Source organism: Dromiciops gliroides, chromosome 1, assembly GCF_019393635.1.
Source record: "Dromiciops gliroides isolate mDroGli1 chromosome 1, mDroGli1.pri, whole genome shotgun sequence".
NCBI classification, from domain to species: Eukaryota; Metazoa; Chordata; class Mammalia; order Microbiotheria; family Microbiotheriidae; genus Dromiciops; species Dromiciops gliroides.
Window position 1 is genome coordinate 75,128,844 of NC_057861.1, and position 288,358 is coordinate 75,417,201.

Genomic DNA, 288,358 nt, shown 5'->3' on the forward strand with positions numbered 1-288,358 from the left:
CTTCCAATCATTATAATTTTGCCAGGCCCATGTAGGCATTGGTGAGTGCTGATGACATGAGGTGCCAGCACCATGGCAACGGCTACAACCAGTGGGTTGAGCACCATGCAGTTTGCCGAGCCCCAGTGCATGCTGAGGCATAAAAACCTCAAATAACAATTAATTCTTTACATAAGTCTTTCCAGGTTTTTCTGAAATCTGCCTGCTCATCATTTCTTATAGCACAATAGTATCCCAGTATATTCATATACCAAAACTTGTTTAGCCATTCCCCAATTTCCAATTTTTTTGCCACCAGAAAAGAGCTTCTACAAACATTTTTATTCACATAGGTCCTTTTCCCTTTTTGTTTTTTATCTCTTTGGGATATGGTCCTAGCAGTGAATTGCTGGGCCAAATGGTATGCATAGTTTATAATCCTTTGGGCATAGTTCCAAATTGATCTCCAGAATTGCTGAATCAGTTCACAATTTCACTAACAGTGCATTAGTATCCCTACTTTCCCATATCCCCTCTGGCATTTGTTATTTTTTTTCCAACAATCTAATAGGTGTAGGTGTCATTTTTGCCTGCAATGCCTTTTCTTCTAGACTCTGCCTTTTAAAATCTACAGTTTCCTTCAAGTATCACCTGAACTCCATATGTTGTCTTTCCAGATCATGTCTTCCAAATGCTAATACTATCTCTCCAGAATTATATTGTATTTCTTGTGCTTGGATTTAAGAGGCATGTGTTGTCTCTCCTGATAGAATGCAAACTCCTTGAAGGCAAGGACTATTTCCCTTTTCTCTTTTTATACATGGTGTACTTAATAAATGTATCTTGTTTATTGATTGATTTATGTATACTATGTTCCTGCCACACTATACTAATCTTTTCCTTTTCTCCTCGTCCTGCCTTCTGCCTTCCCTTGCTTTGCTCCCAAGGTGAGAACAGTCTCTATGTCACTCTTTTCTCTAAGTCCATTCTTCCTTCAAGGCCCATCTCAGGGGCCTCCTTCTTTTTGAAGTATTTCTTTAACCCTTCCCACAAACAGATGAAAGTAATTTTCCCTCTTCAGATTTCTCACAATATATTGGATGGACCTCCCTTTGTACGTATCTCAAATTTGTATCTAGGATTCACTCCCACCTTAGATTGTCAGCTTTGTGAAGGCAAGTACAGTCTCTTACTTAAATGTAGCTTCTTTCTTCAGCCCAGACCACAAAGCAAAATACACAACAGACTATTAAAATGCTAACTGATTTAAAGTTCTTTTCAATTATTTTAAGGAGTCAAAGATGATCCTTATTTAGACTCCCACTTCTCAAACCCTACCCAGGGCAAGGATTGAGACTGAAGGAGAGGGAAGAAATAGTTGTGTGTATTTCCAAATGGTTTTGGAAGAGAGCAGCTAGGAGGTGCAGTAGATAGAGTACTGAGCCTAAAGTTAGGAAGAGCAGAGTTCAGATCTGGCCTCAGATACTCAAAAGCTGTCTGTCCCCGGGTAAGTCACTTAACCCTGTTCACCTCAGTTTTCCCATATCTAAAATTAGCTAAAGAAGGAAATGAAAGCCACTCCAGTATCTTTGCTAAGAAAACCCTGAATGGGGGCAGCTAGGTGGCGCAGTGGATAGATCACCAGCCCTGGAGTCAGGAATACCTGAGTTCAAATCCGGCCTCAGACACTTAACACTTACTAGCTGTGTGACCCTGGGCAAGTCACTTAATCCCAATTGCCTCACTAAAACAAAACAAAACAAAACAAAACAAAACAACAAAGAAAACCCTGAATGGAGTCATAAAGGCCTGGAACATGATTTGCACACATTAAGTTCTTCAACAACATAGGATGAATGAATAGAAAAGAAGACCCTGAATAGAGGTCATGTGGTCATTTGACTTCAAGGGTAGTTGGGAGGAGTGGGGTACTAAAAGTGGCCATTTGGAGATGAATGACTTTGAAGGTCATGGTCTAGGGGGAAAAGAATACCGTAGATAAAGTGACCAAAAACTGGGCAAAAGTCAGGCTCCCAAGATACAAAGTTCCTAAGGCCTTGTCCTCTGTCTGACCAGACATGCTTCATGATCCAAATAGAAATCCCTTGTCTCAGTTTCCCCTCATAATTACCTTGAAATAGAAGATTCACAACTAAAGACAATAAGGAGTATAAATAATTTTGGCAGCTGAGTCAATGACTCAGGTTCTCTACCTAAAACAGAATTGCACATAAATATCAGAAACAGGACTATCATGAGAATCCCTACAGCATTTTCTCCCCACCTCTAATTCCCATACCTCTACTGAGCAGAGGGCAAAGTCAAAGCTATGGCCAAATTCTCAGTCCCTCAAGTCCTGGCTGCTCCCTGCCCCAACATTTGAACCCTATAGTGAGACATCTCTCCCTTCCACCATGTCCATTTCCCTTTTCTCCATCCCCAGCTCAGGCCACATCACCTGGTACTAGCCCCACCCCCCATTTATGAGATACAACATTAGATTGCATTGATAAGGATACCATGAAATACAAGTGTGATAGGGGGCTAATTTTGTGTAATTTTTGGATAGGTGTTATACTCACAGGATCTCAGAGATCAACACACATTTGAATCAGAATCTCCTCTAAGATTCTCCCTACAATTGGTCAGCCACCCTTTGCTTAATGACTCACAGGAAAGGGTAGCTCACTACCTCCCACAGGAGACCCTTTCACTTTGGTATTGTTCTAATTGTTCAGAAGTTTTTCTATACATCAAGCCTAAATTAGCTCTTCTGCAACCAATGTTCCAGAAGGAGGAAGAACTGCTGTGGGTCTCTAGGTGGAATAGAGATCTTGGACTGTTTTTCACTCAGAGCTAGCTTGAAATTGAGAAGACATAGCCATACTATTACTTCTGTCTCTATAGTTAATTTTCTTCCCTTCTTTTAGGTGAAGGAGTCTTGGAGATGGCTACAATCTTGTGAACTTCAAAACACACCAATAGCGTGTCTGGAGACTAGAGTCCTTGCAAAGATTTGCCAGAAGTCATACAGTAAAAAGTCAAATCCCAAAGAGAATAAATGACCCAGCCCAGTTGTACTATGGCTGCAGACTCATCCATTCCTAGGCAGTGACACATTTGGAAGTCAATTTGGTGGAAATGATGCTATGCAGAAATTGTTTTACGTTTGATCTCACTCTTCCCAGGGACTGAGGTGGGATAGGGAACATCATACATCAGGTGTTGGGAAGAAATATTTGTAACTGTTCTTTCAATATTTAGTAAATATCCCTCTATAAAAATTCAATTGATTTTAATTGCTTAAATGGAACTGGAGCACTAATCACTAGCAATGAACAGTGATGAGAACATAATGAGATGTGAACTCAAGATGAAAACCTTAGAAAAAGATGCCTTCACTGTTCCTCAATGGTACTCTAAAATCCTGAGAAGAGATGAAAACAGTCTTACTCTGGAACACTAAAGTAAGAGAGTAATTACATATAAAAAAATAAGATCATAAATTTAGACTTGGAAGTGAATTTAGGCTATCAAAGCTATCATGTCCAACCTTCTAATTTTATGGATGAGGAAACTGAGGCACAGAGAGTTAAAAACACTTGCCCAGGAATATACAGCTAGCAAGTGCTTGATGTAGGGCTTGAAATGTTTTTCAGATTCTTGATACAGTTCCCTCGCCACTATACATAAACATTGTCCTTTATTAAAAATGTCAAAGAAGGGATCTTAGAAACCAACTAGTCCAACTTCCTCATTTTACATATGAGGGACGGAGGCCTGCAGAAGTGAAATGACCAGTCTAAGATCACTCACATAGTAAACAGGTAAGTCAGGACTTTGACAAATCCTTTGACACCAAATTCAGTATCATGTTGCCTCCTAAAATTAAAGTCAACGTAATGTGATTTGGATTCAATCCAAGGGTGATTCAGTCACAATACAAAATGCAGTATCAAAATAGGCTTGATATTTTCCATTATGCTCCTACTCCCTGCTCCTAACCAACCTTACTTTAGGGATAACCCATCACTCCAGGTCCCTAGGACCAGAATTTATGGATTTATTGAGAGGGGCGGCTAGGTGGCACAGTGGATAAAGCACCAGCCCTGGAGTCAGAAGTACCTGAGTTCAAATCCGGCCTCAGACACTTGATACTTACTAGCTGTGTGACCCTGGGCAAGTCACTTAACCCCAATTGCCTCACTAAAAAAAAAAAAAAAAAGTAAAACAATGTTAACATTTTTTTAAAATTTTGAGTTTCAAATTCTCTCCCTCCCTCCCCCTTCACTGAGAAGGCAAACAATTTGATATAGGTTATACAAATGCAATCATGCAAAACATGTATGTATGGCTTTCTTATTTTTTTTAAGTGCATAGAACTGTCTCCAGCAGTGTTGTTGTTGTTGTTGTTGTTGTTTGGGGGGGTTTTGGTGTGTTTTTTTGGTGAGACAATGAGGGTTAAGTGACTTGCCCAGGGTCACACAGCTAGTAAGTGTCAAGTGTCTGAGGCCAGATTTCAACTCAGGTCTTCCTGAATCCAGGGACAGTGCTTTATCCATTGTGCCACCTAGCTGCCCCCTCCAGCAGTTTTTCTTCAATTATAACAAAAAGTGCACAATCTCTTGGAAGGGTGAAGAAATGTAAACTGGTAAGATATAAAGCTTTGGAAAATATACAAACAATCAAGGTAACTCATGGCATATTAAAAGGAAACTCTTAATAGCAGAGATGGCTTCATTTAGCTTTGTTTTACATTTTTAGTTCCCCTTAGTAAATTTCCTTGGTATTTGATCTTAAGAGGGGGCAGGCATCTACACTCTTGTTTCTCAAAGGGATTTTGACTTGACATAAATGTCTATTTGAAGAGCTAATTTTGAATTTATTTTGACTGTGTGATGCTGAGTAGGAAGATGAAGTTTGCAGATTTTTCCCTGAAGTAATCTCTTGCAATATCCTTTGCAAAGCTTGATGATGATGCTCTTTTGAGTATCTTTCATCACCTTCTGTTTCCTATGAAAATAAACAAAACTATTATTGCCCCCACCAAAAAAAATCTAGATCTTGGATTGGCAGGGCAGAGAATCAAATATAAAATTTTCTCACATTGAAATCCCTTCATAACTTTGCCCTCACCCTCACCTTTCCAGAATTCTTACAATATACACCTCCCCTTCCTTTCCCTACTCTCACACTCTGGGATCTAGTGACCCAAGCCTCCTTGCTGCTCCTCAGACAAGTAATTTTCACTAGTTGTCCCCATGTCTGGAATGCTCTTACTCCTCTTCCCTGCCTTCCAGCTTCCCTGGCTTCCTTCAAGTCCCAGGTAAATGGTACCTTCTATAAGAAGCCCTTCTGAATCCCCCTTAATCCTAGTTCATTTCTTCTATTGTTTACCTCTAATATATCCTGAATATATGTGGTTTGCACATAATCATTTGCATGTTTTTTTCCCCCACAAGATTGTGAGCTCAAGGGTAGGGACTGTCTTTTGCCATTCTTTGTACCCCCAGCACTTAGCATAGTGTCTAGTAAGGAATAGGCACTTAATAAATGTTTTTCTTACTGATTGACCACCATGGGAAATGAAACTCACCCCATAGGGAGGTGTGATACATATACTGAGTGATTAGGAATATTTGAGCTGAGTGCCAAGATATTTAAGTACACCAAAGGCTGGGGAAGTTGGAATTCAGCTGCTAACCTGGAAATAGAGAGCAAAGGGGGAGTTCATGCTCTTCACATCTCACCCCCAAATCCCACTGCAACTCATTGACCTATACATGGCATTTGCCTCCTTAATCTCACTCAGGAAAAGGGGAGGAAAGAGGCTTGTGTCCTAGATCAGAGTTACTCACCCTAGTGATTGGACACCTGTTTGAGAAGAGGATGGATAGAGAAAAGAGAGAGGGATGAGGAAAGAAAGGAGGAAAGAGGATTATGTAGAAGGAGAATAGAAAGGAGAGAGACAGGAAAGCAGAGCTTGTGAGAAAAGGGAAAAGGGACAAAGTTTCTAAGGAAAAGTGGGGAGAAGGAGAGTGGGAAGAAAAGGAGAAGAGTGATTTCTCTTTGACTTCCCTATACTGTCCTCCTCCTATCCTAGTATGAGGCAGGCAAACTGCCTTGTTCAACCTGTATCATTCCCCAAAGCCTCTCAATGACCTCATTATTGTAAATCTCTCCCATTCATCCTCTTCTGCTCCTATACCATGCCCACCTCTCAACTGAGCACAAATGTCCCCCAATCTTGGCCTGGTCCCTCACCAGCTAGCTGCGAGGATCGTCTCTTCTGTCGTTGTCAAATGCAGGCCCCATCTGAAATTACCTTAAGTTCTGGAGATTGCTTGGATCCTGTGGTGGTAGTTGTGTTAAGGCAGCATTGTTCTTTGCAGGAACATGGCACATGACTTTATAAGGAACAGAAGAAAGAAAACTCCCCAAACTGCAGCATTTTCCAATGCTGATTCCTTATAAAGAAACCCTGCAAACCAGATAGTACCAATGAGCTGATCTTGAGAGGAAATAGGATGCCACTTCCCAGCTTTCCTGGATGAGAACATCTGTTTCTGGCCATTTGTCAGCCCTGGACCCTCTTAACCTTCTCTCAACCCCTCCCTAGGCTCTGGATATGTCTTATACACCATACTCTATTTGAGTTAACCCATACTCAAAGGGCTCCCAGTTATCTATACTTTAGACAAAAACATAGAAGAGGGCATGGGGACTGTGGTAAAAAGTTTTAACAGTCGGTTAGCGATAATGGAGAGACGCCAGTTTTTCTTTAAGGACCACCCTTTCAGGGAGGAGACCAACAGCATGAGCTACGCACACCAGTCAGCCTGCTAGCACTCCACTTCCGGGGTGCGAGCTTAAAAGGCAAGGAGAGAACGGAAGTGGGATCTTTTTCCTGCTCTGCTGGTCTCCTGACTGCGCTGCACAGACAGATGCTGACTGGAGTTCGACTTGGCCCGGCTCGTGGTTAGCAACAGCATGCGCTTGACATGGTCTCTCTCTCTCTCCCCAAAGGCAGCCTTGGGTTTTGGTGAGTTTTATACAGAATATAGACTAAGCTTAGTTTTGAGAAAAATCCAAACACTGGAATTTCACAGTTAAGGACTGTATTTAATATATATCAACCCACTTGGGCTGATGTTACTTGCCTTATGGAAACTTTACTGTCCCAAACTGAGATTACAGATATTATCTCAGCAGGAAATGCCCTTGTTGTGAAGGGTAAGGCTGATGTGGAATGGCCTCTAAAGGATCCAGAATGGAATTATAATAACGACAGGGATTTCCAAAGATTAAAAGACACTAGAGAAACACTTCCGAAGGGAATGGAATCTTGCTCTAGAAAACCGGAAAACTGGCAGAAATTTTTAAGCCTACCTCAGGAGGCTAATGAAAGACCAAACAGATTTTATGATAGACTTTGTGAGGCCACTAGACAGTACACCAGATTGGATCCAGTAGATTTAAGAGATTCCTATATCATTCTCAACACATTTGTTTATAATTCACTGCCAGAAAGGTGGCCTTGGGTTTTGGTGAGTTTTATACGGAATATAGACTAAGCTTAGACTTAAGACTATTTGTTTTGTATTTCTACTTTCCTATCCCTCTAATCAACATCACCTGGTAACTACCATACAATAAAAACTCTAACTAGAAAACCAGAAGCTTCTTCCATTTACTAGTCTGGGAGATAAATTAAGGGAAAAGTTAAAGAGGGGAGATTTATGATCTAATATCCAATTTTAAATCTCACAGAACACAGAGTTCAAAGTTATACAAGAACTAGTCACACTTGGGGGTCAAGTCTATGAGGAGACCAGGAGACTTAGGTCAGTTTCCCAAAGAGAGTGGGGTAGAATTCAGGCTCTAGACTGCAAAGGAAGTGTGGCACACTCAGGATCAGGGCACACTGAGAAGGAGGGTTACACATGGATTAGGAGACACAAAGGGATAAGAGCAGCGCTATATTGGGACCCAATCAGGGATTAATACAATACATGGGCTGAGGGTTACATGGGTGAGAAATGCTTGAGGCTGTTTATAGAAGGGCCAACATAAACCAGGGCAAAGAGGGGTAAGGATTGTACAAAGACTGGGGGATACTCAGGTTCTAGGCTGCTTAGGGACTGCACAATTAGAGCTCTATTATCATACCATGATTCAATCACATTACTGCCCACCCTTCCCCTCTTACCTACACATCTCTGATGTATCCAGATGGCACAAATGATCATTTCAAATTCCAATGTATATATCAGAATCAGGCTCCTATTAATGTATTTCATCCAGGGAACTGACCTGAAATGGGATACTAAAAGAAGCCCCCAGTCCTGAGAAGATGATTGTGATCTGGGCTGTCCCCTTCCCATAGCAAGGTTCAAGTACAACTTGTTTGTTTACATGGTTATGGCATCCTAAACCACACTGAGGGCAATGTATGAAGCATGGTTTCTGTGGCCCCAAAATGAACTTCATATATAAGGGTGGTCCACTCCAGCTCTTCTCAGCTTTCCATTGTGCCCACTTTCCATTGCACAATTCTTGTTCCTTAATTAAGAAACCTTCCTCCATGTTAGACCTCTTCCTTGATTCCTGCTCCTTAATTAATTCATAAAATCATTTCCTTTTTCTTTCTTATTCCTTTTAACTTCTGGCACTCAGTAAGTCCTGACTTCCCCTAGGTACACTGCATCCCATGGATATCCTTTCCAACATTGGTTTCACCTTCTCTCATATCCTCCAACATGCTGGTCCTTGAGAGGGAATCGGGTTACTATTCATTCCCAGTGTTACTTCCAGATTCTTCCTCTGCTGTTATCACTCAATAGTTCTCTCCTCCTTTGAGACTCACTCTTCAAATATACAAGCTAATGACAGTTGACAGTTCCCTCCTGCACCCCAGATCATTCTTCCTTTCTCAAAAGTTCAGTACTTGGTTCACAGTATTTGTTTCAATTCCAACTCCTGTCATAAAAGGACATATCTACATGTATGTTGATACTCCTTCAAACACACTGGCTTCCCAGTTTCTCAATCTCCTCAGCAACCGTGACCTAATCTCCCATGCGAATTCAGCCACACAAAGGTCACATGGTCACAGCCTTAACTTTCCCATCACCCACAAATTTCCACTCACACCATCTTTCCATGTACCTCACTCCTCCTAAATCTATTCTTTATCTTCATCATGATCTCCAATCATTCCACTCCTTGTTACCTTCCCAGACCATCACCTCTGTCATGGCTTCACTTTCCTCCCTTTCTAAGTTTAAATCTTTTGCTAATCAGTTAAATATTATACCATCCTCTGATCTGGAATCCCTTACTCTTGTCTTATTGCTGCTCATGCTTTGGTAAACCCCATCTTTGTATTGCTGTCACCATCTACCTCGTGAACAGAGATGAAAAAAGTCATAGAAATTTGCTGAATGCACCTGCTATAAATTTATGTCATCTGCAATGATCACCATGATCTCAGTGAATCCCCAACAAAACATGCTACCTACCTCCTGATCAATGCGTGATGTACTCAGGATGCAAACTGAGATGGAGAAATTTTTGGACATGACCAGTGAAAGGATTTTTTTGATTGACTACTTATTTGTTTAAAAAAAATTTCTGCTCTTTTTCAAAGAGAGGGTGGGAGGTGGGAGGAAAAGAAGGTGGATATTGTTCATTGAAAAAAATTTTTTTCTAAAAACCAAATTTATATTATCTAAACTCTACTATGGGGGGGGGCAGCTAGGTGGTGCAGTGGATAGAGCACCAGCCCTGGAGTCAGGAGGACCTGAGTTCAAATCAGGCCTCAGACACTTGACACTTACTGTGTGACCCTGGGCAAGTCACTTAACCCCCATTGTTCTGCAAAAAATAAAATAAATAAAAATAAATAAACTACTGTGCCCTCATCACAGCAAGATAATATTTTTATTAATTTCTAATTGATTCTCCATCACACTCCCCACAATGACTATTCCAGACCTCTTCTCTCAAACCTCCCATACCACCTCCTGCCTATGCACATATGTAAGGAACTTGCCTTAAACTTTACTGAAAAAACGTAGTCCATTCCACATGAGTTTCCTCTTCTCTCTCCCCTTCTGTACAACATCTCAAAACCTCTTGACATCATCCTTCATTCTCTCCTTTATTCTAGCCTCTATTTATGCTTGATCCCATCCCTTTCATCTTCTCATCACTCTGATCTTCAATTTCTCCCTACTTATTGATTTCTTTCCTATTGCCTACAAATATGCCCAGATATTCACCATTTAAAAAAAATGTTCAATTCACTCTACCACCCCATGAAGCTATCATCCTGTTTCTCTCCTTTCTTCCATCAACTTCCAGAAAAGCTGTTTCCTTGCCTTCACTATCATTCATGAAATCACCTCTAAATCCTCAGAAATACAGGTTCAGACCTCATTATTCCACTCAAATTGGTCTCCCCCAAATCACAAATGATCTCTTAATTTACAAATCCATTGGTATTTTCTCAAACTCCAACCTTTTAAACTTTCTGAAGTATTTGACACTGCTGACCTCCTTGTCCCCTCTGGGTTTTCATGGAACCTCATTTATTCTCCTCCTGTCTGTCTGATAACTTTCTAGTGTCCTTTGCTACATCATCATCTGTAACTTGCCTCCACCTGTGGGTTAGGAGTTTATCTCCAGCCCCCTTCTCAGCTCTTCTTATATCTCTCTTAATGACCTCATCAGCTCCCATGACTTCAGTTATTTTCTTTTTGCTTTTTCTTTTGTTCAGGGCAATAAGGGTTAAGTGACTTGCCCAGGGTCAGACAACTAGTAAGTGTCCAGTGTCTAAGGTCAGATTTGAACTCAGATCCTCCTGAATCCAGGGCTGGTACTTTATCCACTGCGCCACCAATCTGTCCCTGACTTCAGTTATTTACTCTACACAGGTGACTCTTAGTTCTCTGTATCCTAACTTTGTCAGCCTGTCTCTCTTGCACACACACACACACACACACACACACACACACACACACTTTGTGTATCTGTCTGTCTCTCTGTCTCTGTCTCTGTCAGTCTCTCTTTCTCTCTGTCTGTCTCTGTCTCTTGTGTGTCTTTCACCAGAATCACGTCACTAACAACTTTTTCTATATTTCAAATTGGATTTCTCAAAAGCACCTAAAATTCAACATGTCCAAAGCAGAACTCATTATCTTTTACACAAAATCCAACCCTCTTCTAAACTTCTTCACTTCTCTCAAGAATATTACCATCTTTCCAAACACACAGATGACAGACTGTATAGAGTAATCCTTGGACCCCTACTCTTCCTCACAACATATATCTAATAAGTTGCTGAATCTTATAATTCTACCTCTAATACATTTCTTCCATTACTTTCCTTCTCTGCTCATATGACCACCCCCTAATACAGTTCTCTGATACCTCTTGCTTAGATTATTCCAATACCCTCCCAAGTGATCTCCTTGTTTCAAGTCTCCTCTCTCTAATCCATCCTCCTCTCAGCTGCCAAAGTGATTTTACTAAAGCACAGTTTTAACCACATCTCTCTTCTACACAATAAACTCCTGTGGCTCCCTGTTTTGTCCAGAATCAAATATAAACTCCTCTGTTTGGCATTTAAACCTGTTTAGAATCTAAATATCCCACCTTTAGTGCCTTGGTTACACATCAGTCCCCTTCCAGTACGTAGTCTTTACTGACCACATCTACCAGATGCTAGTACTATGTGCCCGCAATTACCTTGCATTTATTTGTTTAGGTTTATAAATACACACAATTTGTCTCCTCTGATACAATATAAGTTCCTTGAGAGCAAGAAATATTTTTCTTTTCTCTTTTTATTCCCAGGACCTATAAAATACCTGACTTAAAATAGGATGTAATTAATGCTTCTTATTGATTAATTGATTAATTCAAGTATAGATGGGCCAACCAAACTATACTAATCTTTGTCTTTCATTCTCAACCCTCTTCCCTTTCCTTGCTTCACTCCCAAGGTGAAAATGGTTTCTACCTCATCCTCATCTCTCCCTAAACCATTCTTCCTTCAAGGCCTATCTCAGGGGCCAGCTTCTCTCTGAAGCCTTTCTTGATCCCTTCCCAAGTAAAAGTGATTTCTCCCTCCTTGGATTTCTCACAGTATATTGCCTGATTCTCCTTTTGTATTGATCTCAATTTTGCATCCACAACTCACTCCTACTTAGAGTGTAAGCTCCATGAGGTCAAGTACAGTGTCTTACTGAAATGAAACTTCTTTCTTAAGCCCCGATCATAAAGCAAAGTAACTAGGAAATTTTTAAAAAATGCTGACTGATTGAACTTTTTTTCATCTATTTTAAGGAGTCAAAGATGATCTTTATTCAGACTCCAAACTTCTCCTATCCTACCCAAGGGCAGTGATTGGGACTGAGAGAAGAGGAAGGAAATAGTTGTTTGTACTTCCATATGGCCCAGCACATGCTTTCCACACAGTAAATTCTTGACCAACATTTGATGAATGGAGATCAGGGAAAGAAGGCCATGGGCAGACAAGAAGGGCCCCTTGCAGAGGCCCACAGTCAAACACAGGAGAATGGGTATGGGCATGCATTTTTTCATGATCATGACCATGTGATTAAAGTAGAGTTCTAAGGGGGGACATTTGAAGATGAGTGACTTTGAGGAACAGAGCCCATATGGGGTCCTGTGAGGTAAAGGGTACTATGGAACAAGTGATCAGGAACTGGGTAAAAGTCAGGCTCCCAAGACCAGCTTCTAAAATCCTTGTCCTTTTTCTGCCCTGATATAGCTGACAAGCCAGATAAGAAGTCCTTGCTCCAGTTTCTTCTCATTATTACCTTGCATTAGAATAAACACTAATAGCATAAGTAAAGACACCAGAAACAGGATCCATAAATATGTTGTCGAAATCTTTGGCTCAGATTCTTCACCTGAAATGCAATGGCACATAAGTGTCAGCATCAGAATAGTAATTGGGATCCTTGCAGCATCTTCCCTCCCTATCACCCATTCCCATAGCCCAACTGGGCAAAGTGAAAATCCATACCTGTGCCCACATTATGAGGCCCTCTGGCCCTTGATGCTCCCTACCCAAGCTTTGCACCCTACAGCAGACACTCCTTCCCCTTCTATCAATAACATTAACATGCCTATATCCCCTTTCTCCACCCTTAGTGTAGGCCCCATCATCTAGTGTTAGTCCAGTCTGTTTGTGAGATGCAACAACAGGTTACATTGGTGAAGATGCCAGGAAGCACAGGTGAAACAAGGGCCAATTTTGTGTACTTTTGGTGGGGATGTATATTCAAAGGATCTTAGAGTTATAAGGGAACTCAGAGGGCCCATCTTGTTTAACACATTCCTGTATCAGAATCTCTTCTGAGACTCTCACTACACATGGATAGACAGCAGTTGCTTAAAGATTCACAGGGAGGGGTAGCTTACTCCCTCCAATGGGAGCCCCTTTCACTTTGGTAGTGCTCGAATTGTTAGAAAGTGTTTCCATACATCAAGGATAAATCTCGTACGGGTGTCTTCCTGATTCCAAATACAGTTCCATAGCCACTATACCGTGAATATTAGTCTGTTATATTAGGTCCCTGAAAGGGACCTTTGAGAACAACTAGTCCAACCCCTCGTTTGACAAGGGACTAAGACACAGACTATTGAATTAACTAGTCTAATATCACTTGTGTAGTGAATAGGAGAGCATTGAACCCAAGTCCTTAGACTCCAAATCCAGTATGATGTGGCCTCCTAAACTTAAAGTCATCCTGATGGGACTTGGATTCAAGCCAAGGTAGATACAGCCAAAAGACAAAGTGTAGGATCAAAATAAGATTCATTTTCCCTATTGTGCTCCCACTCCCTGGCCCTACCCCACTTTCCCTTAGGGATATTCCATGGCCCCAGCAAGCTAAGACCAGAATTTATAGTGTGTCTAGAATCTATCATCTGTCTATATTTTTCAAGCCCCAAAGTGCTCCTTTGACCAATTAGTTTGGGAAGTGCTATTCTCTGTCACCTCCCATATTTACCCATATAGTAATTTTGTTCCAGATTTTCTGTGTACTTGCCTGCCATGGACTGGGGAAGTAGGAGTTGGGGAGAAGAATTATTAAATAGTAGGAGAGTATGTGATAGAAAAGGCATAAAAATGCTCTTCTGCCTTCTGTAACCCTTCCTTCTCTTCCTTCATTTCCCTTCCCTTCTCCCCCCTTTCAGCAAACCCTTCTCTAGAAGTTGTTTAGAATTTCTCTCCCAGAGCCTTGAAAATGCTTATCCCGCTGTTCCCTCTATCCACTGCTCCAAGCCTAGCTTGTCTCAGTGCTTTGGCATGAAAGAACTGGAGATTCCCAGAGAACAGCTGGAGAATAATCTGAGAGAATCCAGAGGAGGATTACCAGGATAGGAAAGATCCTGGAGACCATATTCTAGGACAGAATTAGATCATTTTAGCACCATCATTCTGCCAGTTTAGTTATTGTTGTAGGCTGGAGAAGAGAAGACATAGCCAGGACCATGCTTTGGAAATGGATTAGACTTGTTAAGGTTGTCCCTCTGGGATGGAACTAGTAGCAAAGGGTGCAAACTGCAAAGAGGATGATTTAGGCTTGATGTCAAGAAACACTTCTTTTGTATGTGTGTATGTGTGTGTTTGTGTTTTGTAGGGCAATAAGGGTTAAGTGACTTGCCCAAGGTCACACAACTAGTAAGTGTCAAGTGCCTGAAGCCAGATTTGAACTCAGATCCTCCTGAATCTAGGGCCCGTGCTTTATCTACTGCAATACCTAGCTGCCTCAAGAAACACTTCTTAATGACTACATCTACCCAGCAGTGGAAAGGACCACCTCCCTCAGAGAAGCAGCAGAATTTCTCATTCAACAACAACAAGAAAAGTCTTTAAGCAAAGGCTGGAAATTCAATTCACATTAATAAGCATTCATTAAGCATCTTCCTTCTGCATGGCACCAGGCTAGGAGACAAGGATATAAGTTAAATGAAAATAGGTGCCTTCTGGGCATGTAAAGAGAGGCTTCCTGTTCAGAGAGGCATTGGAATAGATGGCCTGTAAGGTCCCTTTCAACTGGAGTATCCTCTGATTCTGTGAATTACAGAGGTGGAAAGGAAGTTTCTCACCCCCCACACAAATATGGCCAGTCCAGGTCCCAGCCACTCACTTAAGACCTTTAGCTCCATGTCAGCTTCCTCTTGGTGAAAATCATCTTCAATGAGACACTTGTACCATCCTGCATCCAAGTACTTCACATCCCGTATCTTTAGGGTGACATTCCCATTTGTGATAGCATCTCACCAGCTCTGTCCTCCCTCGGTAATCAGGGGCCTGGTCTTCAAACTTGTCTTGCCCATCTCGATAGAGATGTACCATGCGAGTGGATTGGAACCAGATCACCTCCATGTGCTGAGCACTCTGGGGTGGGGACAGGTAACATGTTAACTCTGCTTCTCCCCCAAGTGAGGCCTGGATGGGTCCTGCAGGTCCAATTACTGAGAACTGCCCTGTTCAATCAGGTAGGAAGAAGAGACAGAGAGGGTCAGAGAAAAACACAGCACAAGATGGAAGAGCCTACAAGAAAGATACAAGACAGATGTGAAACACAGAAGCCTGAAATGGGCTGGGGTGAGGGAAAATAAGATAATTGGAGAGTAAGAGATGATAGATGAAAATTTAAGGAAGAAATTAAAGGAGGGGACAGTATATCAGGACAATAAGAAGACCATGACAGGAAGAGAAGGGGGAAGTTGAAAAAAACCCTCCCAAAGAGACTAGGAGAGTATCAGGTCATGGTATGGGAGAACAAGAGAACCAGGGTGGGACAAAATCTATACATTCAGCCTTCAGAAACCAGTCCTAGCCCCTGAGAGCCAGAGAGTCAAATTCTCTTACCTGAGGTCAATGTTGGCATTCTGAAGAGGAGGATGAAGGTAAGGAAGTAACTGGAGAGAAAATAAACTAAGGGACTTAAAATCTCCATCATACCTGGGAAAGAACACAGGAAGAGAGACTGATAAGAATATGGATGTGGGATGGTAAATGACTGTGACAGAGATAGTTTGTGTAATGTCTGTGATGGGCAAACAAGAAGCCAGTGACTGTGACATGTGGATCAGTGTCTCTGACAGGGACACAGCAAAAGTACGACTAATAAGAACACAGGAGATCTCATTGGCTATGACAAGAACACAGGGCTTCAGCAGCTATGACAGAGGCATAAGGAATCATCAGTGCAGTGATTGTCAGTGCCCTCTGTCAGTGCCATTCCAGGCTGCTTTCCAGTGACCCTTCACTCTAAGGACTCCTCAGAAAACCTTATGTCAGCCAAGAACCCACACCCAACTTGTGGCCTCTTTCTTTTCCCCATAACCTTCTCCAGTGCTCCAGAGGACTTTCTCAGGTCACATTAACCTCATATTTCCAACTCTGGACTCCTGTCCAGACTCCCCTGTGTCATACTTTCTCTTGTTCCTTTCCTGCTGTGTGGTGATTATCCTGAGTTTCACAGGACTAAACCTCTGTGTCTACTGTAAAGTTGAACCTCAAGTAAAAGTTTTAAATGGAATTATCTGCCTGCTTCAGCAGACGTCTCTTCAGTCACTGATACCCAGCTTTGACTCACTCTTCATTGTTCAGCATAGTCACATCCTCTCGTTCTCTCCCTATTGCAGTGATTCTGAAATGCTAGTTGTCAATATACAAACTCCATTCACCACTCACTGCCAACTCCCTTACTCCTTTTACCTTAAACCCAAATCCCTAAATGTTCTTCTCTTGATCTACCACCTCTTTCCACTGTGCTCTCTGGAATTCCTGCTCCATAGTTAACATACTTGTTTTCATTTTAAACATCTTCCATCCCAGGGGAAGCTAGCACTGGCCCTGAATTCAGGAGGACCTGAGTTCAAATCCAGCCTTAGACCCTTGATACCCACTACTTGTGTGACCCTGGGCAAGTCACTTAACCCTCATTGCCCTGCAAAAACCCAAACAAAACCAAAACAAAAAACAAACAATAAACTTGTTCCATCCCCAATTCCTTCATCTTCTGGCTTTCACTGAGACCTGACTCGCTCCTGATGATAACATTTCCCTAGCCCCCCTTTCTATTACTATTTTCTTTCTTTCATTCTTTCTTTCTTTCTTTTTTGCTGGAGTATGTTTTTATTCATATGTTCTCCTTTTATTATCTTATTTATTTTTTAAATTTTGACATCAATTTTTTTTTTAATTTGTGTGCCAAATTTTCCTCCCTCCTTTCCTCCCTCCCCTTCCCCACCCACAAGAACTCAAGCAATTCAACATAAGCAATATATGAGTAGTCATGCAAAACATTTCCACATTAGCTGGGTTGTAAAAGAAAATAGACAAAAACAAAACTTCAGATAAAGGAACTAACAAAAATATGTTTCAATCTCTATTCAAATACCATCAGTTCTATCTCTGTAGATGGACTGTATTTTTCATAAGTCCTTCAGAGTTGTCTTGGATCATTGAACTGCTGAAAATAGCTGAGTCATTCACAGAAGGTCATCTCACAATATTACTGTTATTTTGTATAAAGTACATTTTATTTTGTATCAGTTCATGCAGGTTCTTTCAGGTCTTTCTGATAGCATCCTGCCCATAATTATTTTATAGTAAACTAAATTTATATAGTACTTTAAAGAGAGATTTCCTTACAATAAACCCATCAGGTTGATTATTGCAACAACAGTAATAGATAACATTTATATAGTACCTTTTACTTAACAAAGAATTTTCTTCACAATAGCCCAGCAATGTAAGTACCATACTTTTTGCCATCATTATCATGAATCAATCATCAATTAATCATCATGCATAAATCCTCATCATCATCCTCAATCTTCCTCATCAATCAATCCTCATCTTCATTGAGTCCTCCTCCTCATCAATCAATCCATCATCATCAGTCTTCATCTTACATTACTCATCTTTGCTTCAAAATTTTTTTTCACAATTACTATTTTTAACTGTTTCCCTCCATCCTATTCCCTTCTCATGATATTTACTCTATTTTATATCTTCTTTTACCCTATTCCTCCTCAAAAGTGTTTTGCTTCTGATTTCCCCCTCCCCCAATCTGCTTTCCCTTCTTTCACCCCTCCCTCCTTATCTTCTTCCCCTCCTACTTCCCTGCAGGGTCAGATAGATTACTCCATCTTTGAGCTAAATCTGATGAGTGTAAGGCTCATTCACTGCCCCACTCCTCCCCCATTGATCTCCCACTCCATAAATCCTTTCTTACTTCTTTCATGTGAGATTTCACCCCATTTTACCTCTCCCCTTCCTCCTCCCCCAGTGCGATCCTCACCCTTCAATTTTACCCTGAAGGGGGCAGCTAGATGGTGCAGTGGATAAGCACCTGCCCTGGATTCAGGAGTACCTGAGTTCAAATCCGGCCTCAGACACTTACTAGCTGTGTGACCCTGGGCAAGTCACTTAACCCCAATTTCCTCACCAAAAAAATAAATAAATAAAATTTAAAAAAAAATTTTACCCTGAAGATGTCATCATGGGGCAGCTAGGTGACAAAATGGACAAATCACCCACCCTGGACTCAGGAGGATCTGAGCCCAAATCTGGCCTGAGACACAAGATACTCACCAACCCTGTGCCCCCAGGCATGCCACTCAACTCCAACTGCCCCACCAAAATAAAATAAATGCTTTACACATATCATCCCTTCATACTCAATTCACACCTGTGCCCTCTGTCTAAATTTATTACTACCAACTGCCCTAATACTTAGAAAGTTCTTATGAGTTAGATGTATCATCTTCCCATGTAGGAATGTAAACAGTTTAACCTTTTAACATCCCTCTTGATTTCTTTTTCCTGTTTGCCTTTTTATACTTCTCTCAAATCATGCATTTGAAAGTCAAATTTTCTATTCAGTTCCAGTCTTTTCATCACAAATACCTGAAAGTCCTCTTTTTCATTGAAGTCCCATTTTCACCCCTGAAATATTAAAGGCAGTTTTGCTGGGTATGTGATTTTTGGTTGTAATCCCAGTTCCTTTGACCTCTGGAATATCATATTCCATGCCCTCCAGTCCTTTAATGTAGAAGCTTCTAGATCCTGTGCTATCCTGACCATGGCTCCACAGTATTTGAATTGTTTCTTTCTGGCTGCTTGCAATATTTTCCCCTCACCTGAGAGCTTTGGAATATGACTATAATATTACTGGAAATTTTCATTTTGGGATCTCTTTCAGGAGGTGATTGGTGGATTCTTTCAATTTCTATTTTACCTTCTGCTTCTAGAATATCAGGGCAATTTTCCCTGACAATTTTTTGGAAAATAATGTCTAACAGAAGAAGCTGTGGTGTATGATTGTGGTGGAATGGTATTGTGCTATGGGAAATGACAAACAGGATGATCCCAGAAAAACCTGGAAAGACTCATGAACTGATGGATAGTGAAGTGAGCAGAGCTGGGAGGACATTGTGCACAGTGACAGCAGTATCATTCAATGAGCAATTGTGAATGTCTTAACTACTCTCAGCAATGCAATGATCTAAGACAATCCCAAGGGACTAATGATGAAGCTTACTCTCCATCCCCATAGAAAGAACTGATAAAAATAGCACTTGTTGAATGTACATATATAACCTGGTTGCTCTCTTGTGTATTGGGGAGGAAAGGAAGGGAGGGAGGGAGGAAAATTTGGAACTCTAAATCTTGTGAAAATGAATGTTGAAAACTACCCTTACATGTAACTGGAAAAAATAAAATAAATCTTTGTTGCAAGAAAAAGAAAATAATGTCTAAGCTCTTATTTTGATCATGGTTTTTAGGTAGTCCAATAATTTTCAAATTATCTCTCCTGGATCTATTTTCCAGGTCAGCTGTTTTTACAAGAAGGTCTTTCACATTGCCCTCTATTTTTTCATTATTTTGGATTTGCTTTATTGTGTCTTGGTTTCTCATAAAGTCACTAGCTTCCATTTGTTCAATCCTAATTCTTAAGCAATTATTTTTGTCAGAGAGCTTTTCCATTTGGCTTTTCAAGCTGTTGACTTTTTTCTCATGACTTTCTTGCATCAGTCTCATTTCTCTTTCCATTTTTCCCTCTACATCTGTTACTTTTTCTTCAAAGTCCTTTTTGAGTGTCTCTATGGCTTGAGATCAATTCATATTTTTCTTGGAAGCTTTGGATGTAGGAGCCCTCGTGTTGTTATCCTCTTCTGAGGGTGCACCTTGATCTTCCTTGTCACTAAAGAAACTTTCTATGGTCCAAATCTTTCTCTGTCTATTCATTTTGCTAGCCTATTTCTTGTCTTTTAACTCCTTCTTAAAGTGGGGCACTGCTTCCAGGCTGCACAGTCCTAAGTTTCAGGGGGTTTAAGGTGGTATGATTTAAGGAGGGACAGGTTCTTCACTCACCTGGCCTATGCTCTGGTCTGTAAATAACCCCAGGCCAACTTGTTAATTAAGCAGGCAACAAAATTTTGTTTGCTGTGGTTGTTAGCTCTGATGACATAGGACCCAGAGAGAGAGGTTGGTTGGTAGTGGAAGCGGGCGTGGTAGGAGAAGAAGCACGGGACAGCTAAAGAGAAAGGAGACGCTAGGGGGATGCTACAGAGACAGATGGAGGAAGAGTGAAGGGGGGAGCAGTGAAAGGAAAGGATTAAGAAAAAGGACTAAGAGGAGGGTACAAGAATGGTATGGAGAGAGTGGGGAATGCTACAGAGACAGTGAGAGGAAGAGTGAGAGTGAGGCATGGCTGCAGCAGCAAACCCACCAGACACAGTCAAGAGATGCACAGGCAGAAGGGAGAAAGTTAAAATGCAGTCAGGTCATATTTTATTTTGTCTTTTTCCCTAAATTTATTCACCTAAATAAACGCTGGTATTTGCTTTAATTGAGAGGTCTTCTTAATCTTTTTTTTTTTGTCAGTCTGGGAGAGGCAGTGTGGGGAGGGAGAGCCTCCCAATTGGCTATTATATTAGCCCATATTAAATTAAAAGCAGTCAGATAGCCACCTAGGAGTTCACAGATTAGCACCAGGTAATAAAATATTTTCACATGAATGATAACCATGGCAGGACTTATGGGCCAGTTATAATTTTTCAGATAGGTTACAGTTATAAGTTTATAGATTAGCAGTTATAGTTAATATTTTTTTACACTAACTAGTGGAAAGATCTGACACAAACACAGATAATATAAAGTGAAGCAGGAAGGACAGAGAAGACATGTGGAGGATAGAGAATAAAAAGGTGAAAAGGCACTGAGGTGGGAGAGCAGAGGATACATGGTACAGAGACAGAAAAGAGGCCAGTTTGGCAAGACTGTAAAATGTTTGGAGAATAAGAGGATGTCAGGATAAAAAGGTGTCTGACTGTGGAGGACAAGTCAATGCCAGATAAAGGAGCTAACTCTTTGGTCCCCAATTGACAGTTTACCCAGAGTTGACCTTCTAGCCCACTGGAGGTGGACCTAGGAAACAGACTGAGCAACAGAAAAATCACCTCCATGCCATTCCTAAAAAGGAACCATCCATCATTTGCTTGAATATTTGAATATTGAGAGAATCTCCTAGCTTCAGAGGCAGTGGGATAGCTCTAATTGTGAGGAAATGGTTTCCCTTCATTGATTGAACTGAAATAAATCTGCCTCTGTCACTTTTCTCATTGCTCCTAATTCTGACCAAACATATTTTCTCATTTCTTTTCTACATGAGAGTCCTTCAAATATTTGAGGATACTTAACATTCCCACCCATGTTTCCTTTTCTCCAGGCAAAATTGAATTGAATTCAATAATTTTTTTGGGGGGGGTGAGGCAATTGGGGTTAAGTGACTTGCCCAGGGTCACACAGCTAGTAAGTGTTAAATGTCTGAGGCCAGATTTGAACTCAGGTCCTCCTGAATCCAGGGCTGGTGCTCCATCCACTGCGCCACCTAGCTGCCCCCTCAATAAATATTTTTTAACATTTATTCACATTTAATAAGCATTTAGTGCATATTATTTGTCAGGCACTGTGCTAAGCACTTAGATTACAAATACAAACAGAAAGAAAAACAGTTCTTGCCCTCAAGGAGCTTCCATTCTATTTGTTTCCTCCTATTGTGTATAAGGTCTTATATGTGAGAAGTATTTGCAAGGTGCTGTTCTGGCCTAGGGATAGGAAGACTGAACCTTCCCAGCTCCTGAATCACTCTCTGAATTCATGCTCTGCTTTTCAGATTACCAATGGCTTACCATTCCTGAAATATAGCACCCTGAACTATAGATAATTCTCTCAGACATAATCTGATCCAGGCATCTTACAATGACCCAATCCCTTTCTATCCTCTGGATACAATGCTTCTCAGTGCAGCTGGATTCCATTCCTATCACTCTATCCTGTTCCCTCTATCTCATGCAGCTCTTTCTGGCAACTCTTTTCCCTCAGTTTTGTAATGTTCAGAGCACTTCCTCTAATCCACTCCATCTGCTCTACCCTACCTCAGTCATCCTACTTCACTCAGCCCACCTTGTCTGTGCCAGCCTGAAGTTATCTCCTCTACCTCTGCCCCATACCTGTCATCTAGCACATGAGAATCAGGGTAGCTAGAACAGTTCTCAGGCTTAGAGACTATGCAGACCATGATTTCTGTCTGATTCCTGGCATTATGCTGGAAGGGACTCTCATTCTCCAGGGTCTAGGGACCCAGAAAGAGAAAGAGCTAGTGTGAGCTGAGGGTGGTTGGGGATTGGGGCACTGGGAGGAAGAGTGAGGCTAAGGGAAGAGGGCAAACTTACCTACTAACCTGAGCTGAGCTGAGAAACTATGTTGTGTGCCTGTGGTTGCTGACCTGTGTGAAGGGTCTCTTTGCTGAGTATCTTCACTCTACAGAAAGATTTCTCCTGGATGGCTTCTGGTCCTGGAGTCTGTTAAGATATGGGAATCAAATCTCTTTTCTCTGCATTTCACTAGTCTCCTCTACCACTCCCCCTGACCTCCTCCTTTCCCCCAGGCAAGGCATGAACAGACGATTTAGTCTCAAAAAAGGAGATCCCCTAGAACAGAACTCACATTTTTCCAGTTCCCACTCTGCCTTAAGAAATCTGCTCCATACCTACCTTGAGTGTCAGCATGATGTAACCCACACCACCTCTCCCACCTTCCCCAACACAAAACTCACCAATCCCATTCTACCAGGGCTTATATCCTATGATTGCTTCTTTCCATTGTCATATCTGTATGTTCAGATCTCCCATTAGATCTGAGTTCTTTGAGAGCAGGAAAGGTTTGGGCTTTTTTGCTGTTGTTTTCCTTTCTTTAGATCTCCAGCCCTATGCAGGGTGCCTGGCACATATTAGATGCAAAATAAATTCTGTATGACTTGTCTTAACTAGACCCCAGCTCCAAATATAACCCTCTTACCATTATAACATGGTGTCTTCCAAACTTAGAGTAGATTTCACAAAAGAATAAGACTCTTCATGTATCAAGTGAGGAATCTTTCCTTTATTTTGGTCAAGAACTATGATTTCATCTGTTTAAGTGGTATGGAAACTCCCTCTGTTAATGTAATTACCTTAGAGAGTGGTTAGAACTATGAGAGGTTAATTGACTTGACCAAGGTCACATAGCTGGTGTCAGAGGGAGGACTTTTTGACCCTCCTAGCAACTATATAACACTGATTTTTATATCTTTTGTCATTGCATATTAATGTCTTACTCTTAGAGGCAGGACTCTAAAACCAGCCTACTAACCCTCTTAGTTTCAGGTTCAATGTTGGGTCAAAATGAGGCACTTACAAGTCACTGAATATTTAACACTACATATTTAAAAATATTTGCCCTAACACAGAAAGAATATGCAATAAGGACACAGTGGCACTTGGCTCCTCTGGATGCAATCCCCTTTGTTTCCTCTGGAAAGGTATCTGGTCAGTCAGTTTCCAGGAAATGGTGACTCACATGGTCTCAGGCACCCACCAAGTCTGAGAGGTGTTGACTACACATGGCTGGGGCCTTTTGTGTCCCCCAGACCAGGAAGTTGTATCAGGGAATCTGAGGCCAGTAAGAATTTGTGGAGGGGAGGAAACTAGGTTGGGAAGTTTAGGAAGATGCATCAGGAAACTGCTGATCCTACAACACTTACAAAGGAAAGACTGAGACCTAAAATGAAACATGAATGGGCAGGAACATGGGCAAGCATGGGTCAACAGGTGCAGCAAGAGATGGATCCAAGCAGAGCTGTCACTGTGACCTTAGGGTCAGCATAGGAAGAAGGGAGGTGGGAGAGGAAGCCATCATTGAGTCTTAAGAGAGGCAAATCCAGCTCCACTGAGTTCTGCACCTCATTCTAAGTTGAGGGTCACAGGCATATTCACAGGAGGGTAGCCCCCTGAGCAGCCAAAGGTCATGAGGTATATGAAAATATTCTCCCACAGGTGACTGTAGTTGGTTTCTTTTCTCTGATATCACAGGTAGAGAGATACTAGGTGTAGTGGCACCCTAGTTTGCCTGGATCCAGTTAGGGATATTCTGACCATGAAGAGGACACTCTGACCATGAGAAATAATATGCTTGATCAGCTTGCCAGGGTCATTTAGAGGTACTCTTTCCTTGGAAAAGCAGAGTGGTTAATTGGGAAAGGAAAGCAGTTAATTAACCAGATAGTGGTTAGTCAAACAGATAATGAAGTGGAAGTGTCATGGATACCTAGAAAGTTGGGTGCCTTGAAATTTATAGCAGGAGTCTAACTGGAATCCAGGTGTTCTTGCTATGTGACTAGGACCAGGTAGTGACAATAACTTCATGGCCCCCTATTGTTTTGAGCACTCCCACTCCCCAACAGGTGTAACTTTTAAGTTTCAAGTCTCCCCTAGTCCCCCTATAAAAAGGTGGTAGGAGTGATCTAAAGCTGAGGTTTTGCAAGGCAAGTTAAGCAGTAAGGTTAAGAGGCAAGGGACTCAAGGGAAGAGGAAAGTGTAGAGTTGAACTGATTTACCAAGGGGTCAGGATAGGGAAGAGAAGAGTGTAGCGAGTGTAGGGGTGATGGCAGGGGAAAGAACTGAAGGGTTGATGGATGGAGGTGATGGTGAGTATGAAGAACAGAGTTTCAGGTTGCAAGGAAGAAGATCTAATAAAAAATCCTCTGTTTGGCACTCAAAGCCCTTCATAACCCATAACCCCTTTCTAGTCTTCTTACAATTGATACCTCTCACCCCACATACTCCATGATCCAGTAATACTGACCTTGTTGTTGCTTGAAAGAGATGCTCTATATCCCAACTCCCACTGATCTCACACAGCCAGAAAATAGACCTGAGAAGATATACTGAAAGAAGCCCCCAGTTCCTAGAGGATAACTGTAACCTCGACTTCTCTGCATTTTCACCCCTTTACCAGGCATAGAATAATGGAACACTCCTGGTTGAAGTAGGAAGTAACTGAAATAAAGAGAATTTGGGCTCCCTATGACTTGTAGGTCAACTTCACATATGCTTCTAGCCCCCAGAAACTCACTAACAGCTTCTGTGTCTCACCTACAGAAACTGTACAAGAAGAGAAGGTAGGAGGCCATGATAGGGAGGCCAGGAGAAAAATAGAAAGGGAGAAGAAAAGGACAAAGATCTATACAGGGCTTAGAGTTCAAGAGAGAGACAAAGACCTCAGAAAGATATAGCCAGAATATGAGACTCTAATTTAATTCTATGCAAACCATTTGTTGAACACCTATATGCCAAGCATTAGAGATAGAGAGACAAAAATAAAACTATCCTTATCCTCAATCTATTCACATACTTCAGAAGGAGGCTTGTAATTTTGTCACTTTTCATCTGTCAATGTCATTCCTAAATTCTGGTATCAGAGAAAAATCATACTTCAAATGAGATCTAACCAATGTAGTGAACTGTGAGCCTCCAACCTAAGGGAAGGGGAGAAGATGAAGTGGAAGTAGGGGCAACAGAAGCAGAGAAACTGAGCCTAGGCTGAAACAATTGAAAGCAGTGCCATGAGATTACCAGCAGCATTGTCCAAGTTGGGGGCTATATGAGTACATCATCCTTAAGGAAAATAGGGATGGAGAGTGACATGAGCATGGAATAAATATGAAGAAGCTTCTCCCGTGAAAAGCAAAACCAAAGATGACCAGATAACAGGACAGACATATTGAGGAATCAAGGGACTATTAAAGTTTAGATTGACCATCTAGATATCAGGACAGACATACCTAAGAAGTAAGGGGAGATAAAATTCTATAGAAGGAAAGTCAATTAGGCATGGCTACAACCTTACTGGAGTTAGGAGACAGATAACCCCAAAGGTCAGGACCATTATTTCAAAAAATCCCCTTTGGGGGCAGCTAGGTGGCACAGTGGATAAAGCACCGGCCCTGGATTCAGAAGTACCTAAGTTCAAACCCAGCCTCAGACACTTGACACTAGCTGTGTGACCCTGGGCAAGTCACTTAACCCTCATTGCCCCCCCCCAAAAAAAATCCTCTTCGAATCTCAGGAATATGACAAGCATCCAAAATTTCCCCACCCCAAAATGGAACTTTCCAGTTTTCAAGTGGACATCCCATCTATCCTCTATAAAAGCTTTTGCCTTCCTTCTGCTTATGGAGGAGGAGAATGTTTCTAAGCCCTCCTCCCTGAGGGGTGAAGTCTTTGACTTCACACTCAGTCACTTTCCTAGCACCAAATATAAGACCACTTTAGTTCTAACTGCACTGCATATGAGAGTATAATTCTTTATTGAAGAATACCTGAGGACCACCACAAACTCAAGCATCCATACTTTTTTGTTGATTCCCACCCCTAGTTCTCTAGGTGGTGCTTTTTAAATTTCCAGTCTCTGTTTTGAGTCCCTGACTCCTCTTTTTGGGGGAGGGGAGGGAATGAGGGTTAAGTGACTTGCCCAGGGTCACACAGCTAGTAAGTGTCAAGTGTCTGAAGCCAGATTTGAACTCAGGTCCTCCTGAATCCAGAGCCAGTGCTTTTATCCACTGTGCCACCTAGCTGCCCCCCCCAACTCCTCTTAATGGCATTTTCCTCTCTCCCTTCTTTAGAAGTATATTTACCTTTCTGATTCCTTCTCTCCCCAACTACTCATTGTAACAAATAATTGCTTTCATCATCTATATGAGTCATTACCTATATGTAGCTGAGAAGGGGCAAATAGGGAGAAAAAGGGGAGAGAGATTTAAGTCTATAATATATGCATGTACACATATATACATATATGCATATATGCTTACATACATACATACAACCTCAGAGTTCAGACATGGAAAGAACAGTGGATTCATTTTTTTTTTTTTTACAACTTCACAAACAGTCAAAGAAAGCTTATACTTGAATACCTCTAAGTAATCAGTGAATAAGTTAGCAGTGACTGGTAGGGGGGATGCTTTTTGACTAGCTGAGCTCTTATGGAAGCAGGACTTTTGCCAGTTTCTTTGTTTCCCTGTGACCTAGTTTGAAAGGAAAACCACCCCTACAGAGTGGGGAGGGGCCAAAAGAGAGGCTGAGAGAGAAACTCCTGTCCAAAGGGAGGAGTAGCTACAGTTCCATAAGGAGGATGATTGTGTAAAAGAGAGTGACATCACAGGACAGCTCTACACCATTATACCTGCCTCTCAATACAGAACCAATCCACCTTCTTTTCCAATCAGCCATTTATCTGATGACCTATTTCCATGCCATATCTCCTGCATAATTCCTCATTTGAAATGTGCTACAAACTGGAACCCCCCCCCCAGATCTCTCTGTTGTCCTTTGGATGAGCCTCAACTTCAATTTCTCAGAGAAAGTTCTTTCTTACCTCCAGATTGAAGATGTCCAAGCTAGAAGTGATCTTCCCAGGTTTGGGCACCAAGACTTTATTGTAGGAGAAAATAGGTATGCATAGGTTCCTCATCCAAAGAAATGGAAGCTCAGACTCTGTTCATCTGAAGGCATGAACAAATTTATTCAAGGAGGATACAAAGCATGTGGCCAGGGCAATAGAATGGCAATAGGAGGGATCAAGGTGGCTAAATTTATTGAAGGTCTGGAGGATTTCCTACTTCTATCCTAGGGATTTCTCTTTCACAGATTTTAGAATGTTCGGCAAACTCTAATCAGCTTTGGTGAAAGGCACAGGGAAAGCACAGAGTGGTAATGTTGTTGTTTTTCCTTCATTCCTGAAGAGGACCATAGAGGGTGATTTCATGTCTTGCACTGAACTGGATTTAAGTAAAAGAGTCATCAAAAGTGCAAGGTCATCAAACTCACTCTCTACTCTAGAACCATCTGGGTCCAGTGGTAAGATATACATCAAGGGGGACAGCTAAGATTCAGGAGGACTGAGTTCAAGTCCAGCCTCAGACACTTGCCACTTACTAGCTGTGTGACCCTGGGCAAGTCACTTAACTCCCATTGCCCTGCAAAAAAAAAAAAAAAAAGATATACATCAAGATGACTAGAGATGGACCCAGATGTTTTTAAGGCAATTAGGGTTAAGTGACTTGCCCAGGGTCACAAATTAGTAAATATCTGAGGTGAGATTTGAACTCAGGTCCTCTGAAGGCAGTTTCAAAAGAAGAGACCTCCATCCCACATTCCTAGATATAAAGAGAGGGGAGTTAAGGGGGTGGGCAGTGATGGGGATGGGACCCTTTGTTTTGAGATGAGACTCTATGCTTTTTCACCAGTTAGTAAGTATTGCAAAAAAGAATGAAAAAAAGTATGTATCAATCCTGTGCTTTCCACCTAGTTGATACACCATGCCAGCTGGTTAGTGCAGTGGATAGAGTGTTGGCCCTGGAATTAAACAGAACCCAGAAAATATACAAGTGGGTGTCGGGAAACCCCCAGAGTTATTTGGGTATTATATGTTATTTGTCTCTCCAAATGTCTGGGAAATTTGTAGCTAGAAAATAAGTCCTTACCTATTGATTTCTGTGATAAAAATTATTTGTGGTAAAGATATATATGGGAAGTTTGAGCTGAATCATTTGAGAGATTGTGCATGCTACCGAAGAGGCTTTTGAAGGACCTCCTTTTAGGGGAGGAGAACTCGAGGAACTTCCGGGACACCGACTTAAAAGTCTCTCTCTCTCTCTCTCTCTCTCTCTCTCTCTCTCTCTCTCTCTCTCTCTCTCTCTCTCTCTCTCTCTCTCTCTCTGGAGGTGAATTTAGCAGCGATAGAGCGGGATTGAAAGGAGTGCACGTGGTTTGGTGTTCAGTCTTTTCAGGGATTTGCGGTCTGGCGGGCAGTTTGGGATTCAGTGAGTTTTATAAAGGAATAGACTAAGCTTAGATCTAAGATTATTAATTTGTATTGCTCCTTCCTTATTTCCCTAATTGGTTTCAGCTCTTGTTGTCTAATTAATTCCCAAGCAATAAATAAAAAACTGATTCCTCACAGATGAAAGCTCAGTGGCTCCTTTTTTCTTATTGGTCTGTGAGATATATATATATATATATATATATATATATATATATATATATATATATATATATATATATGTGTGTGTGTGTGTGTGTGTGTGTGTGTGTGTGTATATATGTATATATATATATATATGTGTATATATATATATATATATATGGGAAAGTTAAAGGGGGAGATTAATGCTCCGTATATCCAATCTGGCTCTCACACTTCCTTCCCCAGGATAATTGGTAGATTTTATGGCTCTCTAATGAACACCTTTGTCTGCTGGACCCATCCTTGTAAAAACATCTGGGCATCCTTGTCCTTGACAACCCCTTTTGAATCATATAATCTTATCATAGTGTTTGCTTTTAAGTTGAACTATCAAACTGATTTACATTTCATACATTCTTGTTATAAGGTTTGCTTTCAAGTTGAAGTGTCAGAGTGATTTGTTTCATGCTAAAGAAACTGATAATGCCTTGCCACTGAAAGTTAATCAATCTGGATCTAAACTAAACTAAGGTCTGTAACCAATGAGCAGAGAAAGTTTATAAACCTTCAGGAAAGAAAAAGGAATCTTTGAGCTCCTTCTTTGGAAGGATTCTCTACATGGACATGGACATGTTTGTTTTGGAGACAAATAAACTAGTACCATATTTTTCCTGTCTATTCACTGATCTGTTTCATTGAGATACTCACTTCCTGTAGGAGAGGTTATGAACATGAACTTCTCTGATCTGTTTTCTGTGAGTTTTACTACTTCATTTTTTTTGTAGGACAGGTATGAAAACAATTTATTTACAGTAGTGAACCTGGGATAGATCAATTCCTGCTGTCCCAGTAGTTATTCCTGGAAAGATACCTGCTCCTACCAAGAGTGGATCTTGGTAATTCTATGGGTTGGATGGTTTGAGAAGGAAGAGGAAGGGGATATGTAGCATTTAGGAGGAAAAACAAATACTTGGGAACAAGCTCTCAACCAGAAAAGAGGAAGCCAGCAATATAGGTTCAGTTCACAAAGGAAAAGAAGGCCTGAATTAGTGGGTGTTCCTGCATAGAATTCCATAAAAGCCCAAGGCGGGTTAGACAAGGAGGAATTTGGTCTACTAACAGATTAACTAGGATATGAGAGTGAATGTGAAGAAAGGCTATAAGGGATTAGGTCAAGAGTTTATCTTGTAAATTTGATTCTCAGAGATATAGTTCCACAGGTAACCACTCATCATGTCCCAAATGGCTTCTCTAGGTAACCCAAAGGTGTTAAGTCTCTGGCACTTCCCCAATTTGTAGTGGATACTCACAAGATGATATCACAAGATGATATCAGTCCTAGTGAGAGCCTACTGGATGACCTTGATATTATGGATTAGGCTTTCCCCACCCTTCCTGATGAACAGACAAGTTGGTAAATGTCTGACCTCCCTTTTTGATTAACCTTACTTTTGCCAGGGTAAAAACATTTGAGACCTTATTTTATACACAAAAATATGTAACTAGTAACAGACAGATGACAAAACCAGGCACACATCCACTTTAGTTGTTTAGAATATAGAAAGAATTGGATTAAATAGCTTAAATTTTATACCTGAATCTCACTATGTCACACTGGTCACATGACATGATTATAAACTTTTGTAATAAAAGAAGAGGGACAGAAACTCTCAGGGAATAATGCTTCCCTTAACTCCATGTAAAAACCAGGCAGAAGTTATATAGATAGCCAACTGCATTGGGCCAGGCCTAAAATCTGCCATGTGGGATAGTTTCCATTCCATAGGTCATATTGGGGAAATCAAGTCAGGAGCATCCTACTTTAGCCCCTGCCAAAAATCATTCTCTCAGTCTTTCCTAGGAGAACTCTACCTGCAGTTTAAAGCCCCAGAGTCTTGCTGCCACCATGGATTATTGGCTCATCAACATTTTCTGATGATTATACCTTAAGTCCCCAGACACTTTTAATTATCCCGAGGGGGCCCACCCTTTTCCTCACAGATATGAACTCTTCTTTAATTCTTTCTGTTACTGTTGAAAAGGGAATGAATAGGTTAGGGAGCTATTAGTCTCCTGATCATGATGTATTGTGGAGTCCTGTAATTAAGAATTTATACTGTTAACTAAGTTATTTGGAGTTGTTGTTTTAATCAAGTATTTACACGTATGTATATATTTGTTAAAGGGGTTATTTATTTATTTATTTATTGTTTGTTTGTTTGTTTGTTTGTTTCTCTCTTTAACAAGTTCACTGAACCACCCCCAAGCCTCAGCTCTCCACTCCCAGCTCAGGTGAAGTCTTGTCATAAGCGGCTGGACCCAGGAGGTCCGGCAAGGGGTTCCTTTCAAATAAGAATAATTTCATAAAATCTCACCAAGTTCCCAGCCAATGCACCAAACTGTGAAAAACAGCTTTTTAAATATTTTCTGAGACCCAGCCCTGGGAGATGTTAAAAAGAAAACTTTATTTTACATTTTTCGCGAAAATGGGCTCGGCCCCTAGTGGGCGGAGCAACGTGCGGGTTCACAGGCCTGTTTTTATAATGACGATCTGGCAGTTTGAGTCGTTGGGGGACCATGCAAGCCTCCTACGTACAAGGGCCACGGAAAGGAAGACGGCTGTGAACCGTTTCCGGGGCTGGTTTTGGCAGCTTGAGAAATTGAGGCAACTCTCTGCTGTCTATGACTCCATCAAACAGTTCAAGTCTGGAGATGGATAGGGGGGCGGGTTATAGAGAACTCCCGAACCTCGAGTTGGAAAAAGTAGCAAGGAAGGTGCTTTGGAATCGGGTGTGGCCTCCCGAAGGACCCAGTGGGAGACTGCCCCTCCCCAGTGGGTGGTAAGGGAAAAGAGTTGAACGAGGTAAAGTGTTTTGGGGTGAAGGAGTTGGTTGGAATGGGGGCGGGGGAAACGCTGGGTTTTCTGCCCGCCCCCCTCTTTCGCATGGCAGTTTCTGAGAAAGGAGATCTGAGAATGCCTGTTTGTGTGTGTCTTGTGTTAAATTGTGTTATGTGTTCAAGTGTTTGTAAAATTTGTAAGCCTGTGCTTAGAAGCCCAAACTGGGGCCGGATTAAGGAAGTGGGGAGAAAGGACAGGAGGCGTTTTTGCGAACTAATTAGAAACTTGTGGATAGCATTCCTTATTAAGATTTAACTGACAAAAAGAAGGGATATCATTCAAAGGGGTTAGCGAATTTGATTTTGGCTATCTAGTTAAGAAAAGGGGGGGGATTCATAGAAACTAAAGTGAAAGGGGAGTGTATTTGAGGGGACCACTGTTTTGAGTGTTCACCTGAAGTTACGGGGTCTCTGAATTCTGGAGGTCGAGTTTGATTACCGCTAAAGTTTTAAAGAAAGCTGTGCTGTGTGGTGGAATGGCTTAGGAACAGACAGAGAAATGTGGAATGTCTGGAGTGGATGGTCTTGAATGGATCGGTACTAGAATTGAGGATGTAAAGGGGTAGTGGAAATTTAAGGGGTGCCCAGCAATTTTCATTGTGTAGGATGTATTGTCGAGGTGTGGATGAATTCGATTGTGAGAGGGTTTTGTATGAAGGGGGAGAGAGAGCGGTTTGGCATAGGGCCAGGACAGGGGCTGCAGCAGCCGAACCCCATTTCTTCCTTAGTGACCTGGCGGAGCCCCGGGATCAGCATATAGTCTGCATACCTGCCTCGGGGCCCTCCTCTCTCTTTTCGCAATTTGTTTTTGGAGCTGAAGGGTGGGGACTAGGGGGAGGGGAGGCTGAGTCTGCTGCTACTGCGGCCCAGAGTGTAGAAAACCAGCAGCCTACAGAAAAGCAGAAATGAACGTGGAGAGAGGCATGGCGATTTAGAGTTAGTCGGAGGTAAGAGCTGGGGGCCGAGTACCAGGAAAAGAGACAAGGCATGGAGTCAGAGACATCCTGTCACAGTGGGAGGTGTGTGAATGAGGCTGAAGTGAGTTCAGAGGGAGTCTTCACTGTTTAGGTGAAGTTGAATGGAGGGAGCGCCGAAGAGAGGGAGAGATGACCCATGGGAGAAGCCTAATTATAGAGAAATGGCTAAATAGAGAACAAGTGCTTAGTGGGAGAAATGTGGAGAGGTAGAATGATGCTGTGAGGAAGAGGTGAATTGCTAGAGTCATAACCCTTGAGAGAGAAATTTAGGGATGAGCGAATGGAGCAATGAGAATCCAGAAAGAGTCATTGGAGAGGGGCAGCTAGGTGGCGCAGTGGATAGAGCACAGGCCCTGGAGTCAGGAGAACCTGAGTTCAAATCCGACCTCAGAAACTTAACACTTACTAGCTGTGTGACCCGAAGCAAGTCACTTAACCCTAATTGCCTAACTTTAAAAAAAAAAAAAAAGAGTCATTGGAGAAAAGGACAGAGAGAGAGGCAGTGTGAAAGGCCTGCCTGTGAGAAGATTAACAGGTGATAGTGCTGGAGAGGAAGGCAAGAGAAGAAAAGGGAGGAAGGTCGTGAGTGAGAAATGGCTAGCTGACTAGAAAAATGCAGTAGCCTAGGAAAGAGGATCTAAAGTAAAGGGAAAAAGAGAATAAGGTGCAGAATGGATGCTCAGAGAACCTGCGAGAGCCAGTTAGAAATGGCTGGCTGCAGGTCTGTGGAAAAGCAGATGAAACTAGACAGGGAGAAGAAAAGAGATCAAGAAAGATCTAATATGTTTACTGCATTCATTTTTGTGTGTGTGGATATCTTAAATCTCCTATTTTGGGGGTTGAAATATTGTTAGGTGAATTGGAAATTGTTATTAAAATTTTAAAACTGGTATTTATTGCGTGCTGGAAAATCCAGTAATGGTTAAAAAGGTTGATAAGTTGCATTGTTCATTTATGTATTACTACCAAGGGAGGGAGGCTACCATCTGCACCTTGATTATTTTTCTATCTAGGAAAGAGGCCAAAGTCTGATCATGAAGTCCATCTATTGTTTTCTTCAGAATTTTAGAATGTTTATGTAATTGTTCTTCATTTTGGTATGCCTAACCCAGTCACTATTGTGACTGCTAACATATCTTCTATTTGAGGCCTTGTAAATTGGTTTTATAATTTTGCTAAAGGTTAAATACTGTTTGATTTTATTAATTAACTGAAAGCTTTCACTGCAGCTTTTGTGTAAGAAATTGTCCCTACATGGCCCTCCGGCTCAAATTGGTTCAGATAAAAGTTTTTATTTTACAGTACTTTCTAGAAGTCTATGTAAATTTAGGAATTGTACAAAAATTTTATACTACTTATTCACCTCTATCCTCTGGACAGGTGGAGTATTTGAGTGGAGAGATTCAAATTTTGATTGGAAATTATGAGACTCGTTTGAAATGGACTGATATACTTCTAACTCTGTCTCATTTGAGGTGTAAGCCTAGGGGGAGATTGTTAAGAATAAGAATAATACTTTCCTGCTAGAAGTTCTTATTTTACTGACTTTTTAGAGTGTAAGTAAATTTGGGAAATTAGATGATTTTTGATTTGGTGATTTGGTATACATGAGAAATTTTTAAGTTCTAGTGCAATGGAAAATTTATGGATTCAATCTGTTTTATTGATGTACCTTTTTCAGTTTTTCTAAATTTCTTTCTGCTTCTGGTAATAGGATTTGAACTTCTCCTGTTTCTCTTATGGTATTTATTTTCACTTATTTTCAAGAGAGTACAGAGTTTGCTGTTGTCACACTGCCCTGCAAGGAGGGAAAATGGGAGATAACAGAAGGGATAATTTAACTGGTAAGAAGTTGAAATTTTAAATTGGTATGAAAGTTCTGAAATTTGGAGGAGAATTGTGTAAGAAAAATGGTTTGGTTTGCAACTGTTGTGAGAAGTCATTTTAAAAATGTTGTAGAATTATCTTTCTTGTTTGTACATAGTTTGTCTGTTATCTCTCCCATTAAACTGTGAGTTCCTGAAGGGCTGGGAATGTTTTTGCTTTTCTTTGTTATGTTATGGGGTTAGGATTCAAGTTTAAATAAGGCATATAATCCATGACCCCACTGACATTTTACTGATAATCTGCTGGATTGTTTCTGCCCTCTCTAAAGTGAAATCCTCCTTACTACTACTCCTTTCAAGTAGGGATTGTTTCATTGATTCCAATTTAAATCTTGAAAATTTATACAGTATATTTTGGTTTCTAGAGACAGCAGGTTAATATTTTAGTTATGGCTTTTCCTATTAGTCTTAGTTCATGTGATAATTCTATGATTGATTGTTAAGAAATTGTCCCAATTCCAGATGATAATTAGGAATTTCTAATATGGTATTCACTGAGTTTGTAGAACCCATCACTTATGTAATAGCAGAAAGAAAACTTTGGGAACATCAAATTATTGAATAGAAATCAGAAACCTTTTGTAATTCCAGGACAACTCAGTTGATGATTCTGAAAATGTATTTAAAAGGTTTATATGATTGTTCTGATGAGAACATATTTAATAGAATTACTTTCAAATATTTCTGTGTTCAAGAGATATTTTGTAAAATATGATCTGTTCACTGTGACCCTATGTTTTAATAGGTAAATTGTTGATGGATAGAAATTACACATTAATTAATATGTTAGTAATTATTATTATGTAACTGGTTAATTATAATTATTTTTATGGTAATATTTAGAAATTGTTGCATGTTATTCATAGAGATTTTCATTCTTTTAAGATTGTGTTTTAAGCCAGGTTGATTTTCATTGTCTTTTATTCTCCCGTGTATATTTTGTTCTATTTTACCAGTGCAAGAAGTCTGGATCAAATTATATAAAGTATTTCCTTGGTAAATTGATTGCCATGATTATTTGACTTATTAATTTATTCATGGAAGTTATAATTACATTATAGTCTGAGTGTGCAAACTTAATTCACATTTTTTTTGCTGTCATCATTATCCTCAATGTTAAATCCATATGAGACTTGGATTAGGGGAATTTACCATTTTAAGACATTAATTGCCTTTATTCTGAGTTATCAGATCCGAGCAACCAAGGTGCCAACTATCCATGGGAAGACAAGAGCAGGTACCGAACTGTTACAGGAAAGGAGGGATACATGAAGTTCAGGTATTGTACTGCTGTGGGAAAGGCCGAGAGAACGGTCATTGGCAAAAGCCAAGGCTGGATTCTTTTGGTTTCAATCCCCCCCACTCATAGCACTGGATGACTGGCTATGCCATCTCCTACCCTGGTTTAGATTCTCCCCCTCCTATATGCCTGATGCCATGGATATCTCAATCCCATGCATCTGATTAAGCCTGACTCAGCTTCCCCTCCACATATTGCACTGGCTTCCATGAGGCTTGGCAACTTTTGGTCTTTTATGGTAACCCCCATAATCATCTTAGATGTCATGATGGATACAATATTGAATTTGGCCTTGGCATCTGTTACCAGCTATATCATATTCTTTAATTTCTCATAATGGCCCGAGGATAATTAGGCAGATGATGCAAAAAGCGATGAAACAAAGATGAAAATTCTATTCTTAATTGCCTTGTATTAAAGAAGGAATATGGGTATAATTTAGGAGCTCTTTTGCGGGTAGCTTAGGAAATTTTTCATGCATTTTGAAACACATCTCAAGTTTGTTTCAAGAAAAAGTAGAGGAGAGTAACTTATAGAATGTTTTGTTAAGTTTTATTATGTGGCATGGAGATAACACCTCTCTGTAGAGTTACTTTGCTCCTGTTGAAGAGGCAGATTTATAAAATAGAGCCTTTCATTCATAGTGATTCTGCACTTAGGAGGGTAGTTATGAAATGACTCATGCTTATGCCCCTAGAGAGCCAAACTCTTTAACAATGTGAGGGGCAATAGGGGACAAGCAGTGAGCTCTCAACCTTGAGCTGAAAATGTCCCTCTCTCCTATGTAGCTCCCATTGTGCCCTTAAGCCACAAAGTAAGGGACACCCAGCATCATCAGGACAGAGTCTGCCATATGTGATTAAGGGAAATTATATGAAATCCAACAAATGTATTCTTTTTTTTTTTTTTAGTGAGGCAATTGGGGTTAAGTGACTTGCCCAGGGTCACACAGCTAGTAAGTGTCTGAGGCTGGATTTGAACTCAGGTACTCCTGACTCCAGGGCCAGTGCTCTATCCACTGCGCCACCTAGTTGCCCCAATAAATGTATTCTTTGATAGAATAAATTTTAGAAAACACAAATGGAAGAAAGGCTGGGACAGGAGAAGACTCGCACTTGCTAATGGATGAATAAATACCATAAAACAAGCACAATCAAGCTCACCTGCCAGCTTATCCATTTAAATAGAGACAATGTCTCATGTTTTCACAGAAAAGAATTGCACACTACTGCCACCCCCTTCAATACTCCTGCCTTGGGACCATTTCCACCTTCACCTTCTTTTCTCCTTCTCTTTAAGAATCCCCCAAACTCCCACCAAAGTGACTGATGAAAAAACTCTGCCCCCTTCTTGTCCTCTCATCCCAAACTAGGAAAAAAACTACAAAGCCCAGAGGAATTGTGTTCAGACAATCCTTTTCCAGGGCTTATGACATATAAAATGGGGTTCTAGAAAAAAAAAAAGAGGACATTACCTTCATAGGACTTGTACCCCATGTCTTCTGATTCCAGATACAGTTCTGTAGCCACAATACTCTGAATGTTGTTCCTAAATTGTCATTCCTAAAAGGGACCTTTTAGTCTAACTAGTCCAATGATCTCATTTTACAGCTGAGGGACTGAGCTCTATAGAGGTGAATTGAGAAGTCTAAGGTCACTCACATTTGTGAGAAAATAATGGGATTTGGCAGATACTCAAAGGCCCCCTTGGAGATTAATCTAAACTGGTTGAATTAAGTGAGAGTGATTGACTTTGCTGATTAGCCTACTTCAAGTTAATTAGATTGTAACCACACCTGGCTGGCCCTTAAGGAGGTCTTGTTCTCAAAAGCTAAGGACTTTGAACTCAACTCAAGACCACTTTCAAGTCCAGTGAACCAATGGATTTGGATGATACCTACTATTCAGCTTGAAGCAGTGTGTAAGGACCACCTCTGCTCCAGAACTATAAAAAGCTTCCACACTCAGTTTGAAAGGAATTCTTGGTTGAAGCAGGCTCATGATGGAGGACTTGAAGAAGAACCAGACCAGGCTTGAACTCTAGGCTAGATAGACCTTTTCTTAACTTTCTGAACTCCACATGTTTTCCTTTTTACTAATACCTAGTATGCTTTAATAAATGCTTAATGCCCAAAGACCGGTGCTAAAGCTTCTAATTTAAGGTGACCACACATTTAGATTTTAAACATCACACATTGTAAACAGGAGAACCAGGATTTGAACCCAAATCTTTGGCTCCAAATCCAGTACCATTTTGCCTCCTAAAATTAAAGTCATCTTAATGTGACTTGAACTTAAGCCACGGTCAAATCAGCCAAACCACAAAGTGTAGTATCAAAACATGTTTAATCCCCATTTTTCACCAACTTCTCCCCACCTCACTTTATCTTAGGGTTATTTCATGTCCCAAGGTACCTAAGAACAGAATTGATAGACTGTCTATATTTCTCAAGCCCCGAAGTGTTGCTTTGACAGATTAGTTTGGGAAGTACTTTTCTCCATTGTCCCCTTTATCTACCCATCTTGGAGTTTTGTTTCAGGCTTTCCGTGTCCTTGCTTGCCATGGCATGAGGAATCAGGGTTTAGGGAACAGGGTCAGGATAAAGTAGGGGACTGGGGGAGAGGAAAGACGTAAAAATGGTGTTCCTCCTTCTATAGCCCTCCCTTCCCTTGTTTTCTCTTCCCTGTTATTTCCCTTCTCCTCTCCCTTATTCTCAGCAAACCCTCCTATGGAGATTCTTTGGTTTTTCTCTGTATTGCCAAAGCCTTAGCAATGTTTTTCATGTTCTTCCTATCCCATACACCAAGTCTCTTGTATCTGGACAGTTTGGCATGAAAAGAACCTGCAGTTTCCTAGAGAACAGTTGGAGAATAATCTGAGAGAATCCAGAGAAGGATAACCAGGATGTTGAAGAGCTTCGAGATTAATCCATAAAATAAAACTGATGAAATTTGTCCCCTTATTCTGAGCATTTAGTGAGTGTTGTAGCCTGAAGACTTAGTCAAGGCATGAAGGCTGTTTGCAACTTTGAAGAACAAGGCTTTGGAAAATGGATTTGAATTGTTCTCATTATCCCTCTGGTACATAATTAATAATAATGAGTAAAAGCTGCAGAGAGGATGATTTAAGCTTGATGTCATTTAAACCTGACTAAATCTATCCAGAAGGGGAAAGGGCCAATTTCCCCGAGCGAGGCAATAGGACTTCTCATTAGAACTCTTGGAGGCTGGAAGCTCTATTAAGTTCAACAAGCATTCATTAAGCATCTTCCATGTACAAGGCACTGGGCTAGGGGCCAAGAATACAGGCCAAATGAAAATAGGTACCTGGTGGGCATGTTTCTTGTTCAGAGATGTGTTGGAGTAGATGGCCTGTGAGTTCCCTTCAAATAGGACATCCTTTTATTCTGCTCATCACAGAGCTGGGAAGACAGTCTCTCCCAACCCTGCCTGCACACATGTACACAAACATGCCCAGTGCAGGCCCAACTCCTTACCTAAGACTTTTAGCTTCATGTCAGGTTCCTCTTGTTGAAAACCACCTCCAAAAAGACACATGTACCTTCCTGCATCCAAGAGTCTCATGTCCCATACCTTCAGAGTAACATTCCTACTTGCGATAGCATCTTTCACCAGCTCTGTCCTCCCTTGATTACCAGGGGCCTGGTCTTCAATCTGATCTTGCCCATCTTGATAGAGATACGCTACCCGAGTGGAATGGAACCAGATCACCTCTGTGTGCTGAGCACTCTGGGGTGGGGAAAGGTAACATGGTAACTCTGCTTCTCCCCCACGTGAGGCCTGGATGGATCCTACAGGTCCAATTACTGAGAACTGTCCTGTTCAATCAAGCAGTTAAATGGAGATAAAGGGTCAAAGAGGAGTGCAGCAGAATGGTTAGACTTCAGAATATAATGAGGGACAAAAGGAAGGAAACTTGTAGTAGGAAGGGGAGTGAGGGAGAGTGGTGGAAGAGTTCAAGGAGAAAGAAGTAAAGAAGGAGGGGATAGATTATGAGGATAATGAGAAGGCCTGATGAGGGAAATATTAGGGAAGTTGAGAAAATTATAAAAAAGGACTAGAACAGTTTCAGGCCTATTACTTGGGAGAACATGGGGAGTAGGGCAGGACAGAATCTCTAAAGGCTCAATAATCAGCCTTCAGAGTTCCTGTTTCAGGCCAGAATAAACCAAATAAATTGAAGCAAACACTTATCTGAGGTTGTTTTGGGCACCATGAGGTGGAAGAAGAAGACAAGATAAAGAGAGAGAAAGGATTCTAAAGGACTGAGAATCACCATCACACCTAGAAGAGAACATAAGGGAAGAGTAAAAGCAAATAGTGACTAGGGTAGGGACCTAAGGATGGGAAGAAAAAGGATTAAAGAGAGCATTACAAAATATAAAACATGTAATTTTGATTATATGAAATTAAAAAGCTTTTGTACCAACAAAACCAATGTAACCCTAAGGAAAGCAGAAAACTGGGAAAGATACATGAACGAGTTTTCAGACAAAGAAAACAAAGCTATCTATAGTCATATAAAAAAATGCTCTAAATCACTATTGATCAGAGAAATGCAAATTAACACAACTCAGAGTGGCAAATATAACAAAAAAATGAAAACAAATGTTGGAGGGGATGTGGGAAAACTGGGATGTGAATACACTCTTGCTGGACTTGTGGATTTGATTCAATTCTCTATACATTTGAGTATAAGGAGAAACTTATAAGAGAAACTGTCTATGAATTTCTTCCCTCATTTTCTGCTTTCCTTCTAATCTTGGCTACATTGGTTTTATTTGTTCAAAAACTTTTAAGTTAAAGTAATCTAAATTATAAACCATATTCCTTGTAATCGAAATATCCGATTATAATACTTAGACATAAATTGATGTAAAACAACTCATTTCTATCAAAAAAACCTTAATAGGTATAAATGGATTTCTCCTTAATTTGATTTTAAAAATTACCTAAAACCATCAACAAACATTATTTATAATGGGGTTAAACCAGAACCCTTCCCAATAAGATCAGGTGTTAAGCAAGGATGTCCACTGTCATGAGTGTCATTCAATATTGTATTAGAAAGCCATATGAAAAACAAATAGAAGAAAATGGAATAGGGAAAAGTTAACAAAACTATCTCATTTTGCAGATAATGTTATGACATACTTGGAAAATTCCAAAGACTCAAATAAAAAGCTAGTTGAAACAATTTATATTTTAGCAAAGTAGCAGGAGATAAAGTAAATCCACATAAATCATCAGCATTCCTATATATCACAAATAAAACCCTGCAGGAAAATATAATAGGAGATACCCCATTTAAAAATAACTCTAGACAGCATAAAATACCTGGGAGTACACCCACCAAAACAAACCTGTGAGTTTTATGAACAAAATTCATTTTTAAAATTCATTCAAATCAGATTTAAATAATAGGAGAAATGCTAATTGTTCACGGGTAGGCAGAGCCAAAATAATAAAAAATTACAATTTTACCTACACTGATTTACATATTCAATGCCATCACAACTAAATTATTTTTTAAAGTATTTACTGAATTAGAAAAGTAATATAACAACTCCTTTGGAAGAACAAAAAGTCAAGATCATCAAAGTAAAAATTAACAAAAAATGTAAAGGAAGAAGCTTTAGTAGTACAAGATCTTAAACTATACAATAAGGCTGTAATTTTATTTTTTGTTCTTTATTTATTTAGAATTTTTCCCTACCTTACATGTAAAAACAAATTGTAACATCATTTGGGGGGGGGGGCAATGAGGGTTAAGTGACTTGCCCAGGGTCACACAGCTAGGAAGTGTCAAGTGTCTGAGGCTGGATTTGAACTCAGGTCCTCCTGAATCCAGGGCTGGTGCTCTGTCCACTGTGCCGCCTAGCTGCCCCCAACATCAATTTTTAAAACTTTGTGTTCCAAATTCTCATCCTTCCTCCCTATCCCCCCCTTAAGACCTCAAACAATTCAGTATAAGTTATACATGTGCAGTTGTGAAAAACATAGCAGACCAAAAACAAAAACAAAAACAAATTTAGAAAAGGGAGCTAATGACAACAACAACAACAAAATATATGTCCATCTGTATTAAGGTACCATCAGTTCTTTCTCTGTAGATGGATCGTATTTTTCCTAAGTCCTTTAGCATTGTCTTAGATCATTGCATTACTGAAAATAGCTAAGTCATTCACAGCAGATCTTACAGTATTGCTGTTATTTGGTATACAGTACATTTCACTTTGCATCAGCTCATGTAAGTCTTTCCAGGTTTTTCTGAAAGCATCCTACTCATCTTTTTTTATATAGTAAACTACATTTATATACTACTTTAAAGGGAGATTTCCTTACAAAACACCCATGAGTTTGATTATTGCAACAACAATAATAGCTAACATTTATATAGTACCTTATACCTGACAAAGAATTTTTTTCACAGTAGCCCAGCAAAGTAAGTACCACTACCACCACCACCACCACCATCTTATATTGCTCTTGCCTCTACTTCAAATTTTCCCCCCAGTTACTATTGCTGTGTTTCCCTCCATCCTATTCACTCCCCATAATATTTATTCTACTTTCTATCTTCTTTTACCCTATCCCTTCTCAAAAGTGTTTTGCTTCTGACTGCCCCTCCCCCAATCTGCCCTCCCTTCCTTCATCCCTCTGCCCTTTTCCCCATCCCCTCCCACTTCCCCACAGGGCAAAATATATTACTATACCCCCTTGAGTGTGTATGTTATTCTGATAAGGCTGAAATTTTCAAAACTCTCTGGTACTGGCTGAGAAATAGAAAGGTAGATCAGTGGAACAGAATAGACATATAATTTGCAGCAGCAAATAACTATAATAACCTTGTAAGTGTAAAGACTTAAGTTTTGGAGATAAGAATTCATTATTTGGCAAAAACTGGAAATCAGTCTGGCAGAAATTGGGTGTAGACTAATATCTTACACCTTTTATCAAGATAAGATCAAAATGTATGCATGACCTAGATATAATGAGGGATATTGCAAAAAAAAAAAAAAATGAAGACCATGGAATTTATTACCTACCAGACTTATGGATAGGCAAACAATTTGTAAATAAAGAAGAGATGGAAAGCAGTGTAAGGTGTAAAATAAAGAATTTCAATTATATTAAATTAAAAATAATTTGTACAAATAAAACAAATGTAGCCAAGATCAGAAGGGGAAAAAACAGGTAGAGGGGAGGAGAATTTTATAGACAGATTCAAATGCATAAACAACTTTGTCAAATCTATAAGAATATGAGTCATTCACCAATTGACATGAAAAGGATATGAACAAGCAGTTTTCCAATGAAGAAATCAAAACAATTTATAGTCATTTGAAAAAATGCTTTAAATCATTGAATAGATAAATGCAAATTTTAAAACCTTGAGATATTATTTTATACCTCAGATTGGCTAAAATTATTAAAATGGAAAGTAACAAATGTTGGAGGGGATGTGGAAAAATTGGGACACTAATTCATTGTTGCTGGAATTGTGAACTGATCCAACCATTTTGGAGAGCAATCTGGAATTATGCCCAAAGAGTTATTAAACTGCATATATCCTTTGACCCAAGAATACTACTACTAGATCTCTTCCCCTAAATAATTAGGGAGAAAAGAAAAGAACCTATATATTCTAAAATATTTATAGTAGCTCTCTTTGTGATGACAAAGAACTGAAAATTGAAAGGATGCTGATAAATTATGGAATGGCTGGACAAGTTGCAGTGAAATGATTGTGATGAAATGCCATTGTGCTGTAAGAAATGATGAGCTTTGTGATCTTAAAAAAATATGGACAGATTTGCATGAAATAATGACTAGTGAAATGAGCAGAAACAAGAGAACATTTATATAATAACAACAATATTGTTTTAAGAACAACATTGATTAAATAAGTAATTTTGATTATTATAAATACCCAAATTAACTACAAAGGACATATGAAGAAAGATACTCTCTGTCTCCAGAGAACTGAAAAATAGAGGTATATAGAGAATAATTTTACATGCATATATGTGTATATGCATATACATACCTGTGACTATTAGTAGCCATATCTAGGGTGGGGAGAAGAAAAAAGGGGACAAAACTGTATGATAATTTTATTATATATTTAAAAAGAATAATGAGTTGTACATAATAGATCTGCAATTTCAGGCACAATCATCTTTTTTTCTATTTTACTATCTTATGGAAATGCTTGTTTTATTTCATAAGTTCAGAATAAAATAAAATTAAAACAAAAATAATAAATACTTTGGATCATTGGCAATTTAGTGATGATTCTGAAGTTGGTTGGTTGGTTGGTTGGTTATTGTCCTTCATTTTTTGAAGAGGACCAAAATGATATCATTATGTTGGTGTCAAGGTGCAGCGTGTCTGACTATGGTTGATCAGACCAACAGGAGTTTAGAAGGCTGGGCACAAATAGTCCCTATGAACATTTGGGATGGAGATGTCTCTAAATTTGTGCATCTCACATTTCTTTTGAGCTACTGCAATTTTGCTTTGCTCTTAAAGCACAATGCCTTCTTTGATGCCGGCACATCATGCTGGGTAGTCCTTAGCTAGTGTCTCCCATGTCATGCCATCTATTCCAGAATTCTTCAGAGAGATCTTGAGAGTGTCCTTGTATTCTTCTGACCACTATGTGAACATCTTCTTTGACTGAGTTCTCCATAAAATAGTGTTGTGGGCAAGCACGCATTTGGCATTTAAACAATGTGGCCAGCCCATCAGAGTTGCACTCTCTGCAGTAAAGTTTGAATGCATGGCAGTTTAGCTCAAGAAGGGACCTCAGTGTCTGGTACCTTATCTTTCCAGGTGATCTTCAGATTTTCTTAAGACAGTTCAAATGAAAGCAGTTCAGTTTCTCAGCATGGTACTGCCATACTGTCCAGGTTTCACAGTCATGCAAAAATGAAGTCAGCACACTAGATCTGTAGACCTTCGGTTTGATAGGCAATCTAATACTTGATCTAATAATACAATATTTGTCTAATATCTAATATCAATCTAATAATGGATACAAAAATTTTCAGTAAAATTCTAGGGAGGAGATTACAGCACTATATCACAAAGTTGATACACCATGACCAGGTGGGATTTATACCAGGAATACCAGGTTGGTTCAATATTACGAAAACTTTCAGCATAATTGACTATGTCAAAAGCAAAAACAATAAAAATCATATGATTACATCAATATATGCAGAAAAAGATTTTGACAAGATAGAATATCCAATCCTATTACAGACACAAGAAAACATAGGAATAAATAGAACTTTTCTTAAAATGATAAGTACTATCTATCTAAAAAAAAGAGTAGGCACTATCTGTAATGAGGATAAATTTCACAATAAGATCAGGGGTTAAGCAAAGATGCCCATTATTAGAAGTGATAGCTACATATGAAGATTGCAATCCATCTACAGAGAAAGAACTGATGGTATCTGAAAACAGATTGAAGCATAATTTTTTTGATAGTTTCTTAATCTGAAGTTTTGTTTTTGTCAGTTTTCTTTCACAATCTGGCAAACAAGGAGATGTTTTGCATGATTACTCATGTATGACATATTGAATTGCTTGAGTTCTTGGGGAAGGAGGGTTGGGGAGGAAGAGAGGAAGAGAAATTGGAACACAGTTTTTAAAAATTGATGTCAAAATTTGTTTTTACATGTAATTTGGAAAAATAAAATTCTAAATTAAAAAAGGAGTGATGCAGTGATAAAACAAGAAAAAGAATTTGAAAGCATAAGCATAGACAATGAAGAAACAAAATTTTTGCTTTTTGCAGATAATACAAGCGTATACTTAGGGAACCCTAAAGAATCGACTAAAAAATTTGAGATAATTAACAATTTTAGCACAGTTGAAGGATAAAAAGTAACCCCCCACAAATCATTACTATTTCTGTATATTACTAATAAAGCCCAGAATGAAGACTTTGCCTGGTTGGACTTACTATATTTCCATAAAACAAGAAATATGAAAATAATATTAAGAATAAATAGTACATGTCTGAAATATTCCTTGGGAACCAATTCCAGGAACCAGGGTCCCAAGTTATATTTGTGCCCAAAAGAGTATCAAAATTAGGAAAAATAAAGAAAAAAAATTTAGAGACAATTGTTTTCAATAGATGGAATTAGCAAAAAAAATCCATTATTACAAACAGGAAATAAAAGACAAAGTAAAAGCTTCAGAACACCACTTTCAAACCTAGAAGGAAATATTTTCTTTTGAAGAAAGCGAATGCCAATCAAACCTAAAATCATGGGGGCAGCTAGGTGGCGCAGTGGATAGAGCACCGGCCCTGGAGGCAGGAGTACCTGAGTTCAAATCTGGCCTCAGACACTTGACACTTACTAGCTGTGTGACCCTGGGCAAGTCACTTAACCCCAATTGCCTCACTAAAAAAAAAAAAAAAAAAAAAACTAAAATCAGCACTATAGCATAGTGATTAATAAACCTAGAAATGCCACTTAACAGGAGAAAGACATACTTTTTAACAAAACTTTCTGTGAAAATTGGGTAACAGTTTGGCAAAATTTTTATTTAGACTAAAAGCTCACACAATATTATCAAGGTAAGTTCCAAATGGATTCATGATCTAGATATAACAGTCACATCATTTTTAAAAGCTAGAAGACTAAGGAACAAATTACCTTTTGGCTTTCTAGATCAAGAAGAGTTCATAACTAAACAAGTGATAGAATCTCACAATATAAAATAGACAATTTTTAAAATCAAAAATTCTTACTTGAACACATCTAATATAATTTAAATTTAAAAGAAAAGGGGGAATGTAGGTGGCGTAATGGATAAAGCACCAGCCCTGGATTCAGGAGGACCTGAGTTCAAATTTGAACACAGACACTTGACACTTGCTAGCTGTGTGACCCTGGGCAAGTCACTTAACCCTCATTGCCCTCCAAAAAAAAAAATGAAAGAAAAGAATAGAAAATCATGATTAAAAACAAGAATTTTAATACAATATGACAAGAAATTATCCAGGAAAATTGCCCTGAAGTTCTAGAGCAAGAAGGCAACGCAGAAATAGAAAAAACACACCAATCACCACCTGAAAGAGATCCCAGGAAGAAAACTTAAAGGGACATCACATTGTAAGGGGCTAAAATTCTAGCTATGATGTCTAAAATCTAATGAGTGGTTGCCTCAAATTAGAAAACATATAGCACCAATCTTTGGGCATTAAGTATTTATTAAAGTATATTAGGGGTTAGTAAAGAGAAACGTGGATCAAGTATGAAATTTGCTTGCTCTCCCTATCCTGCCTTTCTCTACCACCAAGCTGAAGTCTCACACCAAAAAGCCCCTCCTCAGGGGCTTCTCCCAGAATCCTTTTGTGAAACAGGAAACAAGGCGATCTACACACACAGTTCCAAGCTAATTGGCTGGTAGCTCTGTTTGACGGGTCCCATGGGTGGTTCTATAGGTATAACTTCCAGATGCCGGGTAACTTCCAGATCCTAAAGTCACATGGTATCCAAGTCATATGCTTTCTCCTCATGGCGGAGGTTCCCTGCAATATCTTTCTCAACAGGTTGGTAGCGCTCAAAATCTCACAACATCCAAGCCTCAAAGCTCCCAGGTAAAGTAGAAAATATTGGAAGCAACAAGAAAAAAACAATTTAAATATCATGGAACTACAATAAGGATTTCACAAAACCTAGCAGCTACTACCTTGAAGGACTATAGGTCTTAGAATACTATATTCCATAGAGCAAAAGAGCTGGGGTTACAACCAAGGGTAATTTACCCAGCAAAGTTAAGTGTAACCCTGAGTGGGGAAAAAAATGGACATTTAATGAGCTGAAAGTCTTTCAAGTATTTGTAACAACAACCCCAGAAATTAAGGTCAATTTCTACATATAAGATACAGAAGAAATATAAGGTAAACATTAAAGACCAATTATAAGGGACTCGATAATGTCAAATTGTTTACTTCTTATAAGCGAATATATTAGCAGTGCTCTTATGACTGTTGTCATTTGGGTAGTTTGAAAGAAAGGCTTGGGCTGAGCTAAGTATGATGGGGTGATTCTAAAAAAAACTGTGTAGGGAGAAATAAAAAGGAGTTATTATCTCATACAAATGAGACACATAAGGAATAATTGATACAGAATAAATTAGTAGGGGGGAGGATAGGTAGTGTTAGAACCTTACTCGTGTTGGGAATCAGTAAAAGAGGAAAAAATATGTATGTATACATGTATCTATGTATGTACATACATAGATATCTAGAAGAGTATAAAAGTCTTCTAAATTCAGAAAGAAATAAGAGGCAAAGGGCAACTAGGTGGTGCAGTGGATAGCGCACTGGCCCTGGAGTCAGGAGGACGTGAGTTCAAATCCGACCTCAGACACTTGACGCTTACTAGCTGTGTGACCCTGAGCAAGTCACTTAACCCCAATTGCCTCACTAAAAAAAAAAAAAAGAAAGAAAGAACTAAGAGGCAAGGGGATAGGGGTTGGGGAGAGGATAAAGGAGGGACTCTTAGAGGAATGGGAAGGTTAAGGAATAGGAAGGGAAGGTATCAGGTAGAAATAAAGCAGAGGAGTGAGGAGGGATAAGGTAAATAGGGTAAAAAGGATAGTGAGGAAAAATAGGAAGGAGGAAAATGCACTAGTTTAGAATGTGAATGAGATGTAAAATGGAAATGGAGAGCAAATTTAAAAGTTTGAATTCAACAATATGTTGCTTTCAGGAAACACTATAAAAACGAGAAGTACACACAAAGATAAAATAAAGGACAGGGGTAGAATTTATTAGGTAAAACAGGAGTAATAATCATGATCTCAGACAAAGTTAAAGTTAAAATAGATTTAATCAAAAGAAAAAACAAACTATACTATATGTCAGCAATATTATTCAATATTGTTTTAGACCATTTAAAATAGCATGACAGTATAAAATACCTGAGCATACAACAGCCAAAACAGACACAAGAACTATATGAACATAAATATAAAGTTCTTTACACAAATAAAGTCAGACCTAAATAACTGAAGTAATATTTATTTTTCACGAGTAGGTAAAGCCAAAATAACTTTCTTTCTTTCTTTCTTTCTTTCTTTCTTTCTTTCTTTCTTTCTTTCTTTCTTTCTTTCTTTCTTTCTTTCAGTAGTTAGTTAGATTTTTCCCACCTTACATGTAAAAACAAATTACATCAATTTTTAAAACTTTGTGTTCCAAATTCTCATCCTTCCTCCTTATTCCCCGCCTTAAGAATTCAAGCAATTCAATGTTATACATGTGCAGTTGTGCAAAACAGCAGACAAAAAAATTTTAGACAAAGGAACTAACAACAATGTAATTTTTTAAATGACAATTTTACCTGATGAAACTATTAATTCAATGTCATCCCAATTAAATTACTAAAAAAAAAAATGTTACTGAGTTAGAAAAAATAGCAAAGTTCATTTGAAATAACAAAAGATCAGGAACTTCAAAGAAACCTGGGGGGGAAAAAAGATGTAAAGGAAGTCAATTCAGCAGTATCAGACCTTAAACTATATTATAATGTGAGACCCTAATTGAAGTGTAAAATGGATCATTTTGATTATTTTAAATTAAGATATTCTTGTATAAACAAAACCTATATTGTCAATAATAGAAGTAATGCAGAAATTTGGGGAAAAAACTCATAATCTCTCAGATAGGATGTGATTGACTGGGTTAGAATACTGTTTTGGTGTAGAAATGATGAGCCAGTTGACTTAGAAAAACATGGAAAGACTTGGATTTATAAAGGAAGATGCTAACCACCTTCAGATTAACAGATTACAAGTGGAAATAAGCATAGTGTGGTCTTAAATATATGTGTATATGGGTATATATCTGTGTGTTCATAGATATCTATGTATATGTGTATGTATATATGTATGTGTACATGTATATATATGTGCATATACATATATACACAAAAACACACATTTATATAGATATAGCTATGTCACCACAAAACCGAGTCTGAAAATATTCCTCTTTCAAACAATTACGTGCACACAGGGTCCAATTAAAATTTAAGTAAGTTTTTATTATTCAGCACCCAGAGGTATGGCTGGGAGAAAAAGTCTAAACTTCAACTCCTCGAACAAAGGAGAAAATGATAGTTTTATAGAGGACAGAAGGGGGTGGGAGGAGAAACTTAGGACTGAAAAGTTACAGCAGTTTGGAAAATGATGATGCTAGCTATTTGAGAAGTGGGATACATGAATAATAAAAATTCCACATTTCTAACTTGAGATTATTGTCACTACCTGGTCCTAATCACATAGTTAACACAACTGGCTCCCAAAGAAGTTCATGCTATAAATTTCAAGGTGCCCAGTATTCTGGGTGTCTGCAACATGTCTGCTTTGGTATCTGTTTTACTAACCACTATCTGGTTAATTAACTACTTTGCTTTTCTAAGGAAAGAGTAATCTCTAACTGACCACAGCAAGCTGATCAACCATATTTCTCCATGGTAAGACCATCCTCCTCAGGGCCAGACCATTCTCAACTGGACTCAGGCCCACCAGATGCCACTACATTTCCCCACTTTTTCTGTTAATAGTTAAGGGAAGGGGCAGCTAGGTGGCGCAGTGGATAGAGCACCGGCCCTGGAGTCAGGAGTACCTGAGTTCAAATCCGGCCTCAGACATTTAACACTTACTAGCTGTGTGACCCTGGGCAAGTCAGTTGCCTCACTAAAATAAAAAAGGAAAGAAAAAAATAGTTAAGGGAAAAGAGGGTGAAGATCTTTCTTCTATAATGGCTTCAGGCTAGTAGGGTTGTAGACCTGCCCCTATGTCTCAGTGGGAGTAGTAGAAAACCTTGCAGGCTTGGTCAAGAGGGTGAAGAGGTGGATAGGCTGGAATTGTTGCTGTCATAAGGTTGAAAACCTTGAGCCCCTATGAAACAAACTACCAAGAGGTTAAAGATACATGGGCAAAAAATTAAAAGGACAAGAACCAATATTACTATAGGAAGAAAAGGGGGCAGTTTTTCCAAGGAGATATTTCACATTGCCCTCTATTTTTTTATTCATTTATATTTGCTTTATTGTGTCTTGGCTTCTCATAAAGTCACTAGATTGCATTTGTTCAATCCTAATTCTTAGGCAATTATTTTCATCAGAGAGCTTTTCCATTTGGCTTTTCAAGCTGTTGAATTTTTCTCATGTCTTTCCTGCATCACCCTCATTCCCTTTCCATTTTTTCCTCTACCTCTCTGACTTTGTCTTCAAAGTCCTTTTTGAGTACCTTTATGGACTCAAACCAATTCATACTTTTCTTGGAAGCTTTGGATGTAGGAGCCCTGATATTGCTATCTTCTTCTGAGGGTGCACCTCAATCTTCCTTGTCAGTAAAGAAACTTTCTATGGTCCTCACCTTTCTCTGTCTGCTCATCTTGCCTGTATTTTACTTGACTTTTAGCTCCTTAAAGTGGGGCACTGTTTCTAGGCTACACTGTCCCAAACTTCAGGGGATCCCAGGTGGTATGATTTAAGGAGGGGCAGGCTTTTCACTCACCTGGCCTATTCCCTGGTCTTCAGATAACCCCAGGCCAACTTGCTAATTAACCAGAAAGCAAAACTTTGTGTTCTGTGGTTGTTAGCTCCAATGAGCCTGTGCCCTTCCCCCACCTGGGCAAATGCTACTCAAGTCTACTTCCTGGTTCTCAGCAGGGGTGAAAAACACATGTTCTGCCTCAGCACCAGCAGAGACCCCTGTAATCTCCCCCCTGCCAAGTGCTCAGCCCTCTCACCAGACCATGAGTTTAGTTCCAGACGACACTGACACTGCAGCTGATTCAGAGGCTCTAGGGGTCTCCTTCCCAGGCTTGGCCTGCCTGAGACTGTATCTGTGTCAGCATGACTGTGGGGTTGGGCTCCACTTCTGCCTTGGCAGAGCAGCCCCCTCCTTCAGATCTTCTAAGCCATCTTTGGTTGGAAAATGGTCTCAGCACATTCTTATGGGTTTTGCTGCTCCAGGAATTGTCCTGTGATATTACTTGGAGGGTTTTTGGACTGGTCATGTTGTGACTTCAAGAGCTCCAAGAAAGGGGACAAACCAAGAGAGAGAATCCAGGAACTCCAGGATCCTGCATCAGGAGTAAAAAGCTGTTCACAAATGTCTTTCATCCAGTGAGAGGTGCCACAAAAGCCCCATGCTGTTCACAGCTTTATCTAACACCGTATCTAACACTGACACAAACATTGTTAATATCATGCTAGAAGGATACACATAAGACATACAAGATAAATATTTCATCATACTGTAGAAAGCAGAACTCTTAAATCTTTCCCAATTACATGTATATCCATCCACTTGACCTTAATTTTTCTCCAAAAATTTCTTTACTCAATTGTTTAAGATCTACTCTCCAACTGGGTTTTGGCTGGGGTCCCCCTGGGTCCAGGGTAGATGCTTTGTCCACTGTGTCACCTACCTGCCCCATGATGACATCTTTAGGGTAAAATTGAGGGGTGGGAGGAATGCACTCAGGGAGGGGGAAGGGCAGAGGTAGCATGGGGTGAAATTCTACATGAAAGAAACAGGAAAGGGCTTATGGAGTAAGGGAAGACATGGGGGAGGAGCAGGGCAGTAAATGAACTTTACACTCATCAGAATAGGCTCAAAGACCTTAATCTCATCAGAGTTGGGTCAAGGAGGGATTAACACACACCAATGGGATGGAGTAATCTATTTAACCTGGGCTATAAATGAGCCTAACACTCATTAGAATTGGCTCAAAGACCTTAATTTCATCAGAATTAGTTCAAGGAGGGAATAACATACACACTCAATTGGGTGGAGTAATCTCTTTAATCCTGCAGGAAAATAGAAGGGGAAGGGGATAAAGAGAGAGGGGCAAAAGAAGGGAGGTCAGATTGGGGGAGGGGACAGGCAGAAGCAAATCCCTTTTGGAGAGGGGGTACGGTAAAAGAAGATAGAAAACAGAGATAATGGGGAAGGGAATAGGATGGAGGGAAACAGTTAACAATAGTAATTGTGTAAAAGAGAAAAGGGGGAAAATTTTACAAAAATAATTTTAACAACTCTTTGTGGTGGCTAAGAATTGGGAATCAAGGGAATGTCCATCAATGGAGGAATGACTGAAGAAGCTGTGGTGGTATATGATTGTAGTGGAATGGTATTGTGCTATAGGAAATTACAAACAGGATGATCCCAGAAAAACCTGAAAAGACTCATATGAACTGATGTATAGTGAAGTGGAGGACATTGTACATAGTGACAGCAGCATTGTTTGATGAGCAATTGTGAAGGACTTAACTACTCTCAGCAATACAATGATCCAAGATAATCCCAAGGGCCTAATGATGAAGCATACTATCCACTCTCATAGAAAGAACTGATAAAAAGAGCACTTGTGGATTGTACATATATAACCTATATCAGATTGGTTGTTGTGTTGTGGAGGGGGGAGGAAAGGGAGGAAGAAAGAAAAATATGGAACTCTAAATCTTATGAAAATTAATGCTGAAAACATTGCATGTAACTGGGAAAAATTAAATGAATGTTTCTTGCAAAAAAAATTAAAAAAAAAAGATCTAATCCTCAAATAAACTTAAGTTACAAAAAAAATTTTTGTAAGAAGATGACCATATAGCTGCTCTTTTTGTGGTGGCAAGGAATTGGAAATTGAGGGGTTGCCCATCAATTGGCGAATGGCTGAACAAGTTGTGGTATATGAATGTAGTGGAATTCTATTGTGCTGTAAGAAACAATGAGCAGGAGGAGTTAAGAGAAACCTGGAAGGACTTGCATGAACCGATGATGAGTGAGATGAGCAGAACCAGAAGAACATTGTACACAGTATCATCAACATTGTGTGTTGATCTACTGTGATGGACTAGATTTTTCTCACCAATGCAATGGTACAGAAGAGTTCCAGGGGACCCATGATAGAAGGGGAATCACCAAATTCAGAAAAAAAAAAAGAACTGTGGAGTAGAGATGCTGACTGAACCATACTATTTCTTTTGCTTTTGGTGCTGTTGTTTTTCTATTTTGAGGTTTTTCCTCATTTCTCTGATTCTTCTCTTATAACATGCCTAATGCAGAAATATGTTTAATGTTATTATGTGTGTATATATATATATATATATATATATAACATATCAGATTACTTGCTGTCTAGGAGAGGGGGGAGGGAGGGAGGGAGAAAAATCTGAAGTTGGAAAGCTTGCATAAACAAATGTTGAGAACTATTTTTACATGTAACTGGAAAAAAATAAAATACTTTTATCAGAAAAAATATATATACTCTAAAAAAAAAAAGATGACCACAAATGAACTTAGATAAAAGTTGCCAAGTTAACTTCAATTGTAGTAAAGGACTTAAGATGACAATTAATTTCAAAACAGTGCATGTCAAATAAGTTGTCCATAATGAGTGGTTGAGGGAATTTGCCCACCGATTCAATACTTGGGACTCAAGAAGAAAGGAGGCCAAAGCATAGAACTCATTTATTCTTTTGAAAGAAGGTGCACATCTGCTGGCATAGCCAGGACATGTGACACACAAAGGCAATAAGTCAAGCAGTTTTTATATTTTTTTTGCAAACAATTACAATGGTTAGCACAAGATGTGGCATCTAGATTGAGACCAGATAGTTGGCAACACACTTCTTCAGGGCAGGATCCCTGAAGGTCCCAATAATAGGTCATTCCTTTATTCTTTAACTGATCAAACCTTTGATTTCCCAACATAGCCAGAGGTAAATTTTAAGCATGTCATCCTTCTAAAATTAACACGAGTACAAAACAATGCTGAAATACCTGAGTGACTCTTCTGGTTATTCGAGCTGAACATCTTTAGAGATTGGGACTGGGGGAGAGGGGGTCAGTGGAAATTATGAGATCTGAACATCAGATTATCAATCATTCCTCTCAATAATGAACTATGTTTGTATTACAGGACATGCTCTATAAACAAGTGCTATTTTCACATTACATAATAAACTCAAATAGAATTGACTTTTCCTTAGGTATAACAAAATATTCTATAAGATATATAATAATATATTTCCATGCTTAATTGTAGGCTTCTTTTTGGGGGTGGAGGGAAGGGAAGGGGAAAAAATTAAGTTAAAACGGCACAGTGGAGAACAAAAGAAAACCTACAAAGAAATGCTGGGCAGCTTTGAAAAAATATGGAGTATGTGTTATATAGGTTTTCTTGAAATGGAAATGTATTGTGGTATATTGATTCCTCTCTTATGTTTGGCTGTGTACATGGCAATGTTGTTTTTTTCTTTTCTTATTTTGTATTTAAGTTTAAAATAAATGTTAATATTTAATCAAAAAAGGAAAAAAAGAAAGGAAACAGGTAAAGGGGGGACGACTTCACAACAAGTTTCTCTGATACTGGTATCATGTTGACACTATATAAGGAACTCGTTTAAATTTATTAGACTAAATAACCATTCTCCTAATAGATAAATGGTAATAGGATAGGAAAATGCAGTTGTTATCCTTCTCAAGATTCTACTCCTGACTCTCCACATTTTCTCTACTATGCCACAGCAGGCTTTCCCCCAAAAAAGTTCCCTCTGCCTCTGTGGCCTCTTCACCCTGGAGGTTCACTCCACCCCTCTGGCCCCTTCCTCTTATTTATTGGTTTTTCCTAAGAAGTCCATTTTAAGGAAGCATGTAGGTCAGCCATGTCTTTATTCTTCTCCAGGCTGTACCTTCAATAGGACTTTCAAATTCTAATCAAATAGAATGATAAATCATTATTCCAAAATAATGACAATTAAGTGATCTTTAGGTGGATTAAGAACTGTTTAAATGACACAAAAAATAGTTGTTAGTGGCTTAAAGTCAACTTTCAAGGTCTTGAGTGGGCTGCCTCAGGGATCTGTGTTTCAACCCCATAGCATTTTTGTTTGTTTGTTTGTTTTCCGGGCAATGGGGGTTAGGTGACTTGCCCAGGGTCACACAACTAGTAAGTGTCAAGCGTCTGAGGCTGGATTTGAACTCAGGTACGCCTGAATCCAGGGCCTGTGCTTTATCCACTGTGCCACCTAGCTGCCCCCAACCCCATAGCATTTTAAACTGATGAATTGAGTAAGTGCCTGGAGGGCAACAAAGTAGATGCCCACCAATCAGTACACAAATATAATGAAATATTACATTATTGTGAGAAATGAGGAAGAGAAGAATATGGTGAATCTTAGAGGTAGAAAGAGGCCAAAGACAGATCAGCATCAAAGGAGGGAGTGTATGCTGTGAGAAACTGGTTGTCAGTGAGATTTAAGATCCAGGATTTTCTTTACAAAGGAGATTCAATTCAATTCCACAAACATTCACATTGCTCTTAGAGGAGATAAAAAATTTAGATTTGTCTGAGCCTCTGGCCTCTTGCAGACAACTCTCTAGTAGAAGATTATGACATGCACAAATAATATGGGAGAAAACATAAGAGGGACAGGAAAGGCATCTGAAAGATAGGAAATAGCAAAGGCAAAGACACTGAGCTGGGAAAGCAGAGGGCATACATGGGCCAGAGGCAGAGAGGGCCAGTTTGGTTAGAGTACAGAGTCTGTGGAGAGGAGTAATAAGGTGTTAGACTTTAAAGGTGGTTGATTATGGAGGACAATTCAATGCCAGGCAAGGGAGTTGAAATTTGAGTCCCAAAGTAATAGTGGCCTTCTTAGGCCTCCAGTTTGGTGGATCTCCAGTTTGGTGGGTCTGGGAAATAGTCCATAGGCAACTCAGGGCAGAATCATGGTGAAATGCTACCATAGTGGGTTATCCTACAAGTCAATGTCAAATTCCCAGACTTCTTGAGAAATTATACTTACCTCCTTACCTCTGCCTAGCTGAGTCTCTTTACTGAGGATCTTTACTCTATGATATGATTCCTCCTGGATGTCACCTGGGTTGGGAGCCAGTTATGGTATGGGAGTCAAATCCCATGTCCTCAGTTGCACTCCTGTCTCCTCTGCCTACTCCCCACAATTTCCTCCTTTCCCTAAAGTAGGACATGGGAAGATACTTTTATTCTCAGCAACTGAAAAAGGGAGGTCCCCTGGAACTGAGCCTAGATTTTTCCAATTCTCTTTAATACGTTCCAAAACCTGCTCCAAACCTGTATTTGGCATCTGCAGGATGTGACCCAAAATCTCCCTGATGCCTTCTTTCCTGGGTCTAGATCCTGGAACTGCTTTTTTCAAGTCTTTACAGGTGCCTGTTCTAGACCATTCCACATTCGCTTCCCCTTTTCAAACCTCCCCCTCATTCCACTGTCCTTCAAACTTCTGTCTCCCTCTACATTTGCATATAGGTTTTATCTCTCCACTTCCAGCTGCCTGGGTTCTCTTCTCATTCATTAGGGTAAGATTGAATCTCTCTTTCCATTAAAAGGACATGGCACTTCTCCCAGGGGACCTGGATATAAAGGTAAGCTTAGGTTTAGGTGTGAGACTGTCTTCCCTGTTCCCAGCTGTATAGTTTCCCCTTCCCAGTGGTCTAGGTATACTTCTCAAGTATTTCTGTCCCTAGGTTGCCCCTGGCTTTCTTGCACCTAAGCCTGGGGTATAAGGCAGACCCTCCCTTACAGTATACCTTTGTTAGAGTTGTTGTTTGTTCTTCATACTCGAAGAGGACCATGACATCGGGGTGATGCCATGACTTGCACTGAATCAGATTTAAGTGAGGGAGGGTTGTGCAAGGTCACCAACCTCTCTCCTCCAGAGCCATCTGGGTCCATTGGCCCCAAATTATCAGCTGAGAATCATTGAGTCAGCCTTAAGTCACTTGTAGAAAGTAGTATTTTTTTTTACTAAAGTGGCACATTAAAAAGAGTTGAAATAAAATATCTTTCCCAACCCACCCCCTAAGTCTGTGGCACATTTTCCCATAATTGCAAATATTATCGAAGGGAAAGTGGGCTCATATTTAGAAAGCACATTTAACAAAGGGGTGATGCAAATTCTGGTTGTTGGAAGTCCTTTTTCTCTCATTGTTGTAATGCTCAAGATGTGCCCCTTGAGCATGATTAATGTGAATCTTGTCTGTCATTGAATCCAGATGTAGACACTGTCTCTACATGACCCAGGAATCCCACTAGGAAACTCATGGACGATGAGAAGTCCAATATCCTACAAAGTCTTTGAAGCTTGCAAGGTCCTTCTCTGGTAAAAGGAGGTAGGAGAAAGGAGATCAAGTCAAGGCCTTTAATCCCCACATTCCCCAAACCGTTCTTCCTAACGGGTATGCTGGAAAGATATATTTGCTCCAATGTCTGGAATAACCTCCTATTCCAACTAACTAAGTACTATCCAGAATGTATAATGAAATCTCCAAGCCACTTGTCCAAAATAATGGCACTTTATCAAACGGCATTCAATGATTTTTCTTGTTTGTTGTAGTCTTTTCCTTGATTACTCAATATAAACATGTTTTCACCAAATTAAGGTATTAGGCTTAAATGGGGTGACATATTTTGATCTTTATCTTACTCTCTCCTATAAAGGTAGATTATAGCTAGGGTGTGAAGAAATTTAAGTCTCAAACAGAGAAATGTATATTTGATCCTAAATGTAACAGGAGTTTATTGAGTAGGGAAATAACAAGAGTAGATCTATGCTGTAGGAAAATCACTTTGGCAGCTATATAGAGGATAGATTGGTGAGAGTAGAGACCTGAGGCAGGAAAACCAATGGGGAGGCTATTGTAATAGTTAAGGCAAGTGGTGATAAAGGCTTGAATTAAGGGATGGCCAGGTGAGTAGAGAAGACTGATGTAAAGGAAGTTGTGCATGAAGAAGGGTTGGCCTTGGCAAGGAAAAGACCACTTTATTATATGAGATAGGGGTTAAATAACAAAAGATATGTGAATGAGTTGATAAGGAGGGGAAGATAATGGGAAAAGAGAGAGAGTGGTCTCTGTATGACTTCCTTATACTGTCCTCCTTCCAGCCCAGTCTGAGACAGGTTCACTGCCTTCCTCTCCCTGTCTCATATTCCCAAGCCTCCCACTGAGCTCATTATCATGAGTGTCCCCTTTTCTTTCATCCTCTTCCATTCCTGTACCACCCTCAACTTAGAATTCTTTGGTTTATCCCACACCAATTGCCTGCAAAAATAACCATGTCTGTCAATGAGTGAAATATAGATCCCACCTAAAATTACCTTATTGTCAGCTCTAGGGACTGGTTGGCTGATATAATGGTACATTTGTTGCCAGAAGTATTTTATTTGAAGTATAATGGGAATGGGGGCAGCTAGGTGGTACAGTGAATAAAGCACCGGCCCTGGATTCAGGAGGACCTTTGTTTAAATCTGACTTCAGACACTTGACACTTACTAGCTGTGTGACCCTCGGCAAGTCACTTAACCCTCATTGCCCTGTGCAGATAAAAACAACAACAAAAGAAGTATAATGGGAATGATCTTTGTAATTATCAGCAAAATGGTTGCTACCCCAAATTTCCATTCTTTCCATAAAAAAATGAAGTTGTCAGCACCATAGCTCTCTAGACCTTCAGTTTGGTAGTCAGTCTAATATCTCTTTCCTCCCACTCTTTCCTTCAGATCCTCCCAATCACTGAGCTAGCACTGGCAATGCATGTGTCAAATTCATTATCTATTTGTTTGTTTGTTTGTTTGTTTAAATTTAATTTAATTTAATTTTATTTTATTTTATTTTATTTTTTTAGTGAGGCAGTTGGGGTTAAGTGACCTGCCTAGGGTCACACAGCTAGTAAGTGTTAAGTGTCTGAGGCTGAATTTGAACTCAGGTCCTCCTGACTCCAGGGCCAGTGCTCTATCCACTGTACCACCTAGCTGCCCTCAAATTCATTATCAATGTGTACATCCTTGGAATGTATATTGCCAAGGTAAGTGAACTTATCCATAGCATTCAACACTTCTCTACTTGCTGTAACTAATGGTTCCACAAATGGATGATGTGTGCTGGCTAGTGGAGCACCTTTGTTTTGTTTTGGTTTTTGGTTTTTGGTTAGGACAAAATTAGCACAAACAGCAAAGAATCAATCCATACTTTGTTGTATTGAAGCTTCAGAGGCTGCACTGAGTGCAGTCACCTGCAAATAAAAAAATCATACACCAACTCTCTCCACTATAGTCTTGGCTTGTAGGCTTTCTGAGTTGAATAATTACCATCAGTGCAGTAGCTGATGTTGATACTGTGTTGTTTAAAAATATAAATGTGGGTTCTAATCTGTTCCCCCAGTTTTGGGGGAAACTGTCTAAAATCACTGATAAATTCACCAAGAGTTTAGGCTTTTAAGGATTTATTAAAGCTTGGATCTATTCAGTATAGCCAGAGAGACAGAAACCTTTCCTTTCCTAACAGCCCATGTAAAATTCTGTCACCATGACGATGTCTTAAACCAAAAGAGGAAGATCCCCTCTGCCAGCCTTCACTTCCTACTTCATGTCTTCCTCCCAGAAATGGGAGGTTCTTCAAGTTGATTGGCTGAGAGCAGTCTCCTTTTGATATAGCAGACCATAGTCTCTGAGAACACTCCTTCTCCGGGTTGGCTAAATTTAAATTCAAGATCTAATCACCTTTAAGTGGGTACTTAGTAGTTCCTCATTCACACCCAATTCAAACACTACTAAGCCAATCAAGTCAGACCCCTGGGCATGTACCAAATTCCATTATCTTAACACATTCCCCCCTTTGTTTCCTTGATGAAACAGTAAAAAAAAATAACAGAATATAATACCCTATGCTAACAAACAATATGTAAATAACAATATAGGAAAAGGAGAAAGGGGAAATTTTGTCTAGAGGGGCAGTCCCTCATGAACCGGTGCTTTGACACTGTCTGCAGAGGGAAGGTCTCTGCAGAGAATACATATTACAAATGGTGTATATAATAAGAGAAGGGAAAAAAAACAACAAAACAAAACTGTTGGGGGCAGCTAGGTGGCACAGTGGATAAAACACTGGCCCTGGATTCAGGAGTACCTGAGTTCAAATCCAGCCTCAGACACTTAACACTTACTAGCTGTGTGACCCTGGGCAAGTCACTTAACCCTCATTGCCCTAAAAACTAAACAAGACAAAACAAAAACTGTTCATTTAAAGTCTTTGAGATTTTGTCTTCTTGGAGTGGTGAGATGTCATCAGGAAAACTGGACTTTGGTCTGGACTCTGGTTGTCTCTGGACTCTTTTACTTCTTTAGCTGTTGAACTGCTAGATTTTCACTAATCCTTAGTATAGCATTGTCAATGATCAAATTAAACAGTGAGAGTTCTTCAAAATATAACTCATATTTAAACTTGATATATACAGCATATTACATCCCCCCCCCCTTTAGGAGGATGTATACCCATATAATACAGAGTTGAGGCAGTTATGCAATCTATAACACTTTTTATCACCATGTGTCTGGATCATGGCCAAATTTAGTAATGTGTCCATGGTGACACCTGAAAACATTATGGAAAGGTTACCATACCACATCTCATGGTTCCAAGACATCCAGTAATTGTGCTAAGCCCTAGGTGGATGGATTCTGACCATGCCACCAGCCTGAGTGGAAAAAAAAAACAAGTTAAATTAAACCAGGTGCATGTGTTGGAGCTTCCATGACATCAGGCCATTTTAGGAGGGAGAGAGGAAGAAACTGGACTATGTCCAGCAATTGTGGTCCTCATAATCACCATCCAAGCTTTAATAAATCCTTAAAAGCCTAAACTCTTGGTGAATTTATCAGTGATTTTATCCATTTCCCCAAAAAACTAGGGGAACAGATTAGAAACCACATTTAGATTTTTAAACAACACAATACCATGTTTATCCTCATTTCTAAAATATATCAGGAACTAAATCAAATTTATAAGAATGCAAATCATTCCCCAATTGAGAAATGGTCAAAGGATCTGAACAGGCAATTTTCTGAGAAAGAAATCAAAACTATCTATTGCCATATGAAAAAATGCTCTAAATCACTATTGATTAGAGAAATGCACATTAAAACAACTCTGAGGTACCACCTGATACCTATCAGATTGGCTAATATGACAAAAAAGGAAAATAATAAATGTTGGAGAAGCTGTGGAAACAAATTGGAACACTAATGCATTGTTGGTGGAGCTGTGAACTGATCCAACCATTCTGGAGAGCAATTTGGAATTATGTCCAAAGTGCTATGGGACTGTGCATACCCTTTGACCCAGTAATACCAAAGAGATCACAGAAGAGGGTAAAGGACTCACATGTACAAAATATTTATAGCAGTTCTCATTGTGGTTGCAAAGAATTGGAAATAGAGGAAGGCCCATCAATTGGAGAATGGCTGAATAAGTTGTGGTATAGAATGTAATGGAATACTATAGTGCTGTAAGAAATGATGCTTGGGCAGATTTAAGAAAAACCTGCAAAGCCTTAAGTGGACTGATGCTAAGTGAGATGAGCAGAACCAGGAAAACATTGTACACAGTATCAACAACATTATGTGTTGATCAACTGTGATAGACTTGATTCTTCTCAGCAATACAATGATCCAAGATAGTTCCAAAGGACTCATGATGGAAAATGTTCTCCAAATCCAGAAAAAAAGAATGGTGGAATCTAGATGCAGATCAAACCATACTATTTCTATTTTTTTGTTTGTTTGTTTTTCTTTTTTGAGGTTTTTCCTTTTTGCTCTGATTCTTCTTTCACAGAATGACTAATGAAGAAATATGTTAAATGTGGTTGTACATATATAACCTAAATCAGATTACTTGCTGTCTTGGGGAGGGGGCAGAGAGGGAGAAACATTTGAAACTAGAAATCTTATAAAAACAAATGTTGAAAACTATCTCTACATGTAACTGGAAAATAATAAAATATTTATATGAAAAAGCAAGTTGTTGACCTCCCTGATTCTCTCTTCCCTTCTTGCTTTGAAGCATGAGGGCTCTTTAATGTTGCAATAAGAGAATCAGTGAGGTGAAGAGTGATTGCCCTGTTTCCCACCCGGCTGCCATGTATCTGTGATCACATGGCTACTTCTGCCTCTTTTATGTTTGTTCTGTCCTGACTTTGACAAATAAGTTCCCCATGTTGGATTTGTCAAGGACAGACTAGGACCCTGTGATTTAATAAGTCTGAAATTCCTGAGTTCTAGTGAGCAACTGAATGCCAAAGGGGCCGTTTCTGAATCAGAGAGGATGCCACCAGGAAAAAAGATGTTATACCAAAGCTTGGCATTTCATCACACAATGTCAGAGGTAACATATAAAGTGCCTGATAAGGTATTAGAAGCTGTCTTATAGGATATCTAGTCCTAAGTACAAATCTTGCCTTTGATATTTATTGTTTGAACCTGGGCAAGTCACTGTGTGCTTTAGTTCCTCCTCTGTAGAATAAGCTGAAGAAGGAAATACTCCAGTATCTCTGCCAAGAAAACACCAAATGTTCAGAAAGGGTCAGACGTGAATGAAATGACTGAACAACAAAAACAGAAACTGCCTTGTGCTTTGACAAGGTTTAAATATTAGCTCCCAGCCTATTGTGCATATAAGGATAAGTTACTGAAATTTATTCCAATCAAATTGTTAAAGCATATCATGATTTGTCAAATATTTAGTATTTCTTTTTTGTGAGTAGGAACAAACTACTTGTCCCATTCCTGATTCATATTATACTTAAAAAACTTTTTATTTAGTATTTTATTTTTCCCTAATTACATGTAAAAACAATTTTCAACATCCATTTTTAAAGTTTCGAGTTCCAAATTCTCTCTTTCCCTCCCTCTCCCTTCCCACCACTTTGAGAAAACAAGCAACTTGATATAGGTTATATATGTGTAGTCATGTAAAACACTTCCATGATAGTCATGTTGTGAAAGAAAACAGACCAAAAAAAATGAAGAAAAATAAAGAAAATTTAAAAAATATGTTTCAATCTGTATTCAGACACCATCAGTTCTTTGTCTGGGGATGGATAGCATTTTCCATCATTTTAAAACCTTTTTATTTTATTTGTGATATATAATTATATTTTATACATGTATCAAACAGATATATAAAGACATATATATTGTATATATAATGTAAATTTTCTACATAATTACATTTAGATATACCTAAATATGTTATTTCTTAAATAACTGTTTTATAAATAACAAATACATATCAATTTATATAAATAATTTATATGACAAATTTGCAGATGGTTTTGATTTGCATTTCTCCAATTAATTGTGACTTAGAGAATTTTTTTTATATGGCTATAGATAGCTTTGATTACTTCATCTGAAAACTGTTCATATCTTTTGATCATTTATCAATTGGGGAATACCTCCTGTTTTTATAAATTTAACTCAGTTCTTTATATTTTTGAAAAATGAGACCTTTATCAGAAAAACTTGCTTCAAATTTTTTTTCACAGTCACTATTGCTAACTGTATTTTCCTCCATTTTATTCTCTCCCTCCCATTTATTCTCTCTCTTTTCACCCTGTCCCTCCTCAAAAGTGTTTTGTTTCTGCCTCCTTCTCCAATCTGTCCTCCCTTCTATCACCCCACACCTCCTCTTATGCCCTTCCCCTCTTACTTTCCTGCATAGTAATATAGATTTTTATACGCAATTGGGTGTGTACATTATTCCCTTTTGGAGCCAATTCTGATGAGACTAAGGTTCAATTCCCACATCTTCCCCTCTACTGTATAAGCTTTTTCTTGCTTCTTTTATGTGATATAATTTACCCCATTCCACCTCTCCCTTTCTCTTTTTCTCAATGAATTTCTCAATCACTCCCTAATTTTATTTTTTTTAAAGTATCATAGCTTCATATTCAACTCACATTTGTGCCCTCTGTCTACATATACTCCTTCCAGTTACCCTAATAATGGAAAAGTTCTTGCGAGTTAGAAGTATAATTTTCCCATGTAGGAATGTAAATAGTTTAACCTTTTAAAATCCCTTGTGATTTCTCTTTCCATTTGCCTTTTTATGCTTTTCTTGAGTCTTGTGTGTGAAAGTCAAATTTTATATTCAGCTCTGGTCTTTTCATCAGTAATGCCTGAAAATCCTCTTTTTCATTGAATGCTCATTTTTCTCCCTGAAGGAATATATTCCATTTTGCTGGTTGGGTGATTCTTGGTTGTAATCCCAGTTCCTTTGCCCTCCGGAATATCATATTCCAAGCCTTTAATGGAGAAGCTACTAAATCTTGTGTTACCCTGACTGTGGCTCTACAATACATGAATTGTTTCTTTCTGGCTACTTGTAATATTTTCTCCTTGACCTGGAAGCTCTGGAATTTAGCTAAAATGTTCCTGGGAGTTTTCATTTTGGGATCTCTTTCAGGAGGTAAATAGTGGATTCTTTCAAGTTCTACTTTATCCTCTGGTTCTAGAATATCAGGGTAGTTTTCCTGGATAATTTCTTGAAAGGTGATGTCTAGGTTCTTTTTTTGATCATGACTCTCAGGTAATCCAATAATTTTCAAATTATCTCTCCCGGATCTATTTTCCAAATCAGTTGTTTTTCCAGTAATTTCCAGTGATTTCAAATTATCTTCTATTTTTTCATTGTTTTGGTTTTGTTGTTTCTTGGTGTCTCATAAAGTCATTAGCTTCCACTTGCTCAATTCTAATTGTTAATGAATTATTTTCTTCAGTGAGCTTTTGCAGCTCTTTTTCCATTTGGCCAATTCAACATTTTAAGGAGCTTTATTCTTCAGTAAATTTTCATGCCTCTTTTTCATTTGGACATTCTGCTTTTCAATGTAATCCTCTCATAGAATTTTTTACCTCTTTTACAATTTGGCCTAGTGTGGGTTTTTTTGGTTTTGGGTTTTTTTTTTTTTTTGAAGTATTATTTTCTCATGTATGAATGTAAACAGTTTAACCTTTTAATGTTCCTCATGATTTTTTTTTCCTGTTTACCTTTTTATGATTCTCAAGGGTATGCCTCCCCTAAGAATCATTGCTGACCCCCTTTCTCCTATTCCTTCCTTATATGTTGACCCTAAAACCAGAAGACATTATCTTACAGTCACAGCTCTGGTCATGTCCTTCTTTTGTTATGCCTTCTTGCTCATGCTCCAGCCCTTTCATGTTTGATTTTAGGTCCCAGTCTTTGGTAGGACTAGCAGTTTCCTGATGCAGCTTCCCCAACTTCCAGATCTAGCTTCCTCCCCTCCACAAATTCTGATTAGCTCCAGCTTCCCTGATAGAGCATCCTAGTCTTTGGGCACAAAGGCCCCAGTCATGTGTAATCATCACCTCTCAGGCTTAGTGGGTGCCTGAGACTACATGAGTCACCACTGACTGATCAGATACATTTCTTGAAGAGACAAGGGACTGCATCCAGAGGAACCAAGAGCCACTGTGTCCTTATTGCATATCCTTACTACATTAGGGCAAATAATTTTAAATGTGTAGTGTTAAATATTCAATGACTTGCAAGTGCTTCATTTTGTCTCAATATTAAACCTGAAACTAAGAGAGTTAATAGACTGGTGTAAGAGTCTTGCCTCTAAGAGTAACACATGAATATGCAATAATAAAAGATCTAAGAGGCAGCATGATGTAGTGGCCAGGAGGCCAGCCTTGAGCTCAGAAAGTCTTGCCTCTGACACACACCAGCTACGTGACCATGGGCAAGTCATTTAACCTCTCACTGCCCCAAGTCACTTTCTAAGGTACTTGAATTAGCAGATGAATTTTCCACACTAGTCATTCCCTAAATGGATGAAATCATAATTCCAGCCCAAAATAAAGGAAAGAGTCCTCTCTTGATACAAGAATAGTCTATATTATTCTTTTGTGAAATCCACTCTAAGTTTGGAAGACACCATGTTATAGTGTAGAGAAGATTATATTTGGAACTGAAGTCTAGTTAAGTCCAGAATTTATTAAGCATCTAATATTTCTTAATCCATTTAATTTATTAAATTTATTTAATAAATTTATTAAGCATCTAATATGTGCCAGGCACACTGCTAAGGGCTAGGGATATAAAGAAAAGAAATCATAACTAATGGCACATCTCCTAAACAGAGATATGACAGTGGAGAGTGGCAGTGACAGGATATAAGGCCTGGAAGGAGTTTGTGTGTTGAGGTGGGGGTAGGAGTGATCTGGGTTACATCATGCTGACACCACATGAGGTGTGGAACAGGTTTCACAAGGTGGAGTGGGAGCTGGATAGAACCCAGTTCTAGGGGAATCTCCCTTTTTGGGAATAAACATGTTCATGCCTTGCCTAGGGGAAAGGAGGAGATAATGGAGAGTGAGTAAAGGAGACAGAAGTGAAACAGTGGAGATCTGCTTTCCATACCATGACTAATTCCCATCCAAGACAGCATCCAGGAGAAATGCTCCTGCAGAGTGAAGACACTCAGCAAAAGAATCTGCACACAGATCAGCAGCCACAAGTATTCAGCTCAGGTAAGGTAGGAGGTAAATTTGGCTTCTATCCTTAGCCTGATTTTTTCTCTACCCCCATTCCCCAACCACCTTCAGCTCACACTGGTTCCTTCTCTTTCTGGACAGCTGGACCCTGGGGAAGGGGCAATGTCTGGCATAATGCCAGGGATCAGACAGAATTCATAGTTTTCCTAGTTTCTGAGCCTGAGAAGCTCTTTTATCCATCCTAGCAGAGGTGGAGCAGATCATCAAAGGCTGAAACAATCAGGGTAGGTTGAATGAGGAGGAATGGATGCAATAGGGGAGAGCAGGTGAGGGATATGAATAGGGTAAACTAGAGGAAGTGTCCTGAACATTACAAAATTGGGGGATAAAGTAGCTAGAAGGGATTGCATGGAATAGAGGGCATAGGATAGTGATTGGAATAGAATCTGGCTGCCTTGGCATTGTGCTCAGAGGATAGGAAGGGATATTGGGTCATTGGAATCTGTCTAGATCAGACAATGTCTACAGTAACATCTTTGGTTCTAGGTACTCAATTTCAGTAAGGCCATTGGTGAGCTGAAAATCATTCAGTCTGGCTTAGTGAAGAGCACAGAAACTCAGGACTAGGAGTGTTCAGTCTTCCTAACCCCAGGCCAGCATAGCACCTCACAAATATTTCCCTGTGAGACCTTAATTAGAATAAGCAGTAACAAACAGAATGGGAGCTCCCTGAAGGCAAGAATTACTTTTCTTTCTCTTTGTATTTTTTATCCCACTGTGCTTACACAGTGCCAGTCAAATAATAAACACCAAATAAATACTTGTTAAATTTGAATGAATGTGAAAATATTTTATTGAGTTTAGTTCAATTTTGCCTAGTGAAAAGGAAACTTGGGTTGGGGTGAGAGTGGGGGTATTTGTCATCTTCAAATATTTGAAGAAGTTTCATGTAGGAAATAAATGAGAAGATATTCTTGGCCCCAAGGGTCAGAACTAGGAGCAATGAGAAAAGTGGCAGAGGCAGATTTCAGATCAGCCAAGGAAAGGAAACCATTTCCTCACAATAAGAGATATCCAAAAGTGAAATGGGCTGCTCCTGGGGGTGGGAGATTCTCTCTTCCTCAGAAATTTCCAAGCAATGCTGGATGCTTCCTTTTTCAGTGATGGTGTAGAGGTGATTTTTCTACTGCTTCTAGTTTATTTCCTAGGTCCACCAAACTAGTGACATCCAGTGAGCTAGAAGGTCACCTCTGGGTGTTCTATTGAATTGTCCTGCATGATCAGAAATCTTTCTAGCCTGATGGCCTCTTATTCTCTACACATTTTACAGTCTAGCCAAACTGGCCCCTTCTCTGTCCCTGTACCATGTATCCTCTGCTCTCCTACCTTTGTGCCTTTTCCCTTTTTATGTTCCAACCCTCACATGTCCTCTCTGCCCTTCCTGGTTCACTTTGTATAATCTGTGTAACTTTCCACTAGTCAGTTACCCACAAGAGACTCCAGGGGGTCTCCAACCACTATTCTTTCTTCTAATCTTGACTCACACCATTTTCTACTCCTTTCTCTGTCTTTCCACCAATCAACAGTTACAGAAATGTGTTACAGAAATGTGGGAAGGGTCAAGGCGAGTCACTGGTGCCTTAAAACCAGTCGCTTCGGGCAGGTGGGGCTCGTTAGCCTGGGCAGGCAACCTGCCTAGGGGAAGGAAACCCTGATTTTAAACCTCTGCTGCCTTGCGGCTATACCCATATATGGGAAAGGCTTTGGGAGTTAACCCCTAGGAAAAATCAGGAATCCAAGTCCCTTAGGCAGTTGGATGTTGCACATCATATCCCTCTGGCAACTCCTGTGGTGTCACTGGTGCCAAACTGTATTGGTTCTGCCTCTCCTTTGGATCTACCAGTGTCACAGAGAGGGAAAACCTGCTGCATGGGCAACAGCTTGTTTTCCATATTGATCCGCCCAGGCCAGCGCCCTGTAGTGGACACTCCAGCTACTCCTCATGGGGTAGATACAACACGGGATGCGGCAGCTACCAGTTATAAGTCACTCGGGAGCTACGGCTCCCGTATCGGACTGCACAGCCACACTGTTGCCTGTGGCTCTTCAAGGTGCTGATCCATGGTCGTCTGAAACTGGTGGAGGCCTACTACTACTACTACTAGTATCATTGAATACCCACAAGAAAATCGATATTAATTAACTGTACATACAATAGAATGTCACTAAGTAAAGTATCCAGGGATAACATAGATAAGTTATAAGCAGAACATAATTTAGGTACAGCTTAACAGAATGTGGATATGTTTCACAATACACATCAGATTATTGCAAACAATGAAGCAAAGAATAGCTAAAAAAATTAAACTTTGATTCCTGTAACAATAAAGATATCAATATAACTACATTTTTAAAAAATTAAAGATTGGATGGTATAGTAGAGAGAACACTGGATTTGGAATCAAGAGGACCTGAGTTTGAATCCTACCTCAGATACTTCCTAGCCATGTTACTCTGGGCAAGTCACAAAACCTCTTTCATTCTTAATTTCTTTAGCTATAAAATGGCCACAATAATAAGACTGTTTCACCACATTTTTACAAGAGTTAAATGATACAAACCATGTAAAATTCTTTCCAAAACTTAAAGTGCTTTGTGAAGGCTAGTTATTGTTATTGCTACTAAAAATAATGATGACTAGCATATAAATCAACAATGATATATAACATATATATTGTGTATTTTAAAATTCTAAATGTAGGTTCTAATCTGTTCCCCCAGTTTTGGGGGTAAACTGGCTAAAATCACTGATAAATTCACCAAGAATTTAGGCTTTTAAGGGTTTATTAAAAGATATAAGATAGTAAAGAGAGAGAAAGATTGAGATCAGATTCCTTATAGCATGGAAATCCTAGCCTTCCTAATCACCCCACATGAAGTCCTGCCACCACACCGATGTCTTGAACCAAAAAAGGAAGAAGTCCTCTGTCAGCATCAACTTCCTCCTTCATGTTCTCCTCCCAGAAATGGGAGGTTTTTCAAGCTGACTGGCTGGCGTCATTCAAATTCATTGGTTCACTGGACCCAAAGGTGGTCTCCAGTTAAGTTCAAAGTTTTTAGCTTCTGAGAACAATACCCTCTTAAGGGCTAGCCAGATGTGCTTACAATCTAGTTAACTGGAAGTAGGCTAATCAGCAGTCAATCCCTCTCACTTAATTCAATCAGTCTAGATTAATTTCCAGGTGGGCCTTTGAGTATCTGCTAAATCCCTTTATCTACCACATTCCATTATCTTGACACACAGGGCGCTGTGTGTATATGTGTGCGTGTGTGTATGTGTATATATATATGTATGTGTGTATATATATGTGTATATGTATGTATGTGTGTATATATATGTGTATATATGTATGTATGTACACACACACACATATATATATATAACACATATAAGTCAGTAATGGGCATTGCTCTAATAGAAACATAACCCAGAAGTCACATGAACAGAACAGTCAAACAACAAACAAGCATACTCAGACATGCAATAATCAACATGTGAAGCAATGAACATACACAGTTACATACAAGGCACATTTCCCATGAGCAATCTCTAATATTCTCACCTGAATAAAAGTATAACCATTTCTTTAGGTTCACCTTTAAGTTAGTCCCCTAACTTGTCTGGTGGGTCTAGTTCTCTTCTGAGTGGCTGATCTCTTTGCCTCTATACCTGAACTAGCAGATGATGGGCTGACCATTAAGATCATTATAGACTCATTAGTCTACACTTGGGCTAATAACAGGCTAATAACAGCTGTCAGTGTGTTTGTCTATGCATATATTTGTACCCTAGGAGACGCTATAGTAGCAGTTCTTGCATAGAAGGGAATTGCCTTTGGGCTTCAATCCTCTTGCCTTATAAAAGTACACATAGTGTGTTTTTTTTCTCCATTAGACTAAACACTTTCATTTCCCATATCTGGACCAGACAGTCTTTGTACTACTGGTGGATGACCTCTTTTGCTCAACATTCACTGAAGTGAATTGTTTCCGTCTTCTCATTGAAAAATTCAATTAAGTCTCCCAGGGTAACAGGTAGTTGTGATGAATAACCTTGATAGGTTCTCATATCTTTTGGGGCTATTCTGTTTAAAGACAAGTTGCCCAATCTCTCAACAACTTAGTATGGGTTAGCCTTGCCTCAGTCAACTAACTTGTGTGAGTCCCTAGAATGTCAAGGTTTCTAAACAGAACTCTATCTTCTTGTTGAAAGTCTTCTCAGTGTACTCTCACATCACATTACCTTTTCTTTCAGTCATGTCTAATTTTGCAAGGTGTATTTTAGTTTTTCTCTCAAATGAAAGATGTGCTGATTGTGAGTAGCTATAACACCTCTTTCATTAGACGTTCTAAAACATAAGTCAATAGGTAGGCAATAGCTATCACCCAAATAGGCGCAAGGATGCTGTAAAGTCTATATCATTCCCAGTGGAATTGTATACATATACTAGAAATGATACATGTTGGTTTCCCTGACTTTTCTTCTTACCTAAGTGTCCAATATGTTCATCAATGTATGGGGTTGGGGGAGGCACAGTGTGAGTGACCTTACAATCAGTAATAGAAATAGTGGCTAAAGAAATACTATCTTTAGAGGGGATTCAGGTTTTAGTGAGAACAAATAGATGTAGGGAAGGAAAGGAAAAAGTTTAAATGACAGCAAGTTTGTTAACTAGGGAGCTGGAATTTCAGAGAGCACAGTAAAAAGAACTGGTATATAGGGGCAGCTAGATGGCACAGTGGATAGAGCACTGGCCCTGGATTCAGGAGTACCTGAGTTCAAATCTGGCCTCAGACACTTAACACTTACTAGCTGTGTGACCCTGGGCAAGTCACTTAACCCCAATTGCCTCACTAAAAACAAAACAAAACAAAACAAACAAACAAAAAAAGAACTGGTATATATGGGAGTGGGACATTTAGGGTTTTTCAGTGAAGACAATAGGAATAAGGGGCTCATCAGTCAGGGATGGAGAATAGAGTTTAGGTACTGACACACGTGGTTTCAGAATCACTAGACTGGAGAGTGAGAGGGTAGGACTATGTTAACCACTGAAGCATGAGTCCAGACAGAGTATCAGTGACTGGAGAGAAGCCTGCTGAGGCAGGCAGATGATTCTACTTAAGGCCTTTCCTTTAAATTGAAGCTTATACTAGGCAGAGTAGTTCAGTCTTGAAGCAGGCAAGAACAGGAGGAGTTAAGACCTGGGGGAGTCTGGACAAGAGACAAGAGTTGGAAATGTGAGATTGATGTCATCTGAGAAAGTCCTCTGGAGCACTAGAGAAGGCTCTGGGGAGAAGAAGGAGGCCATAGGTTTGGTTCTGGGTGCAAGAATGACATAGGATTTTGTGGGCAGTTTTTGAAGTAAAGAGGCACAGAGAGACAGCTTGGAATAGGATTGATGGAGGGAACTGACAATTATCACACTGATGACTCCCTGTGTCCTTTCATTTTTAATAAACATTTAATTGAAATGTAATAAACATTTTAATTGAAATTTTTGAGTTCCAAATTCTATACCTCCTTCCCTCTCTCCTCTCTCCCCTCCTTAAGGTGGTAAGCATTCAGATTCTATATATATTTTAAAAGCTACTGATGCCCTGTCTCCTAGTCATAGCTAATGATATCCCATGTTCTTATCAGTCACAGTCTTTCTGTATCCCAGTCAGAGATACTGATCTCAATTAGCCATTAGCTTCCTGTTTTCTTCTCACAGACACACTGCCCCCAATCTCTCTGTCATAATTATTTATCATCCCATGCTCAAATACACATCAATCACTAATACCTTCCCATGTCTTCTCCCAGGTGTGACTGAGATTCTCAGTCCCTCAGCTTCCTTTCTCTCCAATTTTGTGATTACCTTTATCATCATCCTCAAGATGCCAACACTGTCCTCAAGTAAGTGTACTTGCTTCTTTCTGGTTCTCAGGAGCTATGACTAGGGTTCTAAAACACTGAAGGTTGAGAATATGGAAATTCCATCCCAACCTAACATTCTTGTTCTCTCAATCCATTCCCTAACACTCTCCTAGTCTCTTCTGGAGATTTTCTCAACTTCCCCTTTTCTCTCTGCTGTGGTATTCTCATTGTCATGGTATATTGTCCACTATTTAGTTGCTTCCTTAAAATTTTCCCATCCTTCCTTACTCCCCACTTTCATTATTGTCCCATTTCCTATCTCATATTAGGGTTCTGTCCTTCACCTTCCTCTCACATAAACCTTGTATATCCTTCCATCTTCTTCTCTTCTTTGCCTGATTGAACAGGACAGTTCTCAGTGATTGGACCTGCAGAATCCATCCAGGCCCCACTTGGGGGAGAGGCAGAATTACCATGTTACCTGTCCCCATCCCAGAGTGCTCAGCACATGGAGGTGATCTGGTTCCAATCCACTCACATGGTACACATCTATCGAGATGGGGAGGATCAGTTTGGAGACCAGGCCCCTAATTACCAAGAGAGGACAGAGCTGTTGAGAGATGCTATCACAAGTGGGAATGTCACCCTGAAGATACGGGATGTGAGATACTTGGATGCAGGAAGGTACACGTGTCTTTTTGGGGATGGTTTTCACCAAGAGGAAGCTGACATGGAGCTGAAGGTCTTAGGTGAGGAGCTGGGACCTGGGCTGGGTATGATGTGCGCATATATGGGGAAGGTGGAAGGAGAGACTGTCTTCCCAGCTCTGTTATCAACATAATCACAGGATATCCTAGTTGGAAGGGAACTCAAAGCTTATCTATTCCATCATCTTTCTGAATAAGAAATCTCTCTTTACATGCCCACCAGGTACCTATTTTCATTTGGCTTCTATCTTTGCCCCTAGCCTTATGCCTTGCACAGGGAAATTGCTTAATGAATGTTGGATGAATTTAATAGAGCTTCCAGCCTTTGCTCAAAGACTTCTAGTGACAAGTCCTGCTGCCTCCCTGGGAGAGGCAGCCATTACCACTTCTGGATAGTTTTGGTCATTAAGAAGTTTCTACTGACATCAAGCTTATATTATCTTCTCTGCAGCTTTTAGCCATTATCACTAATTCTGTCTCAGAGGGACAATCAGAACAAGACTAATCCCTTTTTTCAAGCATGGTTCAAATTTGTAGATAACTATCATGCCCTGGGTAAGTCTTGTCTTCTCCAAGCCATGCTAACCACTAACCTAGCAGAATAAGGATGCTAAACTTCACCAGTTTTGTCTTATTACATGATTTCAAGGACCTTCCTGGTCATCCTTCTCTGGATTCTCTCAGATTATTGTCCAGCTGTTCTCTGGGAATCTCCAGGGTGTTTCCACACCAAAGTGCTGAGACATAATAGTCTTGGGGCATGACAAGCTAAGGATCTGGGAATACAGAGTGAAATTCCAAACAAACTCCGTAGGAGGGATTGATAAGGAGAAGGGAAGTGAGATGTAAGAAAAAGAAGGAATGAGAAGGGAGGGCTGTAGGAGGAGGAACACCATTTTATGCCTTTTCTCTCTCCCATGCCCTTTTCTTTCTTAACTCTTCTCCCAAGGCTGTAACTCCCAGAAGTCATGGCAGGCACACAGAAAGCAGGGAACAAGACTACCAGATGAGTAGATATTGAGATTGATGGAGAATAGCACTTCCCAACTAATTTGGCAAAGGAACATATTGGGACTTGGAGAATATAGTCAGTCTATAAATTCTTGCTTTCTGTGTCTGAGGACATGGAATAATCATAAGGTAAAGTGGGATGGGAGCATGGTGTTGGGAACAAAATGGGGAAAATTAAACCTATTTTAATACCATACTTTTTGGTTTGGGTGCATCAAAGCTTGGATTGAGTCCAAGTTGCAATAGAATGTTAATTTTAGGAGGCAAAATGGTACTGATTTCAGAGTCAAAAACTCCCAAATGGGTTCAAATCCTGGCTCTCCAATTTACAACGTGAATGATCTTAGACTAGTCGATTTACCTCTATAGGGTTCAATCCCTCATCTGTAAAATGAGGGGATTGTACTAGTTGATCTCAAAGGTCCCTTTCCATGACCTAATTTAGGACTAACATTTAGGGTGCAATGGCTACAGAACTGTATATGGAATCAGAAAGACATGGGTTCAAGTTCCACCTAAAATAATGTATATGTAGACCTGGAGAAGTCATTTTGCTTCTCTGTGACTCAGTTTCCTTATCTGTAAGAGAAGAAGTTTAGACTTGACATCCTTTTTTTGTCTCTTCTGGGTCTAAATCTATGATCTTATGATAAAGGTATAGCAGTTTTCTTACCTTAGTCTTCGAGAGTAAGGCGAATGACATCTTCTCTCAGTGCCTTTGAGGAACAGTTGGGGGGTATCCTTCTCTATTGCTTTCAACTAGAGCCAATACCCTGTTGTGTTTCCTCCACTATTAAGTGCCACTGATCAGCACCCCAGTTCTATTTAACCAAGTAATATCACTTAGCTTTTAGAAAGGAATATTTACTAAACTATTATAAGAATAGAATTATAAATATTTCTTCCCAATACCTGGGAGCACATTCTAGTTTATGGCATCTCAGTCTCAGGGAACTGTAGGAAAAGTAAGCTCAAACTTATGGGAATTTCTTTTCCTTTTTTTTCAGGACAATGAGGGTTAAGTGACTTGCCCAGGGTCACACAACTAGTAAGTGTCAAGTGTATGAGGCTAGATTTGAAATCAGGTCCTCCTGAATCCAGGGCCAGTGCTTTATCCACTGTGCCACCTAGTTGCCTCAACTTATGAGAATTTCTAAAAAGCACTGGTCCTACCAAAGTGATTTCCAAATGTGACTTAGCCTATAGATGGATGAGTTTGCATCTATATTCCTACTGGGCTGAATTCTTTAGGTTCCTTGGGAATTTGCTTTTTGCCATTTGGCTTCTAGCAAATCATTGCAAGGATTCCAGCTCCCTGATGGCATCTTTTGAAACTCACAAGGTCATAGCCATCTCAAATACTTTACCTAAAAGAAGAAAATAATGTATATACTAGATACAGATGTAATGGCATGTCCATGTATTCTCAGTTTCAAGCTGACTCTGGGTCTAACACAGTTCAAGGTCCTTCTCCCTACTCAGAGGGTTTCACAGCAGCTTGTCCTCTTTGGGTACCAGGTTCAAAAGAAGTTTAAGCTAGATGTATGGAAAAACTTGCTAAAGATTAGAGCAATATCAAAGTGAAAGGGATGCCCCATGGGAGGTGGTTGGCTCCTCCTCCCTGTAAGTCTTTAGTTGGGACTCTTTTGGGGGGAGAAAATTGGGGTTAAGTAACTTGCCCATGATTACACAGGAATTAAGTGACTGTGGCTGTATTTGAACTCAGGTCTTTCTGGTTCCAGGGCTGGTGTTCTATCTACTATCCCACCCAGATGCCCCTTTCACTGTGAGTCTTTTAGAAAAGGCTAGATTATCATTTATAGGGAGAGTTTATGGGGAAATTCTGGTTCCAGTATGTGTTAAACGAGATGGGTCTCTGAGATACCCTTCTAACTCTGAGATCTTGTGAGTATTTAACATCCATCCAAAAGTACACGAAACTGGCCTCCAACCCCACTTAGGCTCTGTGCTATGATGCAACCTAATGTTGTATCTCACAAATAGCCCATTATCTGGGCTAAAACCAGATGATATGGCCTAAAATGGGGATAGAGAAAGGGGATATGGGCATGATACTGTTATTGGTGGAAGGGGGAGGAATGTCTGTTATGGGATGGAAAGCTGGGGCAGAGAGTACCAGGGACCAAAGGGTCCTAGAATTCAGCCAGAGCTATGGCCCTGCCTTTAGCTCAGTGGGAGTCTGAGGGTGAGAGGTAGAGAGGGAAGATGCTGAAAGGATCTTCATTAATAATTTGGTCCTGAGACTTATGTACACTTATGTCCTAGGTAAAGAAGCTGAATCACAGAGTTTCCCATCTTTCTACGTGTTGGTTCTTGTGTTTTGTAGCCTGGTATTTTTATTTTATTTATCATGTATCCTGCAATACCGAGGTAATTATGAGGAGAAACTGGGGCAATGGCTTGCTATCTGTTTCATCAGGCATGTCTGGTCAGGGAGGGGATGAGTATTTTGGAATCCAGAATCTTGGAAGCCTGATTTTTTCCCAGTCCCTGGTCAGTTGGGCTGGAGAATCTCTTGCCCCTCTGCAAACCCCAAACTATATTCCATTCTCTTCAGTGCCCATCTTTTGAACCCTGTTCTTCCCAACTACCTTTGTAGTGATGTGACTACAGGAATTTCCCCCTCATGCCATCCCCCACTCTATATTTCTTTGAGGGCCTCTGAGATGGGCCAGTCCTGTCCATCCATGGCCTTTCTTCCCCAACCATTCGTTCATCATATATTGGTCAATTTTTTGTGTGCAAAGCATGAACTATGATTTATGGGATTACAGAAAACTATTTTCCCTTTCTCCCTCAGTGGCAATCCCTGCTCCTGTGTAGGATAGGAAAAGTAAGAGATTGAGTAAGAATTATCTTTGAATTCCTAAAACTATTGAAAAAGGTATAAATTAACCAGCATTTTAAAGAGTTGGTCATATCCTTTGGTTTGTGGTTTGGGCTGAAGAAAGAAATTGAAATGTTGATAACTTGGTACTTGACATTGGTAAATGGATAACTTGTACTTGCCACCATGATATTCTGTGTGAGAGTGAGTCATAGATAAAAAGGGAGATCCAGGCAATAAAGGAGAAATCACTTTTACTTGTGATAGGGAAAGGTCAAGAAAGGTATCAGTGAGGAGATGGTCCCCGAGATGGGTCTTGAAGAAAAAATGGAATGAGATAGGTGTGGAGGTGGGTAAAGACAATTTTTGCAATAGGAGTGAAGCAAGGAAAGGGGACAAGACAAGATGAGGAGGAAAGATAGAGACTGGTATAGTGTGGTTGGAATTTAGCATACTTGAAGCAATCAATCAAAAAATGAGAGTTGTTGTTTAGTCATTTCTATTGTGTCTAACTCTTCATGATGCCATTTGAGTGGTTTTTGGCAAAGATACTGAAGTGGTTTGCCATTTCCTTCTTCAACTCATTTTACAGATGAGAAAACTAAGGCAAACATGTTTAAGTCACTTGCCCAGGGTCTGGGAATTATTGAGTGTGAGATGCCTGATATGAACTCAGGTTTTCCTGACTATGGGCCTACTGCTCCTTCTTCTGCACTACCTAGCATTTATTAAATATCCCCTGTATGTCAGGAAATGAACTAAGTACTGGGAATACAAAGAGAAAAGGGAAAAAATCCTTTCCCTCAAGGAGCTTACATTCTATCATTGACAGAAAATTAATCTATAAACCTAGACAAATAAGTACAAGATAATTAAAGAGAGATGATACTAGCATCTATTTATATGATTTGGAATGATGATATGTAGAAGGTGGTAGTTGGGATACTGTCTGAAAAGAAACTAGGGTTTCTAAGAGGTAAAATTTAGGAAAGAGGGTACTTGGCAACTGATTACAAATATGGGGTAAGGGAGAGTAAGGGGCCCAAAATTACATTACAGTCTTGAATCTGTGTGACTGGAAGAATGGTAATATTCTTGAGAGGAGTAAAGGAGATTAGATGATCTACAGGGCAATAGGAAACTGTCAATGGATTGGGTTGTGTTTTTAGATAGAGTAAGCCTCAAAGGAAGAAAGGATTATTGAGTGATGGCAACGGAGGGGCAGTCTGGAAGTGGCAATGGGAGTAAATAATATTCTGACTCCCTCTCAAGGACCAGTGTGTTGGAGAATAGGAAAGAAAGTACAATCAGTATTGAAAAGGACATCCAAGGGATGAAGTAAGTATCTCTGAGAGGGAGCTAGATTTCACTGAGTGCCAAAAGATGGAAGGGATAGGAAAGAACAGGATCCAAGAAAGTTTTAAATGAAGGAAGGTTTTTATTTATTAAGGAATAGGAATTTCAAAGGGGTTTTATATATGTATATGTGTGTACATATATATATACATATATATATATATATATATATATATATATATATATGATGTTCAATTTCAGGTGCCACAGGGACCATGTTTTATCTATTCTCCTACATGGGGCGCAGCTGCTCAGAATGCTATATCCATGTGAGGGACTAAGTTGTACTTGAAGCTTGCTATGGGGAGGGGGCAGCAGAGATGTCAATATCACAGTCATCCTCTCAAGGTTCGGGGCTTCTTTCAGTACGTTTTTGCAGGTCATTTCCTTGGATGAGAGGGATTGGTGGGATCCTGGCCCTGAATTATACATTTGAAATGCAAATATCTATTTTTTACATGTGGATGCGGCACAGATGCAGAGGTAAGAAGGGAGAGGTGGGCAGCAATTTGATGGAATCAGGGCATGATAATAGAACTCCAATTGTGCAGTTCCTAAGCAGCCTTAGTCTTTGTTCAGTTCTTATTCCTCCTTGGGCAGTATAGCCCTGATCTGTGTTTGTTGTTCTACCCCCAACCTCGAGCATTTCTCACCTTTGTACCATTCATTCTATGTACTGCCCTGACCCCTTCCTTAGTGGGCCTCGATGTCTGCGCTGCCCTGCCCTGACCCTTTTCTATTGCCCAATCCATGTGCAGCTATCCTTCTGGGTGTACCATAAACCATGAGTATACTTCATTTTCTTTGCAGCACAGACCCTGAATTTTCTCTCACTCTTTTAAAAAAAATGACCCAAGTCCCTTAAGTCTCCACCAAGACTTGAGCTCCAAGTATAGCTAGTACCTATGTAACTTTGAGCTTTGTCCTGTCCTCTTCTACGTCCTTATCTAAAGTATAGAGGCCTGGGACCCTTTTGAGTATGGATTAACTAAAACAGGGTGTGGTTCATAAAGGCAGACTTTGTAAAGAATTAATTGTTATTTGAGGTTTTTATGACCCCATCTTTTGGCTAGAATTAAAAAAAAAAACAACCTCGCATGCACACTGGTCTCTGGGGCTCCGCAAATGGCACGGTGCTCCACCCACTGGTTGTAGCCATCGCCATGGCGCTGGCACCTCGCATCATCACCACTCATAGACACCTACATGAGTCTGGCAAAATTATAATGATTGGAAGCCTAGTGATGGCAGTCATGTGACTGTCAGAGCGGCCATCCAATTGGCTGGGGGCTGCCTGGGGTTTTCTGGGAAGAGGGAGGAGAATTCGCCATTCTAGCTGGAAGCTGGAAGGTGACAGGAGTGCTGCTGTGTATTCTCAGCTCATTCCTGGGCGGTGGTGTTTTTCAGATTGTAAATTTCCCTTTCCCTATTTTATTTCCTTTCCCTTGATCCTACTGATCCTGTTTGTGTTTTTTTAAGTTCGTTCTTGTGAAATAAATCCTGCTCTGTTTTGAGGGAGTCTGCCAGTCTCCTTCCTGGCCCCAATATTGTGGCAAGCCACTTAGCTAACACTCTCCAATTAAAAATTGGTCCCCACAACTTGGAGCCCAGGAAGGTGTATGAAAAGGGCTCAGATGGCCCAGGGCTTCCAAGGTACCTGAAATAGATAGTCTCAGCCCTTTTTCTCCAGAAAAGCTGGCAAGGGATATCCTGTTTCCCATCAACATCAGCTCTCAGGTCCTTTGTCATATGCAGGGTTTAGTCAAGATGAAACATCACCTTGGAGAGAATGGAAATTTGAGACAACATGCATTTTGCTGATAGTTATAAAGATCATTTCCATGGTACTGCCCATGATATACATCAGGGGAAAAAAAGGTAACATCACAGCACCGAACCAGAGATGACAATAAGGTAATTTCAGGCAGAGTCTGCATTGGACTCCTTGATAGGGAGGATTATGCTTGCAGCCAGCTGGTGGCTGGTGAGGGATAAGCCAAGGGACACTAATGCTGAGTTGAGGGTTGGGGATGATGCAACAGTGGAAGAAGATGATAGGAAAGGGGAGACTCATAACAATGGGTTCAGTGGGAGCTTTGGTAGTATGAGATGAACTGAAGAAGTCAGTGGAACTGCCTCAGACTGGACTGAGAAGAGGACAGTATAGGGAAGTCAAAGAGAAAACACTTTCCCTCTTCTTCCCATTCTCCTTGCCTCTACTTTTCATTAGGCCCCTTTTCTTCCTCTCCTCTCTGACTTCTGCTTCCTTCCAGTTTACAAACACTCTCCTGCCTCCATTATCCTCAAAAAACCCTCATTGATCTATCTTTATTAGTAATTGTTCCATGTATTTCCTTCCTTTTTTGACTTAAATCCTTGAGAAAGTCATTTACTAGAGGTTCCTCCACATCTTTTCTATTCATTCTTTTCTTAACTCTATAGTCTGGCTTCTGACTTTATGATTTAACTGAAACTACTTTCTCTAAAGTTACCAATGATCCTTCATTTGAGAAATCTAAAGACATTTTCCCAATCCTCATCTCTTTTTTTGCAGACAGGCAAAATATATTAAATATATAAAACGTGTTAGTCATGTTGTGAAAGAAAATATGTAGCAAAACAAAAAAACAAGAAAAATTATGTTTTTAAGAGTATGTATTGATTTTGTGAAAATTCTCCTGAGACTAACCTGCCTGTTTTCTATGAAGTACCTTACCAGGAAGATGCCTTGGACACAGAGAAAGCCTGTTTGCTGAAAGGAGCTAATCTGGAGCCTACACTGAGCCAAAAGTCTTGCTCACTCCCAGACACCTTTGCTGGTGTTTGCTGGCTTACTTTTGCTGTGAACCTCATACTGGCTTAAGTCAACCTTGTGGTCAACCATTCCTGCAATACATCCTGCTTCTGTAGAAAAGACTGTTCACCTCTTCCTGGAAAAGACTGTTCACTCTCAATCCTAACTGCAACCCCAACCTCCTCTTTGTGGATTTCAAACATCAATTGACACTGCCTCTCCTAAGCTGGGGGCTTCCTTATACTTTGCCTTGGCACTAGTGTCTAATTTTCTTTCTAATAAAACCCTTCTGCATTTAACTTAACTTGGACTCCTCTGAATGTGAGTGGTAGGCTTTGCCTGGTTGACAGTTTGCATTCAGACTCTATCAGTTCTCTTTGGGGGTGGATAGCATTTTTCATTATAAACCCTTCAGAACTGTCTTCAGTTATTTTATTTCTGAGAATAGCTAAGTCATTCACAGCTGATCATCATACAATATTGCTGCTACTATGTATACTGTTTTCCTGGTTCTGCTCATTTCATTTTATATCAGTTCATGTAAGTCTTTCTAGGTTTTTCTGAAATCTGCCTGCTCATCATTTCTTATAGCACAATAGTATTCCATTATATTTATATACCACAACTTGTTCAGCCATTCCCCAATTGATGGACATCCCCTTAATTTCTAATTCTTTGCCACCAGAAAAGAGCTGCTACAAATATATTTGTACTGTCACGAAAATTTCAATGTCCGACAAAGAAAAAGAAACAGTAAAGTCTCCAAGCTGTAGAAAATAGGTTTATTGAGAGAGGGATCCTGTCTCACAATAAATCTGGTCTCAGGTCTAGGACCCAAAGACCCTGAGCAGAGCCAGAAATGGGTATTTATACCCCATACAAGACTTAAGAGTATTTATACCAAACTATTTATAGGCAAACTCCTCCCACCATGGAATACACCCTAAGTGGTACATGTACATAAATTTACCATCAGAATTTGCTAACCCCTCGTATTTCCCCTTTTCCACTTACACAAATGCCTGCTTAGTTGCTAAAATCTGCCCACTTGGATTGCTGACCATTTAGTTGCTGACCACTGAGGTGGAACCAGATGATTGCTAGAGGAATAGATGAATGCCAGTGAGATGGTTTCTAGACTTGATGATCATATGGAATTTGAATTGGCTCTACTAGTATCTGTCTTACTTATTCCATTATTATTTGATTAAACTACTGAAGAATACCTTCTCATATCTGAAATCAGAATCCTTTAGTCTATATACTGATTATTTCTATGGTTAAATCACTTATATCTAAGGACTGGGGGAAATTTCATTCACAGTACATAGAGGTCCTTTTCCCTTTTTGTTTTTTATCTCTTTGGGATATGGACCTAGCAGTGATATTGCTGGGTCAAATGGTATGCATGGTTTATAACTCTTTGGGCGTAGTTCCAAATTGCTTTCCAGAATGGTTGAATCAGTTCACAATTCCACTAACAGTGCATTAGTGTCTCTATTTTCCCACATCCCCTCTAGCATTTGTTATTTTTTTTCTGTCAATCTAATAGGTTTAGGGTGATAACTCTAAGTTGTTTTATTTTGCCTTTTCCTAATTAATAATGACAAAGTATTTTTTTTCATACGACCATAGATAGCTTTGATTACTACATCTGAAAACTTCCTGTCATTTAACTTTTTTCCATTTATCAGTTGGGGGATGGCTCATATTTTTATAAATTTGACTCCGTTCTCTAATATATTTGAGAAATGAGGCCTTTAGCAGAGAAACTTACAGTGAAATTTTTTCACAGTTATGATTACTGTATATTTCCTTCCATTTCCCCCTGTTTATCCTACTCTGTCTTTCCTTTCACCCTGTCATTCCTAAAAGGTATTTTGCTTCTAACTTTTACCTCCCCCAATATACCTTAAAGAATCATCCCTCTCCCTCTTCTCTTATCCCCTTCCTCTCTTATTTTCCTGTAGGGTATGATAGATTTCTGTACCCAACTGAATGTTTATGTAATTCCCTATTTGAGCCAATTCCAATGATAGTAAGGTTCAAGTTCTCCCTCCTAAATGCCCCATTTCCCCCTTCACTGTAAAAGCTTTTTCATACCCATTTCATGTGAAATAATTTATCCCATTCCACCCCTACCTTACCCCCTCTCACAGTACATTCCTTTCTATCACCCTCTAATTTTATTTTTGACATCAACCCATCATATTCAACTCATGCCCATGTCCTCTCTCCATGTATACTTCTTTTTTTGTTTGTTTTTCGATTTGTTTATTTATTTAAAGTTTTGAGTTCCAAATTCTATCCCTCTTTCATTCCCTCCCTCCCTACCCTACCCCTTTCCTGAGGTGGTGTAGGGGCCAAATTTTAATTGGGGAGTGTTAGGCAACTTGCTGCAATATTGGGGCAAAGAAGGAGATTAACAGCCTCTTTCAAACACAGAACAGGGTTTATTAACAAGAACAAACTTAAAAACACAAGTAAAATTAGTAGAATTAAGGAAAAGGAAAAAAAGGAATGGGGGAAGGAAAACAACACAACCTGAATCACACCACCACCCAGGGCTCAGCAGAACATATGGCTGCGTCCTGTCTCTTTCTGGCTCCAATGTCAGAATGGCAAAACTCTCTTCTCCTTCCCAGCAACCCCCCTGGGCTCACAGGAAACCAGGTGGACAGACACACAGCCCCAAGCTAATTGGCCAGCAGCTCTAATTGACAGAATTAACAAGCTTCTCTGCCAGACCCCCTTCAGCTTCTGGCAGCCAGAAGTCACCTGACTGCCCTCACCCAGCTTCCAGTCATGGTGGGGCTGCCTTTATTATAATTTGGCCAGGCCCATGCAGGCACACAGGTGCATGCCAGAGCAAGATCAGGGCACATGGGGTTTCTAATTTTAGGCAAAGATGGGGTCATAGAAACCTCAAATCACAATTAATTCTTTACAGTGGTAAGCAATCAGATATAGGTTATACATGTGCAGTTATGTAAAACATTACCATATTAGTCATTTTATGTAAAAAGACAAGTAAAAAAAAAGAAGAAAATGCAAAGTAGCATGTTTCAGTCTATGTTCATTCAATATCAGTTCTTTCTCTGGAGGTGGATAGTATGCTTTATCATTAATCCTTTGGTATTGTCTTGCATCATTGCTGAGAGTAAAGTCATTCACAATTGCTCATAGAACACTAATGCTGTCACTGTGCACAATGTTCTCCTGGTTCTGCTCACTTCACTATAGCTCAGTTCATATAAGTCTTTCCAGGTTTTTCCAAAATTGTCCTGCTCATCATTTCTCATAGCACAATAATATTTCACCACAATCACACACCACAGCTTTTTCAGTCATTCCCCAACTGATGGAAATTCCCACAATCTGCAATTCTTAGCCACCAAAAAGAGTTGCCATAAATACCTTTTGTACAATTTTTTTCCTTTTCTCTTTTTCACAGTTACTATTGTTTACTGTTTCCCTTCATCCTATTCCCTTCCCCGTGATATTTACTCTAATATCTATCTTCTTTCACCCTATCCCTCCTCAAAAGTGATTTGCTTCTGACTGCCCCCTCCCCCAATGCAATCCTCTCACCCCTCAATTTTACAGATATCATCCTTTCATAATCAATTCCCACCTGTGTCCTCTGTCTAAATTTATTTCTATCATCTGCCCTAAAACTGAGAAATTTCTTATGAGTTAGACATATCTTCCCATATAAGAATGTAAGCAGTTTAACCTTTTAATCTGGCCTCAGATACTTGACACTTACTAGCTGTGTGGCCCTGGGCAACTCACTTTAACCCTCATTGCCCCAGAAAAAAAAAAGAATGTTAAAAATTATCTTTATGTGTAATTAGAAAAAATAAAATACTATTAAAAATGACTTTGCCAGCCTGGCACATGGGGTCCAGGCTGAACAGAGCACCCCAAGGTCATAGACACTGTCACTAATTATTGTAGCATTTATGTAATTTGAATTGCTTAACAAATATAAAACTATCCTATCGTTTTATTAGGTTCCTCTCTGAAGAAATTTTTGAGCATTGTGGCCTTAACAGCCCCATTTTCCCCTTGAGCCTTGTGGTTTTTATTACATGATTTTGCATTACTGAAGACCTTTTGGGGAACTCATATGTTGAATTATAGTAGGACTGACTGTAACAGAAGATCAAAGAGGCCATGGAATGTAATGGCTAGAGAGTCTGCCTTGAGTCAGAAAGACCTGGATTCCAGTCCTGAGTCTGACACACATTAGCTATGTGACCACAGGGGAGTCCTTTAACCTCTCAATAACCCAGGTCACTCTCTAGGTTAATTGAATTAGCAGAGGGAGTTTCTCTACCAGGTATTCCCTAAGCTGATAAAATCATAGTTCCTGACAAAAAAGGGAAAGAGTTGTCACTTTATATATTACTTGTCTCTGGGATTTTTTATTGTTTTGGGTTTTTTTCTTCTTTTTTTTTTTTGGTGAAATCTACTCTAAACTTTGAAGGCATAATGTTATAGTAGAAAAAGAGCTACATGTGGAGCAAGTCAAGCCATCAAGTATTTATTAAGCATTTACTATGTGCTAGTCTGTCTTCTATATTATAGAGATGCAAGGAAACATAAAAGATGGTTCCTACTCTCAAAAAACCCACAATATAATGGGGGAAAACATAAACCACTCTGTACTAACCAGCCATGTATGAGATAAATTGGAGACAATCAAGAAAGGAAAGGCATTAAGATGTATCAGGAAAAGCTTCATGTGGAAGATGTGATTTTATCTGTGACTTGGAAGAAGGCAAGGAAAGCAGGATATGAACATGAGAGGTTCTATGTTTAAATCCTGTCTCTGACACTTCATCTGGGTAAGCTTTGAACTTGACTATTCTCAATAATTCAATGATCCAAGACAATCCCAAAGAACTATTGATGAAACATACTATCCACCTCCAAAGAAAGAATTAATATTGATGGAATTGACTGAAGCGAGGTATTTTTCACTTTCATTTTTTTCTTTTAATCAAGTTTTCTTGTACAAAATGGCAAATATGGTAATATTTTACATAATTATTCATGTATTACTCATATCTGCTGCCTCAGGGAGGGGGCAGGAGAGAGAGGGAAAGAGAGATAAAAATTGGAACCCAAAACTATAAATAAAAATGTTTATTATTTTAAAGAATTTCTCAGGGTCCCAGTTTCCTCAATGACAAAATAAGGGAGTTGGGATAAGTCAATGGTGTGCAACACAAAAAGAAAAAAACACATGCAATAAAAATGAAGTTGAGAAGAAACAACCTCTCAGATAAAATGTTGAGGAGAGATGCAGACTGTTCTGAGGACCAAAGAGTAAACCTTCTGATGAATATACTGATAAGTTGTTTGAATTCAGAACATTGACTGAGGCAATATAGCAGCAGGATATTGTGATTCACAGAACTTCATTTGTATGTGCTGATTTTTGAGTATTGAAGATTGGCACTTAGAAAATTATAGATAAGTAACTCTTTGGGGACTATTGGGAAGACTATCTAAGGACCACTGGGGTCATTTCTGAGATAGATTTATGTGAGTTTCACATACTATGTTAGATATAAATCACTACTTAAGAGAGGTGATGATAGGGAGATTGAACAAAGAAGCAGGAGAATAAGCTGAGTGTAAGAGGAAACACAAGAAGCCAGGGACAGAAGACATAGAAGGCACAGAGAGGTACTTCCTCCAACCCCTTCCAGCTGATCAGAAGATTCCAGAATTGCATTGCTAGGAACTTGTTGATTGCATTGCTTTGTTAATTAGCTGAAGAAATCTCATTTGCTAAGAGGGCTCTTCAGATGCTGTGGTAATTGGAAGAGAGCTAAAACCTCTTGTTGTGCATAGAGTTATCTGAGCTCATTGGTCTTTAGTGTCATCTATAGCCTGAGAGTGGAAATGGCAGGGGTGCCTACTTGCTGTCTACTACCCCTTTTGGGCTGAGAAACAAAGGAGGAAACAGGCTTTGCATCTCTTCTTTGTATGAACTGTGATTATTGGGAAAGAGGTCTTGCCTTGCTAGGAGGTGATTGGATAAAGCATAATGCTGCCAAGTGAAGAGCTGGCTGGCTTTAAAATCATTCTACAGGAATATTTGCTGAGAAATAGGAAAGAGGAAAGTGAAATAAAACTAGACTTAACACTAGGCTGTGGGGGGCAGGAATCCTGCCCTAAAATCAGGCCAGACTCCCAAGGAGCCCTTCCCTAGCCCCATCTCACTTACAGTTTCTGGGTACCAGGCAGCTCTCCCACTGTGTCTTGTAGATTATATTAAAAGAGAGGGCCTTCATGGCATTGGCTCTTTCCTTCCTCTTACAAGGGGATCCCCTGACAGGAACACCTGACTCAAGATAGCAGTGGCAGCTCTAAACAAAGCAAGCAGCTCAACCAGATCACTTCAACATCAGACAGAGGCTTCCATCATCCATTGGCTCTTATCTACCCAGTAAGTATTCTTGCACTACTGGACCTCTCTCTACTTTTGGAGGTCATTCCTAACTTGGTGTTAACAGTCATCCCTTCTAGAGCAGAGGCTACTTATAGAGCTACCATAAGGTAATTTAAATACTCACTCCAGATTCACATGGGCCAGTTCCTCTAATCCTTCCATTCAAACATATCCCAATCCCTTGTCACCATCATTGGCTTTGCAACCTAATAATAGTCACTGACCCCTGTGTTCCTATCTAACATTCACATAAACTTCTCTCCCCCAGTCATGTGCCTTCCCATGACCATAACCTCAACAGTCATTAATCCTGCCTCCCTCTCCCTGGTATCATCTTTGAGGTGTTATTGTGATTCAGTACCTCTATGACCTTTTATTTTTTTAATTGACATTTTAAAAATTAATCTCGGGGCCGGCTAGGTGGCGCAGTGGATAAAGCACCGGCCCTGGATTCAGGAGTACCTGAGTTCAAATCCGGCCTCAGACACTTGACACTTACTAGCTGTGTGACCCTGGGCAAGTCACTTAACCCCCATTGTCCTGCAAAAAAAAGCAAAAAAAAAAAAATTAATCTCAGGGCAGCTAGGTGGCACAGTGGATAGAGCACCCGCCTTGGAGTCAGGAGTACCTGAGTTCAAATCCGGCCTCAGACACTTAATACTTACTAGCTGTGTGACCTTGGGCAAGTCACTTAACCCCAATTGCCTCACTAAATAATAATAATAATAATAATCTCTTGGGGCAGCTAGGTGGCGCAGTGGATAGAGCACTGGCCCTGGATTCAGGAGGACCTGAGTTCAAATGTGGCCTCAGATACTTGACACTTACTAGCTGTGTGATCCTGGGCAAGTCACTTAACCCCAATTTCCTCACCAAAAAACAAAACAAAAAAAAATTTAATCTCTCTTTCCTACTCGTACCTCTGATTATTTTTTTTGGTTTTTTCCCAATAACATTTTATTATGTTTTTAGTCATTTATGCCATGATTTTGCATTTGGATTTACTTTATTGTGTCTTGGTTTTTCATAAAGTCACTAGCTTCCATTCGTTCAATCCTAATTCTTAGGCAATTATTTTCATGAGAGAGCTTTTCCATTTGGCTTTTCAAGCTGTTGATTTTTTGTCATGTCTTTCTTGCTTCACCCTGGCCTGAGACCAACTCATATTTTTCTTGGAAGCTTTAGTTATAGGGGCCCTGACATTGACATCTTCCTCTGAGAGTGCACCTCAATCTTCCTTGCCACTAAAGAAACTTTCTTTGGTCTTCACCTTTCTCTGTTTGCTCATCTTGCCTTTCTTTTACTTGACTTTTAGATCCTTAAAGTGTAGCAGTGTTTCCAGGCTGCACTATCCCAAGCCTCAGGAAGTCCCAGGTGGTATGATTTAAGGAAGAGCAGGTTCTTCACTCACCTGTCCTGTTCCCTGGTCCATAGATGACCCCAGACCAACTTGCTAATCAACCAGTTTTGTGTGTTGTGGTTGTCAGCTCTGACGAGCCTGTGCCCCTCCCACACCTGGGCCACTGCTACTCAAGCCTACCTCCTGGCTCCCAGCAGGGGTGAAAAACCCAAGTTCTGCCTCAGCACCAGTAGAGACCCCTGTAATCTCCCCCCTGCAGAGGGCTCATCCCTCTCACCAGACTGTGAGCTTAGTTCCAGACAACACTGGCACTGTAGCTGATTCAGAGGCTCTGGGAGTCTCTTTCTCTGGGGAGGCCTTCCTAGGACTAGATCTGTATCAGCATGACTGTGGGGTTGGACTCCACTCATGTCTCAGCACAGCAGCTCCTTCCTTCCAACCTTTCAAGCCATCCTTGGTTTGAAAATGATCTTAGCACATTCTTCTGTGGATTTTGCTGCTCCAGGAATTGTCCTATGGCATTATTGGGATGTTTTTTGGAGCAATTGTGCCATGAATTCAAGAGCTCACTGTCTTTCCTCCACCATCTTTGAAGGCTGGACTTTAAAGCTGCCTCTTCTACTTCCCACACTGAAGAATTCATTTTTAACTAGCCTCAGTTTCTGCCTCAGGTGACTTCTGGGAGGATAGAACTGGTCTCAACTGGATTCTAATCTCCTTTCCTTCAGGCCTAATATAGATGTTTCCCCTGATGCTTCCAGGTGATGCAGTGGCAGTAGCACTAGCCCTGAAATTGAGAGGACCTGAGTTAAAATCTGACCTCAGATATTAGCTGTGTGACTCCAGGCCAGTCACTTAACTTCGGTTGCCTTAAAGCATTCAGGGACATCACCAATCATCCTGATCTATATCTTGTCACTGTACCCAGATGGCTCTGGAGGAGAGAGTGAGGTTGGTGACTTGGCACAGCCCTCCCTCCCTTAAATCCAATTCACTGCAAGGCATTACATCACCTGATGTCATGGTCCTCTTCAAGAGTAAAGAACAAGAGGGGCAGCTAGGTGGCACAGTGGAAAAAGCACCGGCCCTGGATTCAGGAGGACCTGAGTTCAAATATGGCCTCAAACACTTGACACATACTAGCTTTGTGACCCTGGGCAAGTCACTTAACCCTCATTGCCCTGCAAAACAACAACAACAACAAAGAGTTAAGGACACACAACACATGCCTCCCCCACATCCCAAACCTTTCCCAGTTCTCTCTGTCCTTTAGTTCCAGGGCTGACCTGACCCAGAAAAGCAAACTGTTGGTTTCCTTTACCTCTACCTCTTCTGTAGTCATGTAATCACCAGTTCCCCACAATGCTTTTTCACTACAGAATGAAGTCTCAGTGCTACCTAGGGAGGGGGGTGAGCAGGATATGAGTAGGCTAGGACCAAGGAAGTAGGGTCAGCAAATGAATTCCTTGAGACTTGGAGCCCCTGCCTTCATGAAAATGTCTGCATGTGTGCCAGTATGCCTATGTGCCTGTGGGGAAGAGAGAGGGAATCCTCTAATACCAGTCTGCATACCTGGTGACCCCTCTTTCCCTTTCCTTTCCCCATTTTGGAGGAACTGCTACTATCAAGAGTCAGCCATTGATGCCTCACTGAGGCTAGAGTGGAGCAAGACAATGATAGACACCTCAAGCCTCCCTCTTGCTCTCCTTTTACAAAGCACCTACCTGAGGCATAGCTACCTTTCCTGAAACTCCGCAAACATTACAATGCAATAATCTTAAAATTGATTTGATATTGTTTAAAAACTTAGAGGTGGGTAAGTGGAACCGATTAGGTATACAACATACAGATGCATATGAATACAATAGAACTGTAACCTGGGAAAAGTGAAAAACAGTCTGGAAGAAATTAGATATAGCCCTATATCTCATACCATATACCAAGACAAATTCCAAGTGTGGATATATGAATTGGATATAAAAGGTGACATAAATTAAAAGAGCAAGGCAAAAATTACTTTCCCAGTTCATATTTAGATGAAGAGTAAATTAATAAACAAGTAATTTTTAAAATCACAGAAGGGGGGCAGCTAGATGGTGCAGTGGATAAAGCACCAGCCCTGGATTGAGGAAGACCTGAGTTCAAATCCAGCCTCAGACACTTGACACTTACTAGCTGTGTGGCCCTGGGCAAGTCACTTAACCCTCATTGCCCTGCAAAAAAAGAAAAGAAAAGAAAAGAAAAAACAAAAAGAAAAGAAAAGAAAAAGAGATCCTTTAAAAATCACAGAAGATAAAATTGACAATTTTGATTACATAAAATCCAAAAGGTTTTGTACAGACAAAATCAAAGCAGCTAAAATGAGAAGGGAAAGAGGTAGTAAATGGTCAAACCATATGAATAGGTAGTTTTCAGAGGAAGAAATCCAAACCATCAATATCTATGTGAAAAAAATATCAAAATTATTAATAATTAGAGAAATGTAAATTAAAGCAATTCTGATTTTCCACCTCACACCTACCAAATTAGCAAATTTCCTTCCCACTGTTTTCCAGGACTGCTCAGAAACAACAACAACAACAACAACAACAACAACAATGAAAACCCACTCCTACTGACTTGAGAGAGTCTGAGATAGTAAGCAGATAAGAATAAGAGTACAGTCTACCAGTAAGAGTAGTTCCACCCATACAATATTGGAGAGGATGAGTGAAATGGAGTCACAACCCTGTCCCAAATCAGCAGAGCCTGCACTGGGACCATACCACCACACCACTGCTATACTTTACTTTCAATACAAGATCAGTCTGCTTCTTTTCAATCACAAAAGTTTCTTTTGCATGACATCTTTAACATCACTTTTAATAATCCCTCATTTTTTTGTTTTAATTTGCAGATATGATAATCTTTCTTAAAAATAAAAGTATTTTATTATTTTCCAGTTACATGTAGTTATATAAGATTTCCCATTTCCAATTTTTTCTCCCTCCCTCTCTTCCCTCCCCCCTCCCCTAGACAGCAGGTAATCTGATGTAGGGTATATATATATATATATATATATAGTGTAATTTAAGATTCTAAATGTGGATTCTAATGTGTTCCCCCAGTTTGGGGGAAACTGACTAAAAATCACTGATAAAACGAGTTTAGGTTTTTAAGGGTTTATTGGAAAATAGAAAGAAAAAGATTGAGAACAGAATTCTAACAGCCTGGCATTCCTATCTTTCCTCAAATTTCCTGTGAAGTCCTCTGCCGCCACCACCATCAAGTCCGGAAACCAAAAAGGCCTGCGCTCTCTGTGCAGGCTCCCTTTCCTCCTTCCTGTCTCCTCCCAGACCATAGGAGGCTCCTCCAGTTGATTGGCTGGTAGACTTGATAGACAGCACCCATGAGCAAACGTCATTTCCTGATGCCAAGGAAAAGCCACAATGCCTCTGAGGCATTTTCCTCATGGTGGAGCTCTCCACAGCAAGTCTCCAGTAGGTGGCATCATTCCAATCATTACAATATATATATATATATATGTGTGTGTGTGTGTGTGTGTGTGTAAAAAGAAAAACACAAAATCACAAAAAGGCAAAACAAATGAGCAAAAAAAAAGAAAGAGCTTGACTATAAAAAGTTACTAATGTGAGAGGGAGGATCAAGGCATAAACTTAGAAGAATAGTGTCAAAATGGCTACATGTGAAGCCTTGAAGAAAAATGTGGCACGGTGGATAAAGCACTGACCCTGGATTCAGGAGTACCTGAGTTCAAATCCAGCCTCAGACACTTAATACTTACTAGCTGTGTGACCCTGGGCAAGTCACTTAAACCCCATTACCCCACAAAAACAAACAAACAGGGGGCAGCTAGGTGGCTCAGTGGATAAAGCACCGGCCCTGGATTCAGTAGGACCTAAGTTCAAATCCAGCCTCAGACACTTGACACTTACTAGCTGTGTGTGACTCTGGGCAAGTCACTTAACCCTCATTGCCCTGCAAAAACACACACACACACACACACACACACACCAAAAAAACCCCAAACAAACAAATAAAAAATTGGGGAATGGCTGAACAAGTTGTATGTGATTGTGATGAAATACTAGTGTGCTATAAGAAATGACAAGCAGGGTGCTTTCAGAAAAAACCTGGAAGACTTAGATGAGCTGATGTAAAGTGAAGTGATAAGAACTAGCAGAATACTATACCATAGTAACAGCAATATTGTATGATTGTAAGTGGCTTAACTATTCTTAGCAATACAGTGATCCAAGACAATGCCAAAGGACTTATGATTTTCAAAATGCTGTCCACCTCCAAAGAAAGAACTGATGGAGTCTGAATACAAGTTAAAGCATACTTTTTAAACTTAATTCTTCTGGGGGCAGGGTGTTTGATGTTTTTTTGTTTTTCCTTTTTTTGTTTGTTTGTTTTTGTTTTTGTTTTTGCAGGGCAATGAGGGTTAAGTGACTTACCCAGGGTCACATAGCTAATTAAGTGTCAAGGGTCTGAGGCTGGATTTGAACTCAGGTCCTCCTGAATCCAAGGCCAGTGCTTTATCCACTGTACCACCTAGCTGCCCCCCGATGTTTTTTTAACATGACTAATATGGAAAATATGTTTCATATGATTTCACATGGATAATCAAATTGCTATCTTTCTCAATAAACATTTATTTTATTTTTTTCCAGTTACATGTAAGGGTAGTTTTCAACATTCATTTTCACAAGATTTAGAGTTACAAAGTTTTCTCCCTCCCTCCCTCCCTTTTCCTCCCCCATCCACAAGACAGCAACTAGGTTATATACATACAATCCACAAGTGCTTTTTTTTATCAGTTCTTTCTATGGGGGTGGATACTAAGCTTCATCATTAGTCCCTTGGGGTTGTTTTGGATCATTTCAATGCTGAGAGTAGTTAAGTCATTCACAATTGCTCATTGAACAATACTGCTGTCACTATGCACAATGTCCTCCCCAGTTCTGCTCACTTCACTACACATCAGTTAAGGAGTCTTTCCAGGTTTTTCTGGGATCATCCTGTTTGTCATTTCGCATAGCATAATACCATTCCACTACAATCATATAACACAGCTTTTTCCATCATTCCTCAATTGATGGGCATTCCCTTGATTCTCAATTCTTAGCCACCACAAAGAGTTGCTATAAATATTTTTAGTACAAATTTCCCCCCTTTTCTCTTTTTCATGATTACTATTGTTAACTGTTTCCCTTCCATCCTCTTCCCTTCCCCATTATATTTATTCTATTATCCATCTTCTTTCATCCTATCTCTTTTCAAAAGGGATTTGCTTCTGTCTGCCCCCTCCCCCAATCTGCCCTTCCTTCTTTTGCCCCTCTCTCTTTATCCTCTTCCCCTCCTATTTTCCTGCAGAGTTAGAGAGATTACTCCAACCATTTGAGTGTGTACATAATTCCCTCCTTGAGCCAATTCTGATGAGATTGAGGTCTTTGAGCCAATTATGGTGAGTGTTAAACTCATTTACTGCCCAGATTAAATAGATCACTCCACCCAGTTGGGTGTCTGTGTTAATCCCTCCTTGACCCAACTCTGATGAGTTTAAGGTCTCTGAGCCTTTTCTAATGAGTGTAAAATTTATTTACTGCCCTGCTCCTCCTTCATCTCTTATCCCGCTCCATAAGCCCTTTCCTGTTTCTTTTCTGTAGGATTTCACCTCTGCCCTTCCCCCTCCCCCAGTGCATTCCCCATACCCCTCAATTTAAGCCTAAAGATGTCATCATGGGGAAGCTAGGTGACACAGTGGACAAAGCATCCACAATTGCTTTCTCAATGAAGAGGAAAAGAAAGAAGGGAGGGAATTTGGAGCTCAAAATTTTTTTAATCAACATTAATTTTTAACTGTAATTGAGAAATATTTAATGAAATAAATAAAAATATATGGAGGTGATGAATGAAAAACCCAAGAGACAGAATTTCTGGATAATTAATAGTCAATTTATTAATTAGGCTAACTAATAATCAATAAATTGATGGTCAGTGGTTTCTCTCTATAACTAAAGACCTTGAATACTTTAAATGTCTTTGGAAAAGAAAGTGCTCTGGACAGGTGAAAATCAATCCTGATTGGTGAGCAATGAAGAGATGGGCTAAAAGTCTTCAGCAACTCCTTCTGAGAACTTGGCTTCATCATGAAACTCAGTCACCTCCAACAATCTGGACAGAGGAATCCATCTGCACTCAGACCACTCTGGTGAGTTTTCTTTCAGGAGCTGTTGTGAAAATGTCTAAATCTCAGTGTTAGATAAAGAAAAAAACAAAGACTCAAAGCCAAAAGAAAATAGGTTTATTGAGAGAGGGATCCTGTCTCATAATAAAACTCCTCTCAGGTCTAGGACCCAAAGACACCAAACTTCAGGATCCATGGATATTTATACACAGTGACTCCTCCCACAATTTAATATAATCCAAGAGGTACAAATACAATAGAAAGAAACCATGAGTCAGATGCCAGCATAGTCACTTGCCATTCTATATACCCTACTTGAAAGAACCCTGTTACTAAGAAACAGGCTTGTGTCATTTGAAATATTAGGGAGACTAGACTGTTTTGGGGGAACTTGGCGGGGGGTTTTCTAATATATTGCTATTTATAAATTAAAGGCTATTGCACCAGTTTGAGCAATAAGCATTTATTATTAATTAAGATCACATATTACTAAAGTATTGATCTGAATGGCTTCCCCATTAGTTTCAGGTCTAAGTAGTTACATACCCAGTATGGAGTCTCAGGTGCAAGAGAGTAAGAGAAGCACATAAGAGCATAAGAGCATAAGGATAAGGCAGGCAATTTTCAGACAAAGTAATCAAAGCTATCTATAGTCACATAAAGAAATGTTCTAAATAAATTTTGATTAAAGAAATGCACATTAAAACAACTCTGAGGCGACACCATAAACCTATTAGATTAGCTAATATGTCAAAAAATGACAAATGTTGGAGGGGATGTAGGACAATTACAACACTAATGCACTGTTAGTGAAGTTGTATACTGATTCAACCATTCTGGAGAGCCCAAAGGGCTATAAAATCATGCATACCCTTTGACCAAGCAATACCAATACTGTCTGTATCTTAAAGAAATTAAAAAAGGAAAAGGACCTATGTGTACATAAATATTTATAGCAGCTATTTTAGTGACAAAGAATGGGGATGTACATCAATTGGGGAATGGCTGAACAAGTTGTATTTTATTGTAATGGAATACTATTGTGCTTTAAGAAGTTAAGAACAGGATTCTCTCAGAAAAAAAATATGGAAAGACTTATATGAACTGATGTAAAGTGAAGTGAGCAGAACCAGGAGAACATTGTACAGAGTAACAGTAATATAGTATGATGATCTATTGTGAATAACTTAGCTATTCTCAGCAATACAATGATTCAAGATAAGTTTGAAAGACTTAAGATGAAGGTGCTATCCATCTCTAGAAAAAGAACTGAGGGAGTCTGAATGCAAATTGAAGATATTCTTTCTTTACTTTATTTTACATGTTTTTTCTTGTGTTTTCTTTCACAGCATGACTTACGTGGAAATGTGTTTTGCATGACTACACATGTAAAACCTATGTCAAATTGTTTGCCTTCCAAATAATGTCAGGAAGTGGGGTCGAGGAGAGAATTTGCAAATTTGAAAAAGGAATGTTAAAATTGTTTTTACATGTAAGTGGGAAAAATAAAATATTATAAAGTAAAATAACTCTAGACAGTATAAAATACCTAAGAGTACATCTGTCAAAACAAACCTAGGAGCTATATAAACAATTATTTTTTTTTAAATTTTATACAAATGAAATCAGAATTAAATAACTGGAGAAATGCTAATTGTCCATGGGAAGTATAAAAAAAAAATTGGGAAGCCTTTCTAGCTAAAGAAACTAGTCTTTAATGAGAGAAACAAAGGTGGGGGTCTACAGTGTACCCAGTACAGTCTGAGACCCTGTGATACAGAATTCATAGATGTTTATAGGTACCTTCATTCATGTATGATGCAATGATGTCTTCCAGAAGCTGATTTATATAAGATTGCATTTTACAGGTCACTATGTCCTAACTTTGAACTTTCCATGATGTGTCAATAAGCCCTTTATAGGACTTTCTTATGTTATCATTTTAATAAAAAGATTAATACATGGATATGATTATTTTGGTTACATAATTCAAATATGCATATTATAATGATTTAGCTACACTTCTTCTTTTTTTTTTTTTTTTAGTGAGGCAATTGGGGTTAAGTGACTTGCCCAGGGTCACACAGCTAGTAAGTGTTAAGTGTCTGAGGCCGGATTTGAACCCAGGTCCTCCTGACTCCAGGGCCGGTGCTCTATCCACTGCGCCACCTAGCTGCCCCTTTAGCTACACTTCTAAGGTTAACTAACAGGAATTTCCTGGGACTATATCATAGTTTCGTTACACATAGGTTGTTGTTGTCTTTTTTGTTTAACCTGAGACTAAGCTCTTACTATAAATCACACCATTATTTCTTATCCCAATAATTATAGCTGATAAAAGATTAGCATGGCAATACAGAGGAAAGCACTCAAGTCCTCAATTATTGATCTTTTTCCTTTCAGTAGGTAGGACCAATATAATAAAAATTACAATTTTACTCAAACCAATTTATATATTCAATTTCATCCCAATTAAAGTACCAAAAAAAATTTTTACTGAATTTAATAAAAGATTATAAAATTCATTTTGAAGAACAAATAGTCAAGAATATCAAAGGAAATAATGAGAAAAATTAAAATTAAGGAGGAAATTATGTAAAACATTACTACATTAGTCATTTTGTATAAGAAAATTTGACTAATAAAAAACGAAAGTGAAAGAAAGTGAAAATAGCATGCTTCAGTCTGTGTTCAATAAATCCACATGGTGGATAGGGAGAAGGGATGGAAGTAGGGATAAAATTTGAAACTCAAAACTTTAAATAAAAATGTTTATTATTTTTTAAAATTAAAAAATAAAATAAAACTGTCCAAAAAATGAAAGAGGCTTAGCAATACCAGATCCTAAACTAAACCGTCATTATCAAAACTGTCTGGTACTGGCTAAGAAATAGAAAAGTATGGATAGAGCACTGGCCGTGGATTCAGGAGGTCCTGAGTTCAAATCCAGCCTCAGACACTTGACACTTACTAGCTGTGTGACCCTGGGCAAGTCACTTAACCCCAATTGCCCCACCACCCCCCCAAAAAAAAGAAAAAAAAAGAAATAGAAAAGTAGATCAAAGGAATAGAGTAGACATACAATTCACAGTAGCAAATAAACATAATAATCTCATATTTGACGTGTAAAGACTTAAAATTTGGGGATAAGAATTCATTATTTGGTAAAAATCATTGGTAAAACTCAAAAGCAATATGGCAGAAGCTGGGCATAGACCAATATGTTATACTATTTGCCAAGATAAGATTAAAATACATATATGACCTACATATAAAGAAATATTAGAAGAAAATTAGAAAAACATGGAACATATTATTTATCAGACTTATGGATAGGAAAACAATTTATGGATAAACAAGAGATAGAGAGCAAAGTTAGGTACAAAATAGATAATTTTGATTACATTAATTAAAAAAAAACTTTTACAAATAAGACAAATATAGCCAAGATCAAAAGGAAAGGAGAAAATTAGGGGAAGGATTTTATAGGTAGTTTGTCAGATAAAGGTCTCATATCTAAAATATTTAAAGAACTTTGTTAAATCTATAAGAATACAAGTCATTGCCCAATTGATAAGGAGTCAAAGGATATGACCAAGCAGTTTTCCAATGAAGAAGTCAAAACAATTTATAATCATATGGAAAAATATTCTAATTCATTATTGATTAGAGAAATACAAATTAAAGCAACCTTGTGATGTAATTTTACACCTTCCAGATTGGCTAAAATGATTAAAGGGTAAAGTGACAAATGTTGGGGAGATGTGGAAAAATTGGGACACTAATTCACTGTTGATAGGATTGTGAACTGATCCAAGCATTTTGGAGAACAAGCTAGAATTTTGCCCAAAGAGTTATTAAACTACCTATACCCTTTGAACTAGCAATACTACTATGAGGTCTATATCCAAAGATGACTAGGAAAAAAGGAAATGAACCTATATGTTCTATGATATTTTATAACAGCTGTCTTTCTGGTGGAAAAAAAACCCTGGCAAATGCAGGGATGCCCATCAATTGGGGAATGGCTGAACATGTTGTAGCATATGATTGTGATGGAATCCTAATATGTCATAAGAAATGATGAGCTCAATGATCTTAGAAATGTGGAAATACTGCATGAAATAGTTGAGTGAAATAAACAGAACCAAAAGAACATAGTAACAGTAACAGTCATATTGTTTTAAGAATAATTCTGAGTGATAGATGTAGAGAAAGCATTTGAGAAAATACAACACTCATTCCTATTAAAAGCACTAGAGAGCACAGGAATAGGTGGAGCTTTCCTTAAAATAATCTCTCTAACCCTGCAGGAAAATAGGAGGGGAAGGGGATAAAAAGAGAGGAGCAAAAGAAGGAAGGGTAGAGTTGGGGAGGGGACAGACAGAAGCAAATCCCTTTTGAAGAGGGCTAGGATGAAAGAAGATGGATAATAAAATAAATATCTTGGGAAAGGGAATAGGATGGAAGGGAAACAATTAACAATAATAATCATGAAAAAGAGAAAAGGGGGAAAATTGTACAAAAAATATTTATAGCAACTCTTTGTGGTGGCTAAGAATTGAGAATAAAGGGAATGTCCATCAATTGAGGAATGACAGAAGAAGCTGTGGTATATGATTGCAGTGGATTGGTATTATGCTATGAGAAATAACAAACAGGATGATCCCAGAAAAACCTGGAAAGACTCCTGAACTGATGTATAGTGAAGTGAGCAGAACTGGGGAGGACATTGTGCATAGTGACAGCAGTATTGTTCAATGAGCAATTGTGAATGACTTAATTACTCTCAGCAATGCAATGATCCAAGACAATCCCAAGGGACTAATGACGGAGCTCACTATCCACCCCCATAGAAAGAACTGATAAAAAGAGCACTTGTGGATTGTACATATATAACCTGGTTGCTGTCTTGTGGAGGGGGGAGGATAGGGAGGGAGAAAAATTTAGAAATCTAAATCTTATGAAAATGAATGTTGAAAACTACCCTTACTTGTAGCTGGAAAAAATAAAATAATGTTTGTTACTTACTATTAAAATTTTAAAAAGAAAAAAAAAACAATTGTTGGAAAGTATCTTTACATGTAACTGGAAAATAATAAAATACTTTTATTTTTTTAAAAAAAGATGGCTCTGAGTAAATAAGTTTTGTGTTTTTTATGTGAATAAGTTATTTTTATTATTATAAATACCAAAATTAATTATAATAGATATATGAAGAAAGACGCTGTCTGCATCCAGAGAAAGAACTGATAGAGGCACATATAGAACAATTTTACAGACATACACCAATTTGTATCTAATGGTGGTCATCTCTAGGGCAGGGGGAGGGAAAGGAAGAAAAAAAAGCAATTTACATAATAAGTTATATATTTTTCTTTCTTTCTTTTTTCTTTCTTTCTTCTTTTTTTTTTTTGGTGAAGCAATTGGGGTTAAGTGACTTGCCCAGGGTCACACAGCTAGTAAGTGTCAAGTGTCTGAAGACGGATTTGAACTCAGGTCCTCCTGAATCCAGGGCTGATGCTTTATCCACTGGGTCACCTAGCTGCCCTGATAAGTTGTATGTTTCAAAGGAAAGACAAGTTGTACATAGTAGATTTGCAGCTTCATGTGCAATCATCTTTTTTATTATACTATGTTATGGAAAGTTATCTTATTCCACAAATTTAAAATAAAATAAACATTTTTTAAAAGAATATAAGCTCCTTGAGGTCAGGAGCTGGGGTTGGGTTGGGGTTTGTTTGTTTTGGGGGGTTTCTGGTTTGGCGGTTTTTTTTACTTCTATTTGACTTCTCTGCCTGAAGCATAGAAAAAGTTTGGAAGGATGCCTTATCTTCCTATTTTTGCAAATGGTAGTAATCATGTGGGAAGGAGAAAAGTGTGCAAAAATCATATAAAGCACACTTGCCCTCTTGCTTCTTCTCCCTCCTTCTTTCTTCTTTTCCTTATCTGCCTCATGGAAGAAAACTTACAAAAAGAGGGAGAAAAAAGGCAACACTTCCATTTGAACGTCTGCAGATTGACTTTATTGAATTGCCAACATCTATGAGCTATGGATGTTTTTTATACAGAGACCAGTTTAGGCATTGGGTAGAGGCCTTTCCAGCAACACATCTTATAGCAAACATCATAGCAAGGTCATAACATCAAGGATCAAAGACATAATACTAAAATTTGACCTGCCATGTACTATAGACAGCAACAAAGGACTATAGTTTATCACAGAAATAACTAAGCAACTGTTTTTATTATATCTCTAAAAGATTCTGACACAACCTCAGGTAGATATCTAGTCTCCAGCCCAACCAGAATGGACCTTTCAAGGTCCTGCTAACCAGTCAAATTTCCATCAAGGCTAAACAGATGAACTAGATACAAAACTGCCATCTGAAGCCTACCATGATTGACCTTAGTTCAGCAGAGGAAACTACCCCTGGTTGGTCCCTGGACTCAGTTAAGTCCAAAAAGGACACCAATACCAGTCACTGGTGTTGGGCCACTTGTTTGTTTGAGGATTTAATTCCTCATCTACTATTTACCATGCATTAGTGTTTGGTGCTTTATGCCCAACTTACCACCCCTTGCAGGGGAGGAACAGGAGAGCCCAACACTTATGTGTGTCTGATCCAATATACCAGCTGTGCCTTTAGCTTGATCAACTGCTGGATGTGTGAACATATTTCCCTTTTACCTTAGAGGAACAAATACCACTGGCGGGTGTGGGGTCAGATATCTAGGACTTGAGTGATTCATTTATTACAATCAATAAGGAAAACAGTAACATTGAATGATATTGTCATTACCTGAAAAAAAAGAGTTCTCTCACTCATTTACTTTTATTTAGGATAAGATCATTAACACTTCCCAATTCTTACCCCATCCCCACCCCCATCCTTGAGCTTGAGCCATATTATCAGGCCACTGGTACTATGTTAGGAGCAAAACAGGACACAAGGTCAAGATGTGGAATGGCAAATCGAATGTAAATACACCATCACTGAAATGAAATGTGACTATTTGGGAAGAGAATAGCCTTCTGAGAATTAATCTCAAGACATGGTGTTATGCACACAGGCATGGATTTTTTTAGGATAGCCCTACAAGGATTTTATTCCCCAAGCAACAAAAAAAAGCATATAACTAGTTCACCTCAAATTGAATAGACAGGTATGGGTTGGGGACAGCGCTTGTTAGCCTCTGGCCCACACCTATCCTGCCGCCTAGCATATTCTTCCTTTAGTGAGACTGAATATATTTTTTCCATCTTATTACCCATGTATGGTAACAATTGCAGTCTGCCTCTCTTGAATAAAATGTACAAATCTTACAAGTATTTGTTAAGGAAACCACAGGCACAGTGTAGCACCTTACTACTGAGTTCCATGCACTTATGGTGGTCACCTTACAAATTAAACTGGCTCTAGATTTCCTCCTGGAAGAAAGAGAAAGTGTATGTGGTCTTATAGGTCAGGAGTGCTGCACCTGGGTTCCTGACAACCTTGACACATTCATACTGTGAGAAAATAATGGGGTTTGGGGAGTTCCAGTGGCCCCTACTTGAGGGCCTAACCCAAAGAGCCTGGCTGACCTTTCTTAAGGTCAGCCCAGAGTCAGGAGAATTTCAAACTGAACTTCCTGATTACCTAAAGGAAGTTAGCTCATGGACCACCCTCCTCAAGTCCAGTAAACCAATAGATTTGAATGATGCTAGCCAATGAGCTTGGAGCAGTGTGGAAGGGCAGCCTCTCCTCCAGACATGCAAGAGGCTTCTGCTCTGACATGGGCTCTTGGATTTTTACACTCAAGGAGGCAGGACACAGATTTTCTCTCTCTCTCTCCTCTATCCTAGATAAGCCTTCTGATCTTTCTGAGCAAGGTGATCTCTCTCTTTACTAATATTTAATATGCTTTAATAAATGCTTAATGCCCCAGAACTCATATAGTAGCCTCTAATTTCTAAGTTGCAATATATTAAAATTTCAGCTAATTTTCCGTAAACTTGGGACAATTATAAGGCAACCCCATGTAATTTTAATCACCACAATACCTATATGGACTTAGTTCAGAAAGCCTGGAACAAGTTATAGGTGGGTGGGAAGAAGCTCTGGTCCCCATGGGAATAATTAATTTCTTGGTTCCCCAATCTCTCATGACTGGAATATCTGTTTGTAGGTTTTCTTTTGTGTTTTCTCATAGGGATTGTATGTTGCTTGTGTTTAGTGTATCCCCTAGTACAAAGAACTGATTACCAAGACAACTCCCAAAATACCAGCAGCAGATATTTTTATGATGCAGTTGAGGATAGAGGAACAATAGAGGTCCAATTGTGATGCTGCACCATGAGTATGGTTAGCACCAAAGAGGGGATATCATGCAAAATCAACCACTGATGCAGCATCAGTCCAAGTGACCCTATATTTAAACCTTTTAGGCTTTGATTAATGCATAACCGGTCTCCAAGAGATGGCAGGTCCAGATATAACCTCATGGTGTGTGCACTAATCCCATTTCTCTATGATATTGTGATGGAGGAGGAGCTGAGGTAGCACCAAACCCATCTCCTCATTGAATCCTATACCAATCAGGATTATCTTACCATTATATGGAAGTTGTTTACTCCTGTCTGAAAATAACTCACAGTTTGAATTGGGGCAGTGGTACCCTACCTTGGTGTGCTGCTAATAAACTCCTTTTGTCTTATTTTTTTAATTTGCCTTATTGACCAGGGTGAGGCCTGAACTGAGATTTCTTTTAACACAATATAACACTGAAGGAAATACATCAAAACCAGTTTCCTGATGCTTATATACTTTCCTTCCCTTCTCATATAAGAGTATATGACGAGGGGCAGCTAGGTGGTGCAGTGGATAGAGCACCGGCCCTGGAGTCAGGAATACCTGAGTTCAAATCCGGCCTCAGACACTTAACACTTACTAGCTGTGTGACCCTGGGCAAGTCACTTAACCCCAATTGCCTCACTAAAAAATAAATAAATAAATAAATAAATAAATAAATAAATAAATAAATAAATAAATAAATAAATAAATAAATAAATAAATAAATAAGAGTATATGACCTAATCAAGCCACTGGCATTGTACTGCTTTCTTTACATAAACATACATATATACATAAATACATATGTACATACATATATATATACATACATATTTTTCCAATTAAAAGTAAAACAATTTTAATATTTTTTTTAATTTTGAGTTTCAAATTATCTCCCTTCTTTCCCCCTCATTGAGAAGGCAATTTGATATAGGTTATACAAATGCAATCATGCAAAACATATATGTATGGCTTTCTTATTTTTTAAAAATGCATAGAACTGTCTCCAGCAGTTTGGGTTTGGGGGTGTTTTTTGGTTTTGGGGGTTTTTTTGGTGAGACAATGAGGGTTAAGTGACTTTCCCAGGGTCACACAGCTAGTAAGTGTCAAGTGTCTAAGGCCAGATTTGAACTGGGGTCTTCCTGAATCCAGGGACGGTGCTTTATCCACTGTGCCACCTAGCTGCCCCCTCCGGCAGTTTTTCTCCCATTAGAACAAAAAGGGCAAAATCTTTTGGAAGGGCGGGGAAATGGAAACTGTTAAGAAATAAAGCTTTGGAAAATATACAATCAAAGTAACTCATGGCATATTAAAAGGAAACCCAATAGCAGAGATAGCTTCATTTTGCTTTGTTTTGCATTTTTACTTTCCTTTTATAAATTTTCTTGGTATTTGATCTTAAGAGGAGGCAGGCATCCATACTCTTGTTTCTCAATGAGATTTTGACTTGATATAAATATTTATTTGAAGAGCTAATTTTGAATTTATTTTGACTCTGTGATGCTGAGTAGGAAGATGAAGTTTGCAGATTTTTCCCTGAAGTAATCTCATGCAATATCCTTCTCACCACTTGATGATGATGCTTTTTTGAGCTTCTATTCAATGCTTTCATTACCTTCGGTTTCCTATGAAAATAAACAAAACTATTAGTCCCCCTACCAAAAAAAATCTAGATCTTGGAGTTGTAGGGCAGAGAATCAAATATAAAATTTTCTCACATTGAAATCCCTTCATAACTTTCCCCTCACCCTTACCTTTCGAGCATTCTTACAATATACACCTCCCCTTCCTTTCCCTACTCTCATACTCTGGGATCTGGTGACCCAAGCCTCCTTGCTGCTCCTCAGACAAGTCATTTTCACTAGTTGTCCCCATGTCTGGAATGCTCTTACTCTTCTTCCCTGCCTTGCAGGTTCCCTGGCTTCCTTCAAGTCCCAGCCAATATGATACCTTCTATAGGAAGCTCTTCTGAATCCCCTTTAATCTTGGTTCATTTCTCCTATTGTTAACCTCTAACATATCCTGAATATATGTGGTTTGCACATAGTCATTTGCATGTTATTTCCCCCACAAGATTGTGAGCTCAAGGGTAGGAACTGTCTTTTGCCATTCTTTGTACCCACAGCACTTAGCATAGTGCCTAGTATAGAATAGGCACTTTATAAATGTTTTTCTTACTGATTGACAACCATGGGACATGAAACTCACCCCATAGGGAGGTGTGATGCATATACTGAGTGATTAAGAGTATTTCAGCTGAGTGCCAAAATATTTAAGCACATCAAAGGCTGGGGAATTTGGGATTCAGCTGCTAACCTGGAAATAGAGAGCAAAAGGGGAGTTCATGCCCTTCACAACCCCCCCCCCAACTCCCACTGCAACTCAATGACCTGTACGTGGCATTTGCCTCCTTATTCTCACTCAGGAGCAAGGGAAGCAAAGAGACTTGTATTCTAGATCAGAGTTACTCACCCTAGTGATTGGACACCTGTTTGAGAAGAGGATGGATAGAGAAAGGAGAGAGGGATGAGGAAAGAAAGGAGGAAAGAGGAGTATGTAGAAGGAGAATAGAAAGGAGAGAGACAGGAAAGCAGAGCAGTTTCTAAGGACAAGTGGGGAGAAGGAGAGTGGGAAGAAAAGAAGAGTGATTTCTCTTTGACCTCCCTATACTGTCCTCCTCCTATCCAAGTATGAGGCAGGCAAACTGCCTTGCTCAACCTGTCTCATTCCCCAAAGCCTCTCAATGACCTCATTATTGTAAATCTCTCCCATTCATCCTCTTCTGCTCCTATACCATGCCCACCTCTCAACTGAGCACAAATGTCCCCCAATCTTGGCCTGGTCCCTCACCAGCTAGCTGCGAGGATTGTCTCTTCTGTCGTTGTCAAATGCAGGCCCCATCTGAAATTACCTTAAGTTCTGGAGATTGCTTGGATCCTGTGGTGGTAGCTGTGTTGAGGCAGCATTTTTCTTTGCAGGAACGTGGCACATAAGTTTATAAGCAACAGAAGAAAGTAAACTCCCCAAACTACAGGATTTTCCAATGCTGATTCCTTATAAAGAAACCCTGCAAACCAGATAGTACCAATGAGCTGATCTTGAGAGGAAATAGGATGCCACTTCCCAGGTTTCCTGGATGAGAACATCTGTTTCTGGCCATTTGTCAGCCCTGGACCCTCTTAAACTTCTCTCAACCCCTCCCTAGGCTCTGGATATGTCTTATACACCATACTCTATTTGAGTTAGCCCATACTCAAAGGGCTCCCAGTTATCTATACTTTAGACAAAACCATAGAAGAGGGCATGTTGACACAGAGTTCAAAGTTATACAAGAACTAGTCACACTTGGGGGTCAAGTCTATGAGGATACCAGGAGACTTAGGTCAGTTTCCCAAAGAGAGTGGGGTAGAATTCAGGCTCTAGACTGCAAAGGAAGTGTGGCACACTCAGGATCAGGGCACACTGAGAAGGAGGGTTACACATGGATTAGGAGACACAAAGGGATAAGAGCAGCGCTATATTAGGACCCAATCAGGGATTAATACAATACATGGACTGAGGGTTACATGGGTGAGAAATGCTTGAGGCTGTTTATAGAAGGGCCAACACAAACCAGGGCAAAGAGGGGTAAGGATTGTACAAAGACTGGGGGATACTCAGGTTCTAGGCTGCTTAGGGACTGCACAATTAGAGCTCTATTATCATACCATGATTCAATCACATTACTGCCCACCCTTCCCCTCTTACCTACACATCTCTGCTGTATCCAGATGACACAAATGATCATTTCAAATTCCAATGTATATATCAGAATCAGGCTCCTATTAATGTATTTCATCCAGGGAACTGACCTGGAAAAACATACTAAAAGAAGCCGCCAGTCCTGAGAAGATGATTGTGATCTGGGCTGTCCCCTTCCCATAGCAAGGTTCAAGTACAACTTGTTTGTTTACATGGTTATGGCATCCTAAACCACACTGAGGGCAATGGATGAAGCATGGTTTCTGTGGCCCCAAAATGAACCTCATATATAAGGGTGGCCCACTCCAGCTCTGCTCAGCTTTCCATTGTGCCCACTTTCCATTGCACAACTCTTGTTCCTTAATTAAGAAACCTTCCTCCATGTTAGACCACTTCCTTGATTCCTGCTCCTTAATTAATTCATAAAATCATTTCCTTTTTCTTTCTTATTCCTTTTAATTTCTGGCACTCAGTAAGTCCTGACTTCCCCTAGGTACACTGCATGCTATGGATATCCTTTCCAACATTGGTTTCACCTTCTCCCATATCCTCCTACATGCTGGTCCTTGAGAGGGAGTCGGGTTACTATTCATTCCCAGTGTTACTTCCAGATTCTTCCTCTGCTGTTATCACTCAATAGTTCTCTCCTCCTTTGAGACTCACTCTTCAAAATATACAAGCTAATGACAGTTGACAGTTCCCTCCTGCACCCCAGATCATTCTTCCTTTCTCAAAAGTTCAGTACTTGGCTCACAGTATTTGTTTCAATTCAATATGTCCTGTCATACAAGGACATATCTACATGTATGTTGATACTCCTTCAAACACACTAGCTTCCCAGTTTCTCAATCTCCTCAGCAACCGTGACCTAATCTCCCATGCGAATTCAGCCACACAAAGGTCACATGGTCACAGCCTTAACTTTCCCATCACCCACAAATTTCCACTCACACCATCTTTCCATGTACCTCACTCCTCCTAAATCTATTCTTTATCTTCATCATGTTCTCCAATCATTCCACTCCTTGTTACCTTCCCAGACCATCACCTCTGTCGTGGCTTCACTTTCCTCCCTTTCTAAGTTTAAATCTTTTGCTAATCAGTTAAATATTACACCATCCTCTGATCTGGAATCCCTTACCCTTGTCTTATTGGTGCTCATGCTTTGCTAAACCCCATCTTTGTATTGCTGTCACCATCTACCTCATGAACAGAGATGAAAAAAGTCATAGAGATTTGCTGAATGCACCTGCTATAAATTTATGTCATCTGCAATGATCACCATGATCTCAGTGAATCCCCAACGAAACATGCTACCTACCTCCTTACCAATACATGATGTACTCAGGATGCAAACTGAGATGGAGAAATTTTTGGACATGACCAGTGAAAGGATTTTTTTGATTGACTACTTATTTGTTTTAAAAAAAAAATTCTGTTCTTTTTCAAAGAGAGGGTGGGAGGTGGGAGGAAAAAAAGGTGGATATTGTTAATTGAAAAAATTTTTTTCTAAAAACCAAATTTATATTATCTAAACTCTACTGTGGGGGGGCAGCTAGGGGGTGCAGTGGATAGAGCACCAGCCCTGGAGTCAGGAGGACCTGAGTTCAAATCCAGCCTCAGACACTTGACACTTACTAGCTGTGTGACCCTGGGCAAGTCACTTAACCCCCATTGCTCTGCAAAAAATAAAAATAAAAAATAAATAAACTTGACTGTGCCCTCATAATAGCAAGATAATCCTTTTTATTAATTTCTAATTGATTCTCCATCACACTCCCCACAATGACTATTCCAGACCTCTTCTCTCAAACCTCCCATACCACCTCCTGCCTATGCACATATGTAATGAACTTGCCTTAAACTTTACTGAAAAAACATAGTCCATTTGACAGAAGTTTCCTCTTCTCCCCTTCTATACATCTCAAAACCTCTTGACATCATCCCTCATTCTTTCCTTTATTCTAGCCTCTGGTTATGCTTGATCCCATCCCTTTCATCTTCTCATCACTCTGATCTTCAATTTCTCCTTACTGATTTCTTTCCTATTGCCTACAAATATGCCCAGATATTCACCATTTAAAAAATGTTCAATTCACTCTGCCACCCCATGAAGCTATCATCCTGTTTCTCTCCTTTCTTCCATCAACTTCCAGAAAAGCTATATTTCCTTGCCTTCACTATCATTCATGAAATCACCTCTAAATCCTCAGAAATACAGGTTCAGACCTCATTATTCCACTCAAATTGGTCTCCCCCAAATCACAAATGATCTCTTAATTTACAAATCCATTGGTATTTTCTCAATCTCCAACTTTTTTAAACTTTCTGAAGTATTTGACACTGCTGACCTCCTTGTCCCCTCTGGATTTTCATGAAACCTCAATTTATTCTCCTCCTGTCTGTCTGATGACTGTCTAGTGTCCTTTGCTACATCATCATCTGTAACTTGCCTCCAACTGTGGGTTAGGAGTTTATCTCCAGCCCCCTTCTCAGCTCTTCTTATATCTCTCTTAATGACCTCATCAGCTCCCATGACTTCAGTTATTTTCTTTTTTCTTTTTCTTTTTTTCAGGGCAATGAGGGTTAAGTGACTTGCCCAGGGTCAGAAAACTAGTAAGTGTCTAGTGTCTAAGGTCAGATTTGAACTCAGATCCTCCTGAATCCAGGGCCGGTACTTTATCCACTGTGCCACCTATCTGTCCCCTGACTTTAGTTATTTTCTCTACACAGGTGACTCTTAGTTCTCTGTATCCTAACTTTGTCTGCCTGTCTCTCTTGCTCCCCCGCGCGTGCACACACACACACACACACACACACTGTGTATCTGTCTGTCTCTGTCTCTCTGAATCACTTTCTTTCTCTGTCTCTCTGTCTCTGTCTCTGTCAGTCTCTCTCTCTGTCTGTCTCTGTCTGTCTCTGTCTCTTGTGTGTCTTTCACCAGAATCATGTCACTAACAACTTTTTCTATATTTCAAATTGGATTTCTCAAAAGCACCTAAAATTCAACATGTCCAAAGCAGAACTCATTATCTTTTACACAAAATCCAACTCTCTTCTAAACTTCTTCACTTCTCTCAAGAATATTACCATCTTTCCAAACACACAGATGACAGACTGTATAGAGTAATCCTTGGACCCCTACTCTTCCTCACAACATATATCTAATAAGTTGCTGAATCTTATAATTCTACCTCTAATACATTTCTTCCATTACTTTCCTTCTCTGCTCATATGACCACCCCCTAATACAGTTCTCTGATACCTCTTGCTTAGATTATTCCAATACCCTCCCAAGTGATCTCCTTGTTTCAAGTCTCCTCTCTCTAATCCATCCTCCTCTCAGCTGCCAAAGTGATTTTACTAAAGCACAGTTTTAACCACATCTCTCTTCTACACAATAAACTCCTGTGGCTCCCTGTTTTGTACAGAATCAAATATAAACTCCTCTGTTTGGCATTTAAACCTGTTTAGAATCTAAATATCCCACCTTTAGTGCCTTGGTTACACATCAGTCCCCTTCCAGTACGTAGTCTTTACTGACCACATCTACCAGATGCTAGCACTATGTGCCCACAATTACCTTGCATTTATTTGTTTAGGTTTATAAATACACACAATTTGTCTCCTCTGATACAATATAAGTTCCTTGAGAGCAAGAAATATTTTTCTTTTCTCTTTTTATTCCCAGGACCTATAAAATACCTGACTTAAAATAGGATGTAATTAATGCTTCTTATTGATTGATTGATTAATTCAAGTATAGATGGTCCAACCAAACTATACTAATCTTTGTCTTTCATTCTCAACCCTCTTCCCTTTCCTTGCTTCACTCCCAAGGTGAAAATGGTTTCTACCCCATCCTCATCTCTCCCTAAACCATTCTTCCTTCAAGGCCTATCTCAGGGGCCAGCTTCTCTCTGAAGCCTTTCTTGATCCCTTCCCAAGTAAAAGTGATTTCTCCCTCCTTGGATTTCTCACAGTATATTGCCTGATTCTCCTTTTGTATTGATCTCAATTTTGCATCCACAACTCACTCCTACTTAGAGTGTAAGCTCCATGAGGTCAAGTACAGTGTCTTACTGAAATGAAACTTCTTTCTTAAGCCCCGATCATAAAGCAAAGTAAGTAGCAAATTTTTTAAAAATGCTGACTGATTGAACTTTTTTTCATCTATTTTAAGGAGTCAAAGATGATCTTTATTCAGACTCTAAACTTCTCCTATCCTACCCAAGGGCAGTGATTGGGACTGAAAAAAGAGGAAGGAAATAGTTGTTTGTACTTCCATATGGCCCAGCACATGCTTTCCACACAGTAAATTCTTGACCAACATTTGATGAATGGAGATCAGGGAAAGAAGGCCATGGGCAGACAAGAAGGGCCCCTTGCAGAGGCCCACAGCCAAACACAGGAGAATGGGTATGGGCATGCGTTTTTTCATGATCATCACCATGTGATTAAAGTAGAGTTCTAAGGGGGGACATTTGAAGATGAGTGACTTTGAGGAACAGAGCCCATATGGGGTCCTGTGAGGTAAAGGGTACTATGGAACAAGTGATCAGGAACTGGGTAAAAGTCAGGCTCCCAAGACCAGCTTCTAAAATCCTTGTCCTTTTTCTGCCCAGATATAGCTGACAAGCCAGATAAGAAGTCCTTGCTCCAGTCTCTTCTCATAATTACCTTGCATTAGAATAAGCAATAATAGAATTAAAGACACCAGAAACAGGAAGATCCATAAATATGTTGTCGAAATCTTTGGCTCAGATTCTTCACCTGAAATGCAATGGCACATAAGTGTCAGCATCAGAATAGTAATTGGGATCCTTGCAGCATCTTCCCTCCCTATCACCCATTCCCATAGCCCAACTGGGCAAAGCAAAAATCCCTACCTGTGCCCACATTATGAAGCCCTCTGGCCCTTGATGCTCCCTACCCCAGCTTTGCACCCTACAGCAGACACTCCTTCCCCTTCTATCAATAACATTAACATGCCTATATCGCCTTTCTCCATCCTCAATGCAGGCCCCATCATCTAGTGTTAATCCAGTCTGTTTGTGAGATGCAACAACAGGTTACATTGGTGAAGATGCCAGGAAGCACAGGTGAAACAAGGGCCAATTTTGTGTACTTTTGGTGGGGATGTATATTCAAAGGATCTTAGAGTTATAAGGGAACTCAGAGGGCCCATCTTGTTTAACACATTCCTGTATCAGAATCTCTTCTGAGACTCTCACTACACATGGATAGACAGCAGTTGCTTAAAGATTCACAGGGAGGGGTAGCTTACTCCCTCCAATGGGAGCCCCTTTCACTTTGGTAGTGCTCGAATTGTTAGAAAGTGTTTCCATACATCAAGGATAAATCTCGTACCTGTGTCTTCCTGATTCCAAATACAGTTCCATAGCCACTATACCCTGAATATTGCTCTGTTATATTAGGTCCCTGAAAGGGACCTTTGAGAACAACTAGTCCAACCCCTCGTTTGACAAGGGACTAAGACGCAGACTATTGAATTAACTAGTCTAATATCACTTGTGTAGTAAATAGGAGAGCATTGAACCCAAGTCCTTAGACTCCAAATCCAGTATGATGTGGCCTCCTAAACTTAAAGTCATCCTGATGGGACTTGGATTCAAGCCAAGGTAGATACAGCCAAAAGACAAAGTGTAGGATCAAAATAAGATTCATTTTCCCTATTGTGCTCCCACTCCCTGGCCCTACCCCACTTTCCCTTAGGGATATTCCATGGCCCCAGCAAGCTAAGACCAGAATTTATACTGTGTCTAGAATCTATCATCTGTCTATATTTTTCAAGCCCCAAAGTTCTCCTTTGCCCAATTAGTTTGGGAAGTGCTATTCTCTGTCACCTCCCATATTTAGCCATCTAGTAATTTTGTTCCAGATTTTCTGTGTACTTGCCTGTCATGGCCTGAGGAAGTAGGAGTTGGGGAGAAGAATTATTAAATAGTAGGAGAGTGTGTGATAGAAAAGGCATAAAAATGTTCTGCCTTCTGTAACCCTCCCTTCTCTTCCTTCATTTCCCTTCCCTTCTCCCCCCTTTCAGCAAACCCTTCTCTAGAAGTTGTTTAGAATTTCTCTCCCAGAGCCTTGAAAATGCTTATCCCGGGGCAGCTAGGTGGCGCAGTGGATAGAGCACTGGCCCTGGATTCAGGAGTACCTGAGTTCAAATCCGGCCTCAGACACTTAAGACTTACTAGCTGTGTGACTCTGGGCAAGTCACTTAACCCCAATTGCCTCACTTAAAAAAAAAAAAAAAAGAAAGAAAATGCTTATCCCGCTGTTCCCTCTATCCACTGCTCCAAGCCTAGCTTGTCTCAGTGCTTTGGCATGAAAGAACTGGAGATTCCCAGAGAACAGCTGGAGAATAATCTGAGAGAATCCAGAGGAGGATTACCAGGATAGGAAAGATCCTGGAGACCATATTCTAGGACAGAATTAGATCATTTTAGCACCATTATTCTGCCAGTTTAGTTATTGTTGTAGGCTGGAGAAGAGAAGACATAGCCAGGACCATGCTTTGGAAAATGGATTAGACTTGTTAAGGTTGTCCCTCTGGGATGGAACTAGTAGCAAAGGGTGCAAACTGCAAAGAGGATGATTTAGGCTTGATGTCAAGAAACACTTCTTTTGTATGTGTGTATGTGTGTGTTTGTGTTTTGCAGGGCAATAAGGGTTAAGTGACTTGCCCAAGGCCACACAACTAGTAAGTGTCAAGTGCCTGAAGCCATATTTGAACTCAGATCCTCCTGAATCTAGGGCCCGTGCTTTATCCACTGCAATACCTAGCTGCCTCAAGAAACACTTCTTAATGACTACATCTACCCAGCAGTGGAAAGGACCACCTCCCTCAGAGAAGCAGCAGAATTTCTCATTCAACAACAACAAGAAAAGTCTTTAAGCAAAGGCTGGAAATTCAATTCAAGTTAATAAGCGTTCATTAAGCATCTTCCTTCTGCATGGCACCAGGCTAGGAGACAAGGATATAAGTCAAATGAAAATAGGTGCCTTCTGGGCATGTAAAGAGAGGTTTCCTGTTCAGAGAGGCATTGGAATAGATGGCCTGTAAGGTCCCTTTCAACTGGAGTATCCTCTGATTCTGTGAATTACAGAGGTGGAAAGGAAGTTTCTCACCCCCCACACAAATATGGCCAGTCCAGGTCCCAGCCACTCACTTAAGACCTTTAGCTCCATGTCAGCTTCCTCTTGGTGAAAATCATCTTCAATGAGACACTTGTACCATCCTGCATCCAAGTACTTCACATCCCGTATCTTTAGGGTGACATTCCCACTTGTGATAGCATCTCTCACCAGCTCTGTCCGCCCTTGGTAATCAGGGTCCTGGTCTTCAAACTTATCTTGCCCATCCTGATAGAGATGTACCATGCGAGTGGATTGGAACCAGATCACCTCCATGTGCTGAGCACTCTGGGGTGGGGACAGGTAACATGTTAACTCTGCTTCTCCCCCAAGTGAGGCCTGGATGGGTTCTGCAGGTCCAATTACTGAGAACTGCCCTGTTCAATCAGGTAGGAAGAAGAGACAGAGAGGGTCAGAGAAAAGCAAAGCACAAGATGGAAGAGCCTACAAGAAAGATACAAGAAGGATGTGAAACACAGAAGCCTGAAATGGGCTGGGGTGAGGGAAAATAAGAAAACTGGAGAGTAAGAGATGATAGATGAAAATTTAAGGAAGAAATTAAAGGAGGGGACAGTATATCAGGACAATAAGAAGACCATGACAGGAAGAGAAGGGGGAAGTTGAAAAAAACCCTCCCAAAGAGACTAGGAGAGTATCAGGTCATGGTATGGGAGAATAAGAGAACCAGGGTGGGACAACATCTATACATTCAGCCTTCAGAACCTTAGTCCTAGCCCCTGAGAGTCAGAGAGAGTCAAATTCTCTTACCTGAGGTCAATGTTGGCATTCTGAAGAGAAGGATGAAGGTAATGAAGTAACTGGAGAGAAAACAAACTAAGGGACTGAAAATCTCCATCACACCTGGTAAATGACACAGGAAGAGAGATGGGTGAAATTAGAGACTGATAAGAATATGGATGTGGGATGGTAAATGACTGTGACAGAGATAGTTTGGGCAATGTCTGTAATGGGAAAACAAGAAACCAGTGACTGTGACATGTGGATCAGTGTCTCTGACAGGGACACATCAAAAGTGTGACTAATTAGAACATGAGAGATCATTGGCTATGACAAGAACACAGGGCATCAGCAGCTATGACAGAGACATAAGGAATCATCAGTGCAATGATTGTCAGTGCCCTCTGTCAATGCCATTCCAGGCTGCTTTCCAATGACCCTTCACTCTAAGGACTCCTCAGAAAACCTTATGTCAGCCAAGAACCCAAACCCAACTTGTGGCCTCTTTCTTTTCCCCATAACCTTCTCCAGTGCTCCAGAGGACTTTCTCAGATCACATTAACCTCATATTTCCAACTCTTGACTCCTGTCCAGACTCCCCTGTGTCATACTTTCTCTTGTTCCTTTCCTGCTGTGTGGTGATTATCCTGAGTTTCACAGGACTAAACCTCTGTGTCTACTGTAAAGTTGAACCTCAAGTAAAAGTTTTAAATGGAATTATCTGCCTGCTTCAGCAGATGTCTCTTTAGCCACTGATACCCAGCTTGGATTCACACTTCATTGTTCAGCATAGTCACATCCTCTCATTCTCTTCCTATTACAATGATTCTGAAATGCTAGTTTTCAGTATACAAACGCAATTCTCTATCTCTCACTGCCAACTCCCTTACTCCACTTGCCTTCAATACAAACCCCTAAATGTTCTCCCCTTGATCTACCACCGTTTTTCACTGTGCTTTCTGGAATTTCTGTTCTATAGTTAATGTACTTGCTTTCATCTTAAACTTGTTCCATTCCCAATCCCTCAATCTTCTGGTTTTCACTGAGACCTGACTCTGTCCTGATGACACTATTTCCCTAGCTACCCTTTCTCTTACTATTTCCAAGGTCACTCACACTATTGGTCCTCTCCCCTGTGTGGCAAGGAAATTGGAATACTCCTTGCTCCCTAATATCTACTTTCAAACTCTCCCTCTACCACCATGATTCAGTAAACTCTCCTTTGAAGTTCTTTCAATCCAAACATCATCCAGTCAAGATTCTAGTAGACTTTTTCTGACAACCTTCTCACTCTTTCCTCAATGAGTTGAGTGCCTAACTCACAATCTTTCTCTTTCTTCCTCACCCTTCCTCCTACCCTCTTAGTATAGGATTTCAGCACATATATTGATACTCCCTAAAATACTCTGACTCACCAATAATTCAATCTACTACTCCTCCATTTGACCTCAGCTATGACGCACAAGTTCATTAGCTTCATTAATTCTAAAATCCCTTTACATGATAATTATTTTATCATCAAGTATTTCCCCCTGCTTTTTGATCCCTAACCCTGTATTTGCCTTCACTGTGACCTCCAATCCCTCCACCCCTCAGTTCATTTCCAGGCCATCACCCCTTTCCTGGTTGCATTCTCCTCCCTTCCCCATCTTGACCCCTTGGTATTTCATCCCTACATGCCCGTATCTTATCATTAGATCATGCTTTGCCAAGCTTCAACCTTAAATTACTCCCATCATTACACTGTCTTTGTTCCATTCAAATTCTAATAAATAGAGCTGAGAAAATCATTAAAGAGCTCTATGCCCATTAAATATTTATATTGCAGTGCCTTGTGCTTAGGAATGAAGCCTTTAATCTCAGCAGGGGAGTACAACAAGGGCATGGGGAGGCTAATGGGGTCTTGGGGCAGCTCACCTATGGTTCCCCAGCTATCTACCTCAGCCACAGCCTCCTTATTCTCTTCTAAGGAGTACTTCTCGTTCTCAAATTGCAGCACTGTTTACAACATGGCTTGGAAACTGGACATTCTCCTATACAAGTACACAAGGAAGAGAACATTTGTTTATTATTATTGAAGCTGTGGAAAAAGCATTCATCAGAGACTAACATCTGATTGCCATTTCCTGACATATACTAGAGAGAAGCCATTTCCTCTGTATAGCTACTAGCTGTACTCAGAAATTTAACACAAATTAAATTTGGAGAAACATGTAGATTACAAACATGAAAATCAGCAAAAACACAGGAATAAACTTCCTGTTTCCCTGCTCACTCTCTACCTCCCCCCACCAAATGAGTTTAAAATGTAACCTGTATTTGGCAAGAACAATGTAACATTAATACACTGTTGTTGGAGTTGTGAACCAATCCAACCATTCTGGAGAGAAATTTGGAATTATGCCCAAAGGACTATCAAACTGTGCATACTCTCTGATCCAGTAGTACCAGTTCTAGGTTTATTTTCCCAAAACATCCCCCCAAAAAAATAAAAAGCCCTATTTGTACAAAAATATTTATAGCAGCTCTTTTTGTGGTGGCTAAGAATTGGAAATCAAAGGGATGCCCATCAATTGGGGAACAGCTAAACAAGCTGTGATATAGGATGATGATGGAATATTATTGTGCTATAAGAAATGACAAGCAGGATGACTTCAGAAAGACCTGGAAAGACTTATATGAACCGATGTATAGTGAAGTGAGCAGAACCAGGAAAACACTGCATGGTGACAGCAATATTGTTTGATGAAGAAATGTGAATAACTTAATTATTCTCAGCAATACAATGATCCAAGACAATACCAAAGGACTGATGATAAAGCATACAATCCACCTCCAAAGAAAAAACTGATATTTTTTCCTGTCTTGATAATATTCTATTTTTTCCAATTACATGAAAAGATAGTTTTCAACATTTGTTTTTATAATATTTTGAGTTCCAAATTTTTCTCCCTTTCCCCTTCTCTCCTCCCTCCCCAAGACAGAAAGACATCTGATACAGGTTATATATGTACAATTACATTAAACTTATTTCTGCATTAGTCATGTTGTGAAAGAAGAATCAGAACAAAAAAGAAAAAACCTCAGAAAAAGGGGAAAAAAAAGTAGAAATAGTGTGGTTCAATGTTCATTATTATTGCCCAGTTCTTTCTTGGGAATTGTCTTGAAACACTATATTGCTGAGGAGAGCTAAGTCTATCACAGTGGATCCTAGCACAATATTGCTGTTACTGTGTACAATGTTCTTCTGGTTCTCACTTTGCTCTATATCAGTCCACTTAAGTCAGAAAGAACTGATATTGATTGAACACAGGCTGAAGCATGTTATTTTTCACTCTTTCATTTTTTTTCCTTTTATTCAAGTTTTCTTATACAAAATGACTAATATGGCAATGTTTTACATAATTGTAAAAATTAAGTGAGAGACTCGGTGGCAGTAAAGAATCTCATTGGTGCCCAGCCAGGTATCAGCTGTCTCAAAGGCATATAATCAGCCAAGGTGTTTCAGGACAGTGGACCAACAGAAGTATATTCTGATTTTGCCATTAATACTGCGCATCATCAAGGAGAAAATCTTGTTAAGTGTCTGTTCAGGGCAGACCAATGCATGCAGAGATTGGTGCAGATTGGCATTGGGGAACTTGAAAATGTAGGTTGACTTGGACTTGAGACATGGCATCTGGTGTCACCACCTTTATGTAGCTAGAATTCACTACCAACAATACATGAAGTGAGAAAGAAACTCCTGAATTTAGGGGAGGGGGTATTAATTTACTATGGAGCACTCAGGATCAGTTGGATTGAGACCCTTTTCTCAATTGTAGGCCCTAGAGGCCTCAGAACAAAAGAACCACATCTCACGTGCAAAGCCACAAACACAGATCCAGAGACAGTCGTCAGAAGGAATGGTACATAAAATGATTCTTCTTGGAGAAATAGTATCAAGTAGAATATATACACACAGACACATATATATATACATACACACATATACACGTATAAGTTTTTGTCTTGTTTTTGAAGAGTACCAAAATGACATGACTATGTTAGGTCTAAGATACAATGTGTCAACTGTGGCTGATCAGACCAATACAAGCTTGGAAGGCTCTACTACAGGTCAGGCACAAATGGTCCCTATGAACATTTGGAGTGGAAATGTCTAAATTTGTACATGTTGTGTGTTTTTTGAGCTACTGCAATTGTGCTTTGTTCATAGAGTATAAAGCCTACTTTGATGAAGGCATGCCATGCTGGACAGTCCTGTGCCAGTGTCTCTCATGTCTCACAATCGATTTCAGAGTTCTTCAGAGAGACCTTCAGAGTGTCTTTTTGTCATTTCTTCTGACCTGCATGTGAATGCTTGCCTTGTGTAAATTCTCCATAAAAATAGCCTTTTAAACAAACTTACGTTTGGCATTCAAACAACATGGGCAGCCCATGGGAGTTGTGCTCCCTGCAGTAGAGTTTGAATGCTTAGCAGTTCAGCTCAAGAAAGGTACCTTATCTTGCCAAGTAATCTTCAGACTTTTCCTAAGAATTCAAACAATAGTGATTCAGTTTCCTAGCATGGCACTGGTAGACTGTCCAGCTTTCACAGGCATACAACAATAAGGTCAGCAAAATAGCTCTACAGACCTTCAGTTTGGTAGGCATCTAATACCTCTTCACTCCCACACTTTCCCTCAGCACCTCCCCAAAACACTGAGCTAGCTCTGGCAATGCATACATCCACTTCATCATCTATGTATATAACCCCAGAAAGTATACTGCTAAGATAAATGAACTTACTCACAACATTCAAAGTTTCTTCATTTGCTCTATCTGATGGATCCATGTGTGGATTCTGTGCTGCTGGCTGGCAGAGAACCTGTTTTCTTGGTGTTAATTGTTGGGCCAAAATTAGCACAAGCAGCACTCATGAAATGCTCTAATCTGTTGACATTAAATATTCTGGTAGTCATCTTGCCTGGGCTGCTATTTTGTTGAATGCAAATGTTTAGTTTGGAGAGAATACGTATATATTCTGTCCAGTACTCTTTGTCTAACATCACCTTTGTCACTCTTACATCTTGTCTGTCTCTTCTCCTTACAATGATATAGTCTATTAAATAACAATGTTTGCTGAAAGGGTTATCCACAAATTTTTATTCTATTGTGAAAATATTTTGAGTAGTTGGGCCTAATTTGGGGGGACTAATCTGACTGGAGGACTAATCTGGGGACTTTTGACTCACTGGCTATCTGACTGCTGTTAATTTAATGTGGACTGTATATAAAGTTCCACCACACTGCTCCATCCCAAAATTGATAAGCAAAGGATTAAGAAGCCTCTTAACTAAATAATCAAAGCAGAGTTAATTATGAGATACAATTTAAAATTATGAATACAGGGAAATAAAATGTACAACCTGACTGCATTGCAGTGTCTCTTTCCACCTGCTGCGCCTGGAACTTTTTTTTAATACAATAAGGGCCGTTGCTATCTCTTGCCTTATAGTATGTCCCACTTTCACTGTCCAGTTCCTTTCACTAATTCTGAGCTCCTTTCACTTTGCCTATCCCCCTGTGTCTAACTTTCCTCTCAGTACTGCCACTGCTGAACCCCTGTGTTTCTCTCTCACCAACCTCTCCTTTTGTTCTCTTAATCTTCTCTTTCTCCAACCTGTACCCTGTGCTAACCACTTCTTTGCTCTCCGCTGCCTCCTGTTCTGTCTGTCTGCTCCGTCAGTCTACCCTCTGCCACCTTTGCCACCCCCGTCCTTCTCCGTTCTTCTAATCTTGTCAGCCTCCCTTAATCTTGTCCTTCGGCCTCCTCTTTGTTCTTCTAATCTTGTCTGTCCCCCCTTTCTGTCTTACTCCCAGGTCTATATATATCTTCCTTCTCTCCACTCAAATCTCGGGGCTTTTTGCAGCCCCACACACACCGAGCTAATCTGCCAGCTGCCCTCAGGCTGTGGCTGGGGGTGGGGGTGCTCGAGCCTCCCATGTGTACCACATCCTGGGCTCCAGGGTCCCATGCCCCCTGCTGCGTGCCTGGGACCTCGGCACAAAGGCCAGCCTGGATGAGCCTGGGATCTCTCGGATAGCTCCGCTCAGGGCAGAGGGAGCCGGGGGCTTTCTCCCCACAGCTGTCTGACCTGGCGTCTTGCACAGCCCACAGGGTTTTTTGGCTCAGCTGAAGTGGAGGGGGAGGGGCATCAGCCCCTCCAACACAGAAGAGACCCTGAGGGCCTAAGGCTTTTTAATCTCAGCCCAAAGGTAGGGTCCCCAAATCGAAATAAATTTCCACACTATTTAGGTAAATGGAAGACAGTGTTGGTGATGAGGAGGTCATGAGACAAACAAGTCTTCAGTAGTGATTATTGCTGTTGTGGATTCTGACTCCATTTTTCCAAAGGCCTCCCTGCCCTATGTGATAAACTGTGCTTACTCTGATGTTAAAGTCACCCCAAATCATAAGCTTGTCCTGTTTTAGCACACTTATGATGAGAGTCTCCAGGTCTTTATAAAATTTTTCTTTGACCTCATCAGGATTTGTCATGGTGGGAAGAGCATACATACTGATCATGGTGGTGTGGCACTTTCCTGAAAGTGGCAATCATATTTCATGAGCCAATTGTTCACTCATTTTTGGGAGGCATTCAAGCTTGTAGATTATATTAGTTTTGATTATAAAATCTATAACAGCTTCACAGCATTCCCCATCATGATATCCACTTCAGAAAAATGTGTATCCATCCCTAAAAGCTGGTCTTCATTTGCCAGTCTTGTTTCACTCAGGGCTGCTATTTGGTTGTGATATTTGCTGAGTTCTTTTGCAACAAGAACTGTTCATCTTTCAGATCTACTGGATTTCATGTTGTCCATAAGTGTGCACACATTCCATGAACCAAGGGTTTTTGTACATTTTTTGGTGTTTCATCCACAGGGTAGGAATCCCTGCTTCTGCAGTAAGAAGACTAGGGCTAGGTTAGGTGAATCAGACAATTTTAGGGCACATTTTCTAGCCCCATCTTCATGCCAGGAGGCAAGCAGTGCAGTCATTTTGAAAGGCTGCTCAGATACCCAGGGGGCTGCTGAATCCCACTTCTGTTTCAGTCCATTGAGATGATGACCTTTTGGCCTAGGTCACGTGTGTGAAGGGTTGTGACTACGGTTCCCACTATATCCACAGGAACTTTGAGGTAGGTAAAAATAGTAAAATTGTAAGGATGATGTCTTTTGACTCACATATAAATTGAATTTAAGTGAGGCGAAATTGCCTGAAGTCCCTGGCCTCACTCTCTCTTCCAGAGTCATTGGTATCCAGTGGCAAGACAAAAGTCAAGATAACTGGCCATGACCTGGGATGCAGAGGGTGACCTAAGTGTCTTCAATGTCTAAACAAACTCTAAGCACTCCACAATGCCTGCTTCTGCCACCTTCATTGCCCTTTGGAACTAATTATTGGGGGCAGCTAGGTACACAGTGAATATAGCACTTCAGGAGGACCTGAGTTCAAATCTGGCCTCAGACACTTGACACTTACTAGCTGTGTGACCCTGGGCAAATCACTTAACCCTCATTGCCCCACAAAAAAAAAAAAAAAGAACTAATTTTTTACATCTGCACATTCAGCTGGGGAAAGTCTTCACAAGCTTGGAGTAGACACCCCCTCAATTCAGCAATAGTTTGAACCCTATGGGTTACTGTCAACTTGGCTTAGACCATATGCCTAAATGATTTACTGAAGTAGGGTCATTGCCCATGCTACAACTTCTTGGAGCCACAAATGAGAGTTGGGTGGCAGGTGCACACCAAAGATAAAAAGGTGAAAAAGAATCAACACCCTCACACCAGAGGTACTATGCTTCCCTCTGTAACGATTGGAATGACACCACCTGCTGGAGACTTACTATAGGAAACCTCCACCATGAGGAGAAGGCCTCTGAGGGCAAGGCCATGCAGCTTTTCTTTGGAATCAGGAAGTGACGTTTGCTGGTGAGAGGAAGAGGGGGCGAGTCTGGCTCTCTCTCTTTCCTCAGGATGCTGGCGGAGAGTGGAGCTAGAAATGCGCTCTCCCTTTAATAGATAGATGAATCTAGCCCTTTCTCTTTCTCTTCACCAAATTCTTATTCTCCTTAATAAATGTTTAAAAGTCTAAACTCTTGCTAAAGCTTCTAATTTATTGGCGACCACTCATTAGATATTTTAGACAGATTAGCCAAAATTTTAGCCCCTTACACCTAATCATCCAAATACCCCTATACGGCTGAATTGAGTGTGTAAAGAGGCAGCCTGTTAGAGTGGATGGAAATCTGGCCTCTGAGTCAATAAGTCCTGAGTTCTGCCTCTGACACATACTGGCAATTTGGTCAGAAGGAAGTCTCTTAACCTCTCACTGCTCTAAATAACTTGATCCCCCTGTGAGCTACAGAGCAGTTGCTGATCTATCTGGAAATAGCAAACTCTAGAGGGTAGCTAAAAGTATATTACAGATCAAAAGATAATTGGGAAGTGTTAAAATAAATGAAAACACAATACATCATAGATGGTGCTAATTTGTGGTTTTCTCAGTAAATACATGGCTTTCTGGCATCATTTCTATTTGAGTTTGACACCCCAGTTCTGCACCAGTGAAATAACAGGAATGGTCAAAATAAATCCTTTTTTTATTCTAATTCCTTCATTATGAGTCATTTAATATAGTCATTCCATGTGTTTGACAACCTTTATATTTGTGTTATAACACTCACTACATTCATATAACACAATCCAACTCTTCTCTGATCATTGGACACCTGGGCTGTTTCTAATTTTTTATTCTTACAAATAATACTATTTCATATTTTTCTTGTACAAATATAGCTTTTTGCTCCTATCAATAACAACTTTAGAATACATAGAGGGGCAGCTAGGTGGTGCAGTGGATAGAGCACCAGCCCTGGATTCAGGAGTACCTGAGTTCAAATCTGGCCTCAGACACTTAACACTTACTAGCTGTGTAACCCTGGGCAAGTCACTTAACCCCAATTTTCTCCCTAAAAAAAAAAAAGAATACATAGAGACTTAATAATGGGATTGCTGGTCAAAAGGAATGAACAATTTTCAAACTTATTATATAATTACAAACTGCTTTCAAAAATATTGTAGCAATTCACAGCCCCACCAGTGAAGCCATACTGTGCCTGTTTTGCCAAAGCCAAACCACACAAGATTTTTTTTTTAGAAACAGCTAAGTGGTATAGTACATAAAGCATTGAATTTTAAGTCAAGAAGATCTAAACTTGAAAATGTCTCAAACATTTATAAGCTATGTGACCTTGGGCAAGTCATTTAACCTCTGTCAGTTTCAGTATCCACATGAGTAGAAAAAGGATAACAGTAGCACCTACTTCACAGACTTGTCGTAAGGATCAAATGAGATAATATTTATAAAGTTTTATATAAATGCCAGCTATTATTGCTTATTATTATTTTTGCCAATTTAATCAACTATCCTATATTCTAAGCATGTCTCAAACTATACCTCCTCCCACCTCTCAGGATTTCCTGAGAAGACTAGAGATATTAGTTAGACTTGAACTCTCTCATAGGCTGTATATTCAGAGACAAAAAGGGCATTACAGGTTCTCAAACCTAATTCCTTTGTTCATAAAATAAGGAAACTGAGACCTAAAAAGAAGAAATCAATTAACCAAGATCACACAGGATTGGAAGTGACAGAGCCAGAATTTGAACCCAAGTCCTCTGACCACAAATCCAGTGTACTTTTTATTGCTTTATGTTTCTCTATGACCTTCCTCATTCTTTCCTCCCTCCCATAGTATCAGGATATGGTATCATCACCGTGAGGAAATGGGGGTTGGGCTCCTCTCAATCCAGACCTGTTTGAGGAAAAGGTCTGCCTCTACTCTCCGCCCCCACCCCCACCCCCAGCAAAGAAAATTACATGATTCAGGGAAACCCTAGGCTGGTCACAATTAGATCTGCTCCTGAACTGTGTCCATGTGGGGGAGAAGTTGAAGAGTTGTTCCTGTATCACCTCCCCTATTGGCTAAGAAAAACTGATTTCTGATTAGCTAGTTTGGGGCATGTGGATTGTAACTCTTGAGTAATGGGTGAAGAAGGAGAGGGACTAGTCCAGTTAAGAGATAAAAAGGTCTGTGAGCCTCCATTTTGTTGTTCACTCCTTGAGGGGTAACCCATTCTCATGAAAATGACAATAAATGAGCCTTTGACACATCACCAACACTGAGTTCCAAAAATTATTGGAGTGATATTTCTCACAACTGAAGGTCCCACCGAGATTTTATGAAATTATGATTTGAAAGGAACTTTTGGTCCTCTGAGTCTCAGCACTCTTTGGACAGGACATCTCACTGAACAATTATCAGTGGTCGAGTAGAGGGCTGGAGTTCAGAGACTGGGTGGTTCCAGAGAAGGAACTCCAGTGGTTGGAGATGTCAAAAACACAGATGGATTAGGTGAGCTCACAAAGGGGGTAAGGATTTATCAGAGCAGGGAAAAATCTTAAGTGCATAAATTTGTATGCACGAATCCCCTGTTGAGTATTTCTGGGGGTGGTTTTGGCAGCCTGGGAAAATTGAGGCAAAGCCCCAGCTGTGGGTTGTTTTAGACAGCCAAACACCAAGCAGTTAAAGTCTGTAGGCTAAATGAATGGTTTATTTGGGGATTATAGGGGACCCCTGAACCCCAAATTAGAAGTCACCAAGGATGGTGCTGAAGGAACTGAGTGGCCTCATGAGAAATCTTTAGGAGACAAGCTCCAACTAGAGAAGTGATCAGGAAAGAAATTGAACCCTGTTTGTACTGACAGTGAAAAAGAAATGGATAAAATATTTTGTGATGAACGAGTCTTTAATTTGGGTATGGGACGGGGTGATGCCTGTTCTAAACCCCCCTCCCCTCTCTTTTGGTGTGGTAGTTTCTGCTAGGGGGGAGGGAAAGGACTGAAAAAGGAAGTTTCAAGGAGATAGAAATTGTCTGAGAGTGTCTGTGTTTCATGTGTGGATGTGTGAAATTGTCTTACATGTTCAAGTTTCTGTAAAAAAAAAAAATGTGTAAGTTTGTGCTTGGAAGTCCATGCTGTGACTGGATTAAGGAAGTGGGGGAGGGACAGAAAGAAATTCACCACTCTAGCACTGTTTTGCAAATCAATTAGAAAACTGCAGATAGTATTAGTTATTAAGTTAAGGAATGGGGGTAGGGGGATTCATATAAACTAAAGTCAAGTCTCAAACTTCAAATGGGTAAGAAGCCCAGCTCCCTGGCTTGGAACTGGGCATGGAATTCGAGTGCCTAGTGGGCCACTTTTGGTATATGTACTTTGTGGTGGAATGGCTTAGGAACAGAAGGGGGAAATGTGAAATGCTCGGAGTGGATGGTTCTTGAGGGAATGGGTACTAGAATGAAATTGTCAGTTGAGGTTCTATGGGATGTCAGGTGTAGTTGCTGGTCTCATTTTTTTTTTTTTTTGGTGAAAATTATTATTGTGATGCTCTATAGTTTTAAGCTGCTTACCTCAGGTGATTTGTGACATATTGTCGGGATGTAGATGAATTTAATTGATTGTGGTAGTGGTTTTCTGTGAGAAAGAGCAAGAGAGAGCAAGAAACACATCCATAGAGAGAGAGATATGCAGACAGAGTGATAAAGATTGAGTGATGGATCGTAGGGAAAGGAGATTTGTGTATGGAGCAATGTAGTTAAAAAGGAAGGAGCTGGGAAGGAAAAGTCTTGTTTGACTGCTTGATGAATGGAGAGCATGAATCTGGGTGAACAGAAAAGAGTTGGACCCAAAGAGGGGGTGGATAGCCAGCAGCCCACAGGGAAAGAGAAGTGAATTTAAAGAGAGGTATGTATGTTGAGGCAGAGGCATGGCGAAATCAAGTGGAGTGCAAAAGCGATTTTTGTCTGGAGATGTAGAGTTAGCCCGAGGTGGATATATGGAGAGGAGAAGTCTGTGAAAATGTCATGACAGAATGGGACCACAGGCTGAGAGTCCTCAAGGAAGACAGTTGAAGCAAAAGGCAGGAGTTATGGAAGAGAGAGGTGGGTTGAGATGGAAATCAAGGGACATAAGCATTAATGAGAAAGTAGAAGGCAGAGATGAAGGCATGGAAAAGTTAGCTTAAGCATAGGTTGTGAGTGAGAAATGGCTAGGTGACTGGAGAGAGTGTGGATAGGTCTAAGTCAGGGAGAAGCGATTGACTGGAGTCTGCTGAGAAGCAGGAAAGAAAAATCCAACTGTTCGCCATTTGGGGCCGTCAGCGGAGGAAGAGAGTGGGAGACATGTTGAAGCAGAGTGCCAGGAAAAGAGACAGGGCAAGAAGTCAGTTGTTCACTCCACAAGGGGTAACCCATTCTTGACAGAATGACAATAAATGAGACTTTGACATATCACTAACGCTGAGTTCCAGAAGTTAATGGAATGCTATTTCTCACAATTACCACTTGCCAAAGCTAACGCCACTGTAAGCTCCCTGAGGGCAGGGACTGTCTTGCCTTTCTTTGTATCACTTGTGCTTGGCACAGTGGCTGGCACATAAATATTTAATAAATGCTTATTGACGAACTAACTGACTATAGATTGAGGTTGAATCATTTCACTATACTGACTGCTCTCCTCTGGAGACTCTCCAGCTTATCAATGTCCAGCCTAAAATATGATACCCAGAACTGAATGCAATACTAAATTCCATCCATTCAATAAGCATTTATTATGATATAAAAAGAAATTCCTCTCCTCCTCTCTCCTCTCCTCTTCTCCCTCTCTTACCATAGGAATGTAAATTTGTCTGCAGAAACCTCACTAATATTTCTTGGGCTTTACCTGCAAGATGTCTTCTAAGGACCACTCCTTCAACCTAAATAACTCTGGCTAACAATACATCCCAGTCCAGGCTTATTTTTCCATTGTTTAGCCTCCCAATGGCTCAAGGTGGGCCTAAATAGCAATGGTATTTCTTCAGGGCAGAAACCCTGCTCCCCTTTTTATCTATCTATTTTTAACTAGGTAAAAGAGGCCTTTCTTTGCCTCCCTTCTTACCTACCCTTAATCACTGAATGGGCATTGCCTCAGACAACCTTATCTTAAAAGGCCAAGGTCTCCCACTGCATCCAGGACAATCTCCAGTAATCCTGATAATATATCTTGCCACTGAAATCAGATGGCTCTGGAGGAGAGAATGAGGCTGCTGACTTTGTACAGCCCTTCCACACTTAAAATCCAATTCATTGCAAGTCAAGACACCTGTCATGGTCCTTTACAAGAACAAACAACAAACAACAACAACAATTAAGATATGCTGAAAAGGCACCATCAAAGCATGAATGAATGAATGAATGAAATGAGGTATTTGTTTAAGTCCCTTTTTTGTTATTAAATTTTATTTTTAATTTATGGAATAAAATAAACCTTTCAATAACACAGTGCAATAAAAAAGATGATTGAACATGAAACTGCAAATAAACCATGTACAACTTGCTATTCCTTTTAAATATACAATAAAATTATCATCAAAAATTTCTGTTTTTTCTTCCCTCCCTCACCCTACCATAGAGACACAAATAGGTATGTGTGTGTATGTGTGTGTGTGTGTTTGGCATGTGTGTATGTATGTATGTATGTATGTATTGTTAATATGAATGTGTGGATCACCAGGATTTGATGGAAGTGCCTTATTATCCAAAAGTATTTTTTCTGAAACCATGGGTCAATAGGAGCAAAATGTCCTTCAATTGAACTCCAAACTGAACCCAGATAGCTAGCAGATAAAAGTCCCTACCTGGTGACTTCTTTCCTCAGGATACTAAGTCCCTATCTTATGGGGACATCTGAGCAGCCTCATCCTTGTCAAACTCCTTTTTGGAGTCCTGTAATCTTATTATGGTTCTTCTATATTTCCTCCACACTTGTTATAACTGAAATTGTTAAAACTGCTTTGCATTACATCCATTCTTGTTATAGTATTTGCTTTTGGATTGATTTGTATGATGCTAATGAAACTGACAACACCTTGTAACCAGTGAACAAACAAAACCTTATATACCCTCAGAAAGAGGGAGTCTCTGAATTCCTCCTTTTGAAGAGGTCTCTGCATGATTCATGTCCACTTCTTCTTGGGACAAATAAACTGGTACTATGATTTTCTTGTCTGTCTCTGATCTGGTTTTTTTTGTAGGACATTATGTTCTCTGATCTGTTTTTTGGTAGAAGGACAGGTATGGAAACAAATTGTAGGAGATATTATAAAATTAATTTCTTTGATCTGTTTATTATTTTTGTAGGAGACAGGCAAATAAAAACTATATTTAATTTTTGACAGCATATACATATAAATACATACATACACATATATATGAGAAATTATTCCATATATACTTCTTTTTTTTCAGTTCTTTCTCTGAATGCAGATGGTATCTTTCTTCATGTCTCTTTTGTAGTTAATTTGGGCATTTATAACTTATTTGGGCAAAATTTATAACTTATTTATAACTTATTTATTATTATTTATAACTTATTTATAACTTATTTGGGCAAAATAACTTATTGATTCAAAGTCATTCTTTTTTTTTGTGGGATAATAGGGGTTAAGTGACTTGCCCAGGGTCACACAGGTAGTAAGTGTCAAGTGTCTGAGGCTGGATTTGAACTCAGGTTCACCACCTAGCCGCCCCCAAAGTCATTCTTAAAACAATATTGCTATAACTATATACAATGTTCTCTTGGTTCCGGTCATTTCACTCTTCATTATTTAACACGTCTTTCCATGTTTTTCTAAAATCATTAAGGTCATCATTTCTTCTAGCACAGTAGTGTTCCATCACAATCATATAACACAACTAGTTTGCCATTCCCCAATTGATGCACATCCCTGCAATTTTCAGTTCTTTGCCACCACAAAGAGAGCTGCTATATTTTAGAATGTATAGGTTCTTCTCCTTCTTCCCTAATTATCTTTGAAAATAAACCAACTAGTGCTATTGATGGACCAAGGAGTATAGGTAGTTTAATAACTCTTTGGGCATAGTTCCAGATTATTCTCCAGAATGGTTGGATCAGTTCACAATTCCACCGACAATGAATTAGTGTCCCAATTTTTCCATATGCCCTCCAATATTTGTCACTTTACCCTTCAATCATTTTAGCCAATCTGGTAGGTATAAAATAATATCTCAAGATAGTTTTGATGTACATTTCTCTAATCAACAATGATTTAGAGCATTTTTATATGATTGATTATAAATTGTTTTTATTTCTTCATTGGAAAACTGCCTGTTCATATCCTTTAACCATTTATCAATTGGACAATGACTTGTATTCTTATAGATTTGATAAAGTTCTTTATATATTTTAGATATGAGACCTTTATCTGATAAACTCTATAAAAATTTTCCCCAATTTTTCACTTTCCTTCTGATCTTAAGTACAAAGATATTTTAATTTAATGTAATCAAAATTATTGATTTTATACATAACTTTGTTCTACATATCATGTTTCCTATAAATTATTCATCTATCCATAAGTCTGATAAGTAATATGTTCTTCTAATTTTCTTGTAAAATCTCTCTTTATATCTAGGTCATATATCCATTTTGACTTTATCTTGATAAATGGTGTAAGATATTGATGATGTCCAGTTTCTCCCATACTGCTTTCCAGTTTTCCCAATAATTTTTACCAAATAATGAATTCTTATCCCCAAAACTTAAGCCTTTACACTTGTCAAAAACTAGGTTACTATATTTGTTTCTGCTATAAATTGTGTATCTATTCTATTCCATTAAGCTATCTTTCTATTTCTTAGCCAGTACCAGATAGTTTTGATATTTACTGCCTTATAATATAATTTAAGATCTGGTACTGCTAAACCTCCTTCCTTTACATTTTTTTCATTATTTCTTTTGATACTCTTGACTTTTTATTTTTCTAAATGAATTTTATTATTATTTTTTCTAATTCTGTAAAAAAATTGATAATTTAATTGGGATACTATTGAATATATAAATTAGTTTGGGTAAAATTGTCATTTTTATTATATTGGCCCTGCCTACCTATGAACAGTGAATATTTCTCCAATTATTTAAATCTGATTTTATTTCTATAAAAAGGTTTTTTTATAATTTTGTTTATATAGTTCCTGGGTTTGTTTTGGTATGTATACTCCCAGGTATTTTATACTGTCTAGAGTTATTTTAAATTTTTTTAAATTATGTCTTCTTCCAGAGTTTTGTTTGTGACATATAGTAATAATGATGATTTATGTAGATTTACTGTATATCCTGCTACTTAGCTAAAATTATTGTTTCAACTAATGTTTTAGTTGAGTCTTTGGGATTTTCCAAGAATATCATCATATCATCTGCAAAAAGCAAGTTTTATTACCTCATTCTCTATTCTGATTCCTTCTATTTCTTTTTCTTCCCTTATTGCTATTGCTAGGATTTCCAATACAATACTGAATATTGGTGACAGTGGGCATTCTTGTTTCATACATTATCTTATTGGAAGATGTCTAGTTTATCCCCATTATAAATAATGCTTGTTGATTTTAGATAAATGTTTTTTATCAATTTCAGGGAAAACCATTTATACCAACACTTTCAAATGTTTTTAACAAAAATTACTGTTGAATTTTATCAAAAGCTTTTTCTGAATCTATTGATATGATCGTAGGATATTTTTTTTACTCTGATAATTGATGTAATCAATTATTTTAATAGTTAAACCATCCCTGCATTGCTGATATAAATCCCATTTGATCATAATCTATAATTTTTGTAATATATTGTTGTAATCTTTTAGCTAGTATTTTATTTAGTATTTTTGCATCCATATTCATTAATGAAATTGGTCTATAATATTCTTTTTGGTTTTAGTCTTCCAGGTGTAAGAAAATAATGGGATTTGCTAAAGGCGGCAGATTGATGTAGACTGATTAGATTGACTGAGAGTGATTGACTGTGCTGACTAACCTACTTAAAGTTAATTCAATTAAAGCCATACCTTGCTGACTCCCAAGAGGGAATGTTCTCAGAGGTTGTGGACTATGACATCAACAGGAAACTACCTACCCTCAAGTCCAGTAAACCAATGGATTTGGGTGATGCTAACCAATCAGCTTGATGCAGTGTGTAAGGACTGCCTCTTCCACGGATGCAAGAAGTGCTGCTTCCTCTTTCTCAGTTCATGGCTCAAACAAGCTGGTGGTGGCAGAAGACTTGAGAGAAGAAGGAGGCTAGGTTGAACTCTTATCTCTCCTCTAGGGTAGCTAGGCTTTCCTATCTTTCTGAACTCCATGTGTTCTCTCTTTACTCTTTAATAAATGCTTAATGCCCAAAGACTTGTGCTAAAGCTTTTAATTTATAAGTAAACCCTAGCTAGCTTTCCCTACACTTGGGACAGTAAATAGGAGACCACATTTAATTTTACACATCACACAGGTTTAAGTATCAGTATCATATTTGTTTCAAAAAAGGAATTTGATAGGATCCCTTTTTTAACCTATTGTTCCAAATAATTTATTTAATTTGAAATCAGTTGATCTTTAAATGTTTGATAAAATTCACTTGTCCTGACGCTTTTCTCTTAGGAAGCTCATTTGTTGCCTGTTCAATTTCTTTTTTTTTTTCCTAAAATAGGTCTATTTAACTGCAAATGTATAACTTATATTGAATTGCTTGAGTTTTTAAGGGGAGGGAGGGAGGGAGGAAGGAAGAGAATTTGGAACACAAAATTTTAAAAATTGATGTTAAAATTTGTTTTTACATGTAAGTTGGGGGAAAATTCTAAATAAATAAACAGAAAAAATATATTAAAACTAAAATAAAAAATAAAATAGGTCTATTTAGATATTATTTCCTCCTCTGCTAACCTAGGTAATTATATTAAGTCCCTTTTATACATAAAGTACTGAGCCAAACTCTGGGGATATAAATAAGGAAAAAGTAGATATGGCAACTGTTTGGGACAAACTGCCTCAGTTTACCCAAATAACTCAAGGAGACCACCAAGGCAAGCAGAGATAGGTTTATTACATCCTTGCAAGAATGGGCAAGCTCAATTACAAACTGAATTGTAAAGATAGGTCCAATCTTTTAGGTTTTTATAGTAATCTCAAGGGCAGGGGGAAACCTTCATATGCACAGAGTGAGTTCACAATCTAACATACAATCCTGTCTCACCCAAGGTGCGCACTTAGCTCATGATCCATATATGGAGACATGTCCAAAAACAAGGGGGAAAAGGGGAGGGGATAACAAGTCTGAGGAATGTCAAAGAAAGAGGGAGGCAGAAATCACTCCCTTATCTGACTGCAATTAATCCATGTCAGAGACTGGGGTTCTGATACATGATGGATTCCAGATAGGCTGAAGACACAAGTTTTATTACAGGCCATAAAACTAAGATGTAGCTGACAAGTGGGGAGACTGAGCAGAAGTAAAGTAAATAGTGCTAATTGGTAGAAATGGCAAGTAATAAAACTTACTGGGGGGCTGAATATCTTCCAGACCCATCCCCAAAGTTTACAGAACTGACCCAAGTCCATTATCTCATCAATAAAACTTAAAGGAGACAGTGAGAATTTAACAAGCAATTAACTTTTAGACAAAGCAAGAATCTAACTATACTGGGGGGGGGGGGGGGGCGCGGGGCAGTATCTTTCAGACTCCATCCTCAGAGTTTAATCTGACTCAAATCCATGATTATCCCACACAGCAACTAATTGAATATGGAAGGCAAGGTTTTGATAACAGACTCAGAGATGACTATGAGCTTGCAAATCTGAGTAAATAAAAGGAAAGTGAAAGTTTAAAATAAGAATTTGAAGAGATGAATACAAGAAAGATAGATGGGAGTATGGTGAATTCTTTTTTAGATATGTTTCTGCCATTAACATACAAGTAGAGAAGGGAGTATTAGGGAGAAGAGAGTGACAGTGTCTAAGACTGCAGAGACTTAAAGAAGGAGGGAGTAGAGAAAGAGTATTAGATTTGACAATTAAAAGATCATTGGTAACTTTGAAGAAAGCAGTTCCAATTGAATGACATTTGAAACCAGGTGGGTGGAGCATTTGAGAAGAAAGGGGAAGCTTGGGGTGAATTGAAGCTAATAGCTTGCATTCCCTTCTGCAGGTGGCCTAGGAGGACTTAAACCCGACTGGGTGAAGGGCTGGTGACAATCCCAAATTGATGAAACATACTATCCACCTCCAAAGAAAGAACTGATATTGATGGAACACAGACTGGATCATGGTATTTTTCACTTTCTTTCGGTTTTTTTTTTCTTTTATTCAAGCTTTCTTGTATAAAATGACTAATATGTTAATGTTTTACGTAATCGTACTTGTATAACCCCTATCTGATTGCTTGCCGCCTCAGGGAGGGGGGGAAGTAGGGATAAAAATTGGAATTCAAAACTATAAATAAAAATGATTATTATTGGGGTGAAAAAAGAACACAGCAATCCCTGGGCCTCAAAGGAGTGAAAAAAGGGAAAATTCTGAAGGTACATTGAAGCCAAGAAGTATCCCTTGGCTTTATTCTGGCAAGATAACTGAGCCCCCCAAAATGGAGAAAACCTTTTACATACCTGCTTGCCTACCAATCAACAGTAATACCTACATGAGCTGTTGCAGAAGAGGGGCTGACCCATACGACCTCTGGAGAGCCATTCATGTGAGCTGGGGAGTGACAAGCTGCTACAAGTGCCCAAAAGAAATAATGAGGGATGTGGCTAGGGAAAACTGACCCATATGTCCTCTTTGGGGAGGCACGTCCCCAGCTGATGTCTGAGGGGTGTTTCACATTTCTTTGAGTTCTGGGGAGGCAGTATGAGGTGGGGAGCAAGGGGCGGGTCGCGGGGATAGGAAGGATAAACCAGTATAAGCTCTAAAGTGGAAGGGTGTGTGTGCTGAAAGGGTAGGGCAGGGAACAGGACTTGGTACTCACCCTGGGGTGATTTCAGGAGGCCTGTCTCTGGGTCTTCGGGTTTCTGGAGGGGATGGATTCACAGAAGGGACGAAGGGCGGTCGTGTCCGGGCATCGGGGCTCCTGTTTGGGGATCGCTCTGTAGGAAGATTCAGCCGAGCTCAAATGCAGCCAGCTGCAAGGACCTAGATATCGAAAGTAAAAGTGGGGATCCTCCCGAACTTCCCTAGAACTCCGAGTTAGTCCCTGGCCCCGCCCCACCGGTTAACCACCCTGCCCACTCTCCTCTCCAGACTTCGAGTCCCTCCCCCACTTCCTCCCCCGCCCCGCCCCACTCCTCCCCCGCCCCGCACTGAGCTCTGCTTCATCTTCTTTAATCTCTTAGCTCGATCCCACCAGGCCCTTGGGTGCTCTGGACCCGGAACCCAGAGCAGCTTCTGGGCATCCTTCTCAAGGGGAGGTTGTCTTGTGCATCCTCTCAGACTAGGCGGGCCGCTGCTGCAGTCAGGGGACCTCTGAAACATCGAGGCTTCCACAGGTCCTGAGCGCAAATGGATTGGGTGGACTCGGGGACTGGGGTCTTCAGTGCTCTTCTGGTCTGACAACTATAGCTCTGGGAGCGTCTTGTGCCCAGAGCCCCTAGAGAAAACCCAGCTAGGGTTTCCCAAGCCTGCTCAAACTGGCCAAGCGAGGATCCCTCCTCTTCCTCTGGCCCCTAGTTCTATCTCCCCTCAATCTTCTCTCTTTCCATCCTCCTCCCTCCCCTCTTCATCCTACTCAGCCCTCTGCCCATCCATTCTCCCCTTCTTCCACTCCTCTCCCTGTCCTTCCATCCCTTCTGCCTGAAATTTTTAAAAAAAAATTAAAGTGAATGTTGCAGAATTTCTCCCCCAAAAAAAGTCCCCAAAGAAGGGGATACACATCCTTCCACTCCTTTGAAGAGGTAGGAAGTTTACAAATGAGTAACACTGTATATTTTCAGACTGTTTTTGATAAATTGTTTGCTTTTGCTATTTTATTCTCTTCTTATATTTCTTTTTTTTAGTAGATTTTCTTTGTTATATGGTATGACTCTCTGAGAAAGGGAGGGATACTGGGAAAATTAAGATTGTAAAAACAAATGATAAAATAGTTAAAGTTTTTTTTAAATAAAAATTTATTAGAAATCTCCTTCTCCCTCTCATATCTCAAATCCCAAAGAAAGACATGAAGTTTGCTAACTAAGCTTCTTAAAGTTGAAACTTTGGGGCAGACAGAGGGGGTTTTGCTATTGATTTGGAACACTTGAACACAATGTATATTGTATTTTATTTCTACAGGCATATAACTTTATAACTTTCCAAACAATGGTATTAAGTAGCATGAAAAAAAAATTGGTGTTCTTAGATCAGACATATCCAAAGTCCACTGCTCTCTCTCCCCCTCATATGCCCTCCCCCCCAATCCCCGCAAAAAAAAAAGGGAGAACAGGATGAATGGGTTCCCTTCTTTTCCTATTTTTATTTGTTCAGTCTTGAATGACTTTACCATCCCTATTTGGGCTTTTCTTGACAAAGATACTGGAGTGGTGTTGCAATTTCCTTCTGTAGGTCATTTTTACAGATGGGGAACTGAGGCAAACAGGTTTAAGTGAATTACCCAACTTCAAAGAGCTAGAAAATGTCTGAGACTGGATTATCAACATAAGTCTTCTTGATTCCAAGTCCAATGCTCTATTCACTGTGCCACCTAGCTTCCCCTAACTTTACTATGAATTTACTGGGCTGTCCCCAGTCTTTTTGATTCTTTTCTTGTCACTGGATTCCAATGACTCTGGAGAAGAGACCTTGATGACCTTGGGTAGCTCTGTCTCACTTAAATCTAACTGACTGCCAAGTCATGACATTATCCTTGTGATATCATTGGTCCTCTTTAAAAACAAAGGATTATAACAACAATATATGTAACTTCTGCCCCAAACCCATTGATCTGGGACTCTGTCCTCATTGGTGGAGATGAATACCCACTCTATATGAGTGGTGGGGTGAAATTGGTGAAAACAGGACAGAACAAGTCTTCTTCAAGTCTTTTTAAACTTTGGGCAGAGCCAAGATAATGGAGAAAAGGCAGTGACTCGCCTGAGCTCTCCCCCCAATTCCCCTCAAAATAACTTTAAATACCGTTTCAAAACAAATTATATAGCTGAAGAACCCACAAAAGGACTGGCTGAAACAATTTTGCACCACAAGACAACTTACAAGGTAAACAGGAAAGGTCTGTCCTACTAGGGTGAGAGTGGAGAACAGCCTGGATCAGGCCCACCAGTACAAACCAGCCCCAGCAAACCTGCAGTGGACCTTGAGAGTGATTGAATCAATAGTGGCAGCAACTGCTTCTGCAGCTCTTGGCAGACTGAGGGTAAGGGGGTTGAACAACTGGTCAGAAGATCACAGGGATCCCTTTCCTGGCACCTGAACAGAACTCTGTTGCATTGCCCATACTTGGATCTGGGTCACATCCCTGCATGGCAATTCCAGGATACTGAAGAACACTAGCACACCAAAGCTTGCACTCACAGAGGAACAGAGACCCTGGTCACAGTTTCAGGGCATAAAAGAGTGCTTGTGGTCATACACAGGCCAGGAGAGTAGTAAACACACCTCTCCTTAGATCATAACACCTTGGAAGGACTGAAAACTTACAGACCTAGCTATGAAAATATTTGTACAAAAAACCTAAAGCTTGGAACACTATCCCCTCCACCCTGGAAGCAGAGCCTCCCTTTAGCAAAGAGTTAAAAGTCAAGAAATGAGCTGGAAAATGAGCAAACAACAGAAAAAAATGTCTGACTAGAGAAAGTTACTACAGTGACAAGGAAGAGCAAAACACTCAGAAGAAAACCAAGTCAAAACTCCTCTATCCAAATCCTCAAAGAAATATATGAGTTGGCCTCAGGCCATGGAAGACCTCAAAAAAAGGGTTTTGTTTGTTTTTTTTTTTTAATCAAGTAAGAGAGATAGAGGAAAAATTGGGAAGGGTAGCCATCTATCATTAGAAAAAAATGAAATTTACATGATAACTGTTGTATATTTCAAGAGAAAGCAAGTTGTACATGGTAGATTTGCAGCTTCATGTACAAGAATCTTTTTTATTGTACTGTTATGGAAAGGTTTGTTTTGTTCCACAAATTGAAAATAAAATAAATTTGTAATACAAAAAAGAAAGAAATCCTTTTCCATCTCATATGCCACTCCCAAAGAAAGGCATGAACTTTGCTAACATCACCTCCTGGTGCCATAGTCTTCTTCAAAAAAGAAAGACAAACCATAATAAGAACAACAATCTTTCTATTTTAAAAACTTCCTGGTAATTTATCTAATAAAGGTTTCTTTTTCCAAAATACATAAAGAATTCATTCAAAGTTATAAGAAGAAAGGTCATTTCTCAAGAGATAGTCAAAGGCAAAAATAAGCAAAGTTCTCAAGGGCAGAAATCCAAAGTGCTTATAACCATGTGAAAATGTTCCAAATCACAAATAATTAGAGAAATACAATTTAAGGCAACTCAAGTTCCATCTCACATTCATCATACCTACACTGATGAGAGCCAAGGAAAATGGCAATATTGGAGGGAACATGGAGAGAACTGGTATCTCAATGCACTATGGATGGAGCTGTAAATCGATCCAGACATTCTAGTGTGGTAAAAAGTTTTAACAGTCGGTTAGCGATAATGGAGAGATGCCAGTTTTTTTAAGGACCACCCTTTCGGGGAGGAGACAAACAGCATGAGCTATGCATGCCAGTCTGCCTGCTACGCACGCCAGACTGCCTGCTAAGCACTTGACTTCTGGGGTGCGAGCTTAAAAGGCAAGGAGAGAATGGAAGTGGGATCTTTTTCCTGCTCTGCTGGTCTCCTGACTGCGCTACACAGACAGACACTGACAGGAGTTCGACTCGGCCCGGCTCGCGGTTAGCAGCACACGCTTGACTCGGTCTCTCTCCCCAAAGGGGGCCTTGGGCTTTTGGTGAGTTTGATATGGAATATAGACTAAGCTTAGACTTAAGATGATTTGTTTTGTATTTCTACTTTCCTATCCCTCTAATCAATATCACCTGGTAACTACCACACAATAAAAGCTCTAACTAGAAAACCAGAAGCATCTTCCATTTACTAGTCTGGGAGATAAATTAAGGGAAAGGTTAAAGAGGGGAGATTTATGATCTAATATCCAATTTTAAATCTCACACTAGGAAGCAATTTGGAAATGTGCCCAACAAATCAATAAACTATATATACCATTTGACCTAATGATTCTACTACTAGGCCAGTACCCAAAGGGAATTTTTTTTAAAAGACGGAAAGGTGGGGGCAGCTAGGTGGTGCAGTGGATAAAGCACCAGCCCTGGATTCAGGAGGACCTGAGTTCAAATGTGACATCAGACACTTGACACTTACTAGCTATGTGACCCTGGGCAAGTCATTTAACCCTCATTGGCCCACAAAATAGGTAGATGATAGATAGATAAGTGAATGAATAAATAAATGAATTAATGAATGAATAAGTAAATATATAAATGAACAAAGAAACAAATGAATGAATAAGAAATAGCTAAGTAAATAAATTAATGAATAAATAAATGAATGAATGAATTGATAGATAGATAGATGAATAAATAAATAATGAATTAATTAATAATAAAAATAAAAAAGGGAAAGGACCCATACATATAAAAATATTTGTAATAGAAAAAAACACTTGGCAATTCATGAGGCGGCTATCTATTGGGGAATATCTAGACACATACTGGTATGTGAATATAATAGAATGCTATGGGATTGTAAGAAATGAGGAAAGGGATGGTTTCACAGAAACCTAGGAAAACCTATATGAACAAATACTGAGAGAAATGAACAGAGTGAGTAGAAAAATTAACATACTAACAAAAACATTTGGTTGCTTCCCTTCTTAACTTAGAGGTATTAATTTTTTGATGTGGATGCTTTTCAGTTTCATGTAATCAAAATTATCTCTTTTATTTTTCATTATTGCTTCTAATACTTGTTTGGTTAAGACTGTCTCCTATCTGTAGCTGGAAAAGTTCTTGTTCTCTAATTTTTTTATATTATATCCTTGATGTTGAGGTAGTGGAATTCTGTGCAAGATATTTATTTAATCCCAATTTCTGCTAGATTGTTTTCCAGATTTCACCAATAATTTTTTATCAGAATGTTCTTTCATGAGGGTTTTACATTTTATGTTTTATTCAATACTTAGTTTTTGAGTTCCAAAGTTTCTGATTGTCCTGTGTCCAGTCTGTTCTATTGTTCTAATGTTCTACTTCTTTCTTTTAATGAATAGCAGGTGGATTTGATTACTGTACTTTCGTATGTTTGAAGTCTGAAAGTGTTCTCCCTTCATTCCTACCTTTTTCATTATTTCCCCTGACATTATAGGTATTTTATTTCTCCAAATGAATTATGTCATTTTTATAAAGTTATGTAAAATATCCAATTTAATAGCATTAAAACTATAAATTAATTTTGGCCATATGGTCATTTTTATTATTTTGGTCTTGCCTACTCATTACCATGGAATATTCTTCCAATTACTTGAGGTGTCCCTTATTTCTTTTTTTTTTTAATAAAGTATTTTATTTTTTTCCTGTTACTTGTAAAGATAGTTCTCAACTTTTGTTTATACAAGCTTTCCAATTTCAGATTTTTCTCCCTCCCTCCCCTCCCTCCCCCCTCCTCTAGACAGCAGGTAATCTGATACAGGTTATATATATACATAATAACATTAAGCATATTTTTCCCTTATTTCTTTAAAGAATACTTTTCAATTGAACCTATACATGTATTTTATTTGTTGTGATAGATTTACTCCCAAATATTTTATTTATTTTGCAAGCATTTGAATAGGAGTTCCCAATTCATTGTTTGCTCTTTTAATTTGTTATTATTATATAAAGATGCTATTAATTTGTATGGATTTGTTTTATGGCCTAAAGCTATTAATGGTCTGGATTGTTATCTTTGTTGATTCCCTGTAATTTTCTAATAAAACATCATGTCATCCAAAACTAGAGATAGTTTTGTCTTCTCTTTGTCTACTTTTATTCCCCTTTCTTTCTCTTGTCTTACTGCTACTTCTACCATATATCGAAATATACATATATTCATATAATATCCATACATGTATATTTTAAATTGACGAGTGGGGACAGTTGCCTTAACCCCATATTTATTTGGAAAGCTTCTGATATATCTCCATTTCATAAGATGCTTGCTTTTAGTTTTAAACATATATTCTTTGTGAAATTTTTTTAAAGATCCCTGTACTTAGTACAGTTTTTTTTTTAAATCACAATTGAGTTAAGTCCTTTGTCAAAGGCTTTTTTCATCTATTAAGATAATCATATCATTTCAAATCTTTTTGTTTTAATAGAATTAAATATGTTGATGTTTTCTTATTATTGAATCATCCTTGTCTTGCCAATACAAATCCAAACTTGGTCATAGTAAATTATTTTTTGGATGAATTGCTGTAGTCTTTTTTACAGATTTTACTTGAAATTTAAAATTTACTTGAAATTTAAAAATTTATATTCACTAATGATATTTGGTGTACAGTTCTCCTTCTGTACTTTAACCTTCCCTAATTTAGGTATTAGAGGCATTTTTTTCCTTTGAAAAGAGTCAAGTAGAATGGTTTCTTTCTGTGAATCCATCAGGACAAGGGGCTCCCTGTCCCCTTTGGGGAGTTCTTTTATATATAGCATTGTTTTCTTTTCTGAGATGGGACTATTTAAAATATCTATTTGATTTTCTATTAGTTTGAGTATTTTATATTTTTGAAGGTATTCCTTGCTCTTTTTTTATCCTTTCTATGCTATTAGCATAAAACTACATACTAGTTTCTCTTCATTCTTTTTTTAAGTTCTTTTGCTTTTGCTGTGATTTCTCTTTGTTCATTTGTTATTTTGATCTTCTGCCTTCTTTTTTATCATTAACTAACATTTTATCATTAATTAACATCAATTTTTATTCTTTTCAAAGAGCAAAAATTTACTTTTATTTTTCATTTTTATAATCTTTCACTTTACCTTTTTTCCTCTAATTTTCCACCTTACCTCTTTTATGTCTATTTTGGAATTATTTAACTTATTGACTTTCTCTTTTTTTTATATGCACATTCAGTTCATTAATCCCATTTTCTATTTTGTTAGGATATTTTTTTTTTCCAGCAACAAACATTTATTTTATTTCCCATTTACATGTAAGGGTAGTTTTCAACATTCATTTTCATAAGATTTAGAGTTCCAAATTTTTCTCCCTCCCTCCCTCCCTTTCCTCCCCCCTCCACAAGATCGCAATCAGGTTATATATGTACAATTCACAAGTGTTCTTTCTCGCAATTCTTTTATAGGGGTGCATAGTAAGCTTCCTCATTAGTTCCTTGGGATTCTCTTGGATCATTGCACTGCCGAGAGTAGTTAAGTCATTCACAATTGCTCATTGAACAATACTGCTGTCACTATGCACAATGTCCTCTCAGCTCTGCTCACTTCATTATACATCGACGTTCATTAGTCTTTCAAGGTTTTGGGGGGATCATCCTGTTTGTCATTTCCTGTAGCACAAGACCATTCCACTACAATCATATAACACAGCTTTTTCCATCATTCCTCAATTGATGGACATTCCCTTGATTCTCAATTCTTAGCCTCCACAAAGAGTTGCTATAAATATTTTTTGTACAATTTTTCCCCCTTTTCTCTTTTTCATGATTACTATTGTTAACTGTTTCCCTTCCATCCTATTCCCTTCCCCATGATATTTATTCTATTATCCATCTTCTTTCATCCTATCACTCTTCAAAAGGGATTTGCTTTTGTCTGCCCCTACCCCACTCTGCCCTTCCTTCTTTTGCCCCTCTTTCTTTATCCCCTTCCCCTCCTATTTTCCTGCAGGGTTAGAGAGATTACTCTACCCAATTGAGTGTGTACATTATTCCCTCCTTGAGCCAATTCTTATGAGATTGAGGTCTTTGAGCCAATTTTGATGAGTGTTTGGCTCATTTACTGCCCAGATTAAATAGATTACTCCACCCAGTTGGGTGTGTCTGTTAGTCCCTCCTTGAGGCAGCTCTGATGAGTTTAAGGTCTTTGAGCCTTTTCTGATGAGTGTAAAACTCATTTACTGCCCTGCTCCTCTCCCATCTCTTCCTCAACTCCATAAGCCTTTTCCTGTTACTTTCATGTAGGATTTCACTTCTGCCCTTTCCCCTCCCCCAGTGAATTGCCTTCACCTCTCAATTTAATCGTAAAGATGTTATCAGATAGCTAAGTGACACAGTGGACAAATCATCACCCCTGGACCCAGGGGGATCCCAGCCAAAACCTGGCCTCAGACACAAGACAGTCGCCCACTGTTCAACCCCCGGTATGTCCCCCCAGCTCCAATTTTTTATGGTTCTCTAGGGTCTTGTATTTGAAAGTTAAATTTGCCATTCAGTTCAGGTCTTTTCATCACAAATATCTGAAAGTCTTCTTTTTCATTAAAGTCCCATTTTTTTCCACTGAAAGATAATGCTGAGTTTTGCTGGGTAGGTGATTCTTGTTTGTAATCCCATTTCCTTTGCCCTTTGGAATATCATATTCCATGCCCTCTGGTCCTTTAATGTAGAAGCTGCTAGATCTTGTGCTATCCTGACTGGGGCTCCACAGTACTTGAATTTTTTCTTTTTGGCAGCTTGCAATATTTTCTCCTTCACCTGAGAGCTCTGGAATTTGGCTATAATATTCCTAGGAGTTTTCCTTTTGGGATCTCTTTCTGGAGGTGATTGGTGGATTCTTTCAATTTTTATTTTAGCTTCTTCTTCTAGAATATCAGGGCAATTTTCCCTGAGAACATCTTGGAAGATGATGTCTAAGCTCTTTCCTTGATCATGGTTTTCAGGTAGACCAATAATTTTCAAATTATCTCTCCTGGACCTATTTTCCAGGACAGCAGTTTTTCCCAGAAGATATTTCACATTGCCCTCTATTTTTTTATTCATTTGGATTTGCTTTATTGTGTCTTAGTTTCTAATAAAGTCACTGGTTTCCATTTATTCAATCCTAATTCTTAGGCAATTATTTTCATCAGAGAGCTTTTGTACCTCCTTTTCCATTTGGCCAATTTGACTTTTCAAGCTGTTGACTTTTTTCTCATGTCTTTCCTGCATCACCCTCATTTCTCTTTCCATTTCTTCCTCTACCTCTCTAACTTTATCTTCAAAGTCCTTTTTGAGCACCTCTATGGCCTGAGACCAATTCGTATTTTTCTTGGAAGCTTTAGATATAGGGGCCCTGATGTTGACATCTTCCTCTGAGGGTGCCCCTTGGTCTTCCTTGTTACTGAAGAAACTTTCTATGGTCCTCACCTTTCTCTGTCTGCTCATCTTGCCTTTCTTTTACTAGACTTTTAGCTCCTTAAAGTGGGGCACTGTTTCCAGGCTGCAGTATCCCAAGCTTCAGAAGTCCCAGGTGGTATGATTTAAGGAGAATCAGCTTCTTCACTCGCCTGGCCTGTTCCCTGGTCCCTAGATGACCCCAGACCAACTTGCTAATCAACCAGCTTTGTGTGTTGTAGTTGTTAGCTCTGATGAGCCTGTGCCCCTCCCCCACCTGGGCCACTGCTACTCAAGCCTACCTCCTGGTTCTCAGCAGGGGTGTAAAATCCAAGTTCTGCCTTAGCACCAGCATAGACCCCTGTAGTCTCCCCCCTGCTCAGGGCTAAGCCCACTCACCAGACTGTGAGCTTAGTTCCAGACAACACTGGTGCTTCAACTGATTCAGAGGCTCTGGGGGTCTGCTTCTCTGTTGAGGCCTTCCTGGGACTGGATCTGTGTCAGGGTGACTGTGGTATTGGGCTCCACTCCTGTCTCAGCACAGCAGCTCCCTCCTTCTGACCTTCCAAGCCGTTCTTGGTTAGAAGATGATTTCAGCACATTCTTCTGTGAGTTTTGCTGCTCTGGGCATTTTCCTATGGTGTTATTTGGATGGTTTTTGGAGTGATCGTGTCATGAGTTTGGGAGCTCACTGCCTTTTCCAGGATATATTTTTAAGGATGTAATTTCCCTTCTGAGGACTAGTTTAGCTGCATATCAGAAATTGTGGTATGTTATTTCATCATCATCATTTTCTTTCATGCAATTATTAATTGTTTGACCCATTCATTATTTAGAATTTCATTATTAAGTCTCCATTTGGGTCTTTTGCTTGTATTCCCTGAATTGATTATCATTTTTATTGTGAAATGTCTCTAAATTATATCTTTACTATAAGTGCCTTTTAAAATTTATTGACAATATCTCTGTGCTCTTCATGGTCAATCTTTCTAAAAGTTTCAGATGGACCTGATTGGGGAGGGGATGCTGAGCTAGTGTGTCAGTGACTGAAGATTAACCTCTTCTGTTGTTAATTCACCAGTTTTTTACCTTATTAGATTTTTCTGTGTCTTGACCTGTGGAGAGACCTGATATTACTTTACCTCTTTTATATAATTCTTACTTGGGGGAGTTTTGAGAGCACATGAGACCTGGAAAAAATGTCTAATCCTCCATCTTATTGGTCACATGACTCTGTAGTCCCAATACATTTTGATAATATGATGTTGCTATTTAAACCAGGAAGAGATAAAGCAAAGAAAAAAAAGAAGTCTAAAGGCCAAAAGGCCTAACATATAACCACAAAATTATAAATAAAATCAAATAAGCTATAACATGTATAAAAGATTAAAATATATGCTATGAGCAAATTGAAATACAAATATGTGGGGTCAGTTCAATGTAAATTGGTTGTAATAATAACAAAAATAATAAAAAACACATGATTATATTAATAGGTTTTGAAAAAAGCTTTTGACAAAATCCTATATCTATTTTGTTTGTTTAAAAAAAAAAACTCTAGAAAGCATAGGAATAAGTGAACTTTTCCTTAGTTACTATCTAACTAAAACCAAAAGAAAACATGGCATGTGATAAAGAAAGTTTCCAATGAGATCAAGGGAAAAGCAAGAAATGTTCATTATCACTACAACCATTTAACATAGTGTTCAAGTGCCATGGCCAAGATGGATGAAGATAGCTGAGTCTTTTTCTACCCCCCCCCCAAAAAAAATTTCATCCAAATAGATTTTTAAAATATACTCTGTAGTAAAAAATATATACTAGGTAAGATCATGATGGATAAATATAAGGAAAAGTTACAGTGAGTCATTTTTCTAGACCAGATTGGCATAGGAAGACAGACTGAGAGGTCTGTGGACACTGGGGCAAACTCTGACCAAAAGTTCATCTATCTGCAAAGTCCTCTACTGCATAGAGAGACTAGGACAGGAGGAGTTTCCAGATATATACTGAGGCAGGGTGTGAATGGTGTGAAAAATGGTGTCAATTGGAAGCTTTCTCATGCACTACTTACTCCTTCTGGGAAACGGTGCCCCAGGGTGGTATTCCAGGATGAGGAGCAATACAGTCCCAGACAAGGGGCAAGCAAGGAACAAGTTCTAAAGTAAGCATCAGCATTGTGAATCAGGTCTCAAGAATAGAAAGGAGTCTGAAACTTGAAGAATATATAATCAAAGAAGGATTCCTAGAATTGAATGAGTCTGAAGGTCTATCTCCCTAAACCAAAAGAGCTTCCCAAATGACTTGTACAGTATGAGTTAAATAGTAATCTAGTACTTCACAGAACCAAATCAGGAATTTACAAAGCTCATACCAGTGAAGAAACAATCAAACTTTGTCTTGATTCAGACCACTGTGGTAGTGCTGAAAGCTTGTAGGCCCCAAGCCTTTGCTGTTCCTGAAATCCTGGAAAAACATAAAACTCAATGCCCCCAAAAGCAATGACAACACCAGCCCAAACCTTCCCTATAGAAGTATTCAGAGCCTAGCCCTACATCATATCTGATTGAATGTCATGACATCACCTCCCTGATGTCATGGTCTTCTTGGAGAACTAAGGACAAATAACAAGCAAAACAATTCTACTTTTTCAATCAACAAGCTGCTAGCAAAGCAATTAAGGAAGCTTCTTATCATCTGCCACCTTCTATCAGCTAGAAGGAGCAGGAGGAAGCCCCTCCCTGTTTTTGGCTTCTTGTGATTCATCCTATACTCAGCTTGCTCTCCTGCTTTTATTTGGTCAGTCTCTTGGTATAACAAATCATTGTCTCCTCTTAAGTAGTGTCTTATGTCTAACATAGGATGTGACATTAACAAATTCTGTCTCTCTCTCAGAAATAACCCTAGTAGTTTTTATAAAGCCTTCCCATTGTCCCCAGAGAGATACTTGGGGGCAGCTAGGTGGCACAGTGGATAGAGCATTGGCCCTGGATTCAGGAGGACCTGAGTTCAAATCCAGCCTCAGACACTTAACACTTACTAGCTGTGTGACCCTGGGCAAGTCACTTAACCCCAGTTGCCTCACCAAAAAAAAAAAGGAAAAAAAATATATATATATATGGGAAACCAGTTTATCTTCTCTGCTTCACTTTTATCATTTTTCTTTATTTAAATGTTCTATTTCTGCTCTTTTAGCAATCAAAAGTCTTTGCATGAAATGGATAATACGTTATGATAGGATGATAAAGTGCTGGAGAAGACCTCAGCAGTCATCTACTATAGAAGTATCAAATTTGTAGTCAATAACATTCCCCAGTGCAACCTAAACAATATTAAAATGTAATTGGGAAATACTAATAAAATAAATAAAAATACAATTGGACATAGATAATGTTAATATGTAGTTTTCAACATCAATACATAGCCATAGGTATCATTATATATAGTTGTTTCTTTTTAAGTTGGATGCCACTGACCTATTCCAACACCTTTATCTTGTCCTTGAGGAAATGGAGAACCTGAGAGTTTTAATAACCTGTCAAAGGTCACCCAGGTGATTGTGTCAGAGGTAAGATTTGAACACAGATCCTCTGCTCTTTCCCCTCATCTCCATCTCATGCTTTTCTTGGGTTCCTTCAAGTCACAGATAAAATTCCATCTTCCATAACAAGTGTTTCGTCATCCATATTAATGCTAGTGCCTTCTCTCTCTCAAATATATCCAATTTTTCCTGCATATGGCTTGTTAGTACAGAGATGTTTATATGTAGTCACCACTCTTACACTGTGAGTTCTTTAAGAGCAGGAACTTTCTTTTGCCTTTCCCTGCATTCCCAGAGTTCCGAAGGGTGCCTGTCACACAGTAGCTGCTTAAGAAGTGTTTGATGACCTGACTCAACTAGATTCTGCTCCAAATATAGGTGGTTCAATGGATAGAGTGCTGGGCTTGGAGCCAGGAAGACCTGGGTTCAAATCTTTCCTCAGACACTTCCTAGCTGTGTGACCCTGGGCAAGTCATTTAACCTTGTTTGCCTCAGTTCCCTCATCTATAAAATAAGCTGGAGAATGAAATGGCAAATCACTGCAATATCTTTGCCAGGAAAACCCCAAATGAAATCACAAAGTGTTGAGCATTTCTGAAACAACTAAACAACAACAACAAAAAGTTTCCCGACTTGTTGCTATTTCTCATGGAAGAAATTTCTTGTAAACAAACTCAAAATTCTTGTCATGCTCAAAATGTTTCCTAATATACTCATTACACAGAAACAAATTCACATTTTTGAAACAAATGTTATAGTAGAACTTACTATATTTCTTTTCTGCCTTCCAAAGGGTGAAATGAGGCCTAAAATAAAGCACATATTGGCAGGAACTTGGGAGAGCAAGGACAGCAAGAAAAGTATACAATAAGGCCTGTGAGACTAGGAATGTTAGTCTTAGATTCGCCATAGGATAAAGAAGCACTGTGAAAGAGGAGGTAGCCATGATTCATAAGGGAGGCAGACCTAGCTCTGCTGAGTTCTCCCTCATTCCCTCAAGTTACTGGGTTGCAGTTATATTCACAGTGGGGTAGTTCACCGAGCAGCCAAAGATTTATGGGAACATTTATGGGAACTTTCTCCCCTGGGTGCCTAAAGTTGGTCTCCTACCTCTGATAAAACAATAAGGGAGAAGTTAGGTATGACCTAAATGCATTGGTTTAAACCACAGATTCAGGGGCACTCACCCTTCTTTGTCCTGTACCTAGCCATGTGTTGGTGTTGGGTTCAATCCCACGCAAGCTGACCTCTAGGGAGAGGAGGCTTCCTATATTTTCCACATGCATTGGCCCACTAACAAAGCATCACCCCAAGGATTATAAGAAATGAGACTATTTCTTACAAGTTTTGCATTCCCTAAAATGGGAAAGTAACAAAGGTATTTCAGGTATGATATGAATCAGGAATAGGACAAGCAATCTATTCCTTCTCATAAAAAGGAATGGAAGTATAGACAAATCATAATACATATAAACAGAATGATTAAATCAAAACCCGCTAACTATTGTGGGTACAATAGGTTGGGAGGCTAATCAGAAGATAATGCAGTTTAAAATATTGCTGATGGGGCGGCTAGGTGGTGCAGTGGATAAAGCACCGGCCCTGGATTCAGGAGTACCTGAGTTCAAATCCGGCCTCAGACACTTTACACTTACTAGCTGTGTGACCCTGGGCAAGTCACTTAACCCCCATTGCCCCGCAAAAAAAACCCAAAAAACAAAAACAAACAAAAATAAATAAAATAAAATATTGCTGATGAAGCATTTGGCATTTCACCTTTTTGGACACTGTCAGATAAAATACCAAGCTTTAATCAATCTTTTTTTTCAATCTTCCTTCCTTTCTGGATGAATCTTCTTTCATTTTTTTTCTTTTCTTTCTGATGCAGAAATCTCCTCCTGGAATTCAGGAATTTCAGACCTTATAAATTCACAAGTCCCTAACCAGTCCTTGTTAAGTCCAACATGGGAAACCTATTGACCTGAGATCAGGACAGAATAAACATAAAAAACACAGAGGTGGCCATATGATCACAGACACATAGAGGCTGGGTGGGAAACACCTCTTCCCCCATTTGACTCTCCCAGTACAATATGAAACAGCCCTAATTCTTCAAAACCAGAATGGAAGAGAGATTCAAGGAGACATATAGCTTGCTTTTGTTCATTTGAGGAGTAATCAACTGCTCTGGTTCAGCCATCACTTAGGATCTCTTGTCCTCATCTTCCTTTACAAGCCCTTCAGTGATGAACCATAAAAGACTGAATATGGCAGCAGCACCAGTCAAACTTGCATGTGGACACCTAGAAACAAGAAAAATTACTGAGCATGCTACATGTTGGGAGGTAGGCAACACAAAGGGCCCCTGTTGCATGGGTATTGGCTAATATTATAGAAATGACTGAAATAAATAGGAAGCACAAACATGAATGAAAGTTACCATGAGGGGCAGCTAGGTGGCACAGTGGACAGAACACCGGCCCTGGATTCAGGAGGACCTGATTTCAAATTCAGCTTCAGACACTTGACACTTACTAGCTGTGTGACCCTGGGCAAGTCACTTAACCCTCGTTGCCCCACAAATAAAAAAAAGAAAAAAGAAAAACGTTACCATGAGTGGGCAGGAAGAAGAGGTGTTAGGAAGAGAAAATATTACAGGTGTGCAGAGGAGAGGCAACCTGAAGGCACACAATCTCTCATTTCTACATTGCAGTCAAACTGGGCTACTTGCTGCTCTCTGAATCTAGCATTGCCTTTTCCATCTCTAAGACTTTACTCAAGCTGTCACCCATGTCTGGAATGCACCCTTTCTCCTTGTTTTTTGTTTGTTTGTTTGTTTTGGTTTTTCTGGGCAATGAGGGTTAAGTGACTTGCTCAGGGGCACACAGCTAGTAAGTGTCAAGTGTCTGAGTCTGGATTTGAACTCAGGTCCTCCTGAATCCAGTGCCAGTGCTTTATCCACTGCACCACCTAGCTGCCCTCACCCTTTCTTCTTCTATGCCTCTCTGCAGGCTCAGCTCAAGGATCTATGACATCTCTCTGATTTTACCCCACCCCAGTGGTTAGTGTTCACCTACTCAATTTGTCTTTTATCTGTGTGGTGGCAGAGAGGGTCAAGCTATTCTGCCTTTCTTGACGTAAGTGAATCTACATTAGAATATGACTCCATTTTAGTGTAAGAGAGTGGTTACATCTAACCCTTTTTTGTCTTCCTTTGCCCCAAATCTAAGGCAAAGCCACCCAAAAGACACAGTTTGACCTATCTTGGGCACCTGAAGTTAACAACAGACTAGTATATTAGGATGTCTGTCTCTACCCTGAAAGACAATACTTTCCCCAAAGCCAATGATTGACTATACTTTAGAAAGATCACTTTGTCAGATGAGTCTCTGGAAGATGTCCTGGATTGGGGGAAAGACTCGTAGCAAGGAAACCAACCAGCAGGTTACTGCAGTAACCCTGGTGTGAGATAATTAGGGCCTGCTTCAGGGTGATGGCACTGTCAGAGGAGAGAAGGTGTTGTATACAACAAATATTGTGAATGTAATGTAGACAAGCCTTGCTGGTGGTTGACAAGATATACTGGTGGTTGGAGGAGTGAGAGTGGCTTGAAATTGGATTTTTTGTGAAATTAAAAAGGTTTTCTTTTGACTTTAATGAAGGAATGCTAGTTGAAGCCAGTTTGACATGGTGAGAGAGATGTTAGGCTGATTGAGACCTGAGCAGCCTGATTCCAAACAAACTGAGAATCCTTTTAAAGAACATTAAAATCTATTTCACATTTAAAACATGGGGGGAAAGGTCTGGAAGAGGTATTGTAGTGAGTGGTGTAATGATTGGAATGACGCCACCTACTGGAGACTTGCTGTGGAGAGCTCCACCATGAGGAAAATGCCTCAGAGGCATTGTGGCTTTTCCTTGGCGTCAGGAAATGACGCTTGCTCATGGGTGCTGTCTATCAAGTCTACCAGCCAATCAACTGGAGGAGCCTCCTATGGTCTGGGAGGAGACAGGAAGGAGGAAAGGGAGCCTGCGCAGGGAGCGCGGGCCCTTTTGGCTTCCGGACTTGATGGTGGTGGCGGCAGAGGACTTCACAGGAGATTTGAGGAAAGATAGGAATGCCAGACTGTTAGAATTCTGTTCTCAATCTTTTTCTTTCTATTTTCCAATAAACCCTTAAAAACCTAAACTCGTTTTATCAGTGATTTTTAGTCAGTTTCCCCCAAACTGGGGGAACACATTAGAATCCACATTTAGAATCTTAAATTACACAGTTTGGCTGACCACGAAGAGGAAAACCGAACGTTCATCTTCTGATCTTCTGATTGGGTAAGATTTCCCCTCCCTTGTCCCCTTAAATTGGAAAGAACTACCAAGTATAGGCTATTTTAAATTTCAAATGGATCTTTTAAACACCCTAAGTACCCCTTTTCTAGCTTTACCTTCACTAATCAAAGATGTTGGCCAGCTTGAACTTGAATATATTTTTATTACTCTTTGTGGTTTTGTGGGGCTTTTTGGTGTGGTATGGAGAATTTGGCATGTCCTAGATAATGTTAGAATAAAGATGATTCCCTGGGATTCCCCATTAGGAAAGCTACTTATGGATTGGAATGAGGGAAAACTTAGACTAAATACAACCATGACCAGAGGAGAGCTTATCAGACTGTGTTTTATGTGGCATGAGGAATTACAGGAAGAATGGCCCAAATATGGGTCATTTGATCCCCAAACATTGAGGCATTTGCAAAGAACCCTAAGTAGATGTCCACCTGAACATTTACGTTATTGGAAAATCTGGGCCAGAGCAAGTGAAAATTATCATACTAAAAATATAAAACGAGGAAAATCCAGGCCCCAGTTTACATCTGAGTCTGCCACCCAAACTGAAACGATAGACTGGCAGACAGACATGGCCTGCCTAACCGAAATGCCCAACAGAACAACTAAATCCAAGGCCATTCAGACTGAAATTCCAAATGACCCAACTCTTATTCCCTCACCCTCTACTTCCTCCATGCCAAACAAACAAATAAAGAAAGAAAGAAATGATTTCCCTGTAGAGGAGACAGAGAAAGTAAAAATTTTTCCCCTTCAAGAGATCCTCGCCCATGGTCAAAAAGGTACTATACGTAAGCTCAGACAATACACACCTTTTACACCCAAAGATTTGGCTTTATGGGGACAAAGCACTCCTAAATTTGATGAAGATCCCACAGCAGTTATCAGGCAGTTTAGAGCAATTTTTAGAGCATATCAGCCCACTTGGAATGATGTTACTGACCTTATGGAAATAATATTGTCCCCAGGAGAAAGAGCAGATATAGTAGCTGCAGCAAACAGCCTGGAAGCCACGGGAAAGGTTGATATTGGGTGGCCTATTCAAGACCCTGACTGGGACCCCAATAACCCTGAGCATTTTGATATGTTGAAAGATGCAAGGGAAACATTGCTGAAGGCAATGGAATCCTGTATTAGAAAGACTGATAACTGGCAAAAATTTATAGATATAGTTCAGGGACCTGATGAGAGACCTAATAGATTTTATGACAGGCTGTGTAAGTATGCCAGGCAATATGCTAGACTAGACCCATTAGACAGTAGAGACGCCCATATTATCTGCTCTCATTTTGTAAACCAGTCATTACCAGAAATTCGGAAATATTTTAAAAAGCAATGTCCTGGGTGGAATAGTTTGAGTCCTGACAGACTTAAAGAAATAGCAACATATATTTACGAAGGAAATGAGAGAGAAGAAAGGAACAGACAGGACATTTTAGCTCCAGTACAGGAAACAACAGGGCAGAGAAACTGGAAAATTGAAAATCGTTATCAACCCCCTAAATTTTGTGAGTACTGCAAAAAACAAGGACACTTCTTGAGGGAATGTAGAACTAGAAAACAAGACCTTAAGAGGACAATGACCGAGAGCCTTGAGGAATTCTTTGGGGGAAATCGAAATAATTTTGGAAACTTTTATCAGAAAGGAAACAACCGGAGTAATTATAACCCTTATTACAGGCAGAATCAAAATGGATATAAATCTTTTCAGGGGGATACAAAGAGACAGTATCAGGATAACCGTACACCCTATCAGGGAGGAACAGAAGGACAGAACCAGAATCAGGGTAACCATGGACTCCCTCAAAGGGGGGCACAGGATTGACAAGAGGAAGGGGAGGAATGGAACAAAGATAATGAAAGCAACATATTCCCAGATCTGGATTTTTTGAATGCGCTTGTGCCAGTTCATTCACCTCCCCAGAGTAATGAACCTCATGTGACCCTCAAAGTAGGGGACACGTATTATGACTGTTTACTAGACACAGGAGCTTCTAAATCAGTATTAATAAGCAAACCAGATGCTGGGTGTAGACCTGTAGGATTTTTAAATGTAGTAGGAGTCTCAGGAAAGAGCCAGAGAGTGGCAAAATTGAATCCTCGCATGGTATCTATGGGGCCCTTAACAGTAGAACATTCATTTTTACTCATGCCTGATGCCCCTGTAAATTTATTAGGTCGTGATCTCCTTTGTAAGCTTAGAGCAACCATATCTTGTGCTCCAGATGGGGCTGTCTCCCTACAATTGCCAGAGGATACTGTTCATTTATTACCAATTTTACTTACAGAAGCTCAAGGAACAGCAGGGGAGGTATCCAAAATCCCCTCTGACATTCCTGAGTCTTTATGGGCCTCATCCCCTAATGAGGTGGGGCTCCTTAAGTCTGCCATACCTGTTACCTTTAAAGTTAAGGGGGGACCACCCCCCTCCATTCCACAGTATCCATTGTCTAGGGAAGCAATAGAAGGGATCACACCTATAATTGAGGCTTTGAAAAGCCAGGGTATTATTATTCCATGTCATCACTCTCCATGCAATACTCCCATTTTGCCAGTTAAAAAACCCAAGCCTGGGCCAGATGGTAAACCTGTTTATCATTTTGTGCAAGATCTTAGAGCAATTAATAATTATGTTATCCCTAGACATGCTATATTGGCTTCCCCTTCTACCATACTTTCTTCCATTCCCTATGAATCTACATGTTTCACAGTGGTAGACCTCTGCTCTGCCTTTTTCTCCATACCAGTACATGAGGACTTCCAATATTTATTTGCTTTTACCTGGAAAAATAGACAGTGGACCTGGACTAGACTCCCACAGGGATTTGTAGACAGTCCTACATTATTTTCCCAAATTTTACAGCAGGATCTGGCCTCTATTACCTTTAAAAGCTCCACACTAGTACAATATGTAGATGACTTACTTTTGGCCTCTCCTAATGCTGAAATTTGTCAGGAAGATAGCCGTCACTTACTGCTGGAGCTGCACAAGAGAGGACACAAGGTTTCCAAGACAAAGGTACAATGGTGTTTGCCCCAGGTAGAATATTTAGGATTTATTTTGGCTGCTGGAACTCGCTCTGTCTCTTCTAAGAGAGTCCAGGCCATTCAACAACTTTCTGCCCCCTCTACTAAGAAGCAATTAAGAGCCATTCTGGGAGCAGCTGGGTACTGTAGACAATGGATACCCTCTTTTGGTGAAATTACTAAACCTCTCATAGCTCTTACAAAAAGTTCTGTTCCAGACATTTTACAGTTGGATCCCCAGCATCTCTCAGCCATAAAAGAATTAAAACGGGCCTTGTTATCAGCACCTGCCCTGGGACTACCAGATTATAGTAAGCCTTTCACTCTCTTTGTGCATGAACAAAGGGGGGTGGCTTCTGGAGTCCTGACTCAGTCACTGGGGCCTAACCAACGCCCTATAGCCTACTATTCAATTCAGCTGGACCCTGTAGCGGCTGGAGTGCCACCTTGCCTTAGAGCAGTGGCGGCCACAGCCCTTTTGGTAGAAAAAGCCTCTCATTTGGTCCTAGGTAACCCTCTAACTGTGCAATGCCCTCATGAAGTGGAGGCTCTCTTACTACGTCACAGGACACAAGCCTTTTCAGATCAAAGGCTGGCTAAGTATGAAATAACCCTGTTAGGTAATGAGAATATCACTTTAAAACGCTGCACAGTTCTTAATCCAGCAACACTACTCCCTAATTTACCATTCTCGGGGGAACCGTTGCATGACTGTGCTTCTTTAGTTGATATGGCTGAAAAACCCCGTGATGATCTTTTTGATACACCTTTAGAAAATCCTGATCTTGTCCTCTATACAGATGGTTCCTCATTTATGAGAGAGGGAACCCGTTTTACTGGAGCTGCTGTAGTTTCTGATTATGACACCCTCTGGGCAGCTTCTCTGCCTTGCCATTTTAGTGCACAGGCTGCTGAACTTGTGGCTCTTACACAGGCCTGTAATATAGCCAAAGGTAAGAGTGCCACTATTTTTACTGACTCGAAATATGGCTTTGGCATATGCCACTTTATTGGTATGATTTGGCGTCAACGAGGCTTTCTAACATCCTCGGGCAAGGCTATTGCCAATGGGGACCTTATCAAGGACCTCTTAGATGCCCTGAAACTGCCTTCTTCCCTAGCTGTTGTACATTGCCCTGCCCACACAGGGAATAATGATCCTGTTTCAAAGGGAAATGCACGAGCCGATTCTGCAGCCAAGCTTGCTGCATTAGAAGCTCCTGAACATGTATTTAACCTTTCACCTTCTGAGGATATTCCTTCCAACCTAACCTATGACGATTCTGAAGTAGAAAAGTGGAAAAAGAAATTTAAGGCGAAACAGATCAATGGCATCTGGGTGTCTCCGGAAGGTAAGCCATTTCTTCCCCGGAAATTCTACCACCAGGTATGCCTCTCTGTTCACAGAAAAGGCCATTTTGGTACACAAGGCATTGTAGACTCTATTAAGAGAACCTGGATAGCACCAGGTGTAACTAATACAGCATCTCGAATCTGCTCGGGCTGTTCCACATGTCAGTCTTACAATCAGTATGCTTTTAAGGCCAAAGCTTATGGAGGGCGTCCTCTAGCATATACACCTTTTGAGCACTTACAAATTGATTATATTACTATGCCAAAAGCAGGACATTATAAATTTTGCCTTGTTATAGTTGATCAGCTCACTCGGTGGGTGGAGGCCTTTCCCAGCCCCCGAGCCACAGCTGCCTTTGTTGCCAAAATTCTTCTTAAAGAGATAGTACCTCGTTTTGGCCCACCAGCCCGCATCAATTCTGACAAAGGCACACATTTCACTGATTCGATTTTATCCCAAATCTACTCTTTCTTGGGAGTGACTCCAAAATTCCACACGCCCTACCATCCACAAAGTTCAGGCCAAGTTGAACGTATGAATAAAGAGCTTAAGAGCATGATTGGCAAATTATGTACTGAAACCCATTTGAAATGGCCTGATGTTCTACCATTGGCATTATTCTATCTACGAAGTAGACCAAGGGGAGAACTTCATATATCTCCTTATGAAATGCTTTTTGGTCACCCTCCTATCCAAGCTAAAACTTTTTCCCCAGTTTATACATCACTGGTGGGAGGTGATACTTCTGTTGCCTCCTATATACAGGAATTACAGACCAGGCTACATGAACTCCATGAGGCAGGAGCTGTGGTCCAGGCAGGCCCATTAGACTTTTCATTGCATAACTTCAACCCAGGAGATAAAATATATGTAAAGAATTTTCAGAGAACCAGTGGAACCCAACCTGCCTGGGAAGGACCTTTTCAGGTATTATTGACAACTCCTACTGCCATTAAAATTGGTGAAAAAGACTCATGGATTCATTGCTCTCATATAAAGCCTGCACCATTCATAGGTGAAGAGATTTCAGATAGACCTGAGGTAGATGCTAAAAAGCTAAAAACCCTAACGATAGCAACTGTTAAAGAGCAAAGAGAGTTCAGAGGAAATAGGCAGTTCCCATTTGATAATCCCACTGATCAGTTAAATGCTTTGGGACTCAGTCTTCGTAAAGTATCAGGAGACGGAAATTGCCTTTTTAGGGCTTTAGCAGACCAGCTAGAAGGTCACTGTAGAAATCATCTCAGACACAGACAAGAAGCTGCTTCTTATATGATTAACCATAGACAAGAGTTTGAGTCTTTTATAGTAAATGACTCCCCTTTTGAAGAATATGTTGATGAATTAAAGAAATTTGGAAAGTGGGGAGGAAATGATACAATTGTAGCATTTGCTAAGCAGCATCAGCTGAATGTTGTGGTTCATCAATTAAATCAGCCTTTATTGAAAATCAGTGGCACAGACAGACCTGATGCTAGAGAACTCCACATTTTCTACCATAAAGAACATTATGACAGCATTAGAAAGATCAATGACAATTCAGAAACCCCTGCCACTTTGGCTTGCAGAGAATTGGGGAACCAGTTAAAACAATGTGGCATACCCCAAACTCTAGCAGCTTAAATACCTTATAATTTAACAAGCATTTCCTTCTACAGGCAAAAGCACTGAAGCACATGGCCTAGTTTTCTGGCCCACCTCAACTATTTTTTAAAAATTCTTTTGTTTTGACTTTTGAAAGGCACTAAAAAAACCTGGAATTCACCACACCTTTAAGTTCTTTAAAAGCACAAAAGGGTGCTTAGCGAATCTTTTGTTTTTTATTTTTATTTTTGATTTTGCTTTGTTTCTTGACTTTTGTTTCTTTTGCTTTTCTTTAAAACTAAATTTTATAAACTAAGTGATTATTCAAAGACATTTTAAGTATATGCTGTGGGTGAGGCTATCGGGCCTCAGAAGCTACCAGAATTCTTTTTTTTTACTCTTTCTTTTTGAGAGAACCATGAGTTCTAATGAGTTTTGTTTTATTTATTTATTTTTTCTCCTTTCTCTTTTATGTTGTTCTGTTTAACTAAAAAAGACCAGAAAGGGTTATTGAACCCTATTGCTTGATACCTCACTGAAAACATTGAATATTGAAATCTTATTTCTTTTTGAAAAATTAATCACCACTTTAAGTATCTGCTACTGTTATACTAGAGAATTCATGTATAAGATGATGTGGTTTACTAGCTAAAAGAAGATTATGTGATAATGTCTAATGTAATCAGCTATTTACATTCGTTTATTATTTATATGTCATCATACTCTGGGTATGGTTTGGAATTATTGTATATATCACTAATATATTCTCAGTTATGCAGCATAGCACGCATTTTTACCATCATACTGTCTTTGGTGAAATTAATGAGATTTTGGAAGTATGGAAACTTATCATTTCAGAGACTAATTTGCTGTGAACTCTGATGCAGGCCCTGTAGAGAATATATGTGCAACAAAAGGAGAGACAGGTATATGTAAGTCCATGGTTTGCTTATGATGGTGACTATGTAGAGCACAATTACTAGGCACAGTCCAGTATTCATCCTCTCTCCCTCCTAATTTAACCTAATTTAACTGAACTTAATTATCTTTTTATCTCACTCAGTTGAACTCACCTGTGGCCTAGCACAATCACTGGCTGTCTCGGAACCATGAGATATGGTATGATAACCTTTCCATAACATTTTCAGGTGTCATGAACACATACTAAATTTGGCTTTGATCCAGACACATGGTGGTAAAAAGTGTTACACATTGCATAACTACCTCAACCCTCTATTACAAGTCTAACCATATAAAGGAAGGAATGTAATGGAATTTATTAATTTGATCATTGACAATGCTATGCTAAGGTTTAGTAAAAATACAGCAATTCAAACAGTTAAAGAAGAGAATCCAGCTTTTCAGTGTTCCGTCAAGGAAACATTTTGTTTCTTGAGGAACAACAGGGGGGACTGTAATGATTGGAATGACGCCACCTACTGGAGACTTGCTGTGGAGAGCTCCACCATGAGGAAAATGCCTCAGAGGCATTGTGGCTTTTCCTTGGCGTCAGGAAATGACGCTTGCTCATGGGTGCTGTCTATCAAGTCTACCAGCCAATCAACTGGAGGAGCCTCCTATGGTCTGGGAGGAGACAGGAAGGAGGAAAGGGAGCCTGCGCAGGGAGCGCGGGCCCTTTTGGCTTCCGGACTTGATGGTGGTGGCGGCAGAGGACTTCACAGGAGATTTGAGGAAAGATAGGAATGCCAGACTGTTAGAATTCTGTTCTCAATCTTTTTCTTTCTATTTTCCAATAAACCCTTAAAAACCTAAACTCGTTTTATCAGTGATTTTTAGTCAGTTTCCCCCAAACTGGGGGAACACATTAGAATCCACATTTAGAATCTTAAATTACACAGTGGGATAGTAAGATAATTTGGAAAGCTTAAAAGGAGGGCCCAGTTATGGTTATGTAATATAAATTTATAGTAGGCTTGGTCAAAATAGTTGCCTGATTTTCTCCAGCTTCTTTTAACAACATTAATCAATATGTCCTGAATACAGATGTTTAGTATGTGTTTGCTTGTGGTCTTCCCCAATGAAATATAAGATCCTTGAGAATAAGTACTGTCTTTTGTATCTCAAGAATTTAGCACAGTGCCTAACACAAAGTAGTCACTTAATAAATGTTTACTAATTGACTGACCACCAGGGGTGAATGTTTGCTGATTGATTGGCCACCATGCAGATACTGTGTGATTGAGAGCATTCAGCTGCCAAAGACTTCAAGCACATCAAAGGCTGGGGAAGGGGGGATTCAGCTACTAGCTTGGAAAGAAAGGGCAAAGATCACCCTCTTCACAACCTCACCCCTACGTTCCACTGCAACCCAGAGACCTGGACAGGGCATCTGTCTCCTTGATCTCACTCAGGAAAAAAAGAGAGAAAGGTTTATGTTTTCAATCATTTATTCTCCCTAATGATTAGGCATCTGTTTGAGAAGAGGATGAATAGAGAAATGGAGAAGAGGATAAGGAAAGAAAGGGGAGAGAGAGAAATATAGAGAATAATAGAAAGAGAAGTAGAGGAAGAGAAGAGGGAGAGGGCAGAGAAAAGAGGAGGGGAAAGAGCCCAAGGAAAAGTGGAGGGCAGAATATAAGGAAAAAGAGGAGAGTGGTCCCTCTTTGATTTCCCTATATCATCCTCCCTATCTAGTCTGAGACTGGTCTCCTGCTTTCCTCAGCCTACCTCATACTCCCAAACCTCCCAATGAGGCTCATGGTTATAAGTCTCTGTTTTCTTTTCATCTCCTTCCATTCCTGCACCATCATCAACAGCATTGGTATCCCTTGGTTTGTCCCCCACCATTTGGCTACAAATATAGCCCCTGCCTGTCATTGAATCAAATGCAGACCGTGTTTGAAATTACCTTATTGTCAGTTCTGGGAACTGTTTGGATGCTGTGATGGTACCTTTGTCCAAGCTATTTCCAGTATAACAGGAATGATCTTTGTAGCTATCAGGAAAATGGTTGCTACTCCAAATTTCAATTTTTTCCAAACTGATGTTTCATCAAAATGAAACCCTACATATGAGAAATGACCCATTAGCTTATGTTGGAGGGAAACAGGATGTCTCTTCTCAGCCTTCCTGCAGAAGAAAGACTGGAGCCATTTGCTTCTGACCCCTTGGTAGCCCTGGGCCCTCTGAGCCATCTCCATATCCCTCCCTGGACTCCAGATGTGCCTTATACAGCACATTCTATCTTAGTTAATCCAGACTCAGAAGGGCCCCAGGCCTCTATAATTTAGATAGAAAAGGACAAAGGAGACACTGAGCTTAAGGTTACAAAAGAACTGGCCAAATTTGCAGGGTCCAGATTGTGTGGATACTAGGAGACTTGGGGCAGTATTTTGAGGGAAAATTCAGGGTCTGGGCTGAAAAGAAAATAGGGCACAATCAAGGTTCAGAACACACTCAGCAGGACAGTTACATATGGATTTGGGGTCATGAAGGGGTCTGAACTGTGTCGACACTGGGACCCACTAAGGAGTCAAGGCAGTATATGGACTATGGGTTGTACAAGTGAGAAATGCTCAAGGTTGGGGTAAGAAGAGCAAACACAGATCAGGGCTATACTGAACAAGGAAGGGTAAGGATTGCACAAAGACTGAGGAACACTGAGGTTCTAGGTTGCTGAGGGACTGAACAATTGAAGTTTTATTATTATCCCATGATTCCATCACCTTGTTTCCCACCCATCCCTTCTTACCTCTGCATCTGTGCCGTATCCACAAATAATAAATAGACAATCCAATTTCAAATGTAGAAATCAGAACCAAGACTCCATTGATTTTGCCTATCCAGGGAACTGACCTGCAAAAACGTACTGAAAGAAGCCCCCAACCCTGAGAGGATGACTAATCTTGACTTCTCTGCTGCCCCATCCCCATAGCAAGCTTCAAGTACAACTTGGTTGCTCACATGGATATAGCATGCTGAGCAAATGCACCCCACCTAGGATAATAGATGAAACATGGTCCCCATGGCAACCATAACTGAACTTCATATATAAGGTTGGTTGGTTGATCTTTCCATTGTACTCTCTGTAATTCCTGTTCCTTAATAACAAACCTTCCTTCATTTTAAGTCTCCTTCTGGCTTCTTGCTCCTTAATTAATTCACAAAATTATTTTCATTTTAGAAATTTGTCTTGCTTATTCCTTCCATTATCTGAGATTCACTGAGACCTGGCTCCCCCCAATCTAGGAATAATTGTTTTTTTGTGATCCCATAAAGCCTAGTACATGCTTGGTACATAGTAAATTGACCAACATATGATGAATGTTGTTGTTGTTTGCCCTTAGTTCTTGAAGAGGACCAATGACATCAGGAGGGTGATATCTAAACTTGCAAGTGAATTGGATTTCAGTGAGGGAGAGCTGTGCAATGACATTAGCCTCACTTTCCCCTCTAGAGTCATTGGAGTCCAGTTGCAACACATAGGTCATGATGAGTGGTAATGGAAAAAAATAAAAGATGAGTGGTAATAGCCTCCATGATGAATGAATGGTTGGGGAAAGAAAGCTATGGATGGCAGAACTGGACTCTCCTTAGAGAAATATAGGACACGGGATGAGATGGGGATGGGGGGGGGTGAAATTTGGGAAGAACAGGGTTCTAAGGATGGGCATTGAAGAGTATGGAATGTAAGGGGTCCTGACTGGTATGGGGAACCCCAGGGCAAGTTGCCAGGGACTGACCAAAAGCCAGGCTCCCAAGACTCTGGGTTCCAAAATCCTTGTCCCCTCTGACTAGAAATGCCTGATAAGCCAGTTAGAAAGCCCTTGTCTCTATTTTCCCTCATAATTACCTTGTAATATCAGCATCGATAATACAAAAATTGAAAATATCATGACCCAGAGCCCAATGAGGAAGAAAAAGTATATTGGTGGCAAAATCTGTGACTCAGAGTCTTCACCTAAAACACAATTGCACATAAGTCTCAGAACCAGAATAGTAATGAGGATCATTACATCATCTTCCCTCCTTTTCCTCCCACTCTCACAATCCCACTGAGCAGAGGGCAGGGCCATAGCTTGGGCTGAATTATGTGCACCTATCATCTGTGCTGCTCCCTGCCCCAGCTTTGCACCTCACAGCAGACTCTTCTCCCCCTCTTACCAATAATATTAGCATACCTGTATCCCCTTTCTCCATCTCCAGCTCAGGCTACACCACCTGGTGTCAGCCCCACCTATTTGTGAGATGCAATATTAGGCTGCATTGATGAGGGTACCAGGAAGGACAAGCAGGATAGAGGGCCAGTTTTGTACACTTTGGGATGAATATTACATTCACAGGATCTCAGAGTTGGAAGGGAACTTAGAGACCCATCTTATTCAACCACACTCAAAATCTCCCCTGAGACAAATGATCTACTAATGGTCAGCCAGCCTTTTCTTAAAGACTCACAGAGAGGAGCAGCTAACTACCTCCCAAGGGGGTCCCTTTCACTTTGGTGTTGCTCTAATTGTTAGGAAGTTTTTCCATACATCAAAGTTAAACTTCTTTTGAATCTGGTGTTCAAAGAGGACAAATCCCTGTGAAAGCCGGCTTCTATAGGACTCTAAATGGGAAGAAGGACCTTAAATTGTCATTCATCAAGAGTCAGATTGAAACTGGGAATACATGGCAGAATTATTATTTCTCTTTCTAGCATATGCATTTTTCCTTCTTTCAGGTGAAGGAATCTTGGAGGTAGCTATCTATGACCTTGTAAGCTTCAAAAGACCCCATCAGCATGTCTGGGGGAGTCCTTGCAAGGATTTGCTAGAAGCCAGAACCCAAAAGACTCAACCCAGTAGGAACAGAGATGAAGATTCATCCATCTATACGCTAAGCCACATTTGGAAGTCAATGTGGTTGGACCCATACTAGGTAGAAGCTTCCATAAGTTTGAACCTGCTCTCCCTATAGTCCCCAGGGACTAAGGAAGTACAGGGAAGAGTGTGCCCACAGGTATTGGGGGAAATATTTGCAAATCTATTTTTGAAATATTTTAGTAAATATTCCTTTTGAAAATCTAATTGATATTAATTTGTTAAACAGAACTGGGGTGCCAATCACTGACAGTTAACAGTGAAGGAAACAGAATAGGATGGTGGTTCTAGCGGAAAGCATTAAAGAAAAGGAGCCTCACTGTTCTTCATGGGTACCCTAGTATCCTGAAAGGAGATATAGTCAGCTTCATTCTGGAAGACTAAGGTGAGAAAATTGCTACACACATCATAAGATCATAGATTTAGACCCAGAAGAGACAAACAAGGCTGTCAAGTCCAACCTTCTCCTTAGTCACAGAGAAGGAAAATGACTTATAAACAGTGCTTTAAGTGGGACTTGAACTCCATGTCTTCCTAATTCCAGACACAGTTCTGCAGTCACTCTACCTTGAATGATGATCCTAAATTAAGTCCCTTAAAAGGACCTTTGAGACCAACTTTGAGAAATGAAGGCCTCTAGAGGTGAATTAACTAGGTTAAAGTCACTTACATTGTAAATAAAAGAGTCAAGATTTGAATCCAAGTCTTTAACTCCAAATCCAGTACCATGTTGCCTTTTAAAAATTAAAGTCATCCTGAGGGCAGCTAGGTGGCACAGTGGATAAGCACTGGCCCTAGATTCAGGAGGACCTGAGTTCAAATCTCCCCTCAGACACTTGACACTCACTAGCTGTGTGACCCTGGGCAAGTCACTTAACCTTCATTGCCCAGCAAAAAAAAAATTTAAGTCATCCTAATGTGACTTGGATTCAACTGAAGCAGCCAAGCCAAAAAACACAGCATTAAAATAGGTTTAATTTAGGGGCAGCTAGATGGCGCAGTGGATAGAGCACCGGCCCTGGAGCCAGGAGTACCTGAGTTCAAATCCGGCCTCAGACACTTAACACTTACTAGCTGTGTAACCCTAGGCAAGTCACTTAACCCCAACTGCCTCACTAAAAAAAAAAAAAAATAGGTTTAATTTTCTGTACTGTGTTCCCAACCCCCTTCTGCCCCCTCACTTTGCCTTAGGATTAATCCATGTCCCCAGACACCTAATACCAGAATTTATAGAATCTGACTATATTTCTCAAGCATAAAAGTGCTTTTGTGCCAAATTGGTTTGGAAAGTACTATTCTCTATCACACCCAGTATTTACCCATCTCATAGTTTTGTTTCAGGTTTTCTGTGTGCTTGCCTACCATGACTTGAATTGGGAGCCTAGGAAGAAGGGTTAGTATAGAGTAAGGAAATGGGAGGAGAGGAAAGGAATAAAAATGGTATTGCTCCTTTTACAGCCCTCCCTTCCATCCCTTGATATCCCTTCCCTCTCACTTCCTTTCTCCTCTCCCTTCTTCTCAGTAAACCGTCCTATGGAAATTGTTTGGAATTTCTCTTTGTATTCCTTTTTCTTTCTTTCTTTCTTTCTTTCTTTCTTTCTTTCTTTCTTTCTTTCTTTCTTTTTTTTGGTGAGGCAATTGGGGTTAAGTGACTTGCCCAGGGTCACACAGCTAATGAGTGTTAAGTGTCTGAGGCCAGATTTGAACTCAGGTCCTCCTGAATCTAGGGCTGGTGCTCTATCCACTGCACCACCTAGCTGCCCCTCTCTTTGTATTCCTAGAGCCTTAGCTCTAAGGTTATGCTCCTTCTATATTGTGCCCCAAATCTATCATGTCTGAGCACTTTGTCATGGAAAGACACTGAAGATTCCCAGAGAAGAGCTGAAGAATAATCTGCCAGAATCCAAAGGAGAGTGACAAGGATGATGAAGATCCTTGGTATGCCCTCATTCTGCCCATTTAGTGATTATTTTAGCCTGGAGAAGAAAAGACTTAGCCAGAGTATGATAGTTATCTGCAAGTTTGAAGAACTAGGCTTTGGAAAATGAATTAGACTTGTTCTGCTCATCCCTCTGAGAAAGAACTAGTAACAATAGGTGAAAGCTTCCGTAAAAATTATATTATTTACTGGGTCTTAATCTGTGAACTTTTATAACTCAAATTAGCTGGCTGACTGCTTTTAATTTAATATGGGAAGAGCCAATTGGGAGGCTTCCCCTCCCCCACTGCCTCCCAGGCTGATTAAAAAAAAAAAAAGATTAAGAAGCCTCTTTCAATTTAAGCAAATACCAGGGTTTATTAAGGTGACCAATTTAGAAATAAGAATAGAAGTAGGATAATACCACCTGTGAACTTCGGTACACTGGACTCACTCTCTCTCTCTCTTTTTTTTTTTTTAGTGAGGCAATTGGGGTTAAGTGACTTGTCCAGGGTCACACAGCTAGTAAGTGTGTGTTAAGTGTCTGAGACGGGATCTGAACTCAGGTACTCCTGACTCCAGGGCCGGTGTTCTATCCACTGAGCCACCTAGCTGCCCCAATCTCACTCTCTCTTAACTTTTTCTCCAGCTGCCTTCGTGTCTCCAGGTTGTGGGTGTGCTTGGCCACTGGCACCGCCTCCGCTTACAACCCCAAGCCACACAACTTTCTCAGTCCTGTCCTTTTGCTTCTCCGTTCCTTTCTCTGTCTGTCTCTGTAGCGTCCCCTTTTCTCAGTCCTCTAGCTGTCCTTTCGCGCTTCCTCCTACCGTGCTTGCCTTCAGTACCTACCTCTTCCTACATCTTCCATCTTCACTCCCTCCTCTTTCACTACCCACCCCCAGCTCCTTCACTTTCACTGTCAGCCGCCTCCTCTGTTTCACTACATCTCGTCCTCCCCACCCTTGCGCTTCCGCAGAAAAAAATCCTTTCTTTCACGGGAAACAAGGGGCCGCCTGATGCCCACACCCCCAAGCTAATTTGTTAGCAGCACCCAAGGTCGGCTGGGGCATGAAGCCCCCTGCCAGGCATGCCCGCTGGCCGGAGGGAGCGGGCGGGGCTCGAGGTTTTCCGTGCTTATCCCTGCTGGGCAGAGGAACCCAGGACGTATCCCCACTGAGCCGGGCATGGCACATGAGGCTTTCTTGCCAGGGGGACAGGGAGCCATTTGAGGGCAAGCACCCAGGCTTTCCAACTTCGGCCAAAGACGGGGGTCCCCAAATCAGTTCTTAGACTGCAGAGAGGATGATTTTAGTTTGATGTCAGGAAAAACTTCTTAAAGACAAAATCTATCCAAAAGTGAAAAGGGATGCCTCATCCATGGAAGTAGTAGGACTTGTCACTAGGGATCTTTGAGAAAAGGTTGGAAACTATTCAATTCAATAAGCATTATTCATTAAGCACCTTCTATGTGCAGGGCAACAGGAAAGTATCCAAGGATATGGGCCAAATGAAAATAGGTACCTGGTGGGCATGTAGAGAATGGTTTCTTGTTCAGAGACATCTTGGAGTGGATGGCCTGTGAGATCCCTTTCAACTAGGATATCCTGTGATTCTGTATATCACAGAGCTAGGAAGACAGTCTATCCTCTCCCCCTGCCCAACCCCTATCCATGTGCACAAAGATGCCTATTCCAGGTTCAAATTACTTACCTAAGACTTTCAGCTGAATGTTTGCTTCCTTTTGGTGAAAACCATCCCCAAAGAGACACATGTACATTCCTTCATCCAAATATCTCACATCCCGTATCTTCAGGGTGACATTTCCACTTTTGAGAGCATCTCTTACCAGCTCTGTCCTCCCTTGGTAATTAGGGGCCTGATCTTCAAACTGATCATGCCCATCTCTATAGAGATGTACCAGGCGAGTGGATTGTAACCAGACTACCTCCATGTGCTGAACATTCTGAGGTGGTGATAGGTAACATGGTAATGCTGCCTCTCCCCCAAGGGAGGCTTGGATGGGTTCTGCAGGTCCAATCACTGAGAACTGCCCTGTTTGATACAACAGGAAAAGGAGACATGGAGTTAGAGTAGAAGAACAGCAGAAGATGGAAGGGTATACAAGGTTAATATAAAAGGGGGGGGGTGTAAAGGACAGAACCATAAAATGGGATGGGATTGAGGGAAATAGGGGAAATGGAGAGTAAGGTAGGATGGCAAAAATGTTAAGGGAGCAACTAAAGAGTGACAGTATATTAGGACAATGACAATACCCCAGCAGAAAAGGAGAAAGTTGAAAAAATCTCCAGAAGAGACTAGGAAAGTGTTAGGGAATGGTGTGCAAGGGTACAGGAGTGGGATAAAATCTCTATATGGTCAGCCTTTAGCTTTTAGAACCTCTGTCTTGGGGTTCTCGGAGAGCCAGAGAGATGCAAATACTCTTACCTAAGGCTAATGTTGGCATGTTGAGAAGGAAGATGAAAGTAATGATGAAACTGGAGAAGGAAGAAACTGAGGGACTGAGAATCTCCATCACACCTGGGAGAGGACAAAAGAAAACAAAGGAGGGGGGAGATAAGTTATTGATGTGGATTTGGGCACGTGATGGTAAATGACTATAATGGGGGGCAGTGTCTGTATGTGATCTCTAATAAGGACACAGAAATACTATGACTAATAAGAACATGGGAGATCATTGGCTGTGACTAGAACATAAGACATCATCAACTATAAAAGGGACATAAAGAATCATCAGTGTGATGATTGTCAGTGCTCTCTATCAGTCCCATTCCAGGCTACCTGCCTATAACCTTTCCCTTAAGATTGCCCAGAAAATCCTGTGTTAGCCTTGGACACAGAATCAATAGTAGCATCCTTCTCCCTAGAGCCTTCTCCAGAATTCCAGAGAACTTTCTCAGATCACATCACTCTCATATTTCTAACTCTTGCCTCTTGTCCAGACTCTCTCAGTTCATACCTTCTCCTGATCTTGCCTGTTCTGAGGTGGCCAACCTGAACCTCACTGAACTGAATGTCTCCACCTGTTATATTGTTGGGCTTAGAAGAAAGGCCTTCAAAGGAATTATCTGTCTGCCTCAGAAGACCTCTCTCCACAATTTAGAACTTTGTCCAAAGACCTATGAAATTGTGCATACCCTTTGATCTAACAATACCACTATAAGGTCTGTATCCCAAAAATGAAAAAAAAAATGAGGGGACGCACCTCTTTTTACAAAAATATTTATAGCAGCTCTTTTTGTGGTGGCAAAGAATTAGAAATTGAAGGGATGTCCATCAATTGGGAAGTGGCTGAACAAATTGTGGTATAGGATTGTAAGAGAATACTATTGTGCTTTAAAAAGTGATGAGCAAGGGCAGCTAGGTGGTGAAGTGGATAGAGCACCAGCCCTGGAGTCAGGAGGACCTGAGTTCAAATCCTGCCTCAGACACTTGACACTAGCTGTGTGACCCTGGGCAAGTCACTTAACCCCAATTGCCTCACCAAAAACAAAAAAAAAAGTGATGAGCAGGGGGCAGATAGGTGGCGCAGTAGATAGAGCACTGGCCCTGGATTCAGGAGTACCTGAGTTCAAATCCGGCCTCAGATACTTGACACTTACTAGCTGTAGTGACCCTGGGCAAGTCACTTAACCCTCATTGACCCGCCAAAAAAAAAAAAAGTGATGAGCAAGGGGGTAGCTAGATGGCACAGTGGATAAAGCACTGGCCTTGGATTCAGGAAGACCTGAGTTCGAATCCAGCCTCAGATACTTGACACTTACTAGCTGTGTGACCCTGGGCAAGTCACTTAATCCTCATTGCCCTGCAAAAAAAAAAAAGTGATGAACGAGATGATTTGATAAAAACCTGTTTAGACTTACACAGATGAAATGAGCAGAACTAGAACATTGTACATAGAAACAGCCACGTATTATGATCAACAGTGAATGACTTAGCTATTCTCAGCAATACAATGATTCAAGACAATTCCAAAGGACTCTCATGATGAGAGTCCTTCTCCAGAGAAGGAACTGATGTAGTCTGAATGTAGATCAAAACATACTATCTTTTATCTTTCTTATTTTTGTGAGGGTTTTTGTTCTATGTCTTTGTTCACAACATGACTAATATGGAAATATTGTACATGATTGTACACGTGTAACCTTTATCAAATTGCTTACCATCTCAGGAAGTAAGGAGGGGAAGGAAGAAGGGAAAGAATTTGGCACTCAATTTTTTAAAAAATACATGTTAAAATTTATCTTTACATGATTGGGAAAAAATTAAATATTAATTTTTTTTTGGTGGGGCAATGAGGTAATTTTTTTTAAAAGAAAGAAAATACCCCTTTCCAGCCACTGATATTCTGCCTGGACCTATTCTTCAGTGGTTAGCATAGTCCCACCTTCTTATTCTCTCCCTATTTTGGTGATTCTGAAACCCTATCTTTCAATAAATAAACTTCATTCTCTATCCTTTACTGCTGACTCTCTTTTTCCTATTCTCTTGAACACTGTTAAATGTCTAACCTCTGATTTACCAGTTCTTTCTACTGTGCTCTCTGGAATGCCTGCTCCATAGTTAACAAACTTAAGTTCATTTAAACCTTTTACTTTCCCACTCCCTACATTTTCTGACTCTCACTAAGATGTGAATCCCTTCTGATGATACCATTTCCCTAGCTACGCTTTCTATCACTCATTCTGAGGTCATTCACACTTTCTGCCTGCCCCCATGCACTGATGAGGATGCTGGGAATTCTGAGGTAAGAAGAAAGATCAGGGCAATCAACATGTATCATTTTTAGTACATGTATACTATTCCACCACCCATGATAGTATAGGCTTTACACCACCCTTGTCATGTTTACCAATTGATTTATGTTTTATAACCTCAGATGAAAAGAGATGCTGCAATTATGCACAATCAACACATTTTTCATTTTAGAGAAAAGCTAAAAAGACATCTACCAATTACTCATGGCTGCAACTCAGAAAATCTGTAATAAAAAGAAAAGAATATGACACGAGAGTACATTGTGAAGACCTTCAAGAATGAGATAGAGTTTGTTTCAGGAATTTTGGTATTCCAGGGACTCACAAGTTAGCTGATTGATGGAAGGCTAACCCATACTAAATTGTTAAGAGATTAGGAAACTTGCATTTTTACAGAACAGACCCAGAAGATATAGGAGGACCTATCAAGAAGGTTCACCACAACTATCTATTACTCATAGGGGAGTTAATTGGCCTTACCACTGAGCAGATGGAAACAAATTATGAACAATTACTTCAGTGAGTGTTGAGCAAAAGAGATCATCCACCAATAGCACAAAAGCTGTCTGGCCCAGAAACGGGAAACGAAAGTGATGTTTATAATAAAGAAAATTATGTGTATTATTAAAGGGCAAGAGGCTTGAACCCCAAAGACAATTCCTTGCTAGGCAAGAACTACTATGATAGAGACTCCTAGGGTACAGATATACCCCATAGAACACAAACACAGTGATAGTTAACCTACCCCTACTATCAGCCCAAGTACAGACAAATAAGTCTATAACAATCCTGCTAGCTCAGGTATAGAGGCAAAGAGATTAGCCATTCAGAAGAGAACTAGACCCACCAGACAAGTCAGGACACTAACTTACAACTGAACCTAAAGAAATAGTTACACACTTATTCAGGTGAGAATACTTGAGGTTAACCAGGAGAAGTGTGTCTAGCATGTAATTATATATGTTTATTGCTATGCATGTTGATTGGGGGGCCATATCCAGTCATCATGATCTATATCTTGCTACTGAACCAAGATGGCTCTGGAGGAGAGAGTGAGCCTGGTGACTTTGAACAACCCTTGCCTCACTTAAATCCAATTCATTTGCAAATCATGACATCACGTTCTAGAGAATGAAAGACAAACAATAACAATCAGCAACATGTTGCTTAATGCATATTTGACTATGTATCTGTTCTGTTCATGTGACTTCTGGGTTATGCTCTTATTTATAGCAATGTCTTTTAGCTGTGATCATTATTTATTTGCATATATGCTAATATGATTATCATTATGAATAGCAATAACAATAATTAGCATTTGTATAACACTTTAAGGTCTGGTAAGCAGTTTACATATATGATCTTTTTTTTTTTTTTTTTTGCTGGGCAATGGGGGTTAAGTGACTTGCCCAGGGTCACACAGCTAGTAAGTCAAGTGTCTGAGGCTGGATTTGAACTCAGGTACTCCTGAATCCAAGGCCGGTGCTTTATCCACTGCACCACCTAGCTGCCCCTCAATCTTTATTTTTTATATGTAGGAATATTGATGGAATTGTTGTGACAGCAATCAAGGTTTAATTTGTTAGCCATTCTTTGCTTCATTGTTTATGATTCTTTGATGTGTAATGTGACTATCCATGTTCTGTTAAGCTCTACATGTATTACATTCTGCTTATAACTTATATATGTTGTCACTGGATGCTTTGCTTAATGTAATTGTATAGCATGTACTGTTAATTCAAATTGATTTTCTTGTAAGTTTTCAACAATACTAGAAGCATCCTAGGTTGCCACAGATATTGTTTAAAGACCTGGTGTTGTGTTTCTCCTGTAGAGTTACAGGTTTCAGAAACACACTGGCTGGTTTTTTAAGAGGCAGCATAAAGTTTCATCCCAATGGAAGTAAAAAGACCATTCTTCACCACCGCTACCTCACTGGCAAGTGTAACAGTCTTCTGAAGGACAGTCCCGGGATGCTGCTTATGTAGAGAGATGTGACTCTTGTTTAATTGAAAGACTCTAACAGAAAGAAGCAGAGAAAGGTATGAGCTAGAATTAGAAGAGAGAATAATGACAAAACTCCCTGGAGCCTCTTGTGGGTAACTGACTAGTGGAAAGATCTGGCACAAACACAGATAATATAAAGTGAAGCAGGAAGGACAGAGAGAACATGTGGGGGATAGAGAATAAAAAGGTGAAAAGGCATTGAGATGGGAGAACAGAGGATACAGGGACAGAGAAGAGGCCAGTTTGGCTAGACTGTAAAATGTGTGGAGAATAAGAGGCTGTCCGGCTAGAAAGGTGTCTGACTGTGGAGGACAATTCAATGCCAGATAAAGGAGCTGACACTTTGGTCCCCAATCAATAGCTCACCTAGAGGTCACCTCTAGCCCACTGGAGGTCACTAGTTTGGTGGACCTGGGAAACAGGCTATGAACAGCAGAAAAGTCACCTCTACACCATTCCTGATATTTCTTAGTAGGAAAGAACCTACTACCTCCAGAGGCAGCCCCTTTGGATAGATCTGATTATGAGGAAATGGCTTCCTTGGCTGAGCTAAAATCTGCCTCTGCCACTTTTCTCATTGCTCCTAGTTCTGACCCCTGGGGCCAAACATATTTTCTCATTTCCTTTCTACACGAGAGTCCTTCAAATATTTGAGGATATCTAACAACCCCACCCCCACCCATTTCCTTTTCTCCATGCAAAATTGAATTCAACTTAATAAATATTTTTCACATTCATTCACATCTAATAAGCATTTATTTAGTGTCTATTATTTGTCAGGCACTGTGCTAAGAACTTAGATTACAAATACAAACAGAAATAAAAACAGTTCTTGCCCTCAAAGAGCTTCCATTCCATTTGTTACCCCCTATTCTGTATATGTGGAAGTATTTGCAAGGTGCTGTGCTGGTTGGGGGCAGGAAGACTGAACCTTCCCAGCTCCTGAATGACTAACCCATTCATCCTCTGCATGCTTTTCTGCTTACCAATGACTCACCAATTCCTGAAATATAGCACCCAGAACTAAGGATAATTCCCTCAACATTGTCTGAGCTAGGCACCTTACAATGCCAATCCCTTCCTATCTTCTGGGTACAATGCCTCTCAGTGCAGCCTGATTCCATTCCAACCACTCTATCCTGTTCCCTCTATCTCGTGCAGCCCTTTCTGGCTACTCTATTCCCTCAATTTTGTAATATTCAGAGCACTTCCTCTAGGTCACCCCATCTGCTCTGCCCTACCTCATTCATTCTACCTCACTCAGCCCATCTTCTCTGTGCCAGCCTGAAGTTATCTCCTCCACCTCTGCCCCTATACCTGAGATCCAGCTCATGAGAACCAGGGTGGCTAGAACAATGCCTCAGGCTTAGGGACTATGCAGACCATGATTTTTGTTTGATTGCTGGCATTATGCTGATTGGAAGGGACTCTCATCTGCAGAGTCTAGAGACCCAGAAAGAAAAAGAGCCAGATTGAGCTGAGGGTGGTTGGGGTGGGGGGGTGGGGTAGGGACTTGGAGGAATAGTGAGGCTAAGGAAGGAAGCCAGACTTACCTACTCACCTGAGCTGAGCTCAGGAACTATGCTGAGTATCTGTGCTTGCTGATGGATGTTCAGGGTCTCTTTGCTGAGTATCTTCACTCTGCAGTGAGGATTTCTTCCGTATGGCATCTGATCTAGAAGTTAGTAACAATATGGAAAGCAAATCTCTTCTCTACATTTCACTTCTGTCTCTTCTATCTACTCCCCACGACCTCCTCCTTTCCCCCAGGCAAGGCATGAACAGACAATTGTTTTTCTCAAAAAGGGAGATCCCCTAGAACAGAGCTCAACTCTATCCAGTTCCCACTCCACCTTCTGAAATCTGTTCCACACTTGTCATTAGTGTCAGCATGATGTAACCCAGACCACCTCCCCTCTTACATTCCCCATCACACAATACCCACCTTCCCACTCCTTCCAGGGCTTATGTCCTTGACTGCTTCTCTCCATTGTCATCTATGTCTGATCAGATCTCCCATTGGCTTGTGAGTTCTTTGAGAGCAGGAATGGTTTTTTGCCTTTCTTTGTATCCCCAGCCCTTAGCAGGCTACCTTAGCAGGTACAAAAAATATTTATAGCAACTCTTTGTGGTGGTTGAGAATTGGGAATCAAGGGAATGTCCATCAACTGAGGAATGACTGAAGAATCTGTGGTATATGATTGTAGTGGAATGGTATTGTGCTATAGGAAATGACGAACAGGATGATCCCAAAAAAACCTGGAAAGACTCATATGAACTGATGTATAGTGAAATGAGCAGAACTGGGAGGACATTGTGCATATTGACAGCAATATTGTTCGATGAGCAATTGTGAATGACTTAACTATTCTCAGCAATACAATGATCCAAGACAATCCCAAGGGACTAAAGATGAATCATACTATCCACTCCCATAGAAAGATCTGATAAAAAGAGCACTTGTGGATTGAACATATATAACCCATACCAGGTTGGTTGCTGTCTTGTGGAGTGGGGAGGGAAGGGACAAAGGGAGAAAAATTTGGAACTCTGAATCTTATGAAAATGAATGTTGAAAACTACCCTTACATGTAACTGGAAAAAATAAAATAAGTGTTTTTTGAAAGTATCAAAAAAAGAGAGAGGAAAGGATATTTCTCTGGTTAGACAGCTAGTGAGGAATAGAACAAGGACTCAAAACCAAGCTTCCTTATATCCAAACCACAGTTCCTTCTACTATATTGTGGCCTTTTAGAAAACTCTGTGATGGAGAAGTGGAGCAATGATGTTGGAGTAACAGGAATAAGTATAGCAACTTCACCACCCATCCACTCACCCGAATTCCTACAAACAGAACTAGAACATGCACCAGACCAAATCCTGATCACCTTTATTGGGATGGGAATCAGGTAGTATACCTTTGGTAGGCCAAAAGTAGTGATGAAGTTGAGGTTAGAAGGAAACCAGGGGTTCTAAGAAGTGAGAGTAAGGGAAGAAAACTTTCCAGAGAGAGGTAGAGGCTCAGAGAGGGAAATGGAGTGACACATGTGAGGAATAGCAAGAAGGCCAATATGATGAGACCATGGAATATTTTTTGGAGGGGAAATAATGCATAAGAAGTATAGCCCTTGTCTCCCTCAGGCTTCTATAGGTACTCTGAGGAGTTGGGGTTATTCTCTAATGTCATTGGCACAAGCCCCACCTCTTACCCTTGTGTGATTCCCTCCAAAATTATCAGTTGAGAATCATTAAGTAAGCCTTAAGTAGCTTGTAGAAAGTAGCATTTTACTAAGGTGGCACATTAAAAAGAGTTGATATAAAATGTCTCTCCCAACCCACCCTCTAAGTCTATGGCACATTTTCCTATAATTGCCAACATAATCCAAGGGAAAGTGGTCTCACATTTATAAAGCACATTTGACAAAGTAGTAACACATTCTGGTTGTTGGAAGTCCTTTTTTTCTCATCATTGTAATGCTCAAGATATGCCTCTTAAGCATGATTCTAGAAGCAGACATTGTTCCTACATAACGCAGGAATCTCACTAGGAAACTCATGAAAAATGAAATGTCCAGCATCCTACAATTGCCTAGCAAATGGACTTTATTATTCACCACCACCCCAAAAAAGTGACAGGGAGAATATCAATAATTATTAGTCCATGTGTTGAATTTCTCATTTCCACAAGATTTTAAGGGAATAATTTACACAGCCATCAAGGAAATCATTGATGAAGGTATAAGAAGTAAATAGGCAGGCTTTCACAAAGCATAGTCTATATCTTTACAATCACATGGGTGACTGAAAGGTATAGTGAATACAGAATTCATTATGCTTATTGTTTATTAACTGTTTCAAAAGAAGCATTTGACTGAGTAGAACAAAATGATACCTTCAAGGCTCTCATCCAGTAAGTTATCTCCCATGAAGGTGTCATACATAATTGTGCAAGACTCCTTGAAAAAGATAACAAAGTTATTTGAAAACTCTCTGAAAGATGCCATGATACTGCCATTATGCCAATGTGGGAAAATACCTTTCCTTCCCTCCCCTTTTTCCTCTCCCTTCTGTACCCTAACACCCAACATGAGTCACATCTTGTCTTCTTGAGAATTTTATCCAAGAGACCAAATATATGCAAGCCATCTATTCTTGTACCCAGTGTGACATCCCATGTCCTTAGCTTTTCCAGCTCAGCAACCAATTAAAAGACTTTCTTATTTATCTCGTAATTTTAAAATTGTATAACCATTTTCAGTCAATCAACAAATGTTTATTGAGTGCCTAAAAAAAGACTTTCTTCCATCACACGATACAACCCTGGATAATCATGGCTTTTAGGATAGCATCAGATGGGGGACAGCTAGGTGGCACAGTGGATAGAGCTTTGGCCCTGAAGTCAGGAGTACCTGAGTTCAAATCCGACCTCAGACACTTGACACTTACTAGCTGTGTGACCCTGGGCAAGTCACTTAACCCCAATTGACTCACCTAAAAAACAAAACAAAAAAAAAAAAGGATAGCATCAGATGATATCTATGCATGCTCTGAAGGAGCAGAAGTCCATACACTTTAATAGAAACTGAAGGTATCTTAAGGGAAGAGACCTACTAGAGAAAGCAACACAGAAAAGTAAACAAACTTTTTGAAATAACTGATAAGCCTCAATTTCCTGTCCTCAATTTTCCACTCCCAGATTATCCCCAGGAAAGTAGAAGGGGGTTCTTATTACTAAATTGTATTATTTTTCTAATTATCAAAGATTTCCTTTTCTCCCACTTCCCTCCCTCCCCATTGAAAAACAGCAAAAAGGGGAAAGAGAAACCAAACTTTCATGTGAAAAATGCTTAATCAAGCAAAGCAAATTCCCTCATTGGTCATGTCTAGAAATATATGCCTCATTCTGCATTTTGAGTCTATCACCTCTCTGTCAGGAGATGGATAGTGTCCTTCATTTTCACTCTGCTGGATCTGTGCCTTGTCATTGCATTGATAAGAGTTCTAAAACCTTTCAAAACTATTTTTCTTTATGTAGCATGTGGTGCTGTAATGTCTGGCTCATGTAGGTAATGTCTATGTCCATGTGGGTCTGTCATCTGTGGGAATGTTTGTATATGACTTTCAGGAAGGTGATAACAGGCATTTAATGTCTCCTCCACCAGCCCCTTCTCCAAGGGACACTGATTCCTGCCATAATGGGAAGCAGGAAATTGGGGTCAAATGTTGGCCACCTGGCTCTTCTCAAATGGAAAAGGAGTGTATCCAGGCTAGAACTACTTATCCGTTTCCTTAAGTATTATTAGTCATGAGGATGTAATTTTTAAGTTCAAGCTAAAGCTCCTGTTCTCTATTTTTCAAGGTGGAAAGGAGAACTCCAGATTTTATATCTAAGCTTTGACTCCTCACCATGTTTCAGTTGCACAATGGACATAGAAAATAGCAAAGAAACCCATTTATCCAAGTTCATTACGAAACAGGAAGCAGAGAACTTATCTATAGGAGAATATATGCCAGACAATATAGATTGAAGGAGAATTCCCATTGAGAGAGAGAGAGAGAGAGATCACACAAGGACAAAATTCCCAAAGCTAGGGATAAGGACATGATAAAGACTACTAGGTGCCTTCACATTGGCTTCTTCCAGAGTCTTCTCCCCTTCACCAACCTAAAGATACATTGGCATCACCTTTCTCCTCCTTTGAAGTTAGAGCCCAGAAGAAACCACTGGGAAGCTAGGAGAAACAGAAAGGTTTCTCCTCTCACTAGCTTTGACCAACTCCAGCCCACTCCTCACTCAGGTGCAGTGGATAGAGCACTGGCCCTGGATTCAGGAGGACCTGAGTTCAAATCCAGCCTCAGACACTTGACACTTACTAGCTGTGTGACCCTGGGCAAATCACTTAACTCCAGTTGCCTCACCAAAAAAAAAAAAAGGAAAAAAATATATATATATATATGGGAAACCAGTTCCCCAATTTTTGCTATTATGAAAAGAACTAATAGAAATGTTTGTACATGCATTTTTCCCCTGTTTTTGAAATCTTGGGTGCCTATACCCGGTAGTAGCATTACTAATTAAAAGGCTATTCAGAGTGTTGTGACTTTTTGAGCAGAGCTCCAAATCACTTTCCAGAATGGTTGGATAATTTCACAGTTCCACCAGAAGTATATCAATTTCTTTTCTCATTTCTCTCCAATATTTTTCATTTTCCCCTTAGGAAAAGAAACAGTCTGTGCCCTCAAGGAGTATTCCAATAATCCCAAGCTTCTTTCCTATATCAAGATCCAATTTTCTTTTCAAACAATAATATTCCTTGGTGATACTATTTGACTATGAGTCATGGAATAAGTCTCTGAAGCACTGAAGTTGAGTTTTCCCCAAAGGTTAATGGAGAGATACATGGGAGGGAGAGAGGAATGATATCAACACATTAAAAATAAGGATATATAGAAGTAAAGTAAAAGATGACATTGTGAGAATTGGAATGACACCCCCCAGCTGGGAAGGACATTGTGAGCTCTGACCTGAAAAGAAAATATGTAACTTGGTATCCATGTGTGACTTAGCATCCAGAAGTTACCACCTGTTCGTTGTGTCAATCAGTGCTGTGTGTGTGTGGACAGCCCTGTTTCCTGTTTCACCAGAGGCTTCTGGGAGAAGGAGGGAGGAGCGAATCCTTTTCGGTTCCTGACTTGGGCTTGGCAGGAGGAGAGATGCTGGGCTCTCTTAGAGATAGTTAGATGACATTTGCTTTTGACCTCTCTCTCTATTTACTAACTTCTAATGCACTTTATGTTTGTTTGTTTGTTTTGGTGAGGCAATTGGGGTTAAGTGACTTGCCCAAGGTCACACAGCTAGTAAGTGTCAAGTGTCTGAGGTTGGATTTGAGCTCAGGTCCTCCTGACTCCAGGACCGGTGCTCTATCCACTGTGCCACCTAGCTGCCCCTCTAATGCACTTTAATAAATACTTAAAAGTCTAAACTCTTGCTAAAACTTATAATTTAAGGTGACCACTCATTAGATTATAGACATAGCTAGAATTTTAAGCCCTTGAAACATGCAAAAGAAACATTTGTGACTGAATAGAAGGCAGACTGATCTTGTACTGAGTGCAAAGTATTGCAGTGGTGTGATAGAGGCTCTGATGGTTTGGGCAGGGTTGTCATTTGCTTTTATTCATCTTCCCCACCCTTGTGCAGTTTGCTCTGACTAGGGTAGATCAGCCATTGAACTAAAGGAGACAACAACCTGGGACAGGTGTGGGAGGAGTAAGGGTGCACTAGGCCTGAAGGAAAGGAGATTACAATCCAGTTGGGACCAGTTCTATCCTTCCAAAAGTCACTTGAGGCAGAGACTGAGATAAGTTAAAAGTGAATTCTCCAGTGTGGGAAGAGGTAGAAGCAGCTTTAAGGTCCAGCCCTCAGGGTACTCCCATCAAAAGAAAAGGAGTCACAAAGAGAGTGATAAAGTAATAAAAACCAAACAGACTGAAATTGCCAAAGAACTAATAAGAAGAAAATTTTGTTGAAAGCCTTCAGTCCAAGCAGAAAAATCAATAAGAAAGATATCAGTAACAGAAGGGCAGATGGCATCTAATGCATCTAAACAAGCCCAAACATCTTTGAATAAATATAAAAAGACAAATAATAATGAAGCAGTGTGTGATGAGGCAGCAAAACCTCTGTATTCCCAAGGGAGTATAGAATCATGACAGGATGTTCCCAAATAGTACATGAGAGAAATAAGATTCTTCAAAGCAGAAAGAATACAGAAAAAATAAATGGAAGAACTTAAAAACTTGAATCTGCAGTAACAAGTCTCTCCAAAGAAGTAAATGAGAAAAGGTTTTAATTCCATGAGAAATAGACTAAAGAAGAAATAAAGTTGTATCAAAGAACAAATATTTAGGATACACAGAAAAAGAAAAATAATGAAAAGAACAAAGTAAAAAAAATACTTAAAAAAAAAAACTCAGAAAATTTTAAAAAACCAATAAGTTGAAGAACAGGAGAGAAGGAAAGGATTTTGATTCAGTACTTAATGGAAAAAGAAAAAAGAGGGAGAATTAGATAATATAAAAGGAATAATGAATTAATAGGAACAAATTCCAAAACTAGGAAAAGGGATGACAAGTGGTGGAGGAAAAGGGGATAGGGAAGATCTCAGAGTAAAGGAGAAAGAGCCTATGGAAACAGGGTTTTCTTAAAGTAGATTAAACAAAAATAACTTAATGGACAAAGTATTTTAAAGAGGAAAAAAACAAAAAAATATAATTAAGAAAAATAAGCAATATTGGAAATTGGGATTAAAATATAAACATAACTATCATAACTGGATTAAATGACACAATAAAACAAAAGAGAGTTACAGACTAGATAAAACAAAACCCTATAATATGATACTTTTTGGTTTTAATAGGTATTTTTCTCTCATCTTTTTCTTTTTTCTATAAAATATAGTCTTTGTTATAAGGGTTGGCTTTCAGAAAAGGGAAAGGATGATAGAAGAAATTTAACCGATGTAAGAACAATATTTTTAAAGAAAATTTCATTGAGATCTGGGACTCTTAGGCCACTAGCTTTTTTTCATAATTTGCTTGAGATTTTGAACCTTTTGTGCATCCAGATGAATTTTGTGATTATTTTTTCTACCTCTATAAAATAATTCTTCTTTTTATTGGTACAAAACTGAATTGGTAAATTAATTTAGAAGGGATTACCATTTTTGTAATATTAACAGGATCAACTCATGAATAATTAATATTTTCTAAGTATTTAAGTCTGTCTTTATTTCTATAAAAGTGTTTTTGGTTTTATATAATTCTTGGAGTGGTTTTGGCAAGCAGACTCCCAAGTATTTTATATGTTTTGCAGTTATTTTTTTTTTGGTTTTTGGTTTTTGAGGTTTTTCAAGGGACAATGAGGGTTAAGTGACTTGCCCAGGGTAACACAGCCAGTAAGTGTCAAGTGTCTGAGGGTGGATCTGAACTCAGTTCCTCCTGAATCCAGGGCTGGTACTCTATCCACTCACCACCTAGTTGCCCCCTGTTTTGCAGTTATTTTGAAGGGAATTCCTCCTATCTATTTTTTCTTAGTTGTGTTGATAATATATTAGAATGTTGATAATTTATGTGGATTTAATGTATATCCTTGCAACTTTGCTGAATTTGTTCATTGTTTCAGGTAATTTTTAAAGTTCCCTAGATAAACATTCATAGAACCTGTGAATATTGATAGTTTTTAATTTCTTGTTTGCTATTTTTATTACTTTGGGGGGAGGTAGCCTTATTGATGTAGCTAGCACTTCTAGCAATATGTTAAAGAGTAACAGTGATAATAGGCATCCTGGATTTACTACTCATCTTTTTGGAAAAACATCTAATTTTTCTGTATTCCAGATAATGTTTGCATTTTGTTTTAGATAAATCCTATTTATTATGTTGAGGCAGCTAGGTGGTGCAGTGGATAGAGTGCTGGGCCTGAAATTAGGAAGACCTGAGTTCAAATCCATCCTGAAAAAAAAAAACAGTAATAGAGAATTTTGGAAGGTCAATGATTCAAGGATCTCAGAAAGGAAAGGAACCTTAGAAATCATCCAGTCCCAATCTATACCTGAACTATTCTTTTGATACCACAAAACTGGATTTTAAAATATCCCACTATCAAAGAATTACATACACATGGTCCACTCAAAATTTAAGTAAAAGTTTTTTATTATTCAGCACATAGAAGTATGGCCAGGAGAAGTCTAAACTTCAACTCCCCAAACAAATGAGAAAGTGATAGTTTTATAGAGGAGAGAAGGGGGTGGGGGGGGGGTAAGGGGGTGGAGACCTAGGACTGAAAACTTGCAGCTGTTTGGGGAATGAGGATGCTAGCTACTGGGGAGTAGGATACATGAAATAGTAAATATGCCACATTCCTAACTTGAGATTATTGTCACTACCTGGTCCTAATCACATAGCAAACACAACTGGCTCCCAATTAGGCTCATGCTATAAATTTCAAGGCACCCAACTTTCTGGGTGCCAGTTACATATCTGCTTTATTATGTAAAGAATTAATTGTTGGGGGCAGCTAGGTGGTGCAGTGGATAAAGCACTGGCCCTGGATTCAGGAGTACCTGAGTTCAAATCCAGCCTCAGACACTTGACACTAGCTGTGTGACCCCGGGCAAGTCACTTAACCCCCATTGCCCTGCAAAAAAAACCGAAAACAAACAAACAAACAAACAAACAAAAAAAGAATTGTTATTTGAGGTTTTTATGCCTCGGTGTGCACTGGCCTGGGGCTCTGCAAACCGCAGGGTGCTCCACCCACTGGTTGTAGCCTTTGCCATGGCACTGGCACCTCACATCATCACCACTCGCTGATGCCTACATGGGCCTGGCAAAATTATAATGACTGGAAGCCTAGTGAGGGCAGTCATGTGGCTGTCAGAGTGGTCATCCCATTGGCTGAGGCTGTGTGGGTTTTTTCTGGGATTGGGGGAGGAGAATGGGGCATTCTAGTGGGATGCTGGGATGACAGGAGGTCTGCTGCGTATTCTCAGCTGATTCCTGGGCAGTACTATCTTTTAAGGTTGTATAATTTCCCTTTCCCCATTTTATTTCCTTTCCCTTGATCCTACTGATCCTGTTTGTGTTTTTTTAAGTTTGTTCTTGTTAAAATAAATCCTGTTCTGTTTTGAGGGAGGCTGCTGGTCTCTTTTCTTGCCCCAACATAGTGGCGAGCCGCTTAGCTAACACTCCCCAATTAAAAATTGGTCCCCATGATAGTCTGAGACAATATAAAGAAGATACACAATTACGAAAAAATTTGGCATAAACCCCTACGTAACAAACTATAAGAAGGATGCATATTGTCGAATATATGATTTAGAGTCAAATGGATGACCCACAGAGCCTGTTCACTGGTGTATCTTAGATATCACTTTACACAGTCTATGAGCTGGATCTAGAATTGGAAGAGAGAAGAATGGGCTGAAATGTGTCTGGAAAATTATGTAGTTCTTTAAATTAACCAACAAGAATTTACAAAGCACCCACACTGTGCTTGGTGTTAGAAATACTCACCTGAAAAGAAAAGAAAACAATATGTTTTCAAGGAGCTTACATCCCAATGATCCCAAGGTATTCCTCTAAATAAAGTGCCAATTTTCTTTTTAAACATTAATATTCCTTTCATGATATTTGACAGCAAGTCATGAAGTAAGTTTCTGAAGCACTCAGTTTAAGCATTACCCAATGGAGAAGCACATGGGGGATGGGTAAGGAGTGAGCAGCACATTGAAAATGAGGCATTATGTCAAGTGATGTAAAAGATGTCCTACAGAAAAATGTTTAGGACCTAAAAGAAGGCAGACTGATCTCATGGTGAGTACCAAGTATAGCAGCAGTGCCATGGTGTGGCCCAAGTGGAGTTTCTGCTGGTTTGGGCAGGGCTATCACTCCCATTTACCCATCTTCCCTACTTTTGTATGGGTGAAACTACTCCTACCCTTGGACAGCAGTCTCATTCTTATCTGTTTGCTAACTCAGATCCTCCCAACTCGTTAGGAGTATTAAAAAGAAAACAAACAAACAAACATGGAAAACAATGGGAAGGAAACTGGCAAAAGACCCATTTCTAATTAGTTGCTAGATGACCTTATCCACCTGTCTTTGCTATGCACTGGGAAGCTGTAAAAATGGATCAGAAACAGCTATAGATGGAAAGAACTTGGACCTACAGTCAGGAAGACTTGAATTCAAATTTGGTCCCAGACAGTTTGTAGCGATATTAACCAGGGCGAGTCATTTAACTTCAGTCTGCCTCAGTCTCCTCATCTGCATAATGGGGGCAATCACAGTATCTCCTCTCCAGCGTTGTTGTGAGAAGCCAATGAGATGCTTGTAAAGTGTTCTGTAAACATTAAGGCACTAATATCAATGTTAGACATGATGGTGATGATATCAGTTATTTTCATTTTCAGCTTTAAAACAGCAGCCAGCACTTCAATGGGAAAAGAAAAGGGGGGAAATAGTCTTACATCTGCCTCTCTCTGTGTCTCTCAGTCTCTATGTTGCCCTCACTTTACCTCTCCTTTTCTCCCTGTCTTTCTCCATCTCTCTCTCTCTTTTTCCCCCTTTCTCTCTCTTCCTCTATTCTCCCTCTATCTGTCTTCCTTCCGCCCTCCCTCCCCTGCCACTTTTCCTGTACACTACCTGGTTTATTTTCTCCTTTGTATTTGACCAATGACTCACATCAATCAGCAATGCAACGGTTAAACACATTTGTCAGAATTGCTAACTTGAGACAAAGTAAATAGATCTGGCACAGTGATTAGCTTGGTCCTTTTGGATGAGAATATAGGGTCTAGAGACCCGAACAATCCCCATCCTTTACCTGCCAAAGGAATTTGCCCTGAGCTCTTTGCTCTGGGCTTGCTTGATTTCTTAATAAGGGGAATAAGCACCAATTCTAGAACTGCTCATTGTAAAACTGAGAACCCAAAGTCTTGGGTTCCCTCATCATATGCATAAATGAATTACAAATCAAAATAAGTTATCTATTCCAACACAGAAGTCAACAAGCCTAGTCAATAAGCATCTATTAAGAGGCTTCCATGTGTCAGGCACTTTGCTGAGCACTAAAGATGCAAAGAAAGACAAACACAGTGCCTGCCCTCAAGGACTTCCCATTTTAACAGGGACAAAGAAAAGGGACTTTTATTGTTCTGTAATAAGAATCATAGAAGGATTAGACCCAAATTCAGTAACATCACTATTAATGCAATCACTTTGGGAGTCTAAGATTCAAGTCTCAATGGAACATGAACAATTTTGAAAAATGTTTGTTAATTAGCCAGTTCATATTTCACCTTCATTGTGTACATACCAAATAGTAAATAAAATAGTCTTTCCAGGGCCCTCTCTCTTTAATGTCACTTTCTTTAATGTCACCATTTTCCTTGTTATAAGTCCAATCATTCTATTACTGGCATATCTGAAACCATGCAAATAGATCCTATCCTTGCCATCAGCATTCATAGGCCTTCTATGACCTTTCAGTATTCCCTTTGAATGACAATGCTAGAAGAAAGGAAACACAAAATGAGAGGCAAGGCAGCCAGAAGCCTTCAGTACCAGCCTAGCTAGTTAAGGCCATGCTCCATATGAGGAGTGGGACTTGGGGGATCCTGTGATGATGCCATTATGCAGGTTCTCTTTCTCCTCTTCCCTCCCCAGCTCCATACCCAACATGAGTCATATCTTGTCTTCTTGAGAATTGTGCCCAAGAGACCCAAATAGATGCAAGCCATCTATTCTTGTATCCAGGATAGTATCCCATGTCCTCAGATTTTCCAGCTCAGCAACCAATCAAAAGACTTTCATCACAAGATATAAATCCTGAATTATCTGATTTTCAGGAAGGCTTCAAATGACATCCATGCATGCTCTGGAGGGAGAGAAGTCTATGCACTTTAACAAAAATGGAAAGTATCCAAAATGAGGGGGCCTCCTAGAAGGCACTACACAGAAAGGTAAACAAAATTAATTAGAATAGATAAGCCTAGATTTCCTAACCTCAATTTCCCACTCCCAGACTATCCTCAGGAAAGGAAAAATGATTCTTTCCAATTAACAAGGATTCATTTTTCCTTCCATCCTATCCCATTAAAAACAACAACAACAAAAAAGGGGGAAAAAAAGAAAAGCCAAATCTTCATTCAGAAATGCTTAGTCAAGCAAAACAAATTCCCTCATTGGTCATGTCAGGAAATATATGCCTCATTCTGCTTTTTGAGTCTATCAACTCTGTGTCAGGAGGTGGATAGTGTCCTTCACTGTCTCTGCTGGATTTGTACCTTGTCATTGCATTAATCAGAGTTCTAAAATGTTTCAAATTTGTTTTCTATATGTAGCATGTGGTGCTGTAATGTCTAGCTCATGTGAGTTATGTCTATATCCACATAGGTCTGTCATCTGTGGGAATGTTTATGTATGCCTTGCAGGGAAGTGATAATAGGCATTTAGTGTCTCCTCTCCCTACTCTTCTTCAAGGTACACTTTAATTTTTGCCAGGAGAAGCAGTAGATTGGAACCAAATGCTGAAGAGTATAATGATTGGAATGATGCTACCTGCTGAAGACTTACTGTAGAAAAGCTTTGCCATGAAGAGAAGGTCTTTGAGGGCAAGCCATGCAGTCAAGGTCCTTAGTGTCAGGAAGTGACGTTTGCTCGTGGGTACTGTCTATCAAGGCTACCAGCCAATCAATTTGAGGAGTCTCCCATTTCTGGGAGGAGGACATGAAGTACGAAGCAGACACGGATGAAGGGGTTTTGTCTCTTTTTGGTTTCCAACCTTGCCATGGTGGGTCAGATGATAGGATCTCTTAGAAATAGTTAGATTTTTACTTTGCTCTCTGATCCTAATTCTCTTTAATAAATACTTAAACATTTAAATACTTTTGCTAAAGCTTATAATTTATGGCAACCACTCATTAGATTTTAGATAGTTTAGCTAGAATTTTAGCCCCTTATGAGAGAGAGAGAGACAGACAGAGAGAGAGAGAGAGAGAGAGAGAGAGAGAGAGAGAGATCTTCATTTTTAAGCACTGACTATGTGGCCAGAGTGCTCTAAAGGCTTTCAGAGTGAGGGGATCAGAGTAACCTGGAAAGGCTTCCTATAGTAGGCAAGGCTGAAGGGGTAGGTGAGATTTTAGACAGGTAGTGGGGTGGGCCAGGACATACGAGATGGGAAACAACATGAGAACAACTTGTGTCACTGACATAGAAGGGGATTCCCAAGATTCCCCCCAGAGGCTAGTGAGTTCTTCCTCATCTCTGTGTTTAGGCTATGGGGGCTACCCCAAGGTTGACACTGGTGATACTTAGAGTACATAGGTATTTCCTAGATGTTGCCATTGAATTTTCAGGAGAACCAGTATATGCTCCAGGCAATGTGTTCTGAAGAAAAATGCAATTGAGAATTTTTTTTCAACATTTGTTTTTGTGAGATTTCTAGTTCCAAATTTATCTCCCTTCCTCCCTTCCTCCCTTCCCTCCCCCTTTCCAAGACAGAAAGCAATCTGATATAGGTTATACATGTGCAATAACACTGAACATATTCTGCATTAGTCTTGTTGTGAAAGAAGAATCAGAACAAAAGGGAAAAACTAAGAAAAGAAAAAACAAAAACAAAAAAAGTAGAAACAGTATGGTTCAATCTGCATCTAGATTCCACAGTTCTTTTTTTCTGGATTTGGAGAGCATTTTCCATCATGAGTCTTTGGAACTATATTGGATCATCTTATTGCTGAGAAGAGTTATGTCTGTGACATTTGATCATTCTACAACATTGATACTGTAATGATTGGAATGACGCCACCTGCTGGAGACTTACTGTAGAAGAGTTCTGCCCATGAAGCGAAGGTCTTTGAGGGCAAGACCAGGAGTCTTTTCTTTAGCGTCAGGAAGTGACGTTGGCTAGTGGGAGGAGGAAGGAAGAGACTGGCGCTCTGTCTCGCTCTCTTTCCTGAGGACGCTGGTGGAGAAGGGAGATAGAAATGCACTCTCCCTTTAATAGATAGGAATCTAGGCCTTTTCTTCTCTCTTTACCAAATTCTTATTCTCCTTAATAAATGCTTATAAGTCTAACTCTTGCTAAAGCTTATAATTTATTGGTGACCACTCATTAGATATTTTAGACAGTTTAGCTAGAATTTTAGCCCTTAACAATACTGTGTACGATGTTCTTCTGGTTCTGCTAATTTCATTCAGCATCAGTTCATGTAAGTCTTTCCAGGAAAAAATGCTTTTGAGTCTTTTAAGGTCTTCACAACCTAGCCTCCTTTTACCTTTCTAGTTTTCTTACATCTTATTCTTCAACACATACTTGAAAATCCAGTGACCCTGTCCTCCATATATATGTAACTGTTTCCTTTTCTATGTTACTTTGCTCCTGTTGATGAGGCTGATTTATAAAATAGAGCCATGCATTCATAGTGATTCTGCACTTAAGAGGGTAGTCATGAAATGGCTCATGCTTATGCCCCTAGTTAGAGAGCAAAACTCTCTAATAATGTGAGGGGCAATAGGGGACAAGCAGTGAGCTCCCAGTCTTGAGCTGAAAAGGTCCCTCTCTCCTGTGTGGCTCCCACTGTGCCCTTATACCACAAAGAATGGGACAACCAGCATCATCAGGACAGGGTCTGCCACACGTTATTATGGGAAATAATATGAAATCCAACAAATGTATTCTTTAATAGAATAAATTTTAGAAAACACAAATGGATTTGCTTAACCCTCATTTCCCCCAAAAAACAAAGCAAAGAAACCTGAAAAATGGAAGAAAGGCTGGGACTTGGGAAGATTCACACAAGCTACTAGAATGAGTAACCACCATAAAATAAGCACAGGCAAGCTCACCTGCCAGCTTATCCATTTAAATAAAGACCATGTCCCATGTTTTCACAGAAAAGAATTGCATGCTACTTCCACCCCCTTCAATACTGCTGCCCTGGAACCATTGCCACCTTCACCTTCTTTTCTCCTTCTCTTTGGGAATCCCCCAAATGCCCACCAAAGTGATTGATGAAAAAACTCTGCCCCTTTCTTGTCCTCTCATCCCAAACTAGGAAAAAAATACAAAGCCCAGAGGGGTTCTGTCCAGACAATCCTTTTCCAGGGCTTATGACACATAAAATGGGGTTCTAGAAAAAAGCAGGTCATTACCTTTGTAGGACTTGTACCCCATGTCTTCTGATTCCAGATACAGTTCTGTAGCCACAAAATTCTGAATGTTGTTCCTAAATTGTCATTCCTAAGAGAGACCTTTTAGTCTAACTAGTCCAATGCTCTCATTTTACAACTGAGGGACTGAGCCCTGTAGTGGTGAATTGAGTAGTCTAAGGTCACACTGTAAACAGGAGAACCAGGATTTGAACCCAAATCTTTGACTCCAAATCCAGTACCATTTTACCTCCTAAAATTAAAGTCATCTTAATGTGACTTGAATTCAAGCCAAGGTTGATTCAGCTAAATCACAAAGTGTAGTATCAAAACATGTTTAGTTTTCCCCATTTTTCACCAACCTCTCCACACCTCACTTTACCTTAGGATTATTTCATGTCTCAAGCTATCTCAGAACCAAATTGATAGACTATCTGTATTTCTCAATCCCCAAAGTGTTGCTTTGCCAGATTAGTTTGGGAAGTGCTAATCTCCATTGTCCCCTTTATTTACCCATCTTGGAGCTTTGTTTCAGGCTTTCTGTGTTCTTGCCTGCCATGGCATGAGGAAGTTGGTTAGGATAAAGTAGTGGATGGGAGGAAAGGAAAGACATAAAAATGGGATTCCTCCTTCTGCAGCCCTTCCCTTGCTTTCCCTTGCCTATTAGTTCTCTTATCCTCTCCCTTCTTCTCAGCAAACCTTCCTATGGAGATTCTTTGGAATTTCTCTCTCTGTTCCCAGAGCCTTACAAATGCTTTTTATGTTCTTTCTGTCCCATGCTCCAAGTCTCTTGTATCTGGACAGTTTGGAATGAAAAGAACCTGCAGATCTCTACTTGCCTGGCCTGTGCTCTGGTCTGTAAGTAGCCCCAGGCCTACTTGGTCTTTAACGCAGATAAAAAATTTGGTTTCACTGTGGTTGCAAGCTCCAGGTGAATTTTTGCCCCTCCTCCAACTGGGCCCACTACTCAAGAATGCTTCCTAGGGGGGCAGCTAGGTAGCACAGTGGATAAAGCACCAGCCCTGGATTTAGGAGGACCTGAGTTAAAATCCAGCCTCAGACACTTCACACTTACTAGCTGTGTGAGTCACTTAACCCTCATTGCCCCACAAAAAAAAAAAAATGCTTCCTGGTTCCCAGCATGGGAAAGACAACCAAGTTCTGCCTCAGTGCCAGCAGAGACTCCTGTAATCTCCCCGCCCCCCCCCCCCAGCCAACTGCTTGACCCTCTCACCAGACCATGAGCTGAATTCCAGAAGTAGCCACCACTGCAATCAATTAAGAGGCTCCAGAGGTCTCTTTTTCTGGTACAGCCAGTCTAGGGATGAATCTGTGTCAGCACAGCCACAGGTCTGGGTTCCACTCCCACCCAAATACAGCAGACCTCTTGTGCAGACCTTCTAAGCCATCTTTGGCTGGAAAATGATCTCACCCCATCCTTTTGTGGGTTCTGCTGCTCCAGGATTACCTTATGGCTTTATTTGGAGGTTTTTGGAGTGATTGTGTGGGGAGTTCTGAGAAGTTACTGCCTTTCCTCCACCATCTTGGCTCCACCTCAAGCCTCATGATTTTTGGCAGCTCAGGGAGCTACCCTCCTGTCAATATGCTTGTGACCTACTGACTTAGAGGAATGGGAGAGAACTCAGTGGAGTTGAGTGTGCCTCTCCTAAGAATCATTACTGACACCCTTTCCCCTATTCCTTCCTTCTATGTTTCCCTTAAAACCAGAAAACATTATCTTACAGTAACAGCTCTGTTTGTGTCCTTCATTTGTTGTGTCTGCTTGCTCATGCTCCAGCCCATTCATGTTTGATTTTAGGTCCCAGTCTTTCCTTTGTAAGTGTGATAGGGCTAGCAGTTTCCTGATGCAGCTTCCCCAACTTCCAGATCTAGCTTCGTGCCCTCCACAAATTCTGATTAGCTCCAGCTTTCCTGATACAGTTCCCTGGTCCTGAGGCACAAAAGGCCCCAGCCATGTGTAATCAGCACCTCTCAGACTTTGTGGGTGCCTGGACTACATGAGTCACCATATCCTGACCACTGACTGATCAGATGCATTTCTGGAAGAGACAAGGGGACTGCATGCAGAAGAACCAAGAGCCACTGTGTCCTTATTGCAGATCCTTGCTATGTTAGGGCAAATGTCTTTAGATGTGTAGCGGTAAATATTCAGTAACTTGCAAGTGCCTCATTTTGTCTCAATATTAAACCTGAAACTAAGAGAGTTAATAGACTGGTGTAAGAGTCTTGTCTCTAAGAGTAACACATGAATATGCAATAATAAAAGACCTAAGAGGCAGCATGATGTAGTGGCCAGGAGGCCAGCCTTGGGCTCAGGAAGTCCTGCCTCTGACACACACCAGCTATGTGACTGTGGACAAGTCATTTAACCTCTCACTGCCCCAAGCTACTTTCTAAGGTAATTGAATTAGCTGATGAAGTTTCCACACTAGTCATTCCCTAAACAGTTGAAATCATAGTTCCAGACCAAAGTAAAGGAGAATCCTCACTTGACACAGGAATGAATGGTCTATTTTATTCTTTTGTGAAATCCACTCTAAGTTTGGAAGACACCATGTTATAGTGGAGAGAGAGTTATATTTGGAGCTTAAGTCTAGTTCAGTCCAGAATTTATTAAGCACCTAATATTTATTAATCCATTTAATTTAAGTTTATTTAATAAATTTATTAAGCATCTAATATGTTCCAGGTACACTGCTAAGGTCTAGGGATATAAAGAAAAGAACTCATAGCTTATGGCACATCTCCTAAACACAGATATGACAATGGAGAGGGGCAGTGACAGGATATAAGGCCTGGAAGGAGTTTGTGTGTTGGGGTGGGGGTAGGGATGGTCTGGGTTACATCATGCTGACACCACATGAGGTGTGGAACAGGTTTCACAAGGTGGAATGAGATCTGGATAGGGACCTATTCTAGGGGAATCTCCCTTTTTGAGAACAGACATGTAAGCTCATGCCTTGCCTAGGGGAAAGAGGAGATAATGGGGAATGGTTAGAGGAGACAGAAGTGACACAGTGGAGAAGAGATTTGCTTTCCATACCATGACTAACTCCCATCCTAGATGGCATCCAGGAGAAATCCTCCTGCAGAGTGAAGACGCTCAGCAAAAGAATCTGCACACAGATCAGCAGCCACAAGTATTCAGCTCAGGTCAGCACGGGTTAGGAGGTAAGTTTGGTTTTTATCCTTACCCTGATTCTTTCTCCACCCCCATTCCCCAACTACCTTCAGATCACACTGCCTCCTTCTCTTTCTGGATGCCTGGACCCTGGGGAAGGGAAAAGGTCTGGAATAATGTCAGAGATCAGACAGAATTCATTGTTTGCCTAGTTTCTGAGCCTGCGCAGCTCTTCTAGCCATCCTGGTTCTCATGTGCTGGATGAACACGTTAAGGGAGTAGAAATGGAGCAGATCATCACAGGCTGCCACAATCAGCCTGAGTTGAATGAGGAGGAATGAATGCAATAGGGGAGAGCAGATGAGGGACAAGAATAGGGTAAACTAGAGGAAGTGTCCCAAACATTATAAAATTGGGGGGATAAAGTAGCTAGAAAGGATTGCATGGAATAGAGGGCACAGGATAGTGATTGGAATAGAATCTGGCTGCCTTGAGAAGCATTGTGCTCAGAGGATAGGAAGGGATTGGGTCATTGTAATCTGTCTGACTCAAACAATGTCTACAGTAACATCTTTAGTTCTGGGTACTCAATTTCAGGAAGGCCATTGGTGAGCTGAAAATCACTCAGTCTGGGTTAATGAAAAGCACAGAAGCTCAGGACTAGGAGTGTTCAGTCTTCCTAACCCCAAACCAGCATAGTACTTTGCAAATATTTCCATGTGAGACCTTCCATGGAATAAGTAGTAACAAACAGAATGGAAGCTCCCTGAAAGCAAGAATTGTTTTTCTTTCTCTTTGTATTTGTAATCCCACTGTGTTTACACAGTGACAGCCAAATAATAAGCACCAAATAAATACTTGTTAAATGTGAATGAATATGAAAAATATTTATTGGGTTGAATTAAATTTTTGGATTGAGCATTAAGCATTTATTAAAGCATATTAAATATTAGTAAAGAGATAGCACATTGCTCAGAAAGATCAGAAGGCCTACCTAGGAAAGATGGGAGAGAGAATAATCTGCGTCCCACCTCCTTGAGTTTTAAGAGCCAAGTAGTTGAATTAAATTTTGCCTGGAGAAAAGGAAATTTGGGTTGGGGTAAGGGTGGGGGTATTAATTATCCTCAAATATTTGAAGAACTCTCATGTAGGAAATAAATGAAAAGATATGCTTGGCCCCAAGGGTCAGAACTAGGAGCAAAGAGAAAAGTGGAAGAAGCAGATTTCAGCTCAGCCAAGAAAAGGAAACCATTTCCTCACAATCAGAGATATCCAAAGGTGATATGGGCTGCCCCTGGAGGTAGGAGATTCTCTCCTCAGAAATATCCAAGAAATACTAGATGGTTCCTTTTCAGTGATGGTGTAGAGGTGATTTTTCTGCTGCTCATAGTGTATTTCCCAGGTCCACCAAACTAGTGACCTCCAGTGAGCTAGAAGGTCACCTCTGAGTGATCTATTGACTAGGAACAAACACGTCAACTCCTTTATTGAATTGGCCTGACAGCCTCTTATTCTCTACACATTTTACAGTCTGGCCAAACTGGCCTCTTCTCTGTCCCTGTACCATGTATCCTCTGCTCTCCCACCTCAGTGCCTTTTCCCTTTTTATTCTCTAACCCTCACATGTCTTCCCTGTCCTTGTTTCACTTTGTTTTATCTGTGTATGTGTCATAGCTTTCCACTAATCAATTACCCACAGAGAATTCAAAGGGTCTCCAGCCACTATTCTTTCTTCTAATCTTGGTTCACACCCTTTTCTGCTCCTTTCTCTAAGCAATCTTTCCATCAATCAAGAGTCACATCTCTTTACATAGGTTGCATCACAGGACTGTCCTCCAGGGAATTGCCAAACTCATGAATGAGGTAGTAGTGATGCAGAAGGGGCTAGCTACCAATCCTTAGGATGAAATTTTATGCTGTTCTTTCATAAATCAGGCTGTGTATGTTTGAAATCTGTAACTACAGGAAAAAGACAACTCCAGGGATTTAATCACTAGGAATAATTTCTATACTTCTTGTATCATTGAATACCCACAAGAAAATAAATAGGAATTAACTGTACATGAAATAGAATGGTACTAAGTAAAATATCCAGGGACAACATAGATGAGTTATAACTGGAACATAATGTATATGCGGCTTAACAGAACATGGATATGTTTAACAATATACATCAAATAATTGCAAACAATGAAGCAAAAAATACCTAAGAAATTAAACCTTGATTCTTGTAAGAATAATGCTATCGATATATCTCTATTTTTTAAATAATGGAGAAAACACTGGATTTGGAATCAAGAGGACTTGAGTTTGAATCCTGACTCAGACACTTCCTAGCCATGTGACTCTGGGCAAGTCACAAAACCTCTTTCAGTCTCAATTTCTTTAGCTATAAAATGGCCATAATAATAAGCCTGTCTCACCACTTTTTACAAGAGTCAAATGAGATAATACATGTAAAATTATGTCTAAACCTTAAAGTGCTATGCGAATGCTAGTTATTGTCATTTCTGCTAAAAATAATGATTAAAATATTAGCATATAAATAAATAACAATATATAACATATAAATATGTTATACATAGGAGTGTTTAGTCTTCCTAACATATATAATATATTTATGTTATATATTGTTGTTTATTTATACATATATGATATATATGTAAAATATTTAAATGTTATATATTGTTGTTGATTTATATGCTAATCTTTGTGTAATTTAAGATTCTAAATGTGGATTCTAATCTGTTCCCCCAGTTTTGGGGGAAACTGACTAAAATCACTGATAAAACGAGTTTAGGTTTTTAAGGGTTTATTGAAAAATAGAAAGAGAAAGACTGAGGACAGAATTCCAACACCCTGGCACTCCTATCTTTCCTCAAATTTCCTGTGAAGTCCTCTGCTGCCACCACCACCATCAAGTCAGGAACCCAAAAGAGACAGAGCTCTCCACGCAGGCCCTCTTTCCTCCTTCCTGTCTCCTCCCAGAAAATAGGAGGCTCCTCAAGTTGATTGGCTGGTAGCCTTGATAGACAGCACCCATGAGCAAACGTCACTTCCTGACGCCAAGGAAAAGCCACATGGCCTTGCCCTCTGAGGCATTCTCCTCATGGTGGAGCTTTCTTATAGTAAGTCTCCAGTAGGTGGCATCATTCCAATCATTACATCTTATATTCATATACGTCAACAATATATAACTTTAAAATATATTATATATTGTTGATTTATATGCTAATACTATATGTGTACTATATAATCCTATATGCTAATATATAAAAACATGTAACATATAACATATAAATCAACAACTAATGAGAATTGCTCTAATAGAAACATAACCCAGAAGTCACATGAACAGAACAGCTAAACAACAAACAAGCATACTCAAACATGCAGTAATCAACATGTGAAGTAATGAACATACACAATTATATGCAAGGACCATTTCCCATGAGTAATCTCTAGTACTCTCACCTGAATAAGTGTGTAACCATTTCTTTAGGTTCACCTTTAAGTTAGTCTCCTAACTTGTCTGGTGGGTCTAGTTCTCTTCTTAGTGACTGATCTCTTTGCCTCTATACCTGAGCTAGCAGATGATGGGCTGACCATCAAGATCATTATAGACTCATTAGTCTACACTTGAGCTAACAGCAGGGTCAAGTTAGCTGTCAGTGTGTTTGTGTTCTATGGGTATATCTGTAGCCTAGGAGACTCTGTATTAGCAGTTCTTGTCTAGAAAGGAATTGCCTTTGGGCGTCAATCCTCTTGCCTTATAATAGTATATATAGTTTTCTTCATTAGAAACAACACTTTCATTTTCCACATCTGGACCAGTCTTTGTACTACTGGTGAATGATCCCTTTTACTCAGTGTTCACTGAAATGAATTGTTTCCATCTGTTCTTTGGACAATTCAGTTATCTCTCCTGGGGTAACAGATAGTTGTCATAAATCACCTTGATAGGTTCTCATATCTTTTGAGGCTATTCTGTAAAAAGACAAGTTACGGGGCAGCTAGATGGCGCAGTGGATAGAGAGAGCGCCAGCCCTGGAGTCAGGAGGACCTGAGTTCAAGTCCAGCCTCAGATACTTAATACTCAACTAGCTGTGTGACCCTGGGCAAGTCACTTAACCCCAATTGCCTCACTAAAAAAAAAAAAAAAAAAAAAGACAAGTTACCCAATCTCTCAACAACTTGGTATGGGTTAGCCTTCCCTCAGTCAGCTAACTTGGGTGAGTCCCTAGAATGGCAAGGTTTCTCAACAGAACTCTATCTCATTGTTGAAAGACTTCTCAATGTACTCTCATAACACATAGTCTTTTCTTTCCATTGCAGATATTCTGAGCCTCAATCATGTCTAATTTTGTGAAGTGTTTTTTAGCTTTTCTCTCAAATGAAAGATGTGCTGATTGTGAGAAGCTGTAATACCTCTTTCATCAGAGGCTCTAAAATACCAGTCAATAGGTAGGTGATACCAAAACAGGAGCAAGGATGCTGTAAAGTCTATATCATTCCTGGTGGAATTGAATACATATACTAGAAATGATATATGTTGACTTCCCTGACCTTTCCAACATGTCCATCAATGCATGGAGGTGGGGGAGGCACAGTGTGAGTGACCTTACAACCAGTAATAAAGATAATGGCTAGAGAAATACTGTCTTCAGAAGGGGTTCAGGTTTTAGTTAGAGCAAGAAGATGTAGTGAAGGAAAGGAAAAAGTTTAAATGAAAGCAAGTTTGCTAACTATGGAACTGGACTTAGAGAAAGCACACTGGAAAGAACTAGTAGTGTGGGTGTGAGACATTCAGGAGTTTGTGGTGAAGACAATAGGAATAAGGGACCTATCAGTCAGGGACATATAATAGAGTTTATATACTGACAAGACAGGGTTTCAGAATAGCTAGACTGGAGAGAGAGAGTGAGAAGGAAGGACAATGCTAACCACTGAAGTATGAGTCCAGAAAGAGTATCTGTGGCTGGAGAGAGGCCTGGTGAGGCCAGGAGATGATTCTACTTAAGATCTTTCCTTAAGTTCAATCTTATACTAGGTAGAGTAGTTCAGTCCTGAAACAGGCAAACACAGAAGTTAAGATCTGGGGGAGTCTGGACAAGAGACAAGGTTTGGAAAAGTGAGGTTGATATGATATGAGAAAGTCCTCTGGAGCACTAGAGAAGGCTCTGGGGAGAAGAAGGCCATAGGTTTGGTTCTGGGTACAAGACTGACAAAGGATTCTGTGGGCAGTCTTTAAAGTAAAAAGAGAGGCAGCCTGGAATAGGATTGACAGAGGGCACTGACATTTATCACACTGATGACTCCCTATGTCTTTTCATTTTTTTAAGTCTTATGATTTTTATTTCACATTATCTTTTTTGCTTGCTTCTCTTTAGTTTTATATTTGAAACTCAGATTTTCTCTTTTTTGTTTTTTTTGTTTTTACTATTTAGAATTTTATTTTTCCAAATTACATGTAAAAACGAATTTTGACATCAATTTTTTAAAATTTTGTTTCAAAGTCTCTTCCTCTCTCCCCCCTCCAAGAATTAAAACAATTCAATATAAGCTATACATGAGCAGTCATGCAAAACATTTCCAAATTAACCAGGTTCTGAAAGAAAACAGACAAAAACAAAACTTTAGATAAAGGAACTAACAAAAAAATTGTGCTTCAATCTGTATTCAAATACCATCAGTTCTCTCTCTGTAGATGGACTAAATTTTTCATAAGACCATCAAAGTTGTCTTGGATCATTACATTGCTGAAAATAACCAAGTCATTCATACCAGATCATCTTATAGTATTGCTGTTATTTTGTATACAGTACATTTCACTTTGCATCAACTCATGTAGGTCTTTCCAGGTTTTTGGAAAGCATCCTGCTCATCATTTTTTTATAGTGAACTACATTTATATCATATTTTAAAGAGAGATTTTCTTACAATTAACTGAGGAGGTTGATTATTGCAACAACAGTAATAGATAACATTTATATAGTAACTTATACCTGAAAAAGAATTTTCTTCACAATAGCCCAGCAGAGTAAGTACCATATGTTTTATCATCATCATCAATCAATCCTCATCGAGCAGTTCTCATTTTCATCCCATCATCACCAACCATCATCATCATCTTACATTACTCTTGCCTGTTTCAAAAATTTTTTCACGGTTACTATTGTCAATTGTTTCCCTCCATCTTATTCCCTCCCCAAGACATTTACTCTAATTTCTATCTTCTTTCACCCTCTCCCTCCTCAAAGATGTTTTTCTTCTGACTGCCCCTCCCCCAATCTGCCCTCCCTTCTTTCATGCCTCCCTGTTTATCCCTTTCTCTCCTACTTTCCTGCAGGGTTAGATAGATTACTCCACCCAATTGAGTGTGTATGTTATTCCCTCCTTGAGCCAACTCTGATGATATTAAGGTCTCTGAGCCAATTCTGATGAGTTGAAGGCTCATTCACTGCCCCACTCCTCTCCAATTTCTCCCCCTACTCCATAAGCCCTTTCCTGCTTCTTTCATATAAGATTTCACCCCATTCTACCTCTCCCCTGCCCCTACCCCAGTTCAAACCTCTCACCCCTCAATTTTACCCTAAAGAAGTCATCATGGGGCAGCTAGGTGACACAGTGGACAAAGCATCTACCCTGGACCCAGGAGGACCCAAGCCCAAATCCAGTCTCAGACATAAGACACTCACCCATGGCTCTACCCTGGACATGCCACCTAACCCTGACTGCCCCACAAAAAAGTTATAAACAAAAAACAAATGCTTTACAGATAACATCCCTCCATATTCAATTCCCACCTGTGCCCTCTGTCTAAATTTATTCCTATCATCTGTCCTAATACTGAGAAATTTCTTATTAGTTAGACTTATCTTCCCATGTAGGAATGTAAATAGTTTAACCTTTTAAAATCCCTCTTGATTTCTTTTTTCCATTTACTTTTTTATGCTTCTCTAGAATCTTGTATTTGAAAGTCAAATATTCTATTCAGTTCAGGTCTTTTCATCATGAATGCCTGAAAGTTCTCTTTTTCATAGAAATCCTAGCCTTCCTAAATCTCCCACTTCTGAATTCCTCTGCCACCAAGCTGATGTCTTGCACCAGAAGAGGGCCTCAACCCTCTGCCAGTGTCCACTTCCTACTTCATGTTCTTCTCCAGAGATGGGAGGTTCTTCAAGCTGATTGGCTATCATCATTCAAATTCATTGGTTCACTGGACCTGAAGGTGGTCTAGAGTTAAGTTCAAAGTTTTTAGCTTCTTAGAACAATACCCTCTTAAGGGCCAGCCAGATGTGCTTACAATCTAGTTGACTGGAAGTAAGCTAGTTAGCAGTCAGTCACTCTTACTTAATTCAATCAGTTTAGATTAATCTCCAGGTGGGCCTTTGAGTATCTGCTAAATCCCCTTATCTACCACATTCCATTATCTTGACACACTGAGGTCAGATTTGAGTTAGGGTCCCCCTGGGTCCAGAGTGGGTACTTTGTCCACTGTGTCACCTAGCTGCCCCATGATGACATCTTAAAAATAAAATTAAGGGGTGAGAGGATTGCACTGGAAGAAAGGGAAAGGGAGAGGTGGAATGTGGTAAAGTATCTCACATAAAAGAAGCAAGAAAAAGCTTATGAAGTGGAGGGGAAGATGGGGAAAGGATCAGGGGAGTGAGTGAGCCTTACCCTCATCAAAGTTGGCTCAAAGAGGAAATAACATACATACTCAAGTGGGTATAGAAATATTTCTTGCCCTGTGGGAAAGTGAGAGGGTAAGGGGATAAGGGAGGATGGCTGAAGGAAGGGAGGGCAGATTGGGGGAGAAGTCAGAAGCAAAACACTTTTAAGGAGGGAAAGGTAAAAGAAGATAGAAAATAGTAAATATCATTGGGAACAAATAGGATGGAAGGAAACACTGCAATAGTAAGTGGGAAAAATTTGAAGCAGAGGCAAGAACAATGTAAGATGATGACGACAATGATGACGACGACGATGGTACTTACTTCGCTGGGCTATTGTAGAGAAAATTCTTTGTCAGGTATAAGGTACTATATAAATGTTAGCTATTATTTTTTTATGAGATATTTTATTTTTTCCGTTACATGTAAAGATAGTTCTCAACTTTTGTTTATACATGCTTTACAATTTCAGATTTTTCTCCCTCCCACCCCTCCCTCCCCCCTCCCCTAGACAGCAGGTAATCTGATATAGGTTATATCTATATATCTCTATACATATACATATAGATATATATATACACACACACATATATATACACATAATAACATTAATCCTATTTCTGCATTAATCCTGTTACAAGAAAAAGAATCAGAGCAGTGATGCAAAACCTCAAAATAGAAAAAAAAAACAACAGCACCCAAAACAAAAGAAATAATATGGTTCAATCAGCATCTATACTCCACAGTTCTTTCTTTCTTTTTTTTCTTGGATTTAGAGATCCTCTTCTATCATGAGTTCCCTGGAACTCTTTTGTACCATTGCATTGGTGAGAAGAATATAGTCCATCACAGTAGGTCAACACTCAATGTTGATGATACTGTGTACAATGTTCTTCTGGTTCTGCTCATCTCACTCATCATCAGCTCATGCAAGACCCTCCAGGTTTCTCTGAAGTCTTCCTGCTCATCATTTCTTACAGCACAATAGTATTCCATTGTATTCATATACCACAACTTGTCCAGCCATTCCCCAATTGATGGGCACCCCCTCAACTTCCAATTCCTTGCTACCACGTAAAGAGCAGCTATAAATATTTTTGTACATGTGGGTCCCTTTCCCCCTTCCATGATTTCTTTGGGCAAAAGACCTAAAAGTGGGATTGCTGGGTCAAAGGGTATGCACAGCTTTATCGCCCTTTGGACATAATTCCAAATTGCTCTCCAGAATGGTTGGATCAGCTCACAGCTCCACCAACAATGCATTAGTGTTCCAATTTTCCCACAGCCTCTCCAACATTTATTATCTTCCTTTTTTGTGATTTTAGCCAATCTGATAGGTGTCAGGTGGTACCTCAGAGTTGTTTTAATTTGCATCTCTCTAATCATTAGAGATTTAGAGCATTTTTTCATATGGGAATAGATAGCTTTGGTTTCTTCATCAGAAAACTGCCTGTTCATATCCTTTGACCATTTCTCAATTGGGGAATGACTTGGATTCTTTTAAATTTGATTTAATTCCCTATATATTTTAGAGATGAGGCCTTTATCAGAAGCACTGGCCTCAAAAATTGTTTCCCAGCTTTCTGCCTCCCTTCCAATTTTGGATGCATTGCTTCTGTTTGTACAAAAATTTTTTAATTTAATATAATCAAAATCATCCACTTTGCATTTTATAATATACTCTATCTCATGTTTGGTCAAAAACTGTTCTCCTTTTCAAAGATATGATAGGTACACTATTCCTTTCTCTCCTAATTTACCTATGGTATCACCTCTTATGTCTAAATCATGTATCCATTTTGACCTTATTTTAGTATAAGGTGTAAGATGTTGGTCTATGCCTAATTTCTGCCATACTATCTTCCAGTTTTCCCAGCAGTTTTTGTCAAATACTGAGTTCCTATCCCAGAAGCTGGAATCTTTGGGTTTATCAAACACTACATTACTAGTGTCATTTACTACTGCATTTCCTGAGCCTAGCCTATTCCATTGATCTACCACTCTATTTTTTAGCCAGTACCAGATAGTTTTGATGACTGCCGCTTTATAGTAAAGCTCCAGGTTTGGTACTGCTAACCCACCTTCCTGTGAATTTTTTTTCATTATTTCCCTGGATATTCTTGATTTTTTGTTTTTCCAGATGAATTTTGTTATTATTTTTTCTAGCTGTATAAAATAATTTTTAGGTAGTCTGATTGGTATGGCACTGAATAAGTAAATTAATTTAGGCAGTATTGTCATTTTTACTATATTAGCTCTGCCTACCCATGAGCAATTGATATCTTTCCAATTATTTAGATCTGATTTGATTTGTGTGAAGAGTGTTTGGTAGTTGTGTTCATAGCGTTCCTGGGTTTGTCTTGGCAAGTAGACTCCCAAGTATTTTATATTATCTACCATTACTTTAAATGGAATTTCTCTTTCTATCTCTTGCTGCGGGACTTTGTTGGTCATGTATAGAAATGCTGATGATTTATGTGGATTTATTTTATATCCTGCTACTTTGCTAAAGTTGTTAATTGTTTCAAGTAATTTTTGAGTTGATTCTCTAGGATTCTTTAAGTATACCATCATATCATCTGCAAAGAGTGATAGTTTTGTTTCCTCCTTGCCTATTCTAATTCCTTTAATTCCCTTCTCTTCTCTGATTGCTAAAGCTAACATTTCTAGAACAATATTAAATAATAGGGGTGATCTTATTGGGAAGGCCTCTAATTTATCTCCATTGCATATGATACTTGCTGATGGCTTTAGGTAGATACTGTTTATTATTCTAAGGAAAGCTCCCCCTATTCCTAAACTCTCTAGTGTTTTTATTAGGAATGGGTGCTGTACTTTGTCAAAAGCTTTCTCTGCATCTATTGAGATAATCATATGATTTTGGTTGGTTTTCTTATTGATGTGGTTGATTATGTTAATAGTTTTCCTAATGTTGAACCAGCCCTGCATTCCTGGTATAAATCCCACCTGGTCATAGTGTATTATCCTGGTGATCACTTGCTGTAATCTCCTTGCTAATATCTTATTTAGGATTTTAGCATCAATATTCATTAGGGAAATTGGTCTATAATTTTCTTTCTCTGTTTTTGCTTTGCCTGGTTTTGGTATCACCACCATATTTGTGTCATAAAACGAATTTGGTAGAACTCCTTCTTCACCTATTTTTCCAAATAATTTGTATAATATTGGAATTAATTGTTCTTTAAATGTTTGGTAAAATTCACCTGTAAACCCATCTGGCCCTGGGGATTTTTTCTTAGGGAGTTCATTAATAGCTTGTTCAATTTCTTTTTCTAATATGGGTTTATTTAAGGATTTTATTTCCTCTTCAGTTAACCTGGGCAGTTTGTATTTTTGTAAATATTCATCCATTTCATTTAGATTGTCAAATTTATTGGCATACAGTTGGGCAAAATATTTCCTAATTATTGCTTTAATTTCCACTTCATTGGTGGTAACATCACCCTTTTCATTTTTGATACTGGTAATTTGGTTTTCTTCTTTCTTTTTTTTAATCAAATTAACCAATATTTTATCTATTTTATTGGTTTTTTCATAAAACCAGCTCTTAGTTTTATTGATTAATTCTATAGTTTTTTTGCTTTCAATCTTATTGATTTCTCCTTTAATTTTCAGGATCTCTAATTTAGTGTCTAATTGGGGATTTCTAATTTGTTCTTTTTCTAGCTTTTTAAATTGCATGCCCAATTCATTAATCTCCTCTTTCTCTTTCTTATTCATGTAAGCATTTAGAGCTATAAATTTTCCCCTAAGCACTGCTTTGGCTGCATCCCATAGATTTTGGTATGTTGTCTCATTATTGTCATTCTCTTGGATAAAGTTATTGATTGTTTCTATGATTTCTTGTTTGGCCCATTCATTCTTTAGAATGAAATTATTTAGTTTCCAATTGATTTTCATTCTACTTTTCCCTGGCTCTTTCTTACATGTAATTTTTATTACATCATGATCTGAGAAGGATGCATTTACTATTTCTGCCTTTCTACATTTGACTATGATGTTTTTGTGCCCTAATACATGGTCAATTTTTGAAAATGTGCCATGTACTGCTGAGAAAAAGGTATATTCCTTTCTGTCCCCATTCAATTTTCTCCAGACATCTATCATGTCTAACTTTTCTAGTAATCTATTCACCTCTTTCACTTCTTTCTTATTTATTTTTTGGCTAGATTTATCTAATTCTGAGAGGGGGAGATTCAGATCCCCCACTAGTATAGTATTACTATCTAATTCCTCTTGTAACTCATTTAACTTCTCCTCTAAGAACTTGGATGCTATACCACTTGGCGCATACATATTCAATATTGATATTACTTCATTATCTATAGTACCTTTAAGTAAGATGTAATTTCCTTCCTTATCTCTTTTAATGAGATCTATTTTTGCCTGCACTTTGTCTGAGATAAGGATTGCTACCCCTGCCTTTTTTACTTTGGCTGAGGCATAATATATTCTGCTCCAGCCTTTTACCTTTACTCTGTGTGTATCTCTCTGCTTCAAATGTGTTTCTTGTAAACAGCATATTGTAGGGTTCTGGTTTTTAATCCACTCTGCAATTCGCTTCTGTTTTATAGCAGAGTTCATCCCATTCACATTCACAGTTATTATTACTGACTGTCTATTCCCCTCCATTCTATTTACCCCCTTTGTGCTTTTCCCCCCTTCTTTCACCCTATTCCTCCTCACCGACGTTTTACTTCTTACCCCTGCCTCCCCCAATCTGCCCTCCCTTTTTATCACCCCCCTCTCTTTTCTTTACCCTTTTCTCCCTTGCTTTTGTCCTCCCTTCTATCAGTCCCCCCCTTTCCCTTCCCCTTTTGTTTCCCTAAAGAATGAGTTAAGTTTCTTTATCCCAATGAACGTATATGTTATTCCCTCTTTGAGTCAAATCTAATGAGAATAGGGTTGAAACCATGTTCCCCCCTCCTTTCTTTCCCTCTATTATAATAGGTTTTTTTCCACCTCTTCATATGATATAATTCATCCCATTCCACCTCCCCTTTCCTCTCCTCCCCATAGACTCCCTTTTTATCCCCTTAATTCTTTTGTATCATCACATCAAAGACAATTTATATTTATACCCTCTATATAAAGTCCTTCTCTCTGCCCAAATACATTTACAGTTCTTAAGAGTTATGAGTATTATCTTCCTGTGTAGGGATATAAACAGTTTAACCTAATAGGGTAACTTTTTTTTTTCCCTTCTGTTTACCTTTTTAAACTTCTCTTGAGTCTTGTATGTTGAGATCAAATTTTCTATTCAGTTCTGGTCTTTTCACCAGGAAAGATTGAAAGTCCCCAATGTCATTAAATGTCCATCTTTTCCCCTGAAAGAAAATGCACATTTTTGCTGGGTAATAGATTCTCGGCTGCAATCCAAACTCCTTTGCCTTCCGGAATATCATATTCCAAGCCTTGCGGTCCTTTAATGTTGAAGCTGCCAGGTCCTGAGCAATCCTGACTGTGGCTCCATGATATTTAAATTGCTTCTTTCTGGCTGCTTGGAGTATTTTCTCCTTCACCTGATAATTCTGGAATTTGGCTACAATATTCCTTGGAGTTTTCCTTTTGGGGTCTCTTTCAGGAGGTGATCGATGGATTCTTTCAATGATGATTTTATCCTCTGATTCTATGATATCAGGGCAGTTCTCCTTAATAATTTCCTAGAATATGGTATCTAGATTCTTTTTCTGGTCATGGCTTTCAGGCAGTCCAATGATTCTCAAATTGTCTCTCCTCGATCTGTTTTCCAGATCAGTTGTCTTTCCAATGAGGTATTTCACATTTTCTTCTATTTTTTCATTTTTTTTATTCTGCTTGACTGATTCTTGGTGTCTCGTGGATTCCTTATCTTCCAACTGTCCCACTTTAATTTTTAAGGCATTGTTTTCTTCAGTGAGATTATGCACCTTTTTTTCCATTTGGCTAAGTGAATTTTTTAAGGTACTGTTTTCTTCAGTGAGATTATGCACCTTTTTTTCCATTTGGCTAAGTGAATTTTTTAAGGTATTGTTTTCTCCAGTGAGATTATGCAGCTTTTTTTCCATTTGGCCAAATGAATTTTTTAAGGCTTTGTTTTCTTCAGCTTCCTTTTCCAAGCTGCTGATTCTTTTTTCATAGTTTTTTTGTTTTGCTTTCATTTCTCTCCCCATTTTTTCTTCTACCTCTTGCAATTGATTTTTAAAATCCTTTTTGAGCTCTTCCAGGAAGGCTTTTTGTTCTTGCGACCAATTCACCTTCCCTTGTGAGGCTTCAGATGTAGACAATTTGAGGCTATTGTCCTCATCTAAGTTTGTGTTGGCTTCTTCCCTATTGATACAGAAGCTCTCAGTGGAGAGGGCTCTTTTTTGCTTCTTACTCATTATTGCAGCTTATTTATTTATTCTTTAAGTTGAGGTCTGCTCTGGGGGCACCAGGGTCCCTGTTTTGGGCTTCTTGTGCAGGTGTATAGGTGCTGTGTGACCAGGCTTTTACTCTGAGGCCTTTATGGTGTGTGGAGATGCCCCGCCCTGCACTTCCTGTCTGATTGTGCTCTGCCAGCCAGGCACCAGACCCCGGCGTCTGATCCCGCCGTTCGTGGCCCTCTCAGCCAGTGCAGGTAAGTTTTTCCACTGTCCTTCTTGGCCACCAGATTTTTGAACCAGGTTCCGGGAGCCTCAGTTGTTCGGCTGTGGCCCGCAGCTCCTGCTGACTTGCCCCGACCCCCTCGGCGCTGGGTTGCTGCCCTGCGCTGGGCCTCCCTTTTGCCCGAGTCAGACTGACCTTTTCCTGAAGTCTTCTAAATTATCTCTGGTTGGAGGACTGTGTCTCTCTGTCTCTTTGCAGGTTCTGTAGTTTCAGAATCCGTCCAGAGGCTTGATTTAATGTTCGTTTTGAGGGAACAGAAGGAGAGCTCAGGCAGCTTGCTGCTTCCTCTCCGCCATCTTGGCTCCGCCGTTAGCTATTATTTTTGTTGCAATAATCAACATCATGGGTGTTTTATAAGGAAATCTCCCTTTAAGGTACTATATAAATGTGGTTTACTATGAAAAAAAGATGAGCGGGATGCTCAGAAAAACCTGGAAAGACTTGCATGAGCTGATTCAAAGTGAAATATACTATATACAAAATAACAGCAATGTTGTAAGATGATCTGCTGTGAATGATGTAGCTATTTTCAGCATTGCAGTGATCCAAGACAACTCTGCAGGATTTATGAAAAATGCAGTCCATCTACAGAGAAAGAACTGATGGTACCTGAATACAGATGGAAGTATATATATATATGTATATGTATTTGTTGTTGTTGTTACTTCTCTATTCTAAAGTGTTTTATTTTGTCTGCTATGTTTTTCACAACTGCACATGTATAACTTGTATTGAATTGCTTGAGTTCTTAAGAGTGGGGTAGGGAGAGAGGAAGAGAATTTGGAACACAAAGTTTTAAAAATCGATGTTACAATTTGTTTTTATGTGTAAGGTGGGGAGAAATTCTAAATAAATACATAAATAAAGTTTTAAAAATAAACATTTTAATTTAAAGTTTTGAATTCCAAATTCTATTCCTCCTTCCCTCTCTCCTTTCCCCTCTCCCTAAGGTGGTAAGCATTCCGATCCTATGTCCTTTTAATAGCTGCTGATGCCCTGTTTCCTAGTCATAGCCAATGATATCCCATGTTCTTATCAGTCACAGACTTTCTGTGTCCTCGTCATAGGTACTGATCACAATTAACCATTAGCTTCCCCTTTTCTTGTCACAGGCACTGCCCCTACTTTCTCTGTCATAGGCATTTATCATCCCATGCCCAAATCTACATCAAATCACTAATATCTTCCCCCTTCCCATGTCCTATCCCAGATGTGATGGAGATTCTCAATCCCTCAAACTCCCTTCTCTCCAATTGTGTGATTACCTTTATCATCATTTTCAAGATGCCAACACTGGACTCCAGTAAGTGTATTTGCTTCTTTCTAGTTCTCAGGGGCTAGGACTGGGGTTCTAAACACTGAAGGTTGATAATATGGAAATTCTATCCCAACCTGGTACCCTTGTTCTCCCAAACCACTCCCTTATACTCTCCTAATCTCTTCTTGAGATTTTCTCAACTTTCCCCCTTTCTCTCTGCTGTGGTATTCTCATTGTCATGATTCATTGTCCACTCTTTAATTGCTTCCTTAACATTTTCCCCATCCTCCCTTACTCTCTACTTTCCTTATTTTACCATTTCCTGTCTCAATTTAGGGTTCTGTCCTCTTGCATAAACCTTGTATATTCTTCCATCTTCTGCTGTTCTTTTCTTTCCCTAATTTAACAGGACAGTTCTCAGTGATTGGACCTGCAGAACCCATCCAGGCCTCTCTTGGGGGAGAGGCAGAGTTACCATGTTACCTGTCCCCACCTCAGAGTGCTGAGCACATGGAGGTGGTCTGGTTCCATTCTACTCATGTGGTACATGTCTATCGAGATGGGCAGGATCAGTTTGGAGACCAGTCCCTTAATTACCAAGGGAGAACAGAGCTGAAGAGAGATGCTATCACAAGTGGGAATGTCACCCTGAAGATATGGGATGTGAGATACTTGGATTCAGGAAGGTACATGTGTCTTCTTTGGAATGGGTTTCACCAAGAGGAAGCTGACATGGAGCTGAAGGTCTTAGGTAAGGAGTTGGGACCTGGGTTGGGCATGTTGTACACATGGATGAGGGAGGCGGGTGAAGAGACTCTGTTATTAACATAATCACAGGATATCCTAGTTGGAAGGGAACTCAAAGGTTATCTACTCCAACATCTCTCTGAATAAGAAATCTCTCCTTACATGCCTACCAGGTATCTATTTTCATTTGGCTTGTATCATTGGCCCCTAGCCTTGTGCCCTGCACAGGGAAGATGCTTAATAAATGTTGGTTGAATTTAATAGAGCATCCAGCCTTTGCTTAAAGACTTCTAGTGACAAATCCTGCTGCCTCCCTGGGGGAGACAGCTCTTACTACTTCTGGATAGTTTTGGTCATTAAGAAATTTCTGCTTACATCAAGCTTATATTATCCTCTCTGCAGTTTTCAGCCATTATCACTAATTCTGTCCCAGTGAGACAATCAGAACAAGACTAATCCCTTTTTTAAAGCATGGTTATTACAATTTGTAGGCAACTATAATGCACTGGATAAGTCTTCTTTTCTCCAAGCTATGATAATCACTAACCTAGCAGAATAAGGATGCTAAACTTCACCAGTTTTGTCTTATTACATGATTTCAAGGACCTTCCTGGTCATCTTCCCCTGCATTCTCTCAGATTATTGTCCAGCTGTTTTCTGGGAATCTCCAGGTTCTTTCCATGCCAAAGTGATGAGACATAATAGACTTGGGCCATGGGATATATGAAGAATGACAAGCTAAATATCTGGGAATAGAGTGAAATTCCAAACTCCATAGGAGGGATTGCTGAACAGAAGGTAAAGGAGAAGGGAAGTGAGATGGGAGAAAAAGCAGGACAGAGAATGGAGGGCTGTAGAAGAAGGAACACCATTTTTTGCCTTTCTTCTCCCCATACCCCCTTTTCTATCTTAACTCTTCTCCCAAAGCTCTGACTCCCATAAGTCATGGCATGAAAACACACAGAAAGCCTAGAACAGAACTACTAGATAGGTAGATATTGGGAATGATGGAGAATAACACTTCCCAAACTAATTTGGCAAAGCAGCATGTTTGGGCTTGGAAAATATAGTCAGAGTCTGTAAATTCTTGTCTTCTATGAGGACCCACCTCCCTTATCCATGTGTACAACATGCCCATAAAATAAAGTGGGATGGGGGTTTGGGGTTGGGAACAAAATAGGGAAAATTAAACCTATATGAATGCCACACTTTGTGGTTTGGCTGCATCAAAGATTGCCTTGAGTCCAAGTTGCAATAGAATAACTAATTTTAGGGGACAACATGGTACTGATTTTGGAGTCCAAGGGCTTGGGTTCAAATCCTGGCTCTCCCATTTACATTGTGAGTGACCTTAGACTAGTCAATTCACCTCTATAGTCCCTCATCTGTAAAATGAGGGAATTGGACTAGTTGGTCTCAAAGGTCCTTTTCCATGAACTAATTTAGGACCAACATTTAGGGTGCAGTGGCTATGGAACTGCATATGGAATAAGAAAGATGTGGGTTCAAGTTCAACCTAAAATAATGTAAAGTAGGCCTGGAGAAGTCATTTTGCTTCTCTGACTCAGTTTCCTTATCTGTAAGAGAAGTTTGGACTTGACATCCTTGTTTGTCTCTTCTTGGTATAAATCTATGATCTTATGATAAGTGTGTAGCAGTTTTCTCTCCTTAGTCTTCCATTTTCTCTCAGCACACTAGGGTAGCTTTAAGGAACAATCGGGGGTATCCTTCTCTAATGCTTTCAACATCCTACTGTGTTTCCTCCACTATTAAGTGACACTAACACCCCAGTTCTATTTAACCAAGTAATATAATTTAGCTTTTAGAAAGGAATATTTACTAAATTATTATAAGAATAGAATTATAAATATGTCCTCCCATTACCTGGGAGCATATTTTAGCCTATGATATCTCAGTCTCAGGGGACTATAGGGAGAGTAAGCTCAAACTTATGGGAATTTCTACATATAATTGGTCCTACCAAATTGACTTGCAAATGTGATTTAGTCTATGGATGGATAAGTTTGCATCTATGTTCCTACTGGGCTGAATCCTTTAGGTTCCTTGAGAATTTACTTTTTGCCATTTGGCCTCTAGTAGATCATTGCAAGGATTCCAGCTCCCAGACACCATGATAGTGTCTTCTGAAGCTCACAAGGTCACAGCTAACTCTGGGTATAAGACAGTTCAAGGTCCTTCTTCCCACTCAGAGGGTTGCACAGCAGCTTGTCCTCTTTGAACACCAGTTTCAAAAGAAGTTTGGGCTAGATGTATGGAAAAACTTGCTAAAGATTAGAGCAATATCAAAGTGAAAGGGACCCTTCCCCATGGGAGGTGGTTGGCTCCTCCTCCCTGTAAGTCTTTAGTTGGGACTCTTTTGGGGGCAGGAAACTGGGGTTAAGTGACTTGCCCATAGTTACACAGGTAGTAAGTTTCTGAGGCTGCATTTGAACTCAGGTCTTCCTGAGTCCAGGAGTAGTGTTCTATTCACTGTGCCACCCAGATGTCCCTTTCACTGTGAGTCTTCTAAAAATGGCTAGATTACCACTTATAGGAAGAGTTTTAAGGAAGATTCTGGTTCCAGTATGTGTTAAACAGGATGGATCTCTGAGTACCCTTCTAACTCTGAGATCTTGTGAGTATAATATCCATCCAAAAGCACATAAGACTCGCCCCCAACTTCACTTAGGCTTTCTGCTATGATGCAGCCTAATGTTGTATCTCACAAATAGCCCATTATCTGGGCTAAAACCAGATGATGTGGCCTAAGATGGGAAGAGAGAAAGAGGATATGGGCATGGTAATGTTATTGGTGGAAGGGGAAGGAATGTCTGCTGTGGGATGCACAGCTGGGGCAGGGAGCAGCAGGGGCCAGAGGGACCCACAATTCAGCCACAGCTATGGCCCTACCTTATGCTCAGTGGGAGTCTGAGGGTGAGAAGTAGAGAGGGAAGATGCTGGAAGGATCTTCATTATTCATTTGGTCCTGATACTTATGTACACTTGTGTTCTAGGTAAAGAACTTGAATCACAGAGTTTGCCATATTTCTACATATTGGCCCTCGTGGGTTGTACTGTGGTATTTTTATTTTATTTATCATGTATCCTGCAATACCGAGGTAATTATGAGGAGAAACTGGGGCAATGGATTCCTATCTGTTTCATCAGGCATGTCTGATCAGGGAGGGGATAAGGATTGTAGAATCCAGAATCTTGGAAGCCTGATTTTTCCCCAGTCCCTGGTCAGTTGGGCTGGAGAATCCCTTACCCCTCCCCAAACCCCAAACTCTCTATGTTCCATGCTCTTCAGTGACCATCTTTAGAACCCTGCTCTTCCCAACTACCTTTGTAGTCATGCGACTACATGAATTTCCCCGTCATCCCATCACCCACACTATATTCCCTTGGGGGCCTCTGAGAGAAGCCAGTCCTGTCCAGCCATGGCCTTCTTTCCCCAACCATTCATTCATCACATGTTGGTCAATTTTCTGTGTGCAAAGCATGTACTAGGATTTATGGGATTACAGAAAACTATTTTCTCCTTATCCCTCAGTCCCAATCCCTCCTCCTGTGTAGGATAGGAAAAGTAAGAGATTGAATAAGAATTATCTTAGATTTCCTAAAGCTATTGAAAAAAGTTTAAATTAACCAGAATTTTAAAGAGTTGGTCATATTTTTTGGTTTGAGGTTTGGGCTGAAGAAAGAAATTAAAGTTTTGATAACTCAGTACTTGACCTTGGTAACTTATCACTTGCCAATCATGACAGTCTCTGTGAGAGTGAGTCATAGATACAAAAACAGACCAAGGCAATAAAGAAGGAGAAGTCCCTTTTACCTAGTAAGAGGGAGGGGTCAAAAAAGGTATCAGTGAGGACATGGCCCCTGAGATGGGTCTTGAAGGAAGAATGGACTTAGAAAAAGGGGGGGGGAGAGACAATTTTTGCCAAGGGAGTGAAACAAGGAAAGGGGAGAAGACAGGATGAGGAAGAAAGAGAGACTAGTATAGTGTCATTGGAATGTAGCATATTTAAAGCAATCAATCTAGAAATGAGAGTTTAGTTGTTTAGTCATTTCTGTTGTCTAACTCTTCATGAACCTATTTGGGATTTTATTGGCAAAGATACTTAAGTGGTTTCCTTCTTCAACTCATTTTACAGATGAGGAAACTGAGGCAAATAGGGTTAAGTCACTTGCCCAGGGGCAGGGAATTAGTGTCAGATGCCTGATATGAACTTGGGTTTTCCAGAGTCTGGGCCTACTGCTCTATCCACTGCACTGCCTAGCATGTATTAAATACCTACTGTATGTCAGGCAATGAACTGAATACTAGGGATACAAAGAGAAAAGGTAAAAAATCCTTTCCCTCAAGGAACTTACATTCTATCATTGACAGAAACTTCATCTATAAACCCAGACAAATAAGTACAAGATAATTAAGGAGAGAAGATATAGCAGCATCTATTTGATATGATCTGAAAAGATGGTATGTGGAAGGTGATAGTTGGGTTACTGTTTGAAAAGAAACCAGGGTTTCTAAGAGGTAAAATTTAGGAGAGAGGGTAATTCAGGCAAAAGTGACAGCTTGTACAAAGGCATAGAGTTGGAGAGCAGCTAGGTGGCACAGTGGATAAAGTACCAGCCCTGGATTCAGGAGGATCTGAGTTCAAATTCGGCCTCAGACACTTTATACTTACTAGCTGTGTGACCCTGGGCAAGTCACTTAACCCTCATTGCCCCCCAAAAAAGGCATAGAGTTGGAAAATGGATTGGGTAGAACAGCAGGAAGGTGACTATAGCTAAACCTTAGAGGGTTTAAAGAGAAGTCATATAGAATAGGGCTCTAAAGGTAAGGCCAGGTTGTAAATGGGTTTAATGCCAAACAAAAGAGTTTATATTTGACACTAGAGGGAATAAAGAATCACTGGAGTTTGTTGTTCTGAAGAGAGACATGATTAGACATGTGCTTTAGCAAAATTACCTTGGCAACTGGGTGGAGGATGGATTGAAGAGAGGATGCCCTTGAAGCAAGGAGACCAATTGAGAGACTATTATAATAATCCAGGCAAGAATTGACAAAGGCTGTATTAGAAGGTGACCATATGAGCAGAGAAGGAGATTAATAATGTAAGAGACACAGAAATAGAATTAACAAGATTTGGCAACTGATTACAAATATGGGGTAAGGGGGAGTAAGGGGACCAAATTTACACTGCATTCTTGAATCTGTGTGACTAGAACAATGGTAATATTCTTGCGAGGAGTAAAATTTCCCTCTAGCAATAGGAAACTGTTATTGGATTGGGTTGTGTATTTAGACAGAGGAAGCCTCAAAGGAATAAAAGATTATTGAGTGATGGAAACAGAGGGGGAGTCTGGAAGTGGCAATAGAAGTAAATATTATTCTGATTCCCTCTTAAGGACCAGTGTTTTGGGGAATAGGAAAGAAAGTACAATCAGTATTGAAAAGGACATCCAAGGAAAGAATTGTCCCTGAGAGGGAGTCAGATCTCACTGAGTGCCAAAAGATGGAAGGAACAGGAGAGGAAAAAAAGGTATAAAATGAAAGTAATTTTGTGAGTTAATTAAAGAACAGGAACCAAGAAAGTTTGAAATGAAGGGAGGTTTTTTAAAATTATTATTAAGGAAATAAGAATTTCAGAGGTTACACACACACAAAATATACATACATACATAGGATGTTTAATTTCAGGTGTCACACGGACCACATTTTATCTATTTTCCTACCTGGAGTGCAGCTGCTCAGGATACTATATCTATGTGAGGGACTAAGTTGTACTTGAAGCTTGCTATGGGGAGGGGGCATCAGAGATGTCAATATCATAGTTATCTTCTCAGGGTTGGGGGCTTCTTTCAGTACGTTTTTACAGGTCATTTCCCTGGATGAGATGGATTAGTGGGATCCTGGCCCTGACTTATACATTTGAAATACAAATACCTATTTTTTACACATGGATGCAGCACAGATGCAGAGGTAGGAAGGAAGGGGTGGGCAGCAATTTGACGGAATCAGGGCATAATAATAGAACTCCAATCATGCAGTCCCTAAACAGTTCCAGTCTTTGTTCATTCCTTACTTCTCCTTGGGCAGTATAGCCCTGATCTGTGTTTGTTGTTCTGCCCCCAAGCTTGAGCACTTCTCACCTTTGTACCTTTCATTCTATGTACTGCCATGACTCCTTAGTGGGCCTCAATGTCTGCCCTGCCCTGACCCTTTTCTATTGCCCAATCCATGTGTAGCTATCCTTCCAAGTGTACCCTAAACCATGAGTATACCTCATTTTCTTTGCAGCACAGACCTTGAATTTTCTCTCTTAAAAAATTGAACCAAGTCCCTTGGTCTTCACAAAGACTTGAGTTCCAAGTATAGCTACTTCCTTTGTAACTCTGAGCTTTGTCCTGCCCTCTTCTATGTCCTTACCTAAAGTATAGAGGACTGGGACCCTTCTGAGTATGGAATAACTAAATCAGGATGTGTTTCATAAAGGCAGACTTGCAGCCCAGGGAGGTATATGAAAAGGGCTCAGAGGTCCCAGGGCTTCCAAGAAACCTGAAATAGTCTCAGCCCTTCTTCCCCAGAAGAGCTAGGAAGGGATATCCTGTTTCCCATCAACATCAGCTCATGGGTCCTTTGTCATATGCAGGGTTTCATCAAGATGAAACATCACCTTGGAGAGAATGGAAATTTGAGACAGCATACCTTTCGCTGGTAGTTATAAAGATCATTTCCATGATACTGCCAATAATATACTTCAGGGAAAAAAAGATACCATCACAGCACTGAACCAGCCCCAGAGCTGACAATAAGGTAATTTCAGGCAGAGTCTGCATTTGACTCCTTAATGGGCAGGGTTATCCTTGCAGCCAGTTGATGAGGGACAAGCTAACAGTGAAGGACACTAATGCTGAGTTGAGGGTTAGGGATGATGCAACAATGGAAGAAGATGAAAGGAAAGGGGAGACTCACAACAATGAGTTCAGTGGGAACCTTGGGAGTTTGAGATGCACTGAAAAAGTCAGTGGAACTGCCTCAGACTGGATTGGGAGGATGATAGTATAGGGAAATCAAAGAGAAAACACTTTCCCTCTTTTCTTCCCACTCTCCTTGCCTCTACTTTTCATTAGGCCCCTTTTCTTCCTCTCCTCTCTGATTTCTGCTTCTCTACAGCTTACAAACTCTCTCCTGCCTTCCTTATCCTCAAAAAACCCTCATTTGATCTATCTCTATTAGTAATTGTTCCATTTATTTCCTTCCTTTTTGACTAAAATCCTTGAGAAACTCATCTACTAGAGGTTCCTCCACATCTTTTCCATTCATTCTTTTCTTAACTCTACAGTCTGGCTTCTGATTTTAGGGTTTAACTAAAATTACTTTCTCTCAAGTTAACAATAATCCCTCATTTGAGAAATATAATTACCTTTTCCAAATCCTCATCTTTTTTCCAGTCAGGCAAAATATATTAGTCATGTTTTGAAAGAAAATACATACCAAAAAAAGAAAGGAAAACAATGTTTTTAAGAGTATGCATTGATTTTGTAAAAATTCTTCTGAGACTAACCACCTGTCTATTTTCTATAAGGTTCCTTACCAGGAAGATGCCTTGGACACAGAGAAAGCCTGTTTGCTGAAAGGAGCTAATCAGGAGCCTACAGTGAGCCAAAAGTCTTGCTCACTTCCAGACACCTTTGCTGGTGTATGCTGGCTTACTTTGCTGGGCTGTGAACCTCATACTGGCTTAAATAAGCCTTATGGTCAACCATTCCTGCAATATGTCCTGCTTCTGTGGAAAAGACTGTTCCCCTCTTCCTGGAAAAGACTTAACCCTATCCCCAACCTCCTCTTTGGAGGATTTCAAACATTAATTGACCCTACCTCTCCTAAGCTGGGGGTTTCTTTATACTTTGTCTTGGCACTAGTGTCTAACTTTCTTTCTAATAAAACCCTTCTGCATTTAACTCAACTATGACTCCTCTGAATGTGAGAGGTGGGCTTTGCCTGGTTGACAATTTGCATTCAGATTCTATCAGTTCTATCTTTGGGCATGGATAGCATTTTTTCATCATAAGTCCTTCAGAACTGTCTTGAATCATTGTATTTCTAGGAATAGCTAAGTTATTCATAGCTGATCATCATACAATATTGCTGCTACTGTGTATATTGTTCTCCTGGTTCTGCTCATTTCACTTTGTATCAGTTCATGTAATTCTTTAAAATCTGCCTGCTGTGACATTTAAAATTTAATGTGTGGTCACCTTATTTCTGTCCTAAGTTTGGGGAAAATTAGCTGGAGTTTTTAATATATTTATTACTTATAAAGCTTAAGCACCAGTCTGGGGCATTAAGCATTTATTAAAGCATACCAAGTATTATTAAAAAGAACACCTGAGTCAGAAAGTTAAGAAAAGGGCTATCTAGCCTGGAGCTGAAGCCTGGCCTGTTTCTTTTTCCAAGTCCTCCACCATGAGCCTGTTCGAGAGACAAACTGCCAGTGGAAGCTTCCTCTGGGTCTGGAGAAGAGGCAGTCTGTCTTTCTATAAAAGTGTTTGGGGTTTTATATAATTCTGGGAATTGTCTTGGCAAGCAGACTCCCAAATATTTTTTGTGTTTTGCAGTTATTTTGTTTTGGTTTGTTTTTGGTTTTTATTGGTTTTTTTGTGGGGCAATGAGGGTTACAGTGTCACACAGCCAGTGTCAAGTGTCTGAGGCTGGATTTGAACTCAGGTCCTCCTGAATCCAGGGACAGTGCTGTATCCACTGGGCCACCTAGCTGCCCCTGTTTTGCAGTTACTTTGAAGGGAATTCCTCCTATCTATTCTTTCTTAGTTGTGTTGATAATATATTATAATGTTGATAATTTATATGGATTTAATTTATATCCTTACAATTTTGCTGAATTTATTCATTGTTTCAAGTAATTTTTAAAGTTCTCTAGATAAATATTCATACAACCTGTGAAAATTGATAGTTTTATTTCTTGTTTGCTATTTTTATTCCTTTGGGGGGAGGTGGCCTTATTGATGTAGCTAGCACTTCTAGCAATATGTTAAAGAGTAACAGTGATAATAGGCATCCTGGATTTACTACTCATCTTTTTGGAAAAACATCTAATTTTTCTCTATTCCAAATAATGTTTGCATTTCATTTTAGATAAATCCTATTTATTAACTTGACGCAGCTAGGTGGTACAGTGGATAGAGTGTTGGGCCTGAAATCAGGAAGACCTGAGTTCAAATCCATCCTGAAAAAAAAAACCAGTAATAGAGAATTTTGGAAGATTAATGATTCAAGGATCTCAGAAGGGAAAGGAACCTTAGAAATCATCCAGTTCCAGGCAGCTAGGTGGTGCAGTGGATAGAGCACCGGCCCTGGAGTCAGGAGTACCTGAGTTCAAATCTGGCCCCAGACACTTAACACACTTACTAGCTGTGTGACCCTGGGCAAGTCACTTAACCCCAATTGCCTCACTTAAAAAAAAAAAAAGAAAAAGAAATCATCCAGTCCCAATCTATACCTGAACTATTCCTTTGACACCACAAAACTGGATCTGAAAATATCCCTCTATCAAAGAATTACTCACACACACATACACACACACACACATGGTCCAATCAAAATTTAAGTAAAAGTCTTTATTATTGAGCACATAGAGGTTTGGCCATGTAGGGGCCAAATTTTAATTGGGGAGTGTTAGTTAGGCGGCTTGCCACAATATTGGTGCAAGGAAGGAGATTAACAGTCTCTTTCAAAAACAGAAAACGGTTTATTAACAAGAATGAACTTAAAAACACAAGCAAGATTAGTAGAATTAAGGGAAAGGGGAAAAAATGGGGGAAGGGAAACAATACAACCTGAATCACACTACTGCCCAGGGCTCAGCAGAACACACGGCTGCATCCTGTCTTTTTCCAGCTCTAATGCCAGAATGGTGGAACTCCTCCCTTCTCCTTCCCAGCAACCCCTGGGCTCCCAGGAAACAGGGCAGACACACAGCCCCAAGATAATTGGCCAGCAGCCCTGACTGACAGAATTAACAAACTGCTCTACAACTGCCGGCCCCTCTTCAGCTTCCGGATGCCAGAGGTTACCTGACTGTCCTTACCTGGCTTCCAGTCATGGCGGGGCTGTCCTCATTATAATCTGGCCAGTCCCATGCAGGCACGTGAGTGTGTGCCAGAGTGAGGTCAGGGTACACAGGCACGCGCCAGGGTCAGGGTGCATGGGGTTTCTAATTTTAGGCAAAGATGGGGTTATAGAAACCTCAAATCACAATTAATTCTTTACATTCTCCCCTTTGTTTCATCAAGAAATATGGGGTGTTTCCTTGATGAAACATTAAATAATAAACAATAAATTAATAAAAAATAACAGAATATTATAACCTATGCTAACAATATACTAATAACAATATAGGAAAGGGAAAATACATATTACTGATGATATATATAGTAACAGAAGGAAAAAACAAAAATGTTCATTTAGAGTCCTTGAAATCTTGTCTTTGTTGAATGTTAAGATGACATCAGGGGGACTGAATTGTGGTTCGGATTCTTGATTCTGGATACTTTTACTTCTTTAGCTGTTGAGCTGCTGGATTTCCACTAATCTTTAGTATAGCATTGTCAATGATCAAATTAAACTGTGAAAGTTCTTCAAAATATAACTCATATAGAACAAATTAAAATTTGATACCTACAGCATATTACATTCCCTCCTTTGGAGGATACTTATGCCCATATGCAATACATAGTTGAGGCATTTATGATATCAATAACACTTTTTAACACCATATGTCTGGATCAAGGGCAAATTTGGTAATGTGTCCGTGATGACACCTGAAAATGTTATGGGAAGGTTATGATACTACATCTCATGGTTCTGTAGACATCCAGTAATTGTGCTAGGCCTCAAGTGGATGGATTCTGACGATGCCACCAGACTGAGTGAAAAAGCCAAGTTAAGTTAAACCAGGTGCGTGTGTTAGGGCTAACATGACACAAGGCCATTTTTGGAGTGAGAGAAGAAGAAACTGGATGATGTCCAGCAATTGTGCTCTACATAGCCACTTTCATAAGCAAACTATGGATTTCCTGAATGTATTTGGCTTTTCTCCCAGCTTCCATCAAGGCATCTTATGTGTATCTGTCTCTCCTCTTATTGTACATATATTCTCTCCAGGGCCTGCAACATGGAGTTGAACCATCCCCATCAAGCTCAGTGTAAGAGCAATTAGTCTTTGAAAAGGTAAGTTTCCATAATTCAAAAGTCTCATATCAATTTCACCAAATACAATATGATGATAAAAATGCAGGCTACACTGCATAATTTAGGACATACTTGTAACATATGCGATAATCCCAAACCATACCCAGAGTATACATAGCAATAATGACGCACAAATGATAAATGAATGTAAATGGCTGTTATTATTAAAAATAATTACAGAATCTTCATTAAGCAAGTAAACCACATCATCTTGTCCATGAATTCTCTATCTAGTACAATGACAATAACGGATATTTGAAGTGATAACAATTTATCAAAAGGAAATAAAACATCAGCGAGGCAGCTAGGTGGAGCAGTGGATAGAGCACCAGCCCTGGAGTCAGGAGTACCTGAGTTCAAATCCGGCCTCAGACACTTAACACTTACTAGCTGTGTGACCCTGGGCAAGTCACTTAATCCTCATTGCCTCACTAAAAAAAAAAAAAAAACTTATAAAAAAAACATCAGCAAGACTCAATATGTTCATTAATTGTCTTATAAATCAAGCAATAAGGTTTGATAACCCTTTCTAGAAGACAGAGCCATATGCTCTTTTTTTTTTTTTTTTTGCGGGGCAATGAGGGTTAAGTGACATGCCCAGGGTCACACAGCTAGTAAGTGTCAAGTGTCTGAGGCGGGATTTGAACTCAGCTACTCCTGAATCCAAGGCCGGTGCTTTATTCACTGCACCACCTAGCTGCCTCCCAAGCCATATGCTCTTAATGGAGAAGTTCTTCACCTGTAGGAGGAAAAGCTTGTTTAAGGTAAGAGTTTATATTGCTAGAATTTGGGGTATATCACTTTTTTTAAACTGATCCCCCAATTCTCTGCATGCCAAAGTGGCAAGGGTTTCTGAATCATCATTGATTCTTCTAATGTTGTCATAATAACCGTTATGGTAGAAAATATGGAGTTCTTTAGCGTCGGCTTTGTCTGTGCCACAAATTTTCCATAGAGGTTCATTCAACTGATGAATGATTACATTCAGTTGGTTATGTTTGGCAAAGGCTACAATTGCATCATTGTCAGCCCACATACCAGCTTTTTTCAAATCAGCAACATATTCTTCAAAGGAAATATCTGTTTCTATAAAAGACCCAAAGTCTTCTTTATGACTGAGCATATAATTAGCAGTTTCTTGTCTGTGTTTGAGATGGTTTCTCGAATGACTTTCTAACTGGTCTCCAAGAGCTCTGAAAAGACAATTTCCATTTCCTGATGCCTTACGGAGTTTGAGTCCCAGGGTTTGCAATTGAGTGATAATGCTTGTTAATTGGAACTGTCTATTACCCCTGGGCTCCATTCAGTTTCTTTTCTCTTTAGCGGGTGATTGTGTTTAACTGAAATTACTTTACCCACAAATGGTGCAAGCTTCACATGGGAACAATGAATCCAAGATTCTTTTTCTCCAATTTTAATAGCAGTAGGAGTTGTCAATAATACCTGAAAAGGTCCCTCTCAAGCAGGCTGGGTCCCACTGGTCTGCTGAAAATTCTTAATATATACATTGTCTCCAGGACTTAAATCATGCAAGGAAAAATCTAAAGGGCCAGCTTGTACAGCAACTCCTGCTTCATGGAGTTCACATAGCCTAGTTTGTAGTTTCTGTATATAGTAAGCAACAGTAGTATCACCTCCCACCAGTGATGTATAGACTGGGGAAAAAGTTTTAGCTTGGATAGGAGGGTGACCAAAAAGCATCTCATAAGGAGATATGTGGAGTTCTCCTCTTGGTCTACTGTGCAGACAGAATAATGCCAAGGATAGAACATCAGGCCATTTTAAATGGGTTTCAGTACATAATTTGCCAATCATGCTCTTAAGGTCTTTATTCATACATTGAATTTGGCCTGAGCCTCGAGGCTAGTAAGGAGTATGAAATCTAGGAGTTACTCCCAAGAAAGAATAAATCTTGGAGAGAATTGAAGCTGTAAAATGTGTACCTCTATCAGAGTCAATACATGCTGGTGGCCCAAAGCAGGGAACAATCTCTTTAAGGAGAACATTGGCCACAAAGCCAGCAGTTGCTTGTGGGGCACCCATTGAGTGAGACATTACAGCACCACATGCTACATAAAGAAAACAAATTTGAAACATTTTAGAACTCTGATTAATGCAATGACAAGGTACAAATCCAGCAGAGAGACAATGAAGGACACTATCCACCTCCTGACACAGAGTTGATAGACTCAAAAAGCAGAATGAGGCATATATTTCCAGACATGACCAATGAGGGAATTTGTTTTGCTTGACTAAGCATTTCTGAATGAAGGTTTGGCTTTTCTTTTTTTCCCCCTTTTTTGTTGTTGTTGTTTTTAATGGGATAGGATGGAAGGAAAAATGAATCCTTGTTAATTGGAAAAAATCATTTTTCCTTTCCTGAGGATAGTCTGAGTGGAAAATTGAGGTTAAGAAATCTAGGCTTATCTATTCTAATTAATTTTGTTTACCTTTCTGTGTAGTGCCTTCTAGGAGGCCCCCTCATTTTGGATACTTTCCATTTTTGTTAAAGTGCATAGACTTCTCTCCCTCCAGAGCATGCATGGATGTCATTTGAAGCCTTCCTGAAAATCAGATAATTCAGGATTTATATCTTGTGATGAAAGTCTTTTGATTGGTTGCTGAGCTGGAAAATCTGAGGACATGGGATACTATCCTGGATACAAGAATAGATGGCTTGCATCTATTTGGGTCTCTTGGGCACAATTCTCAAGAAGACAAGATATGACTCATGTTGGGTATGGAGCTGGGGAGGGAAGAGGAGAAAGAGAACCTGCATAATGGCATCATCACAGGATCCTCCAAGTCCCACTCCTCATACGGAACATGGACTTAACTAGCTAGGCTGGTACTCAAGGCTTCTGGCTGCCTTGCCTCTCATTTTGTGTTTCCTTTCTTCTAGCATTGTCATTCAAAGGGAATACTGAAAGGTCATAGAAGGCCTATGAATGCTGATGGCAAGGATAGGGTCTATTTGCATGGTTGCAGATATGCCAGTAATAGAATGATTGGACTTATAACAAGGAAAATGGTGACATTAAAGAGAGATGGCCCTCGAAAGACTATTTTATTTACTATTTGGTATGTACACAATGAAGGTGAAATATCAACTGGCTAATTAACAAACATTTTTCAAAATTGGTCTTGTTCCATTGAGACTTGAATCTTAGACTCCCAAAGTGATTGCATTAATAGTGGTGTTACTGAATTTGGGTCTAATCATTCTATGATTCTTATTACAGAACAATAAAAGTCCCTTTTCTTTGTCCCTGTTAAAATGGGAAGTCCTTGAGGGCAGGCACTGTGTTTGTCTTTCTTTGCATCTTCAGTGCTCAGCAAAGTGCCTGACACATGGAAGCCTCTTAATAGATGCTTATTGACTAGGCTTGTTGACTTCTGTGTTGGAATAGATAACTTATTTTGATTTGTAATTCATTTTTGTATATGATGAGGGAGCCCAAGACTTTGGGTTCTCAGTTTTACAATGAGCAGTTTTAGAATTGGTGCTTATTTCCCTTATTAAGAAATCAAGCAAGCCCAGAGCAAAGAGCTCAGGGCAAATTCCTTTGGCAGGTAAAGGATGGGGATTGTTCAGGTCTCTAGACCCTATATTCTCATCCAAAAGGACCAAGCTAATCACTGTGCCAGATCTATTTACTTTGTCTCAAGTTAGCAATTCTGACAAATGTGTTTAACCTTTGCATTGCTGATTGATGTGAGTCATTGATCAAATACAAAGGAGAAAATAAACCAGGTAGTGTACAGGAAAAGTGGCAGGGGAGGGAGGGAGGAAGACAGATAGAGGGAGAATAGAGGAAGAGAGAGAAAGGGGGAAAAAGAGAGAGAGAGATGGAGAAAGACAGGGAGAAAAGGAGAGGTAAAGTGAGGGCAACATAGAGACTGAGAGACACAGAGAGAGGCAGATGTAAGACTATTTCCCCCCTTTTCTTTTCCCATTGAAGTGCTGGCTGCTGTTTTAAAGCTGAAAATGAATAACTGATATCATCACCATCATGTCTAACATTGATATTAGTGCCTTAATGTTTACAGAACACTTTACAAGCATCTCATTGGCTTCTCACAACAACGCTGGAGAGGAGATACTGTGATTGCCCCTATTATGCAGATGAGGAGACTGAGGCAGACTGAAGTTAAATGACTCGCCCTGGTTAATATTGCTACAAACTGTCTGGGACCAAATTTGAATTCAAGTCTTCCTGACTGTAGGTCCAAGTTCTTTCCATCTATAGCTGTTTCTGATCCATTTTTACAGCTTCCCAGTGCATAGCAAAGACAGGTGGATAAGGTCATCTAGCAACTAATTAGAAATGGGTCTTTTGCCAGTTTCTTTCCCATTGTTTTCCATGTTTGTTTGTTTGTTTTCTTTTTAATACTCCTAATGAGTTGGGAGGATCTGAGTTAGCAAACAGATAAGAATGAGACTGCTGTCCAAGGGTAGGAGTAGTTTCACCCATACAAAAGTAGGGAGTGATAGCCCTGCCCAAACCAGCAGAAACTCCACTTGGGCCACACCATGGCACTGCTGCTATACTTGGTACTCACCATGAGATCAGTCTGCCTTCTTTTAGGTCCTAAACATTTTTCTGTAGGACATCTTTTACATCACTTGACATAATGCCTCATTTTCAATGTGCTGCTCACTCCTTACCCCTCCCCCATGTGCTTCTCCATTGGGTAATGCTTAAACTGAGTGCTTCAGAAACTTACTTCATGACTTGCTGTCAAATATCATGAAAGGAATATTAATGTTTAAAAAGAAAATTGGCACTTTATTTAGAGGAATACCTTGGGATCATTGGGATGTAAGCTCCTTGAAGACATACTGTGTTTTTTTCTTTTCAGGTGAGTATTTCTAACACCAAGCACAGTGTGGGTGCTTTGTAAATTCTTGTTGGTTAATTTAAAGAACTACATAATTTCCCAGACACATTTCAGCCCATTCTCCTCTCTTCCAATTCTAGACTGTGTAAAGTGATGTCTAATATACATCAGTGAACCAGCTCTGTGGGCCATCCATTTGACTCTAAATCATATATTCAACAATATGCATCCTTCTTATAGTTTTTTTGTAGAGGGGTTTATGCCAATTTTTTTTTAGTAATTGTGTATCTTCTTTACATTGTCTCAGACTATACTGAGAAAGTAGAGACCAATAATTTCCCTTTCATCCCTTCTCTACATGCCCAAGCCCCTTGAAAGTAACCTTCCACTGTCTCCTTCACTCTACTTTCTGATGAAGAGGTGATTTTTTTAGCCAAGGCCAGGCCTCTCTATATGTACTCTTGTTTCTATCCCCTCCTGTCTTCTCTTGCAGATTATCTCCACAGTCATCTTCCATATCTAATCTTCAGTGTTTCTTATCTATTAATAATATCATTAAAAAACTGTCACTTGGGGGAAGCTAGGTGGCACAGTGGATAGAGCACTGGCCCTGAATTCAGGAGGACCCGAGTTCAAATTGGACCTCAGATACTTTACACTTACTAGCTGTGTGATCCTAGGCAAGTCACATAACCCCAATTGTCTCACCAAAACTAAATAAATAAATAAATAAATTGTCACTTACCCTACCATGCCCTCAAGCTATTATCCTTTGTCTTCTGTTTCATAATTTCCCAAAGACAGTTGTCTATGACTCATTGCCTTCACTTCCCCTCCTCTCACTTCTAAACTCTCTGAAATCTGGCTTCCAACCTCATCACATACTTGAAATTGCTCTCTCTGAAATTATCAATGATCTTTAATAACCTAATCCATCTTTTCTCATTCCTTATCCCTTTCAACCTTTCTGCAGCATGTGACACTCACTTGTCTCTATGTTCATGATACTTGTCTCCTTTGATTTTCTTCCTGTCTACTCCTCAGACTACTTTGATGGGACTTCATCCTTATTCTGTCCCCAAACTATAAGTACACCTCAAGGCCCAATTCTGTGCACTTTTCTCATCTCTCTTTACATTCTTTCACTTGATGATTTCATCAACTTCCCTTGGTTTAATTATCATATGCTTGCATATGGCTTCCAGATCTTTATAGTTTCTCTCTGGACCTTCAGGCTTACATAGTTAACTATTTGACCTTTCTACCTGGATTTCTCATAGGCATCTCAAATTCAAAATGTCCAAAACATAACTTTTTTTTTTACTCTCAAACCCATCTTTATTCCAAACTTTATTGTTTCTATCAAGGGCACTATTATCCTAAAAGTCACACAGTTTGGCAACCTTGAGTAATCTTTCACTCCTCAATCACCACATATATCACATTGGATCAGTTGTCACATCTTGTTAACTCCACTTCCAGAACTTCTTTCATATCAGTCTTCTTCTCTACTCACCTGGCTATCCCTTAATTCAAGTCTTTGTCACCACCTGCCTTGATGATTATGAGCTGTTTTACTGATTCCCGTTACTCCAATATCTTGATTCCATCTCTCCATCCCATGTTTTTCTAAAAGGCAACAAAATAATAGAAGGATCTATGGTCTGGAAATATGGAATCCTGGTTTTGAGTCCCTATTCTATTCCTTCACTAGCTGTATATCCAAAGGAAAGTTAGTCTGTCTCTGTCTCTCTCTGTCTCTCTGTCTCTCTCCCCCCCTTAATTTCTTAATCTATAAAATGGGAACATTAATCTATCATAGATTCATTTTGAAAAAAGAGATTTATAGACCTCCAGATTTTGAATAGAGAAGTTCCTCTCCTTTTATACCTTTCCCAAGATGGTGAATTCACTGATAACAAAGCTTTATTGTGTTTCTTTTCTGTCATTCCCTCTCAATGAAGTCTACATGTCTGGACATACAGGGGTTAAAGGTAGAGTTTGAATATGGAGGACTGCACAGCATGAATCAATGTGCATTACTGTGAGAGTTTAGCCATTATTTTCCTTCTATTTAATAATTGTTCACCCTGCTATGTTGTGGGACCCTCAACTACTATCTCAGTTGGGTGTGGCTGTTAAGGATTTCCCAGGAGGAGGGCAAGAAAAGGTTGGAAGATAAGTAAGATCTTGAGAGATGAAGATGTAGTCCAAGGAGAGAACAAGTGGAACTCCTAGGGCTGGGGAGGGAAGAGGATGCGGGAAGGAAGCTCATTGGTTATCTCTCACTATTGTCAAGAACTCCAAGAAAGACATACTCAAAGGGAGGGTCTGCCTTATATCCAGACCCAGGGGCAGGAAAGCTGGGGGAAATGTGGCAACAGAAATACTTGGGAAGTACATCTAGGCCACTAAGGAGGGGAAACTAGGTAGCAGGTGTGATAAAATAATGGAATTTGGCAGACACCCAGGGGTCCCACCTGATTCATTTAGTATTGTTTGAGAAACCGACTAAGGACCTACTTGGGATGATTAGATATAAGCCACATCTGGCCTGCCCTGAGTGACATACACTGCTGACATCAGCAGGGGGACCAATCTCAGCCTTGCAGCTTGAAGGACCTCCCTTTTGGGGGAGGGAGAGGAAAGAGAACACCGAGACTGGGAGCTTGCTGTCCTGTTGGTGAGCTTCTGAGAGTGGATTGGAGAGGGGCTACACAGCTGAAACTTGGTTAGTCAACTCCTGGCTGGCTCCTCAATCTGTAGGGGCCAAGTTTTAATTGGGGAGTGTTAGTTAGGCGGCTTGCCGCAATATTGGGGCAAGGAAGGACATTAACAGTCTCTTTCAAAAACAGAAAACAGTTTATTAACAAGAATGAACTTAAAAACACAAGCAAGATTAGTAGAATTAAAGGAAAGGGGAAAAAATGGGGGAAGGGAAACAATACAACCTGAATCACACCACTGCCCAGGACTCAACAGAACACACGGCTGCATCTCGTCTTTTTCCAGATCCATGCCAGAATGGCAAAACTCCTCCCTTCTCCTTCCCAGCAACCCCCAGGCTCCCAGGAAACAGGGTGGACAGACACACAACCCCAAGCTAATTGGCCAGCAGCCCTGATTGACAGAATTAACAAACTACTCTACAACTGCCAGCCCCACTTCAGCTTCCGGACACTGGAGGTCACCTGACTGCCCTCACCTGGCTTCCAGTCATGGCGGGACTGCCCTCATTATAAACTGGCTAGTCCCATGCAGGTACATCAGTGTGTGCCAGAGGAAGGTCAGGGCACACAAGTTTCTAATTTTAGGCAAAGATGGGGTCATAGAAACCTCAAATCACAATTAATTCTTTACAGCCAGGAGCAGTCTAAACTTCAACTCCCCAAACAAAGGAGAAGGTGATAGTTTTATAGAGGAAAGAAGGGGATGCAGGGAGAGACTTAGGACTGAAAACTTACAGCTGTTTAGGGAATAAGGATGCTAGCTACTGGGGAGTGGGATACATGAAATAGTAAATATGCCACATTCCTTACATGTCACTACCTGGTCCTAATCACATAGCAAATACAATTGGGTCCCAAGTAGGCTCAAGCTATAAATTTCAAGGTGCCCAACTTTCTGGGTGTCTGTGACATGTCTGCTTTGTTATCTGTTTGACTAACCACTATCTGCTTAATTAGCTACTTTGCTTTTTCCAAGGAAAGAGTAATCTGTAACTGACCCCAGCAAGTTGATCAACCATATTTCTCCATGGTCAGAGAGTCCTCCTCAGGGTCAGAATATCCCTAACTGGACCCAGGCCTACTAGGCTGACACTACACCTACATCATACCCAGAAAATAGTCATCCATACTCAATACTTCAAGTTAGAGGAAACCCATGGCAGTCCCCAATGCAGCCTATTCTATAGGTTTGACTTCTGGAAAAATTTTTCTTCCACTGAATCTAAAACTACTTCTTTACTTCTTCTACTTAGTGCTTCTATTTTCTTCTTCAGAAAGATAACTGAGGGCCCACATAAGACCAGGCCAAAGAAAGGTGGAGGAAAGGGCTTAAATGAAAATTCTCAGGATAGAAATTTATATCAGTGGTGTCAAACTCAAATAGAAATGATCCCTGTTGCTGCATTTTGATATAAAATATCTGTGAATTTGACATTATGTTGTATTGCATTTTCATTTATTTTGTTTAACATTTCCCAATTATATTTTACTCTCACTGGATCAGCACAAGGGAGCTTTATTGGGCTTGGGGCCAGCAGACAAGAGTTTGACCCCTCTGGCTTATACCACCAATACTTGAGTATGTTAAAGATCTGTGATTATATGAGTGTGGACAATGCCCTTCCACTGGCACAGTCTTCCATCCCTCAGTGCCTTAGTAGAAAAATATTAGTTGTTCCTTGTGGCCAAAAGAATCTGTTACCTGACTCCAGAAAATCAACCCAAAAATTTCCAGAAAATCTTATAGCAAAGACAGAAAATCCTGATTCAGGGACCAGTTTCAATTCAAAATCACCATTAAAATTCCAAGGTTAAATCTACAGTCTGAAAAGGGGGTGGGGGGGAATCAAGTTCCAAGGATGGGCCCCACATGTAACGACAAGGTATTAGGAGACACTATTTTCCAGAGCTAAGGTCCAGAAATAAAACTTCTATTTAATTCTTGACTCACCTATCACTAGCCTGCTCTGTTTGCCTCCAGCCACCCTCAGGCTAGAGTCTGGTTCTGGTCTGGTTGTCAATATCATGGGGCTGAGTTCTAGCTGTAAACAGGAGAGTCTACACAGTGTATGCACTCTCTTGTATTCCCCTTTTTGATCTTTGGCTACTGGAAGTGTGCATATATCACTTATATGTATAGAAGCTGTCTGTTGGAAATTCAAGTTTGATTATAAATCACACACTTTGGTCTTTATTTCTCCTGCTTATAAGCTTGACCAGGTTAGAAAGCAGTCACAGTCAGCCCCAAAGGGTTGGAAAATTATTTGAAGGGAGCCCACTCTTTGATAGCTTCCAGTCTGAGCCTAACTGCAACCCTACATATGGTGAGGGGTAGGGGGGGGGCGGTGTATAAGCTCTTGCTCTCAACCTCTCCAGCACCCTGGTCCCAAGTAATTACATGACCAAGGCTAATAGGCTAAATTTTTATGCATTCGGGAGAATGAACTAGAACACAAAGTATGGAGATAACAGAAAACTCAGAGGGGGATGGAACTGATCAGCAAATAAGAAATAGGGCAGCCAGTGATTTTCTGACTTCAAGTGGCAAGAAGGGGTTTCCTGCTTAGACACCAGAGATGGGGAAGTTCATCAGCAGCCTCCCCCTCTGCTCCAGGAAGGAAGGAAGTCACCTCTGATTCAGGCCACTGCACGGAGATCCCCTCACCCACCTGCATGACGGAAAAAAACATCCTCTTCTCAATAATCCTCAGGGACTCAGCAGCATTGTGACAAAAGGCTCTTGTATTTCCTTCTCATGAGGAGACAACCTAGTGTGAAGCTAATGAGTTCCCCGAGTGGAGGCTCACAGGCCCCATTTTATCCCCTAGTCCCTAGCATGAATAGACCCTCCCCTTTTTATCACTAATTGATTACTCAAGGGTTACAATCTACCAGCAAAGACTAGCTAATCGGAATGCAGTATTCCCAACCCTAATTATTGACCTAATTGAGACCAGTTGGACCTAATTGAGACCAGCTCAGGCTCCTAAAACCATGTGATTTTGTTTGCCAGAGGGGGAAGGAAAGGATCTGAGACCTTTGTCCTACAAGCAGGTCAGGAGGGGTATGATTGACTGTTATACCCTCATTGAGAGGAGACAACTACCCATCTTCTCACAATCCCTCCTCTTTATTTTTTACTATTGGGACCCTCTCATTCCATTTATTGAATATCTCCTCTGCCTCTTGGTCTGTAAATATTAACATTTGAGTGTTTGCCTTTACCCCAGGTTTCTAATTTGTCTCCCAAAGGGCTGTCTTTGGGAATTTTGGGGAGATTTACTTTCTTCTTTTTCTGTATCACTAGAGGTGGCATTCCCCATCTTACTTAGTTCCTTCAACACAGTCTTTAATGAACCCTTTGAATTCTTGGGAACCACCCCCGCCTGGCACACTGCTTGGCATATCCTGACACACTGCTTGGCGTATCCTGGCATACTGCTTGGCACACCCGGTGCCTATGGACTATAACCACCTGGCACACTGCTTTAGCCTCTGTTTTAACCCTTCAAGGAAGGGAAGGATACAGTATAAAACTCCTGCCACTATAATGAGAGTGGTGAGGATTGACAAGGCAGTGAAATCTTTCAATTTCCCAAACCAGGATTTCACCCATCCCATCCAGGAGGTGTCAACCCCTGAATTTTCTGCTAATTCTTCAGCCAGCATACTTAAGCCTTTCAAGGCTCTAGTTATTGAACCATTAGGGTCAGTACTATTTGGAATAAAGGTGTAGTATTGGCCTCCCAGCATAGCACACACTCCCTCTTTTTCTGCTAACATCATATCAAGGGCTATTCTGTTTTCCTAAGCTATTTTGCTAGTTGCAGCCAGTTGTTCAGAAATACTCTGTACCACATCCCTAATGTAATTGATGAACCTCTGCTGGTTCTAATCTACATTTTTAGTTATGGTTACCTACTGTAGGAGAGATTCTGGCAATCTGTGGGATTCCTATGCTATCTAGGCAGATGAGAGCATGTGATGACCTTTATTGCCCCTCTGGGCTGTGTTTCTTTCTCGATTTAGACTTGGATTTGGAGAAATGCTCAGATGCCATGGTAAAGGGGGTGGCCAGCTGCACCAACCCACAAGTCCTAGCCCAGTTATGGAGTAAGGTTGGTCTTCCACCAAAACACCACCATAGGTCGGCTCGGGAGAGGATCAGGGATGGAAAAGTCTACTGAATTGTTCTCAGTTACTTCCCATATTTGGACACAACTCATATTACCCAAGACCAGAAAACCTTCTCTTACCCCTCTGGAGAGACAGACTGGATGGTTTCCTGGGACTCCAACAAAAGTGGGTATCATCTTTACTGCTGTCCTTTTTATTAAAGGGAAGAGTAGCTCCAAATCCCTGCAACTCTCATCCTTTGCCGACCTGTTCTGTTTTAATTAAAGAAGACACAAGAACCCCTCCAGGCTAAAATTTGGACTTAGAGTATGGGCAGCTGGTCTTCCCACGCACTGATCCATTCCATCCCAGCATTTGAATCTCCAAACCCAGTCCCTGTCTCCACTGCCTGTCTCACATCCTTCTGTAACTCAGAAGTTTCAGCAAAACTCTCCAACAATGTGTGGGTAAAGGGAGGAAAGCAGTAAGCTCTCAGCCCTGAGTTGGAAAGGTCACTTTCTCCTGTGTGGCTTCAAACTTGCCTTTGACATCTGCAGGATGTGCCCCCAAATAGCCCTAATGCCCTCCTCCCTCTGTCTATATCCTATGATTGCTTTTTTTTCAGAGCTTTACAGGTACCAGTTCTAGACCATCCTTCTTTTCCTTCCCCTCTTTTCAAACCTGCCCATCTTCTCCCAATCCTTCAACAGCACCCCCCAAAACCACACACACACATTTGGATGTAGGTCTTACCTCTCCTTTATTTCCAGCTCTCTGAGTTCCTTTCTTATTTATGGGTGTGAGGCAGAATCCTTCTTTCCATTACAAATACAGGACGTTTCTCCCTGGCTACCTGGATATGAAGCTGGGCTTTAGCCTATGTGTGGGACTGAGTTTTCCCTTGTTCCCTGTGTAGGGGCCAAATTTAATATGAAGAGAGTTAATTGGGTGGCTTGCCATAATATTGAGGTTCAGAAAATAATGAGGGACCTCTAGGTCCAAAGTTTCCTCCATTCCAAACTGCCTTTTTTAGTTATTTCTCCCAGGCCAATAAGAAAGGAGATTGACAGCCTCTTTTCCACAAACAAATCATGTTTTATTCACGGGAATAAAATATATAACAAAGGTGAAGTTAATAAAGCCAGTGACAAGGGAATAGGGTAAAAGAAAAATGGATAAGCTCCCTGGCTCTAGCAAAGACTGACTCAATCCCCAAAATTGCTTCCAACTCAGCTAATTCAAAGAGCTGGCTTCATTTCCATTAACTCACCACCTGGGGTCCATAGTTTCAGCCATGTAGCCCCTCTCCAATCCACTCTCAGAAGCTCACCAACAGGACAGCAAGCTCCCAGTCTCAGTGTTCTCTTTCCTCTCCCTCCCCCAAAAGGGAGGTCCTTCAAGCTGCAAGGCTGAGATTGGTCCCCCTGCTGATGTCAGCAGTATATGTCACTCAGGGCAGGCCAGATGTGGCCTATATCTAATCATCCCAAGTAGGTACTTAGTCGGTTTCTCAAACAATACTAAATGAATCAGGTGGGACCCCTGGGTGTCTGCCAAATTCCATTATTTTATCACACCTGCTACCTAGTTTCCCCTCCTTAGTGGCCTAGATGTACTTCCCAAGTATTTCTGTTGCCATGTTTCCCCCAGCTTTCCTGCCCCTGGGTCTGGATGTAAGGCAGACCCTCCCTTTGAGTATGTCTTTCTTGGAGTGCTGGACAATAGTGAGAGATAAGGAATGAATGGCTAATTTTCTCTCCCAGCCTTTGCTGCCTTCCCACATCCTCTTCCCACCCCAGCCCTAGGAGTTCCACTTGTTCTCTCCTTGGACTACATCCTCATCTATCAAGATCTTACTCATCTTCCAACCTTTTCTTGCCCTCCTCCTGAGAAATCCTTAACAGCCACACCCACTGAGATAGTAGTTGAGGGTCCCACAACATAGCAGGGTGAAAAATTATTGAAGATAATGACTAAACTCTCACAGTAATGCACATTGATTCATGCTGTGCAGTCCTCCATATTCAAACTCTACCTTTAACCCCTGTATGTCCAGACATGTAAACTTCATTGAGAGGGAATGACAGAAAAGAAACACAATAAAACTTTGTTGTCAGTGAATTCACCATCTTGGGAGAGATAGAAAAGGAGTGGAATTTCTCTATTCAAAATCTGGAGGTCTATAAATCACTTTTTTCAAGATGAATCTATGATAGGTTAACATTCCCATTTTACAGATGAAGAAATTAAGGGAGGGAGGGAGAGAGAGAGAGAGAGAGAGAGAGAGAGAGAGAGAGAGAGAGAGAGAGAGAGAGAGAGAGAGAGAGAGAGACTTTGCATATACAGCCAGTGAGGAATAGAATAGGGACTCAAAACCAGGATTCCTTATTTCCAGACCATAGTTCCTTCTATTATTTTGTTGCCTTTTAGAAAAACATGGGATGGAGAGATGGAATCAAGATATTGGAGTAACGGGAATCAGTAAAACAGCTCATAATCATCAAGGCAGATGGTGACAAAGACTTGAATTAAGGGATAGCCAGGTGAGTAGAGAAGAAGACTGATATGAAAGAAGTTCTGGAAGTGGAGTTAACAAGATGTGACAACTGATCCAATGTGATATATGTGGTGATTGAGGAGTGAAAGATTACTCAAGGTTGCCAAACTGTGTGACTTTTAGGATAATAGTGCCCTTGATAGAAACAATAAAGTTTGGAATAAAGATGAGTTTGAGAGTAAAAAAAAGTTATGTTTTGGACATTTTGAATTTGAGATGCCTATGAGAAATCCAGGTAGAAAGGTCAAATAGTTAACTATGTAAGCCTGAAGGTCCAGAGAGAAACTAAGACTAGATATTGTAGAAATATTTTGACTGACTAGGGCTAATTTGGGGGGACTAATTTCGCTGGAGGACTTTTGACTAATTGGCTATCTGACTGCTATTAACTTAGCATGGACCATTTATAAAGTTCCACCACACTGCTCCACTCCCAAAATTGATAAGCTAAAGATTAAGAAGCCTCTTAACTAAATAATCAAAGCAGAGTTTATTTATGAGATACAATTTAAAATTATGAATACAGGGAAATAAAATGTACAACCTGACTGCATTCCTGCGGTCTCTTTCGACCTGCTGGCCTGGAACTTTTTTAATACAATAAGGGCCGTAGCTGCCTCTTGCCTTAGGGTATGTTCCACTTTCGCTGTTCAGCTACTTTCTAACTTCGAGCCCCTTTCACTTTGTCTATCCCCCCTGCTTCTAACTTTCCTCTCCTTACTGCCACCGCTGAACTCCTGTGTTTCTCTCTCACCAACCTCTCCTTCAGTTCTCCTAGTGCTCCAGTGTCCTTCTCTGTTCTGTTCATCTCATCAGCCCCCCTGCTGTCTCTAGTCTCTGAAGTCCTCCTTAATCTTGTCCTTCAGCCTCCCTTGCCATCTAACTCCCAGATATATATATGTGTATATATATATATATATATATATATATATATATATATATATATATATATATATATATATATATCTTTCTTTTCTCCACTCAAACCTTGGGGTTTTTTGCCCCCACACACCAAGCAAATCCGCCAGCCAGGGCTGCAGCTGGTGGGGAGGGGAGACACTCAGATGTCTAGTGAGTACTACACCCAGGGCTCTAGGGGACCCATGTCCCCTGCTGTGTACCCAGGGACCTCTGCACAGGCTATGCCAAAGGTTGGCCTGGATGAGGCTGGGATCTCTCGGATAGATCCTCTCAGGGTGGAGGGAGCTGGGGATCCCTCCCCGCCAGCTGTCTGACCTGGCATCTTGTACAGCCCACAGGGCTTTTTCGCTCAGCTGAAGCAGAGGGGGAGAGGCACCAGCACCTCCCACACAGAAGAGACCCTGAGGGCCTAAGGCTTTCTAATCTCAGCCCAAAGGTAGGGTCCCCAAATCAAAATAAGTTTCCACAATATAAAGATCTGGAAGTCATATGCAAGCATATGATATTTAAACCAAGGGAAGTTGATGAAAGAAAAAGTGAAAGTGAAAGAATGTAAAGAGAGATGAGAAAAGTGCACAGAATAGGGCCTTGAGGTGTACTTATAGTTTGGGGACAGAATAAGGATGAAGTCCCATCAAAGTAATCTGAGGAGTAGGAAGGAAGAAAATCAAAGGAGACAAGTTTCATGAACATAGAGACAAGTGAGTAGTCAATAGTGTCACATGCTGCAGAAAGGTTGAAAGGGATAAGGAATGTGAAAAGATGGAATTAGGTTAGCAAATATCATTGGTAATTTTAGAGAGAGCAATTTCAACTATGTGATGAGTTTGGAAGCCAGATTTCAGAGAGCTTGGAAGTGAGGGGAGGGGAAATTAAAGCAATGAGTCATAGACAGCCTTCTTTGGGAATCTATGAAAGACAGAAGACAAAGGATAATAGCTTGAGGGCATGGTAGGGTAAGTGACAATTTTTTAATGATGAGCAAACCTGGATGAGTTTTAGGTAGCAAAAAAGGAACTTCTAGATAAGAAACACTGAAGATTAGATATGGGAGATGACTGTGGAGATAATATGCAAGAGAAGACAGGAGGGGATGGGAACAAGGAGTACATATAGAGAGGGCTGCCCTTGGCTAAAAAAAAGTCACCTCTTCATCAGAAAGTAGAGTGAAGGAGACAGTGGAAGGATACTTTCAAGGGGCTTGGGCATGTAGAGAAGGGGTGAAAGGGAAATTATTGGTCTCTACTTTCTCAATATAGTCTGAGAAAATGTAAGGAAGATACACAATTACTAAAAAAAATTGGCATAAACCCTATACAAAAAAAACTATAAGAAGGATGCATATTGTCGAGAATACGATTTAGAGTCAAATGGATGACCCACAGAGCTGGTTCACTGATGTATCTTAGACATCACTTTACACAGTAAATAAGCTGGATCTAGAATTGGAAAAGAGGAGAATGGGCTGAAATGTGTCTGGGAAATTTTGTAGTTCTTTAAATTAACCAACAAGAATTTACAAAGCACCCACACTGTGATTGGTGGCAGAAATACAAAGAAAAAAAAGAAAACAGTATGTCCTCAAGGAGCTTACATTCCAGTGATCCCAAGCTATTCCTCTAAATAAAGTCCTTTCATGATATTGTTTGACAGCAAGTCATGGAATAAGTCTCCGAAGCACTCAAGTTAAGCATTACCCAATGGAGAAGCACATGGGGGATGGTAGGGATGTGAACAGCACATTGAAAATGAGGCATTATATAGAAGTGATGTAAAAGATGTCCTACAGGGGCAGCTAGGTGGTGTAGTGGATAAGGCACTGGCCCTGGATTCAGGAGTACCTGAGTTCAAATCCAGCCTCAGACACTTGACACTTACTAGCTGTGTGACCCTGGCCAAGTCACTTAACCCCCATTGCCCAGATAGCAGCAGTGCCATGGTGTGGCCCAAGTGGAGTTTCTGCTGGTTTGGGCAGGGTTATCATTCCCATTTACCCATCTTCCCTACTTTTGTATGGGTGAAACTACTCCTACCCTTGGACAGCAGTCTCATTCTTATCTGTTTGCTAACTCCCAATTCATTAGGAGTATTTTTAAAGCAAACATGGAAAACAATGGGAAGGAAACTGGCAAAAGACCCATTTCTAATTAATTGCTAGATGACCTTATCCACCTGTCTTTGCTATGCACTGGGAAGCTGTAAAAATGGATCAGAAACAGCTATAGATGGAAAGAACTTGGACCTACAGTCAGGAAGACTTGAATTCAAATTTGGTCCCAGACAGTTTGTAGCAATATTAACCAGGGCGAGTCATTTAACTTCAGTCTGCCTCAGTCTCCTCATCTGCATAATGGGGGCAATCACAGTATCTCCTCTCCAGCGTTGTTGTGAGAAGCCAATGAGATGCTTGTAAAGTGTTCTGTAAACATTAAGGCACTAATATCAATGTTAGACATGATGGTGATGATATCAGTTATTCATTTTCAGCTTTAAAACAGCAGCCAGCACTTCAATGGGAAAAGAAAAGGGGGGAAATAGTCTTACATCTGCCTCTCTCTGTGTCTCTCAGTCTCTATGTTGCCCTCACTTTACCTCTCCTTTTCTCCCTGTCTTTCTCCATCTCTCTTTCTCTTTTTCCCCTTTCTCTCTCTTCCTCTATTCTCCCTCTATCTGTCTTCCTTCCTCCCTCCCTCCCCTGCCACTTTTCCTGTACACTACCTGGTTTATTTTCTCCTTTGTATTTGACCAATGACTCACATCAATCAGCAATGCAAAGGTTAAACACATTTGTCAGAATTGCTAACTTGAGACAAAGTAAATAGATCTGGCACAGTGATTAGCTTGGTCCTTTTGGATGAGAATATAGGGTCTAGAGACCCGAACAATCCCCATCCTTTACCTGCCAAAGGAATTTGCCCTGAGCTCTTTGCTCTGGGCTTGCTTGATTTCTTAATAAGGGGAATAAGCACCAATTCTAGAACTGCTCATTGTAAAACTGAGAACCCAAAGTCTTGGGTTCCCTCATCATATGCAAAAATGAATTACAAATCAAAATAAGTTATCTATTACAACACAGAAGTCAACAAGCCTAGTCAATAAGCATCTATTAAGAGGCTTCCATGTGTCAGGCACTTTGCTGAGCACTGAAGATGCAAAGAAAGACAAACACAGTGCCTTCCCTCAAGGACTTCCCATTTTAACAGGGACAAAGAAAAGGGACTTTTATTGTTCTGTAATAAGAATCATAGAATGATTAGACCCAAATTCAGTAACATCACTATTAATGCAATCACTTTGGGAGTCTAAGATTCAAGCCTCAATGGGACATGAACAATTGTTTTAAATGAGTTTGTTAATTAGAGAAGCTTTCAAACTCTACTGCAGAGAGTGCAACTCTGATGGTCTGGCCACATTTTTCAGATGTCAAACATATATTTGCCTAAAAGACAAATACTTGCAGTAGCAAGTGCTCATATGGAGGTCAGAAAAAGCAATACGGGGACATTCAGTCTCTCTGAAGAGCTTTAGAATTGATTGTGTGACATGGGAAACACTGACACAGGACTGCCTAGCATGGCATGCCTGCATCAAAGAAAGAGCTGTGCTCTATGAACAAAGCAGAATTTTAATTGCTCAAAATAAATGTGAGATGCACAGATTTAGAGATATTTCCAGTCCAAATGTTTATGTGGATTCCTTTTCTCTGACCTGTGGTGCAGATTTCTGAGCTCATATTGGTCTGATTGGCCACAGTTAGATACATTGTACTGTGACTCTAACAGAGTATTGACATTTTGGTCCTTTTCAAACAAAGAACAAAAATCGTGGTGATGAGCTATCTGATTCTTTGGTGAAATCTTTAAGTCTGAGGTCTGTAGATCCTGGCTCCACCTCTTACTACTTGTGTGACCTTGAGCAAGTTAATATCTCTAAGCCTCAGTTTCCTCAATTTCAAAGTCAGGAGTTTAGGCTAAATGATGTCTACAATCCTTTCCAGCTGTCTCTTTATCATTCTATGATTTTTATGGAGACACTAAGTCTCAAGCCAAGCTGCTAACTACTAAGATAGGGAATAATGCAAAATAAAACTGGAGAGCACAGTTGGGGTCAGACTGTGGAGGACTTTAAATGTCAGTGCAGAGACTTTCTACTTTATGCTACATGGCATGTGGAGCCACCAAAGGTTCTTGAGAAGAAGGGTGCCCCAATCAAGGGTGCCATAGGAAATTTATATTGGCAATTGAATGAAGGTTGCTTTGAAACAGAGTTAAGAGAAGGAGGGAGATCATAACAGTCCAGGGTGGAGAACATGAAGGCCCAAGGAAGGGTGGTAGTTATGTAAAGTGAAGGGAAGGGGAAAGATGTAAGACATATTGTAGAGGCAGAGTCAGATTTATTGGAAAGAGACAGAGATACACAGACACACTATGTCAAGATAATGGAATGTGGTAGATAAGGGGATTTAGCAGATACTCAAAGGCCCACCTGGAGATTAATATAAACTCATTGAATTAAGTGAGAGTGATTGACTGCTGATTAGCCTACTTCAGTTAACTAGATTGTAAGCACATCTGGCTAGTCCTTAAGAAGGTATTGTTTTCAGAAGCTAAAAACTTTGAACTTAACTCCAGACCACCTTCAAGTCCAGTGAACCAATGGATTTGAATGATGCCAGCCAATCAGCTTGAAGAACCTCCCATTTCTGGGAGGAGAACACAAAGTAGGAAGCAGACGCTGGCTGAGGGTGGAGGTCCTCTTTTGGTTCGAGACATCAGTTTGGTGGCAGGACTACAAGTGGGAGGTTTAGGAAGGCTAGGATTTCCATGCTATAAGAAATCTGTTCTCAATCTTTCTCTCTCTTTACTATCTTATATCTTTTAATAAACACTTAAAAAGCCTAAATTCATTTATCAGTGATTTTAGCCAGTTCCCCCCCAAAACTGGGGGGGACAGATTAGAACCCACATTCATAATTTTAAAATACACAGTCTTCACTTGATATGGAAATAGTCTATATTATTCTTTTGTGAAATCCACTCTAAGCTTGGCAGGTACCATGTTATAGTGGAGAGAGGGTTATATTTGGAGCTTAAGTCTAGTTAAGTCCAAAATTTATTAAGTATCTAATATATATTAATCCATTGAATTTATTGAATTTATTTAATAAATTTATTAAGCACCTAATATTTATTCATCCATTCAATTTAATAAATTTATTTAATAAATTTATTAAGCATCAAATATGTTCCAGGCACACTGCTAAGGGTTAGGGATATAAAGAAAAGAACTCTTCACTAATGGCACATCTCCGAGACATAGATATGACAATGGAGAGGAGCAGTGACAGGATATAAGGCCTGGAAGGAGTTTATGTGTTGAAGTGGGGATAGGGGTGGTCTGGGTTACATCATGCTGACACCACATGAGGTGTGGAGCAGGTTTCACAAGGTGGAGTAGGAGCTGAATAGGGCCCAGTTCTAGGGGAATCTCCCTTTTTGAGAACAAACATGTATGTTCATGCCTTGCCTGGGAAAACGAGGAGATAATGGGGAGTGGGTAGAGGAGACAGAAGTGAAACAGTGGAGAAGAGATTTGCTTTCCATACCATACCTAACTCCTATTCTAGATGGCATCCAGGAGAAATCCTCCTGCAGAGTGAAGACACTCAGCAAAAGAATCTGCACACAGATCAGCAGCCACAAGTATTCAGCTCAGGTCAGCACAGGTTAGGAGGTAAGTTTGGCTTCTATTCTTAGCCTGATTCTTTCTCTACCCCCCAGTCCCCAACCACCCTCAGCTCATACTAGCTCCTTCTCTTTCTGGATGGCTGGACCCTGGGGAAGGTGTGGGATCTGGCATAATGTCAGGGATCAGACAGAATTTATTGTTTGCCTAGTTTCTGAGCCTCAGCAGCTCTTCCAGCCATCCTGGTTCTCATGTGCTGAATGAAGACTAAGGGAGCAGAGGTGGAGCAGATCATCACAGGCTGGCATAATCAGGGTGAGTTGAATGAGGAGGAGTGAATGCAGTAGGGGAGAGCAGATGAGGGACATGAATAGGGTAAACTAGAGGAAGTGTCCTGAACATTATAAAATTGGGGGGATAAAGTAGCTAGAAAGGATTGCATGGCACAGGATAGTGATTGGAATAGAATCTGGCTGCCTTGAGAAGCATTGTGCTCAGAGGATAGGAAGGGATTGGGTCATTATAATCTCTCTGGCTCAGACAATGTCTACAGTAACATCTTTAGTTCTGGGTACTCAATTTCAGGAAGGCCATTGGTGAAGCTGAAAATCATTCAATCTGGGTTAGTGAAGAGCACAGAAACTCAGGACTAGGAGTGTTCAGTCTTCCTAACCCCAAACCAGCATAGCACCTTGCAAATATTTCCACGTGAGACCCTCCATGGAATAAACAGTAACAAACAGAATGGGAGTTCCTTAAGGCAAGAATTGTTTTTCTTTGTATTTGTAATCCCACTGTGCTTACACAGTGACAGCCAAATAATAAGCACCAAATAAACACTTGTTAAATGTGAATGAATGTGAAAAATATTTATTGGGTTGAATTAAATTTCGCCTGGAGAAAAGGAAACTTGGGTTGGGGTGAGGGTGGGGGTGGTGGTTGTCCTCAAATATTTGAAGAACTCTCATGAAGGAAAGAAATGAGAAGATATGCTTGGTCCCAAGGGTCAGAACTAAAAGCAATGGGAAAAGTGGCAGAGGCAGATTTCAGCTCAGCCAAGGAAAGGAAACCATTTCCTTACAATCAGAGATATCCAAAGGTGAAATGGGCTGCCCCTGGAGATGGGAAATTCTCTCCTCAGAAATATCCAAGCAATGCTGGATGGTTCCTTTTCAGCGATGGTGTAGAGGTGATTTTTCTTATGGCTCATAGTCTATTTCCCAGGTCCACCAAACTAGTGACATCCAGTAAGCTAGGTCATCTCTGGGTAATCTATTGACTAGGGACCAAAATGTCAACAACTTTTATCTGACATTGAATTGTCCTGCACAATCCTACAAGGCACATTTCTCATGAATAATCTCTATCTCATTGTTGAAAGTCTTCTCAATGTACTCTCACATCACATTGCCTTTTCTTTCTATTACAGATTTTCTGAGCTTCAGTCATGTCTAATTTTGAGAGGTATCTGTTTGTTTTTCTCTCAAATGAAAGATGTGCTGATTGTGAGTAACTGTAACACCTTTTTCATCAGCTAAAACACAAGTCAATAGGTATTCAGTAGGTATCACCCAAACAGGAGCAAGGATGCTGTAAAGTCTATATTAGTCCTAGTGGATTGTATATATATACTAGAAATGATACATGTTGGTTTCCCTGACTTTCCTTTTTGCCTCACAGTTTGCAACATGTTCATCAATTACAACCATAATAGAAATGGTGGCTAAAAAAATACTATCTTCAGAGGGAATTCAGGTTTTAGTGAGATCAAGATGTAGGGAAGAAAAGGAAAAAGTTTAAATGAAGGCAAGTTTGTTAACTATGAAGCTGGCATTCCAGAGAGCACAGTGGAAAGAACTGGTAGATGTGGCAGTGGGACATTTAGGGATTTTCAGTGAAGACAATAAAGAATAAGGGACTCATCAGTCAGGGATGGAGAATAGAGTTTATATACTGACAGACAGGGTTTCAGAATCACTAGATTGGAGAGAGAGCGAGAGGTTAGAATAACCACTGAAGTATGAGTCCAGACAGAATATCAGTGGATGGAGAGAGGCCTGGTAAGGCCGGCGGATGATTCTATTTAAGTATTCTCCATTAAGTTCAATCTTATCATCGGCAGAGTAGTTCAGTCTTGTGAGGCTCAGTAGGACTACCTCTTAGCAGGCAGGAACAAGAGGAGTTAGGACCTGTGGGAATCTGGACAAGAGGCAAGAGTTGGAAATGTGAGGTTGATGTGACCTGATGAAGTCTTCTGGAGCACTGGAGAAGGCTCTGGAGAGAAGGAGGCCATAGGTTTGGTTCTGAGTGCAAGACCAACAGGATTTTGTGAGCAGTCTTTGAAGTAAAGAGGCACAGAGAGGCAGCCTGGAATAGGATTGATAGAGGGCACTGACAATTATCACACTGATGACTCCCTACATCCTTTCTCTTTTTTTGTAATAAACATTTTTATTTATAGTTTTGGTTTCCAATTTTTATCATTCTTTCCCTCTCTCTCCTCCCCCCCTTCCTGAGGTGGCAAACAATCAGATATAGGTTATACATATATGATTATGTACAACATTGCCATATTTGTCATTTTGTAAAAGAAAACTTGCTTAAAAGAAAAAAATGAGAGAAAGTGAAAAATAGCATGCTTCAGTCTGTTCCATCAATATCAGTTCTTTCTTTGGAAGTGGATAGTATGTTTTATCAATAGTCCTTTGGGGACTTCCGGAGGTAGAGCCAAGATGATGGAGGAAAGACATTAAACACACAGACCTCCTGACACAATTACCCCAAAAACAGCAATAAAAAACCCCTGGAGCGGCAAAACCCACAAAAAGATGGTCTGAGATTATTTTTCCAGCAAAAGACAGATTAGAGGGGGCCATACTGGGCTATGAGTAGAGTCCAACCCTGGGTTGTATATATGTTAAGTATTGATATGACTTCATTGTCTATGGTACCTTTCAGCAAGATATATTTTCCTTCTTTATTTCGTTTAACTAGATATATTTTTCCTTTTGCTTTTTCTGAAATCATGATTGCTACCCCTGCTTTCTTTGCTTTATCTGAAGCATAATAGATTCTGTTCCAGGCCCTTACATGTACCCTCTGTGTATCTCTCTGTTTTGTAGGATTTGGGTTTTTAATCCATTCTGCTATCTCCTTCTATTTATTGGGTGAATTCATTCCATTCACATCTATAGTTATGATGACTGTTTATTTCTCTCCATGTTATTTTTCACCTGTTTATCCCCCACTCTGATCCCCCTACCTTCTCCCTTCTCACAAGTGTTTTACTTGTGATCACCACCTTCCCCAATATCCCCTCCATTATATCACTCTTCACTTCCCCTTCTATCATCACCATCCATTTTTTTTAAGTGAGGCAATTGGGGGTAAGTGACTTGCCCAGGGTCACACAGCTAGTAAGTGTTAAGTGTCTGAGGCTGGATTTGAACTCAGGTACTCCTGACTCCAGGGCCGGTGCTCTATCCACTGTGCCACCTAGCCGCCCAGATCACCATCCCTTTTTAACCTTCATTATAGGGTAAGATAGATTTCTTTATCCAGTTTAGTGTGTTTGTTATTCCCTCTTTGAGCCAACTTTGATGAGAGTAAGGTTTAATCTTTGCCCATGCCCCAATTTTCCCCTCCATTATGATAGTGATTTCATGCCTCTTTTTTAGGGGGGATGGGGGCTATGGGGGACAATTCACCCCATTCAATTTCTCCCCTCCTTCTTCTTCCATGCAATTTCTTTTTACCCCTTTATTTTGTTTTCTGGGGTTTCATTCCAAAAATGTCACCTTATAACCACACCCTCTGTCTACATATACTCCTAATTATTTTTATACTAAAGTTGTTAAGACTTACCAATATTATCATCCCTTCAGTATCACCTTATGACCACATCCATTCTCTACATATACTCCTAATTGCTCTGATATTGCTCTTATAATAAAAGTAAGACACAAATATTATCTTATCATATAGAAATATAAAGTTTAACTATATTGAATTTCTTACAGTTTTTCTTTCTTGTTTCTTTTTTTTACCTTTTTGTGTTTCTTTGAGTCTTATATTTGGAGGTCAAATTTTTTATTAAATTCTGGCCTTTTAATCAGAAATGTTTAAAAGTCCTCTATTTTGTTAAATGTCCATTTTTCCCCTGAAAGAATATATTCACTTTTGCTGGGTAGGTGATTCTTTGTTGTAAATCTAACTCCTTTGCTTCCAACATATCATATTCCAAGCCCTGCAATTCTTTAATGTGAAAGCTTCCAAATTATGTGTAATTCTGACTATAGCTCCACAGAATTTGAATTGTTTCTTTTTGGCTGCTTGCAATACTTTTTCTTTAATCAATGATCTTTGAAATTTGGCTATGATGTTCCTGGGAGTTTTCATTTTGGGATCTCTTTCAGGCAGTGATTGGTGGATTCTTTAATTTCTACTTTACCCTCTGGTTCTATTATTTAAGTTTCCATTTCTTCAATTCTAATTTTTAAAAAATTATTTTCTTCAGTGACCTTTTGTACTTCCTTTTCCATTTGGCTAAATCTGTATATAGGGAGTTATTTTCCTCAGTAAATTTTTGTATTTCTTTTCCATGGTTCTCTTGCATTATTTTTATTTCATACCCCAATTTTTTCTAGTTCTCTAATTTGTTTTATGAAGTCCTTTTTCTCTCTCTCTTTTTTTTTTTTTTGGTGGGGCAATGAGGGTTAAGTGACTTGCTCAGGACCGCACAACTAGTAAGTGTCAAGCATTTGAGGCCAATTTTGAACTCAGGTCCTCCTGAATCCAGGGCCAATGTTTTATCCACTGTGCCACCTAGCTTCCCCCATTTAAAGTCCTTTTTAATCTCTTCCAGGAATTCGTTGTCAGCCTGAGACCAATTTGCAATTTTTTTGAAGCTTCACCTATACTCATTTTGTTACTATTGTCCTCCTCTATGCTTATGCCTTGATTTTCCCTATTACCATAGTAACTGTCAATAGTCAAGCTTTTGTTGTTGGTTTTTTTGCTCATTTTTTGTGCATTTTTTGGTGCATTGATGTTTTTATTTGAGTTGGGCTCTATTCCTAAACTGTCCCAAGGTTTGTGCTGAAGCTCTGAGTCTTATTGGTGGTTTTCACTGGGCTTCAGGATTTAGCCACTTACTTTTGCTGGGTAGCTAAAGTGAATACAGTCTTTCTGGTGGCTGGCCCTGGAGGAGTGATCTTGTTGGTCTACCCTAGGGGTGGTGACTTGCTGCCATGTTACTCTATTAGCAGGGCCTCTCTGTTAGTGGGCCCTGGAGGAATAATTTTGTTTGCAATCTGTCCAAGTGTGTGTTTGTGTGTATGGAGGAGGGAGGGTTGTTCCTGCTGCTAGGTTTCTATGGTAACCAGTCACTCTGCTAGCAGGCTGTGGAAGGGTAATTTTGTTGAGATCTGCTAAGCCTCTGATGCTGGTTTGCCCTGGAAACAGCCTCTCTGCTTGGAGGTCACAGGGCTGTTGCTGTTGTCCAGTGTTGGGTGGGGCTTCACCACTGGTCAGCAGTGGGGTCAAAGCCTCCCTGGTAGTCTCTGCCAGCTTTGGAGTGCCTGGTGAGGGTCCCTGCTATGATGCCCAGGCTGCTCACCTACCCAGGGAGCTGCTGGTTTGCAAGTGGGGCAAGCCTCACAGCTGGATTTCCCCAGGCTCAGAGCCCTGTTTCAGGCCCCCTGCATTGAGCCCAGAAGCTGCAGCTACAGCTGCTGCTCCTGGAGTTCACTTCCCTCCAGCCCAGGTAAAATAGACCTTTTCTGCCAGGCTGGGAGACTGTTGCTCTGCTCCTGGAATGATTCACAGGTAGTTTTATGTTGGTTTGGAGGGGAAATCTGGGAGAGTTCCAATGGGTTGCTTGTTCTTTTGGCCATCATGGCAAAGGAAGTCCCCTTTCTTTTTCTTTTTTTTTTTTTTTTTTGCCAGGCAATGGGGATTAAGTGACTTGGCCAGGGTCACGCAGCTAGTAAGTGTGAAGTGTCTGAGGCCGGATTTGAACTCAGGTACTCCTGACTCCAGGGCCGGTGCTCTATCCACTGCGCCACCTAGCTGCCCCCCTTTAATTTTTAATAAACATTTTTTATTTAAATTTTTGTGTTCCAAAATCTATCCCTCCTTCCTTCACTCCTTTCCCTAAGGTGGTAAACATTCAGATCCTCTGTTCTTTTTTTTTCCAGGGCAATGAGAGTTAAGTGACTTGCAAAGGGTCACACTGCTAGTAATTGTCAAGTGTCTAAGGCTGGATTGAAATTCAGGTCCTTCTGAATCCAGGGATGGTGCTTTATCCACTGTGCCACCTAGCTGCCCCCTCCTTTGTCCTTTTAATAGCTGCTGATGCCCTGTCTCCTAGTCATAGCCAATGATATCCCATGTTCTTATCAGTCACAGACTTTCTGTGTCCTTATCATAGGTACTGATCACAATTAACCATTAGCTTCCCATTTTCTTGTCACAGACACTGCCCCTACTTTCTCTGTCATAGGCATTTATCATCCCATGCCCAAATCTACATCAAATCACTAATATCTTCCCCCTTCCCATGTCCTATCCCAGATGTGATGGAGATTCTCAATCCCTCAAACTTCCTTCTCTCCAATTGTGTGATTACCTTTATCATCATTTTCAAGATGCCAACACTGGACTCCAGTAAGTATATTTTCTTCTTTCTAGTTCTCAGGGGCTAGGACTGGGGTTCTAAACACTGAAGGTTGAGAATATGGAAATTCTATCCCAACCTGGCACCCTTGTTCTCCCAAACCACTCCCTTATACTCTCCTAATCTCTTCTTGAGATTTTCTCAACTTTCCCCCTTTCTCTCTGCTGTGGTATTCTCATTGTCATGATTCATTGTCCACTCTTTAATTGCTTCCTTAACATTTTCCCCATCCTCCCTTACTCTCTACTTTCCTTATTTTCCCATTTCCTGTCTCATTTTAGGGTTCTGTCCTTCACCTTCCTCTTGCATAAACCTTGTATATCCTTCCATCTTCTGCTGTTCTTTATTTTTTGCCTGATTGAACAGGACAGTTCTCAGTGATTGGACCTGCAGAACCCATCCAGGCTTCACTTGGGGGAGAGGCAGAGTTACCATGTTACCTGTTCCCATCTCAGAGTGCTGAGCACATGGAGGTGGTCTGGTTCCATTCCACTCATGTGGTACATGTCTATCGAGATGGGGAGGATCAGTTTGGAGACCAGACCCCTAATTACAAAGGGAGGACAGAGCTGAAGAGAGATGCTATCACAAGTGGGAATGTCACTCTGAAGATACGGGATGTGAAACACTTGGATTCAGGAAGGTACATGTGTCTCATTGAAGATGGTTTTCACCAAGAGGAAGCTGACATGGAGCTGAAGGTCCTAGGTGAGGAGCTGGGACCTGGGCTAGGCATTTTGTGCAAATGGATGGGGGAGGTGGGAGAAGAGACTGTCTTCCCAGCTCTGTTATTAACATAATCACAGGATATCCTAGTTGGAAGGGAATTCAAAGGTTATCTACTCCAACATCTCTCCAAATAAGAAATCTCTCTTCACATGCCCACCGGGTACCTGTTTTCATTTGGCTTGTATCTATGGTCCCTAACCTTGTGCCTTGCATAGGGTAGAAGTTTCATGAATGTTTGTTGAATTTGATAAAGCTTCTAGCCTTTGCTCAAAGACTTCTAGTGACAAGTCCTGCTGCCTCCCTGGAGGAGGCAACACTTACCGCTTCTGGATAGTTTTGGGCATTAAGAAGTTTCTGTCGACATCAAGCTTTTATCAACCTCTCTGCAGCTTTCAGCCCAAAGGGACAATCAGGACAAGACAAATCCCTTTTTTAAAGCATGGTTCTTCAAATCTATACACAACTATCGTGCCCCAGATAAGTCTCTTCTCCAAGCTATGATACTCACTAACCTAGCAGAATGAGGTGCTAAACTTTGTCACTTTTGTCTTATTACATGATCTCAAAGACCTTCCTGGTCATCTTTCCCTGCATTCTCTCAGATTATTGTCCAGCTGTTCTCTGGGAATCTCCAGGTTCTTTCCATAGCAAAGTGCTGAGACATAATAGGCTTGGAACATGGAATAGAGGGAGCATGACAAGCTAAGGATCTAAGAATACAAAGTGAAATTCCAAACAAACTCCACAAGAGGGATTGCTGAGCAAAAGGAAAAGGAGAATGGAAGTGAGATGGAAGAAAAGGGACATAGAAGGGAGGGCTGTAGGAGGAGGAACACCATCTTATGCCTTTTCTTCCCCTACCCCCATCCCCTTTTCTATTCTAACTCTTCTCCCAAGGCTCTGACTCCCATAAGTCATGGCAGGCAAACACACAGAAAGCCTAGAACAAGACTACTAGATGGGTAGATATTGGGGGTGGTGGAGAATAACACTTCCCAAACTAATTTGGCAAAGGAACATGTTAGGGCTTGGAAAATATAGTCAGAGTCTATAAATTATTGTCTTCTGTGCCTGAGGACATGGAATAACCATAAAGTAAAGTGGGATGGGGGGATGGGGTTGAAAACAAAATGGGGGAAATCAAACCTACTTGAATACCACACTTTGTAGTTTGGCTGCATCAAAGCTTGGCTTGAGTCCAAGTTGCAATATAATGACTACTTTTAGGAGGCAAAATGGTACTGGTTTTGGAGTCAAATGGCTTGGGTTCAAATCCTGGCTCTCCCATTTACAATGCGAGTGACCATAACCTAGTCAATTCACCTCTATAGGGCTCAGTTCCTCATCTGTAAAATGAGGAGACTGGACTAGTTGGTCTCAATGGTCCCTTTCCATGACCTAATTTAGGACCGACATTTAGGGTTGAGTGGCTATGCAACTAAATATGGAATCAGAAAGATGTGGGTGCAAGTCCCACCTAAAATAACGTATATGTAGACCTGGAGAAGTCATTTTGCTTCTCTGTGACTCAGTTTCCTTATCTGTAAGAGAAGAAGTAAGGACTTGACATCCTTGTTTGTCTCTTCTGGGTCTAAATCTATGATCTCATGATAAGTGTATAGCAGTTTTCTCACCTTAGTCTTCCCAAAGGAGGATGATAACATCTCTCAGTATACTAGCCTACTTTTGAGGAATAACTGGGGTTATCCTTTTCTAATGCTTTCAACTACAGCCAACATCCTATTGTGTTTCCTACACTATTAAGTGCCACTGATTAGAACCCCAGTTCTATTTAACCAAGTAATATCATTTAGCTTTTAGAAAGTGTGATAAAGGCCCATCTGGAGAATAATCTAAACTGATTGAATTAAGTGAGAGTGATTGAATGCTGATTAGCCTACTTCAAGTTAACTAGATTGTAATCACACATGGCTAGCCCTTAAGAAGGTATCATTCTCAGAAGCTAGACTTTGAGCTTAACTCCAGTGGATTTGGATGACACTAACCAATCCAGCTTGAAGCAGTATGTGAGGACCACCCATGCTCCAGAACTGTAAAAAGCTTCCACAATCAGTTTGTTGGGGAGTTCATGATTGAATCAGGCTGGTGGTGGAGGACTTGAGGAAGAACCAGACCATACTGGAACTCTAGGCTAGATAGGCCTTTTCTTAACTCCATGTGAATACCTATATGCTTTAATAAATGTTTAATGCCCAAAGACTGGTGCTAAAGCTTCTAATTTAAGGCGATCACACAATTTAGATTTTAAACATCACAAAAGGAATATTTATTAAACTATTATAGGAATAGAATTATAACTATTTCCTCCTAATACCTGGGAGAATATTCTAGCCTATGACATCTCAGTCTCAGGGGACTGTAGGGAGAGTAAGCTCAAATTTATGGAAATTTCTACATAGCATTGGTGCTACCAAATTGAATTCCAAATCTGACTTAGCCTATGGATGGATAAGTTTGCATCTGTGTTCCTACTGTGCTTAATCCTTTAGGTTCCTTGGAAATTTGCTTTTTGCCATTTGGCTTCTAGCAAATCATTGCTAGGACTATAGCTCCCACACACCCTGATGATGTCTTTTGAAGCTCACAAGGTCATAGCCATCTCAAAGACTCTACCTAAAAGAAGAAAATAATGCATATACTAGATACAGATGTAATGGCATGTCCATGTCTTCTCAGTTTCAAGCTGACTCTGGGTGTAAGACAGTTCAAGATCCCTCTTCCCACTCAGAGTGTTTCAGAGCAGCTTGTCCTCTTTGAACACCAGGTTCAAAAGAAGTTTAGGTTAGATGTATGGAAAAACTTGCTTAAGATTAGAGCAATATCAAATTGAAAGGGACCCTTCCCCATTGGAGGTGGTTGGCTCCTTCCCCCGTAAGTCTTTATTTGGAACTCTTTTTGAAGGAGGAAATTGGGGTTAAGTAACTTGCCCATGATTACACAGGTAGCAAGTGTCTGAGGCCATATTTGAAGTCAGGTCCTTCTGATTCCAGTCCCACACAGATGTCCCTTTTACTGAGTCTTTTAGAAAAAGCTAGATTACCACTTGTAGGGAGAGTTTCAGGGGAGATTCTGGTTCCAGTATGTGTTAAACGAGATAGGTCTCTGAGTACCCTTCTAACTCTGAGATCTTGTGAGTATAACATCCATCCAAAAGTAGACAAAACTGGCCCCCAACCCCACTTAGGCTCCCTGCTATGATGCATCCTAATGTTGTATCTCACAAATAGCCCATTATCTGGGCTAAGACCAGAAGATGTGGCCCAAGATGGGGATAGAGAAAGGGGATATGGGCATGTTAATGTTATTGGTGGAAGGGGGAGAGAAATGTCTGCTGTGGTTGGCAAAGCTGGGGCAGAGAGCAGCAGGGGCCAGAGGGACCCAGAATTCAGCCACAGCTATGACCCTGCCTTCTGCTCAGTGGGAGTCTAAGGGTGAGAGGTAGAGAGGGAAGATGCTGGAAGGATATTCGTTATTAATTTGGTCTGAAACTTATGTACACTTCTGTTCTAGGTAAAGAACCTGAATCAAAGAGTTTGCCATCTTTATACATTTTGGGCCTTGCCATGTGTACCGTGGCATTTTTATGTTATTTATCATTGATCCTGCGATACAGAGGTAATTATGAGGAGAAACTGGGGCAATGGCTTCCTATCTGTTTTATTAGGCATGTCTGGTCAGGGAGGGGATGAGGATTTTGGAATCCAGAATCTTGGAAGCCTGATTTTTTTCCCAGTCCCTGGTCAGTTGGGCTGGAGAATCTCTTGCCCCTCTGCAAATCCCAAACTCTTTATATTCCATTCTCTTCAGTGCCCATCTTTTGAACCCTGTTCTTCCCAACTACCTTTGTAGTGATGTGACTACAGGAATTTCCCCCTCATCCCATCCCCCACTCTATATTTCTTTGGGGGTGTCTGAGATGGGCCAGTTCTGTCCATCTATGGCCTTCCTTCCCCAACCATTTGTTCCGCATATGTTGGTCAATTTTCTGTGTGCAAAGCATGTACTAGGATTTATGGGATTACAGAAAACTATTTTCTCCTTCTCCCTCAGTCCCAATCCCTGCTACTGTGTAGGATAGGAAAAGTAAGATATTGAATAAGAATTATCTTTGCCTTCCTAAAGCTATTGAAAAAAGTTTAAATTAACCAGCATTTTAAAGAGTTGGTTTTATCCTTTGGTTTACGGTTTGGGCTGAAAAAAGAAAATGAAGTTTTGATAATTCTGTACTTGACCTTGATAAATGGATAACTTATACTTGTCATCATGACAGTCTCTATGAGAGTGAGTCATAGATACAAAAAGAGATATAGGCAATAAAGGAGAAATCACTTTTACCTAGTGATAGGGAGAGGTCAAGAAAGGTATCAATGAGGAGATGGCACCTGAGATAGGTCTTGAAAGAAGAATGGACTTAGATAGAGGTGGAGGTGGGTAGAGACAATTTTTGCCATGGGAGTGAAGCAAGGAAAGGAAAGAAAACTGGATGAGGAGGAAAGATAGAGACTAGTATAGTGTGGTTGGAATTTAGCATACTTGAAGCAATCAATCAAAAAATGAGAGTTAGGGGCAGCTAGGTGGCGTAGTGGATAGAGCACTAGCCCTGGAGTCAGGAGTACCTGAGTTCAAATCCGGCTTCAGACACTTAACACTTACTAGCTGTGTGACCCTGGGCAAGTCACTTAACCCCAATTGCCTCACTCAAAAAAAAAAAAAATGAGAGTTGTTGTTTAGTCATTTCTGTTGTGTCTAACTCTTGATGACCCCATTTGGGGTTTTCATGGCAAAGATACTAAAGTGGTTTGCCATTTCCTTCTTCAACTCATTTTACAAATGAGGAAACTGAGGCAAACAGGAGTAAGTCACTTGCCCAGGGTCAGGGAATTAGTAAGTGTCAGATCCCTGTCATGAATTCAGGTTTTCCTGACTCTGGGCCTGCTTCTCTATCCACTGCACTACCTAGCATGTATTAAATACCTACTGTATGCCAGGCAATGAACTAAGTACTGGGGATACAAAGAGAAAAGGTAAAAAATCCTTTCCCTCAAGGAGCTTACATTCTATCATTGACAGAAACTTCATCTATAAACCTAGACAAATAAGTACAAGATAATTAAGGAGAGAAGATATAGCAGCATCTATTTGATATGATCTGAAAAGATGGTATGTGGAAGGTGATAGTTGGGTTACTGTTTGAAAACAAACCAGGGTTTCTAAGAGGTAAAATTTAGGAGAGAGGGTATTTCAGGCAAAGGTAACAGCCTGTACAAAGGCAAAGAGTTAGAAAAAGAATTGGGTAGAACAGCAAGAAGGTGAATATAGCTAGACCTTAAAGGGTTTAAAGAGAAGTTATATAGAATAGGGCTCTAAAGGTGAGGCATGGTTGTGAAGGGGCTAAATGCCAAAAAAAAGAGTTTATATTTGGCACTAAAGTGAATAAGGAGTCACAGGAGTTTGTTGTGCAGAAGCGAGACGTGGTTTGGCCTGTGCTTTAGCAAAATTACTTTGGCATCTGGGTGGAGGATGGATTGAATAGAGGAGGCCCTTGAAGCAAGGGGACCAATTGAGAGACTATTGTAATAATCCAGGCAAGAATTGACAAAGGCCTGTATTAGAAGATGGCCGTATGAGCAGAGAAGAGGATTAATGATGTAAGAGACATGTTGGAAATAGTATTAACAAGATTTGGCAACTGATTACAAATATGGGGTAAGGGAAAGTAAGGGGCCCAAAATTTCCCTACAGTCTTGAATCTGTGTGACTAGAAGAATGGTAATATTCTTGAGAGGAGAGGAGGAAAGGATATTGAATGATCTAGAGGGCAATAGAAAACTGTCAATGGATTAGGTTGTATATTTAGATAGAGTAAGCCTCAAAGGAAAAAAGGATTATTGATTGATAACAACAGAGGGGGAGTCTGGAAGTGGCAATGGGAGTTAAATAGTATTCTGACTTCCTCTCAAGGACCAGTGTGTTGGGGAATAGGAAAGAAAGTATAATCAGTATTGAAAAGGACATCCAAGGGATGAAGTGTCTCTGAGAGGGAGCCAGATCTCACTGAGTGTCAAAAAATGGAAGGAATAGGAGAGGAATAAGGTCTAAAATGAAAGTAATTTTGTGAGTTAATTAAAGAACAGGAACTGAGAAAGTTTTACATGAAGGAAGGTTTTTTATTAAAAATAGGAATTTCATAGGGCATATATATGTATATATGTGTGTGTGTGTGTATATATATATATATATATATATATATATATATATATATGATGTTCAATTTCAGGTGCCACAGGGACCACGTTTTATCTATTCTCCTACATGGGGTGCAGCTGCTCAGAATGCTATATCCATGTGAGGGACTAAGTTGTACTTGAAGCTTGCTATGGGGAGGGGGCAGCAGAGAAGTCAATATCACAGTCATCCTCTCCAAGTTGGGGCCTTCTTTCAGTACGTTTTTGCAGGTCATTTCCCTGGATGAGAGGGATTATTGGGATCCTGGCTCTGACTTATTCAATTGAAATACAAATATCTATTTTTTATACGTGGATGCGGCACAGATGCAGAGGTAAGAAGGGAGGGGTGGGCAGCAATTTGATGGAATCAGGGCATAATAATAGAACTCCAATTGTGTAGTCCCTAAGAAGCCTCAATCTTGGTTCAGTTCTTATTCCTCCTTGGGCAGTATAGCCCTGATCTGTATTTGTTGTTCTGCTCCCAACCTTGAGCATTTCTCACCTTTGTACCCTTCATTCTATGTACTGCCCTGACCCCTTAGTGGGCCTCAATGTCTGCCCTGCCCTGCCCTGCCCTGCCCTGCCCTGACCCTTTTCGATCACCCAATCCATGTGCAGCTATCCTTCTGAGTATACCCTAAACCATGAATATACCTCATTTTCTTTGCAGCCCAAACCCTGAATTTTCTCTTACTCTTTTAACAAACTGACCCAAGTCCCTTAGTCTGCCCTAAGACTTGAGCCTCAAGTATAGCTAGTTCCTATGTAACTTTGAGCTTTGTCCTGCCCTCTTCTATGTCCTTACCTAAAGTATAGAGGCCTGGGACCCTTCTGAGTATGGAATAACTAAAATAGGGCATGGTTCATAGAAGCAGACTTGGAGGCCAGGGAGGTGTATGAAAAGGGTTCAGAGGGCCCAGGGCTTCCAAGGGACCTGAAATAGATAGTCTCAGCCCTTCTTCCACAGAAAAACTGGAAAGGGATATCCTATTTCCCATCAACATCAGCTCATAGGTCCTTTCTCATATGCAGGGTTTAATCAAGATGAAACATCACCTTGGAAAGAATGGAAATTTGAAGTAGCATGCATTTTGCTGGTAGTTATAAAGATCATTTCCATGATACTGCCAATGATATTCGTCAGGGAACAAAGTAGCATCACAGAACCGAACCAGTCCCAGAGCTGACAATAAGGTAATTTCAGGCAGAGTCTCCTTGACTGGGAGGGTTATCATTGCAGCCAGTTGATAGTTGGTGAGGGACAAGCCAAGGGACCCTAATGCTGAGTTGAGGGTTGGGGATGATGCAGCAGTGGAAGAAGATGAAAGGAAAGGGGAGAGTCATAACAATGAGTTCAGTGGGAACGTTGGGAGTTTGAGATGGACTGAAGAAGTCAGTGGAACTGCCTCAGACTGGGCTGGGAGGAGGACAGTATAGGGAAGTCAAAGAGAAAACACTTTCCCTCTTTTCTTCCCACACTCCTTGCCTCTACTTTTCATTAGGCCCCTTTTCTTCCTCTCCTCTCTGATTTCTGCCTCTCTACAGCTTACAAACTCTCTCCTGCCTTCCTTATCCTCAAAAAACCCTCATTTGATCTATCTCTATTAGTAATTGTTCCATTTATTTCCTTCCTTTTTGACTAAAATCTTTGAGAAACTCATCTACCAGAGGTTGCTCCACATCTTTTCCATTCATTCTTTTCTTAACTCTACAGTCTGGCTTCTGATTTTAGGATTTAACTAAAACTACTTTCTCTCAAGTTACCAATGATCCTTCATTTGAGAAATATAATTACCTTTTCCCAATCCTCATCTTTTTTTCCAGTCAGGCAAAATATATTAGTCATGTTTTGAAAGAAAATACATACCAAAAAAAAGAAAAGAAAAATAATGTTTTTAAGAGTATGCATTGATTTTGTAAAAATTCTTCTGAGACTAACCTGTCTGTTTTCTATGAGGTTCCTTACCAGGAAGATGCCTTGGACACAGAGAAAGCCTGTTTGATGAAAGGAGCTAATCAGGAGCCTACAGTGAGCCAAAAGTCTTGCTCACTTCCAGACACCTTTGCTGGTGTATGCTGGCTTACTTTGCTAGACTATGAACTTCATACTGGCTTAAATCAGCCTTGTAGCCGACCGTTCCTGCAATATGTCCTGCTTCTGTGGAAAAGACTGTTCCCCTCTTCCTGGAAAAGACTTAACCCCACCCCTAGCCTCCTCTTTGGTGGATTTCACACACTAATTGACCCTGCCTCTCCTAAGCTGTGGAATTCCTTATACTTTGCCTTGGCACTAGTGATTAATTTTCTTTCTAATAAAACCCTTCTGCATTGAACTCAACTATGATTCCTCTGAATGTGAGAGGTGGGTTTTGCCTGGTTGACAATTTGCATTAAGACTCTATCAGTTCTATCTTTGGGCGTGGATAGCATTTTTTCATCATAAGTCCTTCAGAACTGTCTTGAATCATTGTATTTCTGAGAATAGCTAAGTCATTCACAGCCAATCATCATACAATATTATTGCTACTTTGTATGCTGTTCTCTTGGTTCTGTTCATTTCACTTTGTAAGTTCATTTCACTTTGTTCATGTAAGTCTTTCCAGATTGTTCTGAAATCTGCCTGCTGTAACGTTTAAAATTTAATGTGTGGGGGGCAGCTAGGTGGCACAGTGGATAAAGGACCGGCCCTGGATTCAGGAGTTCCTGAGTTCAAATCCGGCGTCAGACACTTGACACTTACTAGCTGTGTGACCTTGGGCAAGTCACTTAACCCCCACTGTCCGGCAAAAACAAACAAACAAAAAAAAAATTTAATGTGTGGTCACCTTATTTCTGTCCTAAGTTTGGGGAAAATTAGCTGGGGTTTCTAATATATTTGTTACTTATAAAGCTTAAGCACCAGTTTGGGGCATTAAGCATTTATTAAAGCATACCAAGTATTATTAAAAAGAACACCTGAGTCAGAGAATTAAGAAAAGGCCTATCTAGGGGGCAGCTAGATGGCGCAGTGGTAAAGCACCGGCCCTGAATTCAGGAGTACCTGAGTTCAAATCCGGCCTCAGACACTTGACACTTACTAGCTGTGTGACCCTGGGCAAGTCACTTAACCCTCATTGCCCTGCAAAAAATAAAAAAAAATTAAAAAATAAAAAAAAAAAAGAAGAGGCCTATCTAGCCTAGAGCTGAAGCCTGGCCTGCTTCTTTCTCCAAGTCCTCCACCACAAGCCTGTTCAAGAGACAAACTGCCAGTGAAAGCTTCCTCCGGGTCTGGAAGAGAGGCAGTCTGTCTTTATTTCTATAAAAGTGTTTTTGGTTTTATATAATTCTGGGAATTGTCTTGGCAAGCAGACTCCCAAATATTTTTTATGTTTTGCAGTTATTTTGTTTTGGTTTGTTTTGGGTTTTGTTTGTTTTTTGGTTTTTGGTGGGGCAATGAGGGTTAAGTGACTTGCCCAGGGTCACACAGCCAGTAAGTGTCAAGTGTCTGAGGCTGGATTTGAACTCAGGTCTTCCTGAAGCCAGGCCCGATGCTCTATCCACTGCACCATCTAGCTGCCCCCTGTTTTGCAGTTACTTTGAAAGGAATTTCTCCTATCTATTCTTTCTTAGTTGTGTTGATAATATATTGGAATGTTGATAATTTATGTGGATTTAATTTATATGCTTGCAACTTTGCTGAATTTGTTCATTGTTTCAAGTAATTTTTAAAGTTCTCTAAACATTCATACAACCTGTGAAAATTGATAGTTTTATTTCTTGTTTGTGATTTTTATTCCTTTGGGAGGAGGTGGCCTTATTGATGTAGCTAGCATTTCTAGCAATATATTAAAGAGTAACAGTGATAATAGGCATCCTGGATTTACTACTCATCTTTTTGGAAAAACATCTAATTTTTCTCTATTCCAGACAATGTTTGCATTTTGTTTTAGATAAATCCTATTTATTATGTTGGGGCAGCTAGGTGGTGCAGTGGATAGAGTGCTGGGCCTGAAATCAGGAAGACCTGAGTTCAAATCCATTCTGAAAAAAAACAGTAATAGAGAATTTTGGAAGGTCAATGATTCCAAGATCTCAAAAGGGAAAGGAACCTTAGAAATCATCCATTCCCAATCTATACCTGAACTATTCCTTTGACACCACAAAACTGGATCTGTAAATATCCCTCTATCAAAGAATTACTCACACACACACAGTCCAATCGAAGTTTAAGTAAAAGTTTTTATTATTCAGCACATAGAGGTATGGCCAGGAGAAGTCTAAACTCCAACTCCCCAAACAAGGGAGGTGATAGTTTTATAGAGGAGAGAAGCGGGCGGGGGGGAAGGGGGGGGGAGGAGGCTTAGGACTGAAAACTTACAGCTGTTTGGGAAATGAGGATGCTAGCTACTGGCTCCTAATTAGGCTCATGCTATAAATTTCAAGGCACCCAACTTTCTGGGTGTCTGTGACATGTCTGCTTTGCTATCTGTTTGACTAACCACTATCTGCTTAATTAGCTACTTTGCTTTTCCAAGGAAAGAGTAATCTGTAACTGACCCCAGCAAGTTGATCAACCATATTTCTCCATGGTCAGAGAGTCCTCCTCAGGGTCAGAATATCCCTAACTGGACCCAGGCCTACTAGACTGACACTACACCTTCTACATCATACCCAGAAAATAGTCATCCATACTCAATACTTCAAGTTAGAGGAAACCCATGGCAGTCCCCAATGCAGCCTATTCTATAGGTTTGACTTCTGGAAAAATTTTTCTTCCACTGAATCTAAAACTACTTCTTTACTTCTTCCACTTAGTGCTTCTATTTTCTGTCTTCAGAAAGATAACTTAGGACCCACATAAGACCAGGCTGTGGTAAAAAGTTTTAACAGTCGGTTAGCGATAATGGAGAGACGCCAGTTTTTTTTTAAGGACCACCCTTTCGGGGAGGAGACCAACAGCATGAGCTATGCACACCAGTCGGCCTGCTAGCACTCCACTTCCAGAGTGCGAGCTTAAAAGGCAAGGAGAGAACGGAAGTGGGATCTTTTTCCTGCTCTGCTGGTCCCCTGGCTGCACTGCACAGACAGATGCTGACTGGAGTTCGACTCAGCCTGGCTCCCGGTTAGCAGCACGCGCTTGACTCGGTCTCTCCCTCTCCCCAAAGGTGGCCTTGGGCTTTTGGTGAGTTTTATACGGAATATAGACTAATCTTAGACTTAAGACTATTTGTTTTGTATTTCTACTTTCCTATCCCTCTAATCAACATCACCTGGTAACTACCATACAATAAAAGCTCTAACTAGAAAACCAGAAGCTTCTTCCATTTACTAGTCTGGGAGATAAATTAAGGGAAAGGTTAAAGAGGGGAGATTTATGATCTAATATCCAATTTTAAATCTCACAAGGCCAAGGAAAGGTGGAGGAAAGAGCTTAAATGAAAATTCTCAGGATAGAAATTTATATCAGTGGTGTCAAACTCAAATAGAAATGATCCCTGTTGCTGCATTTTGATATAAAATATCTGTGAATTGACATTATGTTGTATTGCATTTTCATTTATTTTGTTTAACATTTCCCAATTATATTTTACTCTCACTGGATCAGCACAAGGGAGCTTTATTGGGCTTGGGGCCAGCAGACCAGAGTTTGACCCCTCTGGCTTATACCACCAATACTTGAGTATGTTAAAGATCTGTGATTATATGAGTGTGGACAATGCCCTTCCACTGGCACAGTCTTCCATCCCTCAGTGCCTTAGTAGAAAAATATTAGTTGTTCCTTGTGGCCAAAAGAATCTGTTACCTGACTCCAGAAAATCAACCCAAAAATTTCCAGAAAATCTTATAGCAAAGACAGAAAATCCTGATTCAGGGACCAGTTTCAATTCAAAATCACCATTAAAATTCCAAGGTTAAATCTACAGTCTGAAAAAGGGGTGGGGGGGAATCAAGTTCCAAGGATGGGCCCCACATGTAACGACAAGGTATTAGGAGACACCATTTTCCAGAGCTAAGGTCCAGAAATAAAACTTCTATTTAATTCCTGAATCACTTGTCACTAGCCTGCTCTGTTTGCCTCCAGCCACCCTCAGGCTAGAGTCTGGTTCTGGTCTGGTTGTCAATATCACAGGGTTGAGTTCTAGCTGTAGAGTAAACAGGAGAGTCTACACAGTGTATGCACTCTCCTGTATTCCCCCTTTTTGATCTTTGGCTACTGGAAGTGTGCATATATCACTTATATGTATAGAAGCTGTCTGTTGGAAATTCAAGTTTGATTATAAATCACACACTTTGGTCTTTATTTCTCCTGCTTATAAGCTTGACCAGGTTAGAAAGCAGTCACAGTCAGCCCCAAAGGGTTGAACCCTTCTTTGAAGGAAGCCTACTATTTGATAGTTAGCTTCCAATCTGAGCCTAACTGCCACCCTACATATGGGGGGGGGGGTATATTGCATTTATTACATATAAGCTCTAGCTCTCAACCTCTCAAGGACCCTGGTCCCAAGTAATCACATAACCAAGGCTAGTAGGCTAAACTTTTATGCATTAGGGAGAATGAACTAGAACACAAAGTATGGAGATAACAGAACACTCAGAGGGGGAAGGAACTGATCAGCAAATAAGAAAGAGAGCAGCCAGTGACTTTCTGACTTCAAGAGGCAAGAAGGGGTTTCCTGCTTAGACACTAGAGATGGGGAAGTTCATCAGCAGCCTCCCCCTCTGCTCCAGGAAGGAAGGAAGTCACCTCTGATTCAGGCCACTGCACAGAGATCCCCTCACCCAGCTGCACCTGCCCACCCCATGGTTCTCATGATCTATTTGGATGCAAGCACCTGGGAGGATGTCATCGAATGAGTCTCTCCCTCAAGATGAAAGATTTCTGTCTCATACCTACTTCATCCCAAAATGCTACATAAACTAATGTTAGCCACATCCCATCCCCAAAATCTACCTTTCAGAGTTTCACTAAAAAGCATCAAGTGCTTTTTCCTTGAAGGAATGAGAAAGACAGAGACAGAGATACTTATTTAATCCTTCATTATTGGTACTGAATATGCGATCTGACTCTTCTGAAGGAGATCAGTGAAGACTGGACTGAAGGCAGAACTGAAAGAACAGGTGGGATTTGAACAGGTAGTGGAGAAGGGGAGGGGGGAGGGATTCCAGGACATACAAGGGGGTAAACAACATGAGGGCAACCCATGTCCCTGAAATAGGAGTGGATTCCCAAGATTCCCCCTAGAAACTGATGAGGTCTCCCTCATCTCTGTGCCTGCACTATGGGGGACAGTCCCAAGACTGACAATGGTGCCAGTGATGGAAATATTTTCATTGATTGAAAAAATAAAATTTACTTTAAAAAATGGCCATGGTCCTTTAAAAATCCTTTAAAGTGGGGCAGCTAGGTGACGCAGTGGATAGAGCACGGGCCCTGGAGTCAGGAGTACCTGAGTTCAAATCCGGCCTCAGATACTTAATACTTACTAGCTGTGTGACCCTGGGCAAGTCACTTAATCCCAATTGCCTCACTTAAAAAAAAAATCCTTTAAAGTTCTAGGAAGTTGTGTTTGCATGGGAGAAAGAGGAAAGAAGGGATTAACATAGCCATCCACAGCAATCCTTCATGATAGAAAATGTCCCAGAACTCACCTGCCTAGTCCCAACCTTTGAATCTTCTAGCCCTTGGGAGTAGTAGCAAGGTAGAAATATTGCATCTCAATTGCCCAAAGAGTTTAGAATTTAATTTAGATTATAAAATTAAAGAAAATTTCCTGATCCAGAATAAGTAGCTTTTAACCTGGATTCTAGAGACCATTGCCAAAGACCTGTTCATATTCCTCCTGGTCCTAGGTGCTTTTCCATAAAACCCCACCCTATAGATGTTCCATCAGACTCATCCTTCCTCTCAATGCCATGCTCAACATCAGTAATTCAGGGAGTGGATGAGTCCCATAATTCACTTCAGCACTTCCCACCCACCCCCCACAATAAACACACACAAATAATTATAAGCTAGCTTATTGTGTCTTCCACACATCCCACGTCCAAAGCAGACAGATGGAAGAACTGTCAGAGACAAATTTCTCTCCCTGCTCTACAATGACCTCCCACTTAGATGGACCACAGTTTACAACACTTCCCCTTTCCTTCCTCTAGTTCTTGTCTCTCTCTTTTTCGGGAGGAAGGAGCAAGGTTTAGAAGGGGTTCAAAAGAAGAGCTAAAGTTGAATGTAGGGCTAGGGGTGAAACTGGGCCCTGAATGTGGGTTGAGCTTGGGACTGGATTTAAATCTAGATTTGGAGATGGACTGAAACTGGATCTAGACCAGCTGGCCAGAGCTAGGGGGCTGGGAGAAAGGGAAGAGGTAGGGCCAGAATGGGGTCCAGATCAGCTGGGACAAGAAGCAGCTACACAGTTCCATAGCTAAAAAGCAAGGCTGCCTCACCCAAAGCCCAGTCCTGAAGGCTCATGGAGACTACTGAAGGGGAGTGGCTCCTTAGGCAGGTTCTGTTTCTATCCAGAGACACTGGAGAATACTGAGGAACCAGAGAAATAAAGGCTGGAAGGGCAAAAGAGAAAGGGAAGTGGGGTGGACTAGGTCTGGAGTGAGGGAGCAGGGATGAACTACAGCAGAGTTCAGAGCAGGCACCCCTCCCTTGTCTCACTTTTCCTTTCTATTACTGGCTCTGAGATAGCCTGCATAATGCACCCTGCAGACTAAGTCACCAGATAGGGGAGCTAAGACAAAAGAGACTTCCCTTCCCCTCCTCTGACAAGGGGATATCCCCGGAGAGCAGTATCCTCCTCCCACCCCACCCCCAAACTGTCAGAGGGACTGACAGACAGAACAAGTGATCCAGAAATCTGCACCAGATAGCAGAAGCTCCAACCATCCACACAAAATGTGCCATGGCACCACTGGGCCACTCTGTATTCTGAGAAGGTACCCCTAACCTGGCCCCAGACCACTCCTTCCAGTGCAGAGGCTGCCTTTGGAATCACCACCGGGTAAGTGATGATCCCATACTCATAGCGATCAGTTCCCCACAGACCCCCCTCAGTCAGACACATCCAGATCTTTGACACAGTTATTGGGTCTGTATCCTTGTATAGTCACTGATCCTCTGTGTCCCTGTCAGACACCAACATTGCCTTTTTCCCCTTATCAATAATACTAATTTGTTTTCTCATGCTTTTGTCTCTGATACCGCCTTAATCCTCCTACTTAATCCTCCTCTCCTCTTCCTTTGCCTCCCTCTCCTTTTGCTTTTCTTCCTCTTCCTCTTCCTCTTCTTCCCCCTCCTCATTTTAATCCTTTTCCCTTTCCTCCTCCCTCGTTTTCTCTCCTAACTGCGATAGGCTCCTTTCTCTTCGGTGTCCTCATTACTGCCAAACTCCCTGAGATGCCTACACTAACTATAGGTGTCAGGATTGCTTTTATCCACATCTCAAAGCCTGAGAAAGGCATCCTGAAGACTGAAGAATAAGGTTACCAAAATGCTTTATTTCTCAAATCTTCATTTTACCCAAAACCATTCTCTGATACTAAGCTAAGTCCTTGCAATGTCTTCATCATTCCCTACTTTACTTCAACTCTTGTACTCCCCTAATTCTTTCCCTTCCCATTTCCTTTTCCTCCTCTCCATCTGTACCTAAGAGCAACTTGACTTGCCTTAATGAGAAGTTTACTCTTCAAAAGGTGGAGATACTAAGGGGAAATCTCTTCCACATCAGATTATCATTCAGGGGGAAGAGCTTGCTGGGGTGGAAATGATGAAAATTTTGAAGGGTAATACCACTCCCTTTCACTGTTTGTGATAGAAGAGAGGAAATTCAGGAATAGTTTGAAGACACAACAGAAATTCCAATAAGAGAAAATGGGATTTGTATAAAGAGACTAATTTGTAGTTGCCTTGATTCACAGCAAGTAATTCAAGAACTGTTTTAGAGGTGAAAACCAGGAACAATAACTAGAAGTTGCCAAGAAGCAAGATTAGACTTGATGTCAGGAAAACCTTCCTCACAATTAGAGCTGACCCAAAGCGAAATGCCCTCCATCAGTAGGTGGTAGATTCTGAGTCCTGGAAGATTTTCAGTCAGAATGAGTCATTTGTTGGATACATTGTAGGAAGCATTCTTTTTCTAGAATGGGTTGGATTACACAGTCACTGGAGTCCCTTCCAAGTGTCCTATTCTGAGACAGGATTCTGGAACCAGAACCCTCCCACCCTCTGCCGGACTCCATTCTTATCCCATTCCCTCTTTTACCTAATTAAATAGGGCATTTCTCAGTAACTAGACCTGTGGGACCTATAGAAAAGAGAAGGAAAAGACACTAAGTTCTGTATTGGACATGCTGAGTTTGAATTCCTGAGATGACTGAAGGAACTATGGAAGTTTAACTTTGAGAAGAGATATCTGGATGATGGGAAAATATAATAGCTGCCTTTAATCATGCCAAATCATCTCTTAACAACAACAAGAAGAGCATTTCCCCAGTTAATAGCGCCTTTCCTCCATCAAACTTCTTAAAGGAGCATTATCTTAAAACTCTCTAATACACTGATCATGTGGCAGAATGTGTCAGGCTCCCTCTGTGTTGTATCCTATCCTTTTGTAAACTGCTCTGTATATGGACAGAGTTGGAAGCAGTAGAATGAGATGGCAAAAGGACAATTTAGATCTGATGTAGGAATTACGTGGATTCCAGGCTGTTTGTTCACTTCTTTAGAGTCAGAGGGATATCACCAGTGGCAATTCTGAGGGAGGCCACTTCCCCAAAGATCATGGCCTTCTTGTGCTGTTCTAGGGAGAACTTTGGGGTAAGGGGGAGGGATCCCGACCTATAAGTCAAACAGTATAGGGAACCTCAAGTGTAAAAATTCTCTCTGCCTATACAGGTTAGTCACTTAATCTCAGTGTGTTTACTTGGGCACAATGGTCATGCTAATGGTCATGCACCTACCTACTGTGGTTCATAGACAGGACTTTAATTCAAGTCTTTCTTAATCCAAGGCAGGCCCCTCATCCCCTAGTCACTAATTAACAGCTGTCTCTCAGAAAACTTTTTGTTGTTGTTTTTGCTCCAACTTGTGATTTCATAGATTTAGGGAATTTTCAGTTTGAAAAGGGCTCCCACTTATGCATCCCAGTAATTCATCTCTTATATTAGAAAAGGAATGCAATACAACAGAGACCATCTCTTTGAAACTATAACCAATGCTGATTTTCAGGGGAACTGCTCTACTTCTCCCCCCATCTCACTTCTCCTTTAAGAAGGGTCTTGGGCTTCCTCCCTCACGCATGTTGTATCTGAACTGCTGACAACATGAGCCACATCCTTCCTGTCACATCTCCCAGGCTTAGGGCCCCTTCTCCAGCCTTTCTCATATAGCCTTCCTCCTGTCTGCCTCCTGTAACTTCTTTTCACATACATACATACATATATACACAGAGAGTTCATGTTAGGTTGGAGCACAGAGGAATTTGGCCCTCTCTGTATGACTTCCCTAGGCCCCAAGTCTATCATTTGTGTAGTGGGGAGCAACCAGTCCAGATATGGAACTCAAGACACCTGGAGTCCAGTCACAGAGGTCCCCTTGCCTGGATGAGGGAACCTCCTATAAGTAACTTTTCCTCTTTGGGTCTCAAATTCTCTCTTGGAAAAATGTGTGTGACAGCTATGGGAGTCCAATGGGGAATTAAGAAGGATTGGGCTATAGGGGCAGCTAGGTGGCACAGTGGATAGAGCACCGGCCCTAGAGTCAAGAGGACCTGGGTTCAAATCCAGCCTCAGACACTTAACACTTACTAGCTGTGTGACCCTGGGCAAGTCACTTAACTCCAATTGCCTCACCAAAAGAAATTTAAAAATAAAAAAATAAATAAGAGGGATTGGGCTACATGATCTGCAAAGACTGCAAATTCTAAGATTCCACAGTTCTATGAATGCTCCACAAACCAAACTAGAGGAAGGTGATCAGAGCTTCTGAGCCATTGTCTAGGACTTCACATGACAGAAAAGAAAGGAAGGAAAGAAGGAATGAAGGAAGGATGGAAGGAAGGAAGGAAGGAAGGAAATAAGGAAATAAGGAAGGAAGGAAGGAAGGAAATAAGGAAGGAAGGAAGGAAGGAAGGAAGGAAGGAAGGAAGGAAGGAAGGAAGGAAGGAAGGAAAGAAGGAAGGAAGGAAGGAAGGAAGGAAGGAAGGAAGGAAGGAAGGAAGGAAGGAAGGAAGGAAGGGAAGGGAAGGAGCATTTATGAAGCCCCCAACTATGTGCCAGGGTCTGTGCTAAACTCTCCATAGGACCTAAGTATTGAGGTTTGTGGAAGGCAACAGGAAAAACAAGCCATAATAGGGGGAAAAGAAGCCCAGCTGTCAAATTCTTTTTCTACAGGGAAACTCAAAATGACACTTTTAGATTCTGATTCCCTGCCTTGGAAAGACTGGAAACCTACTAGGACATGCTTGGGATACTAGGACCAGGCCTGGGAAGCTGAAAGGGTTATGGAATTTAAGGTCTCAGAAAGTGAGGGAACTCGACAAACTAAAATGACCAAGTGACTAAAACTAAAAGACCCAGGAGAATGAAAAGATTTAAGAGAATGAGGGGTCAAAGAGTACAAGGGTCATATCAGATATATGACTCCAGATTAAAGATACTGAGGGTATGCAGAAAGATCCCTAGACTAAAGGAGTGAGGACTAAGAACTCCTTTTTTTGCAGGGCAATGGGGGATCAAGTGACTTGCTCAGGGTCACACAGCTAGTAAGTGTCAAATGTCTGAGACTGGATTTGAACTCAGGTCCTCCTGAATCCAGGGCTGGTGCTTTATTCACTGCGCCACCTAGCTGTCCCCAGGGGACTAAGAACCCTTAAGCTATATGGCAAAGATCACACAGGTCACTGTGAACACTCACTCTTTCCCCTTGCCAGATCCAATTGTCACTCATGGACTGGTATCACCAAGCCCTTTTTCCCTCCTGGGATCTATTTGCTTGTAAAACTGTCCTATAACATATTCCCAGAGACTGCTTTTATCTTTGTGTCTGGGTCACTTGCTCCTCCATGTTCTTGGGGCTATCAAATATAAAAATAGAGCAGGATGGTATTTGCCTAGGGACATGTTCTCACAGCATGATTGAGAGAAATGAGAACACCCTCCTGCCCCAGAGGAAACAGAGTCAATCTTTCCAGTAGTGCCCATCCACCCAAGTAAAAGTCAATCATGAAAAAAAGAAACCTTACACACTGAAGGAGTTGAGACCCTACCCAGGTTCTCCTAACAAAGAGATCCTATCCAGAGTGGACCACATCCCTACAAGGGAAACCAGGCCTCTACAAAGACCCAGATACACACACACACACACACACACACACACACACACCATACTCTGCAAAAAGAAAAGCCCTACCCCAGATAGAATTCTCTGACAGACAAAAAGACATAGATCACAACATATCCCTTTCTAAAAAACAAAGGAAGTCCAGCCTTCCTCCTTCTACCCTAATTCCCAACCTAATTCTTATTCTCCCTCCCCCCAGCTTCTGGACAAAGAGAGACAAAGGTAGGGGGGCTGCTGGGAGGGAAAATAGTTCTGCACACAAAATCCCTCGTCCATATCAAAGGACCCAGGAGCAGAGAGAACCCCCTCCATTTGATCCTATTTTCTGATCCATAGACTGCCCCCCCACATTACTCACTGTTCCCACCCTCTTTTTCTGATCATTGGGGTAGAAGTGGCAGGATGACCTATAAAGTCTGAATATATATAGTGCTTTAAGTTTTGCTGAGAAATTTGCATAAGCTATTTCATTTGGGTTTCCCAACATTATTATCCTTTCTTCAGAGATGAAGAAACTCATAGAGTTTATATAACTTACTAAAGATAACAGAGCTAGTTGACCATCATAAGTGAATTACAAACCAAAATGTCTTCTGATTTCCAAGTCCCACTTTCTCTGTTGTTCCACACTGCCTCTGAAAAATGACCCCAGCAGCCTCATTCCAGGACCACTACACAGGAAAAAAATGTTCTTGGATTCACCACAGTCCTTCCTGTTCAGTCTACAGGGTCATTTCATCAGTAAGTATAGAACCTGAATCTTGTTATTTCTTTGGTATAGAGAACTCCTAGACAAGGAGCAGTAACTCTGAAACATTTCTTCTTAGTCAAGGTGGGAGTTGAGCTCGGGTCTTCCTTGCTACAGGACCAGCTGCTTTGATCCACAATAGCAAAAAACCGCAGTAGCACTTTGCAATCCAACAGTACATTAATCATAGTGAAGCAAACAGTCACCTAGGGAAACCACTATGTAACCCACCAAATCAATCAACAGGAAGAACTCAAGCACTAGCTATGTGCCCGGTGCTGTCCTAGGTCCTGGCATTACAGAAACAAGGAGGAAAATAGTCTATACTCACAGTGAGTCTATAATCGCAGTCTATTCACCTACCATGAGGGAGACAACAAACATATCTACAAATACATACAACATGAATATGAAGAGAATAAATACAAAGTAGCTGAAGTACAAGGTAATTAGGGAGGGAGGGTAGTAGAAGTTGGGAGTATCAGGAAAGGCTTCAGATAGAGGATGGTGCTTGTGCTGCATCTTAAAGAAGAAAGTCTATTAGAGGGCAGCTAGGTGGCACAGTGGATAAAGCACTGGCCCTGGATTCAGGAGGACCTGAGTTCAAATCCGGCCTCAGACACTTGACACTTACTAGCTGTGTGACCCTGGGCAAGTCACTTAGCCCTCATTGCCCCAAAGTCTGTTAGGCAAAGGTGAGGAAGGGGTGCATTTCAAGACTGGGGGATAGCCAATGCACAGATATGGAAGTGGAAGATGGAGTATTGTGTATGAGGAACAGAAAGAAGAGTTATTAGACTGCATTACAGAATGCAAAAAGGGGCAAGGGGTGCAGGTAATGTCCAGTGAGGCTGGAAAGATAGGTTGGGTCTGGTCGTACAAGGCTTTAAAAACTAAACAGAATTTTTATTCTATCCTAGAGCTACTAGAAAGTCCCTGGAATTAGTTGAACATGGTAGTCACACAGTCATATTTGCAGTTATAAAAAACTACTCTGACAACTAGTGGATAGAATACTGGGACTTGAATCAGGAAGACTTGAGCTCAAATCCAACCTCAGACAGTTACTAACTGTGTGACTTTGAGCCAGTCACTTGAACTCTATCTGCCTCAGATTCCTTAACTGTAAAATGAAGATACTAATAGCACCTACATCACAGGATTGTTGTGATCAGTAGAGGAATATTTGTATGAGATGAGAGGTAGGCATGACAGGTATATTTAAGTACATTCAGTACATCTTACATTAGAACTCCCTTTCTCCATTAACACAGTTACCACTATAGTTTATGCCCTTATCACCACTTGTCTAGATTATTGCAACATACTCCTAATTGATTTCCCTGTCTCAAGTCTCTCATCACTCCAGTCCATCATACACACTGCTGGAAAGGGAAGAAGGAAATATGCTTCTATAAGGTACCTCTATGTGTCAGACTCTGCTAAGAATTTTACAAATATTCTCCTATTGGACCACAACAGCCCTGTGATGTAGATGCTATTAGTATCCCCATTTTACAGTTGAGGAAATGGAAGCAGATAGAGGTCAAGTGACTGATTCAAGGTCACACAGACAGTGACTGTCTGATGCTGGATTTGAGCTCAAGTTATCTTTATCCAGGCTAAACATTCCCAATTCCTTCAACTGATATTCCAATGGTTTGGTTGCAAGACACTTTACCATGTTGGTTGCCCTCCATGTACTTCCTGCAGCTTATCAGTGTGCTGGTCTGATCAAGGAAGCAACCTCTAGTCCTGGATACTCTGCCTTTCTTAATGTAGCTCAAGATCAAATTAACTTTTGTGGTGATTTAACACATTGTTTATTCATGTTGAGTTTTCAGTCCACCAAAAGTGCCATTTTTTCCAGATAAACTGTCATCTAACCATACCTCCCTATTTTATACCTATTTTGTATTGATTTTTCAAACCCGTGTATAATAGAATTTACATTTATCTCTATTAATTTATATTTGTTGATACTAAAATTATTCTTTTTATATGCATCCTAATTCTCTATACCAGGGGTTCTCACACTTTTTGGTCTAAGGACCTCTTTACATGCTTAAAAATTGAAGACCCAACAAAGAGCTTTTGTTTATATGGGTTATTGACCATATTAAAAATTAGAATGCCATTGTTGTTGTTATTGTTGTTTAAATAGTTTTGATCTAACAGACTCCCTGAAAGTATCTCAGAGACCCCAAACCACACTTTGAGAATCATTGTTCTATCTCATACAAGATCTTTAGGGGACTTAATTCAGTCATCCAGTGTATTAACTTGGGCACCTAGTTTTATGTTGACTGATAAGCATGTCACCTCTCTCTTTATCTAAGTCATTAATAAAGATGTAAAATAGCATATGGTCAAACAGAAATCTCTGGAGCATTGCTCTACATCAACTTCTATTTTAGCTTCTTCTTCTAGAATTTCAGGGCAATTTTCCCTAAGAATATCTTGGAAGATGGTGTCTAAGCTCTTTCCTTGATCATGGTTTTCAGGTAGACCAATAATTTTCAAATTGTCTCTCCTGGACCTATTTTCCAGGTCAGCAGTTTTTCCCAGAAGATATTTCACATTGCCCTCTATTTTTTTATTCATTTGGATTTGCTTTATTGTGTCTTGGTTTCTCATAAAGTCACTGGCTTCCATTTGTTCACTCCTAATTCTTAGGCAATTATTTTCATCAGAGAGCTTTTGTACCTCCTTTTCCATTTGACTTTTCAAGCTGTTGACTTTTTTCTCATGTCTTTCCTACATCACCCTCATTTCTCTTTCCATTTTTTCCTCTACCTCTCTAACTTTGTCTTCAAAGTCCTTTTTGAGCACCTCTATGGCCTGAGACCAATTCGTATTTTTCTTGGAAGCTTTAGATATAGGGGCCCTGATGTTGACATCTTCCTCTGAGGGTGCCCCTTGGTCTTCCTTGTTACTGAAGAAACTTTCTATGGTCCTCACCTTTCTCTGTCTGCTCATCTTGCCTTTCTTTTACTAGACTTTTAGCTCCTTAAAGTGGGGCACTGTTTCCAGGCTGCAGTATCCCAAGCTTAAGAAGTCCCAGGTGTTATGATTTAAGGAGAATCAGGTTCTTCCCTCACCCGGCCTGTTTCCTGGTCCTAGATGACCCCAGACCAACTTGCCAATCAACCAGCTTTGTGTGTTATGGTTGTTAGCTCCGATGAGCCTGTGCCCCTCCCCCACCTGGGCCACTTCTACTCGAGCCTACCACCTGGTTCTCAGTAGGGGTGTAAAATCCAAGTTCCGCCTTAGCACCAGCATAGACCCCTGTAGTGTCTCCCCTGCCCAGGGCTCAGCCCACTCACCAGACTGTGAGCTTAGTTCCAGACGACACTGGTGCTTCAGCTGATTCAGAGGCTCTGGGGGTCTCCTTCTCTGGTGAGGACTTCCTGAGACTGGATCTGTGTCAGGGTGACTGTGGGGTTGGGTTCAACTCCTGTATCAGCACAGCAGCTCCCTCCTTCTGACCTTCCAAGCCATTCTTGGTTAGAAGATTATTTCAGCACATTCTTCTGTGAGTTTTGCTGCTCTGGGCATTTTCCTATGACCTTATTTGGATGTTTTTTGGAGCAATCATGTCATGAGTTTGGGAGCTCACTGCCTTTCCTCTGCCATCTTGGCTCTGCCCCAGAAGTCCAAACATAACATTTCTTACCCAACATAAAGATCAGAAGGTTAAGGGGTTCTATATCCCTTTGTGGTCACCAACTATGACATTTAAAATCTAAATGTGTGGTCACCTTAAATTAGAAGCTTTAGCTCCAGTCTTTGGGCATTAAGCATTTATTAAAGAATACTAGGTATAAGAAAAAAACATGTGAAGTTAAGGAAAGGCCTATCTAGCCTAGAGTTCCAGCCTGGTCTGGTTCTTCCTCAAGTCCTCTGCCATCTTCAACCATCAACTCCCATGACCTACTCTTGATGAAGTTATAAATACCCTGGATGATCATCACATTTAATTGCAGATGTTCACTAACCATGTCTTCAATACACTAGGATTGTAGAATTTTCCTAGCAATTAATATCAAGATAATTAACCTATAATTTAAAGATCCTATCCTCTTAAAAAAAAAAAAAGAGCAGGAGGGACACATTTGCCCTTCTCCAAGCCTGAGGTCACACTTCCATTTTCCATGTTCTTTCAGATATCACTGATAGTGGCTTAACAATCACATTTATTGGTTCTTTCAGTATGTAGGCATACAATTATTCTATGGTTTTAGTTCACCAAGAACAGTAAGGAATTTTCTTAAAAAAACATCTTAGAGTTTTATATATTTGGCTATTATATCCCTGAAAATTTTCATTTGGGGCTTTCTTTCAAGAGATGATTGCTAGATTTTTTTTCTATTCTCCTCTGACCCTCTTAATCTAATGAATCTGGGCAATTTTCTTTTCATAATTTCTTAAAATATGATATCCAGACTATTTTCCTGACCATGGATTTCAAGTAGAACAATGGTTTTTTATTTATTTCTCTATTGTCTAGAAAGGATATTTTTATGTGAGAAACATTACATTTTCTTTTTTTCAGTGTTTTGAATAATTTTTAATATTTCATGTTGTCTCATGTCATCATTAACTTGTTTGTTTGATTCATCCAAATTTTCAAGGCATCCATTACTTGGTTAAAATTCTAAATTGTACTAAATTGTTCCTTGTCCTTACAAGTCTTTCCTCCAAAGCTCAAATTTCTGTTAAAATTCTTTCCTCTAGAAACCTAATTTCATTAATAAAATCATTTTGTTTCTTTTTAAAACTTTGTCCATTTCTTCCAGGAATTCTGGTTGGCCTTATTTTGAAGTTGTGTTTTCCTTTGAAGCCTTGTTTGTGGATATTTTGGAGGCATCCTGTTTTGAGTTTGTATCTTAACCACCCTTCTCTTCATAATAATTCATTATGGTGGGAATCTTGTCTACTCATTCTTCAAGACTTACTCCCTAATTTGTTTGTTTGGGCTAGCCCTGCTCTGCTCACTTTTGAAGGGTATTAGTGGGATTTATTTGGTCATTTTTTCTGTACTCCTGATGCTACTCTCTCTGGATACTGAATCCAGTGGTCTTCAAAGATCTCAGGGGACACTGAGACTAGTAATCATCAAACTTTCAGTGAACCTAAAGTGATCTTATCTAAAATAAAATCTTATTCCTACCCTCCTGAAGTGAAATTTGCAAGCTCCTGGCCCTGATTTGCATCTGGGGGACATAAGAGTAGACTTACCCTTGAAAGACTTCCAATTTATTGCTTTATATTGAATCCTCTCCTATGTTCTGCTGTGTACATGGCAACTTTTTTTCTTTTCTCATTTTGCATTTAATTGTAAATCTTAAAAATTTTTAAACGAAAAAAAGACTTCCAATAGACTTAAGTCTCTGTCAGGTAGCTGGATTGGAGAGCTAATATCAGCAAGGGCTAAGGCCTTTTAAAGGCATCTTCAGTTTTGGTTCAACAACAGCCATTCAAAGGGGCTGCTTTCTACCATGAGCTGAGCAGGCCAGAAGCAGCTACAAAATGGATACACATGCTCTTAGGTCTCTCTAAGGCACTACCTCATTACATGTCATCCCAACTCTCCTAACAGTACATTCTTCAAACTCTTACATGTTTAGTAGCTTCAAAGGTGCTCTGAGCATGTGCCACTTCTGTAACCTAAGTAAAACCTTTTAAGGATAGAGCTGCCCCAAACTGGCACGCACTGTTGTAATAGATGATAAAGTGCCCTCATTTCACATAAAAACTGGATAATCACTTGTGGGGGAATGTAGTAGAGGAGATTCTTATTGGGATATATGTTGGTGTAGATGACCTCAGAATTCCTGTCCACCACTGGTATTCCTTGGGGTTTTCTTTTTAGAAATCCTATAGGTTCCTGAAACCATAATTGATGCCACTGTGACTCCCCCGATCCCTTATTCCCATTCTTGTCATTGACTATGCTTCCCTCATGCTTCCTCATGCTTCCTTCTATCTTTCTCTCCTAGGTGTGATGGATTTAATCAATCTCTCAGCACACTTATTTGGTTTCCTAGGCCCCATTCTCCTCCTTGAGATCCCCACTTTGGCCTCAGGTATGAATATTTGTTTTCCAGTGTCTTGTAGTGGATTTCCAAGGATTGAGGGATGAGGCTGATGAGATTCTATCCCCACCTGCAACATTGTCCATTTCTCCAATGCCTGATACCTCCACCACTCTCTTCTCATATCACTTTCAGGGGTTTTCACTAGTTTCCCTTTCTCTCCCTTCTGGGGACTTCTCAATACCTTCATCATCTTTATTTTCCTTCCCTTCATTCTTCCATGGGATCTCTTTCATTCTCCCTTCGCCTCCTCCTTCCTCATTTTCTGTTTTCCATCCCACTTGGGAACACCATTCTTCTCACCTATCTATACCATGAAGGCTAGCCTCTTGCTTCTGCTGTGTTCCTCTCTGAGTCCTGGTATCTTCTTCCCAACTGACTGAACAGGGAAGTTCTCAGTGATTGGACCTACAGGACCCATCCAGGCCTCAGTAGGAGAAGTTGCAGAGTTGTCATGTCACCTCTCTCCAGCACAAAGTGCAGAGCACATGGAGGTGATCTGGTTCCAGTCAACTCGAGTGGTGCATCTCTATCAAAATGGGGAAGATCAATTCGGAGACCAGGACCCTGATTACCAAGGAAGGACAGAGTTAGTGAGAGATTCTTTCTCTAGTGGGAATGTCACTCTGAAGATACGGGATGTGAGACTCTTGGATGAAGGAAGCTACAAATGTCATTTTGAAAATGGTTTTCATCAAGAGGAAGCTGATGTAATGCTAAAAGTCTCAGGTGAGGAGCAGGGGCCTGAATTGGGATGATAGGGTGCAGTATGCTTTCTTCCCAACTGGGTACTTACTCTCCTGCCAAAGAAATAATACATTTGAGAATTAATTTGCTAAGGGATGGATGATGGAAGGAAAGCCAAGTCCATAAGTCAACAAAAAACTTGTTAAACCCTTGCTATGTGCCAATCCCTATGCTGATATTACAAATAATAGCAAAAAGAAAGAGCCCCTGCCCACATGGAGCTTATACTCCAATAAATTAAGACAACACATAAAGGAAAATGAACATAGAAGAGGGGGAGTGAAGGTAATCCACATGGGACCATGGTGGAAATAGAAGTCATTGCTGAGGGCCTGGGACCACATAAACCAGGAGGAGAAATTTTGAGTAGTTTCCAGAGGGTAGGTTTCTTGGAGAAAAAAATAAGAATCAAGAAAGTGAAAAGAATTAGAGGACAAGCAGGTGGAGGAGAAAGGAAAGGTTGTAAATGGTTGAACATCACTTTCTCCTGGCCAATTTCCCATCTACATTCCCCTGATGACCCCCTTCCCCAGACCACAGAAGACCAGCACATGCAGTTCAATTCATAGCTAGCAGCACATAAAGGCCACAGGAAACCAGTACTTCCTAAACTTTTCTGAACAGAGAACATGTTGGGCTTTAAAGTACTTTTAAAATATTGGACTGAATCCAGAAATGCTGATACTAGAATACTTGGGACATGGGTTGGTAATGAAAGAAATCAAGCCAGTTTGTAAGCTCTTCTCACATAATAAGCATGTAACTTATTCGTTATTTCATAATTAATCATTAGAGGGGAAATATTGATTGTACTGAAGTAATTGTCAGGCATTAACTTATTATTATTCACTAACTAGTTTTCAAAGAAAATAGTTTGGGAAATAGCCATAAATAGAATATATCCAGATTTAATCAAAATATTTGATAAAGTTTCTCAGAATCTGCCCAGGGTCAAGCTGAAGAAATGTGGGATGAATGATAGGCCAGCTCCTTCTTGGGACTGACCCAGAAGACGTTGGCCTTGGGCCCTAGAAGTTTCACTTTTCACTACCTTGTTCATCTTCCTTGATATCTAAATCACAACTCAAAGTACTAAGTCTCCTGAACTTAAATGGCTCCAATCCTTCTTGACACCTGGATCCTGAGATTAGTCTCACCATATTCCCTTCTTTGGCCATTGCCACCAGAACTCATAACAGTACGCCCTGGCCTACTATAATCCCCACTTCCTTTCCTATTTATTCCTTGCTCACCCTTCAGGCTACAGGAATGGATCTTCAGGTATTTGCGGAGAAAAGGCAGGTAAATGCATAAATTCAGAAATATTAATCGAAAAGAAATTGATGCAGTCCCCAATGGGATGGATGTTCTCTGACTTCCTAGATATTCTAGCTACACTAGTTACTCATAGGCTAATTGTGATGCAAACCTGCTCTTCCTTTCCACTTGCCCAGTTCTAAACACCTCTCCCTAAACAAAACTGACCTCATGGGAGGCGTCTCTAAGTTAGAAAAATCATGTGCCTTCTGAAAGAAAGGTAGTGACGTGTGGGAGAGTAAAAAAGGCTGCAAGACCCCCCCCCAAACCCTAGATCTGGGCCAGAGGAAACTGAGGGCATGAGATTCCCCTCACTGCTGTGTTTTGGTGGGGTTATATTGTAGGTGAAAAAGCTAAGCCTGTATTGGTTTTCTGGATGATCCTCTTCATTGCATACATAGCTGTCTTCTGGGTGCTGACATTTTGCTTTTTCACATGGCTCATCCTACGATACCAAGGTAACTATGAAGAGAAATTGGGGTAAGGGCATTCTTTCCAACCCATCATATTGTTCTGGGCAAAGAGGGCATGATTTTTGGAACCCTGAGAGTCCTGGGAGCCTGACCTTTACTAGGCTCTGATCACTTACTCCAAAGCACTGCCCCCAGTATCCCTGTGGCCAAAATCTCAAAAAGGGTCATTCTGAAAATGCCCATTCTTGGGTACCCTTGGTTCTCCTGTGCAAACTTATAACCTTATGACATCATTGACTCTGGTCAGATAGAAAACTTTAAGAGGAGGGGGCATTCATATCCATTCCAAACATCTATACTGAGCAGATCTGCCTACTGTGGGCAAAGTTTTGCGAGAGCCTGCTAGAAATACTAATAGCTTCTTACTTACCTTTCCTCAGTCCTAATCCCCTATGCTAGGGGGAGAGGTAGAAGTCTAGAAAAAAAAACATCTTTGACTCCTTAATTCAATTCAATTGATTTCAGGTCACTAAGCATTTATTAAAATTTATTTTATACAGTGTTATGCTCTGGGGTGAGGGAGAAGCAAAGGTTAGATAAAACACAATAATCCCTGTTCTCGTGGAGCTCACAGTGCAATAGATGTGTGAGGCATGTAAATAGGTAACTAAGAGATGAATGTAGTGCTTGTGACTTCCCCTCCCTCATGTAGGATCCCAAAAAAAGCTACATTTAATTAAGGTTATTCTGGGTTAACACTCATTCAAAACAGTAATAGCTGATGAGTTCCTACCAATGTGTTTGGGTTTTTGTCCAGCCAATCAGAGGACACAATTCAACATTTGCCATAGAACATTCTCCCCATAAATAGAGGCCACATCCTCCCACAAATATCATTGGAGAGAGCAAACACAAACATGAGGGATCCATATATGGTGAATACATATTATGTACACCACAGGTCCCCTCATGTCTTCTGGTGATATCATTGTATCTCAAAAGGCCTAATCATCAGTGGGAAAGGTACTTCACTGGGTTAACTGGGTTCGCTACTCACTTACTCCAATACCATTGTTAGATCTCTGGACTCTGCTGTTCCAGCCATATGGTCTTCACTGGTCTATTGGTCTACTAAGTCTCAGTGTTTCTTTCTTCTGGGTATTACTGCCTAATCTGATCTTTTGGACTCCTAAGGGCCAACCAAGCCCTCAAGCTTCAGGCCGCTAGGCTAGAGTGGCTAGAATCTCTCCCTGACAAGAGGTTATGGCTCTTTACTCATAGTTGCTATACCCAAATCACTTAAAATCCAGGTAATCTCCCCAGGCTGAAATGAGGTTTTTTCCTTTTTCAGTTCTATGTCTGCACAAAAAGCAAAACCTTCTGTCAGAGAGAGCTATCTAACTGTGGCTTCTGACAGGCTTTTATACCTTCCCAAGACCATCTCTGGTTTAACTGCAAAGGCATTTGAACCAGGACAATAGGTAACCTAAGAAGACGAAGTGAGTATTCTCTGTCCACCCAGCCTAATTCCTGTCTTTATTATCCATAGTGGACAACAGCAGAGTCTTAGTGCTTTGATACTTATGAAACAATAAGCATTTATTAAGCACCCACTATGTGTCAGGCACTGTGCTAAGTGCTGGGGATACAAGAAGAACAAACATTCCCTCTCCTTGGAGAATTTATAATGTAATAGAAGAAAACAATACAAAAAAGGAAGCTGAAAGGTAGGGAGGCACCAGAGGGTACCTAGTGTGGGGTATGAGGATGATGATGGTGGTAGAATGAAAATCAAGCAGAGTTGCTGGAGCAAATGAAAGAATAGTTGGGATTTTGAACCCTCTATAAAAGGGGGATATGGGAGGAATTTTTTCCGCTTTTCTCCAGGCCCCTCAGCAAAGACACAGAAGTACCTGAAGGTCCTGATTAGGTTGAGTAGCAAAGGTATAATAATCTCCATGATGATGGATATACTCAGTGTTTAGCAGGTGGAACCTTCACTCTCCTTATTCAAGGAAAGAAATAATGAATTCAGTGGAGAGATTTAGGAGAAAAGATCCATGTGAAATCTGAAGAATAGATCATTTTCCAGAGAATAGCAGATAGAACAGATAAAGTGAATAAAGGCATGGAGATGAGAGAGGGAGGGATGAAGAGAGATGATACAGAGTGGTCCACTTTGTCTGTTATCCACAGTGCCTGAAGAGGTGATATAAGATAGAGCTGGACAGATGGACCAGAGCAGACTGTGAAAGGCTTGCATCAGCAGCAAGTGATGCCTTATTCTACCATCAGGAGGAGTCACCAGACGTTTTTGAGGAGAATGAGATGATCTGAGCATCCCATACAAAAGCTTACATGGCAGCTGTATGAAGGATGAATTTGCAGAGCAGGAGGGACTGGAAGCAAAAAGCTGGTGGTGATTCTCTTATGTCATTTTCCCCTTAAGATGATCTGTTTAGAATCTGTTTTATCATAAGACAAAGATACAACTCATAGGTACAAGATGCTGGAATTCCTTTTCTCCCATTTGAAGCTTACTCAGGAAGAGACCTTTTAGCTTGGTGAATCTGGGTCTAAATTATCATCAGCCCCTGGATGATGCTAGGGCACTGGAAATAAAATGGGAAGCTCCAAATCCTCCAAAGCCATCAAATCCTCTTTGATGGTAACAAGGTCTTCCTCTAACCAAAGGAAGAATGAAGACAGGTGTATGAAAGAGACCTGGCCATGACTGAGGATAAAATGTGCCCTCCCCTATAGGTGGCTCCTCCTCAAGGATTTTACAAGAAATCCATATTTCCTCCAATATCTATAATTCCCTTATTCCAGCTAATTTTACACAGGACCCAGGGGACATGATGGAATCCTTTTTTCAACTGGAACAGGACTCCTCTCTAGTGTCATTTTGCTTTATCAGATAACTTTTCCAGACTTACACCCTGAATCTAAGGTGGTGTGATGGAATTGATTGGTTAGACATTGTTATTAATCAGGCCCACCTTTACATTGGAAAGAAAATTAACAAGAGTAAAAGTTATAGCTCTTCCCTAGGTCTCACAGAATCTCTCCAGCATAGTAGAGTATGAGGGGTAGCTCAGTTTGCTCTCTTCTATTTCCCAGGCTTCTCCACAAGGGCATCTTATCCACAGGGCCAGCTTTGCTCAGTCTCAGGACTTCCCCTATGTCCTACTGCTAGAGCTCAAGAGACTTCTTCTCTTGGAGTTTTCTCTTCCTTCTTGCTTTTTAGTAAGACAGGTTCTGATGCACACAGGAACCTAAGGTGACTCTTCAGGGGCTCAGAGATAGTGAAGATTCCCCTTTACATACATTTCCCTATATATCATGGAGCTCATTTCCATTACAGCATCATCCTTCTTCATCTAGGATGTCCCAGTATTTTCTATAGGTTATGGGACTGTGTTCAGAGGGACCCAAGGTTCACAGTCGTGTGCTGGGACTGGGGAATTCTTTCAGAATATCTTACCCGGACCAGTCCCTGGATGTGGGAAATAAATGGCATCCTGGTTGTATCTTGGGGATTTGAAATTGGAATTGCCATGTATTTCCTCTGGATCCTGCTAAGATGCCAAGGTAAGAAAGTATGGGTACAAGGATGGGTTCAAATTATGGGGTGGTGGGGGCAGCTAGGTGGTGCAGGGGATAGAGCACCGGCCCTGGAGTCAGGAGTACCTGAGTTCAAATCCGGCCTCAGACGCTTAACACTTACTAGCTGTGTGACCATGGGCAAGTCACTTAACCCCAATTGCCTCACTAAAAAAAAAAACAAATTATGGGGTGGTATTCAAGCTCAGTTGCCTCCCTCCCTAGACCCTGAGTCTCCCTGCATCCCTGGCCTCTGAGTACCTCTACAAGTCTCCATTGTGGACCCACCACTTATCTGAAGTCTTCCTTAGAGATGGGATCAAGGGGCTGAGCATGGATGGACTCTTAGAAAACACAGAGTGTCAGGCAGTGCCATAGCTCCAGGCTGGCTGGGGGCCTGGGAGACCTCAACTCACTGGTGGGAGGAGGGACAGAAACCTTCAGCCCCAGCCCACCTAGATTTAGGGCTGCTGGGCAGGGAAGGCCAAGGGCTTACCCTGGCCAAGCTGCAGCTGATGGGTCCCAGCTCTTCTGCAGGGTTTTCTCACACGCAAGAGTCTGACAAGTTAGACTGGATGGACTGGGTGACCTTTCTGATCTCACTTTTCCTGCCATGGAGAATGGCCGTGACCCTTCTTACCCTGTTCAAAGGACTGTGCTGCTGCCCCATCAAAGGTAATCCCAGATACTCCCAGCTGTCCATCCAGGACCTGGCCTACCTGTGTCCAATAGGGAGCTGTGGAAGGACTGGAGGCCTGGAGTTTGCTTTTAGTGCAGGGGTGGGTGGGGGTGAGGAGGGCAAGGAAGATGGGCAACTAGAGCTGGAACTGGCGATATTTCTATTTGGGCTAAGCTGTGATGTTGAAGGGGATCTGACCTTGCAGGGAGAGAGAGAGAAAGAAAAGGCTCTTCTTGGGCCAGGATACATAGTAGGTACAATATTCAACCGGGGCAGTCCTCAGTACATGTGTGAAGGAAGATGAGTCCTGCAGTGGGGTTGGGGAGGAGGTCCCCCAGGAATGTGCAGCCAGTGCCAATTAATTTCCCACAAGGAACAAAGGGACAGTTCTATTTATATTAAGTGAAGGGAAGGACCCTTGGGGATAAAATCTCTAGGAACTTCATGAGTTGTGTGGGGCCCTTGAAAGATTAGGAGTCTGTTTAGAGTTTGGCTAGGTGGGGGGTGGGGAGGGGCAGGAAAAATCCAGAGTTCAGTTTCTTTCTCTGTCTCTTTGTCTCTGGACCTGTTTCTCTATTTCTCATTCCTGCTTTCACTCCTTCCTTCAGTCCTTCCACACATCTCCTTCTTTCTTGATCTCTCCTTCCTCCTTCCCCTATGCCTCACTATCCCTTCTCTCTGTCTCTTTCCCTCCTTCCCATTTCCCTCTTTTTCAACTCTCATTTTTCCTCTCTGTTCTCCTTCACTTCTCCCTGCCTATGCATCCCCCATTTTTCACTCTATTTTCTCAGAATCCACATCCCTCATTGAGGTGAGCAACCCTGATTCAAGATAGACTGCCTTCTCTCCCTGGTTTTTAGTTCCAAGGAGGGGTGCAAAGGGTGAAAGACCATGATGCTCCTTTTTTGGCCACTGCTTCAGTCCTGCCCTTCCCTGCTATGCTCTCAAGCCCCTCTACCTCCCCTACCTGCCTGTGCCTAAATTTCAGTTAGAGGTTAGTGAAAATAAAGAAGTAATTTTTTCCCATCTAAGTTCATGGTGCCCTCTGAAAACCCTCCACAAACCCATTGAGGGTCCATTGACCCTGGTTGAAGAAGTAGTGATCCAGAGGCTAGTGAGATCCACCTGGCTTGGGCCTGCCATGTCAGGGTGCTGCTGCCAGTGGGCAGAAAGTGGTGCCAGCTAAGGCCACTAACGACCCTTCCCTAGGGGTAGTCACTACAGTTTCAGGTCACCTAGAACAGCACCCCAACAATGAGGTCCCAGTAGAACTGAAAGTGAGGTTTAAAGTGTCAATCAGTTCCCTCAAGGTCCACAGGCATCTTAGGAGCACAAACCTCAAACCCAGCAACCCCTCAACTCAGCCACCATCCTTGTCTCAAGAAACTTTCTCTCCCCAGATTGCTGCCAGGCTCCTGAAAGAAGCCCCAGCCCCATTCCAAAAAGTCTCTGCTCTGTGGATCCAATGGCTGGCTGTGGGACCACACAGGCAGGCTTGGAGGATGGCCTCTGACCTTGAAGAGAGTGAAAAGCCTCTCCCCATGTGCTTTCCTGATGTCATGGAAGGCAGTTAACAAAGAACCTCTGAGGTACCACCTCATACCTATCAGATTGGATAACATGACAGAAAAGGAAAATGACAAATGCCGCAGGAAATGTGGGAAAATAGGGAGAGTGATGCACTGTTGATGGAGCCATGAACTGGTCCAACCATTATGAACAGCAATTTGGAACTAAACCCAAAGAGCTATAAAACTATGTATATCCTTTGATGTAGCAAAACCACTATGAAGTCTCTATCCAAAAGAGATCAAAGGAAAAGGAAAAGGACCTCTATGTATGAAAATATTTATAGCAGCTCTTTCAGTGGTGACAAAGAATTGGAAACTGAGGGGGTGTCCATCAATTGGGAAATGGATAAATAAGTTGTGGTATGTGATTGTGATGGAATACTATTGTGCTATATGAAATTTTGAGCAGGATGTTTTCAGAAAATCCTGGAAAGATTTACATGAACTGAGGCTGAGTGAAGTGAGCAGAACCAGGAAAACACTGTAGACAGTAACAGCAATGTTGAAGGGGGCATCTAGGTGGCACAGTGGATAAAGCACTGGCCCTAGATTCAGGACGACCTAAGTTCATATTCAACCTCAGATACTTGACACTTACTAGCTATGTGACCCTGGGCATGTCATTTAATCCTCATTGCCCCCCCCCAAAAAAAATAATAATGTTGAAAATTGTTTTCAATACATAATTGGAAAAAATAATATGCTATTTACATTTTTTAAAACTGTGTATCTTTTGACCCAGAAATAGCACTACCAGGTCTGTATGCCAAAGAAATTAGATAAAAAGGAAAAGGACATATGTGGACAAAAATATTTTTATCAGCTATTTTAGGAGTGGAAAAGAACTGGAAATTGAGGAAATGTCCATCAATTGAAGAATGGATGAACAACTTGTGGTGTGTGATTGTGATGGAATACTATTGTGATGTAAGAAATGACAAACAGGATGGCTTCAGAAAGATTTATGTGAGCTGATACAAAGTGAAGTGAGCAGAACAAGGAGAACATTGTACACAGTACTATCAATATGTCAACAGTGATTAATTGTGAAAGACTGATGAATGAAATTATTCAAGGACTTGGGATAAAAAAGGTTATCAACATTAGAGGGAGAACTTTGTGAGCAGATTGAGCATACTTTTTTCACCATTATTTTTCTTGCTTTTTTGCAACAAAGCTAATATGGAAATACTATGCATGATTTCATATGTAGAATTGAAATCATATTACTTGCATTCTCAATGAGCAGGGGAGAGGCTGCAGAGAGGGAGAGAATTTGAAACTCAATTTTTTTAATGAATGCTAAAATAAAATATGTTTTTTAAAAAGAAGGAAAAGTTTCTATTGTGAGGAAACAGGATGAGTGACTCACTTGGCAGCATCCTATCATGGTTTCGCTAACTCACTAGATTAGGGGTCAAACTTAGGGATCTGACTCCAACTAGTAATACTGAAAGAGTGGCCTACTAGAGAGAATTTGAATGCATATTTCAGGGGATACCCTGTCATGCATGATATAGAGATGGAGGCTTACCCTTCAATTAATACCCTTCCCCTTCTTATGCAAAGGGTCCTAAAAACAGTAGAGAAGGAGATGTGGGACTTGGAAGGACTTACCCTCTCCAGTAGTTCCTGGGGATTTTCCTATAGTGTTTCTCCCCATGGGGAAGAAATGAAGATCACAGATTTAGAGGATTTAGAGACTGTAGAAGCTAGCTGGTCCAATGGCCTCATTTTCCTAAAGGAATTGAATCCTAGAAAGGTTAAGTGACATGTCTAAGATCATGCATGTAGTAAGTGATAAAGGCAAAATTTGAATCCAAGTCTTCTGATTCCAAAGGCAGTGCTCTTATCACTATAGAACATTGCCTCTCTGCCCAAGTATATGAGAACTAAAGGAGGCTAAATGTCCTCCCTATACTAGGTGCCCAATAAATGACCTAGACCCTTAAATCTGGGTAAATGTTATTGGCAGGTGAGTGAACCCCTGCTACCTATGTGACCTTAGGTAGGTCATTTACCATTTTGGGGTCTCAGTTTTCCTCATCTGTGGGTTAGCTAAAATAATCTCTAAAGTCCTCTCTGGCTCTCAATCCTGTGCCTATGGCCCCATTAAACACCCTCTCAGTCCAGCAAGAGGTACTGTTCTCTCCTGCAGACTAAAAAATGCCACTGCTTCTTTTCAAAGACTATTCTATCACCCCATGGAGAGGTATGAGAAAATGAGCCACATTTTATATGTATGATGTAGGCATGGGTGACAATCCAACTCAAACAGTAGGCTTCCCAAATAGTGTGGTATTGCTGGGTCAGAGAGTATAGGCAGTTTAATAACTCTTTAGGCATAATTCCAGTTGTTCTCCAAAATGGTTCAATTTCAACTCTGACCTTTGAACCATTCACACAACAAAGTTAAAATACAACATACCCAAGCATTCATTTGGGTGACCAAAAGTGAACTCTCTGGAGAATGAGGTAAAGAGCTAGAAAAATCCCTTTCCCCCATTCTCACAATTGACAGCAGAGAAAGGAAAATTCAAATCAGCCTGCTGCTTTCCTGTTGTTGTTCATCCTTCATTCTTGAAGAGTGCCAATGACATCAGGAGGGTGATGTCTTGACTTGTAAGTGAATTGGATTTAAGTGAGGCAGAGCTGTGCAAAGTCATCAGCCTCATTCTCTCCTCTAGATTCATCAGACAAGTGGCAAGTGGCAAGATATAAGTCAAGATGACTGGTGATGGCCCACACTGCATTGGAAATAAAGATAATGAGAGAGGGGGAGGGATCCCAAACATCAGGATATGATGGTAGATATGGCCCAGAAACATAGCTACGTGGGGTATGAGGTCCAGAGCAATAGAGGTATCACATGGAGAAGATCTGACACCATGCTATCCACAAGGAGCTCTGTGTGGTCCGTGAAGAATATCCTGTGCTTCTCACAGAATTATCCCTGAATCCCAAAGCCAACAGAGGAAAGGCAACATGAATCATGTTTGAGACCTTCAGAACCCCACCCATGTATGTTGCCATCTAGAATGTACTGACCCTATGTGACTCTGGTCATACCCCTGCTATTGTACTGGACTCTGGTGATGGTGTGGTCCATATTGTCCCCATCTATGATGGTTATGACCTTCCCCATGTCATCTTCCATCTGCATCTAACTTGCCATGATCTGACAAACTACTTTATGAAGATCCTGACCAAGAGAGGGTACAGTTTCATTACAACACTTGAGAGGGAAATTGTGACATCAAGGAGAAGCTGTATTACACAGCCTTAGACTTTGAACAGGTAATGACCACTGCTGCATCTAGCTTTTCTCTGGAAAAGAGTGATGAGCTCCCTGATGGTCAGGTTATCAACACCGTTAATGAGAGGTTCACATGGCCAAAAGTTCTCTTCCAACCTTCTTTCTTAGGAATGGAATCCTGTGGAGTCCATGAAACTACCTTCAAGTCAATCATGAACTATGATGTTGACATCAATACAGATTTGTATGCCAATACCATATTGTAAGGTGGTACCACCAAGTATCCAGGCATTGCTGAGAGGATGCACAATGAAAATCAAGATCATTGCCCCACCTGAGTGCAAATATTCTGTCTGGATTAGAGGCTCCATCCTGGCCTCTCTTTCCACTTTTCGGCAGATGTGAATCAACAAGCAGGTGTGTGGCAAATATGGGTCCTCTATTGTCTACCACAAATG

General features: G+C 40.2%; 5 protein-coding genes and 1 pseudogene across 6 annotated transcripts; 4 read left to right on the top strand and 2 right to left on the bottom strand.

Annotated features, from left to right (window-relative positions):
• Positions 1-7,853: 7,853 nt before the first annotated feature.
• On the bottom strand, positions 7,854-15,989 carry LOC122745682 (myelin-oligodendrocyte glycoprotein-like). The gene is given in 6 exon segments (XM_043991094.1): positions 7,854-7,903; positions 8,189-8,305; positions 12,828-12,920; positions 15,171-15,301; positions 15,303-15,510; positions 15,899-15,989. Coding segments are annotated over 6 exon segments (690 nt in total).
• A 51,793-nt stretch (positions 15,990-67,782) lies between these two features.
• On the top strand, positions 67,783-74,619 carry LOC122745687 (myelin-oligodendrocyte glycoprotein-like). The gene is made up of 3 exons (XM_043991106.1): positions 67,783-67,891; positions 73,725-73,817; positions 74,186-74,619. Exons 1-3 carry the CDS (start codon positions 67,783-67,785, stop codon positions 74,617-74,619), a joined length of 636 nt encoding a protein of 211 aa, XP_043847041.1.
• Positions 74,620-106,251: 31,632 nt separating this feature from the next.
• LOC122734934 (myelin-oligodendrocyte glycoprotein-like) lies at positions 106,252-136,647 on the bottom strand. Of its 2 annotated transcripts, XM_043976120.1 has the most exons (8): positions 136,447-136,647; positions 118,407-118,522; positions 116,520-116,612; positions 115,787-116,128; positions 113,274-113,366; positions 108,600-108,716; positions 107,764-107,919; positions 106,252-106,477 (listed from the first exon to the last, which is right to left on the bottom strand). In XM_043976120.1, exons 3-7 carry the CDS (start codon positions 116,605-116,607, stop codon positions 107,765-107,767), a joined length of 795 nt encoding a protein of 264 aa, XP_043832055.1. In that variant the 5' UTR covers positions 116,608-116,612; positions 118,407-118,522; positions 136,447-136,647; the 3' UTR covers positions 106,252-106,477; position 107,764. The 2 variants fall into 2 exon arrangements, with proteins under 2 accessions (XP_043832055.1, XP_043832056.1); XM_043976121.1 differs by lacking the exon at positions 118,407-118,522.
• On the top strand, positions 135,620-210,779 carry LOC122745695 (myelin-oligodendrocyte glycoprotein-like). The gene is made up of 4 exons (XM_043991118.1): positions 135,620-135,750; positions 209,563-209,655; positions 210,020-210,361; positions 210,760-210,779. Exons 1-4 carry the CDS (start codon positions 135,729-135,731, stop codon positions 210,777-210,779), a joined length of 477 nt encoding a protein of 158 aa, XP_043847053.1. The 5' UTR covers positions 135,620-135,728.
• Positions 210,780-276,220: 65,441 nt separating this feature from the next.
• Positions 276,221-284,898, top strand: LOC122736109 (myelin-oligodendrocyte glycoprotein-like). Its single transcript, XM_043978140.1, has 5 exons — positions 276,221-276,302; positions 276,699-277,040; positions 282,266-282,382; positions 282,932-283,069; positions 284,474-284,898. The coding sequence occupies exons 1-5, from the start codon at positions 276,221-276,223 to the stop codon at positions 284,584-284,586; spliced, it is 792 nt and encodes a 263-aa protein (XP_043834075.1). The 3' UTR covers positions 284,587-284,898.
• Positions 284,899-286,848: 1,950 nt separating this feature from the next.
• LOC122745704 overlaps positions 286,849-288,358 on the top strand; it is a 1,511-nt pseudogene continuing 1 nt past the window's right edge.

Bases quoted from the DNA above. Each gene is read 5' to 3' on its own strand.
- LOC122745687 (XM_043991106.1), top strand. From the start codon at position 67,783: ATGACTAATTCCCATCCAAGACAGCATCCAGGAGAAATGCTCCTGCAG. The intron at 67,892-73,724 runs GTAAGGTAGGAG...GTCTTCTCCCAG, and splicing joins GCCACAAGTATTCAGCTCAG to GTGTGACTGAGATTCTCAGT. The intron at 73,818-74,185 runs GTAAGTGTACTT...CTGATTGAACAG, and splicing joins GATGCCAACACTGTCCTCAA to GACAGTTCTCAGTGATTGGA.
- LOC122734934 (XM_043976121.1), bottom strand. From the start codon at position 116,607: ATGGAGATTTTCAGTCCCTTAGTTTGTTTTCTCTCCAGTTACTTCATT. The intron at 116,129-116,519 runs GTAAGAGAATTT...CTGATTGAACAG, and splicing joins AATGCCAACATTGACCTCAG to GGCAGTTCTCAGTAATTGGA. The intron at 107,920-108,599 runs GTAAGAGGGGAA...TCTGGTTTGCAG, and splicing joins GATACAGCAGAGATGTGTAG to GGTTTCTTTATAAGGAATCA.
- LOC122745695 (XM_043991118.1), top strand. From the start codon at position 135,729: ATGGAACACAGACTGGATCATG. The intron at 135,751-209,562 runs GTATTTTTCACT...GTCCTATCCCAG, and splicing joins GGAACACAGACTGGATCATG to ATGTGATGGAGATTCTCAAT. The intron at 210,362-210,759 runs GTAAGGAGTTGG...TCCTCTCTGCAG, and splicing joins CATGGAGCTGAAGGTCTTAG to TTTTCAGCCATTATCACTAA.
- LOC122736109 (XM_043978140.1), top strand. From the start codon at position 276,221: ATGGATTTAATCAATCTCTCAGCACACTTATTTGGTTTCCTAGGCCCC. The intron at 282,383-282,931 runs GTAAGAAAGTAT...GCTCTTCTGCAG, and splicing joins GATCCTGCTAAGATGCCAAG to GGTTTTCTCACACGCAAGAG. The intron at 283,070-284,473 runs GTAATCCCAGAT...TTCTCTCCCCAG, and splicing joins GTGCTGCTGCCCCATCAAAG to ATTGCTGCCAGGCTCCTGAA.